The sequence below is a fragment of the Anastrepha obliqua genome, chromosome 3, assembly GCF_027943255.1.
Source record: "Anastrepha obliqua isolate idAnaObli1 chromosome 3, idAnaObli1_1.0, whole genome shotgun sequence".
Taxonomy (NCBI): Eukaryota; Metazoa; Arthropoda; class Insecta; order Diptera; family Tephritidae; genus Anastrepha; species Anastrepha obliqua.
The window spans coordinates 76,199,605-76,449,536 of record NC_072894.1 but is presented as its reverse complement, the minus strand read 5'-3'; the positions used below and the strand labels follow the sequence as shown (position 1 = coordinate 76,449,536).

The window sequence follows — 249,932 nt, the reverse complement described above, 5'->3', positions numbered from 1 at the left end:
ATATAGAAACCCGAAAAAAACGAATTTTCCCGAATTTTTTCTGAAAAAACTTGTAAATTTATTGATCTAAAAACTTAAAAAATTTTAAGACTTAGTAAAAATATTTATTTGGAAAGGAGCTACAGCTGATCTCCGGGAGCTCCTCTCCAAAAAGACGTTTTGCGGTGACCACTATATCTCTGAGCTGGATCCTTTGAAATTAAAAAACCAAACAGATTTCGTTAAAGTAATGTTAAATCTAGTAATTAATCGAAGGAATAAGCAAAACTAATTTTTTTGATAAATTGCTTATAAAAAAATATTTATCGGTGAGAAAAATTGTTCAATTAAGTACTAAAAATATATTTAAGAAGCTCGTGTTAAAATTTGAGGCTAATCGGTTTAGCCGTTTTCGAGTAACGTTGGTCACCGACTTTGAAAACACCATTTTGAGGAAAACGCGTTTAAAATGTGCCTTGTACTTTCAACCACTCTGAAACGCCTTTTCAAATTTGCATGTAACTTCAAAACTATTCACCGGAACGATATTAAATTTTCGGTGTGTATTCTTAAATATGTGCAGATTAAGAAAAGAAAATATTGATTTTTTTGAAAATTCTAACTGAATTTAACCCCTTACAGCGACCATCGCTTTCTGCGTTGAGTGGTGTGGCCACTAAACCTCCTCCTCTCCTTCTGGGGAAATAATATAATATTTGAATTACTATACCCTGTTGCGAAACTATAAAGCGTCATATATTGACAAGTTTTGACTTTATATTTATTTATTTTTTATATGAATATAGTTTATTTTGTAACAAAACCCATATAAATTTATGTTTCAAACTTTATATAAAAATTACACAATAGAAAATCCGCAAACTTTTCACGACAATTGAGATAAGCTTCAATCCACCTAATATGATGATGCGTTTCCATTATTCTTTTCATGTTGTCGTGTTTAAATCTAATTACTTTAATTTCCCCCCCATAGTTCACTTGATCTTGATTTTGCTATGCCGAGATCTCCGTTGCGTGTAAGATTAGATATTTCTATTTATAATAGATCAGATGTAGTTAGTCAGTAAGAAATTTTCATTAAACTCTTCCTTAGCCAGTCAGGTTTTATAATCATAGACTTAATAATAAAGAAATGACTTGCAATGAAATTCCGCGGCTTTTATTAAAAATTTCTTGACAAATTTTAGGTATGCAGTTTCAAAGCTTTTATATGAAATTGACGGCATTTTATATGGCGAAAATTCACAACACCGCCAGCGGAAAAAATATCAAAAATGAATGATGAGTTCCAGCCACTTGAAACTTCTGCCTTATTATATTAGTTTAAGGAAAAAGAAATTATTTTTGCGCAATTGGTTTATGCTCGATCTTTAGCTCCTGCGCGATGCTACGACTACTAACATGCCGGTCAACTTGGATTATTTCTGTGATTTTATGGACATTTTCGACATTTTCTTAAACATCAAAAATGCCTGAACGGATCAACAAAACCCAAATTTCACGTAATTAGTTTTACTGCATCGGCTCCATAAACACCATTCACAATCTCAACGGCCTGGCTTGCATTTTCGCATTTATCAAAAAATGTAAAATGTACCGAATTTCTGCTTTGTTAACACCCTGTAACTCACAAGTGAATTGAACAAACAAAAACAGCAAAAAAATTGTTTAGTGTGAAATGTCAACTTGACAAGAAGCATACACTTGAAATTTTTTGATCAAGATTGAATGAGATATCGATCACTACAGCCATCTACCGAGAAAATAATGCATTTCTTTTTCCCCAAACTAAAATATTATATACAATAATGCCTGCCGCAGAGCGACCTTTATTAGAAAAAACGTTTTCAACCATTTGAGGTTTCAGAGATTCCCGGGGACTTGAATCCGGGAACTTCCGAATGGTAGTCATGCACCAACCAAATTTGGTTACGGCGGCCACGTACCTTATTATACTGGAGTTTAATGTGCTATGAAACTGCCTACCCAATCTTTTTTCGATTCATCAGCGATTCGTAGATGAAAATTCAGTCTATTAGATGTTTTTTTCTATTTTATTGATTAAAAAAAATTAATAAATAACGCGTGTGACAACCCATAATTCTTCTAGCTTTTTTTTCTGGTACCTAGCCTTATAAAAGTGGTTCCAATCTGTACTATGCAATATTTAGCTTGTAATCCAATGGCAGGTGGATGCGATGATTTCCATTACTCTATCGATATATGGATACAAATGCACTCGTATTACTTCATTTTGTGAAGTACCCATATGCTTGCTATAGAGTGCTAATCGATTTGATAATTCATTTTTATACAAAAATACAAAATGTCGACATACATACACATATAAAATATAAATGAATTTTTTTTTCTTTTACTGTAGCTATTGCAAGCGGTGACAGCACCGCGTCACTAGTTCTACTAGAAAGCTAGGTAATCACAACAATCAGCGCTTGAGCGCTGGTGTTGAACTCATATTACGGCCAATAATTGTGTGAAAATGTGTAAAGCAAAATATAGTAATACAAATTTAACATATTAATGCATATATTTTACTCGTAGATAGAGTTTACACGTGCGAAAAGGTATCTAAACTATTGTAAAACAATTAAGGAAGTGCTAAATTCGGCTCGGAACGAACCGTATATACCCACGCATATTTTAGTAAAAATTGTATTTGGACTAGAGGCTCCTTTATGGAATCAAACAAACTCATATGCAATGAGAGTTGCGCATAACTTGTAACATCAGACGGATGGACGGAAATTTAGTTTTAACTTATAAAATGTGGGAGTGAATTTTGTCTAATTTCATAAGAATGACCCATTCATATTTTGCGCCCAATAATGAAATCACACTAAAATAATAATAAAAACGGCTTTATTGTTTTACAAAATATTCTCCTTACAGGTTAATACACTTCTGCATACGCTTGAATCAATTTTCAAAGCATGTTTGCCACTCAGATGTGAATACATCCAAAACGGGCTGCTTAAAGGCTTCAACAGCTTCTTCAAAAGTTGAAAAACGTTGACTTCGCATTTTATTTTTGAGAGAACAAAAAGAAATAATTAGGTGTCAAATCAGGGTTGTGAAGCGGTTTACCCATTTATTCGATATTTGGAATGCTCAAAAACTCTCTTGTGTGAGCCGATACGTGAAAGCTCGCATTTCCTTGGTGAAGCATGATTCGGCTTCGGCGGTTTATTTTCCTTACTTATCTAAAAACTTGTAGCAAACAAATGGTTATGTACCACCCATAATTGGCAGTGTTAAGTTTCTCTAATGGTACAGCATCAACATGACCAAAACAGGTGATCATTTGCTTTGAAGTTGTTCTACCGCGAACAACTTTTGAGGATTAAGCTCGTCATGGAACACATATACTATCGATTGTTGCTTTTTTTACGTGCATTGATCCAAGATTCCCCGGTTACGTTGTCATGGGCATACTTTGATTATCTATTCTATTTTAATTAAATGAAATATTTTAATTTTTTGAGCATTTTGGTATACATGCATGTGCCTACATCCATTTCTATTTCTTTTCGCTCTTACATGCAACCGTAAAATATCCCAGGTATAACAAAACGGAACTGCTTAAGCCAAATGCCAGTGTTATAAATTATACAAAAAAGGGAAACTATACACAAAGCAACCGCTGCAGCGAGCTGGTTCGACACGCAAGAATGATAAAAACAAGATTGTGCTCATCAGAGAATGCGTGACGTCACATTGGCCGAGTTGTGCAGTGTTGCAAACCATATGCTCTTCGCAATAAATTTAGTGCTTTTTTTTATTTATCAAAATGCGGAAATTTTTAAGTTGGTATTTGTTTCTTATTTTTAATGTAAACTTTGTTATTAAACAAAAGAATGTTAACAAAGGTCCCTCTGAAAAGATTTTAGTGTTAATGAAAATTTGTTGATTCTTATAAAATTTGATATTTTGAAAGTGTAAATTTTATTTTTTGCTCCTTTTAAGGTTATGCAAGAATATTAAATGTCCCTCTCTCAACTCTTTTTAACATTGAAAATCTTTTTACACAATTTAAAAAGCGTTTGAATTTACTGAATGTGATTTAAACCCATAGTGGTGTAATCGTTTCTTTCGGTCCTAAATCCTTAGTGGGACATAGGGCATTAAGAGTTGTGTTCATAGTAAAAATAAGCAACAAAATACTACTGAAGAAACTATAACGGCATTTTTACAAAAAGAGTAACCTTATCTTATTACATAACCGCAAATATAGCTAAAAAATCGTTCACTTAACAAAAAACTCATAAATTAAATTGTACATAACCATAACACTTTAAAAAAAAAAATCACATTTTAAAGACAATTTCAATAAAAATTTGGCGTTTTAAGTGGGCATTTTAGTGCGTTTTTATATCCCAAGCTAGGCAACACTGCAGTAGCGAAAAAGATATTTGACTGCTGAAAGCAGGAGAACACCAACGGGCTAGACAAATGTCATGAAGAAAGAACTAATACGCCGTGACTAAATAACAAAAAAAAATGCTAAATCAAGTTACGAAAATGGTAATCTGGCCATACTGGTGCCAATACGACGTCACTCATTGTCAAATTCGCTAAGAGCAAAGTAACGAGGCCACGATGGGCGCCATTTCATTATTCTTTCCATCATGTTCGATACGTTGCGCATTGAGTTTTTAAGGCGTTGTCCAACTTTATTATTTTTATATTCGACGTGTTGAACATTTCGTAGAATGCTAGAACTAATTTTTATATTCCACAATTCGGGCCGATTTCTGTGTGTGCCAATCGTTGCCGTGATACCGTTTTTTCTGTGAAAGCAACTAAAACGAAATGTTTAAGTAAATCTTGTCAAAGCACTTGCCAAAGCATTGCACCACTGCTAATTCCGCCCAAATCAGGAGTCTTGCTTTGAGATATTACTACGACCTTTAAAAGAAAGCGCATTATGTTACCTAACCTCAAATATTAGCCTTATTCGAAATTTTTTCAATTTGAAGCCGGAATATCTCGAAAGCGTAACTTATTGGTGCTATCCTGATTCAGATTCTGAACATCCTTGAGGTACGCTGGGACAAAAAATTAACCACATTCTATTTTTGATATATCCCAGTGGGTATATAAAAATCGCATCAAACAATATTTAAATTTCACTTTTATTGCGCAACGGTTTACAATCTAAATTCCTTAAGTATTAAAAATGGTTGAATAACTGTTAGGTTTAAAAGTAGTTGGTTTCACTAATTAAATTTTTTGTGTTTGTGGAAAATTATTTTATTATTTTAAATGTGACAAAATGAAATCTTTTTTTTTCTTTGGTGGCTTTTTCAATAAAACTTTCTGAAATAGAACTACTTTTTGTAAAAAGGAAAAACTGTTTTGCCAAAATATTACTACTACTAAAAAAAAATACAATACAAAATACTACTTTTCACACGCTTAAAATATATAAATTGACCCTCATATAAGCGAAAGCAAATTTTTTCATTACTTTGCTATGTGCACTAATTATTATTTATTCAGATCTTTTCCGGAATTTGCAGGAAATATTTTCTTCATGAAAATAAATGTTTCCATGAAAATATTTGTATGTATAAACTAAGCTAAACTAGTTATAGCCAGGCACGCCTTGCTGTGGTTCAATCTGGCTAAATACATAGAAATAAAAAGTTTATAGACAGTTTATGTCGGAGCAAACACCACAACAGCGAGTGATCTAATTAAAACGCTTTCTAAATAAAATTTAACACCTTGAAGCGCCTGAGATGTTATGGTTTTTTCTGTCATCTTCGTGTCCTCAAGCTGTCCTCAAATACCGTACGCACCCTGTAGAATCTCTCTGGTTTGATGAATCTAAAACATACAAAATATTATTGCGCTAAGCAATATTTGTCTGTGTACGCATAAGCCGCGTAAGTCAAAAGCTTTGCTAAGCTTTGCAGATGATATTCGCAAAAGCCAATCGTATGAAACTGCTATTTCTTAGATTGAATTAAAGGAAAATGAACATCTAGAGCTCTGAAATGACCATTTTCCGCTTTGTAGTTGTCTTGGCAAATTTCTAAATGCTATACTTTTAATACCGTCACGCAATTATGTCTGTAATAAAGCTTTCTCATATGCCTAAACGCTTATGAGATAAACCATTTTACCATATTTTGATACTTTTTTTAAGTTTAATAATAATCGGCAGTCAGTGGCAAACCTACGAGTGTATTTCAGCCATGAAAAAGCTCCTCATAAAAAAATATCTGCCGTTCGGAGTTGGCTTGAAACTGTAGGTCCCTCCATTTGTGGAACAACATCACGACGCACACCACAAATAGGAGGAGGAGCTCGGCCAAACACCCGAAAAGGGTGTACGCGCCTATTATATATATTATATATATATATATATATATATCATATTTTTTTGTTTTCTATTTTACCAAAGAGTATGTATTTTTCTGGATTTTTATATACATACATATGTACATATGATTTACATATAAAGATTTATGAGTCATTGAGAATTGTACCTTTAGGGAATAAAAGAGTTACTCGTATGTTCGCTTAATCAAAATTATGTTGTGTATGGGAATAAGTTTCCGCCCTCGTAAAAGAGGGGTCGCTGCTGATACCATTTTTGTGTTCGCTCTAGTAATGTACTGGTGATTTGAAGGTGTATATGTGAGGTCTCGATCGCAGTAGTTGACATTCGTTTGAAGCGTAAAGATCCTTTTTTATTTGGCGTCAAAAATGTCTACGTTCGTCCCGAAAAAACAGCATTTGCGGGAAGTCATACTTCAATATTACCTTTTAAAGAAATACGACACGTTTCAATATTGACAAATATTTACGGTAATCACGCTCCATCAAATACAACTTGTACATAGTGGTTTCCAACCATCACTGGCGATCGGATTACCATATATGCCGATCAATGCAGTCAGCGCTTATTGGAGCAGTTCACTTCTTACGAGAGCATCGCAAACTGGCTCAATGAATGGATCAAGTCAAATCTTTCGTCAGAGGAATCCGTATGCTGCCTGAAAGATGAAGTAAAGTTGTAGCTTCCAATGGCACATACTACACATAATATCATGTATTATTTAATTGTTTCAATAATTCGTAAATTTGGCTAAGAAAGGACGGAAACTTATTCCCATACCCGATAAGTAACACATGGGTTGAAAAACCCCGGGCCTAACACATAGATGGCACTAGCTATGTGTTAGGCCAGAAATTTTTCAACCCATGTGTTACTCATTTATTGCATTCACCTCTTTTTCAGTTAGTACCAGCCTTAAAAATGAGGCGGTAAAAATTTCATGATATTCGTAAGTTATTGTGCTAAGAATGATGCTATTTTTGTTATTTTCAAAACAATGGATCAAAAGGAATTTCGTGTTTTAATTTTACACTGCTTCTTGATGGGAAAAATACCGTTCAAGGGAAGCAATGGCTCCACATCGCAGTAGAAGTCCAAATAAGGCGGTAACACCAGAAAATATCAAAAAAATCCACAAAATCTTTTTGAATGATCGAAAAGTGAAGTTGCGTGAGTTAGCTGACATCGTAGAGATTTCAAAAGAACGCGTTGGCTTTATATTGTAAGACCATTTCACTATGAAAGGTCTGTTCAAAGTGACCATAAACAAGAACGTCACAATTCAATAGTAAAAAAATGGCACAACTACATGAATTGCACTTCGAATTGCTCCCACATCCATCGTATTCACCAGATTTGGCTCCCAGCGACTACTGGCTGTTTGCAAACCTGAACAAGTGATCGTCGTTAAGATATTTCGCACGAATGAAGAGGTTATTGCTGCAACTGGGGCCTGTTTTGAGCCAAAAAGATAAATCATTCTACAAAAGTGGTATTGAAATGTTAGAGCGGGACTGGAATGATTGGGTTGTTGGAAATTACGTTGATGAATAAAGCTGGTTTGAACAAAAAACACGTGTTTTTTTCAGGCCCGAGACTTTCAGCCCATGTGTTAGATATTATATTTACAAGTATATGATTTTTTTAAACCGTAACAATATTTCATGTAAATATTTATAAACATTAAAAAAAATGTTCTTTACAGATAACTCATTAATTTATACTACATGTGCATCCCTCATAATGTATTCGTATTAGTACAGCAATTGTTGGTTGGTGTAGCATTACACCATATGGCTGAGAATCCACGGCATATAGGAAGCCAAGCGTGTGTAAACCCCAGGAAATCCAACTCGAGCACATTCATACCCATAAGACACTATACCAAGTATGTAATAACGATAAACGCCATCTTCCAGCTAAACAGACGAAAGAAGAGCAAAACAAAGTGAATATTAATACAAAGCACTCGTATTAGTTGATATGAATGTGCCAAAAAAGTAAAAATAAGTGAAATGACAATGAACTTCGGCGCCAAATTAATTGACTCATATTCACTCGCTGCGATGTCTAACACTCGACATAACTTCAACAAGAATATTAAAAGTTTTTGTTTATAATTACCATTGGCATCATTAATGGTCCACCGGAATCCCCCTGGCAAGCGTCCACGTATGAGTTGCCGGCGCAAATGAACTGAATTGAAAGGAAAATACGTCAATGCACAAAGTTTTTTTCCAGTTTCTGTTTTTAATTTTATTTTTTTACATCTGTCTCAGTTCGATAGGTTCTCTTTTGGCAAATGCTACGAAGAAATTCAGCAATTTACAAAAATGAGTTCGATTTCGCACGAGAACCATATACAAATAATTAAAATCCATCATGAAAATGGTGGATCTGTGCTCACTAGATTTATCGAAATTATTGTATATTTGTATCTAACGGAACTCGAAATAAACTTGGTATAGATATTTGTTGATATTGATATTTTGTAGTAAATTGGCCGTATAATCGTCCATTTGGATCATTTTCTGTTAAACCATTTGAGAAATAGATTTTATATGAATAAACCAGAAGCAATTGAAGATTTGAAGGGTAACTATCGAGGCCCAATTATTTGATACTTAATACATTGAGCACTGCGCCGATATTTCTGATCTTTCCCCTCAGCCGACAAAATGCGGTCGCACTCTAAGTATGCAATAATGTAATATTATCAGCGATCAATTACCTGATCCTCTTTCAAAAATTAACCCGACAAAAAATATCAATTACGGAATTTCGGAAACAATTGCCTGACTCAGCGAGTAGATGAACAAATTCCACATCGGGAAGGAAAAATTGCTCATAAATTACAGAAAAAGGAAGGGCACGTACATAAAGTTCGGAAATACTGTTCCGATTGTTATGATGAAAATTCAAGATTATTTGGATCTAAGAAAGTGAAGAATTTAACAAAAAAAGTTGTTACAGTTTGTGACTTTTATAAATCCCAGCCACACTTTTGGTTAGAATACTTCAATAAAGATCATTATTAGTACTTTTACTACATTCATTCAGGCTACATTTATCTTTTAACTTTAATACTGTCGGTCCCACTAAAAGTGTAACGACCGGACCGAAGTGTAAGTGGAGAGCAACTCTTGTCAGTAGGTGCAATGGATATATGGCACGAATAAAGATTTGACCCTCGCGTACAAATACAATAAATGTGTTGACTTGAAAGATGAATAATTTTTAGATTCAGAGCACCATGCAAGGGCCTAGTTTAAAGCAACATTTGGTAAAAAACTGTTATCTGGTATCGTTTACTTCTAGAACCTCATAAGAGGAGGATTTTTAGAAGTTTAGAAGATATTTAGGTATTGAACTCACACAAAAACACAATTCCCCATAAGTGACTATGCATGCTTTGGTTGGTGTGGATCTCGTTTTAAGTTCAAGAATTATTTCTGGGTTTGTGGACACCGTATACAGTTTGTGAAGCAAGTACTTTTACATCTTCTAATCTAGAGAAATTCAGACATATTGCTCATGAATATTTGTTCATCTTTGGTTTTATTTGACAAAACAAAATAGCTCATAAGCCAATATTACAAAATACAGTTATTCCGTTTAAAAATAACAAAATCAATCCATCTTCTCTTCTCTCGTTCCCACGACAGTGGTTCTACGTAACCGAAACGACTCGGATTTATATCCGGCCATGGACTCCCCGTATATTATATGTATGGGAAATGTTTATGCTGCTAAAACAACAACAACATCTTCCCTTCTATAAATACCAAATCACCCATTCCTTTGCTGGATCATGGCTGAAAGTCGGTATAACATTCCGCATTTCCAGTGCTTTTTATGGCTCCACACTCTATTGAATTCATCATTGTACTACTGTGTCCAAAAAATAAGGTGACATTTGATTTTAAACTGCGCGCTTTGAAGGATTAGGAGAATTCTTTTTTTTTTTAGGTTGGTAGTACTGTGAGTGACATCTATGTCAAATTTCATGTGAAATATTCATTTACTGTTTGAGATACGCGTCGTTTTGTGAGCTGCTAAAAGTGAGTTTCTCGTTTTTTGCAATGTCGAAATTTGTTGAGCAAAGAATTTGCATTAAATTTTGTTTGCGGAATCAATTTTCGGATACGTTGAGGATGGTGCAGAAAGCCTTTGGTGATGAGGCTATGTCTAAAAAAAATGTTTACAAGTGGTATAGTGAGTTCCAAGCCGGTCGTGAACGTGTCGAAGACGAAGAGCGTCCTGGGCGACCATCAACCTCAACTGACGAAGCTCACGTCCAACAAATCAAAGATTTGGTGTTGAAAAACCGTCGATTAACGATTAGAGACCTTGCTGATGATGTTGGCATATCGAAAGGCTCAGTCAATACCATTTTGAAGGATGTTTTGGGCCTCAAGCGCGTCAAATCTCGACTGGTACCGAAAACATTGAATTTTTTGGACTCGTAATTCGTGATCATTTCATCAAAAACTCAACCCATATCGTTCCGCAACCACCGTATTCACCTGATCTGGCACCGTGCGACTTCTGGCTGTTCAGCAGGCTCAAAAGACCGCTCCGGGGACACCGTTTTGACACGATAGAGGAGATTCAAGCCGCAACGAAGACGGAACTGAAGGCCATCCCGGAAAGTGACTACAACCAGTGTTTCGAAAATTGGAAAAAACGTTGGCATAAGTGCATTGTGTCGGGAGGGGATTACTTTGAAGGGGATGAAATTGATTTGGAAGAATAAATAAAGAATTTTCAAAATAAATACAATGTCACCTTATTTTTTGGACACAGTAGTACTTGTAATACAACGTGCTTTAAGTCTCATCGCACAATACCACGTCCCAGTAGCTATCTCGTTGAGCTAAGTACGTTCAGTGAAAGATAATGCTTTTCAATAGGCTGTGTAAAGAGCAAAGGCTTCTTTCAAGCGAAGTGCTTTTGGAAAACTTAGCGGAATGTTTCATGATCAACTTCCACCTCACAATCATCTCTAAATTTACTGGAAAATCTCATCGAAAGTTTGGGGCTACTTTCGTCAACAAAATATGTTCGACACGGCCAGATGTTTTCCGTGGTCTGCCATTGGTAAATTTTGGCGCCAGCCTATTTTCATTTTTGGGTTAAATAAATCCATTCTGATGACTGTGGCACACTTTCCCTTGTTGTATAATTATAATAGACTAACTAAATAACCTCAAACGATGTCCGTTTTCCAATACACGATTCTTTATACTTTATATATGATTTGATATTTTGGTCAATAAATCAATCTTACGATCACTTTTTGACTGATTGATGACGAACGCGTTTGTAATTATTTAGTGAAATAGCGGTAAATCAAATCATCTTAGCCGAAAATAGATATATAAAAACACTTTTTTGAAAGCCGAGAGAGGCTTTGTTTTATTTTTGCTCGCTTTGTTGGATTCAAAGAGTTTGCCGTTACGAAGTGCTGGTAACTATTTAGATCAATGAAATATTTATTTTTGAAAGGCTCTCCAAATTCAAGGTTTAATTAATAAAAGTGCAAATAACTTCAATATTTTAGTATGTCAAAACATTTGCTGGACAAGCTGTATGTTTTCTTTCTAAAAACTTCGAAAAAATAAATCCAATAATATCAAATCGGATAATCTTATTTGATAACATACATGCGCAGAGTGAGATAACAATTTAGCTATACCCCAAAACTCTCACAATTTCGAAGGCAATGTCACAACACAATGTCAAAATTAAAAGTGCATTTTATGGATGCTCCATACAAATTGTGGAACATGGGGCAGTTTTGACAGTTGTAATTTAGTGATGGCAAATTAGAGCAAAACTTAAAATGGGTGGTTTAATCGGACTCCCCATAATTATTTATGCATATTTGTAAAGCTCACCTTATCAACAAAAACCATATGTTGGAATATGGATTTATAAGACTGTTCGCAAGTCTGCTGGCTCACTATCGGTACCTGCACGTCACGCAAAACGTTTGAACTGGGACCCTGAAACTTAACTGCACCCCAACCAGCAACGAACGGATTCATGCCTGCGAAATTCTCTGCGAATCGTGGTCCTTCGGGTAGACAAATTGTGCCAATATATGCTGTAAGAATATATATAACGATGACAAGTATACTACATGCAATAAGTATTTTAAAAAATCCATTTTACTTTGGAACCAACTTTGGCATAAATGTATGAAGAACTTTCTTACCTGTTTCTGGTGCCGGTACAGCCAGTTGTGCCAATCCAATATCATTAACTACATGCCTCAAATCATATTGCTCATGAACTATTTTCCGTTCAATAGGTATATTTATGGCACCCACCTCATTCAGGTTACTAATATCGTGCGCACCTAGACGTGCTGTGATAAGCAAAGCACTAATGCAATGTCCAGAGGTTAGAACATAACGGCTCGATATTAAACTACCGGCGCAGAGGAACTTCAGAGCGTCTGGGTTGTATTCATCGCGATAGCCCAAAGCGACCATCCATGGGTATGCGCCTAAAATGTATAATAACTACAGTAGTACAATTTATTGAAAATTAATACCATATATATATATACATATATGATAAGATTTGTACAATTTATAAAAATAAAGAGGCTGACATAATGATAAGGGCATCCCAAAATAATGAAAAGTCTTACTATATTTCTTTGTTTCCAATTAATTTCATTAAATTTAAAAAAATATATATATTTTATTCTATAATAAGCACCACATAAATCGAAAATCCTAATGCAAAATTTTTCAAAATTCATCCAATATTCATCTACATACATACATTCTGTCAAAAAAGTACCGGGAATTATTCAATACAGCGCAATATAATTGTTTAATCATCAACATTTATTTTATCGCCTCCAAAATGATTTATCCAGTCATCAAGCATTTGCTTGACTTTTTCGACGTTTTCATCCGTTGAAGACGTTGATGGGCGACCAGGCGAGGCAAATCTTCCACGACTTCTCGGCCCTCTGCAAAAGTCGTATACCACTCGTAGGCCCATGTTTTTGATCTACAAAATTTTCAACAGTTCGGCACACGAGACATAAAATTTAAGATAAATTCTTTGTTCGATATTTTTATCCATATCGAAAATCGCAGAGCACACCTGCGGTTGACTGATATAATTAAATGGCAAAAACAAGCTAATTGACAGATCAGATTCCCTATATTTTTTTCACAGAATGTATATAAGTATAAGTAATATAGCTGTAAAACCGTGTATCCATTTTTCTTTATTTCTGATTATGAACGATATGTTATAAAAAATTAAATTAATTGGCACTAAAAAATATATAAAAATAAGGTAAACATTTTCAATATGCCGCTTTGGTGCTTTTATATGTAATTTCACGTTTGTCATTACATATATCCGATATTCAGAAGTTGGTTAGGTTTTGATATACAAGTATATATACAAGAAGTATGTATGTATAAGCACGTCAGGGAAAATACTCTCTCGTGAATTGAAAAGAGTCGTGAGCTGTTTAGCAAAAACACTTATTTCAATACTGCAACTAGCGTTCAATTTTTTTTATGGTCTTGTTCTTTTTCTTTACACCTTAATTATTTACTTAGTTCAAGGCAAAAGGGGCTCTTAACCCTAGAACACACACCCGGGTACAAATGTATCCACTTCAACTTTGAAGTGTTGTAACTTTTGAACCGCTATACCTCTATACCGCTAACTTCGGATCTAGAAGATTATTTAGTTTTGAGTTCAAATTCAAAATTTGAACCAGATCGGACCATTGGTTCAGGAGCTACAGCCTTCCAAACACATTATATACGTAAACACACACCCGGGATACGTTTGTACCCCAATAGTAAAAATCCTCATAATAATCAAAAAAAACATTTTTTATATTATTTTTTATTTGAAAAATTAAAAATATTCATTTCACACATTATATTATTGACTTTTATTATAAAAATTATAAAAATGCATCTTATATCTAAGGAAAATCATGGCAAATAGAGCAATTTGTTGATGTGACCGAATGTTCAAGACACATTGGCTTCTTACATTTGGCGCACAGCTTTCTGGTTTTTCTACGGCGTTTTTCCTCTTGTGCGTAACATAAATAGCAAGATCCGGACACAGGTTTTGGCGTGCGCGCTACGGCAGATGTTGATGCTGCTGTTGACACCATTGATTCCAGCGGTCGGTTGAAATATGCTTCAATAGCAATTTTAGTCGAAAAATTTCGCGTCACTTGACGACTTATGGTTCTGGCTTCAATAATGGGCATACACAATGCTTCAGCCAAGCTGCGCAGGATCTGCTTACGCTTGTTGTTTGTTCTCCAGGCTGCAAGAGCTGTAATGTCCAACATGTTGAAGAACATCGCTAGTGGCCACCGTTTTGTTTGTCTTTGTGTTGGATATTCCGCAAACATTTGGTCCATTCGATCAACACCACCTTTGGCACGATTATAATATTCAATTATTTCAGGTTTCCCACTGTCAGCATTATGCATGGTCGAAAGCAAAATTACTGCTTTATTTTTTTTTGGGAACATAAGAGCACATTGTCACATTATTTTTTAAGCCAAATGTCGTTGAACCAATTGTCCTGTTTGTGTTCTGCTTCATTTCTTGAGGAATATATGATTTGTTTTTGCGCAAAGTTCCAACGATCGTGAGTTTCCAGGTGAGAAGCAGTTCTGCAACTGGCAAGGTCGTAAAAAAATTGTCCATTGTAATGTTTCGGCCACTTCCTTGGTATTTGGCAGACAAATCCTTCACCACTCGTTCGCCTTGGTTCGTTTCCCTACCAGTTTCTGCTTGGCCAGTATATATTTGTCCATGCAGTGGATATGCATTTGTGGCATCGCAAATCCACCAAACCTTGACACCATATTTAGCAGGTTTTGATGGTATTTACTGCGTAAACCGTGTGCGTCCACGGTAAGGAAATAATTGTTCATCAATCGTCAAGCATGAGCTGGGCTTGTAATGTGCAGCAAGATTATTGTTCATCATCGTCCACAACTCACTGATCGGTGCTGCTTTATCAGTTAGTAAGCGTGTTGCACGAGTGTTTTTATCGTCAAATCTTAGGAACCGCAATATCGAACAGAAACGGTTGACTCCCATTGTGGCGCGATATAAAGGATAGTTTTTGACGCTCCATAAATCTCGAACATGTTCTCCATTGCTATGGTGTGCACCAGTCATAATAAGTATGCCAAAAAATGCATACAGCTCTGTTATTGACACAGGCGTCCATGACTTAGGAGTTGTGTTTGGATGCGCATTGTTGTAAGCATTATAAGTTTCTTTTGCTAACTTATTTGTGTGGCGCATAATTATATCAGCCATTTCAACGTTCATGAAACATTTGAATGTTTGTTCTATTGACAACATTTCAGTGCATCTAGCTGGTCCAGAACGTTCTCTTATAATATTTTGTCTAAGTACCTGACGACTTAAATTTGGTTCTTTCATCCACTCAGTACCATCACGTGCAACAAATTCTTCGCCACTAGCAGGTAATTCATTATTTTCTTCTACTTCTTCTTCATCGTCTTCTTCATCATCCTCATAGTCCGCATAATCAGGTAATACCTCTGCGGCACTTTGCGAAACTTCAGCATCGTCATCAGCAATTTCAATGTCATTGAATTGAATTTCTTCTTCATCTTCTGAGTCAAAGTCATAGGGAGCGTAATCGTCACAAATTTCATCAAATAAAGGTTGTATATATGATTCTCGCTGTTCCTCAGTTAGCCTGCATAATAAAAAAAATTAGTATATGTTTACATTGTTGCTTATTTTACATTTTTTACCTTCTATATGCTGCACTTGATAAATATTCGTTTCTTCTTGAAGTCATTTCGTATCCAGTTATTTATAGTTTCAGTTATATTTATTTTCACTCACATTTTCACTTCTTACACTTTTGAGCACCAAAGCAATAATGAAAATATCAACAGGCAGCATTTATAACAACACCTCGTGTGAAAACAACCTTTGCAGCTGCATATAAAATACAAAAACCAGTTATACCAGTGTATTTGCCACCTACGTACCCATACCTTTCGCGACCTTTTTGCACATATCTTTTGAACCAGGTAGAATATTTCAATGAAATAAAAACCAAAATGTGTATTCGTTGTTACTCTACAAGTATACTATTATAAATTATATTATTTTGTTTTGCATTTATAAAGACAACAACAAAAACAAAAATCCACTGTTGCATGTCCTGACTTTATTTGCCCATATCGCTGGAACCAGTAGGAATATTCGAATGAAACAAAAGACAAAATACTTGTTATATATTAAAATATACATTAAAAAAAAAAAAATAGAAATCGGTTTAATAAGCATTAAAAAAACTGCAAAATAAGGTCCCGGGTACAAACGTATCCCGGATGTGTGTTTACGTTGTATTTTCTGGGTGTGTGTTCTAGGGTTAATTGCATTTAAAGGTTAAGAGCTATTAGCTTCACTTCTTTATGTAGCTTCAAAACGACAGAACGGTCAGTTAGTCCGATTTAGTGCTGCAGCTCGAACAGTCTTTCCCTGCATTAGATTAAAGTAATACTCGATATTCAGACTAGAAGAAAATTTTCCCAGTTTTGTTGGAGTTGGTTATGTCTCTTGCACTCTTTTTTGGCTCTCGAATGTGGCTTAAAATCAACATGAAGATAGTCTACATCGATTCTTTTTTTTCGTATTGTCGTTATCTGCTCGGCGATTGAGTTACATTTTACTCACCTCGTCTTGCCTCCATACCACCTACAACTTTATTTGTATAGGCGGCACTCAAACCGCAGGCACCTCTCCTCATCGTAGCTGTGTACCGCGTTAGTGCAACAACCATGGAAGCATTAATATTTGGCTCGGAGGATGACAAAATGGGCGAATAGATAGGATAAGTAGGATTGGTTGGCAATGGGGCAGCTCCTTTGGAACTTTCTGGTACAAGTATATTCACTGGTGTGGGCTTTAACGCCGGAACTATTTGTGAGCTCTCCGTTGGGTTAACTCCTAATGAAGTTGGTCTACTTGGATTTGAATTCAGCGGTGCAAATTGAAATGTGAAAACATTTGGACTTTTTTGCTGCGTAGCAACGGGATTTTGTAACATATAAGTAGATTTTACCGGCCGTTCTAGACTGCGGGATGAGGCACAACATACCTGGAATTAAAGCAAAGAAAATAAAATGTTAGGTAGAAATAATAATAATAAACTTAAATCTGACAGAAAGAAAGAACGAAGAACGGAAGAGTTGCTCTACACTACATGCGTTGATTTTGCGCAAAAACTGTTTGGTAAACTTCCGGGGCAGTGAATGCAACCTTCCTCCTTCCTAGTGTGATTATATCGTATAATACTTCGTATAAACGTATTCGATAACAGCACGCGTAATCTTTTATGTATATATGTAAATTAGATGAAATCCCTTCTATTTTCTCATTTAACGGCTCGTGACTCTCAATCAGCATCAAACCACAAAGGCGGTCTGCGAAACTTTCGCTGCTCAATGGAGTATTGTTAGGTATGCATAGGTATGTTTCTATTTTCATAATTTAAATAATATTGTTTTTTTGTAAAAATATTTCAATTAATAAAGCCGGCTTTTCCGGTTTTTGTGATGGTTTTGTCAAATGTTTGTATATCTGATTTCATTCATATGGCTACCTCGGTTGATTGTCCAATCATCCAATATCTCATTGCACAATGGCTTCTAGTTTGATTCTACAAATGCCTCGTATTAATCACCTGAATTGTGTATTGATCGTAAACATAAAATTGAACTCTTAGATAACCTACAAAAAATTCGGCTACGTTTAAATCGCAGTTTGCAGTCACTTAAAACGAGCGAACAGAGTAAAAAAATACCCCGTTACACTATTTATTGAAAAAGAACTTAATATTGGGTATGGGTTTTCTATTCATTGAGCCAGTTTGCGATGCTCTCGTAAGAAGTGAACCGCTCTCCAATAAGGGCTGACTACATTGATCGGAACAGATGGTAATCCGAAGGTGCAATGTCTGGGGAATACGGCGGATGGGGCAAGATTTCCCAATTCCGTCCCTCTTAATATTTCTGGACCGATAGAGAAAATCCTTCCTCATTCTTTTTCGCTGCCGATGAACCTCGTTCACCTGGAAGGCTCTATCTTTTTCGACGCTTGGGGTTATCATAATTGATCAATTTCTCATCGCCACTGACGATGTCATGCAGAAAACCTCTTCTTTTGCGCCGTTCAAGAAAATCACTCTCCTTCAATTGATGTGGCACCCAGTTACCTGCTCTCTGGACCATTTCCATCGCGTGCAAACGTTTACCGCCGGTAGATCTGTCAACATTCAACTCTTTAGACATATCATCAAGGATTCGACATACCTTTTTATCCAATAATTGTTTTAGTTGAGTATCTTCGAAGTTTTGCGGTGCTACTTCGCGATTTTTATCACTTACGTCGAAATTGCCATTTTGGAAATGTCCAAACCACTCTTTACAAGTTGTATTTTATGGAGCGTGATTACCATAAATACTTGCAAATGCTGTTTTTTCGAAACGAACGTAGATATTTTTGACGTCAGATAAAAAAGGATATTTATAAACGAATGTTAACTACTGCGTTCGATATCTCACATATACACCTTCAAATCACCAGTGTATTACTAGAGCGAACACAAAAATAGTATAAGCAGCGACACCTGTTTTACGAGGCCGAAAACTTATTCACATACCCAATATTAGTCTGGAACTATTTTATCAATTATCAAATTCATGGCTCTCTTTCACTATTAAACATAAAAGGCGGCTTGTGAACCTTTCGCGCCTCAGCGGAATATTGTTAGGTATGGTTAGGTATGGATATCTATGTTTCTTTTTTATCATTTAAATACTATTTTTAATAGACCCTTATTTATAATTTTTTTTTTAAAGAAGCGCTATTTATAAATAAAAATAAGTCAATTTATGCGAAGTGATAACTTAAATTACGAAGAGAGATCAAACTCACTCTCACATACACCTAAGGTGGCACAAAATTAATCATAAATTAAGTTTTTGAATAACTTTTTTACTAAATAAAACAAAAAACGATTTTAAGTGATGAAAGCCTTGGTTTCGACCTTTAGCCTGCAGCTGTCTAGTTCAAAGGTATCAAATATGATTGACACGGGACGCCATTCCCGATTTTGTGCCACTCTGTATTTATTTTAAAATTACTTAAGACACCTTTCTGGTCTAGAGATGTGAAAATTGAAGACGTTGAAAAACAATCGGTATCAATTAAAAATCATTTTTATTCGTTTAATTCTTTATTTACAAAAAAAAATTATTATTTTCAATCACAATAATAAAAAAAGTGCTTTCCCTGACGTAACACATGCCACTGGCGTAACTGATTGGGCTGCTGGTGGCTAACAGATTTACACAAAAAAAAAAATGTTTCTAGTTATTTTATCTGTTTATTGGAGAAACAAAAAAAAGGTTGTTTTTCATGTTCTCGCTCTTAAAAAAAAGAAAAATTGATTATACCCACGAGAGCCACAAGTCTACTCAATAACATATTAAAAATTCAAATCAATCGGTTCAGTACTTTTTAAGTAACTACCAACGCCAACTCGGAAAAAATAGTTTCGAGAAAAGCACGGTTAAAATTTCAAGTGTCTGGGCGTCGTACTCCAAACCGGTCTCGTTTTAAAGAACTATAAGGTCTAAACTGCAACGAATTTCAATATAAAAATCATAACATAAAAAAATCGATTTTTTCGAAATTCTAGACCAGAAAGGTGCCATAAAGTAAATGGATTGTTTGGTTTGAATGGAAGTATTTGATACCTTCAACAACACAATACTCACCATGAAATTATTTCCATCAAACCCACACATTGAACTGCTCACAAATTCCTGTAAATCGCTAAAATACGACTTAGTTCTTGAAGCTTCATAGTATTCCTGAATTAATTGAGGGCATGAACTCGTAGGTACACAGTTGCCAGCTCTCAAGCTTGAATCAACGCAGCTTTGTGCTAAGTGAAAGCGTGAAAAAATAAAAAGAAAAAAGGATAGATAAAAAATAGAAAGAGAGGCAGAATAAAAATGGGGTCAGTAAAAAATGCATACAAACATTTAAAAATTCTAACCAAACTCGAGGCACTTAGACAAACGATAAAAGTAATTAAGGGCAATTTTCATCATTATTTGGTATACGCAGTTCATCCATAGCCACATACGTATGTGTGTATTTGTAGTCCTATAGTCACTCTCGTACCACATAATGAATTTTTCGGTGGTACATATATACTTACATAACACAGTAAATGTGTTAGGAGGTAAAATTGTTAGATGGTAAATACGAGCTGACGTAGCCGAACGTGTTGATGCGTGACTACTGTTCGATAGTGACCGGGTTCAAAGCCCCGCGCATGAAACACTAAAATTATAGAAAAATGGTTTTTTCTAATAGCCGTCGCTCCTCCAGAGGCTATGTCAAATCACCGAATGTATTTCTGCCATGAAAAAGCTCCTCATAAAAAAATCGTTCGCCGACCTAAAACTGTAGGATTCACAAAGTCTATAAGCGCCAATTTTATATATATATATATATATATATTGAGGATAAAGATCCCCACCATTTTCTAGGTAGCTGGCTGTAGTGATAGATATCTCGTAAAGTATCCATCAAACAATTAAAAGTGATGTTCCTTGCCAAGGTGACATTTCACACTAGACAAATTCGTTTTCTGTTTTTTGTTTGTTCCATTCGGTTGAGAGTCAATGGAAGTCAACAAAGAGAAAATTCGCTACGTTTTACAGTTTTTCTTTGATGAAGGCGAAAATGCAAGCCAGAACGCTGAAATTGTAAATGGTGTTTATGGTGCCAATACTGTAAAATCTAATGTTAAAGAAAATTTCAATAAAATCACAGAAATAATCAAAGTTGGCCGGCATGTTAGTAGTTGTAGCATCACCCAGGAACTTCAAATCGATTATAAAACACTTTTAAAGCATTTGCGCAAAAATTTTAGGCCAAAATAATGGGCTTCTGTTTCCCTAAACTAATATATATACTTATATATACAAGTATATGTACATATACGAGTGGTGTAACATAGAGTGGATAAATTTTACTACAAATTATATTTTTTTGCATTTATTATATATAAATTATGTTTATTCAAGTGCGTATAGATACTCTCATAAAAACTTAAAATAAATTTTCTTAAGGATACAATTTTAATGTTCTTTATGCCCTTACTTCATGCCACCTTGTAGTGATAAATTATATATTTTTCAATCAACATTTAAAACTAAGCCTTTTATTGATTCATTGATTGATAGAGATAAGTAAATATTTATATATTGATTTATACTTCATACCAAAATTCATATATGTACATATAAAGATGTATATAAGTATGCGTATATGTGTATGTATGTATGTATGCGTTTGTGTGCATATAAAAATTAAATTCTTCATAATTCACTTTCACATTCACTTTCGCCGCTTCCTACGTCGACGGCCATTAAGTGAGCTAAAAACCATCATATCAGAGCCCATGGGCACGGGTCCGTACAAATTTGGAGCATTCGTTGTTGCGCCGGACTGCGCTCTATTGGCAAAGTTAAAATAACCACTTGCTTGCGGTTGTAAATTTGGAGGAGCATTTGCTTGTGTATTTATTGGCATAAATGTCAGACGGTCTGACAATTCTCCAGCATTTTGGAATACCGATGACGCGGGACCTGATCTAGCCAGCAATGGTGTCATTGTCATACCTGGCGCCCCCATCATACCCACCATTCCGCTCAGCCTTGGATCAATGCATGGGCAGTTGGGTATTGGTGACACGTTACCATTCAAGCACGCCAAAGGTTGATCTGGGCACGGCTGCATCGTTGTGACTGTTGGTGCTGTAGGCGAAAATGTTGGTGGGGTAGGCGAAAATGTTGGCACAGTGGGAGGGGCTGCGGTGGTGGTAGTTGTTGTTGTGGTGGTTGTTGTTGTGGTGGTTGTTGTTGAGGTTGTTGTGGAGGCTGTGGAAGGCGTGGTCATTAAAGTACCCGGTGGTTGTATGATAAAAGGTAAGTAACCTATATAAAACGGGCAAATTCCTTTGAGCCCCGCCAGATAGTTCAAAAATGGCCAGAAGTAAAGTTTAAAGCACAGATCGTTCCACATCATGATGATAATGTCAATTTATCCACTTATTACATTACAAAAAATTATGCACGAAATTTGGTATCTGCGCGTGTTGCTCAATGTGTACGCACCGATTTGACTAGACACCTTCACAAGTTACATTAAACTGTTCTAAAGCTATTGGCAACTCGCCAACTATTCCGCATGGTTATTATATTGGTTGGTTGGTTGGTTGGTTGGTTGATCCACAAGGTGTGCAGTAATTTCCTGCTTCACATACTCCAAAAATTATATTATTATCCAAATCGAATGGATTTTTTGTTTCGAGTCGTGGTGAACGCATCGTCACCTATTAAATTCAATTATGCATACATATTTAATTAGATGCAGCCATACAGGGCCGCATTTCTTTGTCGCTGTAAAGGCCTAACGCTGCCTGCATGTGCATCTACTTATACATTTTGGTATGTGTGGAGCGCATAAAAAGCTAAATTATTGATAAATATGTGACGCGTCATGACGAGAATTGAATCACTCAGCTAAAATTAATACTTCATTTGATGGAACAGTTTAGAATCGGTAATGAAATTTATTATACGAAGAAAAGTAACACCACTCGAAGATTTCAATTGACAGGAGGAAAAAATTATTAACGCACCTTTTAGGAAATTACTTACTTGTTACAGGGCTGTTTCAAAACAAGAGTTGTTGCTTACATCTTTCAGTGTCATTATCTTTACTTCTCCAAAAAGTGTCAATTATAAGTCCTTGTCGAAGGCGACGCCTTCTTACTTTTGTTTCTTCTAAGCAGCTGAGGATCTATTTTCTTTTGTTTGTATGGTTACTATTATTATTTCCATATATAAGTATAATATATATTTTATTTATTTTTTTTATTTATTGAAAAGAGTAATAATTATAAATAATTATTCCACTTAAAGGTAAGAAAAAAAAGGGAACAAGCACTGGCTGCTAAGGCCTTCGGCTATGTATAATATATAACATTTCCGCTTACGCCCTTTTTGGGTGTTTGGACGAGCACCTCCTCCTATTTGTGGCGTGCGTTTTGATGTTGTTCCACCAATGGAGGGGCCTACAGTTTTAAGCCGACTCCGAACGGGAAATATTTTTTCTGAGGAGCTTTTTCGTGGCAGAAATATGTGCCATTGCCGAGGGACGACCGCTATCAGAAAAACTTTCTATCACTTAATGTTTCATGCCCGTAGTTTCGAACCCATTCTGCTACGGCGGCCGTCTATATTTGCTTTGCAATAAACTGAAAAGACGAGTCTTTCCATAACTTCCCACTCGACTGTAATAGGTACGTTCGCTGTCGTTAAATGTCCTTATCGTAAATTTCAGTTGCTTTCACTTGAACGGCAAAATCTTTCCAGCTAGATCACTTATGCTTATGAAGCTCAAAGCTGTGTCATCTGCAGAACGAGACATTATTGACGCGCAAAGGTAGATAAAACTATCTTAGTCTCACTTCTGTGCCATAACCTAAGACATGAGATTCTTCTTCGATCCTTAAAATTTCCAAATATGTTCTATGATAAGTTGCTTCTGGTTACTTATTCTCTTTTCCAGTATTGCGAATTCTCCACGCACAAATCGCGTGAAACATATGGGTTATCTAATAAGAGGTGTAATTTTGATATTCAAAGAAAAAATCTATTTTCTTGTTTGAAATAAACGTTGTCCAGATCAATACCATCCAATTCCGGTCATAAAAAATCGTTAATCATCTCTCGATAGCGCAATACTGTAACGTCTGTTATTGCAAACCCCTTTATTTTGAGCTGACAATTTGTAGCCACAACTGAAATAGTTGCTGTTTTTGTATGGAGTAGTAGTTCTTGCCCATATTTATACTCGGGTCGTTGCGGTAACCTAGAACCGACTGTCCAAAGAAAAACAGTGTATTAGACCGAGTTGGTCGCCTTACAAAAGTTGCAAAATACACCCTGTATTGAGTTGCAGTTGCTATGCAACTATCCCCACAATCATATTTTATAAAACTAATAGTGCATGCATTTTGTCAACTTCTTACTGGCATATTCGAACATCACTAATCTTTACTTATTGTAATAAGGACCAGTTATACAGTGCCATTTTAACTAGACTTAAAGTTAATTGAAAAATTCACTACAGTTAAACTAGCACTGAAATCTAGCCCTAGCTTAGGCCAGTATAATTTACATGAACCGCAAACATTTTTTCTACGAAAGTAATTATCCGCTTTTGTATACGAGTATTTTCCATAAAATTAATATTACAGCGGCAGTATTCGAGATATAATGTAAAATTATTTCGGAAGTACGAACTATGTTGCACAAACAGTATCTACATTTATTAAAAAGAAGTTTCAGCCGCAAAACAGCAACACGCCTCTTTGGGCGAAAGTATGCAACTAAATCCAGACTAATGAAAATCAAAGACGAAGGCCGCGCAATAACTACTCACTCACTGGATCATACTGGGTTAAAACATGAAGCCATCCTACCGTGGTATAACTTCTCATTTTTTGCGGTATCTTATCGCAGCTCAAAAGAAGTATTGGGTGCTTTCCTTAGGATTCACATTTTCATCATAGCACAGAATAAAAACCACATCACCGCAATGATTGTCGTGAAGTCATTGCAACTATAGAGAGAGTGGCATTTTAATGTGAAATTCTGCTCGTTACGTCACAATCTTTTGTGGGTATGGATTGAATACGAGGTCTGTGTGATTTTTAGTTTCCATGGTCAATTAAATCGTCTATCTTTTGTACACAAAGTCTTGGTTGCATGAATTGACCGTCTGCAAGCTGCAATTTAACAATCGACTTTTTTATAGATTGCCTAAGACTCCAATGTTATATTTACGATCCGTACACAATTCAGGTTATTAAGACGAATTTTATCCCGAGTCATTCGTGGAATGTAACCAGAAACCTTTATGCAATAAGATATTGGACAGGCACCGAGTGAATGAAATCTGATATACAAACATTTTCCAAAAGCATCACGAAAAACGAAAACTTGGGTTTTATATATTTTAATTTATTAAAAAAAAATTTTATTTCAACCATTTTAGCAATTCAACCCAGTTTAAACCAATTACGGGCACATATCGCATCGTATGGCCGAGCCCTCCTATTTGTGGCGTGTGTCTTGATGTTGTTGCACAAATAGAAGGACGGACTATTTTAAGTCGAGTCCTAAAGGCGGATGTTGTTTTTGAGGATCTTCTTCATGGTAGAAATACACTCAGAGATTTGCCATTATCTGTCGAGGAACGAACGCTCTTAGAAAAAACTTTTTCTATCATTTTGGTGCTTCATGGACGGAGATTGGAACCTACGCACTTCTGAATGGTAGTCACGCACCAACCCATTCGACTGCGGCGACCGCCATACTAAAATGGTAATTAGTTTCTCACTGCATAAAAAAATGGAGCGATGAGGCTGACTTGGGTAATTTATTTTTATTAATATTATTTTGATTTGAAGTTCATTCATATTTATTGTGATTTAAGCGCCATTTCTGAATTTTTGCTAAATCCAGTCATGTTTCCAAAGCCACTTATTTGTACTATTATTTTAAGCTATATACATAAATTTTACTGATTAAAATCATTATTTCACGCATGACGGTTTATTAAAGAACAAAGTGTTTATTTGATCAAATTAAAAAAAAATCGGCAATCGTATTTTCTTTTTCATACATACATACATACAGGGGTATATGCAAATTCAAATTTATTGATGCTACTGACTCGTAGCTGGTTTACCCATTTCGTGTTTGTATAGCGTTTTGTAATCGCTGTTAGAATGTGGTTCCATTCACACTTGTACGAGTAAATACATAGGTACCCGTTTGGAAAACGCTGGCAATTCTAATAGCACAACCAAGGCGACAAAATTAGCGAAGTTGGCGCGCAAAACAGCGACTGTAGGATATGTTGTGTGGTATGATGATCCATTCTGTCCTAACCGAAGATCTTCAAAATTCTTACAACACGTGGATTTAGAATGGCTCTATAACCAAAGTGTCACTGTGCAGGAAAACTTTCAAAAGAACTGGGCCAATCATAAAACAAAAACTAACACTTTCTGCAGATGCATGCAGTGGCTTCTTAATAAATTTGGCAATTTTGTTTGTCAAAACAACTATATATTATATGCATATACAGGATGTTTCGTTACCGACTACAAAAGCTTTAAGGCTACATTCTGCGATTAATTTCATAGCGAAAGAACCTAAACGTTGGGTACAACTGGAACGCCCTTGGAATGGCAGCCTTTTTAATTTTTAGCTTTTCTGACTGTAAGGATGTGTCTAAAAAAGACCATATCTTTCGATGAACAAACCTTATGCTTATGATTAATGGATTCTTTCGAAAGCTAATACAATTTTTACTAGATCGCGTTCAAAATGTACGTTTATTGTCAAACACTTAAAACCAGCGAACAAAAAAAATGTTTGTAATAAAAATAAAATTCTTCCATTACACTGTTTATCGAAAAAAACTAAATTGCAGCTGTTTTAACATTTATAAAATCTTAGGAACATTATCAAAAATCTTAAGAATATTATTTAAACTTTATGTTTACTATTTTAGGAGCAAAAAAGTAGTTGTTTGATATTGGCCTTGCTTTGCAAAGTTCCCTACCGTTTGTTGTTTTTATCAAATTTACAGAAGCGTTAGTTCTTTGTGACCTTAAGACCATAAATGGGAGCACCTATTGTTTTATATCGCTAGTAAAGGGCAGATGCTTTTTTTATGATTAGCTTTTTAATGGCAGAAATACATTCAGAGGTTTGTCATTGCCTACTGAGGGGCGACCGCTATTGGAAACTTTTTTTTCTACCATTTGAGGTTTCAAGCAAACCCGCTGCCAATATAAAATTTCATTTCATCCAGAAATTATTTTCAATAAAACATTCTACGCATGGACGACACAGCATTCACTTTGGAAATGAAGTTGTTTAGAGGGTATGATACTTTGGAAATAAATTTACATTAAAGTTGTTTAGAGGGTATGATACTAACGAACAATCAAGTTTTTGAGCAAGAAAAACTATTAAGATAAAACTAATTGGGGAATTCACATATAGTGCTATTTAACACGACTTGTCTACTTCGTAACTATTTATTTCAATAACATACTTCTAATTGGACCATTACGTATATAAATGGAATAAGCCACCAAGTCTGTCTATTTAAAACAAAAAACCACCCGATAATGGCATCGCATTCGACTAGCCGATGAGTCATGATACTGTGGTAGATTGGGACCAGTTGGCTTTCCCATAGGGGCTGTATGTACATACGTTTAATTACATAATATGCAGTATACATTTTTGTATTGTTGAAGCTTAGCGTAATTAAAAATAGAAAATTTTAAGCGTATTTGATGATTTGATCGGTGAAGTTCCAACAATTATTTTCTTTACACCTTGTTGAGATAAAATGTTTACCCTTTTTTTAAATAAATAATTACCTCGCTGAATTGAGGATTCAATATTAATTGAAATTTTATCGCTCCATCCATTCACAAGGTGGACCCGCCCATAGAAAATGTTCGAAGAAAGAAGTAAAAACAGCTATAAAAAAGCTTAAATCAAAGAAAACCCGGAATATGATCTCATCACAGAAGAGGTACTTAAACAACTGCTAGATGAAGGAATCTTCTTTCTCAGGTATATGTACCTATATACAACTCTATCTGTCTCTATTAACTTGTTTTGAAACTCAATACTGTAATCATACCTCGACAGGCCTACATGGAAAACATATATTTTCACTAAACGTAAGGCACTTGGAAGCAAACTCCGAAATTTATACTGGTTCCTTAATCGAAATTCTCATGCTTGTCTCAAAAGCAAACTCTCACTCTACACAGCCATATTAAAACCAATATAGACTGTATGCCGTAGAGCTTTGAGGCACTGTAGCCAATTCTAGCATCGTAATACTCAAAAGGTTCTAATCGGAAACACTTACAATGATTACAAATGCATATTATATCATAAATACACAAATCCATTGTGAGCTCAAATTTCCCACCATTGGATGTTTTCCATGGATGTCTACCTATATAGGGTGGGCCATATAAAATTTGCTTTTTGAATCGGCTATAAAAAAAACTAATCAATATTTTTTTAAACTTTTTTTTTATTTTTTTATTTTGAAGATTGAACATTGTCATTTATGAATGAAATAATATCGTTCAAATGACTGCCACGAATGGCTTTACAGTAGGCCATTCGATCAACCCAATTTTTAAGCACATTTTCGATTGTTTGGGCTCCAATTTCATGAATGGCAACTTCGATTTCGTGTTTTAAATCATCAATCGTCTCTGGATGGTTCGCATAGCATTTTTCCTTAACGGCTCCCAACGAAAAGTAGTCCAACGGGCTTAAATCACAGCTGCGAGGCGGCCAATTGATATCGGAATTCAAAAACGGTAGCCAAAAGTTCGAGTGTAACTTTGGCAGTGTGACAAGTTGCACCATCCTGTTGAAACCAAATGTCGTCCATGTCATCCTCTTCAATTTTTGGAAACAAAAACTCGTTGAGCATGTCACGGTAACGCTCGCCATTTACTGTAACCGACGAAGAAGAAGACTCACCACTTTGGAAATAGGTTTTTAATATTTCCCAATTTTGTTCAAGCGTATAGCGTCCCATTTCGTAAATGTCAAACCTTTAAATAAATTATGAACACATTTGACATGTCATTTGTGTTACCATTCTCAAAAAAATAGGTGGTTCAAAAAGCAAACGCAATATGGCCCACCCTGTATAATGTCTCAGTTTTAAGTATAAGTATAAGTATTAAGTATAGCTGAATGTTAGAAAACATATTGTAATAAAGGGTGTTTTTTTAGAGGTTAGGTTTTCAAGATGAAATAAAACGTATATAATTTAATGTTATGGCCAAGAATTTAGCTTTATTATAAAGATAAGGGTTTGCCATTATCTTTTAAAAATGATTTCGGGCAAGTGGCCGCCGCGGCTGGCTCGAATAAATTCCAGCCGAGAGGCCCAATTTTCGACCACTTTTTGCAGCAATTGGAGCCGTATGTCAGCAATAACGCGCCGAATATTCTCTTCCAAGACGTCAATCGTCTCGGGCTTATCTGCGTAGACAAGCGACTTCACATAGCCCCACAAGAAATAGTCCAGCGGTGTTATATCGCACGATCTTGGAGGCCACGCCACAGGTCCACGGCGCGAGATAATGCGCTCACCAAAAGTTTCCTTCAATAAATCGATTGTTGCGTTGGCTGTATGGCATGTAGCGCCGTCTTGTTGGAACCAAAGGTCGTCCACATCAACATCGTCCAATTCAGGCACGAAAAAGTCATTAATCATGGCTCTATAGCGCTCTCCATTGACTGTAACATTATGGCCGGCTTCATTTTTAAAGAAATATGGACCAATGATTCCCTCTGCCCATAGAGCACACCAAACAGTGACTTTTTGAGGATGTAACGGCGTCTCAGCAATGGCTTGTGGATTATGTTCACTCCAAATGCGACAATTTTGCTTATTGACATACCCATTCAACCAAAAGTGAGCTTCATCGCTGAACAAAATTTTCTTCGATGCGTCGCGTGAACCGAACCATTATTTTCGTAATAAATTTGCACGATTTGCAAACTTTGTTCAGGTGTAAGTCTATTCATTATGAAATGGCAAACCAAACTGAGCATAAATCAAGTGACAGCTGTCAAAAAGACCATCTACGAAAAAAGTAGTGCCAACTTGAAAACCTAACCTCTAAAAAAACACCCTTTATATAAATGGATTAAAATATTTATATATATTTCCAGCTAAAATTTGTTAAATAACTCTTCTAACTACTTCACTCATATTTTTTATTTCAAAGTTCGAATTGTGGAAGGTTATTCTAAGCACAAGCGGGTTATGGTAATACATACTATGTGAATTACTACAACTGATTTTTCATACTTAACCTTTTTTATTTCGAAATAAGGGTAAAAATTAAAACAGATTTTCATTGCAAAATTCGCTTTTATTCCATTTGATATCAGGAAAGAAGGAAAAATTATAAGGGACTTAATAATTATTAGCAAATTTTTAACATCTGTACACTTACATACTTCGTATATGTTTATGTTAGAACTACATACATAGTTATATTGATGCCCTATGTCGTATGAGAGGGCGGCCGCTATAGCCTTGTCAACGTAGATTCGAATCTCGGTGAAACACCAAAATACAGGAAAAGTTTTTTTCTAATAGCGGTCGTCCCTCAGCAGGCGAGTGCATTTCTGCCATGAAAAGAAAGCTCCTCACAAAAAATATCTGCCGTTCGGAGTCGGCTTGAAACTGTAGGTCAACTGGTCAAGACGTACACCACAATTAGAAAGAGGAGCTCGGCCAAACACCCAGAAGAAGTAAGCACGAGTTGTAGAAATTCGAAAGTACATTTTGTATACTTGACGAAAGATGTTCTAAATTTTGAATATAATCTAATTTTTAATATTCATAATGTTAAAAACTGTCGTACTACTCCTTCATCAAACAAAGTTTGCAGAACCGCCAATAAAACTTCAAAGTTATTGATTAAGTATTTGCGATATACATCTTTAAAAATTCCGAAGTCGAGATGCTGCTCTTTTCCGACGCCATTTAATCTTTCTTTATTTTAAAATTTTGTTCTAAAATTAGTGATAAACGCACAGTTTTATACACTCTTATATAAAAATAGTTGTGGAAAAATCATTTGTCGGTTATAGGCAATTGTCGATAAGCTATTTTTTCAGCTTAGGAGCCGATAAATATACAAAAACAGAGCTGACATGGGCTTAAGTAAAAAAATAATTAAATTCCCTTTATGATGAAATATTTTCGTGACATTCACGCCAAGGTATATAAACTGATTCGCCCCTGGAGTCGCAAAGTTTCGTTAGCTACATATGTACACATGATCAGTAAGTGAAAGCCGAGCTGGCAACATTCTCTAGATTTCAGGTGTAAATTTGATTCTCCCTTTTCACTTTCTTACATTTTATGATAAATACAATCGAATCCATGAGTTCATGGAGAAAGCTTTGTACTCCTTAATAGAAATCGAAGTGGCTTTCTATAAAACTGAATGGACCAATGCACTCTGGACTAATTTAATATGATTAGCAAATATAAGTTAGAACCCGTATCTTTGAGAGCGGATACGTTACTCCCAATAAAATGTATGTCTTTAAAGATCAAATCACATTTTCTCCCAAATGTCATCATGTTCACATGACTCTTCTCGGATTCTATAGATTTGCCTACATCACTGCACTCCAATGCGCGATGTCTTAATTTGTCGTATGCTAACGTGAGTAATTTCGTGAAATGTAAAGGTCCGCAACAGTTAATACATCCTTTCGCGGCTGAATTTGAGTTTGGAGCAGCCTTGTTTAAAGACGAGGATTGCACCAGGCCTTTATTCGATGTTGGCTTGTACGACCGCATTTTTTCGTATACCTTTATGTGTTAATTGAATTCATTTAGATTTTCAACCTGATACAGGTTGTACTTATTTGCTTTGAAATCTTGTATTCCCTCAATGTAGTACTGGACAATAATATATTTTTCCAGGTTTACCGACATACCGATCTCCATCATCACATATAAGCATTCGCGAAGGTACTCATCTGGACGTTTACGACGACTTTAGAGATCACGATAAACTTCGATTGCTGATAAGATAGTACGAAACTCCGTGTACAACGCTGTTGCGAACGCAACACTAATTATTTATTTCGCCTTGGCTTCTCAGGAATAACTTAACTGCACCTTTCAAAAATTGGTTGGCATTTGAAATTCTTCCTAATGTACGGCCAGGGCACATACTCGTACATTTTATTAAATTAGAAGCAAGGGTCAAAGAAAAGCTTTGCACGCAGGGTTCATTTAACGCATATTTCAATATATTTTTAATAAAAACCTATGATGAAGGAGTCAAACAAACAGTGGAAGATTCGCTTCGAAATTAGGTTTTTATAGATATGAGTTACTCAGAGCGCACTTCGGATTTATACTTTTCGATGAAATTTGCTGCAGACTCTCGAATCTTATCTTCATCCATTTTTTTTTTTCGAATTGTCAAAAAAAAGAGAGGGCTGCAGGCGGACCTAGGCCTACGGCTACCTGACCACTATAGTGGCTTCACGAGCAAGGCACAAGATAGTACAACGGATTACTCTCTACTCAGACAGTCAAGCTGCCATTAAATTTCTGCAGAGCACTAATTTCTCCAAAGTAGCAATTGAACTTAGAGCTACTCTAAGCGGTGAATCACGAATGTTATCTGGTACCCTGAATACAAAGATATGCCTGAAAAGCGTATTACGGATGAGCTGGCTAGAAGGGAAACAGATTTGTCCAATATATGAGCGACCTCCATCCTCAACGCAGCAAACTTCAGATTAGGTCGGTCTGCTTCGCGCAGTGAAGTGCTGAGCCCACTTGTGAGGGGACTAGACCGGTCTGACCTAGCATGAATAAAAACAGAACAGCGTCTCTCAACAATCTTGACCGGCCTTGTCTTAGTACAGTGCCTTGTGTCATTAACGGGCACAGGCTTATGGAAACACACGGGAAGCGAATAAAGTTTCCCTCGAATGGATCCTGCCGCATCTACAGCAGCGAGAAGGAAGTGGAGAGTGTTGCGCACTTTCTCTGCCACTGTCTCGCTCTTGCTACAACACGACATCGCTGCCTAAACTCTTACTTCTTTGGATGTCTGAAAGACCTGGAATCTGCAACCATCCAAAATGTGCCATCGTTTATTAGAAAGACAAATTGATGTAACCACATCGGGAATTAGAGGAGGAGATCAAGCAACTGGTTGTGATACCTCCAGGCCTTAGTGGGCCCTCCCACAACCTCATGGAGAGTAGTAGTAACCATAACCACCTCAACAAAACGTGTGTAGAATTACTTTGGCATCGGCGAACAGTGAATTAGCAATATTATAGGCCTTTACCCTACACAACATATTGGCAAATAGTACACATTGGACATAGATACATTAGAAAGATTAGTCCATGGGGTGCAGAATTTTTTATTCAATTAAAAAATATAATTTTCTTACTTACTTACATTTACTGATTCGTAATCCACTTAAAATACAAGATATTAAGAATACACTGCATTTCACAGTAAAAGTACACACTTTCTGTGGCATTTATGAAAAAAAGGAAGATTAGATTTTATTAGATAAAATGGTCCTTAGTCTCTACAATATTATAACTGAATAGCGCTAAAAGTAATCAACAACCGATTCACACTGAATTTTTAAACATTTAAATAGTGAACAACTGAGGGGATCACCGAAATACCTATGTATGTACATACCCACTGGAAAATACTAAAATTATTATTAAAAAAAAAAAAGAACAACGATATAATAAAAATGATGCCAATAATTAGACATTTAATTTGTCGCAACTGGCTACACACTGCCATGAAATCACTTGCACGTATATATATACATAATTATGTGTAACTTTGTTTATTGCTACGATTAAAATGATAATAGAAAAAAATGTGAATCGTATTACAATAAAAACAGACCGTGGTGACGCATAAAAAAAAACCAATTAAAACTGGAGGCTGTAATGTCATTAACTTTGAAAGGACTTAACAGGTGTGAACGAATTAAAAAAACTCACTACCGCCATTTGTATACAAAAAACAGCTGACGGATCCGACGAAATTTGTGTAATAAATGTTTGCTACAATTCAATATTAAAATGTATGACACAGTTGCCAATAATACTGACATGAAATCCAATTACACCTATGTATTTAAAACAATTGCAGACCTTTTTAGAAACACCAAGATGCCCTCCCGAACGTCAAGAGCAAGGTAAAAATTAGAGCTACATTTGCACAAAAACTTCATGAGTATTTAGCTGATAGCTTTGATGTTTTTGCTGCTGATGTTTCGGTGTTGGCCAACTCGGTTGGCTGAAGAGTCTGGCATCAGAACAAAAAAGAAAGTTTTGGTTTTCAAATAGAATGTTGCGCATCGTCCACCTTTGAGGAATTATGGGCATTCTTAAGGACATTAGATGCTGCATATCAAGCACGCACGAGCAAAGTATTTATCCTCTCGAACAATCAACAATTAAAAAACAATTATTCCAGTAATCACTGTATCGCTCTGTTTCACGCGGAGCTCTGAGAGTTTCAATTCTCAAATGTTCATGTGGTGTGGTCTGCGAGTCATTCTTGTATGCCGATTAATGAAAAGGCAGAGCGAATTGCAAACAAAGCAGCAAAAATTGCACTGTCATCGAAGCTCAAGATATTGTCGAAGAAGCTTTGAGAATGGTTCACAGTAGTATTTTCTCTGAATGGTACGATAGATTACGGTCATCTGCAAGTAATCGACCTAACCTTTTTTCACAAATTTTCCCAAAGTTTGCAGCAAAGACCTCGATATTAAACATATAAAACTTATCAAAAGAATATTGGTTGGCCGCACTTACGATGGCAGTTACTTACGCATGATTCATGCCATCGACTCGGAGCTTTGAGAGTGCGGAGAGGTAAACCAAATTTTTATTGTGTCAGACTTAATCCAATAAGGAGTAAGTATAAACTATTCGATAACTATAAAGGCTTTAAGTCACATACTAATAAAAAGTACACAGTAAATTTGCTTTCATTTATTGAAAAAGCCAACATTGAACTTTAGCATTGCCTTAGTGATCTAGCGAACGTTGGAATACCCTGGCGATATGTGGATTTTCATCCCGCCATTTAAACAAAAGTTAAAAAAAATATTTCGCTTTTTTTGATTGTGTTCTGTTAAAGGTTGGGGAAAAATTTTGAAAAATACTCAATTTAGTGCTTTTTTATTCCAAGTAAAAAAAAATCCAGCAACAAGCGCTCCAAAGTTAACTGAAATGGCCAAAAAGGATTTATAGGTATGACCTGCCATCAGAAACTGTTCGAAAAATACAGAGAGAAGCAAATTTAAATAGCAGAATAGCCCAAAGTCTTGAAATTGAAGATGACTTTCGCTTTTATCAAGATAACGACCCTAAGCACAAGTCACAAATAATTGAAAAAAATAGTTAATATATATTTATCCCCACGTTGTTGAAACTCCTGCACAACCAAAGATCCGGTTTGAAGGCAATTATAATATTGGGTATGGGAATAAGTTTCCGCCCTCTCTTAGCCAAAGTTACGAGTTATTAAAACAATTAAATAATTCGTGATATTATTTGAAATATGCGCCATTCGAAGCTACAATTTTAATCCATCTTTCAGGCAGCGTACGGATTCATCTCACGAAAAATGCGAGTTCTTTTGACTTGATCCATTCATTGAACCAGTTTGCAATACTCTCGTAAGCAGTGAACCGCTCTCCAATAAGGGCTGATTGCATTGATCGGAACAGAGGGTAATCCGAAGGTACAATGTCTGGGGAATACGGCGGATCGGGCAAGATTTCCCAATTCAGTCCATGGACCGATTTTGCAACATGTAGCCTGGAGTTGTTATGCAGCAAAATCATGTCTACCGTCTCATTCCGGTCGGGTTTCTTTGAGAGCTTGATTCCTACGCATTAGCTTCAGTCGGTAACGATCGCCAGTGATGGTTTAAGTAAATCATGATAGATGACACCCTTCTGATTCCACCAGATGTACAACATAACCTTGAAGCATGAATATTTTTTTAGCTATCGATGGACCTGGTTCACCTTGCAGGCTCCAACGTTTTCGACGCTAAGGGTTATCATAATTGATCTATTTTTCATCACCAGTGACGATGCGATGGAGAAAAACTTTTCTTTTCTGTCGTTCAAGAGGCATCTCAAACGTGACCAAACGTCTCTCGATATCCCTCTCTTTCAATCGATGTGGCACCCAGTTACCTGCTTCTGGACCATTCCCATCGCGTGCAAACGTTTACCGACGGTTAATCTACCAACGCCCAACTCTCTAAACATATCATCATCTTCATCAATAATTTTTGTAGCTGAGTATCTTCGAATTTTTTCGGTACTCCTTCGCGATCTTTATCACTCACGACGAAATTGCCATCTTGGAAGTGTCGAAACCACTCTTTACAAATTGTATTTGATGGAGCGTGATTACTGTAAATATCGATCAATATAGCACACGTTTCAGCTGGACTTTTCTTTAACAGGTAATAATGAAGCATGACTTCTCCAAAATGCTGTTTTTTCGGGGCGAACGTGGACATTTTTGATGTCAGAAAAAAGGATATTTACGCTTCAAACGGATTTCAACTACTGCGATATATATATATATATACATATATAATTGGCGCGTACACCCTTTCTGGGTATTTGACCGAGCTCCTCCTTCTATTTGTGGTGTGCGTCTTGATGTTGTTCCGCAAATGGAGGGACCTACAGTTTCAAGCCGACTCCGAACGGCTAGGTTCTGTTTTTATGCGGTTTTTTTTATGCGGTTTTGAAATAGTGCGGTTTTTTTTTAATTACAAAATGCATGTCGACCTATCGGGAATTGTACATATAAACAAGATTCTAAACCAGCTAAGCAAAAACTCATCACAGATTACATCAGAAATGCTAACCCTACTAGTATGGAACCGCCTGCATAACCATCTAGATCAGACGTGTACATTTCCTCAAGTGACGAAAGTGATTTTACGCCAAATCCTAAACGAACGCGCAACATGTGGGTATTGTCTGATTCTATTTCTGACGTAAATTTATTTTTCGATTCTGACGTTTCTTAAATAAAGATATAATTTTCAAAAATACAATATTTTGTTTGTGCGATTTTATTTAATTATCTCAGATTCATGCGGTCTATGGAACGTATCTATAGTTATAATATGGGACTAGTGCCCTTTTTATGCGATTTTATTACATTATTTCAGATTTATGCGGTTTTAGCACTTTTGAAACGTATCTATAGTTTTACTATAGAACTAGTAGCTTTTTTTATGCTGTTTTTTTTATACTGTTTCTTGCGGAACGTATCTACCGCATAAAAACAGAAGCTACTGTATATATATTTTTTTTTGCATTACAATGAAATGAGTGAAAACTTTTTTGTATTTTATGTTGAGAAATGAAATAAAACAAAATAAATAAAATGTTAAAATACATATCTGCATACTCTGTTTTTCCATTTTCACAAAATATTATGAAATATACAACACTTTACAAAAAAATCGTTTCTGTACTCAATAAGCTGTAGGTAACTGTAAGGCATTTACATATTCCGTACAAATTAACAAATCATTTAAAATATGATTTATAAAATCAATCGATTCAATTAAACTTATGCATCACTTTAGCATTTAAGGTTTTCCACTTCGATTAAAATTAATTATTTCGCTTAAACGCATTGTTTTCAGTTGCAGTCGTCTAAGACTCTCATTATTGCTGGTTATTGTGATTTAGCCATCAAAATTATTCTTCCTCGTATGTATCTTACTCCCTGATATTGGGAATCTGTGATTACAGCTTATGGCAGATGTATCTTGCCAAATTATCCAAATAATCCTGCTTTAAGCAGTACGATTCAGGTAGCTGAAGCAAATTAGTCACTTGGCTCAAAAAATGTAAGCATTGTAAGAATAATAATAGGCATTTAAATATTGCACATTAAGTTTTCTTAATATTGTAGGCTTGATGTCTAAGTGGAAACAGCTTATGCTTCACGACGTCAAATGTCGCATGTTACAGTAATTTCTGTTTCAAAAAATAGAGGTATTGGAATCGTCTGGATACAGTGTTGTCGCTGTTGTTAGAGACCTACAAAGGTTCAGTGAGTTAAAAGTGGTGGCGTACCTTGGCCGTAAACGTAACCATAGCAATCAGCTGCTGTGATCAAACATACAGGCACCACTGTAAACGATTATAGGTGCCGCTCGATAACGCTGTAACCATAACCGTAGCCGTAAGTATCTATTGATTTTTGATTATTCCCCGTAACCGTAAGCACCTGTGAAGTACCTCACATTTGTTTTGATATTTGCGATAAATATTTGGATATTAGAAATGAGCGACGTAATTAGTTAACGTATTGTTTTTAAGAACTTCAGTGACAGCTGTTTATGGTTACAGCATGACAAATCCATAAATGCTTTAATGTTGCGGCTATTGTTATGATTACGGCTATAGCGCTATGGCTACGGCACCACTAGTTGCAGCCTTAGTCTATGGCCATTATTGATGCTATAATACTTACATTTTTCCCTCAATCGATGCCACAGCAAAAAGAAAGAATAAAAAGGATATATATCGGCCTGATACGGCCAGAAGAAAGGCACATCGATCAGCCCAACCCAGTTCCATACTAATTTACTTAAAGTACTGAGTTTGGATGAAGTACTGTGATGAGTAGATTGCACAAAAGATCTTAAGGTCGAAATACAATAATCCGTTTGTACTATTCCTATATGGAAATTCTCAGAATGGTGAGTAGAGTAGACTTAGCCATGTCTGCCCATCGATACGCACAATAATTCAAGCAAAAATTAAGGTGTTGCAATTTATTATTTGCTGCATTCTTCTGCATCCGATCTGCTAAAAGAACACCCGAAATCGGTTATATTTTACATTTACTTACAGTTGCTCCATTTTGGCTTTTATTTTATTTGCGCATCCAGCAGTTGAACGTTGCGTTCTAATTCAGACGAATACATACAAGGAGGTAGCAGTAGTGTAAAAATAAAATTGGCATATTTTCTTGGTTTTTGCCATTTGGTGGTTTGTGAGTCAAAATTTCAATCAAAATATGAACAAACAAGCGGATCTAAAAAAAAAAACCAGAGCACCTTGTCATTGAAACCACCAACTTGCAAGGAAAAAACAAATCAGCTATTCTTTTCCTAGTATGGATGCGCCTCGATCAAGCAATTGCGCCTTTAGCTGTAATTTCGCAAGTACTTTACAGCGGCCCACACAGAGTAGACTCTTTTTTTTTACTTTACAACACTATTAATCGCAAATAGTTATGCACCTTCAATTCAACCCCTCAATTATCAACTCAAGTAGGATATTTTATGTTGCTGCTTTCCACGTAAATCGCAAATTTTCTAGAGTTCTTGTAAAGGTCGGATGCTAGAAAAATGTAGCTATTATTACTTACTCGTAATGGTAAAAAATGCTCCTCACAAAAGCTGTAGGCCCTTCCATTTCTGGAACAACATCAAGACGCACGCCACAAATAGGATGAGGAGCTCGGCCAAATACCCATTAAAGGGTGTAAGCCCCAATTATATGTATGTATATATAACGAATTCTAAAACTTACATTGTATATACTTAAATGTTTATATGTATGTATCTACACACATTTTGACCTCTTATTACAAAAATAACATTGGCTATGGAAACTCGATTCCAGTTATTGACTCCACAGCTAATTTAATTGCAATTTAAACTGAAAAAATAATGAATATACTTATACATAAATAGTATATGTATAAAAATAAATAAATAAATAATTGGCGCGTACACTTCTGTTAGGTGTTTGGCCGAGCTCCTCCTCCTATTTGTGGTGTGTGCGTCTTGGTGTTGTTCCACAAATGGAGGGACCTGCAGTTTCAAGCCGACTCCGAACGGCAGATATTTTTATGAGGAGCTTTTTCATAGCAGAAATACACTCGGAGGTTTGCCATTGCCTGCCGAGGGCGACCGCTATTAGAAAAATGTTTTTTTTTTTTTTTTTTTTTTTTTTTTTTTTTTTTTTTTTTTTTTTTTTTTATTAATTTTCCTTTCACCGAGAGTCGAACCAACGACCTCTCTGTGAATTCCGAATGGTAATCACGCACCAACCCATTCGGCTACGGCGGCCACCATAGTATATGTATATTCCACCAAATTATTTGCAATCACTTGTTGAAAATATAAAGCTTTTTCATTTCAAGTGGGTTAGAGAAAATTGTACGCAAATATTTCTACTGGCATGCATTCATAAGTATTTTATTAGTAGTAGTTATTTTACATTTATTTAGGTGTATACATTTATTGGTAAAATAATACATTTTTCATACGTCTTATATAGCTTTTTTAATGCTTTGAAAACAGAACTAATGCCGACTACCCCAAATTAATAATTAAACATATGCATAGTTAATATCCAATATACTTATTTGAGCACTGATTAAAAGGGTTTAGCTGAAATTTAAATTTTACTCTCGATGCTTACAGTCAAGAAAAAGTTGCGCCTGGGCCTATAAGATATAAAGCATATGAATAACAAAAATATATATTAGAATTGCCAATCAATTAAAATCACTCATACGCCCCACATGTCATACCTGAACAAAGCGAAATATTTCCAGGAGCATCTCATTCGAGGTCTTACAGTTACCACTAGGCTGTGCATCGAAGAAACCAGCTGTACCACTGCCCACACTACTACTGCTACCCACCGAACGTTTGCCCCAATCTGGCGAGAAGGTCAGCTGCAAGTATAAAATATCTGTTTTATTTGACATTTCCTTGGAAATTTTTCGTATTAAGTCCAAGCACCTGACAATTGGCTACAGCCAAGACCAGCAGGAACATAGCCACAAAAACTTGTGTACGTGTTGAGATCATCTTTGAAACTATGCTTAACGATGCTAGAACGATGTGATTTTATTGAGGCTTTTATAAGAAGAGGACAGCGCTCAATAGCGCCTCCGAGTAAGTGTATAAGTATATCCTTGCCATCTTTAGCGTTAATTGTCTGCATTTTCAATTAGCTGTGCATTTTTTTGGCTTCGTTGATAATAAAGGGTGGATGACGAATTCGAATTGTGTTAAAAATAGGAAATAGCAAAGAGCAAAGAGCAAGAAAAATGCATAGATACATACATCCCTAGGCAAATTTTTCGAGATCAACATATTACATCAACCATATTTTATGTCGCTTGAAGCGTATATGATATTCCACACCATTCGCTTGCGATTTACACACGTGACCCATTTAAACAATGATAACACCTGATGAGGCGACGGCGGGAATATTAGAAGGAAAGTTTTTGCAGAAATTCTCTTCGGTCTGCCGGTCTGTCCGTCCGTCCGACCGTCTCTGTGTCTGCGTGTGTAAACGAAAACTCGAGTGAAACTTATTACTCGTATCTTGACCCAAGATAGGTCAGGACTGAAAATTATCAAAGCCGGACATTAACCATGCCCATCTTCCATAAAATACTACATGCAACGATTTTCCACAATATTTCATAAATTAGTATATCACAGTGGTTCTTGGCAATTTGATTTTGTAGCAAATTGCACAAATTATAGAACAACTTTTCTTGCGACAGAGTATTTGTAAATGCATTCATCTGACCATAATTTTAATGATAGATGCTGCGTGTAAATTATTCGAGTTGCCTCTTGATAAAAATAGCTCAAAGGTTGAAAAAAAGATTCTCATCTATCTTACTTTCGACATTTTTGTGTGAAGCCTTGGATAACGGCTTTCGAATGCCCAACTTTTCCATGTTCTCCCTTTCTTTCCCATAGCTCGACAGCGACCCCAACTTGGCTCCTTTTATTCTACGGTAGCGTAGCATTCCAGTTATCTTCCAGATTTTTTTACGAGCTCATCACCCACACAGGGGAGAGACGACGCGAATCTTTCCTTAAAATATACATATACTATCTTTCTATAAGAAAGTAATCCGAATCAATGTTGGCATAGCGACTGCATCTAAGAGATTGAGGGTGTAGATTGAGAGTGTGGCTTCCGTCTGGTACATCATAAAAACTCACCCACATAACTTGAAATATATTTTTATATTGAAAAAGATTATGTCTTTTGGTTTCCAGTGAGATTGATTATTTAGCTTCGACATTCTGAAACTTATAAAATCCCCAGGACTATCACTCACCCGGCAATGACTAAGCTCGATGATTTCATTTTTGTTGTAGCAACAGCATAAGCATTTCCCACACATGTACGCATGCTGCAGAAAGGGCAGTCCTTAGCCGGATATCAATCTGGGTCGTTCCGGAACGACTACTTCCTTCTTCACTGAAATAAGTCTTATCTACACTCGATCTTACGAAATCCTTGATAACTTTATTCATCACATACGCATATCTTCTGATGGCGCCTGAAAATTATTCACATAGTAAGAGGTATGTATATGCTCCCATTTGACCCTAGTTACCGAAAGGACACCTTCTAGAAGCATTCCTAAGTCAGGTGACTCTACCTTCCGAGAACAATCAAGGCTGCTAATCTTTCTTCAGTCCCCAAAAGCTTAAAGGAGATGTTTTATGCTATGCTTTCGAAGCAACTCCTATGAATTATACATCTCAAAAACTCCATTTTTCGAAACAAGCCGCATGCCTACACATAATAAAACGATCTACATGTAAATTTTTCTAGAAACAGAGCTCCTGCACTACAGCACTCAACCGCCTACACTGCAACACGACACCCATGGTATCGTAGGATAGCGAGACTGCATCAGCCAGCATGTTGTTTCAACCTAACGACCCTGACTCCGGAAGTCCTCTGGACCGTACCATTTGGCATCGCTTGGATCCTCTTATCCTGGGTCACCGAGTCGGAAGGTGAAAACAATGGTCCCCTATACTGACGATTGTTCGAAAATGGCGTCCGATAGCTTATGTTCCAAAGTAAACGATTATCTCACCACCCTTTCTCGCTTTTTCAACCAACGAGGTCAAACTACAGCTAAAGGTAAAGGTTGATGGCACACCAAAACCAACAGTAAACAACCACAAAATTTTGGCGCCCCCTTTGATAGTTTGTTCTCTTTTTCTGCGCACACAATAGCAATTGCTACTAAGGTCCAAAAGCGCAACAAGGTTCCAAATCGTTTGTTGGCAGAACTTGCGGCAAAGATAAAAAAAATGTTTCCGGCGATATTAAAAGCAATTGGCCGGTCAGTTCTGAATTACGCGGCGTCTGGTACCAGTTATTTTTTTTTTTTTGTGGCAGTAACTTTGCCCTGTCAGTGTAGTGTAATCACCGGTCGCCTTCGTCTAGCTCATCTAACGGTAGGCCCAGGAAACCAGCTGTTTCGGAAGGTTGGGTCCAGAGGGAAAGGGGTGTTAGATGAGTGGGTTTGATGGGGCATGTGAAAAGGTTGTTAGTGTCGTGCGGGGTGCCTCCACATGCCGTGCCTCCTTGCTTTATTTTCCTCTGTTTGGATATATGGTCTCGAAATATCACCGACGAATGACGACCTCTCAGCTAGTTCGCTGTCCACCTCTTCAGCCCTGGCGGAAGTGTCGGCTGTAAAATATCATCTAGTTGCGTGGCGTGGCTGACTGTATCGAAAGCTTTTTTTAGGTCCAACGCTAATAGGACAGTCCTCTCGCAGGGGCGGTTTTGGTTAAGTCCGCGGTTTACCTGAGTGTTAATGACATGACGTGAGTGCCGTGGTGGTGCTATGCACTCTTTGGAAGCCATGCTGGTGTGATGCTGGCGTCAGATGGTTCGTAAAGAGTGGGAGGAGAAGGGCTTCAAGAGTCTTCACTACTGGGGAAAAGAGATTTATCGGATGGTAGGACTCCCCTTGGTTGGCGGGTTTCCCAGGTTTCAGTAGTCGGACCAATCTCCCTGATTTCCAGGAATGATGAGAGTGGCCATAGACCGATCGAAGACCCTGGTGAGGTATTCTACTCGCAATGGATCCAGCTTTTTCAGCATCAGCATGTTTAGTCCGTCAGGGCCTATGGCTTTAGATGGTTTCATGTGGTTGATGGCCCCCTGAACCTCATTGCTGGAGAAAGCAAGTGGCGCACTGTTGTATGTCAGTTTGTGCAACCGTCTGGTGGCACAACGTTTGGATCTGTCGTCCGGAGGATCAGAATAAATTGCCGGCTAAAATAGCTCGCGCATCTCTTCGGATCCGTCGAAGTACAACCGTTGAAGGTGATATCCACCTTGTCGTTGTGCTTCGTCGGGTTTGACAGGGGCCTTACGATGGACCAGAGCTTGCTCACACCAGAAGTGAAGTTGCAGAACTTGAGATGATCTTCCCATTTGGTCCGCTTATTTTGGCTTACCGAATTGAGATCTTTTATACGAGGATCCCCGGGATCGGCCTGGCATAGGAGATCACGCTCGTTCGCCGGAACATCTGCTTCAGCTGGGAAATTGGGACGTATGTCCCGGATCCTTCCAGCGGGTATGAAGCGAGTCGCGGCGGCTGTGATCAACTTGCGGAATACGCGTTCGCCTGCGCGCACATCGGTGGGAGTGGGGAGAGCGGCGAAGATGGCTTCAGTAAATTCCGCGAATCTGGTCCAATCAGCTTGAAGTTAATATATGACCGGTGATCCGCGGAAACAAAGTCGGCAGGTTTCTCGACCGAGATGATAATGGACAAGTGATCTGATGCAAGCGATAGTATAGGTCGCCAGGTTATGCTATTTATCAGACCTGCATTAGCAATTGTGATTTCAGGCGAGCTGCTGCAATTGCCTACTACCCTAGTGGGGGCGTCGTCGTTTACAGTTCTGAATGTCGAATCGTCTATCTGCTCTGCGAATAGCCGTCCCCTTCGATCATTCGGCAGGCTTGAATGCCAAAGTTCGTGATGCGCATAAAAGTCACCTACTACCAGTCGGTTTTCACCCCTAATGACCGCACCCATATCATGGTGATATCCTGTCGAGCAGCAGGTGGCAGGGGGTATATATACAGGGGGAAAGATATGAAGTGTTACCAACTTCACACTGCTTGTATCTGTAAAACAGCTCATGACACCAACGTCAAAATTGTTCTAATGACAGTTCAATATATTGTTTATAAGCCATCAAAAGCATGTGCGTCTCACTTTTGTTGAATTTTTTTTTTTTCTGTGATGGATTTCAATCGTAATAGTGTGATTGCATTATATTTGGCTGGAAAATCACAACCAGCCATTGTTCGTGAGCTCACATCACCTCAAAGTGAATAAAATGTTTACAATGATACTGGTAGCATTGCAAAACGCTATGGAGGTGGACCAAAAAAAACCGCAACTACGCCAAAAATGGTTCGGAAAGTGGAGGCTCGACTTGAACGAAATCCACGTCGAAGTGGAAGAAAAATGGCCAAAGAACTGAAAATATCTCAAGACAGCATTCAAAACATATTGAAAAATAAGCTCAAGGTCAAGGCTCACAAGTTTCAAAAAGCACACGATCTTTCACCCCAGCAAAAAAAAGTTCGGTGCAAAAGAGCAAAGGAGTTGTTGCGCTTGCGCGAACGTGGCGAATTTCCTAACATTGTGTTTTCTGATGAAAAAAAATTCCCAATTGAGCAGTTCATAAACACTCAAAATGATCGTGTTTCCTTGACCAAACGCTCATACAAGAATTTTAGCCTACTTATGGCCAAGCTATTTCCCATCGCAAGTAATGGTTTGGGCCGCGGTGACCGCTGTTTGACGCTCTCCAATCGTTTTTATCGAGCCTGGTGTCAAAGTGAATGCGACTTATTATCGGGAAAATGTTTTAGAAGCTGCTTTAGAGCGGTGAACACGCAAACATTTCGGTCGTAGACTATGGACGTTCTAACAGGACTCTGCACCGTCTCATAAAGCTCGTGTGAATGGTTGAAAAATCATGTTCCACACTTCATTTCGTCCACACAATGGCTTTCGAATTCGCCAGATGCAAATCCGATGGACTATTCCATCTGGTCCATTTTGGATAGCAAGGTGAGGACTACAAAATATGCCAGTATGGATGCCCTGAAAAAAGCGATTATACGAGAATGGGCCGTTTGAAGGCTATAGTCAAGGCAAAAGGTGGTCATAACGAGCTAAAGTGAATATACATATGTTAACATTGTAATCATTTTTGAACACTTTTGCCTTTGAAATCAATAAAAACTAATTTCACACAAAAAAGTTATGGTGTTTTGAATAGGTAACACTTCATATCGTTCACCTTGTTTATTAAATATTTCGAGATTGGCATCGTCTGACCGGACAGCTGTCCCTTGACATTCTAAGGTGTTGTCCCTGCGGTCCATGCCTTCATCAATTAGACGATACTGCACTGTATGGTGGACTATGAACGCTAGGTCCCCACCGTTGTCTCGCTCGCGATCCTTTCTGTTCACGTTGTAGCCATCCCTGATAATCAGGGAGGAGCTATCGTGAAGTTTTGTCTCTTAGAGCGCAGCTATCTTGATACCATGTCGGCTCATGAAGTCGACTACCTCGCCTATCTTACTCGTAAGTTAAATTGTAATAGTTGTAGCCATCCCTGGTAATCAGGGAGGAGCTATCGTGAAGTTTTGTCTCTTAGAGCGCAGCTATCTTTATACCATGTCGACTCATGAAGTCGACTACCTCGTCTATCTTACTCGTAAGTTAAATTGTAATAGTCTGAAACTCCTCGGGAGTATAGTCGTAACTCGGAAGGTGAGGGACGCGTGGTGTTGTCTGTGTTGGCCCTGCAGTGCATTCCACAAAAGTTGTTGTGGCCTGATGTTGATGGGCCCCACGCCACAGGGGCGGTTGCGGGTGCAGAGCTCTGCAGCAGGGGGCAACGTAGTCGCGTGTCCACTCACGGATGGTGCGCAGGCCAGAGAACCTCCGAAAATGGCACCAGCCATTGCAAGAATTGCACTGAACTGTTGTCAGGTTCCGAGGAACTCTAGTCTGGCACACGGAACAGACTGTGCGGGGGACCAAGAGCTGCTGGTTTGTCCCCGCACTGTGGTAGGAGCAGGAGGGTTGTGGGTCAGTAGGGTAGTTGTGTTGCGCCTGAGGACTCCTTGCCGTTAAGGTATTGTTAGTGGCGCCAGTTTGACATGCCGGCACTGAGGACGGTATCGCCGTTGAGGCAAACCTTATTAGGTTTAGGTTTGCTAATTTTGCGTGTCGTCTGGTCTCTCCATCTACAATCCGCGATTCCGAGGTATTTTGAGGAAATCGTATTCTTGATTAAACTCGATTCTGCAAGAACATTATTCATGGCAGATCATATGATTATCCAACAACAGAATAAGTTAATTTTCAATTTAGGTTAAGTTTTTTTTTACAAAATTAGACTTTATTTTTAATGAATTTGATTTCTTTACATGAATATATGTACGTACATATGTAGTATATATAACACTAAAATATTAAAATTATTAGTATTATACGTACAATATAGTATGTATGTTGTATGTAATGTGTAACTGCTGCGAATAAGAAAAAAACATACTGATACAGATTTCATTGTATTTTCTTTTGAGTTGCAAAATTGTTGGGTTTGCACAATAAACTATATACACAATACGTAATGTAAAGCCATTTACTGTACATGCAGGCAAACATACCTTATGGTGTGCTATATTTATAAAATATTATTCAACTTGAAGTCTTGGGATTTTTGTGCAGTGCAATTTATGTAAAAATTGCATGTATATTTGATTTTGTAAAAATATGTATGTAATATTTCTGTGTGTAATTTGTGCGATTTGGATATGCAAACATCAGTGAGTGCGTTCGTTTAGAAATACGAAATATGTACATATCGCACACAAAATAAGCTATGTATATACAGACGTTGTTACAATAATAGCACAACGACATTTTGCCAAGTTCGAACTACTTATTTATATATTTTATATTTGTTAAAAAAATATTTATAGAATAAACCACAACAAAACCCATATAACTCAAAAATTCACACTTTGGACAAAATTAAAAAAAATTCAACAAATTTTCATAGAATTTCAAACTCCTGGCAACAAAAGAATATTCTGAAAATTAATGCGACTTTTGAGCAAATTTAAAATTGCACAACATTTAATAATAATAAATTTTTCTAAAAATTTCAAAAAAAATTGGAAATTTTTACTACAATTTTTTGAAGTGTAAAACATTAGGTAAATAGTTTTTATTGCAATTTAACCTTCATTTTATAAAAAGAAAACTAAAAAAATATACAAATGAATAATCAAAGCTTAAAGCATACCGCTGTGATATTATTGTGACTATGTCTGTATGTACAAAAACGGCACAAAGTAAATTTTTTCAAGTCACAGACTCGCTATTTTATGCACAAATTTACTTGCTCACAAGTGTGCGTTCTGTGGATTTTTAAACCATACATTCATATCCACTCTTTTGGTTTTTTAATTTCGAGGTATGTCGCTTAAGTAGTTAGTTGTGCGTTATTCCTGGTATTTGGGTTATCAACATATACTTTTTTAGATGTTTTTGGAGTATAAGAATATTGCGCAGCAGTTTCAACAAACATTGTGAATTAACTGTTTTTGGCTTACAACACACATATACATACATATAAACGTAGGCACTCGCAATTATTTGTTTAATTTAGCTGTTAGTTCTAAATTTTCTTCAACTTGATTACTTGAATGAATTACTTTGTTTCATTAACAATGCTACAACTTTAAATATTTTTTAATTATACTTTTTGTTTGACAACAATTAGCAAAAAATGGGTTTTCAATAGCAAGCATAAAAATACAAATCTCTTTTGGCATAATCATAATCGTAACATTTTTTCGCTATGAAATTTTATCACTTAAAATACAATCTATTTTTGTTTTAATATAAAATACAAAACTCACACACTTATTAGTTAGACATTTTTATCGCTTGACGATGTAATTAGTTTAAAAAATTCACAAACATTTTTTTCCATATATGTATGTATGTACATAAGTATATAAATTTTTCAATTGGTGTTTTGAAGCTTTTGCATTTAGCATAAATTTGGTTAACAAGTTATTGAATGGCTTATTATTTTGATTAATACAAGCAAATTTAAATATTTTTGGCGGTATTCGACATTTTCGTTGATTTAGCGAGGAAGAATAGCATATGCTGGTCTGTATGTATATATATTGTGGACTCTGGTGGCTTTCATTAGAATTTCGTATTTGTACAATTGATGTTAAGTGTTTCATCATAATTTTATGAACTCAAGTGAATTACATGTACAACCTGATTTTTGGTGCTTTGAAATGCATTTCTCCAAAGCATTTTTTGTATATTGCACATGTGGCTTTGTTTGGTGTTCCTATGTGTCGCATATGTTGCGTATATGCAACCAATTGACGTAAAAATTCGTACTTCGTTTGTTATTTTGGAATATATAAATATATATACATACACATAAATATAGATATATATATATATATATATAATATGTATATATATTTAAGTAGTTTGGTTCACTGGCAGCTTTTGTTCAAATCAATTTCCATATGAAAATTTAAATTGTTTCATTTTCGAAATCCATGGCAACACACTAATTCTTCGAAGTTTGCGTTATTTTTGCTTAATACGTTATTACAAGACGCAACATTTCCGTTTGCTTTTCCTATTGTAGCTCTCCTCCAAGAACGGGCGTTCAGCTAATTGGAATTTTCTCACAATACGCACAAGCTCATGAAATGCTTGATCGACATTAACGCGCAACTTTGCGCTACACTCAATGTATGGTATCATGAGATTTCGGCTTATAGTTTGCGCCTCATCCAACGATACTTGACGCTGTTGCTCCAAATCACATTTGTTGCCAACCATTAACATTGGAAATTCATCGCGATCCTTTACACGGAGTATTTGCTTTTGGAATTTTGGTATCTCATCAAAGCTGGAATGATCGTTAAGGGCGAAGACAAGCAGGAAACCCTCTCCAGAACGCATGTACTGTTCACGCATGGCACTGAATTCTTCTTGGCCGGCAGTATCTAAGACTAAGAAGGGAAAAATATTAATTGCAATGGGTATATTAAAAAAAGATCAAAGAGAGTTTACTCACTGTCTAATTTTGCTGGGACATCGTCGATGACACATTGTTTGGTATAAGAGTCTTCAATTGTAGGATCATAGTCGGTAACAAAGTAACTCTGGAACATAAAACAAATTGATGTAATTAATATAAAGTATCAAAGTAATGAAAATATGTACGCGTAAAGGGCGTAAGCTGGAGGAGCTAAGGAACTTACGCTTCAAACATTAGCAACATAGATTTGAATTTCCAACCCCTTCAAAAAATATGAATCAACACTAGCATTGCCTACAAATTAGCGATAGTACACCTGTCAGTCATACACATACAGAACATGTCCATATGTATCAAACCCTTCTCGTCATCAAAAACAATTTTCCTTTTAATTTAGAATTCAATGAAAATATACATAAACAATGACTACAGATGACGTAAATATCTAAAAATATGCGCTTAAATAAGTGTATTCGATCAAACAAATTATTCTTGCGTTCATACTTTTAAGACAAGTAAATATTAAGTAATATTTCCTTACTCAAAGGCTAAACTAACCCTCCGCACACATTTGTACAATTGCTCTCGTCAACAAATAGCAACATTTGTTATTTTTACAGAATTTGATAGACAGGAGTGTATAAAAATGTTTTAAAAACGTCATGTGGAGTACAACAGCTCAAGTATATCCATATGTACTAACACATACATAAGTGTATGTGTAAGCAACATAGCATCATTATTGTTGTGGGTGCTACATATGCTAAAGTATGTACCATGTATTTATATACAGACACATGAACAAATATACTCTAAACTTTGAATCTTAGAAGATCGCCAAGCAATATGCTTTCTATTAGAATATGATTTAAGATGACGCTACAATGTGGGCGTTGCTCGCCACATGCAAACATGCATACGTCGATTTGCGGCGGCAGCGACGAAAACCGCGCGTTTATAGTAGTGATATCCCATAGAAGTTAGCAACCGCTGCCCCAAAAGGCAGCAACGACATATACTAATATGAAACGGCACATGAATGTCAAGTTTTTTGGTATATCTACGTTCATCCAAGGCCTTTGCGTGCGTATAAACACAAATGGGAACACGCGCAGTTGCAGCGGACAGTGCCCCGCCACCATCACATTAAACACTATCCAAACTAACTTGTTACGCTTTCGATGTTATTTATGGCTGCTCCTCCCACGAATTCGTTTAAGTTATTCGACGAATATTTTACCGTTTTTAACCTACCTGAATGAATTGTATTGTTAACGCAGATTTTCCCACCCCACCACCTCCCACAATCACTAATTTGTACGTCTGCAAGGATAATCCACTGCCTTGAGTTGCATTACTTCGCGACATTTTACTGAAATGTATACTAATATTTTATTTGATTCAATATTTTTGTATGAAATCAATTGACGTTTATAATATAATAATTTAGCTACGGTTCCACCCTAAAAGCGTTATCTATGCTAAAAACATTTCACTACACAATGAACAAATTAATGATAAATGACAGACGTGAAGTCGAATGAGGCTGCCACTAGGTCGAAGTAAAATACACTTGACAGTTTAACTTCCAATCCATGGCGATGCCAAATGACTTATAAATCAAAAGATATTGGGTTTGTTTAATTATATGTAAATTGTATATTTTATATAGCAAATTGGGGGATTCTGCTGTTTCCGTGGCGCCGAAATCTTATGGCGGATTCTTTTAGAACTCGACAAAAGAAAACGAAATGAAGGAGTAAAATTTTTTGATATCTCGCTTAGCTTTCGAGATATTGAATAAAAAAAAGTAAGTTTAGTGTTAATGTTGGGGATGGGGGTTATTGTGCCTCCTTACTACATACACGCATATGATGTTTTAATTTTGGGTTCAATGGTTTTAACACGGAAATCAGTTCTACGCAAAAATACTGTGGATTGCGTAGCCGGAGTTGGACTGATGAGGGTTATTTTTTTGAAGCGCGGCCGAAGGCCGCACACACGAAAGGAAGTTCTACCCAAAAATACTGTGTTAATTAATTTAATTTTAATTACTTTATTATTTTTTGAGATACGCTTAATATCATTGTTTTTAAGTTTGAATGAGTTGTATGTTTTTATTTTCAAAATTATTTTACAACTTAAAATCAGAGTAAAAAATACTGCAGTTTTACAATGAACCTTCTACTGAACATCTCTGCATACGAACTTCGTTTTTATTTCAGGTGTATGGCAACACCAACCTTTACTAAATTAGAGAACTTTAACATTAAATTACTTGAAAACTAAGCGAGATATCAAAAAATTTTACTTCGTCATTTCGTTTTCTTTTGTCGAGTTCTATAAGAATCCGCCATTAAATTGCGGCGCCACGGAAACAGCAGTATTGCCCTAACGGCGATTGCCTAAAGTACCAATAAGCTAATAAATAATCAAATTAAGCTAATACGTATTTTCAATTGCCTTGTGCAAACCCTAGGTAGGTAGTGTAAATTGTATGGAAAATCAACTTGTTTCAAACGCAAAATTGAAATAAAATTGGGATGAAGTAAATAAAATTATTCAACAACTGCTGAGTTGAAGCGTAATAATACGTTCACATATAAGTAGATGGTCTACTTTTTTGTGCTTAACTCCCAATCCGTAAATAAAAAGCGAGATTTCAAATACAAAATTTCTCTCCCAAAATCTGAGATTATAAAACAATCCTACATAATAACCATACTTTTTGGCATACAACCCTGCGTTTTCTGTGTAATAGGTCATTATTTTTACGCGTGTAAAGAAACCCGTCAAAGTAAAAACTAAATAAAATGAATTCCGGGAAAGAAAACAGATTTACAGACGTAATTCCAATAAAATGTTTGTTAGGTATTATTAACTACGCATTCATATAACAGAAAAAAAGCGTGTGTTCATAAACGTGTGTCCTCTTATTACTTATTATTAAATGTAATATCAAATTTCGAATGCGTATTGCTGCCATACTTTTTTTAAACCTCAACATCGTTTACGTATTTCATCCAACTGTTTAAATTAGCTATTCCTTCTATTCCTTGTATTCTCTTCATATAGTTAGTAATAATTAAACAAATCAAAAACACCAAAATATTTAATTTTAAGAAGAAATATAATTTCTATGAAAAAACACAACGTCAATTTTTCAGATAATCTGCTATATGTGAACGGGTAGATTAATTTTGTGGATTTATTGATAATTAATGCATATGTGAACTTTTACTTACCTTACCACAAAAGATTACCATTTTCAGTCGTTCAATCGATGTTGCCAACTTTTAAATTTCTAAAAGCGCCAGAACTAGTAAAATAAGACTTTATACTACACCAAAATCACTTTTTTATATTAAATAGTACATTTTTCGTAACGAGTTGTGTTTTACAGAAGTAAAAATCAAACATATGATTCAATAAAAAATAAACGTATACTGTAACATATAATTTAACAACGTTACATTTATTTTCTCATAACGATTCTGCAAAAGCATTTTAATGCTTTTAAATTTGTAAATTCTTTCTGTGCTGGAGTAGCATAGTATATTTTAAATTGATTCATGTTTTTAAATAACTATGCAAAATGCATGTAGATTAAGTTCAGAAGAAAATCTTTAAAAGGGACACTACGCAGAAACAATTTTTTTGTTGGTTTTTTAATTCTCAAAAAACACTAAATTTAGTGCATAAGTCATGGAGCTCATTCTATATTATTATTATTCTTTTTTATTAAGTAATAGCAACCCTATGCTTGAAATTGTACTAAAAAGTTTAGTACCAACGAAATATGTCTGTCTCTCTTACTCGTCGGCAGTAGAAAGCGCTCGAAACGAATGACAATATAAAGATCTCTGTCAAGACTATTTTAAACTTTTCGTTTTGTGGCATTCATTCGTCTGCTCGTTCGTCGAACTTGTGCCGTTTGCCGTTTTCGTTTTTTGCTTTCGCAGTCGTCGTCATTATTAGTTCTAAAACTGTGAAAAATTCCAAGTGACTGATGTAAAAGTGAAAAAATATGGCGAGTATTGTGGGCGAACAGCAAATTTCATCAAATAATCAAGAAGGTAAAGCACTAAATCGTGAAAAATTCGTACATATATGTTCGACTGAAGGCGGAAAGTATTTTCCCAAAGAAATTTCATGAAATTGATTGCTTATCGTGAATAAAAAAACAATCGATTGTTGAAGAGTTGGCGAACAACCTTGAAGGCAGCGGCGCAGCTGAGCGAAAAACAGCGGTAGCTGCGCAGCAAATATTTGCTATTGTGTGAATCTGAAAAGAAAAATCTATTTGTCATCACCATGGTGCACCACTCCAAGAATGGGTGCGTTCATAAAAAACGCCCTTCATATGAAAACGGAACTTTTTGTATCCACACCAGCCAATGGCCAACGCAGTGTTGCGTATAATTCGGTACATTTCTTGATTTCTACCGTGGCGAACAGTTTAAAAATAATCCCACCGAGTTGTTCCAGCATAAAATTGCTTTGCTGTTGCATTATGCTGAACATCTGGTGGTGTTGCATTTGTATTCGGTTTTAAGGTAGCAAAGTGCTTTCCAAGTCGATTCATCTTCTACTGTAGTTGTTCACGGGAAGAATTAATCGATTCGATCTTAACTATATTACGTACATATAGAAGTCAGGTGTCTTCACAATGATCAAAAATCTGTTAGAAAAGTGATGTGAATGTATTAAAATTCGTAATTCGCAACTATGTGGCAAATTTGTACATTAGTAGCGAACAGTAGTGACAAAAAGCACAGGCTCAGACACACCAAAGCTGATTCACCAGTAAATATTGGTAGGCAAAGTTTGGCATGCACTGGAAAATATTTAATTCCTTTGTCCTAGTTATGTCAGCAGTTCGACCCCTCCATTTGGTGGTGTGGTGGCGCGGGGTTGCTGAACTCTGGCCAAAATAACTTTGCTCATGCTATTTCTATATGCTCTTTTATATGTTCAGAAATCAAATATTCTGGCTTACTTTTCATGTATACTTATGGAGCAGATGAATGGATTGCTTAAATCCTGACAAGTTGACCGAGAGATTTATACAAAATGAGCTATAAATCTTTTAAATTTTAGTGCTTTAATTTGCTCGCTAAAAATATAGCAGCAATATTATATTTTAGTTTGGAATAACTAAAAAGTAATTCTTGACATTGGATAGAAAACATCAAAAACCAATAAAAATACTGGTGTGGGAAAGTACTTGTTTTTGAAGGAGAACAGGCATTGGGATCGTTAACTTGCTGGAAAACCAAAGCAACTGGCAAATTATCGGAGTGATTTCCTACATACTATTGATTTACATGTACATAAATGTAGTCGGCTTTTTTTTCTAAACATATGTACAATCAGACCAACACCTGATGATGTAGAACACCTCTATTTATAACATAACCAATGAACCATTATGTTTTTTTAAGTGTTGGTTGAAGTGGTGATTCGTCCAAAATCCAACTAGTGCTTCCGCACCATTTTCTTGTTTTTTTAGTGCACTTGAGATTCCATTCATTCGTCTCACGTAGGGTCGTCCACCATTCTCAAGAACATTACATTTGGACTCATCACTCCGGGCAATCAATTTCCAAAAATTAAGGTCTTTATTCAGATGTTATTTGACAAAGGCCAACCATTTTGCAATCTATTTTTTGGATGCATTGGGTTTACGTTGAGCGTACTCTATAATTCGCTTCCATTTGTGCGCTGATTTCGGTCGAGATCAAAACACTTTTCCTTTAGAAAAGCCAACAAGATCTGTTACTCTGCTGCGAATATTCTAAAAGCTCTAATCTAATTAATTGAAATTAAAAATGTACGCGCAAAGAGCTAATTTATTGTTTTCAAATAGTAAGATTTAAATATGCAAGCACAGGTGTATTGGTCTTTCACGAAACTCACTTTACTCATAAAACATAGAAAACAGTTAAACCTTTTTCTGCCAATGTGACTTTGATCTAAGCGAATATATTCATTACAAAAATGAAACCGTTGTACCAAGGTTTACTATGTAATTTTTTTTTTTACTTCCTAGAGCCTTAATTGTACGAGCACATGTGAAAAAAAAGTTTATCGCCAATGATTACTTTAAAAATTAATCGACTTTGATATGTTTGACCAAGGTTCATTCGTGGGGCACCCATAAATTGAGTTTCTTTTTGTATGAAAGGTTTTTGAAATGGTCTAAAACTGTTGGGCTAGGTGCGTTGTTGTTGTTGTTGTAGCAACATAAACATTCCTCTTACTTACATACGGGGAATGCTGCTAGGTGAGTCTTCTTGCCTGGCAGGGACGTGACTATATATGTACAAATTTTTCCCCTGATTTCGTTAACCTGAAATTTTCCGAATATAAACGAGCAAACCGTGTTACGGATATTTTACGACTCTCTTCTCATTATGTTCACAAACAAAAGCTCAAGATGGAAAAAACTATCAAAAATTTTGCCATAATCAAATTAAAATATCATTTTACTAAGTAATACAGATTTCACCTCGTATTATTTTCAATATGTGTACACAAAGTCTGAAGATAAAACCAAAAGTTGCGGAACCTTTTATACCATCCGTTATTGAGAATAGCTACAGTACAGTACAGGTATATGCAAGATGCAATTGGTTGGATACCTTTTAGTATTAGTTAGTCAATTAGAGAATCTAATTTGCATTAATATCTGTTTCTAGTCGTATCTGTAAATTTCCAGCACAAATGTTTTATTTTACATCGCATCATCTTGAAGGGCAATCGCTGTGAAAGTGTGGTTGAAATATATTTTCACTATTTTCTTTTTTTTGGTTTACTAATGCGTACTTATTGTTGTTTTTATTTGTTTCCGAGCTTCGCGGTGTGTTTGTGTACAGCTGATTCGTAGAATACATGAAAATAAGTTTATATCTTCTTATCTCTACAAAAATGTATATGCGTGTATTTACTTATATATATATACGCGCATACGTATATATGCATCGGTATATGATTGGTATGAAAACTGCTAATAATAAATGTCCAATAACAACAATTAGAATAGTCGACTAATCCACCATTAATCCCTTGAATTTGTTTCGTAAAACCAAACTTTTCTATATAAACAATTTTTGTTACGAACCGTCAGTCTCTTTCCAGCTTAAGTTTTTTTTATTTATTTAACACATTTTCATATTTCTATGATTTTTAATTTTAGTAAATTTTCTTTTATTTTGCAGCTGAACCGGTTCAGAAAATCGAGAGTCGCGAAGGCAGTGTCGAACGGAAAGGTAATTATAAGCATTTCAAAGTTACTGCACGCACATGACTTTTTATTACAAACATACATTCATGCAAACATGAAATTTTTTTGCCAAATAATCTAATAATTTCACATTCCATTTTTCCACACTTAACTCTACGACGTGTCGAAATTTAAACAAACGAAAAAATTAATTAAATTACGAAAAACTTAAATCAAAAGCCAAATTCGCACTTAACCCGTTTTGCGCACCGCTGGCTGCATACCCCTCGAACTCCATGGATAATGTAAATGCTAATAAAACCACTTTGCATTGGTTTGCGCAAGTGGGTGCGGATTATATTGAAGTGCAAGGTAGTTGAATATACTCCAATCTAAGTTACTAATGTATATAAACAATAAATTGCATGCGATTCACATTTAAAGGGATTTGAAATTAAGGATTTCGCATTGGTGCTTTCATAGAAACTAAACTAAATTGTAAATACGTATTATATAAATTAATACAAAAAATGCACATCACGTCATGGATTTAAGAAAAATGAGGCAAAAGCCTTGAAAACCGCGGTTTTCCAAAATTTCAGCAATGTCCTTAAAATCAGGTTTAAAAACGTGCTAAAGATTTTAGCCTATATTTAAATTAAAGTTTGGTTTAACCCTTTTTTCTTACAAAACAATATTTTTTTTTTTATCTTGCATTCATAGTTATTTAGTGTATTTTGCAAGTTGAAGTTTCTAGTGAAGGTCATAATATTTGGAAAGAGGTTCAAGATTGGTCTAGCCAATTTATTAGGAGTGTTGGGAGTGTTTCGAAACTCGAGCACATGCTTGCTGGAATATGCCACCAAACAAAGTCGCCTGTGTAAATGCGTAGTTTTCCTAGCGTTTTTCGCCTGAAATTGTATGGTATGTGAGGCTCAGTGCTCACGGCTTGTTTCGTTTGGCATGTTGTTGCTGTAACAGCATAAACATTCCCCATCCATATAGGGGGAATGCTGCTGAATTGACAGTCCTTTGCCGTATATAAATTCGGGTCGTTCCGGTTACGTAGAACCGACTGTCGTGGGTGTATGGCATCTTTATATGTCCTGAGATCAACCTGGGAAGAATGAGCGACTGTGCGATACTGCGTCTCAGTCAACGTCGTCCTTTAAGGTTAAGACCTCATTGGTCCTTGAGTGCATAAGGAAATTAAATCTGTTAGGAGTGACCAATTGCATCCGGGTCCCCAGGGTCACACCACTCGGGTAACATTGAGCCGGAGTTCCACTGTTTTTTTTTTGCTTTGTGCAGGTTTCCAAAAACGCAGGATTCGTATATAATTTATTTCAAAGATAAACTAAATAATTTCTTATCACACCCGTCATTGTTAGATTATTTGCATTCTTTTATGCACTAAAGAAAAATTATCAAAATTCAGATAAATATTAGAACCCTCGCAGATAGTAAAAATTACAGTGATCTACAGAAATGTAAAGGCAATTATTTTTAAATTATTTATAACATCCCAAATCTGATAGGCGAACTATGCAAGTATAAGTGTCGAAATATCGTATTTTAAAAAGCCGGTATAAGCATGCGGCTGCCTTAACGTTATAGCAAGTATAGAGTGACCAGTTACGAATGGTAGGAAGATAAAATTAAATAAAACAACAATAGCATTTTGAAGCTAAATTCTTGCCCTTATGTATGGAATAGCACATCACTCAAATGACCGCGGTCGGTCCAATATGTGCGGCATTATTCTGCCAATAAAGTAAATTAATAGGAAGCGTCAATTAATAAATTAGCGAAAATTACAAATAGTTTTTAATAATTTCCACACGTTCGGCAGGTGTGAAACGATGAATGATGAAATGGAAAGCCTTATCGAATATTTTGACTGCTAGATAAAATTTGTAACTTTGGCATATAGGTATGCACAGACAAACTTATTCTAAGATTCTTTCCAAATATTATATGAACAATTTTGTATTAGTGCATTCCAAAAATATATATATGTATGTACAAGCAGAATATATGTATGTCAAATAACTTTAAATAAAGCTCACCGTGATTTCTCTTTTCTGTAAGTCGCTAGCTTGGCCCAGTCTATGCTTGATCCAAGACCAATTGTAACTCTTTGTGAGAGAAGACTTCTACTTCCCACTTAAAGACACTTAGAGTGGAAACAACAGAATGGGATTAAGATGTTCGATTGGCGCTCACAAACGCTTAATAACAACCCTATTGAAATTGTTGGGTAATAGTTCAGCATAAACTCGAAGTAAAATAAAAATATTGACAGTCCAGAAGTTATCAAGGCAAATTCGCCTGATTTGTAGCTTATTACCAATACCACAATTGCGCAGAAATTAACCCAAAGTATGACTCGAAAATGTGAAGCCATTGTATAATAAATTGTATAAACCTATACAAGACAGTTTGTCAGAATTGAATTGGTCAGTAATTCTAAGTTATGGCGGTCACGCTTCTATTAGACAGACTTTAAGTAGCTTTATAAATGCATTAAATAATTACAATATATACCTACATACATACATTCTGTTCGAAATAAAAGCAGTGGTACATAGTCGGCTGCCGTAGTCGAACAATTTGTGCGCGACTACCATTCGGTACGGTCTGGGTTGGAAACCCACTGTGAGGATGAAACACCAAATGATAGAAAAGGTTTTTCCCAAAGCGGTCGCCCCTCGGCAGGCAACAGCAAGCCTCCGAATGTATTTCTGTCATAAAAAATCGTCTCATTAAAAAACATCTCTTGTTCGGAGGCGATATAAAATTGTGGGTACCTCCATTTGTTGAATTATATCAGGACGCACACCACAAATTGGAGGAGAAGCTCGGCCAAACATCAAAGTAATAATGTATGCGCCCTAAAATATTTACTTGCCCTAACAACTACTAATCAAAATTTAAAAAAATCTTAATTTCACTCAAGTTCAATCAAATGCCTTGACCTATTCGCTTGCACTGCTATTTTTGAGCACAGTAAAAAATGAGTGCATCTAGTTTAGAAACTAATATATATGAAGTTGTGCGGTATTTAGGGCTACCATCTGGCATTAAAAAGTTTTGTTAGCAGTTATTATTTAAATAAAAAATTTAAGGATTTTTGTTATGAGCCACTGTTATTTTTTCGAACAGAGTTGTAGTACAAACACATGTAAATCAGTCATGTAATCTGCGAAATGCTACTAAAAACGGCCAATTAAAAATCCGACCTAAATTACTAGCAATACATTTCTGTTGATGATGCAAGCGTGTCAGTAACATATAAGGAGGAATTTACAAACATAAACGTCGACTGGCTCTAGCACAGAAGTCGCCTGTGTTATTATATGCGAACTATACTATATGTCTGCACACATGCTACATACATATAGGGTTGTTCAAGAGGAGCGCTTCAACTTTTTTCCGATAGGGAGGGCGAACGACGCAATATTTTTTATTTTTCGCTTGTCATTTGTAAAATTCATTAGTATACATTTCATTATGGAACGCTACACACTTGAGCAACGATTGCAAATCGTGCAAATTTTTTATGAAAATAATCGTTCCTTTGCTGCTACTTTAAGAGCATTACGGCCATTTTACGGTCCATTTAACAAGCCGTCCCGTTTTGGGGTTATGTGAAGTCATTGGTCTACAGTAACAAGCCGGCGACGATTTGTGAACGCGAAATTGCTGGAATTTCGGCCGATTTATGTAAAAGAGTGGTCGAAAATTGGGTTCAACGATTGGACGTAAAACGTGCACGCGGTGGTCATGCAAAAGAAATCGAATTTCATACTTAAATGTACAGTGGGGTGCACAAATGAGTACATGTTTGTACTCCGTACACTTCCAAGTGCATAACAGTAACAACAATAAAGCAATTCGCAAAATTTTTTTTCAATTTAATTTTTTATTCAATTCTTAGTAAAATAAATAATAACACAAAACAAAAAGGAGCAAATTCTAGGAAATAAGCGAATAAAACAAAAACAACTTCTATGTACTCAATTTTGCACCTTTCACCAATTGTACGGATGGAGTATGTTTTTAGTATTTTGTCCATAAACCTTTATTACGTATGACATTTTTCATACGGTTTGGCATACTTCCTACTAAATTTTGTGTAATTTCAGCCGGGATAGTTTGCCAATCGTGCTGTACACGCCGCCCCAATTCGTCTGTATTGGCTGGGGCTCTTTGATATTGTCCTAACCGTCTTTTCACGATTGACCACAAGTTCTCAATCGGATTGAGGTCAGGACTTTAAGCGGGCCATTGCATTACCTCGAAATTTTGCCCAGCTAGCCATTCTTTCACAATTTTGGACGTATGTTTGGGGTCGCCATCCTGTTGAAATATTACTTCTTCTTCAGGATAAGCGGCTATGTCAACAAAATGGGGAAGATGAGTCTTTAGAATATGCAAATATTCCTCCTTCCTCATTATTCCGTCAATTTTTTGCAATGGCCCAACTTGCCACCACGTGAAACAGCCCCATACCATGACGTTTCCCCCACCGTGTTTCACCGTCTCTTTAATATGGTGTCTTTGTATGGTTTCCCCGCTACGGCGCCAGCAATACTGCTTACCATCGGACTGAAACCGATTAAATTTTGATTCATCTGACCAGATTACCCGCTTCCAGTCATCTTCAGTCCAATTTTGGTGTTCCCTGGCGAACTTCAACCGCGCCTTAACATTTCGTTCCGACAGTGCAGGTTTTGGTTTTTTTACCGCTGAGATATAGCCGATGTTATGAAGGGCTCTTGCTGCAGTCCATCGGCTAACGGGTTTGTTTATAGCTATAGCCGCGTCCTTTGGGGTTAAACATTTGTCCTTTTTCAATTGTGACATCATGACACGTGCATCCGAATCCGTTAAAAGTTTTCGGCGACCTCTAACTTGTGCTTTAGTGACCACCCCTTTCCTTTTCTGGACTCTAATAACCACTGATTGGCTTATGTTCAGCTTCTTGGCTATTATTCGCGTCGCGGAACCAGCCTTTGTCATGGATATAACACTGTCCTCAATTTGTCGCGATAATTTTTTATGACTTTATTTACGTATTAAATTGTTTCACTTACTTCCTCTATTTTATTAAATTTAAATGTGCCGCGTTCACAGTTTGCTTTAAACTAAGTAATCTTAAAATTTTCGAGAAAAAAACCAACGGTAAATAAATTTTTTCGCTGATATTATTGAGAGAAAACTGAGATCTTGCAGGTGCAAAATTGAGTACATAGAAGTTGTTTTTGTTTTATTCGCCCATTTCCTAAAATTTGTTCCTTTTTGTTTTGTGTTATTATTTATTTTACTAAGAATTGAATACAAAATTAAATTGAAAAAAAATTTTGCGAATTGCTTTATTGTCGTTACTGTTATGCACTTGGAAGTGTACGGAGTACAAACATGTACTCATTTGTGCACCCCACTGTATATGTTCAAACTCGATAATAAAAAAAAAATAGTTAAAAACGTCAAACCGTTTGTGTTTTATTCAAAAAAGTTCAAAAGTTGAAGCGCTCTTACTGAAAAACCCTATACATATATACATGTATTTATTCTATACTTGAGCGTATACTAAGTACGCAACTATTTTAAATGTATTATCACTATACATGTCTTTTTTCGTTACCAGCCTACATGGTCTACATAGACATCTTCCCGACCACCACAATGTAATACGCCAGTTTCAGTGGTGTTCCCATTGTGTATATGTGTATATGTTCACTGGAAGCACAAGGTGAAACGCACAATTTGTGCCGGCAAACGCCACCAAAGATACCAACAATTTCCTATTTAATAAATGAATAAGAAGCAAAGCAAAAAATTCGCGATTGCGCTACTCATAAACTTTGTGTGCAATTACATGTATATGCATATGGATGTACTAATACATAGTATGTATATGTACAGGTCATATATGAGTATATGTACATTCTTCTGCGATCAAATTAAAAGATAATTTTGTTTATAAATCTTGTAGTATTTATTTATACCTTCACATCTATTTTTTCCTCTTCAAAGTAATCAGTGCAATAAAATACACTTACATATGTCAAACGTTGTTGCTGTTGTTGTAACGGCATAAATATCCCTGATTAAGGTAGGTGGGTTCTCGTAATATTCGAAAGATTGAAAGATTTTGGGCTTGTTGAGTGACTTTGGCATGATTTTTGCGGTCTTTCACCTTTGACACCAAATTCGCTCGACTGGTCTGCTAATTCGGGGTCATAAGCATAAATTCAAGCGAGAGTGCCAGAGGAAGAGTGCTGACTTTTAAAACATTGATTTTCTTTTCCACCAGTAAGTGCTTTGGGCCTATTAGAAACCGCATTTGTGTCAATACTTTATCTTCCTTCTTGGGATTGTTTATACCACTGAAAAACATTTTTTCCCCCATTCTGTAACAAAAATTTAATTCCGAAAACAAGATGTTATCCATTCAAGAAAATCAGACTTCGAAAGTCATACTTTCAATTTAGTAGCAGTAATACATATCTGGCGTGTAAGTATTTACATCCTTTGCGAGCCTTCTCTCTCAATTTATGGCATTCGTCTTAATGCTGGAATCCACTCATATGTTTGCTATTACCTGTCGAGAAAGCGGCAGTTATTAGAAAAATAATGTTTTTATATGCTGTTTAATACATACAAAATGCTATCCTTTATTCTTGAAAATTATTGATCCTAAAATCTTTTAAAATAACATTATTCCTGAACGAATTCAAAGCACTAAGATTTTATTCTTAGCAAAAGAGATGTAAAAAAGTTATGGGACCAAACGCAATTTTTTTCCTAAATTTTCCTAAAGTGTGGCTTTCTAAAAGTATGTAAATTTTTCATGTTGATCCGAATAAAATTGAATGAGAGAGATACATATATGAATGTCTTTGAAAAGAGGCGCGTGAGGATATAACAGACATGATTTGCTCATTTCAGTGACCACCAGTATTCAAAAACTATTCATTAAATCTTTTTAAACAGGTAAAAGCTTAGTTTTGAATCGATCGATAATTTTTTCTGAAAACTACCCTTTAATAACCTAAACATTTTTATTTAGACTAGCCGCAATTTTGTTGAATTGTCAATTTGCCGATTACTCTTTTTGACAGTTACATATATATTACGCTTGTTGTTACAAAATATTTTAGTATATTTAAATAGAGATTTTACCAATTAAAGTCCAATATAAAGGGTGTTTTTTTTAGAGGTTAGGTTTTCAAGTTGGCACTACTTTTTTCGTAGATGGTCTTTTTGACAGCTGTCACTTGATTTATGCTCAGTTTGGTTTGCCATTTCATAATGAATAGACTTACACCTGAACAACGTTTGCAAATCGTGCAAATTTATTACGAAAATAATGGTTCGGTTCGCGCGACGCATCGAAGAAAATTTTGTTCAGCGAGCTTCAGTGAGCTTCATACTTTTGGTTGAATGGGTATGTCAATAAGCAAAATTGTCGCATTTGGAGTGAACATAATCCACAAGACATTGCTGAGACGCCGTTACATCCTCAAAAAGTCACTGTTTGGTGTGCTCTATGGGCAGAGGGAATCATTGGTCCATATTTCTTTAAAAATGAAGCCGGCCATAATGTTACAGTCAATGGAGAGCGCTATAGAGCCATGATTAATGACTTTTTCGTGCCTGAATTGGACGATGTTGATGTGGACGACCTTTGGTTCCAAAAAGCCGGCGCTACATGCCATACAGCCAACGCAACAATCGATTTATTGAAGGAAACTTTTGGTGAGCGCATTATCTCGCCCCGTGGACCTGTGGCGTGGCCTCCAAGATCGTGCGATATAACACCGCTGGACTATTTCTTGTGGGGCTATATGAAGTCGCTTGTCTACGCAGATAAGCCCGAGACGATTGACGTCTTGGAAGAGAATATTCGGCGCGTTATTGCTGACATACGGCCGCAATTGCTGCAAAAAGTGGTCAAAAATTGGGCCTCTCGGCTGGAATTTATTCGAGCCAGCCGCGGCGGCCACTTGCCCGAAATCATTTTTTAAAACATAATGGCAAACCCTTATCTTTATAATAAAGCTAAATTCTTGGCCATAACATTAAATTATATACGTTTTATTTCATCTTGAAAACCTAACCTCTAAAAAAAACACCCTTTATTTACCAGACCACAACATTATATTAGTAAGGCAAACCCTTATCTTTATAATAAAGCTAAATTCTTGGCCATAACATTAAATTATATACGTTTTATTTCATCTTGAAAACCTAACCTCTAAAAAAAACACCCTTTATTTACCAGACCACAACATTATATTAGTTCTCACGAAGCATATTTGTCGCTTCTATAAAAATTATTTTAAAAAAGTTGATTAGTCTACAACTAGGTATAATCCCTTAATTGGGGCTATTCTGATTAAAAGATTTTCGACGAATTCGCTAAATACGTTTATTAATTTTTTACGTTCAAACTGACGCTAATTGAAAATATCTATTAAAGCCAAACCTTTCTCATAAAGTGCATATAAAATCGTTATCGGCCTTAGCTAATGAGCAAAGGTATTTAAAGCTTATCACAAACATTTCCATGGCTGGATATTATGAAAGATTTGTATATTATGCACGTATGTATACCGACCTGGGATTTTGGGGATTTTCACCATCTCATTTCGCCCCGAGTATTTTTGAAGAATGGAATGAGCGGTCGAGTCAGCTTTTTTTAGGCTTTATGTTTGTTATATTATACCCATTTTTCAGTGCACAGCGTCTGTCTGATCTTGATTAGAATAAAATAGTGGTCGTTCGTTTGCTTGTAGGAAGGTATGCAGTTTTAAACACTGAAAAACTACATACGAGTATATTCGCTATTCACACCCTTCCCGGTTGCTCGTTTTTTGATCTCATGGAAGCAGCGTGTTTGGTCAGTCTTAGTCCGGTAGCTGCATCTTCTGTCAGTTGTACAAAACAGAGCTTGCGCGATTGTTTTTAATAAGGGTTACTCGTAGTATGCACTCATACCAAAAATGTTCGTAAATTTGAAATGACTGATCGTGAAACAGCAAATATTTTATTCCACTAATAAAGTAATAAATAATAAATGCAGGGCAGGCTGCTGGATTATCTAAGCGATAACCTACGATACCTGAAGGAAACCCACACATACGTGGTGTGTTCAAAAAGTATCGCGATTTTTTTTTTTTTCAAAATTATTTATTTATTCATTAATATCTATTTTGTCCCCTTCAAAGTAATATCCCCATGAGATATTATGCACTTGTGCCAACGTTTTTTCCAATCTGCGAAGCACTTGAAAAAATCATTTTTTTTATCTTGTTCAGCTCCTCCTTCGATGCCGTCTTTATCTCGTCAATCGTAGCGTAGCGTCATCCTTTCCTGGGCCTCTTCAGTTTCGGGAACCAGAAAAAGTCACAGAGGGCCAGATCTGGGTAATACGGTGGCTGTGGCATCATTAGTGCGTTGTTTTTGGCTAAAAAGTCGCGCACAAGCAACGATGTGTGAGCAGAGGCGTTATCGTGATGCAAGAGCCAATTTTTGTTCTTCCACAAATCCGGGCGTTTCTGGCGGATTGCTTCGCGCAAATTGCGCGTAACTTGCAGATAATATTCCTTATTGACCGTTTTACCCTGTGGCAAGAACTCATGATGCACAACGCCCCTGCAATCGAAAAAGACGGTAAGCAAAACTTTTACATTCGACCGAACTTGGCGAGCTTGATTCGTGCGGCAGTTTCCATTGAGATGATTGAGCTTTGGTTTCCACGTCATAACCATAAACTCACGATTCGTCACCAGTTACGACCCTTTGGATCAAATCGGGGTCGTCGCGGCCAGAGTACAACATGTCATTAGCAATGTTCATGCGATGCTGCTTTTGGTCGAAATTGAGCAGTTTTGGTACGAATTTTGCGGCGACCCATCTTATGCCCAAATCATTGAAAAAAAAATCAAATGGCACGAGCCAATCGATATGTCTAGGTTCTCAGCAACTTCTCTAACGGTGATTCGGCGATTGGCCAATAGCATTTTCTTCACTTCATACATTTTTTCGTCTGTTGTTGAAGTGATCGGGCGTCCGGCACGCTTTTCGTCGTTCACATTTTCTCGGCCTTCTGAGAATATTTTGTACTACCGATAAATGTTGCTTTGGTCCAAAGTAGCTTCTCCGTATGACACAGTCAACATTCGGAATGTATCCGCGCACTTAATTTCGTTTTTCACACAAAAGTTTTTCAAGTCGAAACACGTGCAAGGAAAGCAGCTGTCAACAATTAACTGAACATTCAAAATGGCCGAACTCGTCGGCATTCGTGAAAGACATGAGTACCAACATATCGCCACAAAAAAAATCGAACTTCGAATATAGGTAACCTGCGAAAATTCAAAATTCGCGATACTTTTTGAACACACCTCGTATTTACTCAGGGAAAATAATAGTCTCAGACTGCCGCTTTATAAAAGTAGTGAAAAAAGGCAAGAAAAATATATTCTATAAAGCATTCAAATTTTTTTAATAAACTACCAACTCAAAAAAAAAAATTTCAACAACATAGGTTGCTTTTTAATCACTGCAGAACGCGGCAATCTATAGAATCCCAGTAATTTAATGCAGATAAAGTGATGATCGGAATATCGTCCATTCGGACAGCATCAATACTAGGCCACTCGTTTACATGGATAAATAAATATAGTCGATAAGAAAAGTTTGGAAAAAAATTGCAAAACAGGAAAACAATCTATACACCTTGTAATATTACTTATACACATATGTATCTACGATATTTGTAAAATTTCAAAAAAGCACATTAAAAAAAAATATTTATACATAATACAAATACAAATTTTTATTATGTAAGTACATTCATAATTGGCGCTTACACCCTTTCTGGGTGTTTGGCCGAGCTCCTCCTCCTATTTGTAGCGTGCGTTTTGATGTTGTGGGGCCTACAGTTTTAAGCCGACTCCGAGCGGCAGATATTTTTATTAGGAGCTTTTTCACGAAAGAATAACGCGTTAAAATTACTGAAACCTATAGAAAGGGTCAATCTTTTAAAACAAACATAAGTTTTTCGATGAAATGAGTCGACGATTTAAAGGTTGTTGAAAAAATTTCAGGAAACTGGTTCTGTCGAGGATAGAAAAAGTACTGGAGAATATTGCTGCTGGAGCGCAAACATCGATATCTCGACGTTCTCAAAAATTAGACATTTATGAATCGACAGTTTGGCGAATTTTACCTGCAGACATATTCATGGTGGACATTTCAATGATGTAATTTTTCACATATAATTGTTAAGAGCCATATTTTTAATAAAAATAGTGGAATCAGAAATAATCTAATTTTTACATGTTTTTTTAAACAACATCTAGGCGTATGTTTTGAGAGACCCTTTAATAATTTGTAGCTAGACATTTTTCGCTGACTATGTATTGTCAATATATATACATAGTAAAACCTCGATGTAACCACCTCGTTATAACGAAAGACTATAAAAGACTGCATTTTTTATTGTACAAAAATCTTCCATAGATAAAAGGAATACATTTTTGGCATGAAAAAAACTCATTTTTTAACCCCTCTGCATAACAAATTCATAGAAAATTTAAACCACACAACTTTTTTTCTTCTGTCAGTTTTGTGCTTTAAACATTTAAATCCACTAACTACCTTTTTAATAAACATTCCTGTAAGTTCTAAATTTTATTATAAGTCTCTGAAGATAATAATGTCATTTAAACTTCATCCAATTTATGCAGTTCCACAAATAGATCGACCTACAAATCTATGCTGTCTCCGAACGGCAGATGGTTTTTATAAGTAGCCTTTTCATGGCAGAAATTCTCTTGGAGATTTCCCAATACCTGCCGAGGGGATACCGATATTAGAAAACATATTTCCGTATATCGAATAATAGTCACACAAAAAACCATTCGGCTACAGCGGGCCCTCATTTAAATTTTGACTCACTGTAAAAAAATTGTAATGAGGTGGAGCTGAGTGCTTTGGGAATTTGACTACTATGCATAGGTGATGGGTTTCCATTTGTTTTGGTTGAGGCTATATGTGGTAATAACGAAACATTTGTCCCTTCCGTGCAATTTCGCTTTATAGAAGTGTCACGGTATATGCATACTATAACACCTACGTCACTCATGGACACCAATATTTAAATCTCTATTTAACTAAGTACGTACAAATGTGGTATTAAAATTTTGACGGCTTGCAAATTTCTTTAAAAAAGTACTTAACCCTTGAAAAACCGCACAAACAAATTGGATGTGCCTATGTTGGCATACATTTATAAATACATACTATATGCATATAAGAATGTGTGTAAGACTTTCTAATTTCTTCCATGCTCTGTACTGAGATATTGCCAGTCCACGCTCAGTTGCCCATTTTTCTTTTTGCTATTCGAATTAGCAATTTAAATAAAGCGTGGAATGAGTAGTTGTCTTCTTTGTTTTCGGCTTCAAGACGAAAGAAAACAATTAAGTGCTTCAATTTGCTCGCACTTTGCCCGCTTATGTATGTGCCGTCTATTCATAATTCAGTTTCATTCTTTTTCATTCCATTCTTGCTTCACTCATTTAGAATGTGGGTTGGGTCTCGAATGATTTTAAATAAATTTTCTTTTTTTTTTTCATTCTTAAATGAATGCTGAGCAGAAGTTAAAATGAAAAACGACGATAAGAAGGTACAAACAATTCTTGATTGCAAATACAACATTTATTGTGATGACGTCAGTGCGTGTAGCAATGTGAATGGTCGATTTCTCGTTTGCCTACCTGTTGAATACATTAGGCGGTATTTTTTATATAGGTACATTATCGGAAGTTTTCAATATTCTGATACTTAGTTAGGCTCAGTGTTTTCTTTGATAACAGCCAGTGAAGTAATATTCGAAGACATTTAATTATAACAGCATTACAGCAATCACATTGAAGTTCCAAAAATATAAGAATTACGCATTCCTATGCCGTTTATATGTATACACACATATAAATGTACATACAAGAAATCTCTGCAAACGCCTAGTAGTAAATATTCTCCATTTTGCATTGTCTGCCCGACTGAACACTTCATCATGCCATCAATTGATTACATAAATAAAGTATTTAAATTTGGTTAAGTTTGCTAGCCGCCATCAATGGTCGCCAATAATCTATAAAGACAATACCAAAACAATAAATCTACAAAAATGTAACAAAGAGTTCCATTCGTAGGATATATAATAGTTCTCTGCTCATTCTTATTCATATTCTAGCAACTCTTTCGAAACTCATCCAATGACTCTTTTATGTTGATGATTGAATTGTATTGCCTGAAAATGAAATTGAAAACATAACAAGCCGTTTAATCAGGTTTAATTTATTTTGAGTAGGTACGGTCACAGGGGCTAGTAGTGCCACTGTATGTACAGTAGGCCGGGTCGATTTGTGGGGAGGCAAAAAAATCGCCCATTGCCCTGTGAAAATCATATTCTAGGGATCAAAATAAGAAACTTTGCCGACGGAACCATACCTCTAAAACGAATTCTGATGTCCCCCAATTTCTTCAAGTTTCTTATTTTGATCCCTAGAATACGATTTTCACAGAGTAATGAGCGATTTTTAAATCGACCCGCCCTAATGTACAGGGTTTGATTGAAAAGTAATGATCCTTATTTTTTTAAAGCAGTTTAATTAAACCTTTTGGCTTATACAAGTAATATTCTTCAAAATAGGACCCTTGAGCGTCAATACACCGCTGGTAGCGGTCCTTCCACTGCAGGAAACATTTTTTAAACTCATCCGCCGAAATCGCATTCAATTCGGCTGTCACAGTTTTTTGGATCGCCTCGATGGAGTCGAAACGCCTCCCCTTCAGCTTTGTTTTCAGGCGCGGGAACAAGAAGAAATCCGGAGGGGAAAGGTTTGGGCTGTAGAGAGGGTGGGGAAGCACCGGAACCCCCATCTTGGCCAATGCAGAGCTGTAGAGGAAGGCGGTGTGCGCCGGCGCATTGTCGTGATGAAGGGTCCAATTGGCCTCCCGGCCTTCCTTGAACGACCGAGCCACCGTTTTACCTGGGCACTGGACAGAGATTGGTCCCCGTAAGCCTCCTTGAGTAGCCCAATGGTTTCGGTACTCGTTTTGTTTAGCTTTACGCAAAATTTGATCGAGTAACGTTGCTCCAACGATCGCTGCATTTTCGCCACTGCGAAATCCTAACACACTTAAAACAGCTTTCACGCGCGTAGCGATGTTGACTGCACCGCTGTTGCCAGCGAACTGGGACCGGTTTCTAGTGGAAGGGGAAGGTCCAACGATAATTTCCCCCACCAGCCGATTCGGTTGATCGCTTGGCAGACGGTCCGCGCGGGAAGGCTCATTACTTTTCAATCAAACCCTGTATGTAGCTAAGGGCTTGATAGGACAGACATTTGTTAGATATCCAAAAAACATTCATACAACAACCCTTCGGCCCGACCGATTACTACATGAGCTTAAGCCACTTTCATCGAGAGCCAATGAACTCATACTGGGATGCTATTCTAGGAAGCTAAGCAACTTGTCGAAAAGCATCTCTATAAGCCTACGAAATAAGTTCACAAATACTTACAGCAACATATGGACCTAACCATTTACCGTAGAGAGTTAGGTTCAGCGCACTAAACGGTGCTAGTCAGGTATTGGTCGGGAAAAGTCCGAAAAGCGTGGAGCCGACTGCCATGAAAATGTCGGTCAGTAGTCTCCTAAGCTAACGATTGTTTGGTAATGGAGCCCGGCAATGACATAGATGGATTTTGTTCCAAAGTAACGATTATCTCGCCAGCCTGTCTCGCTTTTTCACTGCAAACTTTCCCTACTAAATCGGCGACGGCCCTCTTTACTACCTGAACGAAGGAGGCCAAACTGCAGTTAAAGATGCAAGTTGGAACCACACCAATACCGATCATAAACAACCCCAAAATTGTGGAGGTCACCTTCTTCGACTGTTTGCTCGCCTTCTCAGCGCATACAACCGCAATTGCCACTAAAAATCAAACCCGCCAAAAGGTCTTCAAATCGCGTTTCGGTAGCACTTGGGGCGAAGACAAGTTAATGTTTCTGGTGATATTTAAATCTGTTGGTCGGGTCAGATCTGAATTACGCTAGTGTCTCGCCTGCAACATCTCCATAACTAGGCTACCATGCCCCCGGTTAAGGAGTATAGTAAGATGACAGGAGTACTGGATTAGGTAGCTCAGCGACTACACATTTATCGAGAATGTCTTATAACCTTCCTAAACTGCCGATATCCGAATGCCGCCATCGGATTCCAACCACCACCCATCACAGAGGAAGGGCTTTAGCTGCCAGATGAGATCCGCTTAACTTAAGCTCAATTACATTCTGGATATTGTAGCAGGTTAAACTCCTACCCATCCACAATCGAACTTGACATACTCAATATATGTATGTCCGTCCACCTATTCACATGCCCCTTTAAGTGCGCTCATCTAACACCCCGTCTACTTTTAGACCCAACTCGTTGAAACAGCACATTTCCTGTGTGTACCTGGACTATACCGTACCATAAGAGCTTAAGTCACACTCATATGTACCGACTATTACCTATTGTAAACGAAGTGCTTCAGCAGGATTATGTGACCCACATGACAACTCTGCAGCTAGGGCTAGTATACTGGCATGTGAAGGTACCCCGCACGACACTAACCACCTCTTCATATGCCCCCTCAAACCGACTCATCTAACCCCCTCTCCCTCTGGACCCAACCTGTCGAAACAGCATGTTTCCTGGGCCTACCCCTAGATGAGCTAGACGAAGATGACCGGTGATATGCCTACACTGACAGGGCTACCTATGCTGTTAAAACATCAACAACAACAACAACTCTGCAGCCAACTGTCTTCTGAATAGTTGTAGATAAAACTCATACTTAGGCAGAAACCAAAGGATGCCTTTCATCACATAATTCATATCTTCACATATTCGAAAGTAAAAAACTAATTCAATTAACACCTCTCTCCCATTTTACCCCATCAAAACAATAGTTTTTTTTACTCTGAAGCAGACTTGGCGGCCGCCGTAGCCAAATGGCTTGGTGCGTGACTACAAAGTTTTTCCTAGTAGTGTTCGGCAGGCAATGGCAAGCCACCGAGAGTATTTCTGCCATGAAAAAGCTCCTCATAAAACATATTTACCGTTCGGAGTCGGCTTAAAACTGCGGGCTCCCCCTTTTGTGGAACAACATCAGGGCGCACGTCAAAAATAGGAAACGAACTCGGCCAAGCACCCAAAAAGGGTATAGTTGCAATTATATGTGTATATAATTAGTAATATAATATAATAGTATACTATAGTATATATTGAGAAAATATGTTTATCAGAACCATGCTAATATTTTCAAAACTGGATGGCATTTGGTAATAAGTATGACTAGTGGCAGAGTGTATTTGACCACCACATATCGTCAGTAGCTTCTGAGTATGAGACGAATTTTTTTTAAAGCTGAAATTTTTTCCAAAAACTCTCAATATTTGACATAAATTTTCATCCATATTTTACGGAATACTTGAACTCCTACATACATTTTAAAGATCACTTTAGGTAAACTGTATTCTCAAGTATTCAAAGAGGGCACATAATGCGCCATTCCTTCACACTTTACCACATTGGACGAATCTATGTGTGCTGCAGGCAGCAATTACTAGTTGAATTTGAACAAGCTAAATGCTCTTGAAATTTATTATAGCTGTGTATGTAAATATGATGTTGCCATCAGTGTCTACAATTGCGAACTTGCATATATGATCCATACTTACATCCATCCATACATACATACATATGTGTGTACAATTTAAAGCTCTAAACGCTACACTTTCCTCTCCCTCTAACTCGACTTGCATATAATAAAGTAACTGCCACTGCTAAAAGACATTGGAATTTTCTATTTTTATTTGCACTCATTCCGTTTCTTGCGGTTTTCGCATGTTGCACAGCCGCAACTGCATATGATTGATTGTAGATATGTAAAATGTATTTAAAGTCACGCAAACAAAAACATTTCATATAGTCACATAGAAATATGTGCATATGTATGCGTCTATGTTTCTTCTTTCAACTAACTAATTGCAATTCTCCAACATTCCATGCATCAAACAAAAACAACGCACCACTCACCGGATCGAACCGAAAACCACACACATTTTGCCAATCCGAATATGAATGCGAATATTTAGTGTGTAAAGACCGTGACGAGAAGCTAAAGCTGGCACGGGAGCGTCAAAATGAGGAAAGACAAAGGAAAATCGAAGAGCTAAAAGCGCAAGCGGAAGCCGCGCAACGATATCGCGAACAAAAGGAAGAGGAACGTCGCCGCCGCATAGAGGAGATAAGACAACGCGACACGGAGAAGAGACATCAAGTTGAGGAACGTAAACGCGCTATAACTGAGGCGGAAAAGGAGCGCCGCGAATATATATTGCGGAAGAATCAGGTATGAAAAGAGTGGCAAGCAAACTAATAATACAAGTGTTGTTGCACTTGCATTGGCAGAATTTGTTGCAGGTGAAATGTATGCATTAAGTAATGTGTATGAATTTCTTTGCTTTGTAGGAACGCGAATCCCGCTTGGAAACAAAGAAAGGACCCCGCAGTACAGTGGCCTTTGCCTTTGGCTCATCTACACCACGCCTACTAGAGCCCGATTTTGGACTGGTATCGCCAAGCACTTATTTGGGCCACCGGCGGTGAGTAATTAGAGTGAAAAATATTAAAAATAATCTAATTGGTTACGAAGCCCTTATCAAAAAATTTAGGTTGAATCTCTCGCAGAAGGGCGAGACAGTGGAACGAAATCACTAACACATGTTTTTACACTTGATTTTCAAATTGACATTTCTTGCAAAGATAATAGGCGCAAGGTGTACGCGAGCCCTTCTATTTGTGGCGTGTATCTTGATGTTGTTCCACAAATGCAGGGACCTCCAGTTTCAAACCGATATCCATCCTATGCTGCTTTATAAGAACTCCCAACTAAAAAAAACTAGTTTTAAAGTATAATATTTAAACGAATTAAGTTGAAGTTACCGGTTTTATTTTTCCACGGTCACCGTTATTCACAGATCATAGCCTAGTAGTAGAAAACCTCACATACGTCTCTTATTGTCCCAAACACTTGCCCAGTTACAATTCAAAGTAGATGCAACATGGCATACATTGATCTCGGAATTAAGACAACACCAGCTGTTAATATTCTTCCGACGATTAAAACAATTTAAGTGCTATACGTTTAAAAAAACAATTTCCGTTGCTGATTGTAAATAAAGGGTATTTCAAAAGACACGCCTAGATGATGTTTGAAAATTAAACCTGTAAAAATTCAGATTCTTTCAGGTTTAACTATTTTTATTCAAAATACGGCTCTTAACAATTATATGTGAAAAATTACATCATCCACTATGTGCACGCCTACAAGCTGTCATACAAGAATTAATATTTTCAAGGACTCGCTAACACATCGTATTGAGTTCAGCAAGAATTTTGTGTCAGCTCCGGAATCGGTGTTGGCTTATTCGCTTTTCTTTTCAAAAAACCCCACAAAACGTACTATAGTGGAGTGAAATCGCATGATCTAGGTGCCGTTTATGACACCATTACATGACACTAATCGACCGACATTCCCATGGCAGCCGGTTCTACGTTACCGGAATGACTCGGGTTTTCCCCGAACAAGGGCTGCCGCCAAGTCAACTAGCCCTGTCTAGTGGACCGTATCCCACTAACCGATCGAAAAACTTAGATCGCAATAATACAACGTTTTCCTGTGCTGCGTGCCTTGTGGCTCCATCCTGTTAAAAATAAAGATCGTCTATGTCTATTTCTTCAAGCTCAGACCACAAATCTTCAATCACTAGCACAAAATCCACACCAAACAGTGCATTTTAGAGAATGTAAAGATTTTTCTGAATTCGAGAGTTTTCTTGTCTCCAGATTTCGTTTCTTAACAAATTCATTCAGTGTGAAATGAGCTTATCACTAAAGATGATTTTGCGTGAATAACCAGCATCATGTTCAACGAACCAATTTACGAAATTTCTGTGTTGAAAATGATCTGCTGGTTTCAATTACTGTGTTAATATTGTAGAATTTTATAAGGATCCAAATGCAAATCTTTATGTAAAATCCGCCAAACAGTCGATTCATAAATGCCTAAGTGTTGACAACATCTATATATTGATGTTGAAGATTGTTCAGCAACACTTTGCGCTACAGCAGTGATATGGTATTCTTAATAGAGCATCCAGTTTTCGGTCGGCCAGTGTTTTTTCTATCCTCGACAGAACCAGTTTCTTGGGATCCAACCTCATTCGGACAAATATTTCTATCAAAACAATCACGAATTTTGCCATATGTTGTTCTTAACGATCGACTATTTTCATAATAAGTTTCAATAATTTTAACGCGTTGTCAAATATGACATAACAAAAAAATACCGTCTAGGAATTATTCACTACTGACATATAGGCATCACTTTGCAAGAGCCTTTATAAAAAGCTGTTTAATAATAGCGATGGCAACTCTGCAAACAGTGCCTAAAGTAAGGGCATATGCTAAGATGATAGGGTTTTGTGCTGATTCGAGCTTTTATTCATAGTTTCTGGAATCATTTTTCTTTTAACAGTAGGCAACGAGCCGGGGACAAGTTACATTGGTTCGAACAATTCCACTCGGCTACGACTACCGTAGATTATTTGAAAAACAAAAGATAGCTTTGTTTTTAAAAAGTCTTGTTGTTTCTTTTGGAACTCGCCTTATCTGTTAAGCTCGTATCCAGAGTTCAGAGTCCAAATTTCATTCTTATATAAGTGTTGCTGCAGCCAAATAGATTTGAGCGTGTGAACATTCAGTTGGTTCGACTTCGAAAACCACATGAAAACTATAGAACAAGTTGGTCTTAATAGCGATTGCTTTCAGCAGGCAATGACAAACCCACGAAAAAGCTTCTCATTTATTGGACAACATCGAGATGAGACACATACCACAGAATGGAAAAGTGGTGCGGGAGAATTATACGTATATAAACATGTACACATGTATATAAAGGGTTTTCCAATAAGAGGTGTTATTTTGATATTCAAAGAAAAATGCTATTTTTTAATATAAATGAGCGGATGTTTATTTCATTATAAAGAGGAAGGCATGCCGTTAATAGTGAAAAATAACATCAGGCAAATGACACCACCACGACCACGCTTACAAGACAATATCCTGTTGGCGCAGACCTTCTATTTCATGTGGCCCCAAAGAAAAAAGTCACAAGGTGTTAAATCTCAAGATCTCGGTGGCCAATCGTGATCACCTCTTCGAGAGATAACACGGTCCGGAAACTTTTCCCGTAAAATATCACTGGTTTCGTTGCTTGTGTGGCACGTAGCGACGTCTTGTTCAAAATAAATGTTGTCCAGATCAAAACCATCCAATTCCGACCATAAAAAATCGTTAGTCATCTCTCGATAACGCAATCCTATTCAAAATAACACCTGTTATTGGAAAACCCTTTATATACAAAGATTCGGAATTCAGGGAAATTTTATTATGATTACCATATTCAAAAAGTTAAAATGCTAACTAAAGAAAAAACGGCGCGATTTTTCTTTGCACAACTCGATTAAAAATTGGTATGTGTTCACAAGGCACTATTTTTAAGGTGAAAGGCTACCAAATACATATAATAATATTATTGTTTATTTTATTACTTTTTTTTTGAAATTATAAAATTTGTGTTTGTGCATATTTATGAATATTTTTCTTTCTGCTCTTCTAGATCGACGTCGATCACTAATGTTACTGGTGCTTCATTATCACGTCGTAGTTCCGAACGTGAACTGACCGACAGTGGTGCCAAGAAGCGTGCAACATCGGCCGGTGGCACAGATCGACATGAAGGTAAGTGTTGCTACAAACTCACACTCACTTCCACGTACCACGTTTCAGGCTGTAAAGCACACAAGTTAGTAAAAGAACTCACGGAACCACAAAAACACAATGCAATGGTGACCGCATTCAGCTGAGTGTGTACTTGTATTAGAAAGTAACAATTTGTTGCGTCACGGCACACAAAAGTGTGTTACTTACTTTCACACTTTAATAAGTTTTGTTGTTATTAATGATTTTTAAACTTTATTTTGCAGTTAAGAAAGAGTTTTATGTTTATTTCTTACTTGTGCGTATATTTACAATCTTAGTTTTTATTTATCTGCATTTACGTATAATTATGTGCGTGTGTGCATTGAAATAATTTTTGTATTTTCTGTATTACCTTTGACGTAAATATTTCAAGCATTTTATTTTGAATTAGTATCCACTGTGAATTTGCTCCTTTTTACTACTTCCTTTACACTTCCAAGTTATGAATATGTCAAATCATAAAATATTTATATACATATAGGCCATCATTTGCATATTTGCTTGCTGGTTTACAGCCAATGTGCGTGAAATACCGAAGTATTGAGCTGGTTTTCAGTTTGAAAATTCTTAATTTTTTGCCATTTTCGTACAACAGAAACACATGCTCTTCGAATAGTTTTGTTTTAAATTGTTTATGTATCAGTACACACAGAGCAAAAGTGTGCACGACATTAGACCTCTTACCCACTGATTCGTCATCTCAGGACAATAACATGCATTCATTGAAGCAGTCAGCCAATCAATAAATCCCGTTTAAACATCAACACGTTCATTTATATGTACTTTACTTTTCAATCTTTTTTATAAACTATCTGAAGGTCATCAGTATTTGTATAATTTAACATTTGCGCATGCATTTACACACATATATATATACACTTTTGTATATAATTGTTTGTATTATATGCTCGTATCATGAAAAAATATAAACAAACCAAAAAAACAAAACAAAAAACATGAATAAAATATGCAATCACCTTATGTACAAATACAATACAATCAATACACCACACAGATCATCGCCGTAAGTCATCATCAATGTATGAAGTTTTCAATTGGGGATATTCGAACGATGAACCACCCAAGCGTTTTTCGCTATCCATTGTTGGCAGTGAAATCAATATTGATGATCCCCCAACAGCAGCAACTGCAGGCAATTCGCGCACTTCTGCCCATCATCACCCACAGCATCAGCATCAGTATAGCAATAATGCAAACGTGCACAGACAAAATGTTGCAATAGAGACCGCAAAAACAGCCACAGCAGCAGCAACGACTACAGCAGCTGGCAATACCAGTCAAGCAGCAGCAGCAGCATCGACATTTAATTATTCTAGTAAGACGGGTGAGGCAGTGTCCCACAAATCCAAGAGATGATTTACCACTCTGCTCTGCTCGAATGCTCAGAATGTTTTACATTTTTTTTGTTTTTTTGTTAGAATTTTCTATTAGTAGATAGTCCAGTCGGTAGTGCGCTTCCGAAATTGTTGATCTTAAAATTATATTGTATAATATTTATAGGGATGGTAATTATTAAAAAACTAAAGAATCAACACGGAATAACTAGTGGTGGTACTTTTCGTTTCCTGTGTATTTTATTTTTTTTCTGAATTTTTTATTTTTTAATTATTAAATGAATTCTATTTTATGTTCAAGAATAATGACGGTTTTCGATTTTAATAATACGGTGTTTATTCGTCTCGTAAAGCAATATTTAAACACCTAATCAATCATTCCAATTTGCCATAAGATTGTATTATTGGTTTCAAACAAAACATTTTTTGTTTTTAATAAAATTAAAATCGAGTGTCAATAATTATTATTGATCAAAAAATGAAAGTTTAAAACAATCATTATTCGTTTTTCTTATTAAATATTACTCGGAAAAGTAAAAATTAATTTATTATTATTTTCGAACAAAAAGAACTAAATAAAAAATATTGATTTTTCTTCAGCAAACAATAAAAAAGAAATAAAGAAAAGTTGATAGCCAAGCGTAATTAAAAAAAAATATGTTAGCTTAAAAATAGAGAAAAAAAAAAAATAAAAGCAAATGTATTATTTTCGAGCAAAAAATGACGGAAAATAAAATCACGTAAATTGTTTTCTTATCGTAATATAAACAAAAAAAATATATTTCTATAAATGAAAATTTACGTTCATAATTATTCGCGTTAAAAAGATGTCAACCCCGAAACTGTCATTCCAAAAAAAAGTCAAATGACTTAATTATTTAAACAAAAATTTTTTTATTTTGATTTGATAAAAAAAAAAACCAAGATATTTACCATCCCTGTAATATCCGTGATAGTTGACATTTTTTATTACTTTGACCGTTAAAAACTTTTCTAAATTTTTTTGTTAGTTTGAACGTTTACGTGCAACAATATTGTTACAATAGACATATTTACAATGATAAAAATTATTTGCCGTATTCGATTTTTTTTTTTACAAAAAAAAAAATGAAATCTCAGCACGGATCTTCTACAAGTGCAATTCTGTCCTTTTTTGGGGCTACCAAATAAGTTAGTTAACAAACGTGACGTAACCCGACTGGACTATTTAATTAAATTTTTTACCCTCATAACCACAAATCAACTTTTTGTGTTTTTAAATTTGTTCGTTTTCTTTTTATATTTTTTTTTTAATGGAATATGCAACTACAGTAAAACATTTTTTAATAATTTAACTATCCACTTTAGTTTTCAAGAAAAAGTAATATACTATCATACAAATAACCTGGCATGATTATTTTTTTTAATACTAGTATACCCAATGCATGCTCTGTTATAGTAATGTTGTTCGTTGAGTCGATTTAAAAGTGACTCCCTACACATTTAATATCACTCAAGAGGCTAAGGAAATGCATTCGAACTTGCCTCTGAAGTTACACTTTGAAGAAGTGGTACTGATAAAAAGCAAACGCGTCCTACGAAAAACGCAATGGTTTCCCTCTCTTATTTTCTTTAATTTTGTTTTTGCATTTTAGCTGTAATGCTGTGTGGCATGCTCGCTCGCATAAAGTATATATGTACATAAGTGCATACCTACGTATACACATGTAGTGCAAATAATAAGCTGATCTTGCTGCTTTGCTCCTTTTACCCTTTTTTTGTCGACATTGTACTTTCTTAGGCCGCGTTCATACAGAGAAATTTTAGTCGGTGCAACTTTCCGTATTCTACTTTGGTGTTGGCATCGAGTTCAAAAAAGATGGGCATGGTGTGTTTTCCAGGTGCATTCTATAGAATCTAAAGTATATTTACTTCTTCCATATCTTAGTTGTTGATATTTACTTTTTCCAACGGTAAATTAAATTTTGTGATTTGCTTAAATTATAACCAGTTTTGTTTTCCTGCTGGTAAAAATTTTTTCTATCCATCTATCTATCTGAACTATCAGCTTCCCCTCAAATCGAAATATCACTGCTCTTCAATTTCCTCTACTTTGCTGGAGTTTTGCTTCGCGAGTGCAACTATTATTGAAAAATTTTCTTCAAAAACAGAAAAAAGCGATTACATCGACATCTGAGTCTGGTTCTGCAACTAAAGCCCGAAGAGGCAGAATAAAAATCAGCATTAAATCTGTTGATGAAATAATCAATTTCACTTGAGCTTAAATTCTTAAGTTAGTGTTTTGCTTTATTTTTTCTATGGTCATGTAGTTTCTCTCAATCAATTTTGAGTTAATATTATTAACACATTTTTAAAGCTCAACACTTTTCCTTAATTCCTTTGGTGCCCTAGGGCGACCACTTTAATCGCCACTGGTCTATAGTCAACAACAACATTAAGAAGAACGAAAATACAAAGCGTATTGCCCGAGTACGGGTGACTCGATACCCTTCCACTTTCTTTGTCGCTCTCACGCCAACAACTTGGGAGTTGCCACAACGAATGTTGCCCTGTATGAACGCGATCTTTCGAACGTCCACAATTGAATCGATGAAATAAAATTAACAGAATCATAACAGTACATTTGTACAAACTCATAACAAAATGTAAATATTTATGTATGTGTATACTTACTCAAACAAACTATCTGTACAAACAAAAACACTGTACCACAATTTTACAGACGATAGTGTCGATAGTCATGCAACACAAATCGTGTTTCGAAGTGTAGCCCGCAGAAAAACCGATTTAATGCCGACAATACCCAGCCCCAGGGACGGGCATTACGGTTCCAGATCGTCACTGAGCCACACGCCACGCACCCCAGGTAAGCCAATAAATAATCAAACGACAACAACTAATCAATCAGCCAATCAACAATAATTCATATCCACCAATCCAAAACCCTTAAACAAAGAACAATACAGTTAAGTGCATACGCTACATACATACATGCATACACACATATATATATTTTATACATATCAATCCTTGTAAAAAGAACCAAAAACATAAAAATCGCTTCATGAATACAGTTCACATCACTACATATTTTTTCCTACAACAAACAGTCTCGAGATTCATTTTGATTCCTTTAATGATTTCTTGCCATGTGTCATTTGAAATGGATTATTCTCGCATTAGACTTGATTTAAAGGAAAATTGTTTCTGATTTTTGTTGTGAATATCCCATCCTATCGATTCTAGGGCGTATCAAATCATTTTACTTCGCGCCGGCTTCTTTTTGTCTGTTTGTCTTAATTTTTTTTTGTTGTATCAGTTTTTTTGTTTTTATGTTACTATTTTTTAAGTTTGGGTTTTATAATTTTTTTTTAATATTTATGAAATTTATTGTTTGTGTAATGCTTCTTGGTACTTATCTGCTCTGCGAGCTCCGATTTTATATAACTGAATTGAGTTTTTGAAATACAAGTAAGGGATGCCACTCTTGTACATATGTATGTACGAGTTCCTGAAATATTATCTACTAGGGAATTAGAGTATGGCTGTGTTCGCCGCATTCAATAAGTACAGCTATATTACGACCCTGTTACTTTTTTGATGGCCGGTTGCTGATACTCAGCTGATTAGCTGCTGCAATATTTCAGAAGTTATTTCGCGCCGAAAGTATTGTATTTTTTGTAAATATGGAAATAAGGATCAATAACTTCGTATCATTTGAACTTAATTTTACGCTAAAACCAATAAATAAACAATTTTAAATTTGTAGTATATTTCATCATCACAAAAAAGTAAAAAAGGTAAATGTGATGATTATAAGAAATAATTCTATATAATCAAAGTAAGGGTTTTTGAATTTTGTAGCCTAAAGTCCATGTTTCTAACAATATTTCGTTTTGGAAACTCGCAATTAAAAGATTTGTTCCAAAGTTCGAGCGTTCTTAATGAAAAAAAAAACAATACATTCCCTATGATTTAATACATGTATGACCATATTAAAGTATCTTATTCTTCTTCTTGATTGGCGCGATAACCTCTTAAGTGGTTTTGGTCGTGTTTAACAAAGCGCGCCACTCGTTTATTTTTCGTGCTAACCGGCGCCAGTTAGAAACACCCAGTGAAGCCAAATCCTTCTACACCTGATCTTTCCAACGCAGCGGAGGCCTTCTTCTTCCTTTGCTACCATCAAATGGTACCGCATCGAATACTTTCAGACGCGGAGCGTTTGTATCCATTCGGACGACGAGCCGCAGGATCTTTATTCACTGCGCTATGTCTATGTCGTTGTAGAGCTCATACAACTCATCGCTCCATCGTCCAAAAATCTTCCGAAGAATCTTTCTCTCAAACACTCCAAGCGACGCTTCATGGGATATCGTCATAGTCTACGCTTCTGCCCCATACATTAGGACGGACATGATGAGAGTCTTGTAGAGTGTTAGTTTCGTTAGTCGAGAGAGGACTCTACTACTCAATTGCCTACTTTTTTCAAAGTAACACTTGTTCTCAAGAGAGATTGTACGCTGGATTTCAAAGCTGACATTGTTATCGGTGTTAATGCTTGTTCCGAAGTCTTTTACAGCCTCGAAATCATAACTGTCAGCAGGCAGGAGGTACTTCGTTTTGTCCTCGTTCACCACCAGACTTATTCGCTTTGCTTCAGAAAAAAAAATTTTTTTTTTCAATTGCTCCCGAAATTTTTAGAAATTACATAATTATTTTATTCAATCTTGAACACTATTTTCATTACTAAATTTGATGACGGAATTCTGAAAAAAATCGCCCTTCCGACGATTTTGAGTAATACTGAAGAAGGTGTGGTCTTGATTGATAAGTGCTAATTGTGAATTATGAACCCAGAGTGGAACCATATATTCTACTAGCTATTTTTTATTATATTATGGCACGTACATCCTTACAAATAAAATATTGTTGTATGTAATTGTATGTAAATATATACTTCATTCGACTCATTTAAATATAATATAAAAAAAAATTAGACTAGCAGCTTCTGGGCTCATGCTAAGCTTTCGGCGATCATCGATCACTTACAAGCTTTGCTTCGCAACTCTTCAATTAACGGGTTTCAAAACTTATAAAGTCTGCAGTTTAATAATTTCATGTACAAAAGATCAGCTCATACATAAATAATGTTCTTCACGCCGAATATTTGTTGTCGGTAAGCTTCGTGCTATAGTTTATTCCCGCTCGAATGACGTATTACGACAATGACGAACTTGGTGTGAAGTCCACACATATCCACATTAATTTTCTAAATTTACCTACTCTGCTCGTTTCGAAAGAACCTTAATTTTTGATATAGGCTTCTTTTACACCATTTGATGTATAGCTGCATTTATTCTTTTCTAACATTTGAATACTCACTTTTTCACAATTTTTCGCCGCATGTTTTAAGACACTCCTGTATTTCTACAACAATTATAGTATATCGTCCAACAAAATCAATCGCTTTTTCACTTGTACAACTTTGTAGTTTCACTGTGATTATTTACACCAAACCAAAGCAGCAATGTCATATGCCTTGTGTTGTTGTTGTTACGTTAACTCCGCAAAATACCATCTGCACTTAGAGCGCAATATATATTTGCTATATGTATATATATTTTCATGCATTGAGAACATATTTAGATTTTTCCCTCAATACTTTTAAGTTAATTAGTCTTAAGTATTTTTTAAATTCCTAATATTTTGAATTTGCAATTTGTTTATAAATTTTTTGATTACTTTCAAAAACCAAACGTATTTATATCAACACAAATTCAATTCACTCAACTCAAAATTCAATTCAATTCACTGCTCCTCTCCTGAATCATCATCAACAACAACGACTACAACAATATCATCTACACCATGCAAATACATATATAAAATCCAAAATCAGGACGTGCCTTCTCCATGAGTCGCCTAGATCAATTGGCTCAACCAATTCGTCGCAATGGTGAACACATACGCGCAATACTCGAACGAGAACGTCGCGAACAGATGGAACTCTTGGACGAAACAGAATCGTTGGGTGGCGGACGGCGTCGCGGCAGTAAACCACGACATGGCAGCGGCAGCAGCAGTGCCGGCGCTGGCGGCGGTAGTAGCGCCATGTCTCGCAGCATGACACATCTCGCCGGTGGGCGCACCAAATACTCACTCAGCAGTGCAGGTGGCAGCGTCGGTGGCGGTGGAATGTCCAGCAGCTTTCGCCCGTTGAACGGTGGACAACGCGACACGACCTGTAAGAGTTTGACACAGTTAAACAATTCGTGGTCGAGCACTACACCGCGCTCGAATTTGGGCTTACAAACGGCTGCTACTAGAAAGTATCTGCAATCATCATTAGCTTCATCACCATCAGCGATTGGGACTAAACGCAGCCAGCAGCTACTAAATCATCTTACTAACCCCTACCGTTTCGATCCAAACTCATTATTGATCATGAATTCTAGTTTCTCAATAACAACAGGTGTGTGCGTGAAGTTTTTTTTTTTTTTTTGTTTTATGGTTTTTCTTACTCTTACTCTAATTTAACAACCAAGCAACCAACAGCAAACCAAATCAACCAATCAATAAAAACTGCAGATAACTAAACTTACCACTGAATATATCCTTTTGCTAATCCACTTCATGAAAAAAACCACCGAACACGAATTATGTAATTTTCAAATGCTAAATACTGTGTCTCACCTTTCCTTTTCAACTCATTCCTCTCTTACTGTGTTACTCATTCACTGTTGGTCCACTGCATTTGGTCATTCGTTTGAAGTTCTTGTGTGCAACACTACTTGGCACTCACGACTCGTCTTGTTCGCTGTAAACACCCTATCTACTTAAAATTCACCCATTTTAATTCTTGATTAGTTTGCATACATCTATACAAGCATATACTCGTATAAAGCATACTCCTCGCAGTTGTAATCATAGCATTTCACTGTCTACACAAATTAGTTGCAATATTTTCAAAAACAAGAAGTTTATTAGTCATCTATCCTATTTGAAAGGACTAAGCTAACCATTAAACAACTTACATGTTATACATACACATTATTACCCACATTATATATAAATACTTATGATGTATTTCATTATTTTAGCTTCTTCTCCGAATTATTGAGCAACATTGAGTTTTTGCAAAAATACATTGTAAACAAATCTCAGTGTTTAAATTTGAGTTATCAAATAACGTACTAAAAATTTGTATTAACTGTTCTATATTTTAGTAATACAATATTTATTTTTGCTCAGTATAAAAACATTATTTTGCTCAATTTTTTATGCTTTAATCTGTTGCTTGGTTCGCATAATAAACGTTGGATTTAATGGTGATTTACAGTTATAATATCTTATTAGTTAATATAACCAATTCTTTGAATAGCTCTTAGTGATAGCATATTGAATTTTCGAAACGTTCCGCTTACATTTTACAAAAGGCTAGGATGTACTAGAGCACAGTGCAGTACCTTATCATTTCAATAGTATTACTCGATAATTGTCGGGCTGTGTTTTATGAAATTAAAATTTTAATAACGACTGTAACGAAGCCTCGTGGGAAAAATAAAAATTGTTGAAGGCATGATTATCTTTTTGGCCCGTAGTCATGTTTCAATCGATACCAATTATACGTTGCAAGGTTGTCCTTCAACCGCCGAAGCAAAATGTCTCACCCATCATTCTCATTTTTGTAAACTATGTATACTATATATTGTAATAGCGACTCTGGCCCCTACATCACTGGTTTATATCAAACATTAAATTATTTTAAAACTCACAAAAAACATACTTTATTGAAATTGAAATAATGTCACAGAAATTCTTATATTAAAAATTACATTTATAAATATAAATTATTGACGTATTATGAGTAGAGTGCTGTGAGCTCTCTAACGTTAGGTCAGGCCAATATCATTTATGCCATTTTTCCACGCGGTGATCATCTCTACAAAAATATTGAATGATCCTCACCAACACATTCAGTTTGCTGTATTCCCGGATTTTATCTAAATATTCTGAGTAATAGTTTCAAATTTTGATGAAAATTTGCCGCATTTTCATAAATTTTGTACAAAATTTGAAACTGCGTTATATGGCTTTTGTTATATGAACTATTTTTTTAATAAATAAATAATCGAAATTAAAAAATAAATAAATAAGTATTCAAAACTCGTTCACTTTCTTTATGAAATAAAACGATTTAAAGTCTTCGTACAACTATTTTGACGCATATGTTGAACAACGCTCGTCCTCACTTTTTGTAGAGGGTAGAAAATGCCACAAATTCGCCTGGTCAGAGTATCACAGTTTGAGAAAAGAACACGCAAATTTGACGGCTCCGGCGCAGTGCGGAGTAAATGCGGCTTTATTAAGAAAAGAAAACACCATTTGTCTCCGACATATCGAGATTCCAAGAAAATGTATATAAACTTTTTTTTTTTGTTTTTTTTTTTTTGAAATATCGAAAAAAAGTATGTTTTGTAATATTCAATGGATTCAATAGACAAATCGAAAAGCAGATTTAAAAGTTTTTGATATACCGAAATTATAAAAAACACCAGTACGCAACCAAATGTGATTAAACTGCAATGCTTCGAAGACTAAGCAAAATATTTAATGTGATAACATAAAATTCTTAAATTCTAATTTGTCTTAAAATTGAGATGTTTGGAAAAACATCATTACAGAACACCATGTAGTAATTTTTTGTTACACAGTGTAATTCAATTATTTAATTGTTTATATGCATCTAAAATATTCCTAATTACTAAGTAATTATTGAAAAGAGCGAACATTTTAGTATTAGCGAAATATTGATATAAATATTTGCACTAAATTCTGTTTTGGCGCATGTTTGCGTTCTTTTTTCCATTTTTTTTTATTGGTAGATATTAAAAATATACACATTTTTACCCCATTTCTCTGCTTAGAATTCAAAGGATATATTTCCGTTCCGCCTCCCCGTGTCAAAGTTATAAATATGCAAATGTATCCCAGCCAATTTCATATCTTAGCAATACCTTACGTGGCTTCCCGCCCCTGGGCTAAAGCAGTGGTCCTTTGTCGCTAAAAAATTTACTTGTATTTGTTTCGCTTAAATTGGTTTTGGGTGTCTTTTGATGTAAATTTATATGTATATACATACATATATATCTAGTATGTGAACGACTTAATTGTGTTTAATATTTTTTCTTGTTTTTTGGGCTTTTATTAAACAAAACTTTGTATTTGTTTTCAGTTTTGGTGGTGGATTTGTTTATTTCCCGTCATATGTTCTGTACTTGTGTTTGTATCTTTTCATTATTGCTCATCTATCAATTCATCTTTATAATCAGCTCCTTCATCACCAAATAATTTAATTTTTGTACATAATTTTATTTCTTCTGTTAACATTTATTATTCACGTATGTCGTTGTCGTTGTTGCATCGGTGTTAGGTTCACGTTCTGGAAATGTCACCCCAGGCGGCAACATCAGCACTTCAAGGCCGGGTAGTGCAATGTCCACATCCACAAATATGTCCACATCTGGTTACGTGGCTAGAAGATCGGTACCGGCCACACGTAAGCAACGGCCAGCTAGCATTGCCGGTACTGGCATGTCGCTGGAGGGTGAGTAAATGTGCTTCTCATATTCATATGTACATACATACTTCATATGTATACATTTGTACATATTCGTATTAAATGAACTTACAAGTAGTTTAGTATGCGTGATGCTTGGTTGTTATATTTTATGTCTGATTTAGAAAGAATCGTTATATAATCATAATTATATATATAAATAATTGTCTGCCCAACTTACAGACCTTAATAAACACAAAAAAGATAATAGGCCGCCAGTGAAGGCTTCAACACCTTCATCTACGACAACATCAGCACAAAATACCCCCAAACGAACATCAAATATGATGTCGACCTCAATGATTGTGTCATCTTCTTCCCGTTTGTCCAGTGCAGAGAAGAAACAGCCCTCAGCTAAGCGGGTAAGCCGATTTAAATATTTAAAAAGCCAAATAAAATATACGAATTGTTTTATTCTCATTTTTAGGAACCAGTAACACCCAAAAACACCACACCCAAATCGCTTTCAAAAACTTCTAGCTCGGATCGCTTGAATAGAGCCAGTAAGGACGGAATGAGTAAATCATTAATCTCACCTTCTCCAAGCCAGACAATTACAAAGAGTGAAAAAGACAAAGTGACAGCAACTGTACAAAAGAAAGAGGAAACCATTGTTGTTCCAGTTCAGAGCAAAGAAGAAAAGAATTCTTTAAACATCGCGAAATCCGAAGCCGAGTTTACAGCTGATTCCCTTGTTGAATCAAATGAGCCGCCAGTAGTAGCAGCACCAGCTGTAGCTGACAGTGAAGGCTCAGTAACACCACCGCCTACAGTTGAAAATGTCGGTGCAATAACCGAAACGGTTTTGCCTGTGGTGGTCGTAAATGAATCAAATATACAGTCACCACCCGAAGCTCCAGAACCAATCGAACCCAGGCAAACAGAGAAGCAACCGGCACCAGCACCGCCACAGCCTCAGCCACATCCACGTTCACAAAATGGCAGCAAAGAAAATTCAGAAGTCCGTGAACTTACTCCTCCATCTCAGAATGGCGATAGTAATGATTTAATGACTGCTTCGATGATTGCTAGAAGTAAGATCACAACTGAAGAAGAGGCAAAAGCAGCTCTGGCTGAAAGACGTCGTCTTGCGCGCGAGGAGGCTGAGCGACAAGCCGAGTTGGAGCGTCAACGCTTGGAGGCCGAACGACTTGCCGAACTAAAACGTCAAGAGGAGGAAGCTGAACGTCAACGCGCATTCGAAGAGGAAGCGAATCGCTTAGCCATGGAACAACGTCGAGCAGAGGAAGAGCGGTTGCGCCAAGCTATTGAAGTGAGTCCCGCAAGAACAACTGTAATGTAGTTAATCAATTAATGAATTGTGTTTCCGTTATTTTAGGAGGCAAAGCAAAAAGAAGAAGAAGATCGCCGCAAGCGGGAAGAGGAAGAGAAACAGCGCGTGCAACGAGAAGAGGCCGAAAGAAAGGCCAAGGAAGAAGCAGAAAAACAACGATTTGAGGTTGCCGAACGTCTTAAACGAGAGGAAAAGGAGCGCGAAGAACGACGCAAACGCGTTGAAGCGATCATGTCGCGTACACGTAAAGGGACCAGCGGTGGTGGTGGCAGCGCGACAACACCCAATTCCACACCAGTAAAGGTAAAAGTTGCTAATATTGTGTTTTTTTTTTACTTAAAATTAACAAGTTTATATATATTTAAATGAACTCATTAGGAAAACAACACGCCCAAATCGACAGCTGACAACTTGCAACCGCAGCAACTAGATCAATCCTTTACAACAACTACTGTTACCAATGCTGTTAGCAGCACTGATAGTAGCTCAACGTCGGGTTCCACTACGACTGCGACCACTCCGAATCCGCCACCACAAAGCATTACTGCACCAGTAACTGCAGTGCCCACAAACGCACCAAGAGCAGAAAAACTGGAGCCACAAAATACGCAGGCCATGTACGAGCAAGCTGTTATTGATAAGGAAACTGAGCTGATAAACAGTTTCTCCAATATGATAATCGATGAGAATGTAAAAAATCTTCAACAACAACATTTAAAACAACCGACACAAATTATCGAGGTGAGCAACGGAAAATTGCCGATTAACAGTGATGCGCTTTTACAGAATACCACAATAACAACTACTACAATTAATGTAAATGCCGTCGCAAACGGCAACGGCCATCACATCGAAAATTTGAACAATGAAAAGTAAGCAAGTCGATATTGATAATAAGTGGCTTTATGTATTATATAATGCATGGCAAAGCATGACAGCTTTTTTATAACCAATGAAACAACCTTAGAGTGGACTAAAAATTAATTTTTGTATCTTAATGGCTAAATCACTGCACTAAATTTTCATTGCTAAAAGTTGTTAAATAAATAAGCAAACTTGCTAAAATCTGCTTTCCTACTATAAAGTATCTTAAGAGCAATTTATCGGAATCTCATTGTTGTGCACGCAAAAGTATTCATTCGCTAATGGATTAGTTTAGGCTAACTTGGATTGCTGATCCTTCCATTCGCTTTATCAGCGTGCATGTTAACTAAGTCATGATTTCAGAATAGTGAACACTAACAGAGATGAAGATACATGATGCTTTTAGCATTGCCTTCGTTACATTCTGCGCATGTTTCGCTTTGCATCAGACCGAATTTTAGCCGACTGAGATTGTAAAACGATGAGTGTCGATGAAAACAAACTCGGTTTGAAAATACAAGTTTAGCTCTTAGACTATATGTATATTATATTTATTCCTTCCGCTCCATAGTGAAACATAGCGCCACGTAGGCTATAAAACAATTGAAAAAAATGCTTCTATGCATAAAATGTATTCAGCAGCGCAAGACTTGCTTAAACTAGACAGATAGATTTATATCATTTAACTTTTATGTTGAAGGAGCATTGCTTACCTTTGTAAACCAGGGGGTGTAATTATTTTAACTCATTAATTTTTTTTTATTGTGGGAAAACTTGTTCATGATTTTTTTTGCTTTAACGAACCATTGAATGATTCAAGTAGACTATGGAGCGTATTCTTTTGAATCCTCGCTTTTATTATAAAAGTAACGTCCAAGTCTAAACATAGATCTCTTGAGCCAATCTCGCTCTCAAATTCTGTTTTCGTTCATTTTTAATTCAATTGATTGAATTGTTATTTTAATAGTCCGGCTATATTGCATATAAATTCCTCAAATACTAAATTCTTGGTAATTTTATAAATTATTTTGCTTATTAATGTTTTCACTTTTCAGACACTAAATAATAATGCACATATGATTCATTGGTTTTTTTTGTTTTTGTTTTGCTACTGCCAGCTTCAATTAATTTTTATTTATTTTTTTGTCTTAAATTCTCCTCTCTCTGAAAAGTGATATCAATAACCTGCAGGATGCCGTAACACCAGCAACAAATCAGTTAATTGATTTGAGCATTGAGTCACAAGACATTAACAATGCAATAAACTTCAACAACAACAACAGCTTGTTAAACACAACAACAACAGCAACACTAGTCACTGCAGATAGTCACGAAAATAAAGGTGAGTTCACAAAGGATAACACAAAAACAACAACTATTATAAAATTGTTTTCTTTTTATTTACAGATATTTCCCTACTGTGAGTCTGAGCGTGCTAGCAGCCTGCAAATATACGGACGCGCAAACTAACTAACTGCAACAAAGAAAAATGCAGCAGAATTATGACAATTTGAAAAAAAATGTATTGATTGTAGCGCGTTGGCGTTTTGAAGATGTTTTGTGTGTATGCGACATTTTATGGTTACTTGACATTTAAGGCGTAATTAATACGAGTTTAACTAATTTAAAATAATATACTTAGAAGCAAAGGAAAAGCTAAAGCAAAGTGCATATTAAGTAAAATATTAGCTAAACACTGCTTAGCTCATTTGAAACATTAAAAAATTAAGCAAAGTATATAAAACCTTTGAATTAGGATCTAATGAACAAATGAGGAAAGGGAAAAAGCATAAAACTACGGCAAATGTTCCTCCCGAATCGAAAAAAATTAAAAATTAGTTAGACAGTGAAAAAAAAGAGAAAGGTACATAAAATTGCTTGGAGTTCACATTGCGTATGCAAATCTTTAATGTATGTATGTGCGATATACTAAATTGTAAAGCGTAACGAAACAAAGACGTGAAGAAAATCGACTATATAGACCTGGAAAGAGAAATATTTGTCAACATTTTTTTAAAGCTTCAATGAAAAAAAGGAATTTGAATTTATTTATGAAATGCAAGAATATTACGAATATTTAATCAAAAAGCTTAAAATGGCTAAATGAAAAAACTCATATAGAACATAAAATGTTTCAAGAAAAGCAAAATTCCATGTGGCGCTAAGTTTTGTGCTGTGAGCTAATAACTTTCTCTATGCAGTCCATATTAGCAACATGCACACATACATGCAATGCAGTGGAATATATTAAGCAAGTGCAGCTACATTTGCGGTTAATTAAAATGAACTAAGAGAGACAGATGTACATATGTATTTGTTAGAGCGAACAAAAAAAATTTAAGACGCATATAATTAGGGACACCTAATATATTTTTCAAATATATTACCAAATGAGTTCATGCCAATCATGTGTGTGCACCTGCCGTTACATATAAATTTATCACTGTGTATAGCACAAAGATCGTACGAACGTAAATAGTGTATGGGATTCTGTATTTTGCTTTTAGTATGAAAGGTGGATTATGTGCGAAGCACAAAGTTTATGCAAGTACTGCTCGCATATAATACGATTCCTCTGATATTTTTCTTCTCATTACTTGCTTAATGCAAACACACATTTATACTTAGACGCTTTAAGCAGATTATGGATTCGCCTTTTCCGTCTTACATAGTACTTTATATACATAGATAGATAGATATGTTTCAAATGTACTGATATGTTGCAAGGATATGCGTATACCGCAAACTAATTTGTGCTATCCATTGAAAAATACAATAATTTGCATATTTTTAATGAAATTTGTTTTTTTTAGGACATAATGACTATTGAAGGTACTAAGTCTCTCAACTTATATTATCTTAAAACACTTGAAGGGAGTAGAAAGCCATCACTAAGCCGTCTAATACTTTTGAAGCTTACTTTTAAGCTATCTACTGTTTGTAAAACTTTTATAAATTAAACGTTCTTATCTTTCCACTAAGTTTTGGACTTCAGCTTTTTTTATTGCTACTTCCCTCTTTTTCATCATTATATTAACGGTAATTCAAAAGCTTCATTTTCAAAAAGGCTAAGCGCATTCAACGCGCGTATCAAAGAATGGTATTAAATTTTAATTGAAATTAGCAATCGGGTGAACCCTATTATACGATCATATCTATTATGTATGGTAAAAAGTAGTAGTTTTATTAATGTTAGAGTGGGACTGCTGATTTTTTTTACCGGAGGCAGCATAGACGCACGTGGGCAATATATGGTAGTTAAATTAAAAGTCGGTTCGGGCAGCCATTTGATCATGCAAAAGATGGTTTGTTGCTATTGAAAGCAAAAGATAAAGTGGTGGCCGCGCTTTGAAACGTTTAAATTAAATAAAAGCAAATCATAATAGTGTAGTATGTCAGCAATTTTGTGTGCGAGTTTATAGGTTACTTATATATATTTATGTGTAGTTAATGTATTTTCCGTTTTTTGATGCATATTTCTTTTTTAACTTTTATGTTATCTAAATTTACATTTATATATATTTGCAAAGCTTATTCTTAAAAAATTAGATGAAAAAATCCAAACATAATGTTTTAATTTGTTAATATAACTTATTTATATACACATTGTAATAGCTGATACATAATTAAAATATAATTTTTTTCTATAATACGTACGAGCATATCAAGCTTATTGGAAAACCACGCCACAAAATTGTGGCCGAAATAAGGCTAAGGTCTTCACGACTGAAGAAATATAACAAAAGTAACCGTTGTGATCGTTTAACAATTTCAAACTTAAAGTCGTCCACGCATTCTGCGTATTCAATCAAGGGGAAAATATTTATTTTTATTAGTGTGGAATTTCCAGAGTTCTCAAAATCGTATTAATCGTATTTATTACCAAATTGATCAAGGTAGTCGGCGTTTTTAAAAATCAAATCGTCTGTGCATCGCTGAGCGTTTGCACTTTTACGTTTGACAAATAAGTAGACTTGGCTCTAGTGGCATAGTGAGGTGGTTAGTCGAATGCCAGGTATGTGCTGCATGATAAAAGAAATTGTAATGAAATGGATATGAATCACTGCAATATAATGGCTCATTAAGTCGAAAAAACGTATCTCTTTTGCAAACGAAAAATCGTGGCAATACACGTACAGTGCCAGTTTTAAAGATACTTTGAAACATTTCAAAAATTTGGTAAGAGAGTCGTAGCCGAGCGTATTTATGCGTGGAATATTGAACGTTAGTTGGAAGGACATTGTTTTCAGCTAATAATACATAGCCAGTCACAGATCGGAAAGCAGTGGCAAACTTTTGAGTGTAGTTTTGCCATGAGAATGCTTCTTAGAAAGCAAAACAAATGTCATTCCGAGCACTGTTCTACTTCATTTGCATAAAAAAAAAATCAAATTCATGCCTCAAAAAGCAGGAGCAGCTCGGCTTAAAGCTGACAAGGTTATGAGTGCCGCACTTTTATTACACTTTAATAATTTGGCAGTACTTCGAAAGCTTTAAAAATTAACTTAAATTCTAGCTATTTAAACGTATTGTTATATTTATTACTCTAAGCTAATCAAAATTAATTGTTAAGAAATACCTACACGTAGTTCCGTTAATAGACTGCTCAAGTATTGCCTTTTAACGGCTCCAGTGCCCTCTAACTGTGGCAGCTGATATCTTTGCTGGCGCTGTGCATGCTATGAAAATTCTATTATTAATGAATATGAATAACATTCATACTTTCGCATGATTTAATAAAACCAAAAAAGTGCACGGAAATTCACTAATTTAACTACTAAATAAAAGCTTATTTATGCAAAATTGTAACACTCTTGTGCAAAAGTACGTGCGGGTATAAACATTTTACAATCTTATCGTCACTTAGACTTGCCCAATGTGTCCAAAAGTGAGTGCTCTTAGTTTTTTTGTCATTTGGCACACTTAACAAACCTTCACCTTATACGTGTTTGCAATTTGTCTAGTTTAAGCCCACTTGTGTAATATAAGCGATTAATTAATATATATAATTTTTTTTTAAACACGTGAACCATAATTGCCTAAGTTTCTGCGTCATAACTAATTCATCAATAACCAATGAGCTAATCAATATATAACTAAAATAATAGAACAACCATTACATACATACTTATGTATCTAATCTTATTTCAACTGTAACTCCCAATATAAAGTCTATCTATCGTTATCGTTACATTTAAAATAATTATTAATATTTAAATTTATTAACTTAAAAAGTAAATCGATGTAAGTAACGTCTGAAAACAAATAAACACGCAGGCAATTCCAAACAGATAAAGCGAGGCCCAAAAATTATAATATGAAATTCATTTCAAGAAAATTCAAAAGAATAAATAAATTCAAGACTAAGAGAAGAAAATAAATTTAAGAAATATTTTATTTCAGAGAAAAGGTAAATAAAATATAATTGCGATTTAATTTATTTTTTTATTATTTAGAAAGGCTCGCTATAACAAGTTCTCACTTAATGCTACACTTAATTTAAACAAATACTCAATACTCGTAATTGTAACACTCCCAAAAACTCCATTCTAATGCACTTACATTCAATTCATCTTAATTGCTAAAAAGCCAATCACATTAACACTTGCACCTTTTTTAGTGGAAAATTGTATGTAAATGTTTGTTTTTATAGTGCCGTCCCACGATGTACAGAATGCAAAGGTGTGGCCACGTTTACTCGGCAGGTGTGTAGTAATTGTTACCCGGCTTTCAGCGAAATTGGAGAAATCAGCGGTTTGCTGACGTAACAGTGGTTAGGACAGCGATTTTTTACGAAAAACAGACTGTGTTGCTGGTATACGCAAAAATCATGCAACCTCCACTCGCTACTTTTTTGTCGTCTTAGCAAGGACTGACTGGAAGAGCATAAGAATAAATGTGATATGAGCAAACACAATTCTGCTAACAAAATGCCATTGACGTAATATCCAGAGTTACCCTCACATTTATGCTTTGGATGGCCTAAGCTTGTATTCTGTCATCCTTGGTGAGGCCTTTTTGGAAACTATTCACATAAATTGTCATTCGATAATCAACTTTCGGAACATAAGCGACGTTTTTGTTAGTGATGTATTTGGTAAGCAATTTTTATAAAATAAAATACACTTGCAAATAATACCAAAAGACGTTTAACTTAAAGAACGGTAAAAGTCCTAAAAATTGTATGCAGACCACCTCACGGGGATCTATGTAAAGAGAAAAATCATTGACTTGACCGAAAGTAATCTGTCCAACCAAGCAATTGCACGCAGAATTTTGCCCGATCCATGGATAATCGACAGCTTTTTAAAAAATATAAAAAACTATCGCAGAAACCGAAAAGGACGCACTGCAAAAGCTACCATGTTAAGCGAACGATGCGCAGTTCTGCGAAAACTGCCCGATTCGAGACAAATTGGGGTAAGTTTAGGAGTTTCAGTTAGTGGGCGGACCCTTCACAATAATAGATCAACCACCCCCACCGTTTCCACGACAGTCGGTTCTACGTTACCGAAACGACCCGGATTTATATCCGGCCAAGGACTGTCACTCCAGCAGCATTCACCGTATGTAAGTATGGGGAATGTTTATGCTGCTACAACAACAACAACAGGACGTAAAAAATTGCAAAAGAAACGAAATGTGTTTTAACGCCACTGGCATACGCGTTTGAAGTACGCTCGTACCCAGGCACACTTACGCAATGAATAGAAAACTGCCATAAAAAAGTTATTATTAAATTCTTACTCTTTTATCGATGTTAATTTTAAACTTACTCACACCTTTTTTCGACCAAAAGCGCAATGTACATTTGCACATACGAGTACATACATACATATGCATCGAAATGACAAATTTAAATTGTAGTGAATACTAACCGATAGTTTTCTTGTAAATTTGTTTCTCAGAATAACCAAATTCATTCTGAAACCATTTTACAAAAAACAATATAGGAAATAAAGCAGTGGCACCAAATGCCGGATTCACAGTGGAATTTTGTATTATAGGAAAACGAGCGCATACTAAAAATAAGTGGATTATCCAGTTAGCTTATCCTGGTTTGGTATTAAATATATGAGTTTATTTACTATTGATGAAATATTACAAATACAATTGTTATTTTGGAAGATCAGAGATTACTACCGACTAACCAACTCTGCGTTATATTTAAACCAAATTTTAAATGATCAAACTTAATTTAAAAACTCCGCACATCTAAACTTATAGTACATATACAAACAGAATCAGTAAAAAATTTTAACAAATCTTTGCAAATGTTGCCTCACTTGCACGTTTTAATACGAAATTTTAGACTTTTATAAATTGTATTAATCAAAAAATTAGGATCATCTACTGGGCGAAATATTGCAACGAATATCACTTCACGCCATCGATCCGACAGATGAAGTTTGCTTAGCGATTTAATAATTTGTATACTTTAACACTGATAAAGTATAAATTATCCTAATCTGATCCAAACCGACATTAATAAAATCAGAACCTATCTATGGTAGTACATTCTTACAGTAGAAACCATACTTATACATTTTTTTTTTTAAATTCTAAATATAGGAAATTTCTAAATTATCTTCACATTTTTATATTAAAGCTGATCAAAACGTAACTGCTGCTCAATATTTTTCTTATTCAATATATCCAATTCCAATAACCTTAGTCGATGCATTTCTTTCCGATGTAGTTCTTTCTTCTTAAGTTCTTCCTTATGCAAACGGAGTTTTTCTACTTTGAGTCGGAATCTCTTCCGGTTAATACGTTCCGATTCTTTTAAATGTGCGCTAATTTGTTCTAATTTTTCTTTCATTTCTTTATAGAGTTTAGCTTGAATTTGCAATTGTTTTGTTAGCAAAGACTCTATCTGTGTTGTGCCGGCTTGCGATGATAACTTCGGTTGAGACGGATCATCTCTTCCACTATTCCTCTCAATGTTAACTATAGGATATTCATCCTCAAGTAGACACATTTGTTCAATAGGTTTTCCAATATGTTCTGAGGATTCAGGGAACTCAGCCGACTCTTCATATGGTGGATGACATGCGGAGCTCTGAAAATTTATTTCAGACTCTTCCAATTCTTCGTTTTCTATGCTTTTTTTTCGTTTGTTGTTCGGTTTCTGTTTCTCCTCATTTTCTGTTGATTCTTTTTTTATGGCACTAATTTCATCACCTTCTAAACAAACTAATCCTTTATTTAAATATAGCAGAAATGTTTCAGTGTGCCTCTTCTTCAGATGGGTGATGAGGCCAGAGGTACAGCAACCTTTGCGCGAAAAATGCCTTTTGCATATACGACAGCGAGCCTTTTCATCGGTGTCAGCATCGTAAAAGTTCCAAATAAAACTGGATTTCCTACTTGAGCTTCCTTTTGACATTTAAATTTTGTACGATATAATTATTTATTGAAATAAACAAAATACACAAATCGAGGACGTGCAAACTGTCGCAGCACTAGACATGCGAAACTGTCGATTATAATATCAATAGCATGCATAGTTTTAATTTTCCATCGCTATCGATGCTTTTAAAAACTATCGATAGTTACCTTATGCTGTGTTCTCACGCCACATAATTCGCTTTATACTCCATATCTCCATTCCTGATGAGCTATCGCATCTGAGATGAAATTTTATGTGGACATTTCATTGAATTCATTTTAATTTTTCATCCTCGCATTTTCCACCAAAAGAATTTTAATGTAAGGCTAAGGAACCATTTCTTTTTAAATTCATTTTTTCGATTTTATGACGTTTCCACTACAAAAATTACAAATAAATGAATATTTAGCTGCCAAAACTACAAAACGAAAGAATAGCACTGCCTTTAGCCTTCGTCTCCCTTTCGACGAGTTTGAGTATATAGATAAAAAAAATTAGCTGAACAAAGGACACCCTCACATTATGAGAAAAGAAAACGCCGAAGCTAAACACCACTAAAAAGATACCATCAGCAGATAAACACAACAAAAGCTATGCATATCATTTTTGCTTTCGAGCCATAAAATATCAAAATTTATAAACAAAAATTGATAGTTTAGCATAACTCAAACAAACTTTGATAACTTATGGACCAAATAAATAGCAAAGTCTTGACTATAGGTCTACTGAAAAGGGGGAAAAAAGTTAGCCTTTTTAGCCTTCTTACATGCCAAATGGACAAAGCTCCAATAGCAGCCTATATACTAATAGTTCCACATGTTTGTTGTTCGTTGCACCTATGTCCAGAGTAAACACCTAGGATTGACCATTTACAGTTCCCCTTACAGTCAAGTTGTTGTTCGTCGAAATAGTTGTACGAAAACTTCAATTGTTATGGAAGTAAATCCTTCCTATACAATTTGTAAGTGTTGAATTTTCCTTGTTATATTCTGAAATGAAATTACCAACCTTTCACATGGCGTCGGCATATAATGAGGGAGTATTTTATATAAGATATGCAGATATAAGAGATTTTTACACCACAGCTGCTAAATTGTTTCAATTTTTAATGCATGAGAAAATTGTGCGGTCACTCAACTCTGTCTGTTTTTTTTTGTCTTTTTTTGCAATACAATAATGGGAGTGGTAAGTTTTTTTAACTTATGGTGGGAAATGAAATAAAGCAAAATAAATACGATATCTACATACTCTGTTTTTCCATTTTCGTCAATTTGTCCAACTCATCATTTTATTTTTAAAGCCACCTTTAACCAATTCTTTTTAACATACATTAATGGAGTAAGTGGCAGCACCACCGTTTTGCAACTTGAACTTAGTTGCTAACTTCGGCATAATACAAACGCAACCGGAATTTTAATAAAACCATTAAAAATTAGTTTTTGGAGTAATTTAGGCAAAAAATAGGTTGATATGTTCCCAATGTAAGCTTATAATTTTTATTGATTTTAATATTGAGGAATTGAGTAAACAGCGTTCTAATGCTCTCTGACCAGTATGGCAATCTAAAAGCTTTTGCAGTAAGCTTTTTCTTTGGGGAACGGGGAACGTTTTCGGCTTTGGTTTGTTAGTTGCTTCTGTCCCAACCACAGTCACAGTAAATTTTTAAATTTCGTCGCGTGTGGATGCGTCTTCGCTCTCTGTGATACCACAAACTAACCGAAAATCCCGTTTAACGCCCACTCATCTGCGCCAATTTGTTGTCTTTGCTGTGACTAATAACAACGATAGTCACAAACAGAAAACATCCTACTGCTAATTCGATAATCCAATATAAGCTCATAATATTTATCGACGTTGTCAACAATTTGCTAAGTGCAGCAAACGTACAAAATACAAGAGAAATTAACGAAAACCTTAAAACTCGTTTAAAGCCAAAATGTCATCGAATCGTGCACCAAAGTCCGGTTTTGCTGCGGAGGCACAACGCAAAGTGAGTACTTACAAACTTTCAGAAAAAATTAAAAAATGCATTTGCAACATATAATTGTGTTCTTCAATAACAAAACTAATAGCATTGCTTACCAGATAATTGGTAAATTGAAGTGGTATATTATTAATTCACCTTAAAAATTCTTTGGCTCGGTACTATAATTTAGTGCAATTGCTGTTCTTAATTTTCTTTCGAATACGAAGGTTTTGCACTGTTACATTTTTAAAGTTAAGTATGTATATAAGCATAAAAGCGCGGTAAATTGTGACCGTCAATGGCATTCGTCTGGCTTCGCTTAAAGATGCGTACGGCGACCTTCAAAAGCTCAGTACGTATGTGCATACATATAATGTGTATGCATGCGTGACTATGTACATAAATATATACATAGGTACATACATCTTGCAACTTGTGCTGCCTCCAAAAAAACTTTACTTGAAAGTTTTTATGCCGCAGGATTTAGTGTTTTGTAAATAAACAAAGAAAGTGGAATAACTAGGAATGTGGTAGGATAACCAATGTGACCATGACTGAAATCAATAAGTATAGAAGTAAGGAAGAGCAGCTTTGCTACAAAAGAGTTCTGAGATCAACGGATAAAATAATGAACGGCATGGTTTTTTAATCCAAACTAGAAGAGTTATTGAAAGGCACAAAAGGGAGGGGAAAAGTTGCTAATTTTGTTGTATTATTATTAAAATAATCGGCGGGATTAGAAAAACAGCTAGACATAGACACAAGTTCCAAGAGATAATTAATAAGTTAGCTGGTAAATATAAGGGCAAAATGTGGCAAAATTTCATACAATATAATTGTGATATTTTAATTAATGGCTACAACAATTACTGTTCCATCAGTGCAAAATTTCCGAGTTTTCTGCATAAAAAAATTAAAGTGAAAAAGATTACATATGTACATGCATACATTGTTTAACGGTACGTGGTACATTACCTAATCTATTTAAAAAATGGCTCGATTTAATTCTGCTTTTGTAGCAATTCAGAGATGGAAATTCAGCTCATTAAAAATTCGACGTTCTGTTTGTTGGTTTTCAAATAGTTCAAAACTGCTTGGAGTTTGTCGTTTGTTTATTTATGTATGTGTCAAATTTCCCGAATTATTTAGCAATATTAATGGTCCTTTAGTTGTAGGTTTGATTCATTTGGAAAACTTCCTACTTGCACATAGAGAGTTCTAGTAAATATATGTATGTATGCACAATAAATATGCATATTAATTATCAACCTATACGTTATTCTCTACACATATATAGTAATTATAGTTTATACCCCGCGACATAAATTCTTCCCCTACATTGCAGTTGATCTCTTCATTTCTTGTTCAGATTAACCCCAAATTGTGGCGAACGCGTAAAAATTTAAACTGGAATTCCAATTGAAGAATAGCAACACCCTAACAATTTAGTCTACCGACCAAAGCAATCAAGTGAAAGCGGTAATTCTATGAAGCTAGCATGGCATCGCGTGTACCGCTAAACCGAATGGTCCGCGCGTAAGAGCACCGGCATGGATATTTCCTTTCATATGTACATACAAGTGCATAAATGTGCATGCAAATGTATGCTGTAATATGGGGTCAGGTTTTCTACATACATAAGTATGTACATACATATACATATATTGAAATCCTGCTTTGTTAGCTTACTTAAATAACAGATTATTGCACGCTTCAATTAGTAGTTTTTCATGACGGCAGTGTAAAAGTTGAAGTCTGAAACGTTTTAAGGGGATCATCGGTTTACGGGTTTATTTGTATGGCCCAGCAATTGCTATGGGTGAAATAGATATTACATGCAAGCGTCGTCTTGCATTAATTTATTTGTATGGTTGTTCTTCATAAATATGATGTTGCTTTGTGAATTCGCTGGTCAATTTTATGCTGCTTCATGCAGCTGTCCAAATGAAGGAACCTACAGTTTTATAGCGCATCCGAACAACAGATGTTTCTATAAAAAGCTTTTTCATGACAGAAATGCACTCGACGGCTTACCATTTCCTTCCGAGGGACGATTGCTACTGAAAAAAACTTCTCTGTACTTCGAGATTTCATGCTCACTATGGACTTCGAATCGGGTACCATCCATATGATAGTCACGTACAAACGCACTCGGATACGGCATCTGTATGTATGTATGTACAAGTATGTATAACAGGGTGGGCCATCTAACATTTGAGACTTCAGTTTTAAGTAAGAGGCTAATGATTTTTTATCATTTTTAATAATAATAATAATAATGATAATAATAAAGCAAGTAAATTTTTAATATTTCCCCATCGTTGTTCAAAAGTTAATCGACCCATTTCGTAAACCGCAGATGTTGACCTAACTTTGTCTTTATGCACTGGTATTTTAGTTGACACATTTAAAATAAGTAGTAGTTAAACTTTCAAACGTTAGATGGCCCACCCTATGAGCATATTCGTATGTGGCGAGAAGCTAAGTACATATTGAGTTCTACGCAGCTGTTTGAACTTTGAATGGTTCAATGATGTCATCGCTTTGTTTGGTATATTACTTATGCTACCTCTTATTCGTCAAAAACTGCGTACATACATATGTACATTGCCATGCCTAAGTACATTTGTCATCTATGTTCAAATCATAGACGAGCGCTAAATTACCGGTGACTTTAAAGTGAGTGCTATCAGAGACACATATCAGTCATTTATTTCTCTATTTATATGAAAAAAATGCCTCTCAGAGAACACCTCATACATATGTACATATGTATATGCTAATATATTATAGCTTCCGTCTGGGTCCTAGGAATTTACCAGCCAACTAATAATAATAATAAGGCGTCTAACTGACTGAATAACCAACTAAATATTTAGCTCAATATTTTTCTATTATTCCTCTTCTATTTGTAAAGTCGGTTTTTGTCAATGATTCAACGATTAGAAAACACTGTGCGGCAGTAAACACTTCCATTGCTTAACACTCATTTCCATTTCAATAATATTTTCATTCTTATTTACTATATTAGCTACGGAAAGCCATTTCTACATGGCAGTGTCGAATTAGGCAAGTAAAGCCAAACAAAACAGAAGCAAATAAAACCACATAGACCGTACTTATACATACTTAGCTCAACTTACACTTCATGCCGGTGTTTGCAGCGTGAAGAACACACGTCAGCGAAAGCTGAGTGGACGAAAATGTGTGACTACATATGTACATACATACATACTACATTTATAAGAATGTAAGTACTCTATGTAAAAAGCCTTCTGAATATATGGGTTTATGTACATACATACATATATACTCGTTTTGTGTGTTTGTGCCTGACGGTCCCAACAAAATCACATATATGGCAGTAATTCTTTCTTTTACTCTACTCGAAATGTACATATGTACATACGTGCTCACCCTTTGAACGAAAAAAGCTTACGTACATATGTACATATGTGTGTACAATACTTATAAGTTATGTAGGCCACACGTAGAAGGGGAGAATATTGGTGCAACACCAATGACGATCATTGCGATTGCACATTTGTTATTCCTACCGTTCGCATCTCTCCGCCTGGCCAAATAGCTGCCTCTTCTACCAGCTCCATGCTGAGCTTGTTGATGGAATTTTCGCTCTGCTGTTACGTGTTTATTTAAGTATTGTTTTGTTTTCAGTAATTTACTTTTCAAAGTACAAAATAAAAATGCAAATGCGTTGACAATTTCATATGTACAAGTAGTATACTTGAAGATATCGTCCCCTTAGTATAACAATAGCCTATGTACTCATAGGCTATTATTTTTTTATTGAATTTTTGGATTCTCCATTGTCGATTTTATATGTGGTCAAAATTTTGTTAAATTCTAGTTCCACAAAGTGGGTCAAAACGTCAGTCAAAAAATAATAAATATTTACAGACATAACGAGATTTGAGTGAGAGCTACATTTGACAAAAAGTTCGAAATTCATTTTCTCAAAACATCAAAAAATGTATAGGCTATTTTAATACTAAGGGGACGATATGTAAGTACCCTACTGTAAAATAAGGTTTCTTGAGACTAGCGCAGGACTAGACTCTTTTGACATAAAACTAGTCGGAGATCAATCTACAACAAATGCTTTTGACTATACTTACGGGAAGATATGATTAGTGGTGGAACTTGGCACATTCGGTTCCACACATGGACCACCGATACTATTCTAAATTAGACGGGAATTAATAAATTTGAAGATTTTGCTACATAACATTTTTGCTCGCGAATGTTTGATCGACTCTTTCGTTAATACCTAGGTAAAATATCTTATCCAAAAGGATGAGTTTAAATAATGCGGCACACATTTTAAGTTGAAGTTATGCAATTTCATACAGCCATTTACATTCATTTATACTTATGTATAAAAAGCACTGGCTGCTATTCAAAGCAGTTCCTTCTGGTACATTGCCACAGAATTATGTTAACTAAAATTTTTTTAATGTGAAGGACTCAGATATGTATGCATTAAGGTTATGGGATTACGTGCCGTGACGATTATAAAAATACTTTTTTAATAATTATTTTTGGAGTTTGTTTAGTTTTGGAGTTTTATGTTTTTATTTAAAAAATAAAAATTAGTTTTGGAGTTTTATTTTTTGCTTATTTATAAGTAATTTGTTTAAATTCCAATCAATATGGCGTGTACGTATGTTTTTATTGAAATAATATTTACTTTCAGTCTCTAATTAACACTTATAGCGTGTTTTCAGACAAAAAGTACGCATGATAAAAAAAATATTGGCAAATAAGTTAGTTATCTGATAAAACAAAAATCACTCAAATTAAATCCCATTTGTTCTTCTGTATAAGGAAAAAAAAAATGTATAATTATTTGCGAAAAAAGCTTACCTGAACACTTCCGCATACATATGTATGCTATACAATGTATGTGTGTATATATATAACGCGAGTTAGCCGGTTAGGTAATCATCCAACTAACCAATCGAGACATTTCACAATGTTTCACCTACTTTTCCTCGCCTTTTATACTGACCGATATAAAAGTGTGAGTAGGTAATAGTAGTGGTATTAATGTCAGGTACTGAAATCCAAAAACAAACATAAGTATTTCATTTTAAAGACTCGATGACAATATGACTTTCATACCATGTGCAATAATAAAATGATGATCTGTGCATTGCATAACCGTTAAAAAGCACATTTATTCATCAGAAAAATCAACACTTGACAAGCACGAAGAGAAACTACACAATTGAAAAATAAATAAATGTATATTGTGTACACCAGTAAATAGCACAATTGCACAGACATAAAACCGGACCAAACTTTTCGATCCGCAAGTAAAGCTTTTGCCGGCTCTGAGCTACATACATATATGTATATATCACTATACAAATGTATGTATACAAAAAAAAAAAAAAAATCATGCGGTCATTTTGTATGCTATTGCTGGCGCCCAAAAAGGCAAAAAGTGAATAATTCAAATTTCGACCGACCGTTTATTATCAATACAATTGTATATTTGCTTGTACATATGTACATATGCATGAACAAACATATACCTATACATGCATGTATGTACATATGTATGGAGAAAAACATGCAATTATGTTTTGTTGGGAGACTTTGGTAAGTAATTATTAACTATGCGCACATGCGCCTTCTATGGGCAAATTTCTCATATGGGACTATCTCGATATGTGTTTTCACACATATGTACATATTTGCTTGACCATTAATCTGGTAGAAAAAAATTCCAAATTCTTCAATGTTAGATTTTGGTAGTTGCTTGAGTGTTAACTTCTGAATCATCCCAATGATGATGATATCATAATTTCGCGAATATACAAAAATTTGTTCGCCTGCCGCCAACACAATAACAGCGTTGTCGCTAATATTCACTATGGAACTGCTATAGTACAAGAATTGTACATTCGTATGTATGTATATATTTCCTGGTTTGCTAGCTGTTAACGAATTTTTGAAAGTAACAAATTACTTTTGCCGCTGGCTAACGTTTTTTTAACGTACTGTACAAACCGTTTTTTTCTCATATTTCGAAAAGCAACTAATTAGTCTAATAGAATATTCAATGAATTTGTCGATATGTTCGAAACGCGCTATTTATTTGGCATTAATCATACGCTTTTTAGCTTAGAATTTCTTTGTTTGTCTATTTGAGTTGTGTGAAAAATTGTTTTTAGAAAGATAATTGAATCTTTTCACCTCAAAACATAAATTTTTTGTGCAAAATGTACAATTAAATTTCTCTATACATATGCTTAATTAGTATACGTATTTGTATTCAAATTATGATTTCGGGTATTTGAATAGGGGCAAACTCAAACGTACCCATAATTGTTTTTCTAATGAATGCCAAAAGATCATTCAAATTTTACATATTTTATAACGGTGGAATGCGCGAAGTAGCAACGATTGGAAAAATAGGGTTGGTGTCGAAATTCTGTATGTACAAAATTCTAAAAACAAAGTTCTGCTTTTTAAAAGTCTGCTTTTTAAAATTGTGCTTTTTTAAAATTCTGCTTTCAAAATTCTGTATTACAAAATTCTGTATTAAAATATAGGCACCTATTATGAGCAACATTCGATCTTCGACTGTAGTCGAAAGTGGTGATCGAACGAATTTTCATTTGGTATTATGGTGCTCATTCGTTGAAGAATAGGACTATTGTGAATTTCGATCGCTCGACGCATTTACAATAGATAATTTTTTCTCAGCTGATATAGCAAATCAAAATAAAAGAAAAGCCGATTGTGTTGAAATTCTTTGCTAACATTATTTTTAAAAGTTAAAAAAAGGATTTTTTGTGAAAATGAGTACAACGGAGTTGTGGTTCGACGATTCATCGGACGATGAAAGATTAGTGGAACTAGCTAGAAGTAGAAAACAGTTGAGGGACGCATCCAACCCCCTAGAAATGGCTTTCACTGAGTAAATTTAGAATTTTCAAAATGTGTTGACGTACTTAATATTACATAAATTTCCTTACAGATTTTTAAAGAACTTTAGATTATCTAAAGAGGCGTTTGTGAACCTACTGTCCAGTACAGAAAACCAGTTGCAGCAGTGCACCCGAGCCAAATTGATTCCAAATATTTTAAAGCTAGACACAGTTCTGCGATTTTGTGCTCAGGGATCGTACCAATTGAGTATTGGTAATGAAGGTATGCTAGGACTTGCTCAACCCACTGTGTACGATGATGCTGAAGATATTGAAGTGGAGTCAAATAACGGAGAAGTAGAAAACATAAGAAATGAAATTTTGAGAATATTATAGAAAAATCTAAAAAGTATTAAATAGAAACCTTTACGCCACAGTTTCTGTTTTATTTTTGTTATAAATTTTCTTTATTCAATTATTCGTCATTCGAAAAAAATATGTATTTCAGTTCCACTACGTATTTCAGCCCATACCTGCCAAGGGAAAATAAAAATGTATTTCTATAAACATCACAAAAAAAAAACATTAAGCTTAATCCATTTTGCTACCGTTCTCACTGGTGGTCCCAAGCAATTCAGCTCCGTCGTAAATTCCTCCCATTTTTTTGCTGCTTGAACTTTGGTGCAAATCCCTTTTGCGAATTGTGGATTCACCTTTCTAATTGTTGTTTGGTACTCACGACTTTCGACCTGCATAAAATTAACAAAATTAGTATATATTTATTATTTGGTTACTATAAAACCATAAATAATCGCAAACAACTTACACTTTAACAAGTTTTCCCTCAATACGCTACACAATCGAAAGCAAAATTGCATTCGACTCTAAATTCGGTAAACAACGAAAATTTCGATAGGGTTGCACCGCTCATAATACCAAATTGACATTCGATTTTCGATCTTGGACAACCAGCGAATATCGAAGATCGAATGTAACTCATAATAGGGGCCATAATGTTAACAATGTTAAAGAGGTAATGGAATTATTTAATTTATTATTATTATTATTTTTTATTATTATTCGAGATATTAAATAAAAAATAATAATAATTTTTTCTTCAGTTTCGATAGAATCCACAATATTTTTGCGTAAAACTTCTTTTCGCGTGGGCGCGCTTCAAAAAAATAACCCTCATCAGTCCGACTCCGGCTACGCAATCCACCGTATTTTTGCGTAGAACTCTTTTTCGCGTGGGCGCGCTTCAAAAAAATAACCCTCATCAGTCCAACTCCGGCTACGCAATCCACAGTATTTTTGCGTAGAACTCTTCTAAAAAAAACGAACAGCTGCGAAGAATTATTAAAAAAAGAAATGAATTAAGTCACACTACATATTTAAAAAGAATTGCAAAAAATATTGTAATTGGCTAAACTAAAATATTGTTATCGCTTAAACATACCTATATGTATTATATATTTATGAATTAAATGTTTATTTTGTTACTTCTTGTATGACGAAAATCACAAAACTTGAATAAAGCAGAATTTTTCGCATTAAACATGCAGAATTTTGAAAAAGCAGAATTTTAGAAAGATGAATTTTAAAAAGCAGAATTTTAAAAAAAGCAGAATTTTAAAAAGCAGAATTTTTTTGCAATTTACAGAATTTTGTCACCCAGAATTTTGTAATACAGAATAATGACACGCTCCCGAAAAATAGTTACCAAAATTCGAAGTCGGTGGGCGTCTTTAAGGGGGGAAGCTGGTCTAGAATTTTGAAAAAATCGAAAAATTTTTGTTTGTCTTAAAAGGTGCTTTAGGGTCTTAGAAATAATATACCAAATGAGGGATGCCAGCAAAAATGTCTAAATGCCCAAATTTTTCATTCGACGGCAGTGCCTCGCAGGTATGCCCCGAACGCTATTTACAACTTTAAACGCGTTTTTCTCGAAATGACTTTTTTTAAACTGGCCGAAGACATAACTCGAACAAATCTTTACCGATTCTTACGAAATTTTGACAATACATTCGAAATACCTTTCTCCGGAGACGTACGTAGGATTTTTTAGTTATATTACATAGTTTTTTTTTTAATCAACAATTTTATGTCGTTCTTTATAGTGAAAATTGTAACTTTTTGTTCAAACGTGCACCATTTCGCGAAAAAACAAAATATCGAAAAAATCCTACGTACGTCTCTTTCTGTTGTTATATAGAAACTAAAAAAATTTTATTTTTTGATCCAGGACAAAAATTAAGGAGTTTACGTCTTCGGCAATGGACCCACTAGAAAAAAAGGCGCCTTAGGAGAACTGCTGGACAGCGGCCATTTTGAAATTAATTCAGACGAAAAATTTTGTATTTGTACCATGAAAGCTATATTATTAAACCTATTTCACAGATTTTCGATTGATTCCTTTGTTGAGTCAAAATAAATTCATAAAATATGCCCATTTTTTGCGCTCTAGACCAGCTTCCCCCCTTAACCCTTTCGGTACGGAAAGCCGCTAACGGAAATACAAATTATTTTATATGTTTAATAGTTGCAATGGGTGAAATAAAAGTCTTTTGACCCATCAAAATTGTAGGTATCTTCAAACATTGCCGGGACATATAAGTCCCGTTCGGACCGAAAGGGTTAAGAGCGCTTACTCCAATTTTCGTTCGTAATAATCGTCCCGTCATATAGGCTATAGGCTGTGCGTGCGTTAGTGGATAAATTCGTGTCAACATATACACTATTGAATACTTTTGTACCACTGAGACAACGCACCGCTAAAATGTCGTAGTTTCTGTTCAAGACCCGTCGAGTAATCCAATTCGATGACGGTGGTAAGAATTTTGTGCAATTAGCTTGCCCTACAGGCTTTTAAAATCAAAGTAACTCAAAAAGTGAAGTTTCTTGATTATTAGAAGGTACGAAATTTCTCCGATTGCGCTGTACTAAAGGTATTTTGTGCATCTATTGAAAACCTTGTTATTCTCGAAAAGTTTCTTCTTACGATCAGCTCAAATGAAGAACAAAAATATCAACATCGCATGGTGATAATTCGAAATCTTTTGTTACCATTAAGGGAATGAAAAATCAAGCAGTTAAATTTTAATTTAAATTTCGCTCTGTAATTTTTTGAACAGCGGGAAATAGAGTTCAAACAGATCACTTTTGTTAAACAAAAAAGATTAAAACCAACAAAACTGCGCACCACGAAACAAAGTGTTTTTTATCATTTAGCACATCAATTAAACAAAATAAAAAATCTTTTAGAACACATGTGTACGTTAAATTAAAAAAAGAAACAAAAAAAAAACAAAAAGAGGGGGCAAAACACACGTTGTTATTAATACATTAAACAAGTAAACATTATAATACACGTACATAAATGGAAGAAGAAGAAAATATGGCTAATGTTGTTGTCATCATCCTTTTCATTTTGCGCCACAGGTCCTTGTGAGCCTTGGCCTTCACTCCGACTTTTCGCCATTGTTGTCATTCACTTACTGTCTTCTCCCAGTTTCTCACTAATACTTCGTCTTTCACTCGTAGTCTGGGACTAACTTGGCTTTTTACATTTGTCACCTTCGTTTCCAGCAATCTCTTTTCCACTCTATGCGGTTCCATGCGCGTCATATATTCTGCCCTACCTCGTGATTGGTTCTTACTCTTCACTTGTCTTTTTCCTTTATTGGTTCATGCATTATTCTGTCCAATCTCCTCGGTTCCTCCTCTTCATTCGCCGCCATTGTTCATGAATCCGCGCTATAGCGTAAGACTACACCCACCAATAATTGGTATATTGTCGTTTTAAAGTTTTGTATGTTAAACTTGATCGAAATATTTGGGAGTAACCCTATGTAATGACAAATAGATAAAGATCTCAACACCTGCGAAGTTGTGACTGTTCATATTTCTTGGTCGTTTTCTGCTCACGGATCTCTTAGATCTTTGTTGGTTGATTCTTAGTTGAATCTTGGTAGCTTCGTCGATATTATCAATACACTCTTCTAGTCGTTTCAGCATTTTTTTCGCCTTAAACGATTGCACTATTACGGTTATACAAGTCAAGGCATTGGCCAATCTCCGAACATGAAAAAGCTACTCATAAAAAAGCTTTCCTCAATAAACAAAATAAGGATGCATGTCACTTATTTGATTATAAGCTTGTTGCAAATACTCTTCAAATTTGTATGTGCCAGTTTTTATTAAAACAATTTAACTCTTACGGGTCGTTCTTGTTGTTGTTGTAGCAGCATAAACATTCCCCATACATATATGGGGAATGCTGCTGAGGTGACAGTCCTTGGCCGGATATAAATCCGGGTCGTTCCGGTAACGTAGAACCGACTGTCGTGGGAACGTACGGTTCGTTCTCTCATTGACCGGTTAATTCTTTAATCAGTGGTAACGTAATCGAATAACGGATTGAAATTACTCATTTTCATCGAGGAGTGGTTAGTGGTTTTGGTTTGTTGTTTGTTTGTTAAAATTAATAGAAGATAAATCAGAGCCACAATATAAAAAACTATTGATATCACTGGCTGATCGAATCAAATCTTTAAGGCAGTTGTGCAATAAAATTGGTATTATAATTTTATCATGTCATACAAATTAGCAATAATGATTTAAAAAAAATTACTATTAATGATCCATTATTTGAAAACCTGCAAAACGTTGGCAAAGCAAAATTTATTTATTTCTTCTTGCATCAATTGTCAGATGAACGATTTATATCCGGCTAAGGACTATGACTCCAGCAGCATTCTGCGTCCATGTATGGGGAATGTTGATGCTGCTACAGCAACAACAACAACAATCAAATATTCGGTACTGATCAAGGTTGGGCATTTTGTATTACCACTAAATTGCACTGTCACTAATTTTTTAGTATAGTGGTTTCATTATCACTATTTTTCAGTGTTTTAACAATCCGCTTATTGCATTAATTATTTAGTCCACTATGCCCAACCCTGCTACTGATTATGATCTAATTTAGAGTTTAATCAGACGTTGAGAAAATAGTCCGTATTCAGAAAACAAAACGCTTACACCTTGCAACCAATATTGCCGATCTCAATGTTAATCTCAATTGCTGTTAAAAAGTGTATTGGCATTCACAATCGCTTATGAATAGTTACAATCAAATTAATTTTAGATGGTGCCAAGTTTCTCGAACTTCTTTGTTTTTCTGATTGGGTCTATAAGCGATTTTGCCTTAGATCAAATCAAAAATGGGCTACTCTTCCCGAACAAAAGTGCAATCCCAACCATATCTTCTCAACATACGATTTTCGTTTAGATAAATAAGGCTACTGCTTTTCTCTGCACTCGCATATACGACATTGATTGCTTGAAGAGCTGATCCATAGTAAGTTCTTAAATAGACTCTGAGGTCTTCTAATGCAGTCTTATAGCCGCTTAAGATGTCAACTAATGATTTTCACTTTTCCCTAAAAAATGTAACTTTACAAGCATTTTCATTGGAATTTTTTTTTTCAAACAAATATCCCAGGCACCTTCGACCATTTGCTACAAGAGCAACAGCATCTAATGTTTCGGTTGCATCTACAGGGTGGACCAAATAAGACCTACCGATGTTACTACTACTACTAGCAGTATGCGTATTTGCTCCATCTTGTTGAAACCACAACCCATAACTCTAGTGGCCATAACACCGCACCAAACATTACATTTAGATGGATGCAACTGACGTTGGTGTGTTGCCCTTGGATTTTCAGAGCCCCACAATCTACAGTTTTGTTTGTTGACATAACCATTTAAATGGAAATGCGCTTTATCCGCCATCAAAACATTATTTAAAAAATCAATTTGTGTGGCTAATTGTGTAAAACGAATAGCGTATTGTAGTCGTTGTTGGTGGTCTTGCGGTAAATTTTCAACAATTCAATTATAACTTACAAAAAGAGAAAAATAAATATGCCAAAAAATAAAAAAGTTATTTGTGCTTAACACTAGTAGGTCTTATTTGGCCCACCCTGTACTTATACGATTCCCTTCCACTTACTAAAACGCCGCATTAATTATCGGAAAGAACGTTCAGTTAAATTGCTTGCATAATTTTTTAAAAATACAAATATTTTAATGTTAATATTTTTTATTTATTTGAAAATAATTTCAGATTGTAGGAATGGGGTGCTTTTTATTTTGCACAATATAGGACTTTCCTCAAACTGGGGTTGATTTGCTTATGTATAAGTTTAGCACACACATTCATAAGTTCATTTCAAGAGGTTGGGCATTCATTCATGTTAAAGCTTAAGCAACAATGTGTCGCCTTGACCATGAATGATTTCAAATAGCAACGTTATTTCAAAGCAATAACAAAAACTCGGCTAGAATACTAAACACTAGAAATGGAAAAATATGCGAAAGCAAACGTAATATTTGTGCTTACAAAGCAAATACACACCTTCACACATACCAAATAAAAACTGTAATCTATATACATATGTACATCCATACGTATGTGCAAACATTGTATGTATGGTGTATACAGGGTAAATAATGAAGCTATTTATTACTTTGCACATGAGTCACTGTAAGAATATGCCATATATAGTATATACTTATACTTGTATGCATATACGTTTTTCCATGTATATGTGCTTTCATTTGAGCAAAACATCTGCACATGTACGGCTTGAAAATGAGACATTAAAGTGTAAGTGTATTGCAATTTAGCAGTTCCCAACAATAAAAATGTATTCACTAGTATTTATGGTAATGAAAGTGGCTCGTTACTGTTACGGCGCTAATTAATTAATTTGTTTAGCTACCTTACTGCAGTAGATGCATATGCTTTACTTTAAGTTATAATGGAATATTATCAAGTTATTTACAGATTTTCTAGTTAAATGCACACGGAGCTCGTTGCTTAGTTACTCGAAACTCATTACGTTTCCCCGCGTATTTTGTTTTTGTAAAACTAAGCAGTTAACTACTTATTGCCTCATTGAGTAATAAGTTATGGGGGTAGTAACAGCAATCAGCTGTTCGAGTAAAATTAAATTTAAAATTTTCCTGCTGGCAAAGAACATAACTTATACGAGTAAGTATATGTATTTATTTTAATTTTTATATGCATATCTTTTTCAAGTGGCGGAAGAAAATAAAATTAGAAGCGCGTAAAAAAGGTACCGTTAGGCTGTTGTGATACGTCATTTGCTAGTTTAACAAAAATGAAGATTTGTTCATCGATGATAATGAAATTGTACTGGTTTTATGATGTGAATATCTTAAGTTTCGGTTAGGGGCAAACTTTAGCTTACATCTACTATTCGGGGAATGCTTGACTTCCCTTTCGCCGCTACCGAATACTTTAAAATTTATCTCATGTAGGTACATGGTCACACGTGATGCTGATGTGCTAGCTAGCTAGGGATCTCGTGAATACGTTTCCGTGTGAAATGAGAGAATTGCGGTTCCCGTGACTTTACATAGTCTGCTTCTGGAAAGCTTGACTTCTTGTAAACTCGGCGAGCACTTGGCCAGTACACCAACTTATGTGGTCGCGAAATCCTTCTAGTCACGGGTGGATCTGAGGTGGGAACTCCTAAAGTTAACAAAGCCGTAGCTCTCGAGTTTTGTGGATTTCCTTTCCGCACATTGTTCGTTAGGCATCCACGCCGTGAGAGTTGTCATGACTTTAGCTAAGAATTAGGTATCTAGCATCATACGTTTTTGCCAATTTTGCCTGTTTTTTCTTCATTGTTTCAAACACAAAATAAATTTAACCAAATTCGCTTCCAAAGTGCTACTTTGGCAGAAATTCTTCAAAACAAATCTAATGCACCCACAAAGAGTGACTGTTTGGTGCGGTTTATGGGCCGGTGAGATGATAACGAACTTTTTATGGCCCGAATTGGAGGATATGGATGTGGACGATATGTGGTTTCAACAGGACGGTGCCACTTGTCACACAGCTAACGAAACAATGGCTCTTTTGCGCGAAAAATTTGATGGCCGAATAATCTCACGTCGCGGCGATGTCAATTGGCCGCCAATGTTGTTGGGCTTCTTGCTTTGAGCCGTACCAATATTATCATAATAAAGAGAAATGACAATAATTTTCTAAAAAAAATGTATTTTATCAAAGTCAACACCGGCTCCTGTAACTTAGCCACCCGTTATAATGTTTTTAAAGCTTATGTGATGAGGAAATTATCTGCAAATTGTAGTAGCTTCGCCATATAGCGGGGCCAAATCCAATTGAGTGCAGGTTCAACTTCCATTTGTTTAAATAGTTTTTGATATATAATTGGAATGGAATTGTATAAGGGCGGAATTTTTTTTCCAAGCACTCAAGCAATATTGCCCATTGTACTGAAGGCCGTATAATTAGTTCTATCAGGAATCGAAGATCATTCCTCCGCTGTCTAGGAAGGAATTTTGCTATCACCCTGTCAGGCCTTTTCAGGGTGTGTTTTACAGGTATGAGTACTGCACCAACTATTAATGACCACAACTTGGCGTACCAGACTGTTACCGCCCTGTTTAACCCTGAGATTAGCTCTGGTTCAATTGGACACTCCAAAGAACCGCAGATCACCAATTCATCGCCCAGTTCGTTGCCTTAAACACCACAGTAGCCCGGACCCACATTAACTTAAGCGCATTTCATCTTGCAACGGAGTTTTGCCTCAACTTACGTTCCTTAACTATGTTTGAAGAGGTGTGAGTGGTTTCTTGGCTGTTCCTTTCGCCAATTATCTAGTCTGCTACTTTAATGTATGATGTGTAGTTTTTTTTTTCATATTGATTTTTTCACAACTATTTTAATTCATACATACAAGCTTATTCACATATGGCATGCCAGTTGAACTTATCTGCTAATTTACAATTTATAAAAGCGATTCATTTAACTCTATACAATTTCTAATTTCACCTGTAGTCAAATGATCAGTAAAAGCTGTAAAAAGCAATACAATACATATTCTTGGCTATTTTCAGGTGTTTGAAAGGAGAATTGGAAAACTATCAAAAAATACGTAGGCGATCCACTTCTACGACTCGTTTTTTTTATTAGAAAACAACTATCTACATAACTGTTTACCTTTTAAGCTTTAAATGTGTTTGCATTGTGCGTGGTTTGTGTAACTTTCCCAACCTGTTTATGTCTATAACACAGGAATTGTATAAAACCGCTTAGCATTTAAATACAAACGTACGAGTACATATTTACATGCATCTGCTTTCCTCATTGGTGTTTTATGCGTTTTGCTTTTAGGCTTTGAAATGAGTCACCGTGTTCTACTAAGAGTGTTAGCTTAGGTGTGCGGGAACTCATTTCATTGTTTTAGTAAACACTAATATTTCAATTGGTTTGTTTCCATAGATGAAACTAAAGTACAGTACTTAGCCCTTGGGTATTAAAAATGTGGTCTTATGGTGATATTTGGTTACAGCCTACCGGAATCGAAACAGTTATAAAAATGTTTATACCAAAATATTCCGAATGAGTAGAGCGGTCGATTTAGATATGTATGTCTGTCCGCCCGTCGTCCTTTCGATAACTCTATTGAAAATTTGAGATATCTGAACGAAATTTGGTAGATATGTTGCTCTTTAACCCCTATACGTAAAGGTATTTCAATGTTGCAATAAATGCCGGATTTCAATACCGTATGTTAAAATGTATAGCGCTTGTTTCTTAATATTTTTGCATTTATTTTGCCCAGCGCCGGAGCTGTCAAATTTCTTGTTTTTTTTTCTCAACATGTTTAAAGGGCTGTATGTTGTTCTCTCAAAATGTTCCACTTTAACTGGACAAAACGGCAACAATTTCTACCATCTACAAAACATGGCGGAAAACGTTGTACAGCTGATTTTAAATTATCTGTTTACACAAGCTCGTCAAAACAGGCATGCGAAAATTTCGATTGTTGAAAAAATGGAAGTAAATCATTCAATTTTATTATATTCAATATATACTTATATATTTTATTATCAGCCGTGCTCGTATTTCCACTTATTTTTACGATTTGCGATTTCATAAAAGCTTTACGATTTCGTTACTATGTGCTCCTGTTTGCGCAACTCTTTAATTACTAATATGCAAGTTTTTTATATAAACTACATGTATATATAATATATATATATATTTATTTATTTAGTCTCAGAATTTATACTCTTACAGACTACGACTAGCACAGAGTAACTTAAAACTATGTAAATGCATGTAATAAATCCAAATCGGAAAGATTAAAAAAACTGCTCTTGCAACAACATGTCTAATAGCATTATATTCACGAATAGAGCGAGCGATTGGATCATTATAAGAATAGTTAGTTCTCACATAATCCCCATTGATTGGAAGTAAGTTCCTAAGAAGGCATTGAGGAACATTAAATCTCATTCGCTCCAACAAATACAGGAATCAATTGCACTATTGATGTTTTTATAAGTAAAAGACAGACTTAGGATAGGCCTATGAGTTTCAAGAGATTTAAGGTTTATGAGACAAGAATTATATGAAGGTACGCGTCCACTAAAGTTTCAAGCTTATTAGTTATTTTGGTTTGGTTGTAAAAAATTAAAAACACTTCATTTAAAAAGAGTTTCAAGTTAAATTTCCAATAAATTAGTCAGTAAGGCAACTTTAAGATTACACATCGATTATTTTAATAAACTAATAAATTTATTGTTTTAACGAAATCGCAAAATGCAAGTTCTTACATGAGTTTCTATCTTTATTAACTTCCATATTTTGAGCGTCAGACATTTTTCGTTTTAGATAGTCGGATATTCTACAGTAGGTCGATACAAGTTCTTTGTCCAATGCCTCCATATCTTTATAATTAATGTAAATGCAATTCTCAGAAAAGATAGAAGTCATCAATATCAAATCAGGCAAATATGCTGAGTTGTCCAAAATTTAATTGAGATTTTTAAACACAAAAAAAAAACCAGTAACAACTCTTGATCAGTGAGTAAGCCAACAATATTTAGTATGTTTAATTAAGTTGTGAGAAGTTAATATTTTTAGATGCGAGTCTTCAATTTCATAAATTTCCATTTATAATTTGATTGACTAGAAGAATTCATACACAGTTTTCTTGAACAATATCGGTAACAATTTATACCCGGGAGAAACCATTTTTAACTTTACCGTTTTTTTAAATTACTCAATCTGACCATTCGAATTTAAAATTTTCTAATGGTTAATTCTCGTGACAACTGTTCTTTATAATACTTGACATCTTACTTTAGCCAACTTTCACCCTGCATCTGCTTGTCGTTAATTTAGTCAGTCACCAAATGGCTAGTGGCGGTCGTCCCTATATGATAAATAAATAAATAATTGGCGCGTACACTTCTGTTAGGTATTTGGCCGAGCTCCTCCTATTTGTGGCATGCGTCTTGATGTTGTTCCACAAATGGATATATGATACTACTCATATTTACTGCAGGGTATATATTTACTTATTAACAAAGGTATGAAATGTTTTGCTTGCAGCCATACATAAATTAAACGTGACGTACATTTGTCGCCCACACTCACTGACAAATGTAATAGAATTTTGTACGAGGTCTATGACTATACGTAGGTTTGATTATTACCCACAGACCACCGTTATTTAATTAGGTCGTTTCCCCGGCGCAGCCAAGTGTCTGGTTGTTAGCACTTATCATAAATAGATACATACACTCCGCATACAAAATATTTGGTGTTTGGAGTGCAGTACAGAAATTTTCCACTCCGAATTCAGAAAATTCTATTCAATGTGCCCGCCAACCTTGTTATCTTATAAATATTTAAATGTATGTATGTAAGTCTTTTTTATTACATATATATAATGTATGTATATAAATATGTATATATAGCTACTACTACTATTATGTATATATATACATACATATGTATATATGTAATATTATACTATATACATATATGTATGTGTGTAACGCATTCCACTTTCAGGCCTGCTTGTAACGTTTTCTTTCACCTCTACCACTTTCATTCACATAAACGTTCTTGTCGGCCCTCATCATCAACTGTTTGTATACATTTGTAATCGCCCAGTGTACGTGTTACTGTTTCATTTCCTCCTTTCATATGGAATCAGGGTGTTAATAAAAGGCAGAACAGACATGTACGAGTAATTTGGTTTCATGTCACCAAGGCAATGTTGTGGTTTTAACCTGATTGGGGCGCACTCCATATTTGGCAATTCGCCAACAAGTGGTTCATGCACGGAAATATGCTTGTAGTGTTCATGTGTAAATATTTCTTTTAGCAGTCAATGACTGTTTAATTTGGGCAGCCTGTTGATTTACGGAAAAATTAAATAAGAAAAAAATGAGCCTACTTAATTTTAAAAGGAGCATTGCTTTAAATATTTACTTATTTTGACTTTCTATCGTTTTTCTACCCGTGCACTTTTGGGTATTATAATTTTGTTCACTTAACGGTTGTATGTAGCCGCATAAAGAAATAAAGAACGATATAAACATATATACATATGTATACACTTGTGCTAATACAAACTTCCGCTCAGGGTTTTCTCATGGAGTGCACCAGATTATGGCATCCTGGTAGCAGACTGCTCTCTTTATGTTTTGTTATAAAGTCTCTAAATGCCGTTCAAGAGTATAAAATTGGTGCTAATCGATTCTTTTACAACCTGAGAACAGTGTTGAAATTGTTATTTTGGTGGAAACCCCGAGAAAGTGGCAAATTATCGGAATAATTTCCTACAAAGTACCGGGTGCTTCAAAAAAATGTATAATGTAATGACCTGCAGCATCAATACATTTTTGAGTACGAGTCACCACAGATTCTGTACATCGTATCAAAACGTCCAATGAGATTTCTCTACACACTGCTTGAATCTCATTCCAAAGAATGTCTAGGTTACATGGTTTACGTTTGTACACCTCATCTTTTACTGTGCCCCACAAGAAGAAATCCAGTGGTGTAAGGTCTGGAGAGCGTGCTGGAAACTCGATTGGCCCCCTGCGGCCTATCCACTGGCCCGCCAAATTTTGATCCAGGTAAGCAAAAATGTATTGATGCTGCAGGTCACCAATTTGAACAGTATTAACATTTGTTATTTATGTTTCATTTACATTGGACTTTCAGCTTTCTATTTTCCTACACTGACAGGGCTACCTATGCTGTTAAAACAACAACAATCTTCTTCTTTTAGAGTACTTGGGATTCAATTCCTGCAGTGCTGGGCATCTCACGTAGGTCAGATTAAATTTGGACTGGTCATTCCTGGCAATTTCCAAAAATTTGAGTCTTAAAATGTTGTTTGCCAAAGGCTAACAGTTTTCCAATATGTTTTCTGGATACATAGGGCTTACGTCGAACGATGCTTTCATTTAAACAATTTTCCCGAAGCCGTCTGCGGCAAGTTTGAGCTGATATATTTGCCATAGCGGTTAGCGTTATTAACTTTTTATCTAGAAAAGCTCAAAATTTATGTTACTTTTGCTACAATTTAAAATTTTTGGAATAAATCCCGTAATGATCTTTCTCTCAGAAGTATAAAAAAATTGTGTTATTGGAGCTGAAGCCAAAATATAAACTAAATTAGAGCTGTCAGTGGTGTCTGCCCCTAAACCGGTATAATTTGTTGAAACTGTTCTGTTGACAAATGTCTGGCTAGTCGTTGAAAAACTCTGCGCAAGCGTATTGAAATTGACTTAGCGCCATATAATGTGGAGCAGATTTCTTTACTTAGTCGATTAAGATAAAATAAGACAAAAACATATTAACTAAAGGGGGTTTTTGCACGACTATTGATAACATTTGATTGAAATATAATGCCATATGTAGACATTTCATTAAATATTTTTCATAGAAGATATAGACTGATGTTAGCACTTCGACCTTAAGATCAATTGTGCCCTCTACTCTTCACAATACCTCACTCAGACCCAGTTACATCAATAAATCGAATATGATACTGTGCTTTTCCGACGTCTGGCTCTCTTCCGGTTATATCAGGCCGAGATGTTTACTTCTTCTTCTGGGTAGGGCATCGCATCGAAAAACAAGTGGGATGGTGTTTCTTTCTGTAAACATGTACTGTTTTTTATATTAGTTTGAAATAATTAAAACGTTTAATAAAATTTCCAATTTAAAGGATTTAGAAAAAATACAGAAGTTCTGAATTCAATTGCAATACAGTGCACTCGCGATAACTCGAACTAATTAAAACAGGCGCTGTTCGATTTATCGAATTTGTTCGACTTATCAATTGAGTGTGCTATGTTAAAAAAACAGTCATCGATATCGATTTTTCGATCGTTTGTTGAAAATGGAAGCCAGTAGAAAATTTCTGTAGTATAGTTTCGTTATACGAATTACATTTTGGTCCATTGGCTGGATCAATGGTGTCGCATTCGGCGGCATAAACATAGTTAAAATTAAACCATCCTCGGACTTTAGTTCGATTTCGTTGGGATGTGATGGGGCATTATCAATTAGAAGAAGAGCCTTCTCAGGTAGTCCCCCATCTTTCAAATATTTTCTTACCTAAATATTAAAGTCATTTAACTTGGTTAAAAAAATTGTTTTAATGAATCTGGATTTTACCTGCGGCACGAACGAATTATGAAACCAGTCTTTGAAAATCGCCGAAGTCATTCAGGCTGATTTGGAATTTTTGTACTCCACCGGACAGTTAAAATTTTTGAAAACACGAGGATTTCTTGCTTTGTCAATAACGAGAAGTTTAAGCTTATGGTTGCCGGTAGCGTTAGTGCAAGCCATAAATTGCCTTATCTTTCTTTTTTATAAGACTTATGGTGGACTTGGCTACCCCATATTCCTTCGCTAGAGAAGTAACACTACGTCCACGTTTAATTTTGTTAAGGACTTCAGCCCTCTCTTTTAATGTTAAACACTTCAACCTTTTACGATCCATTACTCACGTGCACTGATACACCACAAATGACAAATTTAAAGCAATTTGGTCAATGCAAGATGTTGTTCCCAGAAAACTAACGGGATATTAACGCCGAAATATTCATATGGACAATACACTAGTATACATATAATTTATATATATTACATATACTATTACATATGTATCTATGTACAAAATGTACATGTTTGAAAAGAATGTGTGTACAAATAAATTTGTTTTTTTGTTCGAGTTATAGCGCTTTTTTATTGTTCGAGTTACAAAGAAGTCAATAGGGGAAAAAATGTGTTCGAGTTAGCACGTCGTTCGACTTAGCGGCTATTCGAGTTACCGCGAGTGCACTGTATTTCCAAACCTTTACTGACTGACTTACTGTTAAAAGTTTCTACATAACATATAATATATACAATTCAATTTGTGTACCCTGTATTCCAAAGTTTTATAATTCCAGCAAAATGATTGTGTGTGGTTTTTTTAAATTGTATCCAATGTGAATTTTATTGCTGATTATACTACTGTTGAGAAGGCTATGATTCAAAATGTAATTTCAAAATTTCAACCGTAACCTCAGCTTTTCCGGTGTCCTTCAAAATAAGTATGAAAAAATGCTTCAAAAACAAGTATGTAGAATCAACTGATAAGGCAAAAAAAAAAACAAAAATAAGTTTGAATAGTGGAAAAATAAAACGTCGCTAATGCGGCCACGCTTGCTAACTTTAAGCGGAGCAGTGTATAAATTACGAATTTTTAAGTAAATAAATAAATAGTTGATAACTATTTATAACAACTGTTTAGAAGCATTTTTTTATATCAACTTGTGCACTAGGGTATTATAATATCTTTTATACGTAATTTATTCCTCTTTACATCTAAAATATGTACATCCTAGCCTATAAGAATTTTTTGTATTGTATTTATTGGCTAAGTAAATAAGGATGTGTATACTAAACTGTTCAGAATGATGAGAAGACTAAATTTCCCTTCGTCCGTCTGTTGTTCCAAGCTGTAACTCGCATTGCATGATTCCAAAAATTAACAACAAGCCTTAAATTTAATTTAATAAAAATGCACGCGGGTATATAAAGTTGTTATTTTGCTTTGAAAGCAGAAAATTTAAACACATGCTTTGTTGCGAAACCTTCCCCAATTCTATTTTTTCTCGAGCGATGTGTGTATGTCGCCACAGTTCAGCAGCGCACGAGACGGGTGTATTTAAATTTTTTTTTTATGAAATTGTGTTTCAGAACTTCAAGTCAATCTTTGCGGCCTCAATAATTTTCCAGCGTATCTAATATTGCATGCGTTCATCAGATAATTGTATTTCGAAATATTTGTTGTGAGTGCTTATTTACTGATGTGTATTTCTTTGAATGTAAGTTTTTTGCGCCGGCAGATGCATGGTGAACGTCATTGAAAATCGTACAGATTTTTTACAAAGTTACCGTTTTATTCTTATTTTATTATAAAAACACAGTTTATATTCTATAAAAAATAGTATAAATGAAAGTCCAAAACATTAAAAAAACTTACAGAATTTCACTTTCTTTACATAATTATTTTTTTTGCGATTCTAAAGCAAACATTAATTTGACGTTAGTTGTCATTCAAACATAACTCTTGAGAGTATAGAGCTTTTATTATTACAACATATCTACATATATTTAGGCTAGTATCCAAAGATGGTTCTAGCAATTACTCTCCTCGTCTGTTCATAATGCAAATGGTAGGCAGGTCGAAGAGGTGAGAGAATCGGTCTCCCACCCAGTCGATTGTTTAACAGTAGACTTGGCAAAACCTGTATTAATACCGATAAGTTTTGGATAAAAATCGCTCACAAACTTGATCCCAGATCTGGAGCAGATTTTGTTTTGCAAGAAGTCTTTCAATAGGATAACTGTCAGAATAATTTCCTTGCTTCTAATATATTTTAATTTCCATAGTAACAACTTATTTTGAAACGAAAATCGCAGTACAGTATACCCCGCTTATTTTAACTATCCACTTGGTAAAAAAAATTTAAGCAAACAAAATACAATTACACTTTCCCGCAGAATTGGATCGACTCTTTTATTGATGACCCTGTGTAACACATTCTATCGGAAAGATTCATGCCTTCAAATTTCCCGGTTAATCGATCAAAAAATTATCGTCGAATTCATGACATTACTTCCATATATAAGTATTGTACATACATATATGCACGCATATGGTATTTCGCAGCATTTGCGATCAAGATTGGTCGGCAACATAACGTATGATTAGACATTGAAACAATTCGTATATAATTGGAATTGTTTTTAATTGTATAGGCAGTTCAATTATGCGGGGCTTCTATAATTGCTCCAAATGTTCAATGAAGAGAGTGTCGATATTAAACTAAAAACAATGTAATATTCGAGATTCAATTAGCGGGTGATACCGTATATGCATTTCGTTTTTGTGCAGCGATTTATCAAGAATATTTATTCATTTCCAATAACTGTTAGAATCTGATATGAACATAGCATAGTAAAATATTGAAGTAAATTTTGTCACTACATCCCTTATTAATTTATTTTTTTATATGACCACTTACAGTCTTTCGTCATTTTATAAAAAAATAAATAAATAATTGGGTCGTACACTTCTGTTAAATATTTGGCCGAGCTCCTCTTTCTATTTTTAGCGTGCATCTTGATGTCATTTCACAAATGGAGGGACCTACAGTTTCAAGCCGACTCCGAACGGCCAAATGGCTTTTTATGAGGAGCTTTTCCTTGGCAGAAATATACTCGTAGGTTTGCCATTGCCTGCCGAGGGCGACCGCTATTAAAAAAAATGTTCTATCATTTTGCTGTTTCATGCACGGAGATTCGAACCTATGTACTGCCGATTGGTAATCATGCACCAACCATTCGGCTACGGCGGCCGCCATTTTATACTAAAATTAAAGAAAACTTACCCAAAAATTTTAAAATCGATGAAATGTTTGCAGATTAACAAAAATAAATTTGTTTAGTTTGCAACTTTTATTTTTGTAATAAACGAACAAAAAAGTAAACAGTGCATGAAAAAAACCGCTGTTCGCTATTCAGCGGCACTCGCTGTATAAAAAGTGTATGGCATATTTAAGTTATGATTCATGTCTAATTTTAATTTCCTTACAAAACCAAATTATTTTATTTGTCTTGCAAAACCATCCTAATTAATTTTCGTTTTGTTTCTATTTTTCTAACAAGTAGTTTATTTTCTTTCCCAATTTAGAATAAGTCGTCTTATTTGCATTTTCTCTATAGAACTACATATTTGTGAAAAAGAAAAGACGTAAGCCCATTTTTACACACAAATAAATTAAAATTTATTCAAAAGCTGTCAGCCAAAGGCGTCAGTTATTGTGACCACCATGCCGACTGCCGACAGTCAGGCTGGCTCGCAAAGCAGTAAACATACATTATGCATTATAGTGTATCATACATACAGAAGTACATAAATACAGTTGTAGAACAAATAATGGGAACAAGTAAAATCTATGATTTATTTCTTTAATTTTATTTATTACCTTTGCGCCGTTAAGCATAAATAAAACTACCAAAAAAAGAAAGAATTTTTAATGAAAATTTACTACATTTTCGAAGTCACGTTGGAGAAAATAATAGAAACAGGTATAAGAGGGAAAACCATATTTTATGATTCCATTTTGTATTACTTTTAGATATCTACAATTTATACATTTTGCAATCTCACAAGCCGGCGGTAGTTATTACCTTTATATATATATATATATTTAATTGGCGCGTACACCCTTTTTGGGTGTTTGGCCGAGGTCCTCCTTCTATTTGTGGTGTGCGTCTTGATGTTGTTCCACAAATGGAGGGACCTACAGTTTCAAGCCGACTCCGAACGGCAGATATTTTTATGAGGAGCTTTTTCTTGGCAGAAATACACTCGGAGGTTTGCTATTGCCTGCCGAGGGGCGACCGCTATTAGAAAAATGTTTTTCTTAATTTAGAATTTATATGTACAAAAATGTTTTGTGAAATTAATTTTTAATTTCGTTTCTATTATTTTTCCTCCCACCGTACATATTCCTTATGCATATATGTATGTATTTTTATTGTAGGTTTGCCATTTGTAACATTAATTATATGTCAATCAGAGATATTTATGGTTTGGCGTTCATCGACATTCGCCCAACTTATTCCATTCACGCATTGTTGCGCTGCCTGCTTTGCACATGTACTCCTAATCGCCGCTCTGCTCCTACTTGAATTCACATTCCAAGCTAAACTAAACTTAGCGCTAATCATCTTTCACTGTCGCCATTAATTATGCAAAGACAGCTTCTCTAGTTTAGCTGTATGAAACTCAAGAATGGAAAATTTATAACTATGAATAATTTTAAAGAATATTAATTTTGTTTGTGAATTTGAAACTATAATTTTTTTTCTTATCACTGAATATCAATCGTTGAAAGACACGCTTATGACTGTTCAAAGGCTTCCTTTTTTCATGCTAATAAATTTATTCAAAAACGGAATCGCGGAAAGAGCTTGTCGTCATTTTTAAGATGGTACGATGATACGCAATCCCACATATAATATTTTGTATATTCGGAAAAGTAAATATTTTTTTGCAGCAACATATCATGAATCCCATCAGCCTGGTAGGTAGGGAGGTATCGCAATAAAGATTGTTGCATCGTCACTGTCACAACAAAAAAAAAGCTAAATTTCTTTGAGTAGGTAGCTGATCAATGAACTCCTGTATATACTCACACAAACACGCATAAGCAAGTGTAAGTTACTCGTCAGGACCGTCCTGTAGTATCGAAACTTAAACGATGAAAATATCGTACAAATCCGTCCCTGTTGTGCCCTGAAGAAGTGCGGACTATGTTACAGTATACAAATGGGTTCGAGTAATCGAGTAATTCAGCTCGCAAAGTATTCCGCGCGGATTTTGAGAGATACGGAGGTTTTCACTTGATGTCTATAAATGACCAGCTGACCTCATTGAAAAGAAATGAAAATCATAATTGCCTCCCAATTGTGCGAAATATTTATAGACTAGACTTTATTTCAATGTTATATATTATAAAAAATTTTTTTTCGGAATTTTGCACCGTTATGCTCCAAATTATGTAAATTTTATCTTCATCGTAATTTTTATCAGTCTTCAGAGGTTTAGTAAATAAGTTAAATGGCCCGAAATATCATATCTACATCTTAAACATTCGAGTGGAAACTTTTTATGTGTGCCAATCATTCGAAATTAAACAGAACCACTGAGTCGGTTTGGCAGACAACACGCCGTCTGCTCTCCCATCTTTTTGTACGAACTGGTCCACTTGGGAAGTCTTAATGTAATACATATATTTCTTTCTCTTAGAACGTCTTCCATTCAGTCTAAGAAGTATTGCAGAACTACTTCTTGAATAGTTGTGTTATAATGGGGTTTTGTTTAATTTGGAAAAGATATTTAGTTCTATAGATAATATGGTCCTTTTTTTTAGTTTCTTTTCGAAGTGGAATAAAATAAATGAATTAGCCTCTAGTACATTTCTATCTACTGAACGCATCATAGTTGCCTATTTTGTTACGTCGCGCATGAGAAGGCCTACAGGGACGAACAAACAAAAGTATACATATATGGATACGTAGCAATAGATATGGATAGGTGGAATGTATAAAGAATTAACACATGGTCTAGGCGAAAGAAAACTTTCATTTCTTTATTATCTTTTGCCAATAAATCTCGGCCGTTTAGTCAATAACCTCATTTAGATATGGAATGCTGATTAAATACATTTTCGTTTTTTATGTATGTATGTATGTATGTATTTATTTATTGATAACCTGGGGAAACGCATTCTTACGTGCAATCATACAAATCTACATACAGACAAGCATATGCGTATAAAAACATATTATTTAATGGAGCTGAATCAAGTGCGGTGGTTTTGTGTTCAATATGTATGTATGTATGTACATATATGTATATAAAAAGCGAGTAAGCGATAACAGCTTACTCGTACTCAAAATACTTGTAGATATACATATTATGTATATATGGAATATGTACGTAATGTGAGTTGAACAATGAGATCATTTGGTTTAAAAAAGTTCATTGCGACGTGTGACTGACGTGAACAAGAATTGTGGTGATTACTGGTTCAGAGTAAAAGTAATCGTTAATAAAAAATACTTATTAGTAAATACCTATATATACCTTAATGGCTGTAGATATAACAAATAATAGTATAGGCAAAACAAGTACACTGGGTATACTATACCAATATTTCAGAAATTAAATTACATTACGTTTTAATTTATCGATAAAACTTACTTACAATTGCAAAGCTCGAATATTTTATTTTAATAAAAGTAATAAATAAAATCAAAATAAAAGTTCTAAGCTGGGCTCGCCCCTTCTTAAAACTAACAACTTACTAGGTTTTAAGAATTTGTTAAAGTTGTATAATTTAGCAAAAAGTTAATGCTACCAGACACATGAAAAAAACGAAGTTCGTAAGCCTTGCAGAGTCTTTGACTAGAACGTTGTTTGTAAATCCGCATTATTTTTACGTTGAACTTTTTTCAGCGTAGGTGGCCTTCGGTCGCACTTCAAAAAAATAGCTCTCTTCAGACCAACTCCGGCTACACCATCCCCAGTATTTTTGCGCCATCCTTGCCGCTCTTCAAAAAGTAGCCCCCTCATAATTAAAACATCATATGTATGTGTGTAGTATGGAGGCACGTAAGTCTGCATCCACAACATTAGGGCTGAACTGAAATACTTATTTTTGTTCGTGCTTTTTAAATATTTATTTATTTATTAAGTCTATGGTTGGTTTAACACCTTTACAGACTGTGTAGAGTACAATATAACTTAAAACGATTACAAATAATCCATAGTATTAAAAATATTTATATAAGAAACTATTAAAAGTACAATAGAATTTAATAGATAAAAAAAATACCTTTAGCAGAGAAAAATTAATATCGAAGTTCCAATGACTTGTTTTCATTTAAAACTGGACAGTGATGATATTGATAAACGCATTTTTATTTAATTTTCATGGGAAATTATATGTTTTAAGAATTGAAATGAAGTTTAAAAGAAATTATAGTATAATGTAGTAAAGTAAGGTAAACTTGCTGATGACCTTTTTAAGGCAAATAATTGAAAAACTATTACTTCCAGAATGCTAGGATTTATAAAGGTAGCTGCACGCCCTACCATCTCCATCAAATAAATCATCATTCTTTGCTTATGTGGCAATACTCTAAAGTCAACACGATAGCTTAATATTAGCTGGGGAAAAGAAATCCATTATTTTTGCGCATATGGTTTAAAACTGCTTTATGGTCGATTTTTAGCTCCTGGGCGATGCTACGACTACTAATATGACGGTCAACTTCGATTATTTCCGTGATTTTATCGACAGTTTCTTTAACATCAAAAATGCCTGCACGGAATCAACGAAACCAAAATTGCACATAATTAGCACATTCACAATTTCAACGGCCTGGCTTGCATTTTCACCTTTATCGAAGAAAAACTTTAAAATGTACCGAATTTTCTCTTTGTTGATTTCCATTGTTAACACCCTGTAACTCACAATTGAATGGAACAAACAAAAAATTGCAAAATAATGTTTTTAGTGTGAAATGATACCTTGACAACGAGCATAAACTTTAAATTTTTGGTGGATACTTTACGAGATATCGGATTTATTTTTCCCCAAATCTTTGCTATGTTTCGCTTGCAAGAATTATCAAAGTTTGACTGCTCGAAAGTATACGATTGATATCTCGTTGTTGAGAAAAAAGTGGCATAAGTACTTAATGAGCTTAATTTAGTTTGAAATTCAGTACATGCGTGCAGAATTCGAAGGAAAAAAGCAGGGGTTTCTTCTTTTGCAGCCATACAACTGTATCCCTTTTTCTTTACGAAGTTAAGCCAATTACATAGTGATACCAAATGGAGGTTTATGTCTCCATATTCGATAAAACTAAAATTAAATGAAAGTTTGCACCTTCCATAACAAAAGCCCGAATTTTTATCTTATAGATAGCAAGGTGTCAAAAAATATGTTTTTGCAAAAATTAAATTTTATTGCGGATTCCAGTATAATACTCATCCTGTAAAAATGCTTGTTTGTGAATAGACGATAAACTCAAGTTAACAGAATGAAGATTTTATTTTTGATTTCGGCCCAGTATCCCTTCGTTAACAGCATTTGCTCGAGAACTTTTTTCCTTTGCTTGAGGCGATATACCCATAGAAATGGGCGAAGCAATTTTAAGGCTAAGATTAACAAAGTGTAGATTTTATTGTGGATTTCGGCAAAATGTCTATTCAGTAACATAACGTTTGTTCCGCAACTATTTTTTTTTGGTAGAGAAGACATTTTCTGAAATGTGCGTGGCAGTTTAAGTAGCGTAAATAAGCTAAAACCGAATAGAGGAAGCAAAATACTTTTTACTCTATTAAAAGCTTAACGGTATAAGGCTTTGTATTGCATAATAAAGAAGACATTTGAACGCTCTAGTAAATATATAAAGATACTGGATTTACCAAATAAACAGTGCCCGATATTCAGCCTTTTCTTATAGCTATCAAGTTTTGATATTTGATCTTACTTAATTGGGGTCTTATAAATTCAATGGTGCCCTCCGTGTTGCCAGTTTTCGAGATAATAGTATTTAAAAAGAAAATGGGCCTTAGACCACCGAAAGCTCGTTTAGAAGTCATCTTACATCATACGTGAAAGTGATTCGCTAATGGTTTGTCATCCGACGAGCGACCGATTTGAGAAAAAACATTTTTTGTTATTTTGGTATTTCGTGCATTATATAATTATACATATGTATATGTAAGCACAATACTCGTGTGTATGTATTTGTAAGTATGCTTGTGTTCTCTACATATGTTTGTTCAAGACCACGACCACATTGCTACTTACAATGCCAGCATGTTTTGCAAGTTCAAATTATGTTGCGGTCGGTTGCCATATACGGGTTCGTTTTTTTGCGACAATTTGTACATACATAAGTGCGTATTCCAATATCGATTGCCGAAAAAGGTGAAGACGTCGGATACAGATAACTTCATATGCGAAGCAAAAAAAGGAAACGTTAGAGCTTTCAAAGTATGCAATAACGATTTTGCTTTGCTAGCACCATAATTGGGAAGCATAAAAATATATAACATACACAAACTCGTACAAATCTTGTTTATACAGATTTTTTGGGACGTTTATGAATCATCGATCGATCAATCGATCTGAATGTAGGGTACTTTTAAAAATATTGCAAAGATTTCTATTATTGAAAAATTCCATTGGACTACATGCATACATATGTAATATACATGTGTACATGCTTTTGTTGGTGTGTTTGCAATGTCATTGGGAGTGCCACACAATGCGCATTTTGCACAAAGAATAATAAAAACCCAACGGCAAATCGCCAACATCGCCAATCTTATCACATTGATAAGCACAATTTCCGATAGCTGCTCCAATGATAATGCAACAAGAAATAGTCGTGTACAGATTCTCTTCTGTATTCTTAACTTAAATGTATTGCTAATTTTCTTGTTTCATACGTGGTCTATACTTTGAATTCATAGGATCGTTTGTTTTAACACTAAATTACTAAAAATATGTATCAAAATAAGGTTAGATTATACTTTGAATTGATTGCAAAATCAATTAAAAACTTGTAAAATTTTGTTAAGAAAAATCCTTAGTAGTCGATATATTTATTTTACTGACACAATCCTAATGTTTTTATATATTTTAGATTAACTCAAAATACAGCGAAGAGCTGGCACAAGAATGCCTAGAATGGATTAAAATTGTAACTGGTGAACCGATCAACACAGCCGGTGATATGGACAACTTCTTCGAAGTACTGAAGGATGGCGTGCTTTTGTGCAAGTTGGCCAACTCACTGCAACCGGGTTCAATCAAGAAAGTCAACGAGAGCAAAATGGCATTCAAATGCATGGAAAACATTTCCGGTAACTAATAAAATTGTTTCTTTGTACATATGAATATATGTGCTTGCAAAACTTATGCAATACGGTAGACGCCGTATTCATTTCATGCGTTCGTTAGTTCGAAGGTCGAATTCGATCTTTTGGAGAAAGTAGACGTGGCAGTTCCCATTTTTTGAAAATTTTACTTGTGTCGTTTTTTGTTTTTTGAGTTCCATTCAATTGTGAGTTACAGGGTGTTAACAATGGAAATCAACAAAAAGAAAATTCGGTACATTTTAAAGTTTCAGATATCATGTTTTTAATATTAATTTTTGGTCTAGTTATAGTACGTTATGTGAACAAAGTTATAATACCCTTGAGCAAAAGTGTGAGTGGGTATAAAAGCAGACAAGTAATAATACCTATAGTAAACAAGTACAGAACGAATGCCCTAGAACTCAGCTATTTTATGCTGAAAATCCATATACATACATACATATACATATCCAAGTGCATACACTGCGCGTCGTTAGCTTAAAGTCACATGAATTGAATGCAACTTAACTTCAATTATGAAAAAATAGATTTCTTGATGCCAATTAGCTTTAATGTATACAATACTTGTCTGCCGAGTATGTAAAATGTGACCGTTTCTAAATGTTTCATTTGAATACGAACAATGCCTTAGCCTCAAATATTAGAAGGTTCAAAACTGGAGCAAACTATTTTCTAAGAAATATTTTTGGTTATTAAAAAATCCAGAACGATCCAACTTTGAAAGCAATCAAAGAAGTATAAAGCGTTCACTACTGCATATCCGCAGATAGGATAAAAGTCGAAACGGGTGTTTCAGCCAGATTGTTAACTGCGTATCACACTATAAAATCAATGCAGTATCTCCAGTGCAAAAATAGAACCGGCATTTACTTTCGGCGGCCGCTGTCGCAGAATGGGATCGTGTGTGACTACCCGTCGGTAGAGTCCCAATTCGAAACCCACAGTGCGCATGAAACCCCAAATAATAGAAAAAGTTTTTTTCTAATAGTGGGCGCCCCTCGGTATGCAATGGCAAACCTCCGAGTGTATTTCTAAAATAAACAGCTCCTCATAAAAAAATCATCTGTTGTTCGGAGTGAAACGGAAGATCCCTCCATTCGTGGAACCACATCAAGACGCATACAAGAAATTGAAGGAGGAGCTCGGCCAAACGTCCAACGAAGGATGTGTGTGCCAATTATATATGTATATGTTCACTTATATATGTATATACTTATCTAAAAAAAGTTATTTTGAATTATGGCTCTCATGCATGGTTTTCTGCTATGATTTTTTTTTTATAAACACAGTTGTTTTAATAAAAGCGCTTAAAATTTACGTAGGCTGAATTGCAAATCCAGAAATAATAGTTGCAGTTAACCGATTAACGAATAAGACGTCTAAGTGAAACGCAATTAAAAGGTAAAATTCGTATAGGTCCGCTAAAAATAAGCAACCCGAGCCTTCATAAACGGGTTTTGTTCAAACATTTCAATGCTGGCTGATATGTTTTGGTTACCAAATGATTTGGTTAAAATATTTTCTGATAAAAAAAAAACAAAAAATTTGTCTGAACAGATGAAAAAATTGAAATTAAAAAATTGAAGTGGAAATTGTTAAAAACATCTAAATTAAGCTGGGAACAAAAGCTGTATTATGCTGAATTGGCGTACAATAAAGAAATTGTCCGAAACAAATTCGGTGCAGTCACACGATTGCCTCATTTTATAATATACAATTTTGATTGCCGCAAGTTGGTGGAAAATAATATAGTGACAATAAGTGTCCCAACACTATCGCACGATATTTCGATCTTATAGCAATTATAGCAATCAGGTGTTGTGATAGTTGTAAATTATTTTTTGTTCTTTGATATGCAAAAATAATGTATTCTTAAAAAGAAAATTGTGTAGGCTCATTTCTTACTATACACTGTAAGTCCGGAATCCTTTCCTGAACTTCGCCGAGGACGTATGTATAGTCCGAGGTCGAATATTTCCAAATACATGGGTGCTCTTCTACAGCCATTATGAGGTCAATAATGGCACTGCAAGTTCACAATGAAGCAACACTTGGCACTCGGCTCCTTTTTGTGTTGGTGCAAGTGTTGTTACTGGTTAATCAGAGGCACAGGATACACATTGAAATTCGGTCCACGCAACATTTTGCATCATAGCAAAGATTTCGTCATCAAACTCTTTATTAATACTTCGAGAATATTATAATTAGAATACAAATCATACATTGTGCCTCTTTGAAAACAAGGTGGCTCCCAGTGGTTGCTCCACACATAAAGAAGAAAAAATAACGTAAATATTGTTTTATATTGTCACTTCAATTGGTGCGCAAGAACATAATAAATATTTGCGCATTTTTGAAATTTTCATTGCCAAATGATTTTCTATCGATCTATCGCATGATTGCCGCGCCCGGGGTGCATTTGATTGCGTACAATAACACATGGCCTGCAAAGTCCCAGGTCTAACAAAGAAAACTCAAAGCTAACGTAATTCATCAAGGTAATATCCAACAAGAAAAATGCAATCATTCCAGCGCCGCACTAACATTTCAATACCACTTTTGTAGAACGATTTATATTTTGCCTCAAAATAGATCTCAGTTTCAGTGCTAACCTCTTCATTCGAGCGAAATTTCTTACCGACGACCATTTTTTTAGGTCTGCGAAGAACCAGTAGTCCTTGAGAGCCAAATCTGGTGAATACGTTGGTTGTGAGAGCAATTCGAAGTGCAATTCATGTAGTTTTGCCATTGTTTTGATTGACTTGTGACGTTCTTGACGCGGCAATATAAAACCAGCACGTTCTTTTGATATTTTGACGGTGTCAGCTAACTCACACAACTTCACTTGTCGATCATTCAAAACGATTTTGTGGGGGTCCTCATAACGCTTTTCAATTAAAACACGAAATTAGTTTTGATCCATTGTTTTGTAAATAACAAAAGTAGCGCCACTCTTAGCACAATAACCTACGAGCTAATTAATAGAATATCATGCAATTTCAACAGCTGTCTTTTTAAGTTTAGTAAAGCGTTTTTCAGTAAGAGCGCTTCAACTTTTTTTCTGAATAAAACACAAACGGTTTGACTTTTTTAACTAATTTTTTTTTTTATTATCGAGTTTGAACATATACATTTAAGTATAAAATTCGATTTCTTTTGCATGACCACCGCGTACACGTTTTACGAAGTCCAATCGTTGAACCCAATTCTCGACCACTCTTTTGCATAAATCGGCCGAAATTCCAGCAATTTCGCGTTCAATATTGGCTCTGAGCTCACAAATCGTCGCCGGCTTGTTACTGTAGACCAATGACTTCACATAACCCCAAAGAAAATAGTCTAGAGGCGTCAAATCACACGAGCGCGGCGGCCATTCGACCGGTCCATTTCTGGAAATAATGCGCTCATCGAACTTACTCTTCAACAAATCAATTGTAGCGTGTGCTGTGTGGCTCCGTCCTGTTGAAACCACATGTCGTCTAAGTCCATACCATTCAATTGCGGCCAAAAATAATCGTTTATCATGTCGCGGTATCGATTTCCATTCACAGTAAGGTGGCGATCGTTCTCGTCAACGAAAAAATATGGGCCAATTACGCCGCCGGCATGTAAACCGCACCAAACAGTCACTCTTTGTGGGTACATTGGTTTTTCGGCAATCTCTCTTGGATTATCTTTCGCCCAAATTCGGAAATTCTGCTTATTGACGAATCCACTGAGGTGAAAATGTGCGTCCTCACTGAAGATGAAGTGCGCGATATGCATTTTGATTTGAACGCCCGTTTTCATAATAAGCCTGAATAACTTTAACGCGTTGCTCAAGTGTGTAGCGTTCCATGATGAAATGTATACTAATGAAGTTTACAAATAACAAGCGAAAAATAAAAACTATTGCGTCGTTCGCCCTCCCTATCGGAAAAAAGTTGAAGCGCACCTATTGAAAAACGCTTTACTAACTGAAAAATGCAATAAAACTAGTGCCATCTATGTGTTAGGCCCGTGATTTTTTAACCCATGTCTTACTTGAAAAGCGGCTACGATATCAATTTCAATATCATGCGGCAAACCCAAATCATGAGAATCAGTTATACAATTTCATATTTATTTTCTATGTACTTTTAGGAATTCACATTTAAAATTTATATTTACAGCTTTCTTGGCCTGTGCTAAAAACTTTGGTGTACCTACCCAGGAGACCTTCCAGAGTGTGGATTTATGGGAACGACAAAATTTAAACTCCGTCGTCATTTGCCTGCAATCATTAGGACGTAAGGTAAATATGCTGCTTCTAGAGTTCTCATTCGAGTTGATTGCAATTACATCGGAAATTACCATTATAATTATGTAACACTTTACTATTTCAGGCACACAACTTTGGTAAGCCATCAATCGGTCCGAAAGAAGCTGATAAGAATGTACGCAATTTCTCCGAGGAACAGTTACGTGCTGGTCAAAATGTCATCTCACTACAGTACGGCTCAAACAAGGGTGCCAATCAGTCGGGCATCAATTTTGGCAACACCCGGCACATGTAAATGCGACTTCCATTGCGCAGCAAATCGTAAAGCGGATGTACGATATTAACCAATTTCATTGGTACTTAGATGACCGCTGCGGCATTTTAATATTTAAGCATTCCATAAGTGTCCAAATTTGTATAGACACAAAAAAAAAATGACAACCGACAAATGTATTCCAAATTTTGCATTCTACGTTTTTTTAACGTTATAGTATTGATGTATGGAACGTATTATCTAAGCCCTATTATAAACCACAGGAAGAAAAATCGTAAAACTTTTATAACATTTACATATATATTTTTTTAACTTAAACTCCTTATTCTTATATTTAATAACATACTGCATTTTTTCTAAATTGTATTAAATCGGCACTTAAAACTATACAAACAATAAAAATACCAGAGGCGCATATGCCCACACACGCACCAATACTATAGTATAAGCGTGGTGTGAATGCCTCGTTCGTGCCATTAAGCATTTATATTATATGTATTCTTCTACATACATACATGTGTACATTTAAAAAACGAATGATTAGAAATTTTCTCTATATATCTTTTACACTAATGCATAATATGAAAGAACCTATTTTTGAGAGAACAATTTATTTACTGTAACAATAAACCTTGCTAAAAAGGTATGGCCTTTAAAGTATAAATTATAACAACAAAACAACCACCTCCAAAAACGAAAGAAACAAACGTGTCTTCTCCCATTTAATTACCGTTAAAAAATTAGAATGTATTTATAAATCATATACAATATATACACAGTGATAGGTATGAGTATACTGATTTGATCTGTTACTTCATGTTGAGTATGAAATAAAATTTATGTAATAATAGTTACTACATACAAAATGTTTTTGTTTTTATTACAAGTATTCAAAAACAGGTTTATGCAGCATATTATGGTTTATCTGAATAACTAATGTCAATACACTCGTACGAGTATGTTATATAATATCTATATGACAGCCGCCATTGCTGTTGTGGTTGTTGTAGCAGCATAAACAATCGCTGACAATCCTTGGCCGGATATAAATCCGGGTCGTTCGGTAGCGCAGAACCGAATGTGATGCGTGGGTACCACTTGTTTGGGTAGTGACTTTTAATAGAGCTTGACATTTCGGCAGGCAATAGCAAACCTAAAAGCGCTTTTCTGTCGTGACCATATTTTTCGGAGGGCCACGAGCTTAAACTTTCGGGCAATAAAGAGAATCTCGGCCAAACATCTGTCAAAGATGTGCATATTTGTTGCATTATTGATATTGTGCCTAACATCAGCTATCGGTGATATCCAGACACATGTGGATGTATGTATTACACAAGGAGCTGTCCTAAAAAATCTTTGAAGAAAGACGATGTAAAAGTTACGCTAAAAAATATTAGAGTTAAATACATGAAAAATAACCATGTCAAAATAAAAATAGAAAAAATATTTCAAATTCAGAGAAATCGTTTAAAGAACAGGCCAAATGCATATGTAATATCGTTTTCCTTTCATGTTCGTTTAAAAACCTTTCGGAGGAATTCGAAGGCATACAATTTCCTCAACGACATCTGATTTCTCGAAGCATAACTATAAGTTCATATAGCTCATTTGCTGTAAGATTATCATAATTCAAAAAAACAAAGTTGAGAACTCAACGGCGGACAGACTATCCAGCCTCAAATCCCCTGCTGGTCCTGTCGGGTCCTATCACCCTTCACCAGAAGAAAAGTCCTACCAGGAATGAGGGAATATGGGTGGGGTTGCTATTGGAATAGTCGGCGCAATTAAGTATCTTGTCCTTATCCTGGACTGATTAAGCTTCAGCGCTTAGCATGTGTGTGCATCATAGGAGCGTTTGCACACTTGCCCCACAGCTGTAATGATGGTGATGCTCCAGTTGACATAGCTTCTTATTCAGCAATCAGCCAAGGGCGACCTGTGTAATATGGTGATCTCATCCATGAGCATGGAATCGTTGAGCATGCAGCTCCCCAGGGGTGATGTCACCAAAGTCATTAAATTTGAAAGGAAATTCAGAATTGGACTGGGCGATAAAGTAAGCTGCAGTACTCCTTCTCTCGAAAGGAAATTCCAAGAGCGTGCCCTATACTGGTATAAAAATGGCTCGAAGGCATCTGAGAGGATAAGCGCTGGAACATGTGAACCCAAAACAAAACCGTCTCACCCGATGGGTAACTTTTCACACCATCTTCCAGACGGAAGTGTATGCCATCTGTCTATTAAACATAAACCTCCGGTATAAGATAATTGCCATTCTGAGCGACAATACTTTTTGAGAAACTGAATTTGCTAGTAATGCACAATCCTATCCGGCATATATGGGTCCCAGGGCATAGGGGTGAAACTGGGTAGAAAGTAGCAGTTGCATTGATAATTAATATAACCATGGGACAATGTACCATCAAGGAGAAGCTTAGAAGCGAAGAGTTAAAGCTAAGAGACGCGAGCTCGCATCAAACTAGGCGAAGTCCTTACTGAGGGGTATAATATATGGGGTTCAGGCAACTCATAACCCTTCCTAAGGACAATCTGAGAATGCTCACGGCCATTCTCACAGGTCACTACAGATTGCGCAGCCATCTGCAAGGATTGGGAAATGGTCCGCTAACTCCTTTTGTTTCTAGGATGAATCCCCGGAGACTCCAACACACTTTCTTCTCGAAAGGAGCTTACTGTTGGATGAGATAGATGACGATAACCGATGACTTGACCGATGACATCGCTAAGTAAACCGCTACAACAACATTGTAGCCGTAAGAGTTGATATGGATATTGTGCTACTCTCCTCTTATATAACCTGCGTTGTAGAGTTGGAAGACATTTTTTATTTCTCCCTTCTTTTTTGCTGCAGTGTTTTATTTTGTGGTCTCTCGACATAAATAGGCTGCGATTGTGGCATACCTGCTAATCAGAATTCCCAGTTTTTTTTACATGTGCTTGAAGCCATTGGAACAACATTCCCGAGTATCTGCTAACTTTAGCAAAGTGGATACAGAATATGCTGGACAATGATCGCTAGATTAATTCTTTGTTTTTAAGCATTTATTACATAACAATTACAAAACCTACCGTAATTCACTTCCGAGTAAGATCCATTTTATCGCGTTTTCGTTTCTTGCAATAATACCGTATTTATTCCGCCCTGTACCAGAGGTGTTCAACTTTCGTTTTGATTTCTCATCATACTCATAGGGTAGCGTTATCTTTTCTCAAACTGTTGTACTCGCACTATTTTATTATTTATCTGTGTACACAAGTGCGTCAAAATAGTTGCACAGAAACTTAATTGTTACAAAGAAATCGAAGTAAATCGTTTTATTTCATTATATTCAATATATATTATATTAAAAATATTATTTTTAAAGTACTAAATTTTTCCTGCTCTATTCTAATTTCATATTAGAATAAGGCAATATTCGCGTAATGTCGGCATATAATGAGAGGGCCATTTTCGGAAATAATAATACTATTAAATACTTCATGAAAAGTCGACTTGAAACTGTAGGTCCCTCCATTTGTGGAACAACATCAAGACGCACACCACAAATAGGAGGAGGAGCTCGGCCAAACACCTAACAGAAGTGTACGCGCCAATTATATATATATATAATATATAAATACTTCCGTTTCCTCCTATATAATCGTCTAATTTCTTTTTACCCCAATTAGTTTTGAGGGTATTTTGTGAGGGTTCGGCATTACTGTTTCACTATTTGTTTTTTGAGGTTACTTTTCCATTTTGTTCCCTTTCATAACACTGCTGTTGGTGCTGCATTATTCGTGCATGATTTTAATGTAATAAATTAAAAATGCCTTCCTATGAATTAGCATTGGTATTGCGACAAATGTCCAGAGTAAGTATCTTATATATAGACTCATTTCATTTCAATAAATTAACTACAAATTCTTACATCCAAATTAGCCGGAGATTGTGTCCGTATTAAAACGCACTGCCGAAACGATTTTGGATAGAGACTGCGTAATTAGAAAACTGGAAAATTTAGGTACGCGGATGCTACCATATAAAATCAGTGAACATGGAGTAGTGCATCGCGAAGGAACCTACTTCACCATATCCTTTGATGCAGCACCAGCGAAGATAAGTGATTTTATGGAGGAGTTCGGCCGTGACATTGATATTGTACGGCGTAGGATCTTTAAAATTGAAGAACCGGAAGAATTCCAATGCACCCTGCATGAAGAAATGCTTCCACCGGCATACCGCAAAGATGTGCAGGAAATGATAGATATAGCAAAACGCAAACAAAAACCTAAGTTTAAGTACAACACAGGTTTAGACTACTATCCTTTCCAAAAATAAGTACGAGTAGTTAAATTTTTATTTAAGAAAATGTCTTAACAGTTTAATGAGTTATTAAAAACGAGTAAAGGTGTCATATTCCTAACTTTTTAAGCTCACTTACAAATGTGTGTTTATTAAATACTTCAGCTTTTAAAAATAAAAACAATGAAATTCTCTTACTTTCATTCTAATGATGTTCGTTTTAAAATCTTCGTGTTTGGCCTGCCTGCGCTGAAGTCGATGGTGTTGGTGCTGTTGCCTTCGCCGGATCTTCTAATAATCGCACCAACATTGAATTTTTCGGCCCAGTGCACCATGTTATGCCATTCTCATCGATGACGTATGTCTCTAAAGTAACCTGCCATTGCCCTCCACTTGAAATGGGCAAGAGAAAGCTACCTGTCAAAAAGTCTCGCTGTGGTTTAACCGTTTGTGTAAGCGTTACTGTATCAGGCGTTGAGGCTTTAGATGTCTCGCTAGCAGGGCGAGGCGTAACAAGTTGTGATGTTAATGTCAATTGGACTGCATCCACACTCCGATACATTGAGCGTCTTTTGCCATAATGCTGAATGACGCCTTCTACTTTAATTACCAAATTGCTACCGGATTGAACAAGCACAGGCTCGCCAGGACTGCGGGGCTGTGGACTAACAGAAAGTTTAATTTGCGTTGATTGTAAGACTTGGAAGAAATAACGCGGTAAGCAGATTGGAGTCTTCGTGATCAATTCAATTTCAGACAAAATAATTTCTAAGTGGCGATTACTTATTGTTTTTGCATTAGATGGCTCTTGTGGTAAATTGCGTTGCATTTTTTCCATGCGATGGCAACAAGCCGCAAAGTAGCGCGTCTCAGGACATTGGCCGGTTGTTAAGAACGCAGGTGGATCTGAAGGCGTTGCATAACAGATTGTTTCAACAATGTGTGCGAATAAAGCACATTGGTACTCAGCTATTTCCAGAAATTCCAACGTTACAGGATCTGCATCGAAAGCAGATTTGTAGAGGCGTGAGTAGGATTCTTCGCAACTCTTCAAAGATTTTACTAATTTACGCAACTGATTAGTGACATGACCGAATTTTTGCAAGTAGTCTCGTGAATTCTGCGCTAAGCTTCCCGCAATCGCTGGAGGCGGTACAATAATCTGAGCATTCTTCACTGTAACGGCCATGTAAAGGGTCTGTAAGAATTGAGCGCGCAGCTTCAGATATTCCAATTGAAAAGTAAGAGGATTAGCAGGAGACGAGCTGGCACGTAGACTTGCAAGGGCCTGCCAATACAAATTAATTGCAGATTCTAAGCGTTGCATTAGTAGCATTTGTTTCAGCGTAGAAATTGTTGTTCCAGTTGTCGTTTGATCCTCTGGTGTATTATTCGTTGTCGTTGTGGGTGCACATTGCTCGTAGTTATCGCGCATAAATTCGTACTCCACTCCATAGTTTAGTATACATTCAGCTCTTCCCATTTGTGCGAGGCCCATCAAAAAGAAATGTAGTTTGTCTACCACAGTGAACTGTGATATTTTGGAAAATATATATGCGGCGAGGTAATGTTGGCCATAACGGCTTGCAGATCTTGCTATGCGATATTGATTCCAACAATTAATTTTGCTGCAGCAACGCTCAAAACATTCTATCACTTCCTTAGGTATGAAACAGCCGAGCATAGACTGCAGAGCTACTGAAGCTAGAATTTCGACTGTATGTAATTGATCTGTATTTGCTCCAGCGTCCACAATCGCGTTTAATTTATGTAATATAAAAAGCAACCGATTCAAGACTGGGTTATCCTGGGAAAATTAAAAATGTTTACTAAATTTATTTCTATAGTAATGACTGATATGTAGTACCCTAACAGGAAAAATGCGAATTAAATATGGACATATAATTACATTCTTACCGTTGGCGCGTCTGATGGCTCCTCAGCCTGTGTCTCCACTTCTGCCGTCCCGACTTTTGCTTGCGCCGATAAAGCAGCTTGTGCTGAAGTTGTAGGCTGGATGTCATCAAGGTCCATCGATTCTCCCTCTGTCAAACCCATGTCAGCGAATTTCCGCAATTGGAAATGTGAGCCGAGAGCTCCTAATGCATCGCACATCATCTCTGCATTACGAGGTGGATATTCCACTTCTTCGGTAATCAAATCAGCTAACATATTTACAAATTCTGTGCCAAATTCAAGGTTAACGCTAGCTATTTTGATACCACAACAAAGTATTTTTTTAAGCTCGCGTTCATTTTCCTTTTCACCCACCATACAGAAAATCAAACCTTCCATATGTAAGTTTACGATTTCCATAATATCGGATGTAATTTGTTTATCGCCACCAGAATAAGCCATAAGTGCTGCTAAGATTGACATCGCTTGACTTGCCGTAGCATAGTTGTCTAAGCAAATACACGTAAGGCACAACTCTGTCACAGATTCTTGTTGCTCATTTAACAACACATGACATGTCAGAGGACAATCACAGAGTTTAAGCAGAATATTCAGATAGAGGTATTGTTCCCGTGAATCCTCACAAGCTTGCGCCTTCGCTATAAGTTCGTTCATAACCTTTTTTGGCCAGGCATGTACACACTGTGGGTCAGCGAGTTGGGTAAGTGACTTCAACACTTGCGCCCGAACAGGTTTACGCTTGTCTTGTAGAAAGTCCAGCAACAGTTTTACTTGGTCCGGAACTCCAGTTAATGTACGTGCCGAAAGTTGCGTTAGAGAATCTAGTATAGCAACTACGAAGCTTTCAGCCGGGTATTTTGGCAACAAATTCAAGCAGAGATCTTTTACCAATGAAGACGTGTTCGAGTCGTGATGCATGTGCCTTAACACAGGTATAAGTTGTAGTTTCATTGGTACTGGTATTTGTAATGATTCGATCATATCAGATATTTTTGCGCACATACTAATCGCAAACGAGCGTGATTGTGCAGCAAACTGACCGCTTGCATAAATTGCAGCTTCCACCTCTACTGTATCATGACTATCGAGTGCTCTACGTATTGCATGGTGTACCTGCTGCTTCTCTGGAATAACCCGAGACACTGCACCCAAAGTACGCAAAGTTAATGAACGCGCCACAGGGTCATTGGAGTGTATTACCATAAATATGCGTTTAACAAATGCATCGATATTCAGTATTTTATCCAGATGATTTTCGCTTTGTTGACAAACGCGCAGTACCCAGAAGCGTAATAAATTCGAACCATTCCAAAAGAATTCTGCCAACTTTAGGAATGAGGAGTTTATTAATATTGGGAATGGATATTTTTCGAAGAGCCGAGGAAAGCGCACAATGGCCTCACACTGTACGCCCAACTTCGCCGAACGCAAGCCTTTGTCAAGTTCGGTCAGCACGGAGTTAGCGTCCTGTTCAGACTCATTGAGGAAATTCTCATTGAAAAGATTCACGCGGACGCCTGACAACGACGCCATTATACAGAGGTTTCTGTTAAATTTTTACAAAGTAAATGCTAATCACAACGGTGTTGTAAAAAAACGCGGATTGTAAACAGACTTGTCTTGTTTAATTGTCACAGTCAAGGCGAATTTATTACAGGTGACAGCAAACACATATAAGTAAAACCCTACATGTTTTGTTGTTGCGTTTGGTGCAAGCATCATGTCAAAATCAGCAAGCAAATGTAAACATACGAATGTAAACATACCAATACACACAAACAAAGCATATCATTTTGACGTAAGCCATCCCTACGGCGAAAAATTCAGCTGGGTGAATGCTGTCACCTTATTAAATCCACCTTGGTCACAGTAGAGTCTATACAAGGTGTTGTTACAAGGATGATAGAATACAAGGTTGTGTCTTCCGAATTCGCTGTATCGTCTGCGACCAAGAATGATAGAGAAGGAGATAATGCCATCCGAATAAGTCGTGCCGTAAGAGCCCATGAATAGACAAGCAAAAGGAAGGGGAATTATTAAAGGAATTAGAAGAGTAGGCGAAAGCAAGGGAACAATCAAATATAAGGAATTATACGCACACACACATATTTTCTTGCCACGGTGGAAGATGCAATCAAACTGCATTTGGAGGCTTTATTTTAATTTCTGCTTTCAAAATTTAACTCACGGCATTTTGTTTTCATTACTTTGATTAGATTAACACAAATCATAATACTACCAAGCCATTCACTGAATTTTCACAAAGATGTTATTATTGTTTTATTCGTTTGTTTTCAATTGCGAACGGAGCTGAGGCCAGACTTGTCAAAATCGCGAAAAATAAAGCAACTGTTTTTTAATGGCGCCATGAGTAAACGAACAAAATGAAGGGGAACTACTTGTTTGTGAAGTGGAAGAGTAGGCGAAAGGAATGGTGAAACTGCACTTGGAGGCATTATCTTAATTCGTGCTTTTACAATTTAACACATGGCCATTCGTTTTCGTTAGTTTATTTATTTTAAAAATTACCATTCCCAATATTGGCGAGCCATTCACTGAATTTTTACATACATGCAATTTGTCCTCCGCTTGTTTGTTTATTGTATTGCGAAGGGAGCTGACGTCAGACTTGTCAAATCGCAGACTTGAGAAAATGCCATCTTCATTTTCAATTCGCTTTGACTTATTCGTAAAAGCCAAAATACACCAGATAATTACGGAACCTGGCAATAATCGTGTCATTTGTGAATTGTTTTGAAATTCACCCAAAAGTTATTGTGCAAATTTTTAATTTTGCAAGCATTTAAAATTCCATTACCATCATTAACTTTCTCAAAGAAATTCAAGTAAACCTATAGCAGATGACATAAGTCAAACTAAAATTGGAAGTGAAAGAAAGCATATATTTGCAGTTGGAGTTTTAGCTGTTAAGCTGACCAAATAAGTCTTCAATCTTTGCTCAGAAGCATTGAAGCAACCTAAAAAAAAAAAAATCCATTCTAAAATGTGGCTTCTTACGAACACAATAACTGGTGAGTACACAACTAAAATTGTTGGAAATAAATTTAAACCATGTATGTATACTTTTCCAAATAGGAAATGTCCTCATTGTGATTAGCGAAAAGTCGAAGTATACCGTAGGACGCGTTGGAGCAGATTTGGTAATTACAGACGATTCTTCAATTAGTCGGACTCATGCGTTTATACATTTTACAACAACGCAAATAAAAGATGCTGAAAGTAGTGATCCAATTAAAATAAAAGAATTACTTGAGCTTGAAGATGCGGGCTCTAAATATGGTACTTTCCATAACGATGGCATTGCTAAAGGTGTGGTGATACCTAAACAAAAACGTTTAACTTTAGCTGAAGGTGATCGCATACGTTTCGGAGTTTTAAAGAACATTTGGACTGTATCAAATATTACACCGTTTATTTCGATATCAGTTTTACCTAAAGAGCTCGCCATGCAGTTGAAGCAATGCGTTCAGGTGCTCGGAGGTTGTATTTTGGCCGACTGGGACGATACATGCACACATCTAACTTTGGCAGAAATTTACTTGTGCTCAAAACTTTTACATGCAATATTGGATTCGAAACCTATTGTGACCTGCGACTACTGGTATAATGTAGTCCAGGCGGCGCGCCGTGGACGGCGATCATTGCCTAAAGTCGAATCTTACATGCCACCGAATGCTGAGAATTTCGATTTAAAATATCGTGAAGAGAGAAAGCTTCTGTTTAACAACTTAACATTTGTGTTTCTACATGCCCATCATTTTAAGAAATATGCTCCTATAGTGGAGAAGGCTGGTGGAAGAAGTAAGCATTTAAATGTAGGTATACAAAAGTCATTCTTAGTTCGAAATGATGTGGTGGTTGTTCAGTATGTACCGTCTACAGAATCACAAAGTTCGCAAACCATTAACACAATTGAAGGTGAGATAGAAACTGATTTTTATGTAAATAATATAACATATGTATGTATATATCTTTATGTAATTAATTCATTAAATGATGCCATTCTCTACATGCAAGACTTCCTTAAACTTCATTCGCGACGAACTGTACCTGAATTCGAGATTGGCTTGGCGTTGATACAGTGTTCCACGAAAAGGTATTGTAATCCCAGCTTTAACGCGAACGAAAACTTCGATCTCGCTTCCAAATCAATAGAATCTAATGCACCGCAGTGCTCTGTTCAAGATTTTCCCAATATTTCGAATCCATTAGATATGGACGAAACGGAAGTTTTTATACCAGAAACTGATCGCAAAAGCTCGTGCAGCACAGATTTAACAAGCAAATCACCCGCTGGGTCAACAGGGACCTGCCTGGAACAAACTGGATCAGTAGATATAGAATCACAAACTTTTGAGCCAGAAGAAAATGGTTCGAATAATGTGCCAATGTCTTCACTCCAAGTCACCGAAAGTGTACAAGACGCCAATAAACGTAAGAGAACAAGAGGAACTAAAGTAAGCGGAGACGAAGTTGTTAATTCTCAATTGGGCAGCGAAGATGATGAGCTGTTTAATTTTGCGGCTAAGAAAGTGCACCTGGAAGAGAAGAGAGATTCACCGATTGAGCGTGAAACTAGACTGCGTACAAAATCAACTCACACATCGACATCTTCTACGGTCAGTGCAAATCGAACGCCTAAATCTTGCGATAACCAATTGCCCGTTGCAATTCACAAGGGAATGTCTAGGAAAGCCGTGATTAATATGTCGGGTTTTCTAGAGAAATCGCAAGTACCCAACTTAGATGTGCACAATGCAGGCCAAGCCGAGAAAAATGCTGCAATTGGCCCTGAGACTTCCAAGCAAGGAGCAAAACGCGCACGTATTGCTGACATAGATAACAGTGATGATGATGATTTGTTTTGTTTCGGCGGTAAAAGTAACTCAAATGATGATAAAAATAATGCTAAGAGAGTACGAACTTTGAATGATGGCGGTTGTGACTCAGATGAAGACCTCTTCAACTTTGGCGGTGTTGTTGATGAGCAAAATTATTCTAAAGATGTTGTTGATGCTGATATACGGAACCAACCACCCGTAATAAAAAATAAACCTAACCAAATAATTATGCCAAAGCCAAAACAGTTGCCGGCAAAAATTAGTGTTGCAGATTGGCTCGACTGCTCACTAAGTGCTTTATCTATTAAAGCAGAGCAATTTAAAGATGAAGTGGACATACAAAAAAAAGAAATGAATGATCCAGGGGTGGCAGGTGATAGCAAAGATGTAATTGAACCCATTGAAGGTGGATGCGTCGTAAAACTGTTGGACCCAAAATCTTTATTACATAAAAGAGACTTAAACAGCAAAAGTTTTGCAAATAATGAGAACGACAAAAATAATTGTAACAAGAGCATTAAAAACTTTAAAAAGTTTACAAAGGTAATTTCGATTTTTAAATATACTATCAAATGTATTAGTTTTGTAATAAAGTATTTTTTACAGAAATTTCATTCGCAAAATCTTAGGGTAATTCGTACTGTGTCATCCACCGTGTGCGGCTCATTAGTATAATAAAGCAAACAATTTATATAATTTGTTATTTATAATTTATTTTAAGTAATTTTGCTTACAATAAATTTTCGGAAAATACTCAAAGCTTTCTTGTGCTCATTAGCTAATAATTTACGCTCGAATAGACGCGTTGCACCTATCCATTCGTGAGGCAATATATCTTTAGTTATGCTCTGTTTTAAGGACTCTTTCCGCGTCGCATTTTCAGATGCAATGAAACGTTTAGTGGTTTCTACTGTAACTAACTCAAGGTCTGCATTGAAAGCGCATTGAGGCGATGATGCAGTCCCTCTGCTTACTTCTACACCTACATCTAGGATCTTTTGTCTTTTTATCGGTTTAAAAGTGCGTACTGGTGTAAGAGGTTTTGGTGTTGTCAGCGAAGGAGTTTCAACGTTTAAAAATATGTTTTCAGCCTTATGTATTTCTAAAGGCTGATTCTCTGAGAAACGTTCTAGTTGCTCCGGCAGGCTTAACCCATGGCACACACTTTTTGCTGTCACAGGAAATTTCCTTCGCATCGGTTGTAATTTATTATAAAGCTCAATACATTTATTACCTAATAATGCGCTTAGGTTGTAAAGCTTAGCTAGTACTGCCAAGAGCAATGTGGAGGTATCCATAAAGAAGTTGTTGCGTATCATTTTCGCAAAATACTCTGCTGCTTGTAAACAGCACTCTCGTATCCGTAAATAAACTCCTTGTACATTTAGTATACGTACTAATACATAGTCAAAGCAGTTTTGTGTTGGCATTTCCAATGTATCTGAGGAGCTGAGTGCGAAATCAGGTACAGAGCCTTGAAATAATTCAAGTTCACGCGGAAGATCAATGCGCAGTAATCTGCACGTCGCTGTATTACATTTGACGACAGCTCGAAATCCCATCATACCATGAAAGGAGTTTTTTCGGCGTGCCATTAATCTTCCCAATAGAGCAGATGCTTCGGCGAATTCAGCCTCCTGTGGCCGGTACTGCCGGAAATATTGATATATGGCAGCCTGTAAGCCTCGCACTATCAGAAATGTGATAATTAATTATTATATATATGACAAAAAGCGATAGAGCTTACCATTAGGAGCATTTTTAACCAAAATTGGCAGTGTGAGCTGTGGGGGCCTTTTCAGCTCAAATTCGTTCAAGAAATCGCACATGTTTACAAAGTGATAACAAAATAATAAACAAACGTAGATGGTAGATGTATTAAAACATTTGACAGCAAGAATGAAAGAATACACCGGGACTTGGCAGCACTATAGGTACTATTTGCCGCAAGTGTGTGCCTATTAGGCAAGGCGAATTGAGTACCTTAGGTGGTGCCATTAAAACAGCCAATTTATTTTTCCCGATTTTGACAAGTCTGACGTCAGCTTCCTTCGCAATACAAAACAAACAAAAGTAGGAGAATTTACATGTTTGTGGAAATTCAGTGAATGGCTTGGTAGTATTGTGATTTTTGATTGTTAAACTAATGAAAATAATGAAAACGTAAGTGCTGTGTGCTACATTGTGAAAGCACAAATTAATAAAAAGCCTCCAAATGCTATTTGTTTGCAAGTGGCAAGTAAGTATCTATGGTGCGCATTATTTCTTGTGTTGGTGGTTTCCAATGCTCTCGCCTACACTTCTTCTTTACAAACAAAGAACTCGCCTTCCTTATGCTTGTTTATTCATGGGCACTTACGAAACTGCGAATTCGGAAGGCGTAATCTTGTATTCTATCATTCTTGGTTAAAAGGCGGCTTTGAGTCGCGACTTCTCTGCTGGCTGTGTTTGGACCATTGTAAAAATATAAAACCAATCACAATTAGCGGTATTAGTATACATACATTTGTAAGTGCTACAAATTACAAAAGGCACTGCTGCAATACTAAGGACGAAGAACAAAACGAACAAAAAATATCATTAATTTAACTAGATTTCTAACAAGATAGCATCGTTGTAAAATATTTATTCGGACTCCGATCATTGACCATTCGATAGTTATTCTTTACAGCAATCTTAGACCTGCTAAAGTCAGTAAATCAAAAATTTTACAAGAACAAAATACAGGACAGAAGTTAACGAATAATGATTATAAATTTAACGATCACTAGCCTTTTGTTTTTAACAGCTGTTTATTGTTAAAATCTTAAATTCCATTGTTGCTTATATTTGGGCTATAGAAATTAAAGGGGTATTGCTAATATTTCTTTCATCCGTACCCTGAAAAAGCAAAGAACTTGAGAATTATTTAAAAGTTAAAACATGTATTTACATGTTCTTGGGTTGGCGTAGCTGAAATGATTGCATACTTTTAGGATTCGGGAAAGCAGCGCACTAAACACTCAATTCTGGTCAGCTTTATTATCAGCTGAACTGTTGTCACATAAATGACACTGTTCGTTTTATTAACTTGATATTCTGTGAGTGCGGATGTGTGTTTTATCTGAATTCACTGCTGTAATCAAGCGCCTTGCACTTGATTCTGAATTAAGTTGTTGCACATTGTCTACCTTTACCGTGCTTCGTTTAATAATTCAAATTATAGGTGCTACGCTGATTAAAAAACAGAGACGAGCGCTAACAACCAAGCTTGATTGTGATATCGAACGAGTAGAACTTGAGAGTCTTTCAATTGTTAACGAAGCGGCAGTATGGCATTCGTCCAAATTTTAGTCAGGTGCTCTGCGAGAGTTGCGTTCCTTAACAATTCAATCGGGTTAGTGAAAACCCTTAACAAATTTGGGTACTGTCATCGGACATCCAATCTTAATATGATTACAAATCAACAGCTCATACGTACATTTTCTGTTGGCACACAGCTCCAGCAAGAGTAAGTTACACTTAATTATAACATAAGTCTCGTGGCATACATAAGACTCATTGCAATATATTAATTATTGACCAGTGTGAACATTACGTTTTTACGTGCCAATGGCCAAGAAATACATACAAAGGGCAAAGTGGGCGATACATTACTGGATGTGGTGGTAAATAATCATATTGATTTGGATGGCTTTGGAGCATGTGAGGGTACTTTGACTTGCTCCACATGCCATTTAATTTTCAAACCAGAGGATTTCGAGAAACTGCCAGACAAGGCCGGCGATGAGGAACTGGATATGTTAGATCTAGCTTATGAACTTACGGATACGTCACGTCTAGGTTGCCAAATAACTCTTACAAAGAGCATGGACGGTCTGGTTGTGAAAGTGCCTGCAACAATTAATGATGCCCGTAGTGCGTAACAATCAATCGAATCATTAAACGAAATTTAACATAATAATTATTGTTTTTGCCAATCAATTTAACAAAGCAAACGAAAACGTATACACACATACATGTGTTCATAGCTATGAATATAAATAATTTATATTATTTTGATTGTAACGGCAGCGACAGTGTTTAACACAATACATATGTGCGTCAGGTAAATTTATCCGGATGCTGCTTGCATAAATGAATATCATATTTGTATATACAAATTGAAATTGTTTATTTGTACATATATATCTATGTATATATTTCAATGTAGTAGTTAAAACTTCCAAATCCTTTTGCACACTAAACCAGTAAGAACAAAGCAATCCAAGATTGAATTAAAAATTTAGCAGAATTTCAACTACTTATTTTTATAAAATAAATATGTGCGAAAAAATATAAAGCAAATGTTTTTATACACATTTTTTAAGGAATTACCTATGTATATAAAAGGAGAAGCTTACCAGTAAGCAATTATATTTGAATGTATGTATTAATCTGTTTTGTTCTCTAGAAAAGCTTGAAGAAGTAAATATAGTCATATCCGCCCATCCCAACCCAGGCCCATCTTGTGGAGGAGTGAACTTCCGTCCACTCAGTTATTCATTCAACACATATTTACCGGCTTTATGTGCGAATAAATTTGTCTCAAATACCTCCGAGTGCTTAGGAGATAGAGATTATTTGAGGTTTGAATTTCGAATTATGCGTAGTCTAGAAAAATTAAGGTGTGTACAACTAAACAAACATCCTAGATTACATTGCAATAATCACTACAAATACTAACTATATTGCTGGGTTAATATTCAGCTACATATGCATGACACATTTAACTTTTGAATCTTTTTGAAACGTAAAGTCAAGATTGTGTATTTATGACTAGTCGCTATTTTGATATACAGTACTTGCAGGTTTATTTTTTAACTTAAATATGTATTGGGATTATACTTAATTAAAATTTAAGAGTATTTGTATTTACCGTTGGGAGACGGTAATTGCTTGTTTACTTATATTTATATTAAAAATGCTGCGTTATGCTTGTCTTAATAGCGGAATTTTGTTCTCTTTGTTTTTGCAAAATTATGTATAAGTGAAAAAGCCATTTTGTGAATACATTGTAGCTGTTGCAAAATATCAGAAGCAGATAAAGCAAATAAATATGTGCGTACATACGAGAGGAGACCAATAAGTCCCTGAAAATTTAAGCATACGGTGCAGCTGTTCAACATTTTGCATATTCAAGAGCATGAAAACAATCGTTTGATAACTGCAAAGGAATGTTTGGCGAAACTCAACTACAATCCAAATGAGTTTTTGCAACGTTTCGGAATCGTAGACGAAACATGGATAGACATACCAGAGCTCAAGAAACAGTCCGGACCGTGCATTTCGCATGGCAAATCGAAGTCGAAGAAGTCTGCATGGGTGTATAGCTTTTTTGGAGGCGCGCGAGTCATTCATATCGTTTAACCCTGATGCACAAGCCCTCATTCGTAATGGCAAAATTTTGTGAAGTCACGAAGTGCTGTCTCATCCAGCATATTCAACATTACATCGTTACGTATACTAAGAAATGAGTCAGAGGTAGCAGATTTGTGGCTCAGTAAAGTTATATTGCTTGGTTAGAGGGCATCGAACTAAAAGAAGAAAACTTGCAGAATAAAATGTGGTTCTTATTTAAATTTTGAGGGACTTGTTGACCAACACTCGTATTATTACATTATTGTATGTAAAAATAAGTGAATTGTGCTATGGAAACAAAGTGTTCTCAAGATAACAAAGTTTTTCGATAATGGATGTTTGTTGTATTTATACATTAGTGAGGGTCACTTTGTCGGTTGCTCTAGCCGAATAGGTTGGTGCGTGACTACGATTCGGTGCACCAAAATGAAAAAAAACTTTTTGACACACCTTCGAGTGTATTTCTGCGATTAAAAAGCTCCTCATGGATAAACCGTCTTCCGTTCGGAGGGGGTGTAAAACTGTGGGTCCTTTCATTTGCGGGAAAATATTAAAACGAATACCACAGCTTGGCCAAAATAACGAACAAAAGATGTAAGCGCCAATTATACATTTATTTAAGAAACTCAGAAGTCCCAGCAAAAATAAATAGCTCCGACAGCATTGGCTAGAAGTTTTTAATTATAATTAAGTATGTCGAGTTAATATGAAACTTCCTTGTTACCTAATATCATTTGTCTATTTAGATATACCCTAATGGAACAAATTACATTTTAACTGAAATAAATGCAAATAATTGAAAGAATTTTTCGTCTTAGAATTAATGACCTGGTAATAGTACTTATTGCTCTTTGCGTATTGCGACTGATCTAAAATGTTGTCTAAATATTCCAAATATAAAAGCTAGTACATCCCTAATGTACATATGCAAGTATATTCATAATTTTTGAAGTGCAATGCCCATTTCAGTATTATTTCTTAGTACATATAAAAAAAACAGGTTTATTTAATTGCGTATTATTGTACAATGTGGTTTTATATTTACTTCATTTATTTATGATTGCCATTTGTAAATATATACTTACATATCTATACGTACGTACGTACATGCAATACCAATACTTCTGCATGGAATCAACTGATTTTGAATTGGTTCCCATTTGGTGGAGACGAAACCATAATAATTTGCATTCCTTCTTTTCTTTTTTTACAAACAAAATTGTGAAATTTTGTAGGAAGTTGAGATTGCTTTAGCAGTATTATTATTTTTTTTAAGTAATTTGGGACTGGTGCTTGGCTGACAATCAGATTTAGTTTTATTTTATTGAAAAATTTTTAGAAAATTTTAAAATTTGCCAGAAACTTTCAAAGAGGATGATACAACATACATACATACATATATTACAAGAGGTTCTGAGAGCTCTAACCATCTGCAATCCTACAGGTTCATCGATGAGTGTTATCTATGGTATAACACTGCTATCAAATGAATGGTCCTCATATTCAAAAATAAAAGCTGGCCTGTCTCATGATTAGAAAATCAAATATTATTCGCCAGCGGAAGTATCGATAACGGTTTAGCTGCATAGATCTGTGATGGAATCACTCACATATTTTAACGATATTCAATGTGACTATTTTTTAATAGGTGCTACCCGATCCGAGTGTAGAAAGCGTAGAGCCGCGAAAAAAGTAGAAGCTTTAAAGGTAATCCATTTGCAGTACATAAAACTACTAATTGTTTTCGGTATTTTTAAATGGACCCTTAATCTCACTGTAACAAAGAGACTGAGCTAGAACTGATACAGGGTGGCGCCATCTTTTATGTCGGTATGAAAACATTGAATAACTTTGAAAAAACAAATGATTTTTATAAGTGAGGTATTTTTATTTGGTTTGGTTATTTACAATTTATTAAAACTATTTTTTGAATACAATATCAATCAAGTGGCCACCTTTATTAGAAATCACAAACTGCTATCTTTTTTCTGCGTTTGTCATCACCTTGTCAAGCATTTCGGATTTTATAGCGTCGATTTCGGTTGTTTCGTATCGAAAACATGTATGTTGAAGTCGATCTGTTGGTAAATGACAAAGTTATTCAGCGTTTACATACCGACATAAAAGATGGCGTTCGCGCGACAGTCGGTTCTACGTAACCGGAACGACTCGGATTTATGGACTGTCACTTCAGCAGCATTCATCGTATATGCACAGAGAATGATTATGCTGCTACAAAAACAACAACATGGCGTACCCTGTATATGTATGTACAAAAACATATGTAAATATTATATAAATATGTACCTGTAATTTATACTGCAGTCATGTGTAAGACTGAACTACTATTATTTAAACATTTTATATATATTTATATTTATATTTATATTTATATGTTTGAAGGCTCACTATCATCTCTCCAAGCAATAAAGCCAAATACTTGAATAACATTTCATTTCAATTGTTTTTTCAACAATGTTTTTATGTACAATAAGATCATGAACCGAACTTTTATAGTACAGCAAAGATTATAAGTATAATCAAATAACAAGATATACTAGACCAGGATATATTATATTATATGTACTATATGTAGCACAATACTCGTATTATATGTGAGTTAACGAAAATATGAATACTGAAAATTCTTGGAGATACTTTTACTTAAATTGCTGCCAATTGAAGCTGGAACCGAGTTCCAGATACGGGCAGCTTTCACGAAAAACAGTCTCGCAGAGGTACAGTTTAGGTACAATCAAATCGTTCCGGAGAACCGATTTTTCGAAAGATAATTTCGCTTAAAGATAGTTCGGTACCTTATCCAACATAAGTCCAAAAAGAAAAATACAGTCAACAATATAGTAACCACGATCTCCACGTATTTGAATTTTTTTAAAATAACTTTGATATATAAACCTATTTAGTTTCACCATTTGAATTCAAACCAGTAGTTCTTATTTTCTCGTTTGAATAAACCGCGCTAAAATTGTTGTCTAGTTAGCGATAATCGCAATTACTGAATAGCATAATCGTTAAAATTGTATTATAGTTAAAGAAAGATAACCATGCGAATATGGTTAAAATATGTACTCGTATATGTGTTACTGAGTTCCACCGCAGCAGGTATCACAGGAAAAATGCGGAAGGAATGGGGACGTGGCATATTCTACACCAATTATTTGATAGGATATGAACTGTCATTTCCAAATATGCAACCGCCAACCACGTAGCTCTAATCTTTGTTCCTGGGGGCTTCTTATAAAATTCACCCTTTTTTATATCCCAATTTTCACTTACTCTTTCACTTGCTTTGAGTAAATGAAGGCACTGAGTTTAATGAAGACATATTACAAGGTATGAAATTTATCCAAAATGTAATATTATTGATTATTATTCCATCGATCCACATTTCCAAACATTCATTGGAGAGCTACTGTCGTAAGGCACAAACGTCAGTATAAGTTTTTTATTTGAAGCGTAAACAACAATATTTTTACCACCCTTGAAAATGTCGAATTTCGTGCCAAATAATGTGTTTTTGTGGGGAATTCTTCTTCATTATTTTAATATGAAGAAAAAAGCAGCCGAAAGTCATCGTATCTTGGTGGAAGTTTATGGTGAGCATGCTCTAGCTGAGCGAACGTGCCAGAAGTGGTTTGCACGCTTTAAAAGTGGTGATTTTGGCCGCGCCGCCAAAGTTCATGGATACCGAATTGGAGGAATTGCTCGATCAAGATCCGGCTCAAACGCAAGAAGAGGTTGCAAAAACTTTGGGAGTTGATCAATCAACCATTTCCAAACGTTTAAAAGCCATGGGAATGATCCGAAATTCAAATTTCGAAAAAAACCGCACGAACTTATTCATAGTCCTATTATGATTTAATTGAATTCAATAAACCTTGTTTTGTTTCAGCTCAATGTCCTATCAGAGAGTTTCTCAATCTGCAAAAAACTGTATAATTGGAATTTTTCTAAAAATTCTGATTAAAAAGTTGGAAATATTGAGGAATATTTGTTGAACCTTTTTAACTTGCACAAAGATTGAAACTTAAATTTATTTGGTTTTCTATAAGATATATTTAAAAAGAAAATTTATTATATATTTATTATATATAATTATATATAAAAAAATTATAAATATTAAATAAAAAAAAAATCGTAAAAACGGGGTCAATAAGGCCCTGGCTATATTTATTAAACACACTGAATATTTTGCTTTATTTTAATTTTATTTTTTATGTAATTACGGTATAAAAAGCATCAAATTAAAATTTGGCTGAGATAATGCACAAAGTAAAAGAAATTTCAAGCACTTTTTAAATTTAATTAACCGTTAACAAGCACAAAATTATTAATTTTTTGTTGGTTGTGAATGAGGTTGCTTCTATTTTTACTATATTTATTCCTCTTTATGTAATTCTTACGGGTTTTGGTTCAAAAAATATGTCTTTGTGATTTGATCGATTGGAATTTTTTATTTTTGCTAACACATCCCATGAATGTTGTTCGCCGGACAATTTTGACTGTATTTAAATAAAGGATCTACCTTTCCGACGTTATTGCCAATAGATGACATCACTAATCGGAACTATCTACTTTGGAACGCGGTTTGTATAAGAGACCAACAGAATAGGGACCGAGTGATTTCCACTTTGAGTGAAGACCATGTCGTCAACTGTTACAGATAGTCAATATGTTGAATTTAATTTATCCACTATAATTTAAAATTTAGGAAGTACTTTCAAAACTACCACTATCGAAACAATACTTAATAATAATACTGTCCATTCTTGAACTTCATCACGATAAAAGTGCACAACATAAATGAAGTTTTGACATTTCCAGATCAAATTTGAATTTTGAATTGCATTGGAATTTACATACAAAACTTGTATATTATTATTATTATTATTTGCTATCGCGCCGGCTGGGGGCGTAAAGTGCCGATACAAAAAAATTCCATTGGGGTCGATTTGCAGCTTTTGACTTTAACTGCGCCAAGTGAGCGAGTCGTCAGATGTCGTAAATTCGTCCATGATTGAAACTAATGACCTTAATGTCTGAAATCTTTCCTGGTTGCATCCTAATATTTCGCGGATAAAGGGTATATGAAAGAAACTGGATGGCTGAAGAGCTGACAGAGCAGGATGTTCTCAAGGTGGTTTCTCCGTGTACAGCCCTCCCTTGTTTGGTTTTAGACCGATGGGCTTCGAGTTAATAGAGAGACTACTGGGAGAAAATCTTAGTCTCGTATTGATTGGAGGTGGTTGTTGGATCTGTTTTTCTCACTAGAGGTGGAAGTCTCAACCGAACAGTGTCCGATGGGGATATTGTACATCCAACTTTTCTGCTTTACTATCAGATTAATAAAAACTGTAAATTTTATATCTTCCGTTACTTTTATTCAATTCAAAGTAAAAATGTGTGAAAATAATACAAAATTAGGAATCAATTTACTTTTGCTCGATATGACCACCTTTTGCCTTGACTATGGCCTTTAGACGGTCCAGAAATGAATCGAAAGTTGCCAGAATGTAATGTGCAGGTATTTGGGCCCACTCGTGGGCAATAGCATTTTTCAGCGCCTCGAGGCTGGCGAATCTTTTAGTTCGGACCTTGCTCTCCAAAATGGTTCAAAGAAAATAATCCATCGGATTCACGTCTGGTTATGAAGTTCGGAACATTGATTTTTAGCCATTCTTGGTTCATTCGAGCTTTGTGAGACGATGTCGAGACCTGTTGATACGTCCATGGTCTGCCACCGCATGTTTGTTAGCGCACGGCCTGAAAGTAAGCTCCAGAATACTTTTCCGATAATTTTTCGCATTTATCTTGACGCCAGGCTCGATGAAAATGATTGGAGAGGGCCCATCTGTGGTTACAGCGGCCCAAACCATTACCTGTGGTGGGTGCTGCCTCCGGGTGGCCAATCGATGACTCAAATTTTCGTATGAACGGTCGGTAAAATAAACTCTATAGTTTTGGGAGTTTACGATTTGCTCATTTTGAAAATGTTTCTCGTCAGAAAACACAATGTTCGGAAATTGACCGCTTTCCGCCAAGCGAAGCAACTCCTTCGCTCTCTCAAGTCTGACTTGTTCCTGCTTTGGTGTGAGATTAAGCACTTATGGTCAGTCCTTTTGCCATTTGATTGGCGCTTCGTCGGGGACTTTGCTCAAGTCGCTTCTTGAGCTTCACATTTTGAGCCATTTCACGTGACGTTGCAGTCTTTTAATGACCACCTCCGTGACGTTTCGCGATGCTACCAGTATCATTGTAACGAGTAATCGTGCAATAAACAAAAACTTTATTTACTTTATGGTGCTCGAGCTCACGAACAATAGTTGGTTGTGGTTTTCCAGCCAAATATATTGCAATGACCCTTAGCGGTCTGAAATTGAGTTACACTTCGAGTGCCGAATCCTGTATAAAAGAATGCTGGGCCTTGCTTGGCGTCTATCGCCCTCACTGATACATTGATGCTACACGGCAAGAGGTCGACCGGTATTGCCATAGGGAGCCTTGGTATGGTGGACGCCAACAAGAAAAGTTATATATTTAATGCCATTGGAAAGGATTCAGCGGCTCGTTGCTCTGTGCATAATAGGAGCGATGAAAACCACTCCTATGGCACCGCTTGAAATGATATTTGAAACACCACCTATTGACTTTACAGCGAAATTTCTTGCAGCAAAGTCCGTGGCTGCTGGAGTATTTACTTACACAATCTTTGGAGCTAAATAGGAAGGAGGTACAAGTTGCACAGAACACATGACTCCGCACTTATTACACAGGCTCTAAGACTTTGGGCGGAGTAGGAGTGGCACTATAGATTAGGCAGCCAATCAAGCTGCCGGATCAGAGCAATATTTTCGAAGGGAACATTTTTGCTATTGGGAAAGCCGCAAAGCTAGCATACACAAAAACCGAAAATAACTCAATAATTAATATTTTAAGCAAGAATAAAAGCAATCAGCTCATATTGTATTATGTCCAAAAATATCTAACGGAGCAGGGAAGCCATAGAAAAGCTAGCAGCAAACAGAAGGCTGCACATCTATTGGGTACCGGGTCACTCAAGCACTACATTCCCATGGCAGTTGGTTCTACGTTACCGGAACGACTCGGGGTTTTCCCGAACAAGGGCTGCCGCCCCAGTAAGTAACGACAAAAAATTGACTCAATTCGTACTTACGCACTCACGAAAAGGCTGCAGAGCTATTATAGGTATGCTGATGGGCCATAATCTATTGGTTGCATTAGCTTAAAAGATAGACATTGCTAGTGACGACCAATGCAGAAAGTGCAGAGAGGATATAGAAGAAACTTTAGAGGACCTTCTGGGTATTTTTCCTACATTATCAAAAACGCGCTCTAAATGCCTGGGAGAACCACAGTTTGAGGGTCTGGAGTATATCTCAGAAATAGATCTTCCAGCGCTACTTGGATTTGTTAAAAGGGTTCACAACCTACTTGATGTCTACTTAAAATCTTAATAGAGGCCAGTCTCCATCTGGTATCGCTAGGGACCAAAAGGTCTATGCATGGCTTAATGCCAGCCGAGTTAACTTAACCTAACCCAATACGATGTCATGCAAAAAGTAATATCAAAAACAAAATCAGTTCATGTCAAATACAAATTTATTCAGGTCTATTAAATAAAAATAATTTAATATATACACACGTTGCTACATTAACTTATTTGTAAGATATGTTTTCTTTTGCTTTTATTATTTCGTATCGCATACTTCATAAATTTTTATTGGTATTTAAGTACATATACATACATATATTAATTTTAAAGTGAACCTTAGGTTATTTCGTCTGAAACGAACTGGAGCATCGTACCCACGTACGTCACAATCCAGGCGATGAGTCGAAAATATTCACGCATTTATTAGGGAAGCCTAACAACATAACATTAAAGAAGCTGTATCTTTAAAAATGTTTATTTCTCACATTTCGTACAATAGATAGAATAAATAAATAAATTAAATAAATTAGAAGCAGTGAAATACATGTTTATAAATAAGGTTCCTCTTGTTTATGATGGGATGAAGAATGGGCTGCAATTCAACATGGTTCTACAATGTTCACCTTCAACCATTTGCATATTCGATTTTGGGTTTCCGCCTCCACTGGCAGTATAGCAAATAAAGACAGGTGGTGAAATCATGATCGGGTCCACGTACACACACCAACACACAGGCGCACACACGAAATCATAAACGTGCATATATTTCTATGTCTATATCTATATAGACGCACGAGCCTATTCGGATGTACGCATGCATATTTTTGTGTGATTTGGAGAGTTTAATGTAATGACAAATCGATGTTGTATGTGTTATATGTATAAGCGTCAGTTCGTTCGTTCACCCACCTCCGACTGGCAAGCACACCTTTGTTAACTGCATAGGAGGTGGTAGCAGGCTGTGGTTGTGGATGAAATATCCGCTTAGTGCATTGCTTCTGTTTTGTTTGTTTAATTAACATACGCCATGGAGGCTCCCTTCCGATCAAAATGCCGTACTCGCACGAAGAGGAATGCGGCGACTAGAGATGCTACAGCTAGCACCAACAACAACATTACCAGACCACCGACAAAGCTCGGCACAGACATACAAATCGTTTCAGGATCAGCAGATCGTGCCGATTGTATAACTACGGTCTCATTATTAGAGTTATTGTTGAGCGCAAAGTTCACATCGCCTGGCGCTACCACCTGAATAGTTCGACTTGTATTGACATCGGTCATTTCTTGCGTGTCTCGTTTGTAAATACGTGGCTTTACCACGATATCAAAGGTATCGCGTCGTCTACGTACGCCGCGTAAATCATCGAGTCCTTCAACTGAACGTGGACGCCCACCGAGCGATACCAGATTGCCACCCTCGATTTCATCCTTGCGCTTCACTGTGCTATACTGGCCAGGTTGCCCAGGTAGTGGTGGTGGTGGCATATGTAAATCGTTTGCATTTTGTGGTGTCGCTTGGGAACTTTGCAATCCAGATTCGGGGGTTGTGACACCGGCCGTTTGCGCTTGTGGTGAGGGCACCACATCTGGTTGATTTTCAGAGTAAGCGCCAGTAGCATCAGCAGCTTGGTGGCGTGGATCTGGGTAGGCTGCTGGTGGTAGACCGCCCAACGCGTAATCGTTGCGTTCGTAAGGTTCTGGTGCGCCGTATTCTGCTGAAAGCGCATTGTTGCTGATTTGTGGTACACCATATTCACCACCCGGTAGTCCTAGACCACACTTTGGCTCAGGGCAATTATAGCGACACACTTGTATCACGCACTGGAAGTGCACATTCATGGAGTCGGGGAATTTAAACGCTTGGAAGTATGCAAAACTGACTACCGATGCCGATGGACCAAAGTTCTTTATTTTCTGGAATTTGCTCATAATTTTAGGACGAACAACGCAACCATTCTGATCGACCAATTGTATGGGCGCACGCTTGCCATCATGAGCTACACAATTGCGTACCAACATATCAAATTTGTTTTCATCATCTTTAATAGCCAACACCATGGTCATTGTCTGGCCTATTTTGACAATGCCCGACACTTCGGAAGCCCACGGTCCTTTGCCTACTTGAATTTGCATCCAACATTGCAGATTATCGCCAAGGAAATTAGCAGTGACCGCATGCAACATATCGACTTGGAATGGGCGGAATGTGACAGCCTTTTCATAAAAATCATACCATGTGCAACGCAACTTTCTAGCCTGGTCCCACACCTCTTGCACATACGGATCATATTGTATGATGATGGTGTTCTCAACGTAACTGCCGGAGGGTGTTGGCGCGCCATAACCTGCCGCATTATGATTTGCCGAGCTCGTCATGCCGCAGCTATTGAGAAATATCTCAAATGTGGCGCTAAGGTGCCCAGTACCCGGTTTTAAATGTACACAGTGCGGATCACTGTAGAAGCCCTTTGAAAATATCATACCGTAGAAGGGGCGATCGAATTCGATGTTGACGCGCATGTGCGTCTTTTCGCACTGCACTTGCAAATGTTTAATCTGTGGGCTATCGTTAGTGGTGGAAAGTGGCCAAGCATCTTCGGAAATTTCATTGCTCACGCCTGCGGGTAACGGACCCTGTTGGGCACCATATACGGGCGAAGGTGCAGGTGGGCCGTAAACAGATCTGTGTTCGAGTGGCAACGCAGCAGAGTCTACATGGGGTCCCTCGCAGACAGCGTCCTGTAATAATGAGAAATACGAATTATAAATGACATAAATTAAGTAAATATTTACTAAATAAGACAACATTATGTAATAATTTTAACATTTTTGAAATGTTTCGTTACGCATACATAAATAGATACATATGTATGTACCAAATATGTACAGTTGCGGACAAAACTCTCCGTACGACCCTTTTTTCTTAATTTCTCACGATCTAAAGCATTTAAAAGAAATGTAATGATGTAGTTTTGTTTTAATTATATAACAAATGTGAAAAAAAATATTTTCAGTATTTACTTTAAAAGTTATTCACGAAAAACCAAAAAAAGGCACTGACAAAAGTGTACATACGAACCTAGAAAATAAGAATTATCTAGGAAAACTGATTAAATTTGTGGAAATTAATATTTTGTTGGGCCACCGCCAGCATCGATGACTGCTTGCATTCTGGGCATTGAAACTGCTAAGTTTTCAAGCTCCTCCACGGACATATTCTGCCATTCCTGCAGCAACTTCTCTTTGAGGATTGGAGCACTAGTAATAGAGTGCTTCCGAATCTTTCGCTCCCAAACATGCTCAATAATGTTTAAGTCCGGGATTTGTGGAGGTGAATATAGTTGCCGTGGACCATAATACAGCAGCCAGTCCTTGACGATTTGCGCAGTATGCTTCGGGTCATTATCTTACTGGAAGATCCAGCTCGAGCCTAGGCCTAGTTTGTCCACGGATAGCATCAGGTTTTGTTCCAAAATGGTCTTGTATTGGAAGCGATTCATATTTCCTTCAATGAAAACGAGGTTTCCAACTCCTGTGACTGGAACTTAAGGGCCCTGCTTATTGTGCATGGGTGGACAACAACTTGATGCCTCTCGGCTACCTCCTGGGCCAAATCAGTAGCATGTATTTTCGGATTCTGATTGACTGCTTTGCGAATAAAGGATACATCTCTCCGGTTGAGTTCTTGGGCCGGCCACTACGCGCCTTACTCTCCAGAGAATTGGATGTTTCAAAGTTGTTACAAATAGTTTGTACCGTAGACTTGCTTAAATGCAATAAATCAGCTTTTTCACCAAAGAATTTCTTATTAATATACTTCTGTACTCAAAAACTAATTTTCTCAAATCAGTGGAGATTTCTTTGCGGAGCGACATTATTCCGATCGTACACACTTTCAAAAGACAGAATGCCATAAATTGTAAGAAGAATGCAAAGTAGAACCACAAAATAAAACAAACGGTACTTTACAGTTAAGTATTCGCCTAAAAGAAGAGCAAAATAAGTGTCTTAATATAACGTATGCACACTTTTGTCAGTGCATTTTTTTGGTTTTTCGTGAATAACTTTTAAAGTAAATACTGAAAATATTTTTTTTTTTACATTTGTTAAATACATAATTAGACTTAAAATAAAACTGCATCATTACATTTCTTTTAAATACTTTATATTGGGAGAAATTAAGAAAAAACGGAGAGTTTTGTCCGCAACTGTATATTCCAAAATTTCATTTCATTAACTATCTCTGGTCGACATGTGTATGAACAAACAAACTAAATTTCTGGAGCCTTAAGAGCTTAAAGTGCATTTATGTGTACTTTATAAGTTGACGTAGAGCAAGCGGGACGCGAACCGCCGATAAATTAAAACAACTATGTAAACGTGCATTTACCCCAGTAGTTATAACTAAATTTATTGCTTGGCTTATTTTGACAACATGACTCTTTGCAACCCACCTACTAATATGCAAACTAATATAATTAAGACATTAAAGCAGGAGTGATTGCAGTTGAAAACAGTTAATTTTGCAAAGAAAACATTTTTCGTCACTTCTGCGCAAAATAACAAAAACGCATTTACACATCAAAATTTTGACTAAACTATGCGATTACTCAACAACGGATAATGCGTGGCGTGGGGCAAATAAATAAAATTGTTGCATACTGAGAAAATGAATTAACTTTTTGTATTACTATGCTACAATGGCAGTGTTTAAATATATACATATTTATACGAGTATGCATAGCACAAAACTTGAGTGCTCCCTTTGCAGATGCAGATTCGATACACTTCGCTGCCGAAAAATGTTACAAAACACCAGAAAAAAAAATAATGACTGTACAAAAGTATAAGGTAAGTAACGAAAATACTACGCTGTAACTGTTTTGAAATTGCATAACAACCAACCAAAGTAAAAGCGGCAACAACAGCCAACAAGCTTCAAACCTTAACAAATTTGCTGAATTGTGTTTTTAATACGCTGTAGGTGAAAGAAATCAAAACGGCTATGAGCAGCTGGGTATTTTGTGGGCCTCAGGTAACCGTCCTACAAAAACACAGATTAACTTATATGTGCGCGTGTTTTTTGTAGACACAATTCATACACAATAAATTTAAACGCATAAAAAAATGAACTGCTCAAATCATACCACCAAGGCAAAGTAAAATCCCTATGTTTATTTATAGTAAATGCATTCACATATACTCATTAGGGTGGCTCGAATTTTTGGCTTACACTCCATTTGTAGGGAAAATTCAAAACATACATAAAGAAGACTAGGGGTTGTAAGCGCCATGCTACACCAGGTCGCTAGGTAAACTAGGAGTCGGAACCGAACTTATAAGGCTTATCCACACGATGCTTACCGATAGAACGGTCGTGGCAGAATGGGGTGACACCTCTCTCCGCCGGCAAGTGAACAGAGGCACTCCGCAAGGGGGTGTTCTCTCGCCACTACTCTGGGTTGCCGTACTTAACGGTCTGCTGGAGGAGCTGGAGGGGAGGGGCTGTAAGGTGATTGCCTACGCGGATGACGTGGCACTTATTGTCAGAGGCAAGTTTCTAGATACTCTGATGGAACTGATGCAGGGGTATCTGAATCTAGTTATAAATTGGACCGCTAAATGCGGCCTATCGATTAATCCTCTGAAGACGGAGCTCGTCTTATTTACGAGGAAATACAAAGTACCAAGAGTGCTTCTCCCCTCAATATCGGGCGCTCCGTTGGTGCTCTCTGACAAGGTGAAGTACCTGGGACTCATCCTTGACAGAGGTCTTACATGGAAGCCAAACATTGAGGAGAGAATCAGAAAGACAACAGTCGCCCTGTATGGTTGCAGGGGCGCTATCCGCAAAAGATGGGGCCTCTCGCCTAAAGTCACTTTTTGGCTTTATAAGACGATTATAAAACCAATCTTGCTATACGGAGTCCTTGTCTGGTGGAACTCGCTAGAAAGGATGGTATCAGTTAAGAAGCTGGAGAAGGTACAAAGGTCTGCCCTCATTGGAATCAGTGGGGCTCTCCGTACTACTCCTACTCTAGCGCTTAACGCTATGCTGAATGTGGCGCCCGTGGACATTGTAGGAAAAACTACCGCTGCACGCGCCGCAATCAGGTTAAGGTGTTCGGGCCATAGGCTAGACTTAAGTTACGGACACTCTAGTATTCTTAAAAACTTTGAGTTCATCCCTATGGTGCTGGACCACTGTACACCCACGCTAGGTCCGAGCGGACCTTTTTCTACCCACATTCCCTCAAGGGATGAGTGGGCGGGGTGCAACATTCGGCGGCAAGGCATGGCAAACATGTTCACGGATGGCTCGAAGTTGGACGGAAGGGTTGGTGGGGGAGTATTCTGCAAGGAGCCTCCCATCAAACTTAAATTTAGGCTCCCGGACCACTGTAGTGTTTTCCAAGCGGAGGTATCCGCAATTAAGGAAGCGGTGGACTGGTTGCTCAATTCGGTAATTACCGTTAAGGAAGTAAACATCTACTCCGATAGCCAATCGGCAATTAGGGCCTTGGGCTCGCTGTTTGTGCGCTCGAGATTGGTCGGAGAATGTCTGGCTTCTCTCTCGATTGCATCCGAATACTTCATCATCAGGCTCATTTGGGTACCCGGGCACAGCGGCATAGAGGGAAACTGCTGGGCTGATGAGCTGGCTAGACAGGGAACTTTGGAGACGGTTTCGTCGCGTAATGAGAGAATTGGGGTTCCCCTGAGAAGCTGTGGTCTGCTCCTGGAAAGATGGGCCTCGAGACAACTCAGCGAGCGCTGGGCTACTGTGCAAACGTGCAAGGTCGCGAGATCCTTCTGGCCACGGGTAGATCGGGGACGCTCAAGAGAACTCCTAAGGCTAACAAAACCCCAGCTCTCAAATTTGGTGGGCATCCTTACAGGACACTGTCCGTTAGGTGTTCACGCCGTAAGACTTGGGATTGCCTCAAGTCCGTTCTGCAGAAACTGTCTGGAGGACGAGGTGGAATCATCTCAACACCTTCTTCTCAGCTGCCCTGCTCTCGCCTGGCAAAGACTTAGATATCTGGGCTCTTACTTTTTCGCTACGCCTGCGGATATAGCCGGTGTAGATGTCATAAAGTTGATGAAGTTCATTAGTAGCTTGTTACGGCCAACTACGAACGCAAATCAGCCCCCGTCGGCGCCGTCGTAAAATGTATGGTCATCATCGTATCAAACCCCAAAGCTCCTTCTTCCTTCCCATCTCCTTTCCCCTCTCCCATGTATGGCACCACAACGGACGAATTACATTTGTCTAAGTGAGCTCTTTAGCTAGGGCAGCCATTTATTTAACCTAAGCGCCATGCTATTAATGCAAGAGCTTTTTTTACTAGTTTGCATCCCTAATCTTGTTTGTGGTGGACATAGTTTTGAATAATGCATTTGTTAGACAATTATAAATAAATATCAGCATTCCCCGCGCAATGCTGACAATATTTAAAAAAATATTTTAAATAACAATGTTCCAAGTTCTAAACTTCTCTTTTTCAAAGTAAATCAGTAATCAAGCTATGATAATAAAAAAAGTGTACAAAAAATGCATATTAACTCTTTGGGGACGGAGCCCTTCCGCGGAGCCGAACCGTCGACGGGCAAGCGTCGCTGAGGACGAGAGGTATTGGAGTGCGCAGTAAGGAAATAATAATAAGAAATAAATACGTTGAACGTTATTAAAACGAAGGCTTTATTTAACACAAGAAAATTGTTTCATAAAATCAAAAAATAATTATAAACAAACTGTCATCACTGCTAATGTTGAAATGCCTGTGTGGTTTCCTTATTGCATGGACTTCACTTCCTCTAGACGAAGTAATGCCGTCATCTTCCGTTTTATCACATTCAAATATTCATCAGAACTGTTACAACAGTGCGTAGGTTAAAATATAAAATATATAAAAAGCCTGCTGGTTCCTCTGGCAGTGACACTGAGAGACTGAATCGAAGAACTGAAATTCGTTCTGACTCTACCGTCTTCTCACATCGTAAGTTTACATTGTAAGGAAGATAATACTTCATCACTGATGTCCACTAATGTCTTTGAATGAAAACGTGACTCTTTTACTATACCTACATATGCGTAACTTATCGTTCAGAACGACAGACGTCTCGAACCTTGCAGCTACGAACTAATTTGGGCGTCTATATGCCGACACTCATCCCCAAAGGATTAAGAAACCCAAATAAAATTTCAAATAAAAATTGTATTAAATTAGTTTATTATTGCAAAATTGAAACAGATTATAATTTTAAATAAATAAAGCAAATTTAGGTTAAATATGTAGAAGGCGATTCTAAAATGGGTCTATAAAAAATATTTTTTAAATTGTGAGAAGTGTTCATATGTAAGTACATACAGATATTGGCTATTTTACTGAATAATTGAATCGATTTTGTTTTATTGACCAATTAATGGTACTTGTGAACTGCACATAAAACCTTAAAAACACTGTGCTGTTGGGCCAAGAATCACCGATCAAGCAGGGTTTGCCAACAAAGTGGGATGAATTTTAGACCATCAAAAAAAAGCAATGACATACTTGTTTAACACGTTCACGCCGGCGCGTACCACCGGTGGCTCGCACAAGATTGCTTCATGGGACGGCGTGTACCACCAATGGTACTTTATTAGACGGTACCTATGAGATGAGAAGCCATAAACGACTACCCTTATGAAAAAATTTCGTTTTATATAACCTGCAATCGCTTCCGATAGAGCGAAAAGATGTAAACGTTGCCGTCTGTGGGCGAAGACCATGAATAACAGCCCCGGCGGGAACGTGTTAAGCATCTCTGTAGTGTAAGTCGAGTGTATTGGGAGAAACAAAATTTGGTTGTTTGTGTTTGGTGAATTCACTAATCAACATTTATTTTTTGTTTAATAAAATTTCATGCAATCAACACAATTTTATTTTTATTTTGGTAAAAACGTTGTGTTTTCGTACAAATCAATTCACCCTAATCCACCTACATACATACATACATATAATCCAACTCTTTCTTTTGCCCTTTCTGAGTATGCCGCAAACAGTTAATTTCAAAAACTTGAATTAACAACAGTTGTGATTTCGAGAAGATGGTGAGAAACAAGTCGACTAAGATGAGGTACGTTGTTGTTGTTGCGGTGGAAATTTTCGACAACCACTTTGTTAAGCAATCAGTTACAGCTTTACTGGGACTTACGAATGAAGCGGATGTTGTAGGTTAGTGCATATCTATATACGTAGGTATATACATGCATACATACATACAAATGCGCCTACCATAACCTATTACTGCTGCTGTTACAAATATTCGGTCTTAACATCGGAATGTTAAAATCGAAAGTTGTTTAGAGCGAAAGGCAAGTAAAAGATGCATAAAAAACAAAAACAAAAAATGAAGACGAGAAGAATGAAGAAAAAATTAAAATATTAACAACAAAAATATGATTGGTACAAGTAAGGAAGTGCTAAATTCGGTCCAGATCGAACTTTATTATAAACACGCGCTCATTTCAGCAAAATTTAAATTAGATTCAAATAAACTCTTAGTGAATGAGAGTTATTGCTTGTAACATAAGACGGACATGAGGAAATTTAGTCTTATCATGTAAAAAGTGGGCGTGATTTTTATTCGATATCAATAATATTATATTTATGTCGAATGAATGAAGTGGGGACGTGCAGGTGACGTGTACAAAGTTTGGGCAAGTTTTATTAAGCCCTTATAGAGATACATGCTTTTACCCAAAGGTGGGTGTGACATCGTCGAGTATTAAGTTTTTTGGTTTCTTTATTTGTAGCAGATTTGACTAATTTTGTTTCATTTATAACAGAAATACAACATTTTATTCTTTTTGGAAAATTACTGTTATATGGCAGATGGGCGTGGTTATTGACCGGTAATATAGGTATCTTGTAATATGTATGTATACTAAGTTTAATTGAAATATATCAGTTTTATATTCGAGTTATCGTGCGCACAGACACACGGACGGTCAGACATGGCTACATCAAATCCTCTCTATACTCTGAGTATTTTGCTATAGATGTGTATGCATCAGATCGAGTCGATTATGCTGTTACATACAGTTGTGTGAACAAATTTATAATCCTCCTGCATAATAGTACTTGATATCGATGGCTTTCGAGAAAAAGAACGACACAACTCAAAATGAACTCAAAATTCGGAGTTTTGCCGTTAAAGCAAAACTCAACTACAGAGTTTATATATTTTTATCTGGAAAAGCGTCATAAGCGAATCTTGAAGCAGTTCTGAGAGATGGCGTTAGTGTCGTTTTGTCAGGTGATCGAATTGGCGCGTCACTTATCTAGAAAACTGACCCAACTCAGTATTTTGTATTTTTCAATTATGTCACTTTTCTCGAAAACCATCGATATATGCTCCTCTAAAATTGTAAGGTGTTTGTGCTTTGTAAAATTAGTTGCGCAATTATAGGGAAAAGTAAAGTCTTTATTGTATAAGGATATGTTATCTTCTCACTGACTCAGGGAAATGCGTTCCAGCCTACACCCTGGCAAGTATATGTTAACTACATCGCTTGCCTGAGATTAACTAATACGATTTCATATCCAAGAGATATTTTTCATCATCTCACAAAATGATAAAGCTTATAAACTTGAAGTTAATAAGAGATGCTGCTTCCCTTTTGGGGTCGCTTAGACCTTTGTATTTAACACGTTGAATGCCACGCCGATTTTGTTAGTATCCAAAACATATTATGTGCACATGAAATTTATACACACATTTCTCATATTTAAATTAAATATTTTTGTATACTACATTATATCAATTACGCTATTGCAATAACGTAAATAAAATTGAAAACTTAAAACTTTTAATTTTAGTCAAATTACGTTTTTCTTACAATCCTAGCCGTGGCGCTAGAAAAAAACTTAGTGCTGGTCACCGGTGACCCCCATGGCGTTCAACGTGTTAATTAATTGGAGCAAGTCAATAATTCAGAAAATTGTAGGGCAATTGTTTCTCTGCACAGAATTACTTTGAGGCATAGTCAATAGTACTTTTCTAGGTACTTGCTGTTAGATATATATTATACACATTAGGCCGGGTCGATTTGTGGGGAGGCAAAAAAATCGTCCATTGCTCTGTGAAAATCATATTCTAGGGATCAAAATAAGAAACTTTGCCCAAGGAACCATACCTCTAAAACGAATTCTGATGTCCCCCAATTTGGGTCGAACTTTTAGTGTCTTTTCTCATGTAAAGGCCAAAAATGGTGATATTTTGAAATGATTGTATGGGGAACCCCCCAGGGGAGTTCCAGGGGATGTGCCACTGGCATGGGTGGATCGGCCGTCCAAAGTTAGTGGGGGTCGGTCAAACATTTGGACTTGATTGGGGCACTCTAAATGGGTCAAAGTGGGAGTTTTCGTTCGACCCAAATTGGGGGACATCAGAATTCGTTTTAGAGGTATGGTTTCTTCGGTAAAGTTTCTTATTTTGATCCCTAGAATACGATTTTCACAGAGCAGTGAGCGATTTTTAAATCGACCCGCCCTAATACACATACTTGTATTACATATGTATATATACATGCATGCACCATGTGTAATTGGGGCGTATATTCTTTATTAGGTGTTTGGCCCTGTCTTTCCTTCAATTTGTGCGTCTTAAATTTGCTCTACAAATAGGGGGGACCGACTCCGAACGGTAGATAGTTTTTTATGAGAAGCTTTTTCTTAACAGAAATGCGAAAATTGAGGACTTGCCGAGGTGTCACCGTGATTAGAAAAAAGAATAGCTGTAGCAAACGATCCACAATTTTCATTTATGCTCAGATTGAGTGCTCAGAGAGAAAATTTTTATTTCAACTTTAATTCCACATATGGTGTGCGCATATGCCTTCTTTTTTAGTTGTGAAAAATATGTCTAAAAAATCCTTGTCTGTGTCTAGTCCTTGCACGGCCACGTTAGCGAAAAATTCTCTTAAAACCACTCGCATTCCCTGGCAATAAGTTCTACGCTACCGAATCGTCCTGAATTTAAATCTGAATGTCTGTTAAATTATACCGTATTTATAACATCACTAGTTTGGGCTATCGCCATTTTACTAAATTTTTATATAAATATGTTTATATCTTTAAGATCATCCCTTACACAAATTTTATCCAATTTTTTATTTTTTTGAAATTTTGAAAACTACAGTTATGTGGAAGATTGCCGTAATTATTCAGTAAAATTTGGTATGCCAACCTATCTTAAGCCAAGGATAATATGTCTACTAATTTTCGTTAAAAAATGGAGTTTATTTAATCAAACTCATAGTCAGAGGGACAAATGGACAGACAGAATTGAATATTTTTGCTGTATGGTAGATCGGCGCGCTTGCTGTATAATTTCCTTAATTTATAAAATCATGCCTATTGGGACTGATTAGTATGGTGCGAACCAAGCCTTTTTTAGAATTTTTTAGATTTAAACAGTTTTACTTATCGCGCTTTCCAATTATCAACATAAAAAGGCAGGATTTGTTTGCGGAATATTAAAATTGATACGATTTAACAAAGAAGTACAATCTGAAGAACCACTAACATCATCAAACATAAAGGAGAGTACAGTTCCCCTGACTTCTTAGATCTTAAGGTTTATTATGTATGTACATACAAGCAACCGAGATGATATTACTTTCTATGTGAATTTACAATTTCAAAAATTTTTTGAAAAAATAATTTTTTCGCAGCAAAAATAGTAGGAAAATTCGCCTCAAAATTCATTTTTTAAGCATTTTATTGCGCGATTTTTTTTCCATTTTTTTTAATTCATATAGAAATTATGACATTAATAAACAAAAAAATGCTTGGTTTTTTGTATTCAAGTCACTGACGCCGATGCTACAATGCCCGCTGATTGGGAAACCCCTCTGCGACCTTCCTGGAAGAATTGAGTAAACATTCGCCATTTTAAATGATTAAAATAAAAAAAAAATTATATTATTTTAGTGTATCATACCTATAAATAAACTGCATGCCAATTTTGAAAAAAAAAAATATTGACTTCTTCATTTTAAATAATTTCAATGAGAATCCGGGAAAATATGGCAGTTTATAGGTATCTGTCCCCTTAAATAGGTGTAAAGAAATGACTTTCAGCTTTTCTTGTATGCTGTGTAAAAGAGTCATTGCGATATATATTAATACCTACACCTCATATTATTATTTAGGCAAGCATAGTAAATGGAAAACTGTTAAGTCGTTTTTTCTCAATTTTTTATTTTTATTTTTTTAGTTATGACGATCGAGCTATATTTAGTTTAAAGTTTAATACAGCTAAGAAATTGCTGATTTGTTGATTTCGTGTGGAGAAGAAAAATTGCAAATTAAGGACACGAATATAAAAGCGAGGTGTGTATATGACTTAACGATATACAAAAAAACTTGAAATAGTCTGCTAGTATGTGTTGCGATTAATAATGCGAGAAAATATTTTTTACAAGAAATTCACAACTGAAAAAATCAGAGCATAACTCTAGAAGCGCCAACTGAAAGAATGGCAAAATTTACAAGCAATTTATTTGTTAATAGGAACAGATACGAAATATACATATCTACATATGTTCTAATATACATATGTAGGTTTACTACTTATATTATTGGCATGTTACCGCCAACCACTCTGTATGCAATTAAGCACATACGGATGTTTGTTTGTATGCATCTGTATAATGTATGATAAGCTAAGAAAATTAGTACAAATCGAATGTTCAAAGTTTCGCTATATTGCTTTATCAGCAACAACAATTTTTTGCATTGTCAATACTTATAACAACTACATAGAGTTTAGTCTTTGCAATGCCATTACAAAAATTACATAGGTACATATACATATATTAGTAAATTTTCGGGTCTAGGCTAAAAAAAAGAAGCAGTTGTAGCAGTAGTAAAATCTGCAACTTCTGAATTGTCATTTTTTTCTGCTCGAAATAATAAAAACACCAATTTTATATAAATATATTAGTTAAGTTTATGTAGTTATAGTTATTTAGTCAAGTTATATTCAAGAATAATGGAGCACAAGATTGCGTAAACTCCGACCGTGACGTCAGCATAGAAAATAAACAAACAAAAAGAAGAAAAAGGAAAGCAAGGAAGAAAACTGCTTTGAAAGCTTCATGATCACTCGCACTTTCACAATTTAACACGCGGCACTTAATTTGTATCATTTTGTATAATTCGAAAATCGAATTTTCTAGTTGATTCCCAAACAAGTAATTGCGTGCACAAAGGTTCGTTTATTTATGGTTTTAAAGTCACTCAAAGCAGCTGATTTTGTCAAATTCACCAAGAATAAAGTAACTGCTCACTGAGGTTGCTACTTTTCTATTATCTCCGAGTTGTATTCACGGTATACAGAATACAGAAGTTGGCGCCTTCCGAAAATCGCTCCTTGATGTTTCGCGAATTTGACAATGTCACTGAAATAAATAAACAGGCCCGGTAAAGGCAGCATGTAGATGTATATAAGTATGAAGGGTGAGCCATCGACTGTTTTTTTAGAAATGTCATAAAAACATCATTTAATATATTTCAAAGATTTTAGCATTTATTAGAGATATTAATTGTATAATACACACTTCCTTCGGCTGACCCAGCACTTGACGGTTTCTGGCTCTACTATCTCACGCGTGGCTCGCACGATATACGTTTTAATGATTTGGATCGTTTCTAGATTATCCGCATTACGAAACATTATCACAATTAAAAAAAAAAGCGTTACAGTTCCGGGGCGGTAAATATCTAGATGGCAGATAATAATTCGATTATCAAACTTAGTGCCCGAAATATCGATTTTTTCATGAGCTCATGGGTCAAAGAGTGCCCAAGTTCATATGGTAAGTTGGATATCACAAAAGGTCAGTTATTCTGGCTTCCTAACAGTAATAGCGGCTCCAGGAGCGTTTTCGAAAAAATTTGTTATCAAACCGAAAAAATTTGTTTTCAAACGTACTCCACCACTATGTGGAGGAGCTCGGTCCAAAAAGGTGCCGGCGCCAATTATTTATACTTATATAACCGATTGTCGACTCTACAGAAACATACGTGGCTATTTGAATATTGTGGTTAGGATAATAAAATTAAGTTATGAATACATTATTTCAAGTTCAAACCATACTGCATGGAATTTGTCTCACTCAAAACGGGGTCAGAAGACTCCTTCTTCGTTTTTAAGTTTGGTTTCCATCAAGCTTTTTTCGACACACATTCCTTAAGTTAGTATACTTTATCGGATATGTACACTCTAAATAATTACACCATGCAACAGTAAAATCTATCTAAGTTAGTAATGCTGCATTATCAGTTTTTTGTTTTCTCATCAATTAAATTTTTAGAAAAATCTTAAAGTTTATAAGGATTAAATTTTCAATAAATGGATATATAATATATACTTGTGTCCATTATTTGATATTAATATGGATATCAAGCGAAATAGGATATGTATTAAGAAAAAATCTTAGTTTACTTTTCACCAGGATAAATATAGTACAATATTGTCTTTTGAGAAATGTATCCTTAAATTCCTTGAAATTTTCTGCCGAATTATTTTGAAAAATACCTATATGTACATACCCCAACTTCGTTTTTCTTGCTGTTTTGTAAAGCCCTAAAAAATAGTTAAACTTTCCTATTACGAATAAAAGTATACACAATAGATACCTGGTTTCCCCCTTTGAAACCTTAAAACCTTTAAAGTAAATTTTTGTCGTTCGGTGTTACTAATGCGTTATTTGATCTATCATTTAATAATTTCTACTGTGAATTTTGAGCGAATACACTTTGAGATATTAACGAAAAATGTCTATGCATACATATGTAGGTAGTACTTATGGCATACTTGTATGTATATACATGCTTATTATTTAAGTACTGTTATTAACCCGGAACTTGAGTTAAGTCACATAAGGATAATATTTATAGAAAATATACTCTTGTTTAAAGGGTGTTTAAAGAGCTCATGAACTTAAAATGATAAATGTTGTTTGAATGATTTTTTTTTTAATCTGGCATTTTTATGGAATTTATTTTTTGAATATGAAATCCGGCATATGACCGCTGTGGCCACGATTTACATAGACCATTCGATCTGTTCAATTTTTAACTACTTTTTTCAATAAATCTGACCGTATAGCGTCAATGATGGCTTGAATATTGCAATGAATCGATTGTTAAACGGCAAGTTGCGCCGTCTTGTTGGAACTAAATGTCTTCGATTTTTAGCTGATTAATTTTTCGAAAAAAAATTGAGTCAACATGGCTCGATAGCGCTCGCCATTCACCAAAATGGCAGCTCCTTCCTCATTTCGAAAGAAATAAGAGCCGATGATATCGCCAGTGCTCTAAGAACTTCGTAAACAGATTAATTTTTTTTAGAGTAAATTTCCACAATTTGAAAGCGTTGTTCTAACGTTATACGATTCATGCCAAAACCTTCATGCCAACACAGTTGCCATTCTCAGCTGTCACAAGGCTATCATTTCTACCAAGCTCATTTAGTCCTAAAATAAGTATGTATGTCAATACATACCAATTACCGTTATTGGTAAACTTACTAATTTATTGAATAATTTTGCCTATACATACTACCTTTTGTTCAGGATAATATTTGTACAAAATTTCATCGCAAAGGGATGGACAGATATCAGGCCGTACTGGAAAACAACCATTGTCAAACTCAAATTGATGAATGACAACAAGGTCTTGTTGCGTACCTCCAACATTAAATTAATGCGTACCTACATATTATATTTTTTTACTGTCGAAAAATCAAAATAGATTTTCATCCTCTCTTGAAAATGCAGCGATAAATTCCTTCCCAAAGTAAATAATATTTTTATTATAAACTTTCTTCTATCGAAATATTTGTTAAATACTACTAATTTACTATACAGTCATTGTAAGTCAAAAGTAGAGAGTTGCCGGTTTTTGTGCCTTGGCGGACGACAAGTCGTCCCCTTAGTATAACAATAGCCTATGTGCTCATAGGCTATTATTTTTTTATTGAAATTTTGGATTCTCCATCGTCGATTTTATATGTGGTCAAAATTTTGTCTAGTTTGTTTCTAGTTCCACAAAGTGGGTCAAAACGTCAGTCAAAAAATAATAAATATTTACCGACATAACGAGATTTGAGTGAGAGCTACTTTCGACAAAAAGTTTGAAATTCATTTTCTCAAAACATCAAAAAATTTATAGGCTATTTTAATACTAAGGGGACGAAGTATGTGGCGCCTTCGACTGAAATACACATAATCTATTTTGCTCTCAGTCAAACTCGTTGCCGCAATGGACAGATCGGACCCATTGTGACGGGCCTTTTAGTAAGTTAGTACGTCACTAAGTTACAGCCAACTGCCGATTTTTTTAATTTTCCATCATAATCCACAAGTTTTTCTGCTCTGTGTATTACAACATAATCTTTAATCTACATGTGTGATGTAATGCTTATTTAAGTAGGTTTATATAGTACGTATGTATGCAAACTGTTGTGAGCGTCATAAGATAGAAGTATTGAACCTTTTTTTACGACAACCTACCAACCCAGTTGCACTTGCTCTGCTCATTGCATTTAACCTATTGTTTGTTCCCATTTCTGATGTTTTTTTTTCATTCAATAATTAACATATTTTCATATCGATTGCAGTCATATTACTAGTTACATACATGTAGACTTAACACACATAGACTCAACTATGGATGCATGTGCATATGTAGGTGCTATACTTACCTTCGCTATGAACACTAAGTAGAACAAAGTTGCGAGCGCATAAGGCCGCAATTGTCGCCCCATTTTATTTGTTTTATTGTGTTTTGGTTTTGCTGAGATTTTTTTTGTTACTGTCAGTCGTCACTTAAATTTTAGCTGTACTTCTCCGGCATGCACATATACCCGACTGCAAGGCGGAAGGAACCACCGCACCGTTCAGAGAGTTATCTGAAATAAAAATGAGAAAATGTTATGAATTTATTGTTATTATATTTTATTATTTATAAAAACAAACAAAAAAAAAACATAAAATTAAGCTGATGGCCTAGTCGCTAATGCTTTTTAATTCATTGTGATTGTAATTCATTACTTTTCCAATTTTCAAATAAAAAAAAAAAAATATTAAAAACTGGTACTAGTGGATATTGGAATTGAAAACGGATGAAATCGGGCAAACCCATGCACCATACAACTTCTGTACGATAATTTTAACATAAAAGTAATAAGAGCTCCTCTGATTCCAAAGCCACAGAGACATTAAAGGAAGTGAAGAAAGAAGTTCGCGGAAAAAGCATCAAGTGTTGCAGCATACTGATCTACTAGTGAACAGGTTGGAAACGCCGGGCACAAGATACCAAACGATAGAAAAGTTTATTTCTAAAAGCGGTCACTCCTCGGCAGACAGTGGCAAACCTTCGAGTGAATTTCTGCCATAAAAAACCTTCTCATGAAAAATCATCTGCCGTTCGGGGTCGGCTTAAAACTGTAGGTGCCTCCATTGGTGGGAAATATCAAGATGTACTTCTTGAAAGATGTCGGCTTGAACGCAGTATTGGGAAAAACAGGAGAGTGAACACTTTGGCAGGCCATACGATTTCTGCAATTCTACAGATCATTTTCAAAGCACACTTGATTTCAACACATACATATGTATCAGGTCAGTCAATAAGTTCGTGCGTATTTTACCCATAATTTCACTTATGTACGTTTTTTGCATACAAAAAATTATACGCGGAATATAACGGAACTATTTATATTTTCATTGATATATTGTGCATTCAACAAGTGATTTTAATCGCGGATAAAAGCACGTGTTGTTAAAAAATAAAATGAAATCTTCGAACTCGTATAAGAAGCATATTTTGTATTTTTTTTATAAAAGTGGTAAAAATGCAACAACTGGTGCTACAGAAATAAACACTGTTCACGAAGAGGATACCGTAAGTGCAAGGACTGCGCAAAAGTGGTTTTCAAAATTCCGAGTGGTAACTGCGACGTGGAGGATACCCCGCGCGCTGGTCGTCTGAAGTCTTTAACTCCGACGCCTTGCTCGAACTCGTGGAAGCTGAGCCAAATTTGACAGTCGATATGATAGCTCAGAGGTTAAATTTATCTCATGGAACAGTTCACAGGTACCTAGTTCAGTTGGGAAAGGTTTCAAAGCTGGGAAAATGGGTCACGCATATACTTTCCGTCACCAACCTTCAGCAGCGAGTGAATGTGTGTTCTCAGCTGCTGCAACGGCTTGAAAATGAAAGTTTTTTGAACCGTATCAATATTGGTGATGAAAAATGGGTCCTTTACAATAATCCAAGTATATGTACATAGATATCATAAGCTAAAAGTCAGCACTGTTACTATCAATAACCACTATCAGCTTGCATGCAATAACAATGTTCAAAGTCTGATAGCTGGCAGAGTATACCATACTGGCACATACAATTTTTAGGTATCAGGAGTATTTACACAACAGTGCTGCTAGATAAGGTTTTGTGTTTTTGAATACAAATAAGAACAATTTTGAGTAGTGACACTTTCGAGAAATAAATTGGCCTGCTACTATAGTTATGTACATACACATGTATGTAGGTATGTATACATATGTACATATGTCGATTTCAAAGAAAAGATCAATAAATATGGTATTTCTTAGTCGAAAATATCTCGATATTACTATTTATCTAGCTATTACTACAAGTATTTTTGCTTTCGATTTACTGTTTCATGGCCATTGAAAATGGCTATCTTGGTTTATTCGTAAGTCGCGATTTGCGGTTTGACATTCACCAATGCGAATACATTGAAAAATTTACCGTTGCACAAATCAATGCGCGCTGTAGCGACAAAGTGAGAGCACTATGGACCACTTTCTATTTTCACTACAAAAACAACAAGTAGGTATACAGCAAATTCATTGGCAGGCAACTAACTGAAAGGCAGGCGAACAACGAACAAACAAAACTCGAGCTAAGCAATTTTGTTTGTAGGCAATTGATACTACAAACAAGAGTGATGTGTTTGTTTTTTTTCGTGAACAAAAGAGGGGCTGTGAAGCGATGCAACGATAGACACTCAACAATGAGACATTTACAAAAACAAAAGAAGAAGTAGCCAGAGCTGCATGCAGTAACATCAACAACGCCAACGCAAATGAGATAAATATAATGAATTCACACATACACAAATACACAGTCTGCATTCATTTAAGTTTCGTAGGATTACGTAGGGCTGAGTTGGGATGACAGCCGGAGGGTAAATATTCAAATGTCACCACATATGTAAGTGTATAAGGAATGTATGCAAATACATGAAATCGGTTTAAAATTTAATGATACGACTTCGCAGATTAAGAATTCAAAATAAAGGTTTTTTTAATAAGAGGTATTATTTGGATATTCAAAGAAAAATGATTTTTTTTAATATATATGATCGGATGGTTATTGCATTATAAAGAGAACGGTATGCCGCTAATAGTGGAAAATAATATGACCCAATGACCACCACGACCACGCTTACAGGACAATATCCTTTTCATGAGATTTTCCATAACCGAATTGCAAAGTGGCTGCCCTATGTCCTAGATAGCCTCACGAATTCCATCTTTGAGGTCTTGAATCGACCCTGGGCTGTTGGCGTAGATCTTCTCTTTCAGGTGGTCCCAAAGAAAAAAGTCACAAGGTGTTAAATCACAAGATCTCGGTGGCCAATTGTGATCCCCTCTTCCTGAGATAACACGGTCCGAAACTTTTCACGTAAATGATCAATGGTTTCGTTACTTGTGTGGCACGTAGCGCCGCCTTTTTAAAAATAACCGTTGTCCAGATCAATACCATCTAGTTCCGGCCATAAAAAATCGTTAATCATCTCTCTATAGCGCAATCCATTCACCTGTAGCACCTGTTATTCGAGTGAGTGAGTGCATTCACATAGAGATATGGTCTATATATAAATGCTTTACGTATACAACTATGAGAGCAGCTTGATCTCGCAGATTTTTAATTTTGATTTGGAAGCATACTAATGATTAATTATACATAATTTAAAAAAATGTCGAAGATTCGCTTATATAATTTAAAAATAGTTATATTGTGATGCAAACAAAGCATACCTTTTTAGGAAGCTTTTTATGATCAAAAATACTTTCAGAAACTTACTGAAAGTTCACCATCAATGAAAACGAACATATTCACAATTTTTTATCAGTCATAGTCGCGAAGCTGAGTAATACATAGACTAACTACAAAAACATATTTCAAACTTTATAATTTTAAGTGGCAGTAACTAACTCACTCTAGTACCATTCAACAACTATCTAGCGCAATATATAACAGATTGAAGGAGGTACTTCGTTCACCACTAGATCCATTCGCTCGGCTTCTTTATCCAGTTAGGAAAAGGCAGAATAAAAAAAATTGCGCCTGAGCAATTAAGTTCTGCGGCTTGCGCGATTTTTTCCAGCATTAGGTAGCATTTATCGATTTTCCTTCATTAGCGAGCATTTATCAGCAGCTATTAGAGCCTCGGTAGCGTTCTCACGTCAGTCGAATTAGAATTATATCCGGCCAAGTTATGTTTTATGCCATTACAATAATAACATCAAAGAGTCCAGGCACTCAAAATATTTAGAGTCTAGCTAATAAATCCATGTGAGCTAACTCAAAAGCTCACTTAACTTAACTACTTTTCAAAAAATATGCCATTAAGGAAAGAATAATGTGGAAATGGCCTAAGGAGGTGTGGTTCTTTTGCCTCGACAAGATGCCAGTACACAAAAGTTATATAGCGAAGCATTTATTCATTCTCCCAGATTAGGCCTTATTAGCGAGTGCTGTACTGTTGTCCCGACAAAACAAACCTTATTAGATTGTTATTTCTTTCTTTATTTGAAGGTCTAAACAATTTGATGATATGAAAGTTTTGAAAAGTGGATAAGGCTTAAAAATATATCAAAGAGAAATAATAATTTCATATTTAATTTGACATCAGTTCTTCTTTGAATTTTCGAACTTTATGATCTCCTGGCATTTTAATTTCAATATTAAATTTCTGAAAGCATTTCTATATATTTAGATAATGCACAAGGTACCCTTAAATATCGTATTGTCTTGCGTCGTACAGTTTTTAACGGTGAAATTAATCGTTGGATATTTTTAAACTACAACCAACTATATTTTAAGATGAACCCTCTAAATATATAACATTTTTACGAAATACGACAATAAGATACTTTTGACACCGTTGCGAATATCCTAGTAATTTGCTACAGACAGTTATAAAGCTCTCGAAAATATCGTTCAGATTTTTTAATTTAAAATTTTGAAAATTATGACTAATGACCACATTCTATTCCGGTCATCTGTTATATATTCATCTGTTAATATATTATATTACATGGTAATGCTAAAAAATATTTCTTTCCAACTAAAACCAATTTTTATGGCGTGTATGAAGGATTAAAAGCAAGATATTCACTCACTTTTATCATGAATTTAAGTATTTCACATTTAGCAATATCAGTTTATTTATATTTTTTCTTTTTTCCCTTTAATGTTTTTTCTTCGAAATTAAAAATAGCACGTATTTAAATTGTTTGACATTTTTCTATCACCAATCACTATTTGTTAATAAAAATTCAGTTCGTTCTAGTACACGTGACTCGTAACAACACAATTGACACGTTTCATTCTCACAAATGCAAGTATATACATATGTATGTGTGTACATATACATATAACGTCGGTTTATCCGCTACGCGTGTGTAACTTGCAAAGACAACGACGACGCAATACTAACAGTCAAATAATGACTAACTGGACACGCACAGTTAGTTACGGCCACAACACTACCCACTGACCGACCGACCGACCGATCCAATATTAAACTAAAGATGCTGCGCACCAAAAGAAAATGAAGTATAAAAAGCAATTTCAATAAATGTGTAGCAAATGCAGATGCGCCGCTCATAAGTGCGATTATATACATATATGCAAGCATTTCTATATACAAGGAATGAAGAAGCGCAGATAGACGAAAAGAAGATATATACGTATGTACATATACATATGTATGTGTGTACATAAATAAATACAAAAGTAAAGAAATGAAATTCATGGAAGAAAAGAATATGCCGCAAACTGGCTTCGCCTAAAGCCACATATTGCACTTCAACAGCATAACGACTCTAAACGCACGCACACAGGTGTGCTTTTCATGGTAGAAATATTTGTATAGCTATGTTTATGTATGAAGCAAGCAAGTATAAATATTTAAATGTAAAATGTAAAATTTTATACTACAATGTGCATACATATGTTGTGCATAATGAGCGAGAGGAATGTCACTTTCCACTTGCGAAAATGTGTGAGATGCGTCGCATCTATTTACTACAACCCGCCGCGACGTCGGTTAGCCTACATGGCGTATGTGTAACCTGTTATGAGTACAATGTGCTGTTATGCGTGTTTTTTATTTTATTTTTTATTTCTAGCATTTATGAATTTGTCAACAAAATAAGTAAAGAAAGTTCACAAAATTTAAAAAGCAAAATATAAGCAAAAAGTATTCGGTGTGCGCGTTAATGTTTTTTTGATGTACCTATTATTATTTTTTACTAACTTTTAGTAATGAAAGCTGTTGTTTATGTAGTCACCTTTTGTTTTTCATTTGAAAGGAAATTTAATTACCGCGTCTTTTTGGTGGTCAACTAAGCCATATGTTGTTAGCATGGTTTTAGAGCAGCAGCAATGACCGACCGGCATGGGACTATTTCATCGAACAACATGTTGAGTGTTTCAACTTTAGCTACTCGTTTGTATCTAAGTGTTACAAGTATTATACAAGTTTAGTATCACCATTAAACCGGGTTAACTAAAATATTTAAAATCTCTTGAATTAAAAACAAAAAATTTGTTTTCTAGAACGCGTTCAAACAACCTAAGAGTGGAAGTGAATTGTAGATACTAAACGAAAAAAGAGGAGAAAAAGCTTATGAACATATAGTAAAATTTCCCAAGATTAAATTTTTACTTTAATGTAAGCTATAGAGGACTGTATGAAATACTAAAATGATAGAAAAAGGCTTTTTAGTAGCAGTCTCTCGTCGGCAGACAATTGCAAACTTCCGAGCGTATTTCCGCCATGAAAAAGCTTCTCACAAAAAATATCAGCCATTCGGAGTCGGCTTAAAACTGGGACCTACAGTTTGTTCCATCAATAGACACGCAAAAATAGGAGGGGGAGCTCGATCAAACACCTAACAAAAATGTAAGCTCCAATTATAAAATAAAAATAAAACTTTAGATGAAAAACATACAACAATAAAAGGGGCGTACGCATTGCGAGGGGCTTTGTTCTATTTGAAAATGTAATTTACTTCGAAATTTGTTACTCTTAAAATCAATTCCATGTAACTAAGTCCACATCTCCAGGTCTGTATTACAAGGTCTCCAGGTCTGTACTACAAAGAATATATTCACTCATTGTTGTGAATCAATATATTGGAGATTAAATCTAGATTTGGTTCTATTGTTTCAGATTGAAATTTGCCTTAATAAAATAATATATATTAATATGTCACCATCACTTAAACTGATTAGCTTTTATAAGAAGTTTAGATAATTTTTGTTTTGGCCCCGGTGATCACTAATTTCTGTGGGCAATTGCTTGAAGATAAGTATACAGAAATTTGTTTGGAAGATTATGTAAAATTTTGCTTTTATTTTTAATTTTTAATGCCCTATATTAGATATCAATTATTTGTAGCTTACATGTGAATATTTATTAGTTGGTATGGACAAGCTAAGTGGCGCTGGAGTAAAGATATTTCTAAAAAAAATTATTGGCCGCGCGATCCGACTCATTTTCAGAACGTATAACGGCTACATGGCAGTTATTGGGGGCCCCCATAGTCCAATGGGTTGGTGCGTCTCTGCCATTGGGTAGTGCACGAGTTCGGAGCCCCGGTCATGAAACACTAAATGACAGAAAAAGCTCCTCATAAAAAACCATCTGTCTTTCGAAGGCGGCATAAAACATCAAAATGCACACCAGAAACAGAAGGAGAAGCTTGGACAAACACTCTATAAAGGGTGTAAGTGGCAATTATATATAAAGGGTATTTCAAACGTCCATTTGTGGAACAACATCAAGACGCACATAGGCCGGGTCGATTTGTGGGGAGGCAAAAAAATCGCCCATTGCTCTGTGAAAATCATATTCTAGGGATCAAAATAAGAAACTTTGCCCAAGGAACCATACCTCTAAAACGAATTCTGATGTCCCCCAATTTGGGTCGAACTTTTTAGTTTCTTTTCTATAACTCACTTAAATTAATTTTTTCATTTACATATGTTCTGACTAAATAAATTTCTTAAGAGAGAAAATAGATATTATTATAAATAAATAATAAATATTATTACAAATAAATAAAAATAAAGAAAAAACATAGCCATTTAGCTAATTTTTTCATGTAAAGGCCAAAAATGGTGATATCTTTAAATTGGGGGACATCAGAATTCGTTTTAGAAGTATGGTTCCTTCGGCAAAGTTTCTTATTTTGATCCCTAGAATACGATTTTCACAGAGCAATGAGCGATTTTTAAATCGACCCGCCCTAATATATATATTTCAAACGTGACGGCTAGATGTTAGTAGTGAATAATTCTTAGACGATACCTTTTTTATGCCATCTTTCTTCTTCTTAATTGGCGCTATAACCGCTTACGCGATTTTGGCCGAGTTTAACAAAGCGCGCCAGTCGTTTCTTTCTCGTGCTAACCGGCGCCAGTTGGACACACCAAGTGAAGCCAAGTCCTTCTCCACCTGATCTTTCCAACGCAGTGGAGGCCGCCCTCTTCCTCTGCTACCACCAGCTGGTACCGCATCGAATACTTTCAAAGCCGGAGCGTTTGTATCCATTCGGACGACATGACCCAGCCAACGTAGCCGCTGGATCTTTATTCGCTGCGCTATGTCTATGTCGTCGTAAAGCTCATACAGCTCATCGTTCCATCGTCTGCGATATTCGCCGTTGCCAACGTGCCATCTTTAGTATTTGTCAAGTAGACAGATGTACAATTTTACATGCGCGTTAAAATCATTGAAACTTATTATGAAGACAACATATTGGAAAATTCGTAATTTTTTTGGTGGAAATAATCATCTAAATTAGCAATAATTCACAGTTTGGTGAAAAGATTTCAAGAAACTAGCTCTGTCAAGGATAGAAAAAGCACTGGCAGACGAAAAAATTCGAAGTCCTGTGGATTGTTGCTGTAGCGCAAAGTTTTGCTGATTATCCTTCAACATCGATATCCTGACGTTCTCAACAACATTTAAATTATGTAATTTTTCACATATAATTCTTAAGAGTTATATTTTGAATATAAATAGTGAAATCCGAAAGAATCTAATTTTTTGCATGTTTTATTTTAGAACAACATCTAGGCGTGTATTTTGAAAGACCCTTTATATATATATAACAGTTGCAAAAGAAAAAATATGTTTGCAAAAAAGGCGTTAGGTTGTGATATTTCTAATAAATGTATTTATGCAAAAAACAAAAAAAAAAAACAATGTTGTTGTAGCAAACCAGACAGGTTTTTGTTATTATAAAGATAATATTATCTAAGGTATAGAGTGGGCTTTGTTTTTATTGCGTCCCATGTTGATAAGTTGTGAACTTTGCGACCCAACAAATTTAAGGAAAATTAAATTCAATTTTACATATACATATACACGTACATATAATACGTATGAAAGTGCATACAATTGGCGCGTAAGCACATAGTAAGCGAGATTCCACTTTGGCCGTACCATATAAATCTTCGATAACGATAGGAGTTGAAGTAAAAAGTCATTTCTATATATTAATTAGAATACTTAAAGGAATAAAAACAATTAAAATAACAATAAATAACAAATATGTATATTTGAAGTGCATACATATGTATGTATGACATTTTAAATCAGCCTATTGAGTGCTGAACAAATTCCGGGTTCTATTCAAGCATTTATGTTTGAAAGTATTTATGTATGAGTACATGTGTTTTACAAAGTACATGTATACTCATAACCAGTTGCTTCGTCGCTACATGGCCAAATGACGGCCAAATAGCGCAAGGCGCACTTGAGAAGGCCACTGAGATACCAGCTGTTGCCGCTACTGCCGCTATTAGGCAAGTGTGCTAGTAACCTACTGAAATGGTAAACAGTGCAATCATGCCGACATGGCAAGTAGCGACCTAGCTGAGCATTGTGACTGACTGGTCACATTTCAGTTTGCATCTCTATCTCTAACACTTGGTGACTGCAATGCTGATAATGCGTTTAATTATGACTAACAATGTGGACGGAAAATTGTTTAAATACTCATATCAATATAATGTGCCAGTCAAGTATGTACATTCCGTCAAAAAAGTACTGGGAATTGTTCAATAAAACGCAAAATAATTGTATAATTATCAAAATGTGCACAAAACCATGATGATAAAAAAAACGTGTAGCATGACTTTAACTTTTGACCGACTTTGACGTGGTTTTTTGGATTTCGACTCATTTTGACAGCGCCATTCAGCCGCTTAGAAATTTGTGTAACGCGCGTTTTTTAAATGAACAATTTCCGATATTTTTTTGACAGAATATATCATATGTACCTATACATACCGAAATAAAATTTTTAAATCTCTTATATTGAATATCCGAGTATACTGCAAGTACAAGCAGTAGAAAAGTATTTAAATGTTAAGCTGAGCTAGGGCATTCTTACGAAGAGAGTTTGGAGTTCTTCTGGCTGCATGTGGTCAACTCTTGTGGAGGTGAGGCTCAACAAAGCGCAGCGAGACTTGAAGTGCTTCTTGCCACGAAAGGATAGCAGACGAACGAGGCAATTTTTAAAGCTAGTAAGGTCACAACCATCGTGGTGGGTATCTTAACTGAACACTGATGACTGGAGATCCTAGTTCTGAGCCTCAATATCATTTTTGTGGTAGGTATTTAAAGGATGATGAAAAATTATCATCTCAGTTCTTATTCCCTAGTTGGTTTACAGTTGCGAGGCAAAGTTTCGAATTTTTTGGCTTTTGCAACTTACATAGGCCTAAAGTGATATGGTGCTAGCAATCTAGCCACCCGAAGAATTTTCTACAATATTAGGAAGCAGTAATTTTCCGTAATTCATATATTTAAGGGTCTCAAAATGGTGCATTTATAAGAAAATTAAATAAAGTTATACACAAATATATATATATTAAAAGTTATTTATATTTATATAAACATCAAATATCAGCAAAATCACGTTGCGTTTTGTTACAGAGCATACGCTTGGCCACCACCGAAAACAAACGAAAAAATGTTATCGTGTTTGCTCTGGAAACTTAATATGCTTTTGTAAGTTAGTATTTTGCCTAAAACACTCTATAGATGTGGCTTATACATATCATATGTGCATATGTTTATGCATATTTTAAGTATGAATCAACTACAATTTTTTTTCGTCTACTATATTTCCTTTTTTTAAATCAAATTGCAGAATTTCTGGATATGGGACAATTTAATTGTAAAAATAATTTTTGAAAATAATTCGACTCGAGTGCCTCAAAGTGCCGCGGTCTCTAAGTCTATTGAATATATGCAGACAAAATAAACACACACACATCTAATGTGCGTTTGAATTATATTAACGCTAACAGCTCTAAGAGTATTAGTGGTCATGGCAAACATTTAATTTATTTTCGATAAAAGTCTATAATCTCTAGCCCAATGTAAAAACAACCGTTTCGTCATCCATTCTTAAGCTCATCAAGCAATCCTCTGTACGTTAATTACTATTAAGTAATTCGAAAAAAATACCGTAAATAATAATAAAATACTTTATTTCATCAGCATCACACATAGGTTTCTAGAATAAAAGCCATAGTATACAAAAAATTAGTGAACAATGAACATCTCATCAAACTGTGCAGAAAATTTACGCTAACTCGACTGACAATTGACACACGAACAGCAAATGTGGCATTTCAACTCAGCTAAAATGTTAAGGTGTTGCAGGAACGCTGCTCCAAATTCTCTTTATAACACATTCGCGCTAGATTTTTCTCTCTCAAGCTAAACAGCAGAGAGCAGAGTAGATGGGATCAAAATGCTTATTAAACCACACGTTCTCTTTTCTTACCGACACACTCAACCACTCAGCGCTCTGTAAATATAGCATGCGTTAGCATTGAAATACAAAAATTCAAGTGATTGATTTGAATAACGCGCATGCAGGAATTGGAAAATAATTCTATAAGTTGTCTTATGAAGTTGCGAACAGTGTTTCTAACTTACGTTAATTTTTTTAATTTTATAAGTAAAAAGCATTAACTACATCCAAACAAGTTTTATTAACTCAATTCTCCCAGTATGTGCATATTACAATGGAACAATGCCAATTTGTCTAGTCCAGTATGGTCTCAGAATAATTGACTTCTTTTTTCCGTAATTATAATATATTTCCTCCAGTTGGAAAGAATCTTTCGGAAACCGCATTACTTGCGGGGGTGGTTAATATTCGTACTCTGTAACTGCCCTCATGCAGTAATGATATTTCACTTTTACGAAGCTCCCGGCAATTGATTATGTCGAAGTCCATATTAAAATATACATCTATATTTTCGTATATAAATGGATTGTTTGGTATTGGTCTTCTTGTAATTTTTTTAACGATTTTTCAAACGGCTCTAGAATTCTAGAAGTGACCTATTGTATTTGTTTTTCTAATAGCGATCACCTTTCGGCACACAATGGCAAATCTCCAAGTGTATTTCTGCCATGAAAAAGCTTCTCATAAAAAACTATTTGCCATTCCCAGTCGGCTTAAAACTGTAGGCCTCTCTATTCGTGAAAAAAACATGAAAACGCATACCGCACTGGAGGATGTATATATTTATAAGTATATATCATCCTTGACATACCCATAAGTGTTCCAAACTTTAATGCGACACTTTTATGCTGCTCTGTGAAACGCTCGATTCTCTACTACGCGTAGCATAAGCTTATAGAATATATGTAAATAGTAATATTTACTAATAATCCAAAACTATGGGGATTAAATTCCCTATCCATTCTTCCATTCTCGAAGCTGCGTGCCTTTATTTTTTCATACGATTTTTCCGATGGATATCATTCGAGTGCTCAAATGATTTGAATTAAAAAGGGCATGTCAAGTAATTACTTGAAAACAAATCGCACTTGTTACGTTAAAGCGTAACAACTCAAAACCTGAACATTTTCAGTAGAGACGAAAAACTGTTTCCGTAAATATTAATAATATAGGTATTACGAGGGGAAAATATGTAATTGCACGAAAATATCATTAAAAACAATATAACGGTTGTTTCATTCTTATTTGTTTAGTAGTTGCGCTAAAATAACAAATTTTTGAGTGGTTACTCTTTTCCTTTTTTTTTTTGAGTTGTTACGCTTTAACGTAACACGTGCGAAATGAATACAAAGCAGCTTAGCATTAGTAGGAGAATTGCCCTAAGAGCCACTGCTAAAACAATGTTTCCCTTTCGCTATTTTGAGTGAACAGTATTGAGTTGAAATGAATATATTTATTCCGCTCTCTGTTTCCATTCAAATTAGTGTATTTTGAAATATGTAGCTAAACAAACTTGCTTCAATTCCCCTATCACTCAGCCAGTTAGTCACTGTACAAAAGCACCTGAAAATTTTAAACTAAGTGTCTCAGATTGTGATTGTTGCTCTCACTCAGTTGCTACGCTCGCGATATCTTCGGTCAATGGTTCTCACTTCCAATCCATTTGATTGTATTCGTAACCGCTACTTTTTTGCTGTTATTTTTTTATTTATTTTTCGCTATTCTTCTTTTTCAAGTTTTAGACCAACTGCTGCCTTTTATTTACTGTTTACCTTTCTTATTATTCACTTCTTTTTATGTCTTTTACATTCACAACATATTTTCATTCACTCTTTTTTGTTGTTGTCTTGTGTTTTGAGAGTCTTTTATTTTGTGCCACTATGTCTTTGTGCTTTATTTGTTTGTTTGTCGTAAGTGAAAGTTGTTCGAAACGATTGAAGTCATACATACATATACACATACATACATACTACTACTATATGTAGAGATGCAAAAGAAGTAATGCTTCTATGGGCTGTAGAAATTTACGTACGGATAAGCATCTGTTGGCATGATAGCCAACGCGCCATTTCATCCAGTATTTTTTACTCGCACTCATTCATACTGACTCATTACTCTATTTTATTTTTATTTCACACAAATACTGCCCAACATTTTTCCAAAGTCAGTCAAATCAACGTGAGAAACTTCACTTATGCTGTTTAGCATAATAATTAATTAATTCAATATGCCAGTTTGTGTGAAAGATTGCACCTGCCCGCGTTTAATGAGACTTGTGCGTGCACGTGGTTGAGAACATTAATTTACTTAAGATGCAGAGAGTGCTGTTCTACATTGACAGCACAGATTGGCATTTCACGTAAAAATACTTTATTATATACCTACAAACATTTGCACGCATTTTTTCTAAACTGAAAAATTTTCTTTTTACTGAACTTATTACAAAACAAATACTCAATGTATGTTTGACTTTTAATTTTAGTTTATTTAATGTACATATTTTTTATATAGTTTTCTTAAAATTCCATTGTGTCCGATTAAAGCAGCTGCAGAGTGAAGATCGCAGAAAAAAATGCTGATTGCTGCGGATAAAGGAAAATACCTCTAATTACCTTGATTACAGTTAATGGAAGGGAAGAACGAGTATACTGGTTGTCAGGCTTGCCAGCTTTCAAATAGTACTACCAAAACAGGGGTTAACTTAAGGCGCGTATTAAACAATAATATGATGACCGCCTTGAACGACTGCTTAAAAAGGAACGGCAGTTCGCAACAGCTTTCCTTCGGATGTCCTTATGTTAATGACCCGAAAGCAGTGACTGTCGAGAGCCCGGTCCGGCTTCCACTTCGTCACCACTTGCGGACGACAACCACATCATCCCTTTGTAAGTTTTAGCTTCGACGAAACAATTTCATGCATCACTGAAGATTTTTTAGATATTCGTCTCTCCAGCGCTTCCACCAATGTTGCCTTATTGCTGCAGTAATTTGCTTGGTGAAAAAGCATTCCTTTGAATACCTTCAGATCAGGATCAGAGAGCCTAGAAACTAAAAGATCACGGGCCATGAACCTCAAAGTCGGCAACATCGTAGGTATAGAGTTCACACAGGCTTCGACCCCGCAAAACTAGTTTTGCGCCCAGATGAGCCGCGCAGAGCCCCAATCAAGGCATTGAAGTAGTTTTCAGAGAGTCGACGGAAGCTAGAACTCGACAATAAACGGCTTCTGAGGTATGTGGAAATACATGGCGCTCAGCATATGCAACGGGGCGAGTGCCCAGCCACCGATTTAGTTTCAGCGAGAGATTGTTGCCAGCTCACGTATGTAAATATATGTGTAAATCCTACTGCAATGAACCAGCAACTCGTTTCAGTCCCCATTTGAGTGAAAAATCTTCTGCAGCCATATTTTAGAGTGAATTATACTCGGAGCGAGCAGGCCAAGCGGATGAAAGATTGATCGAATCGAAGAAATATAGGCGATTTATAAGCTTAATCGGTAGCTCTTCCAAACTGAATGCGATCGAAAGCAGGTAATTGCTTGTATACCAGATGCAGTCCAAAGTAGGCATATCAATTGTGGGCAATTTGGTGCCCACAGCTTTCCGAGCTGGAAACCGCTCTAAACTAGCACGTAATAAACGTCCTTTGGAGAGCTGAGATGTCTTAGAGAGAGTTCAAGAAGTCAGTCGTGATGATTTTAACAACCTGTTAATATGCGTCGCCTGCGTCCAGAGCTGCATAGTGTAGCGATTTCACGGCGGGGTGCTAACCGCAGGCAACCCCACAAGTGACCCTTAGATGGCGGTAGTCACGTAAATTTGCTTACGCATGCTGATGACGTTTAGGTCAAAATCCTGAAGCCATAGCGATGCATCTCAAAGCGAACTAAAATTGAGAAAAGATCTTGTTGTAGTTTAGGTTGCGTTGAACACAACTTTAAGTTTGGTTATGGCACTCGTAGAACGAGGCTTGAGGTCACAAGCCTCTTACATAAGCGGGCTGTACAAAGTAAACAACAACCCTTTTTAGGTTTGGTGGTTTCGTCGAACAGCTTTTCAGGCGTGTAATGCTTTTATGCCCGCTACATCTCAAGTTCTCCGAACTTCGCGATGAGTTGGGTTTGCGAAGTTTCTTGCAGTTCCAAACAATACTCAACTAAATGCAATGTTTTGTTCCATCTGAGTGGTATTTTGGCCTTTTCTCAGCCTTTATAGCAAGAACTTATCCATTTCGTCCACGACTATTAAAAAGTCAAAAGAACCAGGCTTGGGGAGGTTTGGGTCAGCCAGCAGTAAGCCATGAATATTAGCAAATGCGACACGATGACATATACGATATTTTGCGATCAGGTGCCCCTTACTAAGACAATTTAAACAGGAAACTTGTGTTTTGACTGCGGTTAGATCAGATTTTGAGTCGAGTTGACTGAACTTTGGACCGGTATAAATCTTCTGCTCATAACCGCAGTTCGTGTAAACTTTAACTACAAGTTGAGTGGAGAACGTTTATTTACGGAAACCACTGGCTCCCACTCCAAAGGACATGCTCGAGTTCGAGAAATTCACGGTAAATTTTCAGTCACATACGATAACTCCCATTGCTTGCTGGTCTCATATGCCAATCTCGCGACTATTGAGTGGATAAGTCAGTCATTTTATAATTTAACTGGGTAGCTAAGTGCTCGTACTTCTCAAAATATGCGGCCAAGTTAGGTTACGCACGCGCTTGATGGCTTTGGCTGAGTCACTAAAACTCGAATAACCTTATATCTTGAGTGAACAAGTTCCAAAACTCACTACCAACTAAATCCAACACCTCGCTGTTTAGACGGTTATGAAGAAAAGCTTTTGCGAAGATATTGGCCATTCGATAGCCATTGCAGCTTAAAAACGGCGTAGTTTCCAATAGGCGAAATTTCAAAGAGGTTGTTTGTTCTCTACAGTAAGGTGTTTGAAACTCGCCTTGAAAATACCATACCAATCCCCACCTTGAATGCACGGTTGCACTTTCGTCGCCACCAAACACATTCACCTCTTGCTGAGCTACACAAAAGAGGCACCATTGTACCACCAATAATTGGATTTACGTACATATAACAACTACGTCAGTGGGCTCGCTTGTTTGCGGCTCTTGATGGCGCTTAATGCGGAGTCGCGAATTTTGAGCGATGACATTTTGCGTTTCGGGGAAATTTTATAATATGTAAATAACATGGGTTTTGTTAAAATGCATAAAATTATAACGCGATATCTGGATCGCAGAACCAAAATACGTGGGAATAAAGTGGTTGCGGATTGAAGATTGCGGAATAAAACGCTGACTGTTGAGGGTGAAGAAAAAATCATATCCACTACTTGATTCCATTTAATGAAAGGGAAGTAGAAAGGTTGTTCATAGCATGCAAATAGTGCTACCAAACCAGACTTTGACCAGGTCTAATTGCAAAGCGCATATTAAGCGCGAACAACCATTTTACATTTTTTTAATTATTTCAATTTATTTAATTTTATTTTTATTTTAGAATTTCATTTATTTTTATTTTACAATATTTAATTTTTTTATTGCCTTTTACTTCACTACACTTAACTTTAGTTTAGGGTCTTTGTATTTATGATTTTATACCTTATTTTTATTTTAAACGTACCTTATTTTTTTATTTATAATTTTATAATTATAAATAATTATTTCACTTAAAAGATAAGAAAAAAAGGCACAAGCACTGGCTACTAAGACCTTCGGCTAATATTTTATTTTATTCTATTTTATTTTGGTTACTTGTTTTTTGTTCAGTAAAAATATATTGATTTCATTTCAAATATTTTTTTCTTTTATTTTAATCAAATTTTTTCATTACTTTCTGCATTTAGCACCGGTAAACTTTTTAAGTTTTTAACAAATTTGCATGCATGGAAACTTTCACTTTGTTCCATTAACAAGCAATTTTATATACAACATTTTTGTTCATATATTGATTTGAATTGCTACAGTCAGCTGGGAAAAATATGGCACATAGTTTAAATTTCGCGCTGCTTTAAATTTAACATCAACAGCTACAACATTTAGGCAAATAGACTTTGAAATCACTATTCACCTAAATGTGCAATCATTAACAAGTTAACTACTTGCAACATTCACCGCAATGCACACAACACCAACACACTCAAAAAACAAAGTGAATTTTCTCATCACAAGTTGCTTTCTTAAGTCTTTGGGGTTTCTCAAGCTTTTAGTTCTGCTCACTTCAGTTCACTTTATTTGCTGTAGCAATTTTCTTAGTTTTCTTTTGAACTCATACATATAAGAAATATGTGTGTATGGATATGTTTATATACATAGACTATCCGTGTATAGTTAGTTTAGTTTTCATGCGTGGAGTAGGCGACTTGTTGCTTGATTTTGCTTTCGTAGCTGTAAAACGAATTTTCTAGTACTATTTATGCAGTTTGGTGTTGTATTTTTTATTTTGTCTGCTGTAGCCTTTAGTTAATTAACAAAACTGCCAAGCGAATTGGTTGCAATTTTTACGCTTATTTCTCTGCTGTCTATAAATTTAAATGCCTTCTACGCACAAGCGGGTTAATAATATTCTGTTTTAATGCTTGACTGGATAATTTAGGATATCAAAGAAGCATGAAATCATTAATTGCATTATTACCAGGCCTAAGAACTAATATTTATTGCTTCAGTAGACGAACGCGATGGTTTACAATTGAATATCCTTTACATCGATGAGACATTGTAGCAAAAAATGTACTTGAATGGCAAACGCATTTTAAATAGTTTTTGGTTTTTCTTATATTCGTTATACTTACAGTCGTATTCATAGTATAAATAAAATCGTTAATGAAAGATATGATATACAGCCATAATCAAAAGTATTTTCACAGTTAAAATTTCGCATTAATTCAAGCGCTTGTTGTAATGTGCAATATACCTTATTTTGAATTTGCACTAGAAATCTTTGCATACTCTAAGCATTTCAACAACATTTTTCAAGACAGTTGTTTAAGAACAACAAACAAAGGCTTTCAGTAAACATTGTGAGTACTTTTGTGTACTTGTGATTAGGGAGTATGTCTACATATTATAAATATATATAATTTCCTTTAACTTCGGTTGGAGCGTAGTGTCAGCTGTGAAATACCTAATAATTTTTCTATTAATTTCCAAAGAATTCAAATTTTGCGATTACTAATTTTCATCTATACAGGTTTGTATGTATGTATCTGAAGGGAACTAGGGGACTGGTTGATTTAATATCGGCCCACTTGACTGACTGACTTACTGCTGCATTTTTACCTCATTGACTGTCTCTAAATCTGCCACCAAATGTTGAGCGCATCAATCAGTAAAGTGGATACAATGCACAGCAGGCGCCGTTCGATCGAAACTAGGTGAACCAGTATCAAGTGCGATTCAATAATTTCTTTAACTGATTTATTATTAGAGTTATACTCAGTGTCCAACGAGCCATAGTGCGCATGCTGGAAGCAATACTAATGCGATAAAATATATGAAGACAACCAGCCACAATTCACATTCACGTATTCTTTGGTCGCACTCATTGTTGAATTTTTTTTATTGCTATTAACAGTTCATCTGCGGTGATGTGATGTGGCCAATCCGGATCTTTGAGTCAGAGAGAAAATCATTTTTTCTTTGCTGTTGTCATGCGTTTATTGTTTTCACTTTGTAAATGAAATCTGTGTAATTTATAAAAATATACCCCATAAAATATTTGCATTTTTTCTAAAATATTGTCAAAAAAGTGGGCTTATGCGTGACTACCATTCAATGGCTACCGTGTTCGGTGCTCGCTATGAACCTAAAATAACAAACTATAGACAACATATTCAGGTGCAATGAGCTGCTGAAACCAGATGAAATATTAACTGTACCGATTGGAACTAAAACCAATACAAAGCAGGAGAAGACATGGTAAAGGATGGCAATACTTGGTCCCATGTTGAGGCTTCAGAAAATATATTCAGATGGGAAAAATTATTCATCCTATTCTTAGAAATGACAGTTAAAAATTTTCATCAAATTATAATTTTCTATATTTTATAAATTTACATCATTCCATTTCCCAATATTCTTTATAGCTATACATAAGATATAAAAATTTGGCTAATATAGGGTTGTTCAATAGGTGCGCTTCAACTTTTTTCCAATAGGGAGGGCGAACGACGCAATATTTTTTATTTTTCGCTTGTCATTTGTAAACTTCATTAGTATACATTTCATCATGGAACGCTACACACTTGAGCAACGATTGCAAATCGTGCAAATTTTTTATGAAAATAATCGTTCTGTTGCTGCTACTTTAAGAGCATTACGGCCATTTTACGGTCCATTTAACAAGCCGTCCCGTTTTGAGGTTATGTGAAGTCATTGGTCTACAGTAACAAGCCGGCGACGATTTGTGAGCTCAGAGCCAATATTGAACGCGAAATTGCTGGAATTTCGGCCGATTTATGCAAAAGAGTGGTCGAAAATTGGGTTCAACGATTGGACTTCGTAAAACGTGCACGCGGTGGTCATGTAAAAGAAATCGAATTTCATACTTAAATGTATATGTCGATAATAAAAAAAAATTAGTTAAAAAAGTCAAACCGTTTGTGTTTTATTCAAAAAAGTTCAAAAGTTGGAGCGCTCTTACTGAAAAACCCTATAGTTGAAAGTTTATAGCCTACACGGAATCATTTTCGAAATGATTTTCGATTTCGATTTTCGATGATTACTTAAGAGAACTTTTTGCCGAAGATTTTGGACTTTTGCACCTTGGCGATGGCGAGTACCATAGGCGATGGAACAATGAGCTGTGTGAGCTTTACGACGAAATAGACATAGTGCAGCGAAGAAAGATCCAGAGGTACCGCTGGCTAAGATACATCATCCGAATGGAGATAACCGCTCCAGTTCTGAAAGTATCTGAAGCGGTAACTAGTGATGGTAGAGGAGGAAAATGATAGATAGGAAGAAGAGGAAGGTCTCCTCCTTAAATGAAGAAGAACTTGGCGTCCTTAGGTGTATCCAACTGGCGCTGGTTAGTACTAGAAAGAAACGACTGACGTGCTTTATTAAACTTGACCGCTTGTACAGTCATCGAACCTCAAGAAGTCGAAGGCGTTCATAAATGAATGGGTGCAACTCTATACCGAAGTTAGAAACGCTGTCTACTTCCCCGGACGAGGTAAAAAAAATATTCTCCAAAGCAAGATCAGAAGATTTTGATAGTTTTAGTACAAAGCAGAACTCATCATTGCGTGAAGCCGCAGCAGTTTTAAGGAAAGAGGTGTTAATGTAATCAAAGCCACGATTCGAGGGCGTTTATGTGCAGAAGACCTCAAATTCCGAGTAAATTGAGAAAACCTACGCAGACGTCTGCTATTGAAAATGTTTGGGCAATATTTAAGCAAAACCTCAAAGAAAAACAAATATGGACGATCAAACAGTTATCAAGGCAAATTTATCTGATTTGGAGCGGATTACCCCTAAATATAGCGCATAAATTAATACAAAGCATGAATTGAAGGTGTGAAGCAATTATAGGTAATGGCGTTGACTATACATTTTATTTAATATATTTCTTAATAGATATTATAAGCTCGTGTAATGCAGTTTGTTAGAATAGTTTCTATTTCATGGCGGTCGCGCTTCTATTTTTCAAATTTTAAATACAATATTATTACCAGAGTTTTTCTACAATTAGTCAAAATTGGAAGATTGATAAGCCTTAGACGACTGCTGTATGGGAAAATATCACATAGAGGGTTACCGTACACTTTTCCCAATCCATTTTTCCCAAAAGTGATTTTTCCCAAAACTTTTGTTCCCAATAAAATAACTTCCAAACCAATTTTCCCAAAACCATTTTCCCAATTCAATTAAAATCCTATTTTTCCCAAACCTGTTTTTTGGAACACGTACGAAAAAAAATAGGATTTTAATTGAATTGGGAAAATGGTTTTGGGAAAATTAATTTATTTTCCCAAGACTTTTTTCCCAAATACATTTTTTTCCAAAGAGCAAAAAATTATTTATTAAATAAAAAATAATAATAATAATAATGTTTTCTTCAGTTTCGATAGAAACCACAGTATTTTTGCGTAGAACTCCTTTTCGCGTGGGCGGCCTTCGGCCGCGCTTCAAAAAAATAACCCTCATCAGTCCAACTCCGGCTACGCAATCCACCGTATTTTTGAATTGGGAAAATGGTTTTGGGAAAATTGGTTTGGGAGTTATTTTATTGGAAACAAAAGTTTTGGAAAAAAATGTATTTGGGAAAAAAGTCTTGGGAAAAATAGTTTGGATGAAAAAATTTGGGAACATTTGCCTTTGGGAAAAGTAAGCATTGAGAAAAACGTTTTGGGAAGAATGGATTGGAAAAACTGGTCGGCAACGCACATAGAGAGTCCAAGTGTTTGGAACTTTATTTATGAAGTTTTTGTTATACAATGAACCATATTTTTATAAAAAAATTAGAAAACAAATTTAGTATGAAAAATATTACGAATATTGGAAGATAACGTGACTTAATTATGTAAGCACAAGTGTACATACGCAAATATATACGGTGCATTGGCTTAAATTTGATTCATAGATTTAATGTTTGATATTCGCTTTTTATCTTAAAAGAAAAAATTATGTACGTTCGCTCTTAAATATGTTTTACATTTTTGTACTACCCCAATTGTGTCAAAAATAATTTCCATTTTCGAAAGCAATTAAACGGAATGAAGGGGCATTACCAAAATTAGTCCGTTTTATCATTAGTGGTATTTACTCTTACTTTCTTTTTTTCTTTTTATCTTTATTTAAAAATATTTTTCTCAACATTTTTGTTTTGTTTTTCTTTTGTTTAATTTTTGATTTTTTTGTTTCCAGCTAATTTCACTAAGGTGCGTAAATTCGCTAATTATTTCAAAGAAGCAAATAATATTCGCCTCTAGCGCCTTTTCGTTTTCGTAAAAACGTTTACAGACTTTCAAAAGCACTGTGAATTTACAATTAAGCAACTCTGGCGAAAGAAAAATCAAAGAGAAGAGAAGTTTCTTCTTATAGCAAGCACCTGCTGCCGGATAGGCGGCGAAATCTCTGCCTAAAGCGATGTTTTTTTACTAATTTTTATATTGTAGGTTTTATACACTTTGTTTGTCTTGCATTATGACTGTCAATTGGGATCGCAACTTAGATATTCAGAACGCAATATAAAACATTGCCTCAAATATTTTGTTTATATTTGCATATATAGAATTAAATGTATGTACATACATACAGGGTTGGCCATATTAAACTGACCCATTGAGTAACCCTATAACTTTTTACTGTAATTTGAAATCTAAGGTTTACGTCAACAAGCCAAAGACACTAGGCGCACTTAAGGCCAATATCCGACGGGAAATAGCTGCCATATCGGCCGAGACGCTGGCCAAAACTATGGAAAACGCCGAAAAACGGGCACATTACGCTATACGAGCTAAGGGCGACCACTTGCGCGATATCATATTCAAAAAGTGATGTAAACGAATCTCCTTGAACTAAATTAAATGTTTTTCACAATGAAACACAAAAAAATGTTTCTTTTTCCATATTTTTTTAATAATCACATGGGTCAGTTTAAGATGGCCAACCCTGTATATAAAATGTATACACATTTTTGTAAGCATTCCAAAATTTCTCTTATATACAACAATAATAACTGCAGCGACAGCATTTACCACCAACCAACAAACCAGCTTCACATTTTTGCTGACGTCGCAATCGCGCTTGATTATAGCGGCTGGATATGGTGGAAACGAAGTGTAGCACCATTGGATTTATCTTGCATGTATTGTGCTAACAATAAAAGACAGTTACTGTCTGCGCGAACGTGCCACTTGATGTCATTATACCTCGTATATACATGCATACATAGTTGCAATACAAACATACATATATATGTAGGTATGCACAGAGATCAAATGCAAACAGTGGCAAAAGAGCCAGTGAGCCAGTCAATCGATGCCAATCCAATTTTGGTCAAAGTCAGTTAATTGTTATTGTTGTAGTTTTCTTTTTTTTGGTACTACATATTACTACTAGATATTGTTGTTATTTACTTTCGAATTCATACTAGCAATGTTTTTTGTTGTTTTTAATTTTTTTCTTAACTTTTATTTGTCATGCCTTTTTCTTTTTTCTTATATATTCGCGTCATTATAAAGTTATCAGCCATTGTTGATCGATGTTTAGGAATTTTTTAGCAAGGCTGGTAATCTGGTAGTGTGATCGTACGTTGCTTTGACATGTAAATACAACTACAACATAACTTTTGAATGTGTTTTAGAAGTAATAAATGTCGGTATGTTTCATGCCAGTATAAACGAGTAATGATGTATGGTTTTGCGGTATTTATTTGTTGTGAAAGTGAAATTGGTATTTTGATAAATAATTGTGGAATGTGTGTTTGATTTTGTTTATGCCTTGTTGCTTAGCTTTATTAGTCAATTGTGACTTTCAGAAGGGTTTGTCATTGTATGGTTTTATTTCCAAGTATTTAATGGTTATTTGCGTTGAAGTTATTGGCATGTGTTCTTGTGGTGCGAGATATTAACTTTTGGTTTCGAGAGATTTGTGCTAAGAATAACCATAAAAAATTAAAAAAATTAGAAAATTACAAAACACCGAGGTGCAGTGATTGACCTTCCTAATACGTGCTCGTAATATAACAATTCGCGAGGCTGGAAAAATGTGGTCTCAATCCTTGATCATAAATATGCACGTTGGCACACAGATGGATCAGAAGCAGACGAGGGTACAAACACAAGTATATGTGGACCTAGCATGTTGTAGGCTACATAAACTGTGCAAAATATTAGAAAGGCGCTACTATTGAAGTATTTTCCAGCATTAAAGGGAACTTCCTATCAACTGTTGAAGAGGGAAAACACAAAAATTATTTGTTGAGTATTTCAGTGCATTGGGATCAGAGGATATGAAATGGCCGATGACTTAGCAAAGAGAAAGGGACCGTTGTTCTTCCAGGACCGGAACCATTTCATGTTCTAAGTTGAAATTGAAAATTGAAATTTGAAAAGGTCGAGCCAAGGAGCACCCGGTGATTTGGTGGCTCCTAAAACACTTAGGCTAAAAAGCCCATTGTATTTAAAACTCTGGAAAGGGGGTAGATAGTCAAGGAGGGAAGGAGAAAAGTTTCAGAGAAAGAGATAGGAAAGAACAGAGACAGAGATAGAGATAGTTAGTCCTGTGAGAATTTTCCAGATTCCTTGACAAATCTGTAAATATCATCCAGTTTTAGAGAACGAATATTACTCATTCTCATGGTATCGGAACCCAAAACTCATAGCCGTGCTCTAGCAAAGGCAGGACACTCACAGAGAAAGGGCTCAGTGCTATCCGCCTCCTCCAAGCATGACAGGCACATCGGGTCCTCAATGATTCCAATGGTGGTCATATGCTAACCCCATGGGTTGTGTCCTGTAATGATACCGACCATCAACCGAACGTCTTTACTTCTAAGTTTTAGTAGAAAGTTTGACAGTTTTCTGTTCGGACTTGTCACAAAACACTTTGCAGTTCTGCAGTGTTCTAGACCATCGGACCATCGCTCTTTATTTAGATTGCCTACATAATCGCTGATCCAATTCATGATTCCTGCGGAACTGATTCCGATTAGTGGCTCTGGTCCTTGTGCGGGGAACCGCTGATCCACGGTTGGCCAATTCATCGGCAGTTTCGTTTCCTTGAACACCGGAGTGTCCTGGAACCCATATAAGTACAAGCCTGTTTTGTCTTGCTACAGAAATAAGCTTCTTCATACATTCTTGAACAATCTTTGAGGTTTGCTTCGCGTTCTCCAGGGCCTTCAGTGCAGCCTGACTGTCACTGAAAACTCCAATCTGTTTCCCGCTCCATCACCTCTCAATTACCCATGTCCGATTAGTTAATTCATGTCCAACGGACTGCCAAATTAGCGGTAACACTAAAAACGCGATAAGTATTTCAGTGCGTTGGGAGGCTTTTTGATTACCCCTTGAGCAGGAAGTCCGTAACCCTTTTAGAGAGGGCTGATTTGAGGTAGATCGTAAGTTACTCATCGGTCATAATTAGCTACGATCGCATCAACGCTGAATAGATCTGTTTACTGAGACAATATCGGTTATGTATGTACCATATAAATTTCCAGTCCTGATTGAATGTAGATGTATTTTAATCAAGAACTATATAGCCGATCCTGCTCTTCTTCTTCTTCTGCTTCTTCTTAATTGGCGCGACTAAACGGCGTACTAACCGGCGCCAGTTGGACACACCATGTGAAGCCAAGTCCTTCTCCCCCTGATCTTTCCAACGCAGAGGAGGCCTTCCTCTTTCTCTGCTACCCCCAGCAAAATGTGTGTCTAAAGCGGTTGCCCTTGGGCAGGCAATGAAAAAGCTTCTCACAAAAAACCAGTTGACGTTCGGAGTCGGCTTAAAACTAAACTGTAGCTCCCTCCATTTGTGGAATAACATCAAGACGCATACCACAAATAGGAGGAAGAGCTTGGCTAAACACCCAATAAAGGCTGTAAGCGTCATATATAAAAATATTACCTTATTTATCTTTTATATCTTAATTTTTTATAAATTTCTAATTTTTTATTTCATAAAGCTTACGTAATAATAAATTATTAAACAAATTAAAGCAAATGTAGCCCTAGCAGTAGAGGCTTTCAGCTGTTATATTATTTAATATGATAATACTCCATAGACGCCAGAAATATCAGGCTGTAAAAATATTGCTGAAGTTTAGTGAAACTATTTATATTTTGCAGAAATATATTCAAAGATTACTGTGTCATATTATGTAAATATTGTATATCGGCACTTTCTATTCTATTCTATTCCTTTTTTTTTTTTTTTTTTTTTGTCGGGACAACTAGCAAGTGCAGCACTCAGACATTAATTGAGTCCATTGTACTACACTTGGATTCCCTTTTAATTTTCTTTAAATCTACCCGATCTCCGAAGAAATCTGAGTAGATCTTGTGGTGCCAAGGAGCCAAGATGGTCGCTTCTTAACACATCAGTGCCAAAGACCTCAAACCTGATTCGGGCGAAGGCGGGGCAGACACACAGGAAGTGATCCGCCGTCTCATCCTCCTCTTCACAAGCTGGGCAGAGTACACTGTCTGAGATGCCCAACCTTTCCATGTGCTTTGCCCACAGAAAGTGGCCCGTCATTAGTCCAACCAGCCGTCTGCACTCCCCTCTGCCTAATGACAGAAGGGTTTGCGACAGTCGATCGGACATGACAGGTAACATCAGTTTTGCCCATCTGCAGCCTCTCTCAGCCTGCCAAGCTCGCTTGTGGGTAGTAGTTACCCATTTGCTAACCGTGGCCGTGATGGCCGCAGAGGGGAGTGGCAAAGCGGGCTCTGGGCCAAAGAAATTGGCCTCAGAGCCCATCTTAGCTAAGGAGTCAGAGGTCTCGTTACCCGCGATACCCACGTGTCCCGGGACCCATGTTAGCATCAGGCTGTTATGTCTGCCGACATAGTTCAGCCTGGATTTACAGGACTTCACTACCCCTGATGCTGTTTGAGGGCTGTCTAAGGCCATAAGCGCAGCTTGGCTGTCGCTGCAGACACATATAGATCTGCCTCTCCATCGTTTTTCCACAACAAAGTTCATCGCTTCTTGAACTGCATACACCTCCGCTTGAAACACAGATGCATGCATTCCAAGAGCAAAGTGCAGTTTTGTCCCGCTGGATTCCACGTAGACCCCAGAGCCGGAGCCATGCTCGGTCCTGGAGCCATCCGTAAAAATGCGAAAACAGTGTTTGCCGGGCTCATTTTCTGAGTCTCCCCACAACTGAGCCTCTGGTAGCACTACACTGTATCTCTTTTCAAGTACGACTCTTGATGGCATTGAGTCAAGGGGCATGGAGAGAATCGTTGGATCGATGTCCATACCTTCTCTGTGTTCCAATGCCGGACAAGGGCCGTACCAGTTCCCACTGTGTTTCAGTCTGCAGATGGCCTTCAGGGCCTCTCCTCGGATGAAAGCATCAAGTGGTGGTAAACCAATCAGAGCATCTAGTGCCGGGCCTGAAGTAGTCGGAAAAGCTCCGGTGCAACAGATGGCCACAGTGCGTTGTAGTCTCGATAAGGTCCTCCTGACTTCCACTAGGGATAGTCTACTCATCCAGACCACTGATGCATAGGTGATAATGGGTCTTATCATAGCTGTGTAGATCCATAGGACCTTGCTAGGAGAGAGACCCCACGTTTTCCCAAAGACACCTTTGCACTGCCAGAAAGCTGTCAGCGCTTTGGATGCCTTTGTCTCAACGTGTGATTTCCATAGGAGCTTACTATCGAGGATTACTCCTAGATATTTAATTTCCTTGGATAGCTGGATTGTGACTCCTTTTAGCTTTGGCAGAACGATTCCGTCAAGCTTCCTCCTTCTGGTAAAGAGGACAATACCAGTCTTGGCGGGATTTGCCGACAGCCCGTTCGCTCAGCACCAAGTGTCAATCCGATCCAGAGTTTTCTGCACTTTCCTGCAGATGTTCATAAGCGAAGAGCCTGTTACCAAACAAGCAACGTCGTCCGCATATGCTTGTGCGTAGACTCCCGAATCGTTTAAGGTGGTGAGTAGAGGATCGATTACCATGCACCAGAGCAACGGAGACAGCACACCGCCTTGGGGGCAGCCTCTGTTAACCCCAGATGACACCAGCAGATCTTCCTCTGCTCGCACCGAAACGATTCTTTGGGCCAGCATCGAACGAATCCAATTTACTAGCACCCGGTCTACGCCGTGCCTACTAGCAGAGTTACACATACTATCAAAAGTGGCATTATCAAACGCCCCCTCTATGTCTAAAAAGATACCCATAGCGTAGTCCCTCCTGTCGATGGCCAGCTCTATCCTTGCAACAAGGTTTTGCAGTGCCGACTCGCAGGATTTTCCACTCTGATAGGCATGCTGAAATAGAGACAGAGGGTGAGCCTTCAGCGACTTCTGACGTATGCGCAGTTCCACTAGTCGTTCGAGACTTTTCAGCATGAAAGAGGTCATGCTGATTGGTCTAAAGCTTTTGGGGCTGGTGTAGTCGTCTTTTCCAACCTTTGGGATGAAAGCGACCCTCACCATCCTCCAAGAGCGTGGTATGTAAGCCAGTGCCAGGCATGCCGAGAAGATTTTCTTCAGGGCTGCTGTCACGAATTCTATTCCTTTACTATTATCTAAAAGCAACAATTACAGAACATTAAAGAAACTGCAAGGTTAGAAACGAAACGTCACACCGTATAAATTATAATTATTTATGCTCAACGAAAGACTTAAGACGCAAACCTGCCCATAAGCTTGACTACACAGAACTTTTAGGACTAGGTGCGTTACTGCAACCTATTTAATTGTTCCTCCATAGAATTTCTGTAGCACCAGTACAAAAATTATAGTCAATTAGATTAGATTAGAAAACTAATAAGTATCACCGGTTGTTATTGTTGTTTTGTTATTTGCTTGTGCGGATTAACTACTTAGAGTGTTGCTAGTGTTTTGCACTTGTCTTTAGGCATCCTGCAACTAAAAAACACCAGAGTGAAAAACCAGGAATTTTACGAAAACAAACAAAAAAGTCATATGAATTATGGGTATCAATGGAACACGATTTCTCTAAAAAGTTTCGAAAATATTTAACTGGTTTAGAAGTGCATTTATTTATAATTTTCATGATTTCATGAAAAATCGGGGTTCCTTTTCAGGAAATCTAGCTCAAGTGCAAATAAGTAGTAACATATGAAAGTGTCAACTGGTTGCATAAAGAAATATATCTACTTTCTATATGTAAATGTTATTGTTGGCCATAGACTTTCAATTTCGTATTCAATAAAACCGAAACCAAGTAAACTATATTCGAGTAAGATACATTTTATAAATGATTTTCGATATTTTGACCTCATGACCCCCTCTACAGACGCGTTTACTCTTACATTATTTCGTTGAAAAGTTGTGCTGCATAAAAATCACTATGGCAATTAAATCATTTTCGCTGCACCTGTGCAAGTGTAAGTGTTTAATTTTTAATAACTCGTGAAAGTAATTTAAAACATTTTTGATAACTACAGAAGTGTGTGTGTAACTTTTTCATATCTCTATCTTCATCTACGTACTTACACGTATCGTATTTACGAGTAGATATATTTTTTTAGATATAAATGTTGTAAGCAGTTAAACACAATGCATCGAAATGCCACTACTGCTTATGCAGCGTTAGCCAGACAGTTAGTTAGATAGGCCAACAGCCGGCCAGTCAGTCAACTTATTTTGGAAATTTACAACATTTTAATAGCAAATATAGTTGAAAACTTTCTTACTAATTGCCAGTGATTTTTGCATTCACTACCAGTAGAGACCCACAAGCGGTGCAAACTCGTTTTCGCACCAAAGCAAAGGCCAAAGCAACGCAGCATAGCTGGCATTTCGACCATTAACTAAGCGAGCGCCTAACGCGCTATCAACTGTTCCATCAACCTTGTCAACTATGTTAGCAAGCAAAGCAATGCAACCGCAGGGTGTATGAGGCACCAGCGACTTTAAACAATTGTTATTGTTCAGCCGCTGGCGACTGATAGCACTGGCGTAACTGTGACTGCGATGGAAAGCACCATTCATATGTACACATGTATGTATATAATATATGTACGTATATATAGTATAGACCGCCATAGAAGCTAGCGCTTATGCCTCCCGATAAGCATTTGAATTATGTAAAATAGACATGGCAACAATTAATTTTCTTTGCTCTAGTTTTGTCAACGACAACGCCAACTAACAATTAGTACAACATTGTCATGAAAAATGAATATGTAAGCAAGTAAAATTTTAAATATTGTACATGCAACAGGGGCCAGCCCATGTGTACACAAATACATATGTAAATATATAGCAGACGACTTAGGACCTGCTTTACGCTGGTGATGAAAAGCGAATGGGCTTTCAATACAGCCAGCGAATTTCCGCTGCGCCAAAAATCAACTTTTACTGCCTTTCGATTTACACACACACATGCGAGTATGTATGAATTAGTGCATTCATAAATATGCATACCTAGTTATGCATGCACAGACCCCCGATGGGGTGTGATATGCGCTGCTGGCGGGAATACGTAGACCAATTTAAATATCGGTGTAGGTCATTTGTTTCGATAGGGAAAGTGAAAAATACTTGCCTTATGAATACCTTTTGCATTTCCATTTCACATAGTCGCATGCGAAGGCTGTTTCATTATATTGTATTTAAAATGGCTGACGAAGCGAAACTATTAAGTAAATGGTTCCTCAATTATTTATAATTAGGGAAAGAAATTGCCTATTTTGTGCTTTAACTGTTAATATGCCAACTATGCTAACAGCTTTTATCAGCTTAACTGGAAAATCGTAAAGGGTCTGATATGTGTACTTGGCCTTAATGAGACTCAGAGCTTCGACGTATTTCTTAAAAATTAATTAAGTATGTAAGAATATTCAACGAAAGATGTTTAAAAATACAGAAATCAAAGAAATATTTTTAATAGGGTTGCCATCTTTATTCCTAAATATTAAACTTAATCAGTATGCAGCATCAAAGGAACTTTATTTAAAAACACAGTAATCCGAGATATAAAGGGTTTTCCAATAACAAGTGTTATTAATGAATGGATTGCGCTATCGAGAGATAATTAACGATTTTTTATGGTCGGAATTGGATGGTATTGATCTATATAACGTTTATTTTTAACAGACGGCGCTACGTGCCACACAAGCAACAAAACCATTGATCTTTTATGGGAAAAGTTTCCAGACTGTGTTATATCTCGAAGAGGTGATCTCAATTGGCCACCGAGATCTTGTGATTTAACACCTTGTGACTTTTTTCTTTGGATCCACGTGAAAGAGAAGGTCTACGTCAACAGCCCCGGGTCGATTCAAGACCTCAAAGATGGAGTTCGTGAGGCTATCTAGGACATAGGGCAGCCACTTTGCAATTCGGTTATGGAGAATTTCATGAAAAAGAAAGCCTGCTGTTATTTTCCACTATTAGCGGCATACCTTCCATTTATATTAAAAAATAGCATTTTTCTTTGAATATCAAAATAACACCTCTTATTGGAAGTCCCTTTATTTTTAGAAAGGATTGTCTCCTGCAAACATTTTTCTAATTAATTTATTAATTAGTGAATTAGGTAGTGAGGGTCTCAAACAAAAAACACAATAATCCAACAAATATTTTAATAGGGTTGTCACATGTAGAATTTTTAAAATCAATTAATGCATTATGTAGCAAAGGTCTGAAACAAAAAATATTTAAAAACACACTCTCCAAAAAATATTTTTAATAGGGTTGCCACCATTGTAATAAAATTAAAGTTGATTAAGAATGCAGTATCAAAGGAAAGTTATTTAAAACACCGCAATCCAAAAAATATTTAAACTGCTTGAGAAATTTTTTGAATTAAAAAGTGAAAAATACTTGCCTTATGAATACCTTTTCATTTACATACCCGTAGTAAGTTTGCAACTTTTTTAATACTAAATTTTGTTCGTTTGTGTTAGTTTTATCTTTAAAGCAGAAGTTAAAAAATTATCTTCAAATAACAAATATTTAAAGAAGCCTCAATAATAGTGTGTTGATACCTTTTAAATTATCTATAATAATAACCATATCACAATTTTACAATGTGAGAATTATAATTCAACTGCAGGCTTTTATATCCTTTAAGCAAAGAAAACGGGCGTGCCAAATATTATGTTACGAAATACTAGCCAGCCAAAGTTTAATTAGGAAATATTCGCGTTCCTCGCACTCCAAACTTCGAAATTCCGAACACTTAAATTTCGATTCAGCTATGGTGTTAAAGCTGCTGATTCGAATCCAGAAAGTTAGTTGCCGGAGAAGTATTTTTGAAGCAACGATTTCTAACAATTTATCGAATGCTTGGCGAAAAGTTTATGAAAAGAGGGATTTATATGATTCATTCGTGTACATACATTCGGAATTCATATAGGCATAAAAATATGTATAATGTTGACTGTTGTGAATATGACTAATGAGATTAATTGTAATTTGAGATGAAAGATGTTAATATCAAATCCAATAACCGCATTCCAAGATTATTTTAGTTGTGTTTATATTTCTATTTGTATCACCACGAGCATTTGTGCACGAGGGTGTTATACTTATAAGAATGTTTACATAAAGCATGCATGTATCGGGTGTTTTTATAAGAGCTTGAAAATTTAAAATAATAATACAGAAATATTGTTGTGATAAATTTTTATAATCTGGTGGTTAATTCCATGGCATTTATTTTTTTAATACAATATGATATATGGTATATACCCGCGCCGTGGTGCATTCGAACAGTTCAATTTTAGACTATTTTTTACAATAAATCTGAATAGTAAATCTAAATGAGCCCAATCAGCAAAAATGCAAGGCAAAGGATGGTCATTTTGGCTTCCACTCATGCACGAGCTGTATAGGAAAGTCACATACCCTTATGTAAAATTTTCCACGTCGTCCAAAGGCAAATGCCAACAAGTTGAGAACGACGTCGAATCGACACTTCAGCATCTTCTTTAACATCTCGCTCTACGAACTTCGCGAACAGATTTATTTATTTATTTTTTCAAAGTAAACTTCCCTAATTCGGAATCGTTGTTTTAGTGTTAAACTATTCATTTGACTTGCCAAAGCTTGCTGAACAGAGATGCCAACACTGTTTGCCATTCTTAGCAATCAAACGATAGTTATCGATATCAATAGTTCTCATGCAGCTAAAAAAACACCCGCTCTATAACAGCATAATGGAGTGGAGATAGATATAGACATGTATTATATATAAAAAGACTCAGCTTGGTGAGAGGAGACGATTTATCCATGCCTGTCTATCTCTCTATCCGTGCGCACGCACAAAAATTAATATATAATACAATATTATATGTATTCCAACGATGGTAGTTGTTATTTGTTGTTGTTATTTGTTATTGAACATAGGAAATAATGGGACATAGGGTAATAACCATGCCCACCTCCCATATAACTGAAATTTTCAAAAAACAAAACAAATTATATCTCTGTTAAAAATAAAGCAAATTTACTCACATTTGGCACAAATGATGAACTCAAAAAAAGATAAATACGTTGGAAGAAAAATTTTGAAAAATGGCTAGTGTATCGCCCATGTCTATTAGTTTATGTGATTCCAGCAAGTCCAAATCAAACTTTACTAAAATGTGGGTGGATCTACAGAGTTCAGTGAGAATCGAATTTAGCACTTCCTTACTAGATTCCTTTTTTTATTTTATCAGAATTTGACATTCACAGCTAATTGTTGGAATTCCTGCACCCGGGTCCGAAGATCCAGGCTCTGTTGCGCTCTGTTGTCATTAGTTGTCGTTATTTTTCGCCATCTAGCCATTAACTATCCTATAGGCTCACGTATGAACGACGCTGCTCTTAGGAGAGATGCTTTCTGCATGTGCGTGATCAATTTAGGATCTAGGTTTAGTTCAGGCATAGCTTCTACTGTGTGTTTAGGTACTGTTCCGATTGAGCCTATTAGAAGTGGTATTATTTTAATTTCCTGTATACTGTGTATTGTTTAAAGAATAGGGCTAGCGGCACATGTTTTGCTTTCTTCATGTTGATTGTTTCGATATTTGTGCTTTTTAATTAAGCTTTTCCATAAAAATAATGTATATTATCTATCGGAATTATTGTGTTTGGTAAAGTGGGAATTAGGATGAACCTATCCCAATATATTTTATATTCAGTGTTTTCAATTATTTGCTCAGGGTTCTTTTTTCCTTGTTCACTCCTCTCGGCAGTACAGGGCCTCGACAAGGCTCTTAAGACTCTTCCATCGTACACGGTTCTGTGCTGTTATTTTCGCACCGTCCCATGAGATGTCAGCATCTGCTAGTTTGCGCAGCATCGACTTTCTCCAAGTGTTTTTTGGTCGACCTCTGCTCCCTTGCGGATTCCAGTCCAGTGCCATTCTCGTGATGCTATCTAGTGGTTTTCTCAATGTGTGACCTATCCATTGCCACTTTCTGCGCTTGATTTGCCTAAGGATGGGTTCCTCGTTCATTAATCTCCACAGTGCGTCGTTACTGATGGTGTTTGGCCAGAATATTCTGCAGATGATGCGGAGGCATTTGTTGATAAAGGATTGTAGCCTCTAAGTGATGGTGTTAGAGACCAGCCATATTTCGCTTCCGTACAACAATACGGACTTCAGGCCGGAGGTTTGCTTTGTTTAGCCTGGAGGTTTGCTTTGTTTAGCCTGCAGTTGACATCTTCGTCTGTTCAGGTTTATAGTTGTAATATTGTTCCACGGTGTCTCTTATTTTCAGGTGTTTTAGTATTTGGATGTGAATAAATTTTGCAACTTGGTCGTGTCTCTTGTATTTTATTTTATTTATGTTATTTTATTTCTAGTGCTTTAGTATGTAAGTGGAAGAGTTAATTACAATTGATTCCCATTTAAAAAAATATATAAATTATATATATATGTATTTTATTTTATTTTCATTACAGTACATTTTGTCTATTGTTTTATTTTGTTGTAGTGTGTTTTAATTTATTTTATATAATTTTTGTCCATTCTGACACTTACATGCAAATTTCTGCATTCCTACGACATTGACATTATTTACATAATACAAAGTATTCTAGGGAAGATTAAAGTAAACGAGGTCTATCGCTTAAGCAGGAACATAAAACCGTTAAAAACTATTGATATCCATTAATTAAAGTTCCATTTCCTATTAAACAAAATACTTAAACGAGCAACTTGCCTGGCCATTTATTTATTGTAGTATTCGTTCACATTTTACCTTTACCTTAAGAAATTACGAAAAGTAAAAATAGTCAATTGAGCCAACACTACACCAACATAACAATAACGGTAGTTATAGTAAAAGAAACAACCTGATAAAAGGCAATCACTTCACCTTCTGCGGACAATACTTTCTGTTTCTATAGCAGCTTCGCCACAGTTGTTACTGTTGCCATTCGTGGTAATGCTAACGAACCCAAAACCGGTTCACAGAGAAATGAAAGTAAAAACTCAAGGGCTCGTTGCACTTCCACAACGACTTCTGCCATTCGAAGCCAAACTGCCAAGGCATTAAATTTCAGTGCATCTCTTTTAGCTGTTGTTTCTTTTTTCCCAAGTGCAAACTATATTGATTGCCTTTTTTATTTGCTGAATATCCTCTGATGTTGGTAGTCACTGCCCGACACTGCCGATTGTCGGGGCTGTGTGCAAGTTGCAATGCTTCGTTAACCAGCACCAGCAGCAACAACAGAGAAGTAGCCACATCACAAAAACCGGTAGAGTATTGCGGTGTCTTAAGCGGCAGCTTGGTGGCGGTTGGCAATTGCCGTTATTTTTACATTCGTTGCATGTGAAAAGCAACACAAACAATAACATGCAACTGCATTGCAGCGCACTAATTATTGACCCAATTTTTGTTGTTGGTTTAGTTTCTTGGACGACGCCAACTTCGAGGCATCAACACACACAGTATGCGCCTATGTGAGTAGTACCAGCATTTACATACATAAGTATGAGCGTTTGTATGTGTGGCAAGTTTGCAACCGGCTGTAGTTGCCTGCTGATTTTCTGCTGTGACTGTTGTTTTATTCTTGCTGTTTTGCGCTTGGGCATTGAAAATTATTACTGCCACTATTTTTATATATTTGTATGTGTGCATATATACGTTAATATGGATATATAGTTGCTTCTGTCGGTCGTTGTGCACCAGATGCGCATGCAGCGAATCAACTGCAGCAACAACAATGTATGTAGTTAGTGACAGTGGCGCTGTTGTGCTCAGGTTTTCCTCGGATCGTTTGTCAGGCATGCGAAGAAAGTGGTTTTCATTTTTATTATTAAATTACAATAAGACAGACAAGTCAGTATTGGCGACGATCAAGTCGAAGGCGTTGTTGGTCTGACTGTAAGTGCCTAGCGCATTTTCGCGCTACCAATACAGCTACCATTCAATTATTTACCTTGGTGCTTTTTACAAAGTCTCTGTATTTGTGATATGTCTGCAGTAAGTGTGCACCAGCCGCCACTAAAAGAATGCAAAAAAGAAACGTTTTAACAAACAACAATATAACCAGCCAAGCGAACAGCCCACCAACTGGTAATTTAGCACTTTCAATTGCAACGCAGAAAAGAAAATGTGTAAACTTTTACAGATATGTGCATATGTATGCAGATACGTTTGTATATAATTATATGGTAGGTGATGTGAAATAAAGCGATATGATTCGTAGGAAATGTCAGACTGAAATATTTAATCCGGTGGCAAATATTTCCTGCATTTAAAGCGCATTTTTTGTTTTTCATTCTTTCCGTAAATTTTAATTGATTTTCTGCCTTAATTGAACAGCTAAAAAAAGTGATATGGAAATCACAAATCGTACGTTTTACAATAATATTTATTTTAGTTTTCTAAATGCGCCAGTTTGTTTATTTTTTATTACATTTTTTACTTAGTTTCTGACGTTATATGTAACACATGGAACAATGTGAAGTAAAACCCACATTAAGTGCCGTAAAATATTTTGCTTGTCTAGCTAAATTGGCTTAGCTATGTCTGTATGTATGTGTACTTTAATGCAAATACGTAATTCTTTCAATTTTTAAGCTATTGAGAAAACATTTAACGTGCTTACATATGTTTGAAAAGTATTGATTGAAAATAATCTCTATTGGTATTATATTTATTTTATTTCCAAAATAGTCTCCATATTAACCAATGCACTTATTTCAACTCTTCTTCAATCTTCATAAAACTTTTCTGGGGCCGATTTTGGAATCACTTTCTGTTGCTTCTGCGAAATGCCCTTTATCGTTCAATCGTCTCGAGAAGCTTTGCGAGAAGTGCTTACTTACTTACTAATTGGCGCGTACACCCTTTTTGGGTGTTTTGCCGAGCTCCTCCTCCTATTTGGGGTGTGCGTCCTGATGTTGTTCCACATATAGAGGGGCCGAACGGCAAATATACTTGAATCTTAGTAACAGAAAAAAGTCACAAGAAGGCAAGCCAGGTAATAATTTTGGTGTTGGTCAAACAGTTGCGAACAATATGAAATTGAATTGAGCTGTTTATTTACAATTCCGGCCTCTTGCAAAGTTTAATATCCCTCAGCCGTTTCAACACGCTCAGATAACATTCCTTATTTATGGTTTGGTCTGGCAGAAGGTAATTGGAGTGGACTGTAGCACGTCAGTCATCCGTCCAAAAAATTTTAATTTCCATAATATCCATAGAGTCATGTCCCGTCACGCATAATGATGCCTTCGCCAAAAGCCAATCGCTGCCTCATTTCTGCAGCGACAGCATTACTATTTCATTCGGCTACTATCTTGCTTTGTGAATGTCCTGCGTTGGGCAGACAAAGACTTCACCACCTTGGTGGTATCGTAGTATCTCCATGCAATCTTTGGAACAACAAACCCAAAACTGTGCTAAAATTTCTAAAAAGCCTAAAACTCTAGGGTTACAAAATAGGCCTTTCACAATAGATCAACTCTGGTCGCAGTGCGTAATGGCCTTCTAATAATAATAATAATAATCTTCGGACTACTCATACAATGGTGTTCGACTATAATTTCAAGTATCAAAATCATCAGCCACAGAAAGGGCCCGCTTTAAGCTCGTGTTTTCGGCATTTCGAAGACCCACAGACTACCGCTAAGAATTTAATTTAATCTATAACCCTCAAAATTTTCGAAAATGCTGAAATCGGGTTCTTATATCATATATTCAACCTTTCTACAAATCTATAGCGTGGTCTAACATAATTTTGCCTCCAAGTAAACTGGGTAAATTTGCGGTGTCTTCAAGAAGACGAATTTTAGTTAAAGGAAATGTAATATAGGTAAATATTAAAAAAAAGCAGCATACATATTTTACTCCGTCGTATGGTTAGTTCGAAAAGAAATACCGCGAATATCAAAAGGATAAGGAATCAGAGATAGTGATGGTTGAAATGTAGATAATATAATATTAGAAAGACCCACAGTGACAATTTAGACTTTTGAATGCCCACACTACTGTGATTAAATTGAAAAGTAGCCTAATTTATAGATTTTCCAATCTTTATTTATTCTTTCAAATTAATTTTGGTTCCTTCATATTTGTAATTGTAATCATCAAAGGCGATCATTTATCGAATATTATGTTCCACGCATAACCTCTAATTTCAAAATAGGCTCTTTCAACGGGGCACTCTATATTTGTGGTGAACTTCTTCCGCATGCAAAATGATTTCCACATGTAATTAAAAATATTCAGAAAAGTGTGCTCGATTTCTCAACACCAACACTTCTCTATTAACGCCACCATCGCCACCGGGCAATTTGGTTTTGTTTTTTATCGCATAGAAATTACTGCAACACTTGACTGCACAAAAATGTTGCAGTAATAAGCAGCTCGAGCTCTATTGAATTAAATTTCGAACGGCAATGCGCAGTCAAACGAAACGAAACAACAAGCAACCAAAATGAAGGGCCGCCCGTGACGACTTAACACACATACCCGTGCATACATACTTGCATATGGCACCTGTTGTAGCAAAAGCTGTTCGCAAATTTTGCTTTTGCCTACTTATTTGTAACATAGACGCATTGTACATGAATGTAAAGCACTGCTGCCATGCCGGTATTGCATTTACTTTCTTTTAGTTGATGGCACTTGAAATATCGTTGCATTCCTTATTTGAATTGTACGTATGTGTGTGTGCGTGAGTAACCATGTTGCTGGTGCTTCGCATACATCAGACTGCTGGTAGCTTGCACTTGTTCTGTCACTTTTGTGCACGATTTTAAGTTATCAAGTTATCAGCGAACAGCCAGCAGCCAACAGCCAACAGCTAATAACAACAAGAGCAACGATTGCTGACGCTCATCACAAGCAATTCTTTGCCGAGTTGGCGATGAAAGTTGCCAACCAGCAGTTCGGTTGTAGCATCAACAGCAGCACTAACAATTGGATCGTAATGTGAATTGTAACGCAACACGACACAAAGCATCGACGGATACATACCAACATATTCGAATAGATACTTGCATATGTATAAATCGCACACACATATCTAGTAGCAATATTCATCTATTCATATGCGCAGTCAAACAGATATTGAATTGCCACACAAAGTGGAGCAAAATTTCAAACAAAACTCTAGTCGCTACATTATGTCGATGTGTTTAATCCCCACAGTAATTGCAGCAACAGCAAAAGCAGCAGCGGCAGAAGCTGTTACCACCAGCAACAATGGCAATCTCACATGTAATAACTACCAGAGTTGACTACTGCAACTTGACTTAAATTGAAGCTGCGGCTTTAGATATTGTTGTTGGCGACGATGTTAGTAGTAGTCTTGCCATCAGTGCAGCAAACTAATAGAGAAAATTGGCATAAACCACACAGTCAATATCCTACAATTCAACCGAGTCACAGAGTAGAGTTGTTGAAACAAAAGTTACAACAACAACATAAGAAAAAAAGAAAGAAGCAAAAAAAATGAGTCGGCGGCCACATCGAGAGATGGATAATTCCATACTTTCATTCATTCGCACGAAAACACGCGCGCGTATAAAGTGGTGGAGAAATTTCACCACACTAAGAAAAACGCAAATACTATCACCACTCCAGCGAAAACTTACTACTATACTTATCCACGTATGTATTTATGTATGTATGTTAAAATGTATATGAATAGCAGCAGATGCGTTTCAACTTTTATGCGAAGCTTTGTGCGTAGTAACTGTAGCTGTAATAGTAGTCGAATGAGTTAGTACACGGTATTTGTTAGCAATATTCCTGCATTGGAAAACCAAACTAGTCAACAAACAATCTAGTTCATGTACGGGTATTTGATGAAAGAAGTTAGACTAGTTGGAGAGTGATCAGAGTTACACCAGTTGCAAAGTGGCCAAGAGGTGAATGCAAAACAAAAATTCTTCCACATATTACTGCGAGTAAAAATAAGAATCGAAAAAGAATGCAAATCTTGGTGAAGTCAATCAACTGCTTTTCAACCCCTTATGAACTAACTGGTATAATGCTGTTGCAGAGGCTGACTATGTAGTTTATTAAGAGGTATGATGATGAAGCGTAGACTGACAATTGTTAAAAATACCAGTTGCTAGCATTGAAAAAATATGGAAGACGAACTAGTTGAGCTGCAAAGAAAACTGGTGACAAAATAATTCAGAACTAATAGGTTTGATTGCAGGGATGGAGCAGTACAGCTTTAAATAGGATAGTACCATTATGTTTGTATACAACGATTTATTCGCTTATCTACATATGTCTTTAAAAGCAAAAGGTAATTTAAAAGACATAATAAAATTAAAAGATTATCAATATAGTTTGCCAGCCGAATACGATTTTTTAAAGCATTAGAGTCTCGATTTTTATGCATTTCTATTATAGCCGTCTGTTCCTCCAGAAAATTCAGCCGGCTGAATGACGACCATTATGTATAGCCATCCATTTTAATATGTTTTTGTTATTATAGGTCAAAGTGTCTAGCGAACCCATTAATTGCTCAATTACATGTTTTAATGTAACTCATATATATTCGGAATATGAATTAAATCGGACCATTAAAAAGACAATGACACACTCAGTATACCTCGAAGAGGACTGATTATATCACCACGACGGCAACATTCAGCAGAAATTTTGGCACTCTCTTTCCTTCTCAGGAGAAATGAAGTAAGGCATTCTCCCTACACAACTTCTCCACTACAGTCCATACAAATGCTTCTAAAATGGTTTGTGGTTTTGGAGCAGATTTATATTTTCATCGACTTAAAATTGAAAAACCTATACGTCTTTCTAGTGCCTGCAGTTTCTTTCAGGCGGACGTACTAGCAATTAGGGAGGATTGTAGGTGACTAATCGCAGATTGCTCTTTTAAGGGCAATGTCGCCATTCTTTCGTATAGCCAAGCTGAAATCCTGCAACACTGGATTCGGCTACAACAACCTCTAAGCTGGGTGACCAAAGTAAGAATAGCCTTACCACCTTGAATGAAAACCATAAAGTAACTTTAATCTGGGTCCCGGGACATCAGAATATTGAAGGTAACAAAAAAGATATGAACTGGCAAGAGGGGAATCTGCCATAAATAACGCTCTTGCAGAATCGGTATTCATACCATTAGGTGCAGCCAAGAGTGCAATTTCCCTAAGCTACCTCCGAATTGCGGATTGTACGATAGATGGAGAGACCAGACGAAATGCAAAATTAGCAGAACATTATGGCCCACCTACAACCTCAAACAATCGTCAATATTGTTAAACATGAAACGGCGGGACGCCTGGAGACTAACGGCAGTCATAACTGGATTTTGGTCTGTCGGAGAACAAGCAGCCAAAATGGGCATACCTCACAACCTACACTTTCGCAGTTGTAAACAACCGGAGGAAAAAGAAACAATTTTCCATTTCCTCTGTGAATGCCCTGTCCTATGGAAGGATAGCATGTCAACCCTGGGAAAACCACTGTTCGAGAAACTCAAACAACTGTCTGGCTTAGATGACAACAGCAACGCAGATGCGCCAGATTCACCACTTCAACCAACCAACCAACCATCCATTTCATCATCAGCACCATCCCGCGGAGAAAAGAGAAAGGTAAGGCACTACTTTTTCTAAAAAATATCCTTTAATTCTATTAGGAGAGTCGAAAATCAGAGAAAATGGTACTCAAAAGTGTGAAGTTAAAATATATTTCTGGAAATTCCTAACAGAACAAAAAACAAACATTAAAAAAAATATTTTTTCACTTAAAATTCTAATTTCTAATATCCATTAATGCGCCATCTACTTATAAAACTGTGATTTTGAGAGGTATTGACTTCATTTAAACACCCAGTACCTCCCTCTAAAACATTTCATTCATGTTATAATTTCGGTGCAAAATGGCGGTTATACTAATCTTAAGCTAATCAAAAATCATTGTGGGTCTGAGAGACAGGCTAAGGGAAGAAACAGGAGAGGTTAGTATTTTTTTCTCTTTTTCTTTTTCATGATAAGACTACATTTCAAACTAAATTTTAACTAACCCAAATAAGTCAGAAAATATTCTGCTCTTGAAATATTACTTCGTTTAGCATACACATCCAGATAAATCAGTTTTTTCATCTAATAAAGATTGTTCATATATAACAACATAATTCAGTCCTTGATAGTGTTTTCTGGTCATCTCTGTAAACCTTCTTTTTTCTCGCTTAAAAAAAGGTATCGTCTCCTAATTAAAACATTTTAGATCTTATCTTAAGTAAGTCAATATTTCTCTATGCTTAAAAGCTGAATAAAAATTAAGAGATTAACTCTTTTGTAACTACATTAATGTATTTTTGGCTACACCCAAGTAAAATAGATTTCAGTTACAAGATTGTGAAATATATTTAATACACCGTAGTAAGTAAAACAAATACAATTTCTTTTCCTTCAAATGGATACACTATTCCAATTGTCATTATTTACTCGATTACACCCTTTTTTTGGGTGTGTGGCCTACTATTTGTGACGTGCGTCTTATGGAACAACAGCAAATGGATTTCAATTGGCATTATGTTTCCTTTAATTTGAAGACCATGTGTCCGAAATTTTTACTTCTGAGTCTTATGGAGCAGGCTGTGCCAAAAGTTAGTATACCCTAGTATAGGAAGTATCACGCCTACTTATTTAAGCAACGCGGGATATACCTTAGACCTCATCAATGTATATCGTCTGCAAAAGTGTGAACGAAAATTGCACAGTATAAAGCAGTTTCTTCCAAGTTTTAGGCAACTTACAAACAAACGCTCTATGTCCAAATGTGTGGACAAAACAAAAAAATTTTTTTGAAATATCTCGACCCTAACGCAATCTATCAGAACCTCTCTATACAAAAATATTTATTCTCATGTAGTAATAAAGATGTATATGGGATGTATTAAGAACCGAATTGGGCGCTGCCTAGCGGATTAATTTACTGCAAGCATATACCTTTTTACATAGTTAATGCAGACGTGTACATATAACACTAGCCCACGGCGACTTATTTCATTATTACAAAACAAAAAACTGATCTTATCCGATGTCACCATTTCTTTAAGTCCTCTACTATTTCAGGAAGTTTTCACCCATGCAACTTACCCTTTTTTCAGTACTGCTTTCAGTTTGCAAACCGATTTGTTTTTATGTTACAGGATATAGTGGCAAACAAAGTGCATAGACAAAATATTTTATAATATTTAAGCTCTCTCCGCTTTTGCAATATTTTATCAGTATAAAAGAAAGGCTGGCCGCCGTAGCCGAATGGATTGGTGTGTGGTAACCATTCGGAAGTGCATAGGTTCGAATCCACATACATGAAACACCAAAATGATAGAAAAAGTTAATTCTAATAGTGGTCGCCTCTCGGCAGGCAACACTCCCGAATGTATTTTTGCCATGAAAAAGCTCGTTATCAAAAATATCTGTCCTTCGGAGTCAGCTTAAAACTATAGGTCCCCCATTTGTGGAATAACATCAAGACGCATACCGCAAATAGGAGGAGCAGCTGGGCCAAATACCCAAAAAGGGTGCCAATTACATATACGAGTATTTATAACATATAAAAGAATATATGAAGACCCTGAATGTTTTTTAACTAGTAAGCGCGTAAGCATATTTGGGTTAAGAACAAGTTAAAAATTCTTTGAATTGCCGTACGTTCCAATCTCCATATTATATAAGCTTAATCCTCGGTTATAATACCTTCAGTAGGAAAACTGTTTAGTTGGTCAGTTTTAGAGAAAAGACAGTCAAATTTAAACTAAAAAAACGCTGGTGTAGTTAACCTTACTAATCTGTTACAAAGTTGGACAAATGTAATACTCCGAAAGCTGGATATTGGCTTGGCAGAAATAGTAGAATTTTATATGTGGGCAAATGCGCACAGCGTGGATTAAATGCATCGTAAAAAAGCATAGCATTATCTAAAGGGTGGTTAAGTTTCAAGGGCCGGTGTTGATTTGGAATAAAATACAATTTTTTAAGAAATTATTGTCATTTCTCTTTATTATGATAATATTGGTATGGCTCAATTACGTATGGAACAAAATATCAGACAAATAGCCGCCCCAATCTCGGCGGCACCCCTCCAAAGACCACCAAATGCAAATAGTTCCTTATGATTCGGCGATCGCAGCTGCCCGAAAGCTTCCTTACCAGAAAGTAACTTAGATAAGCACTACGATTGGTTCGACCTACATTTGGCAAGCTTTTATTCACCCAATTACATATTATTAACATACAACTATAAGCATATACACAAACAATGCGACTTAGCGAATATTCCTCAAAAGAGTCCTTATTGAAAAATCTAGGAAAGTAATGAAACGAACAAATATTTTTTCACAATGTTCACCATTTACTCTTCTAACTCACCTGCTTAAGCAGTTGTTGTAATCCTCTCACAGTGTTTAGTATTTTTTATTTAAACACCGTTTTTAGCTTAATCCTTTTCTATCGGAGTTTATGTGTGTTCGGTTAATCCAATCAAAATGGCACGTTTGCTGTTTTTGTTACTGTTTTTCACAATTGTTTCAATATTTTCTAGTGCAATTATTTCAAGCACAATGCTTAAATAATTTGTAAAATTCAACAGGTATTAGAAATTTGTTCCAAATTTACAAAATTTCATATTTTTCAATAACTTTTATTCTTTGAATGCACACCATGTAGTTTCAGTTGCATCAGTAAATTATTGTGTTTCTTTTTCGCACTTGGCACTATTTGAAATTTTAATTATTGTATTTAAATAACCGTTACTGATCGTTTTGGAGTTCAAAATAAATAAATTATTTTTTTAATTTTAAGTGCAGTATAATTTGGGTTAATGTCACTAGAAGGACGTCTAAAACTCACAAGCGTTTACTTTAAACTCGCAGCACAAGCTAGCAGACGAATAAAAACCAAAACACAAACGACCTCTCTTTATGCGCAGTGTTGACGTGAAAATGCGGCCCGGCCGAATTGGTATCATGATTTTTATATCGCGTGAAAGTTGTGACCCCCTTTCTTTCTTCACTTTACAATCTCGCATTTGCTTTCTCTGTCTGAGCGCCACTTTGAGCGCACTATGCTCCGCGCAATTTCGCAACCAAGAGAGCTACTCAAAATCTTAAATAGTTGCTACTGGTGCAATGGCGCCAAACCAAGCTCATCCATCTACATACACACATAAACACGGTCGCATAAACATATGTACTCTCATATATTTGTTGCACAACCCAACAACCTGAACTCATGACGCTCTGGCAATGCAAATACATACCTTTCGATGCTGCAGCACTAAGCAGCTGAGAAATAAATTGCCCGACAGAGAGCTGAGGCGACATTCGGCAAATTCTCGCTCAATGTATGTATGCTTATAATGATCTATTGTAAGTGAGAGTTAAACTTATACAAATTAGTTGCCAGTCGACTTGCCTCTCTGTTTACTCTGTGAGCGGTGGTGTCTTCTTCAACGTTGGCAACAAAAATTATATGTACTGGTTCGCTTGTAGCAAATTTTCGAAATTGTCTGTTCACTCGCCCACATTACTTTTACTGCTTCGAAGCAACAACAATATTCACTAGTTAGCCGCCAGTACAACAATATCATCGTTGTAATGAGTTACTCTAGCCCTATTACTTAAATGTCACTAATCTTACTCATGAGTACATATCCAGCTACAAATGTAAGTTTTGCCGTCCTTGCCAGCTGCCGCTCTTTTCGTTTTCATTTCATTCTTCATTGGGTGTGCTGATCACGAAATTCGTTGAAATGGTATCCATCCATCCAGTCAACGAATAATGTTGGGTTATGTCAAGGTAACTTATGACGTAGGTACGAGAAATTGTTTACTGCTGTCTTTTATTGACTCAAATTTAAGTGCATAGTGAGTAAAGAAAATATTTAGTGATTTATGCAGCAAACGTATGACGAATTGTTCACGAATTTAAAAATATCGAAAATCAACCAAAAGTGAATCAGTACCCCTCTTGCAACTCGACACTTAAGCTTCGCAAATCTTTTCCGACTTCTCGCGATTAGAAGACCTCCTTCGTAATACTGTAGTCTTTCACTTTGAGTAGAAGGCGTAACCTTTGCAAACCACGGAATGTTTAAGTTTTTTGTAATCTGACCGATTTCGCCATTATACCAAGAGGTGATTCATTATAAAATTAAGGTGTCATTTTAATATGCGCTATATTATATACAACGGTATATATGTATATATAATAGACAGACATCACGTTGCGCAACTTATTATTCATATTTTTGCTTGTCGCAGTACCGCGTAATCGATTTTGACTGTTTTAAAGCCAATCCCTTGGTCCTCCGAATGCAGTGGATGATTTTCTCTTCCTCTGCTATCTTTTACTATTACAAGCAATTTTTTCTTCATTTTGGTGTTTCACGGAGATGCGAACCTACGTTATCTGAATTCTGAATGTTAGTCACGCACCAACTCATTCGGCTACGGCTACGGCCTTCACGACTATACATTGGATAATAAATGTAAAATAGTTTCAAAATATTTGGATCCTATTATAGTTCATTTTATTTTAACTGTTGATTTCTGGCTTTTATTCGTCACTCTCCTTCATCACTGCAGCTTCCGAAATCATTGTAGCGCACCTCTAGTAGTTCCGGATGTCTGCCGATAAAAATTTGCACATGTTGCACAACTGTATTCCGTTTACCTAGCATTTTACTGTACTCCGATACACATATCAGATAAAAAGCAAATTGCCTCGTCATCACATCGAAGGGATTTGAGGTAATTTTTTGAAGTTTTTGAATTAATAGGAGCAGAATCAGATGCCTTGGGAAAAACTTTGGTGTTTGAATAGATAAATAGGGTGAACAGATAAAAACGATAGGAAAATAAATTTAAATGAAGGAACAACGGTGGGGCGCTCGAGGGAACTTCTAAGGCTAACAAAGCCACGTGCTCCCAAATTCTGTGGGTGTCCTTAGCGATCATTATCCGTTAAGTATCCATGTGGTCAGACTTGGGATTGCTTCAAGTTCTTTCTGCAAAAACTGTCTGGAGGTCTCAACACCTTCTGCTCAGCTGTCCTATTCACGTCGGGCTAAGTTTCAGATATCTGGGCTCTCAATCTTTTGCTACACCTGTGGATATAATAGTTTTAAAGTTCACATATCTGGTGAATTTCATCAGTAGCTTGAAGCGTCTGGTCGTCATCCTTCAATCCAAAGCCCCTTCTTCCTTTTTCTCCTTGTTTGGTTGTTCTCCTTCTGTTTTTCCTCCGTATGAATTTGTTTTTCTATATTAATTTGATTATTTGTCGAAGTGGTGCCTTCGTGTGTGCAGACATTTATCATAACGTCGTGAAGTGGTTATTCTGGCTTTACTTTGAAGCATCATTTATGCCATTATGCATGGCAAAGCACATCATTCAAATATCCATCCCGGATTGGTGGTCCCATTTTTAGGTGGCTCTAGGTAGAGGTATCCTGATTCAAAATTTTAGTCGCACAACGGTAACATCGCCTCTTTGACTCTCATCTATATCTCAGCCCTTACTTTCCTAAGCTAATCAGACATTAAACAGCAAAAGTATTGAAAAAGTGTTTTTAATTGCGGTCTCGCATTGAAAAGAAATGTTTCAACATATTAGAAAGAAAACTTGGCCTAAACTTATTAAAGTTGAGCGAATAATGGTTAAAATATACATATATACAAGGTGTGGCACAAAATTAATCATTCAGTTTGGTTTTTGAATAAGTTTTTTTTTTAATACAAAAATGATTTTGAGTGATGGAAATCATTATTTTCACCCTTACGCGCTCCATTGCTTATTTTTTTACTTACTGCAGCTACTAGATCAAAAGTGTCAAATATGGTTGACGCACGACGCCATTTGCTAAAATTATAAATCTTCCGATAGGGAAGATATGAAATAATACGTCATTCTTCAGTGCCTCTTATTTGTAATAATATTTATATCCCGTATTTTCTTTAATAATCTCACATATACTTTCTTGACGATGCGTCTAAACATGTACTTATACATTCATGCATACATTGGTGCATATTAAAACAACATATACAACATACATATATATAAAAAATTTGCGAATATCACCCGAAAATTACTTAAGTGTATAGAAATTTATTTTTGGTTCGTTAACAAGTCGCAACAACTCACCCAAACACGCAATGTTGCGTAAGCGGCAGTAATCCATGCGTTATTCTTCCGCACTACGACTACAATTCAGGCAACGAAAATACTACACCAAAAGCACAACGTCAACATCGCCAGGCACTTTCCACTGCCTTGTCAATAATTTAATGTATATTTGTATATATATTTACATATACTTATATAGTACATGCGCCAAAATACGAAAATAAAAAACACCAACAAGTAAAAAAAACAGCGGGATTCGTAAATCTTGCAGATACCCGTATTCGCTCTTTTTTCGAATTCACTTTCACTTGTGTTGGCGTTGGTGGAATTCTTTAAGCTCTCGTATTACAATTTTGAAGCGCAAAACTGAACATTTCAACGCTTTGTTGCAATAGTAACCGTAAGAAAACTAAAGGAGTATTATCGCGAGGCGTCACGGGTTTTTGGAGTTTGGCATCTTGGTTTGCCATTTATTTTATTTAGGTGCCTTCGTACTACTATTTTTGTTGTTATTTTTCTGTCATTTGTTTTACCTTCTTTCAGTTTTGTCACTTCACCTCTCAAGGTAGCAAAGTTGAATCATTTTCGTGTGTAATACTTCTACCTAAACTAAAATCATGGCTCGTTTTTAGTAGAAATTCCTGTCGAAAAAGTTAATCAGTAAATAGCAGAAAAAAAATAAATTTCCGTATACACATTTATGTAAATATACTATTTATATTAAGTTTTTATTCCGTTTTACCACATTTTTTACTTGCCTTCTTTCATCCAATGAGCTGGCCTCTGATTCACCAACGCATTTATTTAACGTTACATATATTTTTGGGTGTGTGATAATTTGTGGGACTCAAAAAAAAAAAGTTGATTTCGTTTCATAAGACAACGTAATTTTTAATAATGCTGTTATTCATTAATAGCTCAGTTCTGTATACATACATATCTGATTGTCGCTTGTTTCCCTATTTGGTGTACTTTTATCGTCAAGTTCCTGTCTTAAGTCTTTCGTTTAGTGAGGAGAATCTACGAGTCATGCACCTTTTACTATGTATTGTAATGTAGGTCAGGGCCGAGATGTAGCTATGTACCGAATGAAAGTTGTTGGTGCGCTGACACTAAATAAGTAGATATAAACAAAGAAAGAATATTAAGCGGGTGGTAGACATGGGCACTTTTTCTTTTACTTTTTTCATCTCTTCGTTCGTAAAAGAATATTTCTGTTTTTACTTTCATTCATATAGGTACTCAGCCTTGAACTGAAAAAAGTTCGTGCTAGTAATGATATGATTATATATGTACGAGTATATGTATGCATACAAATATGTGTGGATATAAATAGTAGAAATGAGAAAGAATGGAATTTTAACTCTTCAATTAAAAATGCATTTCACAGCGAAAACGAACACTTTTAAAAAACATATATTAAAATCTCTAATTCAATTACAGCCCACCAAACACTCTAGATTTAGTTTCTTACAATATGTATATGTAAGTACACTTTTATGTTAATAATATAATCATCAATTATTTTATATTAATAATAGTATATCTTCTTCTTCTTCTTGATTGACGCCATAATTGCTCACGCGATTTTGGCCGAGTTTAACAAAAAGCGCCAGTCGTTCCTTTCTCTGCTAAGTGCCAGTTGGTAAAACCAAGTGAAACCACGTCCTTCTCCACTTGATCTTTCCAACCTAGAGCAGGCCTTCCTCCGGCTACCACCAGCTGATACCGCAACGAATACTTTCAGAGTCGGGGAGTTTATATCCATTCGGCCGTAAAGCTCACACATCTCATTGCTCCATCTCCTACGATACTCGCCGTGGTGACGAAATATCAAATAGTCTTCTTCTTCTTAATTGGCGCGATAACCGCTTACGCGATTTTGGCCGAGATTAACAAAGCGCGCCAGTCGTTTCTTTCTCGTGCTAACCGGCGCCAATTGGACACACCAAGTGAAGTCAAGTCCTTCTCCACCTGATCTTTCCAACGCAGAGGAGGCCTTCCTCTTCCTCTGCTACCACCAGCTGGTACCGCATCGAATACTTTCAAAGCCGGAGCGTTTGTATCCATTCGGACGACATGACCCAGCCAACGAAGCCGCTGGATCTTTATTCGCTGCGCTATGCCTATGTCGTCGTAAAGCTCATACAGCTCATCGTTCCATCGTCTGCGATATTCGCCGTTGCCAACGTGCAAAGGTCCAAAAATCTTACGCAGAATCTTTCTCTCGAACACTCCAAGCGTCGCTTCATCGGATGTTGTCATCGTCCAAGCTTCTGCGCCATACGTTAGGACGGGCATGATGAGAGTCTTGTAGAGTGTTAATTTTGTTCGTCGAGAGAGGACTTTACTGCTCAATTGCCTACTTAGTCCAAAGTAGCACTTGTTGGCAAGAGAGATTCTACGTTGGATTTCAAGGCTGACATTGTTATCGGTGTTAATGCTGGTTCCTAAATAAACGAAGTCTTTTACAACCTCAAAATTATAACTGTCAACAGTGACGTGGGTGCCGATACGCGAGTGCGCCGACTGTTTGTTTGAAGACAGGAGGTACTTCGTTTTGTCCTCGTTCACCACCAAACCCATTCGCTTTGCCTCTTTATCCAGTTTGGAGAAAGCAGAACTAACAGCGCGGTTGTTAAGGCCGATGATGTCAATATCATCGGCATACGCCAGCAATTGTACGCTCTTATAAAAAATTGTGCCTGAGCGATTAAGTTCTGCGGCTCGTACGATGCTCTCCAAGATCAGGTTAAAGAAGTCACACGACAGCGAGTCACCCTGTCTGAAACCTCGCTTGGTATCAAACGGCTCGGAGAGGTCCTTCCCAATTCTGACGGCGCTGCTGGTGTTGAGCAACGTCATCTTACATAGCCGTATTAGTTTTGCGGGGATACCAAATTCAGACATAGCGGCATACAGGTAACTCCTTTCCGTACTGTCGAATGCAGCTTTGAAGTCGACGAAAAGATGGTGTGTGTCGATTCTCCTTTCATGGGTCTTTTCCAAGATTTGGCGTATTGTGAATAGTTGGTCGATGGTAGACTTTCCAGGTCTGAAGCCACACTGATAAGGTCCAATCAGTTGGTTGATGGTGGGCTTCAGCCTTTCACACAATACGCTCGCTAGAACCTTATAGGCGATATTTAGAAGACTAATCCCGCGGTAATTGGCACAGATTGCAGGATCACCCTTCTTATGGATTGGGCAGAGCACACTTAAATTCCAATCGGCAGGCATGCTTTCATCCGACCATATTCTGCATAGGAGCTGATGCATGCACCTTACCAGCTCCTTGCCGCCATGTTTGAATAGCTCAGCCGGCAGTCCGTCGGCGCCCGCGGCTTTGTTGTTCTTTAGCCGCGTTATCACTATTCTCACCTCGTCATGGTCGGGTAACGGAACGACAACTCCGTCGTCATCGATTGGGGTATCGGGATCTTCACATTCTCTATGACATGCGCAGCTGTCACCGTTTAACAGGTTCGAGAAGTGTTCCCTCCATAATTTAAGATTGCTCTGTACGTCAGTCACCAGATCGCCGTCTTTGTTCTTACAGGACAACGCCCCGGTCTTAAAACCTTCTGTAAGCCGCCGAACTTTCTGGTAAAATTTTCGGGCGTTGTTCCTATTGGCCAGCATCTCAAGCTCCTCGCACTCACGTATTTCGGCCTCTCGTTTCTTCTGTCGGATAATACGTCTCTCTTCCTTTTTTAGCTCTCTGTAGCGATCCCACATGGCTCGCGTTGCGCCCGATCGCAGCGTGGCTCTATAGGCGGCATCTTTTCTTTCGGCGGCAGCATGACATTCCTCGTCGTACCAATTGTTTTTTCGGGCTCGCCGGAATCCGATTTCTTCTTCGGCGGCGGTACGTAGGGAACGAGAAATGTTGCTCCATTGCTCGCGCATGCCGGTGTGTTGGGCAGTGCTCTCCGAGAGCAGGAGTGAGAGTCGAGTGGCGAATCTTCTAGCTGTCTGTTGTGATTGCAGCTTTTCGATGTCGAACATTCTTTGCGTAGGTAGATGTACGTTTTTTGCTGCACAGAGGCGTGTGCGCAGTTTGGCTGCAACAAGGTAATGATCCGAGTCGATATTGGGTCCTCGGATCGTACGTACATCTAATACACTAGAAGCGTGTCTTCCATCTATCACAACATGATCGATCTGGTTTCGCGTTTTTCGATCTGGAGACAGCCAGGTAGCTTGGTGAATCTTCTTATGCTGGAATCTGGTGCTACAGACTACCATGTTTCGGGCCCCGGCGAAGTCGATCAGCCTCTGTCCGTTACCGGATGTTTCGTTGTGCAGGCTGAATTTTCCGACTGTGGGACCAAAAATTCCCTCCTTGCCCACCCTGGCGTTGAAGTCGCCAAGCACGATTTTTATGTCGTGGCGGGGGCAGCGCTCATAGGAACGTTCCAAGCGCTCATAGAAAGAATCCTTGGTCGCATCGTCCTTCTCTTCCGTCGGGGCGTGGGCGCAAATTAGCGAGATGTTGAAAAATCGCGCTTTGATGCGGATTGTTGCGAGACGCTCGTCCACCGGAGTGAACGACAGTACTTGGCGACGAAGTCTCTCTCCCACAACAAATCCGACACCGAATTTGCGCTCCTTTACATGGCAGCTGTAGTAGACGTCGCAAGGTCCTATGTTTTTCTTACCTTGCCCCGTCCATCGCATCTCTTGGATGGCAGTGATGTCAGCCTTTACTCTCACGAGGACATCAACCAGCCGGGCAGAGGCACCTTCCCCATTAAGGGACCGGACATTCCAGGTGCATGCCCTCAAATCGTATTCCTTATTTCGTTTGCAGGGGTCGTCATCAGTGTTGGAAGTTCTCATCCGAGGCTTTGTTGCTGTTTTCATTGGGGGGGCTTTTTAAGTGGCGGGTCCCAAACCCAGCGCACAACCAGCTATGCTGGGATGCTTCGCCTTCTCACTTTAGCTCACTCCCGAACGGGTGTTCGGAAGCTAACCAGAGGATACGTGGGCTAATCCCGGACGTTGTGAGCTGCTTGAACCATATGTAGAAGAATCGTCCTGGCCACTCCCAAGTGAATGGCGATCAGTAACTTTCCCCACTTGCGTGGACTTCTACACATGGAACCATCCTCCAATATCAAATAGTAGAAAGTTTTTTTTGAAGCAAAAACTTATTTTCTTCCTCATTTTTGTTAGCAGGTAATGTAACAGGATGGCAGGAGGGCGGCCGCCGTAGCCGAATGGGTTGGTGCGTGATTACCATTCGGAATTCACAGAGCGATCGTTGGTTCGAATCTCGGTGAAAGCAAAATTAATAAAAACATTTTTCTAATAGCGGTCGCCCCTCGGCAGGCAATGGCAAACCTCCGAGTGTATTTCTGCCATGAAAAGCTCCTCATAAAAATATCTGCCGTTCGGAGTCGGCTTGAAACTGTAGGTCCCCCCATTTGTGGAACAACATCAAGACGCACACCACAAATAGGAGGAGGAGCTCGGCCAACACCCAAAAAGAGTGTACGCGCCTATTATATATATACAGGGTGGCTGATGATAGCCGCTACCAAAAAAAAAATTGAATAACTTTTTTTCTTTTTAAGTTATCTGTTCCATTTTTGTTTTAATTTGCAGATTGATCTTTAAAATTTATTAAAATGGATAACTTGGACACGCAAACAAGAATTTGGATAGTCCGCCGCTATCACGCACTGGAGTCCGTAGTTTTGGTACAGAGAGAGTACAGGCGGATGTTTGGCGGCGATCTCCCGAGCAGATGGACCATAATGAGACTGGTGAATAATTTTGCTGAGCAAGGCACAGTCGCAAGAAGGCCTTATCATCGAAACCCACCAGTTCGGACGGAGGAAACGATCGCTGCTGTAGCTGCAGCTATACAAAACAATCCAAGGGTTTCAACAAGAAGCTTATCTGCTCAACTTGGTGTCAGCCGACAGTCTTTGCAAACAATAATGCACAAAGATTTAGACTTATTTCCCTACAAAATTCAAATGGTTAACAAACTGAATGCAGCAGACTTGCCGATTCGCTTGGAATTTTGCCAGAAGATCCTGCAAATGGTGGAAGAAGACCAAAACATGTTAAACTGCCTTTTCATGTCTGATGAGGCCCATTTCGATTTAAACGGCAATGTGAACAAACAAAATTGTCGAATATGGAGTACTTCTAACCCACAGATACTCCACGAGACGGAATTGCATCCTCTTCGCGTGACAGTGTGGTGTGCGGTTTCTTCACGCTGTATTGTCGGGCCTTATTTTTTTGAAGAAAATGGTCACACCGTTACGGTTACTGGAGACCGTTATTTGAAAATGCTGAAAGAATTTTTCTATCCAGAACTACGCCGAAAGAGAATTCCTTTCAACTCTGTGTGGTTTCAACAAGATGGGGCAACGTCTCACATAGCCCAGGCTGTTATGACAGAGTTGCGACGAAAATTTCCCAATAAACTGATTTCAAGAAACTCCGAATTTCGTTGGCCGCCCAGGTCGCCTGACCTTACTGCACCTGACTTTTTCTTGTGGGGTTTATGTAAACAAGAAGTTTATAAAACAAAGCCAACAAATTTGAATGAACTAAAACAATCCATTCGGGCAACAATTGCGGCTATTCCTGTCGCAACTCTCAAAGCAGCAATGAACAACTTTTTACTAAGATGCCGCACTTGTGTCAACGAGCATGGGGGGCATTTGAATTCAATTATTTTTAAAACTAGTTAAGCTACATTTAATAAAATTTAATGACCTTCAACTTGAAAAATAAAATAAATGAATTCCATACACTAAAAAAAAAGTTATTTGAGTTTCTTAATGTAGCAAAATTCATCAGCCACCCTGTATATATAATGTAACAGGAACGGCAACAGCAACAGTGGTTGCTCTGTTCGACAACAACGAATTGAATAACCCCCCGTCTACACTGACGGGTTTGTATTGCTGCTACAACAACAACAACCAGAAACAACAAGTTGAATTGGAAGGTTTGGTGGAGACGTATTCTGGAAGGGACCTCCTCTTCAATTGATGAAAATACAACTTTATTCTAAAAAAATGGTTACAAGTGAATCATTGAAAGTATTGCTCATCGCTGGTAGAACTCATATACCGTCGTGGTAAAACTGTTCATCTTTTGAGGCTATCCACGGATCAAGCCATTTTTTGATATCTTCATATGAATGGAACTGGTGGTCAGCTAGATCATGTGCCATCGATCGGAACAGGTAATAGTCGGACGGTGCAATATCTGGAGAATATGGCGGATGGGGTAGGATTTACCACTTCAGTGTTTCCAGGCAGATTTTAACGGGTTTGGCAATGTGAGGCCGAGCGTTGTCATACTTTAGAATCACTTTTTCATGCCTCTCTGTGCCTTTCAGTGCTCGGCTCAATCGCATCAATTGAAGTCGATACCCCAGTGATGATTTCGCTTGGTTTTCAGTTCATAATAAATAACACCAACTTGGTCCCACCAAATACATAGCATACCCTTCACAGCGTGAATATTCGGCCGAAGCGATGAGGTAGAAGCATGACCGGGCAGACCCCATGACTTTCTTCTCTTTGGATTGCTGTAATGAATTCATTTTTCATCACCCGTCACGATGCGATGAAGAAAACCCTTTCTTTTTTGCCGCTGGAGCAGTTGTTCACGGGCGAAAAAACGACATCCCTTCGCTTTAACTCATAAGGAACCCAAGTCGTCAGTTGCTGAATCATTCCCAAAGCATGAAGTCGCTTGGAAGTGGATTGGCGGGTAACTCCTAATACTGAAGCAAGCTCTTCTTGCGTTTGACACGAATCTTCATTGATCAATGTCTCCAACTCAGCGTCTTCGAAGGTTTTTGGCCATTAAAATAACCGTCTTTGAAGCGACGGAACCAATCTCGGCACCTTGTTTCACTTAAAGCAGCATCTCCGTAAACTTTTTGTAGCACTCGATGCCCTTCAGCCACCGTTTTTTTCGAATGAAAGAGGAAAATCAACAATTCCCGCATTTTACGATTATTCGGCACAAAATCAAACATTTTCACAAAACCAAAAGTATATGATACCAAAATAAAATCACTAATAAGCCGAAGCAGTTTGTTTACCATATGTCTAAGCTTGGTTTATGACGTTTAGGTTATGTTAGAATCGACTAGCATAAACTGCTGGCGGCATCTATTAACAAACAGCAGGAACTTAATTTAATATGCAGCTGGTTTGTTTCGGTAGTATGAAGCGGTTAACACAACTGTGATTGGTTATCATTCGGTCTTTTGTTTTTCATAACGCTCAATAGCCAATAGTCTTTTGTTTTTCATAACGCTCCGATCCTCTTTCTCCCTTTGTCCTGCTGCAATGGTATCAAAAGGGACAAATTAAGTTTATCGATCAAGGAAATCCTCTCATGGGCAACCAAGTAATTTAACCTAATCTAAACGAATTGTTTGATATTTTAGAAAGCATTTCTTTTAAGGAAGTGCTAAGGTCGATCTGGACCTAGTTTTTTATACCCACATATATATTTAAAAAATTTAGTTTAGACTGGGTGTTTGGAATCAAAGAAACCAATAGATTATTTTTTTTAATTGCGAGGGATCCAATGCGAACACACCTTTTTCAGAAAGTGATCATGCAAAATATTATTGATACTCGTCTTACTAATGCCCATGGATGCCTCAATCTCACGATATGTGACAGGACGATCTCGCTCAATAATTTCGCACACAGCATCTATATTTTCTGCCACAACAACTGATTTTGGACTTCCTTTCCGGAATCCGTCGGTGAGCAAACAGCGATCATGAGAAAACTCATTGTACCAGTTCTACTTATATATGGCGCAAACGAATGGTTATCGCTCGCCGCATAATGCTTTTAGTTCATCAGTGCACTCTTGCCACTTCAGAAATTGTGAAAAGTCAACGCTCGAATTGGCGGCCGCCGTATCCGAATGGGTTGGTGCGTGACTACCATTCGGAATTCACAGAGAGAACGTAGGTTCAAATCTGGGTGAAACACCAAAATTAAAGGAAAACATTTTTCTTATAGCGGTCGCCCCTCGGCAGGCAATGGCAAACCTCCGAGTGTATTTCTGCCATGAAAAAGCTCCTCATAAAAATATCTACCGTTTGGAGTAGGCTTAAAACTGTAGGTCCCTCCATTTGTGGAACAATATCAAGACGAACACCACAAATAGGCGGAGGAGCTCGGCCAAACACCCAAAAAGGGTGTACGCGCCAATTATATATATATATATATGTATATATAATCGCACGAAAATTTTGCCAATTTGATTCTGTTTTTAGAATTTTTAAAGTCACTGCAAACAAAACTAGTTTGGTTCGCAGAGCAAAACGTTCTGAGTGCGGTTATGGTAGAATATGTCAAACTTTTCAATGGAAGCATCAAATGGCGTCTGACAATATTAGAAGTCCCCAGGACCAAAAATATAACCTATGTAGTATGAGAAGGAACGCTCTGTTTAATTAATGTATTAGAACATAAAAATGATAGAACACGAGATAGGGTGGGGCGTCAAAAATACAGAGACTGAGAGAATGAAAAGCAGAATTTTGAGAGAAGAAGAGGAAGAAGTTAACATGTGGTGCGAAATAGTGATAAAAAAGTAGGTAGGATTGTATCTACTCTTCAGACTTTTGGATTTTAACAGGTACAAACAGGTGGAACACACACAGTAGGGTCATAATGGCTTAATTTCCCTTTCCGATTGGAAATAAAAAGGTAACTTCGATATCGTCTTAACTGACAATGGAAATAAAGCCATGTGAGTGGAGTGGGCCAACAAACGCTTCGTGAGCACGCACATGGTGAGTTATGCACTAAAAATTATATACTTGCATAAAGTTAAATACAGTGTAACCGGCGTTGGTCTAGCCAGGGTTATTCTTTCTTTTAGTACGGCCGGAGACCACCTACGGAAATAGAGACAATTTGAAAATTTAATTTTCCCCCTTAGTGCGAAAAAGTATTTTGGTACGTCAGCGAATAGATGGATGCTATTAAATCGATTGGCGGCCGCCGTAGCCGAATGGGTTGGTGCGTGACTGTAATTCGGAATTCACAGATAGAACGTTGGTTCGAATCTCGGTGAAACCAAAATTAATAAAAAACCATTTTCTAATAGCGGTCGCCCCTCGGCAGGCAATGGCAAACCTCCGAGTGTATTTCTGCCATGAAAAAGCTCCTCATAAAAATATCTGCCGTTCGGAGCCGGCTTGAAACTGTAGGTCCCTCCATTTGTGGAACAACATCAAGACGCACACCACACAAAGGAGGAGGAGCTCGGCCAAATTTTTATTTTACAAAAATTGTAGTTGTTACAAAAAAAATGATAGTAAATTTTATTTCATTATATTAAATATATCATTTTTGAAATATTGAAATTTTCTTGTTCTTGTTTCTTGTATGGCAATATTTTCCTACTTTCTAATTTTCGACGGTCAATGGAACAGGATTTCAGATTATTGAACTCGTCAAAACTACTTTAGATAGTTACAGTTTTAATCAAGAAGAAGAGTATTTTAACACTACTGTCCTTGCAACTTTCCGCATTTTACATCATAACTACACCTGTTATATCACCAAAAGGTCACAAAAAACCATAACTGTACAACCAGGCCAAACAAATTAACAAAGACCTCCAAACGAAAAAAAAACATTTACGAATAAAGTGTCAAAGAAAATTTTAAATTTGTTTAAAGATTAAATAGTGTAATTATAACTGTAAATTGCACGTCTCAAAAACAGCGTACATAATCACAATATAAAAGACTCCGTTATTGTGAAATAAAAAATAAGCAAATTTATATATTTAAATAAAACAAACTGGGCTAAAATAATAACTACTTGAATAAAGGAAATATTTTAACAATAATAATAATATTGTTAACAATAACACTACTTGCAGTACTATGGCAAAGCGGACTTGCGGACATAAGCAGAGCTCGAATATATGTATATATTTTTTTACTTATACGATCACAAATGATTGGATGCAAGAAATTTAGGTATAAACGTTTTTTATTACTGGAAGTAAATGTTGCATTCACATATCTACAATATATGCGTATATACTATATATATTCATACATATAAACGTGCGTCAATATGGGACAATGGCGCGAATAATTTGCCGCGATTACATTGCCGAGGTGTAGCTGTTTTATATACATATCTATTATCATTATTAAGTTAAGTTTATTTAAGTATTTCCGTTTATTTACTTTTGTTGTGCGCCAGCGTACCACAAGCGCCAACAACTTACATATAAAACATAAACACTTTGCATTTTACGTGCTTGCGTGTGACATTCAAAAGCTAAACGCATAAACACGTCTCAGCGGCGCTGGCGGTAACAACAATGAGCATTCACAAATACATATGCAGTATACATGTGTTGCAATCAATCGAATTCACTTTCCATTTCATTTTGAGAAAACCAACCTGAGCAATAATAAGTATTAAAGTCATTAAGTTAATGAATATAAAATGAAATCCGAGCAGAAATTGAGGATGTTAGCGGCATACTTCGTATGTACATACAAGGTGGCGCAAAATGAGTCATAAATTTTGTTTTTGAATAACTTTTTTACTAAATAAAAAAGAATATTTGATAGAAATCTGTATTTTGACCTATACGCGTTCCTTTGCTTTTTCTTTTTATGTACTGCCGCTGTCTAGTTTACAAGTACCAAATGTAATTGACGTACGACGCTATGTGCAAAAAACATAAATATTGTGATAAAGTGATAACTTTGCGCCAACTAATTTGTAAGCGCACATATAAATTGTTAAATAAACAAAACGACCTTTGCTTACATATGACTGTGAACTATGGACGCTGAAAGCACACGAGACAAAACAGCTAATGTGCTTTGAAAGAAGAGTGCTCCGAGAGATCTATGGTCCGCTTAGACTGGCAGATTTCACTTATCGCATTAGGGGCAATGCCGAACTGGAAGACATAGTTAAGAAAGAAACTATAATAAGATTTATTAAGTCCCAACGACTTAGATGGCTGGAACATGTGGCTAGAATGCTAAGGGAGCGATCAAAGAAAAAAGCAAAAGGTCTTCGCCCAATTGGAGAAAGAAGAAGGGGACGCCCGAAGAAAACGTGGCTAGAAGATGTGGAAGCTGATCTTAGGAAAATGCGCGTGCAATGTTGGAGGGAAGTGGCTGTAAATCGAGTTCGATGGCAGAGGCTGTGAAGGAAGCAATGGTTCACCAAAGACTGTGACGCTAAGAAGAAGAAGAAATAAATAGAACCGATATTGGCAGTAGGGTGATTTACATGTACAAATTATTCAGTAACTTGCCAGTAGCTTAATATCTGAGAATTCACTCTCAAAGAGAAAAATGTCAAAATAGTGCATGAACGCAAAACTAGTAACAATTTGAAAGTTTTAGGAACAGCTGATGAAATTGTTGGTGAGAAAAATAACAAAAATTAAAAAACGGTTTCGGTTGAGCTACCTCGTATGAGATAAAGAAAATAAAAATAAAGCAAATAAAATGCAAACTAACGATCTTAGCATCATGTGATTTTGTTTTGTGCACAATAATTTATTCTATTTCGTCATCGCTGTCAGATGAAGAAGATTCCACTACCAATTTTTGTTGTTGTGGCAATAACAGTTTTCTTCATATTTTCCCTGCTCCCGTCTATGCATGTATGTGAATACATTGTCAAATTCGTTAATTAATAACTAAAAAGTACAAGCATATAACACAAAATGTGCCTTCAATGTTTTCGATTTGTATTTGTATTTCGGAAACTGGAGACTGTGGTTCAAAGTACACACCTCTATATCATTGGCCGATTCGTATTTAATAAATTACATTAATTAAACTGTATAAATTTTATCTAAAAATATGATATGAAGCTTGTAATCCATTTTAATCGCCATTTTTATTTAAATTTAGGATGTTGACGGAAATGGCAACACTTAATTCGTATTTATTTTTACTTTGCGATGAGCCTTTTTTCTCACTTTTTTCTACTCTCCCACTTTACCCTACTTTGCAAGTTTTTTGGATACATAACACCAAAACATGATAATTTGTAACAATTACTACAAATTATTTGCTTCATGAACAAACCTATTATCTCTTCTCATTTTGAATTTCCAAATATTTACTGACTAGCAAACCCGGCCCCCTTCGCTGGGCACACTAAAATAGAATAGATATGGTTTAGAACAGAAAATATATGCTTTTCATATTATTTATTTCTTTATTCTTTATTCAAGCGCTTTGGCATTAACAATATTTTTTGTTTTTCTATTTGTTTTTGAGTAAATATAAAATATAAATTGAAAATCAGGAAAAAAGAAGATTGCTTTTAAATTTCAAATCAACGCATATGATCATCCATGAATTTTTCGTTTCAATTTATATGTTTTATTAAGCATTGGAGCTTTTTTAACCATTATCCATTTATATTTTTCAAAAAAAAAAAAACGAAAAAAATTTTTTTTCCACGAACACATAATTTCATTCGGATTTCACATTAAATTCTCAAATTTCGTAAGAAATTATTCATTGTTCCAAAATCCACTCCAAAAAAATTCACAAACAATTTTTACATGTTGCATTTACTTTTTTCATTATGGCATCCAAATCAGAAAGAAATATTGACACATTGTAACTCACACTGTCAATTTGACAGTTCAGTTCCGCCCCAAGCGTTAAAAAAGTAAGCGACATTATGGCTGGTTCAAAAGAACGATGTACCCGTTGCCAGTGCTCCGAATTACAACCACATTTTACGAAACCCATTTTCAATACTTACTTAACAATGTGCGTAAGTTTGGTTTAATTCGGTGCAAAGACACGGCGGGTCCACGTTTTGGCATATATTTCGAGACCCTAGTCATCAATAGGTATGAAAATTACCCCGTATTAAAGCACTTATCAACAGCTTTCATTTGATACCCATATTGTACATACACAACCAAAGGTTACCCGGGTCCACGTTTTGACCTATATCCCGAGACCCCAGTCACGTAGCGGCATGAAAAATACTTTGTACTAAAGTAGTCACCAACAGCTTTCATTTGATACCCATATTGTACATACACGTCCGAAGGTTACCCGGGTCCACGTTTTGACCTATATCTCGGGACCCTATCTACCAATAGGTATTCAAACTATACGGAAATCATCTTCAATACCTACTTAACAATGTGTGTAAGTTTGGTTTAATTCGGTTCAAAGACACGGCGAGTCCACGTTTTGGCATATATTTCGAGACCCTAGTTATCAATAGGTATGAAAATTACCCCGTATTAAAGCACTTATCAACAGCTTTCATTTGATACCCATATTGTACATACACAACCAAAGGTTACCCGGGTCCACGTTTTGACCTATATCTCGAGACCCCAGTCACGTAGCGGCATGAAAAATACTTTGTACTAAAGTAGTCACCAACAGCTTTCATTTGATACCCATATTGTACATACACGTCCGAAGGTTACCCGGGTCCACGTTTTGACCTATATCTCGGGACCCTATCTACCAATAGGTATTCAAACTATACGGAAATCATCTTCAATACCTACTTAACAATGTGTGTAAGTTTGGTTTAATTCGGTTCAAAGACACGGCGAGTCCACGTTTTGGCATATATTTCGAGACCCTAGTCATCAATAGGTATGAAAATTACCCCGTATTAAAGCACTTATCAACAGCTTTCATTTGATACCCATATTGTACATATACAACCAAAGGTTACCCGGGTCCACGTTTTGACCTATATCTCGAGACCCCAGTCACAGAGCGGCATGAAAAATACTCTGGACTAAAGCATTCACCAACAGCTTCCATTTGATACCCATATTGTACATACACAACCAAAGGTTACTCGGGTCCACGTTTTGACCTATATCTCGAGACCCCAGTCACAGAGCGGCATGAAGAATACTCTGGACTAAAGCATTCACCAACAGCTTCCATTTGATACCCATATTGTACATACACATACGAAGGTTACCCGGGTCCACGTTTTGACCTATATCTCGAGCCCTATTTCCAAAATAAAATATAATCCATGTTACTCGTGGATGATGTAGCTTTCGAATGGTGAAAGAATTTTTAAAATCGGTCCAGTAGTTTTTGAGCCTATTCGTAACAAACAAACAAACAAAGTTTTCCTCTTTATATATTAGTATAGATATATTACAATCAATCAGCGAAACTCCAAAAGAAAAGTTTAAAATGAAAGTGAGCCATATACGAGTAGTTAGAGAGAAGAAACCAATTGATGAATTTTAAAAATGCATATTTATATAGATTGCTGCTGCTCTGCTGCAGTAAAGCAATTCTAGGCAACCCGAATATGTAACAATACCAGGTGTGTTCAAAAAGTATCGCGAATTTTCAATTTTCGCAGGTTATGTATATTCGAATTTCGATTTTTTTGTGACGATATGTTGATACTCATGTCTCTCACTCATGCCGACGAGTTCGGCCATTTCGAATGTTCAGTTAATTGTTGACAGCTGCTTTGCTTGCATGTGTTTCGGCTCGTCTTCGATTTTTACCTATTCAAAAAGATGGATCAAAGAACCTGTATCAAATTTTGTGTGAAAAACGAAATTAAGTCCGCGAATGCATTCCAAATGTTGACTGTGTCATACGGACAAGCTACTTTGGACCGAAGCAACATTTATCGGTGGTACAAAATGTTCTCAGAAGGCCGAGAAGATGTGATCGACGAAAAGCGTGGCGGACGCCCGAGCACTTCAACAACAGACGAAAAAATTGATGAAGTGAAGAAAATGGTATTGGCCAATCGTCGAATCACCGTTAGAGAAGTTGCTGAGGACCGAGACATATCGACTGGCTCGTGCCATTCGATTTTTTCAATGATTTGAGCATGAGACGGGTCGCCGCAAAATTCGTATCAAAACTGCTCAATTTCGGACCAAAAGCAGCATCGCATGAACATTGCTAATGAGATGTTGGACTCTGTCCGCGACAACCCAACTGGAGACGAATCGTGGGTGTATGGTTATGACGTGGAAACCAAAGCTCAATCATCTCAATGGAAGCTACCGCACGAATCAATACCGAAAAAAGCGCGCCAAGTTCGGACGAATGTAAAAGTTTTGCTTACCGTTTTCTTAGATTACAAGGGCGTTGTGCATCATGAGTTCCTGCTATAGGGTAAAACGGTCAATAAGGAATATTACCTGCAAGTTATGCGCAATTTGCGCGAAGCAATCCACCAGAAACGCTCGGATTTGTGGAAGAACAAAAATTGTCTCTTGCATCACGATAACGCCCCTGCTCACACATCGTTGCTTTTGCGCGACTTTTTGGCCAGAAAAAACACACTATTCCCCAGATCTGGCCCCTTGTTCCCGAAACTTAAGAGGCCCATGAAAGAACAACGTTACGCTACGATTGACGAGGTAAAAACGGCATCGAAGGATAACATCTTTGAAGGGGACAAAATAGATATTAATGAATAAATAAATAACTTTTGAAAAAAACACAAAATTCACGATAATTTTTGAACACACGTCGTATATAAGTATATATGAGTAGCAACAACAAAATGTAAAAACAAGTGCGGAATACAAGCAAAAAAGACACAGTTTCAATTCAATTGTGGTTGAAGAAAGTTAGAATATTTGTCTTTTGACTTAAACGAAACTTTAGCTGTTCATTAAATTATTCTCGTATATCTAGGAAGTGCAATTAATTACATGAGTATACATGATTAGAGATGTAAGGCTTACACCCCCGCTTGAAACACAGATGCAAGCATTCCAAAAGTAAAGTGCAGTTTTGTCCCGCTGGAGACCTCAGAGTCGGAACCGTGCTCGGTCCTGGAGCCTCCATGAACATGCGAAAACAATGTTTACCGGGCTCATTTTCAGAATTTGACCACAATTAAGCCTCTGGTAGTACCACAGTGTATCTCTTTTAAAGTACGACTCATGATGGCATGGAGGGGCATGAAGAGAATCGTTGGATCGAAGTCCATGCCTTCTCTGTTGTCCAATGCCGAACAAGGGCTGCACCAGCACACCAGAGATTGATCGAGGATGAATAAATATTTTTCGAGAAAAACAACAATTCATCTTATTTTTTGAACACATCTTGTATAAATACATTTAATCTGGCTTAAATATGAGGATACACCTACTTTTACTGAATCCTTGTTGTCGATCTTAATGGGCATTCATTTAAGTGGCATATTTTCCTACTACTTGAAAACTGAAAAAAAAATTATAAACATAAGTTAACAAATAAATGAGTTGGAAAAATTAAAGCATAAGTGTATTAGCTGTTAAATTTTGAAAATTAACGAGCATTTAAAGAAAGTTTCAAATAAAATTAAAAACGCACTCAACGTTACTTTTTATCCCAACAAATCAAGTGTTTACACAAATAAATAAATGCACCATTTCGTTTTTGCATATCTTGTTACTTACATACATACAATATGAGTTTATAAGTATAAGTTTATGGAAGTAATTTTCTTTTCATGGTAAATTATTCGCATTTCAACGGTCAAAATTGCCCTGGCTTTCACTATCGGTTGCCTTTTGCCCGAGGCGCTCGGCAACAGCAAATACCAAAAAAACTATATTAATACAAAGAGCAACATTAATATGTATTAACACCTAAAAGTTCCGTCAATACGCAAGTTGTTGCCATTTACTGTGGTATGTATGTATTAAACGGCTTAAATTGTTGCCTCTGTTACAAAAAAAAAATCGAAGATAATCGTTGGCTGCTCAGATGGGATCTGCCGGAAGAAATTTGAGCAAAATTATTATTTCTAAAGCTTCGTAACCCACTGCGACCATGAAACACCAAAAGGTCTATTATATGTCGTAGCGGCATCCTCGGCTGGCAATGACAAACCTCCGAGTGTATTTCTGCCATTAAAAAGCTGCTCCTAAAAATCATCTGCCGTTTGGAGGTGGTATAAAACTGTAGGTCCTTCTATTTATGATACAACATCAAAACGCACACCGGAATTGGAGGAGGAGCTAGACCAAACAGCCAACAAATGATTTACACGCCAATTATATACATACACGCATGCATGTACATGCATATATGGTACAACATACCATGCCAATCCATCACCAGCCCAAACTGTCACTATCTGCCGATACATTAGCTTGTCGATAATCAAATGCTATTTTTCCGATCGCCAGTTGAGATAATTTAGTTATTTAAGATAGCCTCACATGTTAATGGTCATCATTACATCATTACTTGATATGTCTGAATGAAGCTTGACCCAAAGTAGGTGGGTATTGAAATCTTGTAGCGGTAATTTTCCAAAAAGCAAATAAAAAGTATTTCATAAATTAATAAATCAAATTTCAACCCTAGGGAAGCCACTGTTCGAGAGTCTCGAGCAACTGCTGGCTTACACGTCAACAACCTAATATGTTAAGGTTCTTAAACCGCACAGGCTGGATAGTCATGCTGTAAATAACCATTAAACAAGCTGGTAGCAAGAATGTGGTAAAAAATGGAGAGGAAACGCTGGTTGAAGTCTAGATGAATCCCCACTTTAACTAACCAACCAACCTATACTATTTGGTACACACATTGAATCTGATCTTATTAAGCATAATTTAGAAAGATATTGAAATCTGAGAAAGGTATATTAGCTCCCACCTCTAATATAATTCATATTTTGCTTTCCGTCCATTCGGTTTTCTTTGCGATGAATAACTCAGCTAAAATTTGAGATATGGTAACGCAAATAAGTACATACATCAGCCTTTAACGTGAATTCCATTGAAATCGGCACAGTTGGTCAACTACCGCGCCCACCTTCCATATAGTGGTAATTTTCAAAGTTTCTGCAAAATGGAATCTATATATATAAAAATTAAGCCGAAAAAAGTGTGCATTTGTCTCCGGTAATCTCAGCAACGCGTGTAAGGAAAACAATGAAAGTTTCACACATTGTTGGTGTTGCTTTGGCAAAGGTTTTTGTGAAGTTTGGTTGAAATCCGATAACGCGTGTGTGTGCGGTGCGCCAGTTAAGTGAGTGTGTTTTTGCTATTTGCCGCACGAATTTTTTGTACCGCACATAGCATTCATTAGAATTGAATACATTTTGGTCGTGTGTGTCTTTGCCGATTATTATGAAATTTGGTATATATATATATATTTTTCCACGGTGAAGGTTAGTATAATATGCTTATTGATTCCACTCGCCACCAGGTGGCGCTGCCGAAGGCCAAAACGAGGACCCGGGTAACCCTAGGATGTGTTTTTACGTTGTGGGTATCAAATCAAAGCTACTGATGAGTGCTTTAATACAGAGTATTTTTTAGATCTCTGAGTGACCAGGGTCTCGAGATATAGCCGAAAAGGTTGACCAAGGTACCCTTGGATGTGTTTGTACAATATGGGTATCAGATGGAAGCTGTTGATGAAAGCTTTTAAGTGAAGTAATTTTTGCTGCCCGTTTCCGGGATAAAGAAAGGAGATGGAGCTGGAGATGGAAGAGGAAAAGGAATAGCTACAGGAAGAGGAAGAGGAAGAGGACCATTTATTATTAAAAATTAAAAAAAAAATTTTTAAATGTTACATATACGCTTATTATATAAACGTTAATCTGAAGTCAGTTATAATGAAAAATTCATTGTATCATTGCCGGCGTGATTGGTGATCGTTTCCTTAATTTTTTGCAGAAAAGTTATGCTAATATGTGAGATATTACCTATATCATTCATATATTTACGTATTACCTGTGTACTCACAAATATACGGTTGAAGCAAATATATGTCAATTTTTTTACTTCGCCTGGAAAAATTTATATAAATTTAAGAAGAGTAAATAGAACTTATTTTATATCAGACTTCACGCAAAAAAGTCATTTGCACCTGAACACATAGCTGGGTTAAAGCGGAGGGGAATAGAACAGTTCTCTTCTCCTTCTCCGCTTTTTCGTACACGACGAAGTGTATGTATCATACGATTGATGTTGTTGTTTATGTGTAAAGGGGAGCGCATCTATGCACATGCTAAACTTGAAAATAGGAGCACCGATTATTATGTTGAGAAACATAAATCAACCACGACTATGTAATGGCACTCGATTAACAGTTAAGAGATTGATGAATAACGTCATTGAAGGAACAATTTTGAATGGAGAATACTCTGGTGAAGATGTTTTAATACCGCGAATACCAATGATACCATCGGATATGCCGTTTGAATTCAAACGTCTTCAATTTCCTGTTCGCCTTGCATTCGCGATTACTATTAATAAGTCACAAGGCCAAACTTTTTCAATTTGTGATATTGATTTAGAATACCCATGTTTTTCTCATGGCCAACTTTATGTTTCATGCTCAAGAGTTGGTAAGCCATTGGTATTGTTCATTTATTCAACAACGCATGGAAAAACGAAGAATATTGTATACCAAAAAGCATTACAATAAAAAAAAGTAATAAAGTAAATCACATCCAACGTTTTTTAATTGCTACTACTATTCAAAACTTCTTTCATTACTATTCATGCGCGAGAATTTTTATAAAAAAACACAGTATTTTTCGGCTTAATTTAATTAATTAATCTAGATTTTTTTAAAGACGACCAGCGGAACGGGCGGGTTTTCGCTAGTATTTCTATAACTAAGCAAAAATATGTAGTAAAGTCTAGTACGTGTAAAGGATGATATCACAGAATGGAATAATAATAGGATTTTGGAGAATTAAACTCTTCCCACTGATTAGCATTTTCGCCACAAAGTAAAAAATAATTGAAATGACTGACGTGACTATCATCATAAATCATCACATTTTCTAAATTTTTATTTGTCTTGCTCCAGTAAATATCTTAGTGAAGGCCACAGGCACCTATAAATAAGCTCTGGTTCAAATCATCAAACACTCGCAATTTGAAAAGTTCATTAATGAAAACTCAAAAAAGGAACAAGTATGAAAGGTGAAATTTAATTAAAAGAAATATTTACAAAAACAAAAACATTTGCGTAGCGCAACACTAATTTTCAATGAAAATGTGAAAACATAGGTGAAAGATATAGAGAGAAAATTTAATTAACAATGTACAATAACAATGAATTTATGTAATCGAAGATATGCCACAATTCACAAAAAACAATGGCAAAGTGAATGCGACTAGACGGGTACACTCTTTTGGCCACAATACTCATAACATATGATACATATACTTGCATATGTATGCATGTATATACTTCATAAGTAAGAATCCCAAAAGGCTGTGCAAATGAATTGCTATGTGAGTAACGCTGTAAGCACGCATTAATCACTGACAGATTACGCCGAAAATTGCATAACTAGCTGACAGGTAAGCCAATCAAATAACCACGCGATGGCGAACAATATGACC

General features: G+C 36.2%; 11 protein-coding genes across 21 annotated transcripts; 5 read left to right on the top strand and 6 right to left on the bottom strand.

The window, feature by feature from the left end:
• Positions 1-8,085: 8,085 nt before the first annotated feature.
• Positions 8,086-22,660, bottom strand: LOC129242078 (serine proteinase stubble). The gene is made up of 7 exons (XM_054878638.1): positions 21,860-22,660; positions 17,642-17,708; positions 17,113-17,536; positions 12,588-12,881; positions 12,268-12,476; positions 8,492-8,563; positions 8,086-8,286 (listed from the first exon to the last, which is right to left on the bottom strand). The coding sequence occupies exons 1-7, from the start codon at positions 22,543-22,545 to the stop codon at positions 8,152-8,154; spliced, it is 1,887 nt and encodes a 628-aa protein (XP_054734613.1). The 5' UTR covers positions 22,546-22,660; the 3' UTR covers positions 8,086-8,151.
• A 17,776-nt stretch (positions 22,661-40,436) lies between these two features.
• On the bottom strand, positions 40,437-41,096 carry LOC129241309 (adipokinetic hormone). Its single transcript, XM_054877561.1, has 3 exons — positions 41,017-41,096; positions 40,803-40,949; positions 40,437-40,715 (listed from the first exon to the last, which is right to left on the bottom strand). Exons 1-3 carry the CDS (start codon positions 41,083-41,085, stop codon positions 40,674-40,676), a joined length of 258 nt encoding a protein of 85 aa, XP_054733536.1. The 5' UTR covers positions 41,086-41,096; the 3' UTR covers positions 40,437-40,673.
• An 8,637-nt stretch (positions 41,097-49,733) lies between these two features.
• Positions 49,734-51,729, bottom strand: LOC129241308 (ras-like protein 2). The gene is made up of 3 exons (XM_054877560.1): positions 51,454-51,729; positions 50,236-50,323; positions 49,734-50,170 (listed from the first exon to the last, which is right to left on the bottom strand). Exons 1-3 carry the CDS (start codon positions 51,565-51,567, stop codon positions 49,761-49,763), a joined length of 612 nt encoding a protein of 203 aa, XP_054733535.1. The 5' UTR covers positions 51,568-51,729; the 3' UTR covers positions 49,734-49,760.
• Positions 51,730-54,099: 2,370 nt separating this feature from the next.
• LOC129241587 (ensconsin) lies at positions 54,100-96,905 on the top strand. 10 transcript variants are annotated; one of them, XM_054878001.1, is made up of 15 exons: positions 54,103-54,275; positions 57,420-57,470; positions 74,660-74,916; positions 75,036-75,169; positions 78,247-78,368; positions 79,405-79,725; positions 82,467-82,610; positions 85,647-86,219; positions 89,181-89,354; positions 89,550-89,728; positions 89,794-90,639; positions 90,706-90,963; positions 91,039-91,532; positions 92,697-92,866; positions 92,932-96,905. In XM_054878001.1, exons 1-15 carry the CDS (start codon positions 54,227-54,229, stop codon positions 92,946-92,948), a joined length of 3,789 nt encoding a protein of 1,262 aa, XP_054733976.1. In that variant the 5' UTR covers positions 54,103-54,226; the 3' UTR covers positions 92,949-96,905. The 10 variants fall into 10 exon arrangements, with proteins under 10 accessions (XP_054733978.1, XP_054733976.1, XP_054733975.1 ...); XM_054878000.1 differs by having other exon boundaries at positions 79,405-79,734; XM_054878002.1 differs by having other exon boundaries at positions 54,105-54,275; positions 79,405-79,734; positions 85,647-85,991.
• A 4,411-nt stretch (positions 96,906-101,316) lies between these two features.
• LOC129240893 (myophilin) lies at positions 101,317-139,075 on the top strand. Of its 2 annotated transcripts, none has more exons than XM_054876959.1 (4): positions 101,317-101,906; positions 133,461-133,680; positions 137,847-137,968; positions 138,060-139,075. In XM_054876959.1, the coding sequence occupies exons 1-4, from the start codon at positions 101,853-101,855 to the stop codon at positions 138,228-138,230; spliced, it is 567 nt and encodes a 188-aa protein (XP_054732934.1). In that variant the 5' UTR covers positions 101,317-101,852; the 3' UTR covers positions 138,231-139,075. The 2 variants fall into 2 exon arrangements, with proteins under 2 accessions (XP_054732934.1, XP_054732935.1); XM_054876960.1 differs by lacking the exon at positions 101,317-101,906 and adding an exon at positions 133,306-133,335.
• A 2,892-nt stretch (positions 139,076-141,967) lies between these two features.
• On the top strand, positions 141,968-142,712 carry LOC129241294 (probable 28S ribosomal protein S6, mitochondrial). Its single transcript, XM_054877543.1, has 2 exons — positions 141,968-142,084; positions 142,153-142,712. Exons 1-2 carry the CDS (start codon positions 142,040-142,042, stop codon positions 142,549-142,551), a joined length of 444 nt encoding a protein of 147 aa, XP_054733518.1. The 5' UTR covers positions 141,968-142,039; the 3' UTR covers positions 142,552-142,712.
• Positions 142,539-146,052, bottom strand: LOC129241293 (integrator complex subunit 7). The gene is made up of 2 exons (XM_054877542.1): positions 144,433-146,052; positions 142,539-144,322 (listed from the first exon to the last, which is right to left on the bottom strand). Exons 1-2 carry the CDS (start codon positions 145,963-145,965, stop codon positions 142,736-142,738), a joined length of 3,120 nt encoding a protein of 1,039 aa, XP_054733517.1. The 5' UTR covers positions 145,966-146,052; the 3' UTR covers positions 142,539-142,735.
• Positions 146,053-147,164: 1,112 nt separating this feature from the next.
• On the top strand, positions 147,165-150,053 carry LOC129240731 (nibrin). The gene is made up of 4 exons (XM_054876702.1): positions 147,165-147,464; positions 147,529-148,371; positions 148,471-149,837; positions 149,901-150,053. Exons 1-4 carry the CDS (start codon positions 147,437-147,439, stop codon positions 149,967-149,969), a joined length of 2,307 nt encoding a protein of 768 aa, XP_054732677.1. The 5' UTR covers positions 147,165-147,436; the 3' UTR covers positions 149,970-150,053.
• Positions 150,011-151,157, bottom strand: LOC129240732 (uncharacterized). Its single transcript, XM_054876703.1, has 2 exons — positions 151,042-151,157; positions 150,011-150,984 (listed from the first exon to the last, which is right to left on the bottom strand). The coding sequence occupies exons 1-2, from the start codon at positions 151,121-151,123 to the stop codon at positions 150,011-150,013; spliced, it is 1,056 nt and encodes a 351-aa protein (XP_054732678.1). The 5' UTR covers positions 151,124-151,157.
• A 1,213-nt stretch (positions 151,158-152,370) lies between these two features.
• Positions 152,371-153,281, top strand: LOC129240733 (adrenodoxin-like protein 2, mitochondrial). Its single transcript, XM_054876704.1, has 3 exons — positions 152,371-152,445; positions 152,500-152,784; positions 152,860-153,281. Exons 2-3 carry the CDS (start codon positions 152,606-152,608, stop codon positions 153,197-153,199), a joined length of 519 nt encoding a protein of 172 aa, XP_054732679.1. The 5' UTR covers positions 152,371-152,445; positions 152,500-152,605; the 3' UTR covers positions 153,200-153,281.
• A 9,060-nt stretch (positions 153,282-162,341) lies between these two features.
• LOC129242389 (cuticlin-4) lies at positions 162,342-225,349 on the bottom strand. The gene is made up of 3 exons (XM_054879006.1): positions 224,805-225,349; positions 179,911-180,117; positions 162,342-164,889 (listed from the first exon to the last, which is right to left on the bottom strand). Exons 2-3 carry the CDS (start codon positions 179,971-179,973, stop codon positions 163,159-163,161), a joined length of 1,794 nt encoding a protein of 597 aa, XP_054734981.1. The 5' UTR covers positions 179,974-180,117; positions 224,805-225,349; the 3' UTR covers positions 162,342-163,158.
• Between the last annotated feature and the right edge of the window lie 24,583 nt (positions 225,350-249,932).

Bases quoted from the DNA above. Each gene is read 5' to 3' on its own strand.
- LOC129242078 (XM_054878638.1), bottom strand. From the start codon at position 22,545: ATGATGTGGAACGATCTGTGCTTTAAACTTTACTTCTGGCCATTTTTG. The intron at 17,709-21,859 runs GTGAATGTGAAA...TAATCACACTAG, and splicing joins CGACGTAGGAAGCGGCGAAA to GAAGGAGGAAGGTTGCATTC. The intron at 17,537-17,641 runs GTAGTGTAGAGC...CTTTAATTCCAG, and splicing joins TTTGCGCAAAATCAACGCAT to GTATGTTGTGCCTCATCCCG.
- LOC129241309 (XM_054877561.1), bottom strand. From the start codon at position 41,085: ATGATCTCAACACGTACACAAGTTTTTGTGGCTATGTTCCTGCTGGTC. The intron at 40,950-41,016 runs GTGCTTGGACTT...TTATACTTGCAG, and splicing joins TGGCTGTAGCCAATTGTCAG to CTGACCTTCTCGCCAGATTG. The intron at 40,716-40,802 runs GTATGACATGTG...TATATCTTATAG, and splicing joins AAATATTTCGCTTTGTTCAG to GCCCAGGCGCAACTTTTTCT.
- LOC129241308 (XM_054877560.1), bottom strand. From the start codon at position 51,567: ATGTCGCGAAGTAATGCAACTCAAGGCAGTGGATTATCCTTGCAGACG. The intron at 50,324-51,453 runs GTAGGTTAAAAA...TTTATGTTCCAG, and splicing joins TAACAATACAATTCATTCAG to AGTTACTTTGTTACCGACTA. The intron at 50,171-50,235 runs GTGAGTAAACTC...TTCCCTTCTTAG, and splicing joins TGTCCCAGCAAAATTAGACA to TCTTAGATACTGCCGGCCAA.
- LOC129241587 (XM_054878000.1), top strand. From the start codon at position 54,227: ATGGCGAGTATTGTGGGCGAACAGCAAATTTCATCAAATAATCAAGAA. The intron at 74,917-75,035 runs GTATGAAAAGAG...TTTGCTTTGTAG, and splicing joins ATATATTGCGGAAGAATCAG to GAACGCGAATCCCGCTTGGA. The intron at 78,369-79,404 runs GTAAGTGTTGCT...TACACCACACAG, and splicing joins TGGCACAGATCGACATGAAG to ATCATCGCCGTAAGTCATCA.
- LOC129240893 (XM_054876959.1), top strand. From the start codon at position 101,853: ATGTCATCGAATCGTGCACCAAAGTCCGGTTTTGCTGCGGAGGCACAA. The intron at 101,907-133,460 runs GTGAGTACTTAC...TATATATTTTAG, and splicing joins CTGCGGAGGCACAACGCAAA to ATTAACTCAAAATACAGCGA. The intron at 137,969-138,059 runs GTAAATATGCTG...TTACTATTTCAG, and splicing joins TGCAATCATTAGGACGTAAG to GCACACAACTTTGGTAAGCC.
- LOC129241294 (XM_054877543.1), top strand. From the start codon at position 142,040: ATGCCTTCCTATGAATTAGCATTGGTATTGCGACAAATGTCCAGA. The intron at 142,085-142,152 runs GTAAGTATCTTA...CATCCAAATTAG, and splicing joins TATTGCGACAAATGTCCAGA to CCGGAGATTGTGTCCGTATT.
- LOC129241293 (XM_054877542.1), bottom strand. From the start codon at position 145,965: ATGGCGTCGTTGTCAGGCGTCCGCGTGAATCTTTTCAATGAGAATTTC. The intron at 144,323-144,432 runs GTAAGAATGTAA...TAATTTTCCCAG, and splicing joins AGCCATCAGACGCGCCAACG to GATAACCCAGTCTTGAATCG.
- LOC129240731 (XM_054876702.1), top strand. From the start codon at position 147,437: ATGTGGCTTCTTACGAACACAATAACTG. The intron at 148,372-148,470 runs GTGAGATAGAAA...TCTACATGCAAG, and splicing joins AACCATTAACACAATTGAAG to ACTTCCTTAAACTTCATTCG. The intron at 149,838-149,900 runs GTAATTTCGATT...TATTTTTTACAG, and splicing joins ACTTTAAAAAGTTTACAAAG to AAATTTCATTCGCAAAATCT.
- LOC129240732 (XM_054876703.1), bottom strand. From the start codon at position 151,123: ATGTGCGATTTCTTGAACGAATTTGAGCTGAAAAGGCCCCCACAGCTC. The intron at 150,985-151,041 runs GTAAGCTCTATC...CATTTCTGATAG, and splicing joins GGTTAAAAATGCTCCTAATG to TGCGAGGCTTACAGGCTGCC.
- LOC129240733 (XM_054876704.1), top strand. From the start codon at position 152,606: ATGGCATTCGTCCAAATTTTAGTCAGGTGCTCTGCGAGAGTTGCGTTC. The intron at 152,785-152,859 runs GTAAGTTACACT...ATTATTGACCAG, and splicing joins GGCACACAGCTCCAGCAAGA to TGTGAACATTACGTTTTTAC.
- LOC129242389 (XM_054879006.1), bottom strand. From the start codon at position 179,973: ATGGGGCGACAATTGCGGCCTTATGCGCTCGCAACTTTGTTCTACTTA. The intron at 164,890-179,910 runs GTAAGTATAGCA...TCATTATTACAG, and splicing joins ACTTAGTGTTCATAGCGAAG to GACGCTGTCTGCGAGGGACC.